General features: G+C 38.1%; 7 protein-coding genes across 16 annotated transcripts; 4 read left to right on the forward strand and 3 right to left on the reverse strand.

Moving 5' to 3' along the window:
* Nucleotides 1-18,809: 18,809 nt before the first annotated feature.
* LOC127415634 (superoxide dismutase [Mn], mitochondrial-like) lies at nucleotides 18,810-23,031 on the reverse strand. 2 transcript variants are annotated; one of them, XM_051654400.1, is made up of 5 exons: nucleotides 22,893-23,031; nucleotides 21,834-22,036; nucleotides 19,923-20,039; nucleotides 19,486-19,668; nucleotides 18,810-19,210 (listed from the first exon to the last, which is right to left on the reverse strand). In XM_051654400.1, the coding sequence occupies exons 1-5, from the start codon at nucleotides 22,919-22,921 to the stop codon at nucleotides 19,065-19,067; spliced, it is 678 nt and encodes a 225-aa protein (XP_051510360.1). In that variant the 5' UTR covers nucleotides 22,922-23,031; the 3' UTR covers nucleotides 18,810-19,064. The 2 variants fall into 2 exon arrangements, with proteins under 2 accessions (XP_051510360.1, XP_051510361.1); XM_051654401.1 differs by lacking the exon at nucleotides 22,893-23,031 and adding an exon at nucleotides 22,153-22,276.
* A 553-nt stretch (nucleotides 23,032-23,584) lies between these two features.
* LOC127415632 (pre-mRNA-splicing regulator WTAP) lies at nucleotides 23,585-33,055 on the forward strand. Of its 3 annotated transcripts, none has more exons than XM_051654396.1 (8): nucleotides 23,589-23,774; nucleotides 24,554-24,591; nucleotides 24,697-24,752; nucleotides 24,847-24,905; nucleotides 25,643-25,770; nucleotides 27,503-27,681; nucleotides 31,470-31,624; nucleotides 31,827-33,055. In XM_051654396.1, the coding sequence occupies exons 2-8, from the start codon at nucleotides 24,562-24,564 to the stop codon at nucleotides 32,480-32,482; spliced, it is 1,263 nt and encodes a 420-aa protein (XP_051510356.1). In that variant the 5' UTR covers nucleotides 23,589-23,774; nucleotides 24,554-24,561; the 3' UTR covers nucleotides 32,483-33,055. The 3 variants fall into 3 exon arrangements, with proteins under 3 accessions (XP_051510358.1, XP_051510356.1, XP_051510357.1); XM_051654397.1 differs by lacking the exon at nucleotides 23,589-23,774 and adding an exon at nucleotides 23,870-23,981; XM_051654398.1 differs by lacking the exons at nucleotides 31,470-31,624; nucleotides 31,827-33,055 and having other exon boundaries at nucleotides 23,585-23,774; nucleotides 27,503-28,401.
* Nucleotides 33,056-33,414: 359 nt separating this feature from the next.
* Nucleotides 33,415-44,661, forward strand: acat2 (acetyl-CoA acetyltransferase 2). Its single transcript, XM_051654399.1, has 9 exons — nucleotides 33,415-33,581; nucleotides 34,685-34,819; nucleotides 35,047-35,228; nucleotides 36,179-36,296; nucleotides 40,550-40,693; nucleotides 41,739-41,861; nucleotides 42,115-42,269; nucleotides 42,698-42,808; nucleotides 43,826-44,661. The coding sequence occupies exons 1-9, from the start codon at nucleotides 33,533-33,535 to the stop codon at nucleotides 43,994-43,996; spliced, it is 1,188 nt and encodes a 395-aa protein (XP_051510359.1). The 5' UTR covers nucleotides 33,415-33,532; the 3' UTR covers nucleotides 43,997-44,661.
* A 1,445-nt stretch (nucleotides 44,662-46,106) lies between these two features.
* LOC127416151 (kinesin-like protein KIF25) lies at nucleotides 46,107-58,685 on the forward strand. The gene is made up of 15 exons (XM_051655319.1): nucleotides 46,107-46,381; nucleotides 47,387-47,452; nucleotides 47,997-48,122; nucleotides 48,234-48,366; nucleotides 49,599-49,702; nucleotides 50,282-50,367; nucleotides 50,502-50,541; nucleotides 50,660-50,721; nucleotides 50,814-50,888; nucleotides 51,988-52,131; nucleotides 52,250-52,426; nucleotides 53,251-53,405; nucleotides 54,306-54,530; nucleotides 56,156-56,311; nucleotides 57,454-58,685. The coding sequence occupies exons 1-15, from the start codon at nucleotides 46,313-46,315 to the stop codon at nucleotides 57,603-57,605; spliced, it is 1,770 nt and encodes a 589-aa protein (XP_051511279.1). The 5' UTR covers nucleotides 46,107-46,312; the 3' UTR covers nucleotides 57,606-58,685.
* A 203-nt stretch (nucleotides 58,686-58,888) lies between these two features.
* Nucleotides 58,889-63,345, forward strand: LOC127416026 (heme-binding protein 2-like). The gene is made up of 5 exons (XM_051655102.1): nucleotides 58,889-59,054; nucleotides 59,357-59,441; nucleotides 60,356-60,488; nucleotides 61,098-61,278; nucleotides 62,957-63,345. Exons 2-5 carry the CDS (start codon nucleotides 59,367-59,369, stop codon nucleotides 63,144-63,146), a joined length of 579 nt encoding a protein of 192 aa, XP_051511062.1. The 5' UTR covers nucleotides 58,889-59,054; nucleotides 59,357-59,366; the 3' UTR covers nucleotides 63,147-63,345.
* Nucleotides 63,346-64,406: 1,061 nt separating this feature from the next.
* LOC127416025 (NHS-like protein 1) lies at nucleotides 64,407-218,462 on the reverse strand. Of its 7 annotated transcripts, none has more exons than XM_051655095.1 (9): nucleotides 217,957-218,462; nucleotides 84,471-84,623; nucleotides 81,360-81,487; nucleotides 78,713-78,905; nucleotides 77,504-77,635; nucleotides 72,433-75,654; nucleotides 70,322-70,439; nucleotides 68,674-68,700; nucleotides 64,407-66,534 (listed from the first exon to the last, which is right to left on the reverse strand). In XM_051655095.1, exons 1-9 carry the CDS (start codon nucleotides 218,276-218,278, stop codon nucleotides 65,886-65,888), a joined length of 4,944 nt encoding a protein of 1,647 aa, XP_051511055.1. In that variant the 5' UTR covers nucleotides 218,279-218,462; the 3' UTR covers nucleotides 64,407-65,885. The 7 variants fall into 7 exon arrangements, with proteins under 7 accessions (XP_051511055.1, XP_051511054.1, XP_051511057.1 ...); XM_051655094.1 differs by having other exon boundaries at nucleotides 72,433-75,657; XM_051655097.1 differs by lacking the exon at nucleotides 217,957-218,462 and adding an exon at nucleotides 137,586-138,821 and having other exon boundaries at nucleotides 72,433-75,657.
* Nucleotides 218,463-219,494: 1,032 nt separating this feature from the next.
* On the reverse strand, nucleotides 219,495-234,531 carry LOC127416370 (Golgi resident protein GCP60-like). The gene is made up of 8 exons (XM_051655692.1): nucleotides 234,217-234,531; nucleotides 233,339-233,480; nucleotides 233,065-233,205; nucleotides 231,764-231,922; nucleotides 231,442-231,616; nucleotides 228,731-228,917; nucleotides 222,756-223,034; nucleotides 219,495-221,550 (listed from the first exon to the last, which is right to left on the reverse strand). The coding sequence occupies exons 1-8, from the start codon at nucleotides 234,482-234,484 to the stop codon at nucleotides 221,336-221,338; spliced, it is 1,566 nt and encodes a 521-aa protein (XP_051511652.1). The 5' UTR covers nucleotides 234,485-234,531; the 3' UTR covers nucleotides 219,495-221,335.
* Between the last annotated feature and the right edge of the window lie 41,925 nt (nucleotides 234,532-276,456).

Below are 276,456 nucleotides of genomic sequence, written 5' to 3' on the forward strand. Positions count from 1 at the left end.
GAGGGGGACCCCACCACCCCAGTTATGATAAAAAACACATTACCAAATATATTCCTATAGAATCTACATAGGAATAGAGATGGTCATCAACAAAGTCATGCAAATTTTTACAAGCCAAAACAAGCCATGTGAATAAATTATTCACTCAGAGAATATAATCAATATCATCGCATAGCCTCTCAAATGTTCCTCTGGTCCAGTGATGGAGCCAAGGGTGGAGCCAATTAGACCCAGGCCCACTCAGAATATTAGAGATTATTCTTTGGTTTAAAATAGAAATGTATAAAATAGTGAAAAAAATTGCATAAATTATGATTTCTGGAAGTGTGAATGAACTGTTGGAATGCGCCGCTTCTCTGTTGTCAAAGGAAATTTGATTAAAAATAAAAAATTTTTACTGAGGCCAACCCAAAAGTAATTACACCCTGGTCATTCTGAAATGCCGGAGCAAAAGCCTGTCTTCAAACTGATTGTCTACAATTACTTCCTGTAACTGCCTGACATACTTTTGTTCCAAGATAAAAGGCATCTGCCGAAGATCACAAGGAAACATGAGGTTCATGAGAGTGTTTTGTCTGTGCGCTTTAAACTGCAAATAATTTATTACACTTCAAACACTAAGAGATTTCATGAAATTTTGTTGAATGTCTGCAGATCGTACACTAAATATATTTTGTTCAGGGTATCCATAATGAAGTAGGCCAATCTGGGTTGATTGACCATGTTATTCTGTGAGAGCTGGGAAAGAATCAAACCGAATACATTGTGTTTCCCTCACTCTTGCATCATCTAATGATGAAACCATTCCGCTCTTCAGATACGCCTGTTAAATGATACCTCTAACACCACTCAAATGGACAGCAGAGAAAAACAGATGCAGTGAAGAAGAAGGGAAAAAAAATACTGAGAAAACATCTGGACAGACAGACAATTGCGTAGCAGAGACATTCATCTTATCCGCATCCTTGTACGGTCGTCAGACGTGAATTATATTTTAATGCTTTCCATTGGGATGCATTCTCATGCCAGAATTATTATCATGTGTGCTTAGACACAAGGAGACCAACACTGTAGCCAACAAAGACAGAGCAGCAATGGGAGAAGAAGAGGAATGATGGAGGGGCAGAGAGACTAACCAACAGATGCTGAAACTCTTGTACTTTCATAAAACATTTTGGGCGAGACTGTGTTTGGTGAGCCAATAGAGGAACACAGACCAGTAAAGGTGCAGAGGTGCAAAAGTAGCAGAATACACTCTCCTCAAAAACATTTAAAAATCCTGAAACCAAATGAATAGATGCATCTAGGTAAATGATGCATGAATGATCATGGATGGCAATTTGTGGCTTGTGGCGAAAATATTGTGTCTTTCAATAATTTATCTGCAGAGTATAATAACCAAATAGGTACACGGTGGAATAGAGAATGTTTTTTCTCCATTCTCTTGGCTGTGGTTTATTGTCGTTAAAGTTTTGAAAAATTCCAAACTGAAATAACATCTTGAAAACTCATTAAGTCAGTCAAGTCATAGGCTACATGGAAAAATATAAAAGTTGTTCTCTTTCACTTAGCCCCTCAGCAGCAGGATTTCCAGAGTAATATATAGTGTAATTACTTATTAATAACCACACATTAAATAATATCCTGAACTGAATCTACAGAACACAGTGTGACTGAATAGGTCTCTCACTGGACATGTCAGCAGACTTGCTCACACAACAAAAAAAGAAAAAGTCAGGAGAGGCTCTGACAGCTTCATTCCACTTTTGTTGCCTCTACCAGTCAAATTATGGGCTTTTCCCACCTGCTCAGTTCATTGTATATCCAATTGACCCAATAGCACTTCATTTCATGCTCTGATTGTGTTAATCTGTGCTCATAATTTCATTTCATCACAGAGTAATCACAATAATTGTAAGTGCCTCAGTCACCACCTAAGACAGCCGTAAAAAATTACGTTTGACAATTTAGGTCCCAGTGTGCCACAAACCAATCATGTTCCAAAATTCTTTATGATTATAGTCTGCTTTTTCCTCTATGATACAAAATTATTGCAGCATGGATTTTCACACATAACTCTATAATTGTCTGCACATTACTGTAACCTCATCAGGGAAGACTAATTGCAACATCCTTCTTTCCTTTGACTAGTCCCAGAGTGGGACTAGACTACGGGTGTGGGTCCATCAACCTCCAAACAGAACAACTGGAAAACTGCAAAGGCCATTTTGGTAACACCAACAGAGAGCAAAAGTATGGATTGACATAATTAAAACCCTCCATTGCAGTTCAAAGGAAATGTAATTTTAATTAATGTGATGTGATTAAATCTGAAACTTTAGCTGTAACCCAATGTTTTATTGATTTCTTGGCTAAGACAAATATTGTGAAAGCCTGTCAAACTCATAAGCATGGTGTTCCTTTTATATATCAGATCCAGTGTTTGGGAGTAGTTAACTAAAAGTACTGTAGTTAGCTACATTTTCAAAAGTGTGACAATAGTTATGCTATTTTCACAATAGTATAGTTTTTCCAGTAACGAGCTACATTTTCCAATGAGCAAACACACTCACCTAAACCGTACTCTTCTCTCTCTCTCTCTCTCTCTCTCTCTCTCTCTCTCTCATGATGCACTGTGAATCGGTTCAATCGGACGGGTCATGTAAATGAACTAGTTTACATAAATTATTCCATGATTCACTTGAGTCCCTTTCAAGGCAAGTCCGTCAACTCTGCGGCCATCTTGGGAACACTTAGCTATTTTCAATGGATACAGGAAAGTATGAAAGTACAGCTCCTATCTGGAATGGGGAAAGTCTAAAAATCTCCAAAATGCTTGTTCAAGATTTCAATCAAATAACATATTTCAAATCAGAAGTAAAATTTGACAACAGTGGTGTAATAAATTGTACTCCTTTAGCTCAGATCATTTTAAAATACGCTATTTGTCAGGCTGGTCCAGGAAATGTGCATGTGCCAGCCAGTATCCAGTCATCTCGCTTCATGTAGTGTATAATTCCTTTTGACAAACGCAAGTTCCACAAGTCTTCATGAAGTTTAACATAATTAGTAATAAAACAATAAATCAAATGAAACATCAGCATGCCATGCAGTTGAAAACTGTTAGCTTTTTAATGACAGGCAGTCTTTGCAGGCTACCACATCCTTTTAAACAGGACCCTACAGGTATCATCTAGGTGCAGTGACCGGTATGCAACACTAGAGGTAGGTATTCAGCTCAAAAGAATTACAAAAAGTAAATGGATTCATCATCAGGTAAGTAATGAGAGAAATATTGTGCTCTAATGCAAAAGAAAAATTAAGATGGCTAACAGTGCATGTCCGTTCTCAAGTTGACAGACAGGCAATGTCTGTAATTAAAAAGGGATTGGCTAACCTGTAAAACAGGACTTCCTTTTCTACATCCGCCATATCGGCCGTTCCAATTTATCCCATTCTTTTTAATAACAAGTGCTACATTAGTCTCTGACCCCTTGCAGTCTTAAAGGGGCATTTCCTTCTTTTTTTTTTTTAAGTGAAATATTTAGTTAATTGTTGCTGTTTGCCACTTTATTTTGAATCAGTTATATAAAATAGGCTGTTTTCTAGTGTTGTTAGTGTATATTAAGTATTAAGTTATGTTAAATTTAATGTTGTCACCCTATTTGAAAATTAACCATGATTTTACTATAGGCCTAGTCTGTGTGTCAAAAGTACCAGTACTTTGGTACCAAGTCGGTACAAAAATAAAAAAGATGTAACAATAGCAGTGTTTCTACAGTACCGGTAGTACCGAGCACCAACTTATTTCGGTATCCACACCCTGTCTCACTGACACACGACTGCTTCCAAATGCTCACGCTTATTTGAGCGTGTGCTCTGTTACTCCTTTTACACTGAAATGGACAATTAATCAAATAAAAATCGTGATATGTCCTTGTGTGATTATTAAACTGCGAAAGACAGCAATCTTAGCTGCATTCGAGCTGAGTGCTTTAAATTAATCTGTGAAGCAGACAGCTCATACACTGGAAACTTCACAGACACTCAGAATCATTCTAGTTGTATGAGATGACAGAGCAGAGCACTAAGCCACTGTAAAGTGAGTATTACATGTAGACTATATTTATATAATTAAATCACAGCATTTGCACTGTAATGATCACACAGGGCCATGTAGCAAGCTGTTTATCCGTCAGAAGAATTGAAGCCTCCATAAAAACCACACATCAAAATAAAAGCTCAAGTCAAAATAAAAGCAAGATTCAAAATAAAAGCTAGGTGCCTTAAATTGAATAATAATAATAATACATTGAAAAAACAGAAATATATTACAACCTTATAGTAAACTGTAATATTCATTGTAGTAATATTAATAATAATAATAAATAATGATTAATGAATAATGCTTATAATAATAATAAATATTAAGCAATATATCACAAGTAAGAGTGTATTTGTACTGAATAAAAGTTTGTTTAAAAATGCAATGGTATGTTGAAAAATAGTTGTTCTATTTTGTTTTACATGTTAAAGGTTTTTAACAGTTTTAAGAATGAATTTGATTAGACACAATTTTGATGATGAAATTAAATTAAACTTTTAAAAAAAAATCTGGAAAACTTATTTTAAAAAAGGAAAGAAAAAGATTTGGGAAAAAATAAAACAGATTTCAGTAGAGCCCTGCTTAAAAACACTTAAGCAATGCATGCTTAATTGGGAAACACTTGAAGGAAACATACATATCTTTTAATTATAATTTAATTTAAATATCTATTATTTACATTGAAAATTTCAATTATACATTACCATATTAGCATATTTTTGCTGTGGTATCGAAATTGGTATCGAGAACCGTGACATTTCACTGGTATCGGTATGACTACCGAAATTTTGGTGTCGTGACAACACTAGGCCTAGTAATATTGTAGTAAGCATGTATGTGTGCACGGAATCAATGGTTTTACCATAGTAATATAGTGGTAACATGACTGTGGTAAACATTTTAACCGTTAATTTTGTGGTTACTGGGTACTGCTACAAACACTATGGTTACTGTAGTAAAACCTTGGTTAAAGTTATGAGTAGCTTGTAGCTTGGGAAACTACAGTTTCAAAGTAGCTTTCCAAACACTGATCCAGATCTTTATTAAAAAAAAGAATGTACATCACAGCTGTGGCAAACAGAAGGGAATGTTACTCTGATTAAACCGGGGCTTTATCTCAGTAATAATAGTCCTCAGAATAGTTTCAATGCTTCTTGGAATGCTGTCAAGTCCTGAATTCTGTGTAGTATGGCCTTTTAAAATACTTCAAGAAGTAAACCTCTCAGTTCTTGAAAGGATGAAGGAAATGGAAAATTACATTGCACTCAATGCTTTAGATACTGTCCCAGGAAGGTTAAGATAAATGATGTTAAGAGCTTGTGACTGGAAAGGCCAATTGGTGGCAATTGACCTCAACCTGATGCTCCTCAAACCACTTTTGATTTTGTATATTGGATTGTTAACATCCTGAAAGATGTGAACATCATGAAGGATCCATGATTGCATAATGTGTTCCTAGTTTTGTCAAATAGCTTCATATTTCTTCAGTTCTTAACTGGCTGAACAATTCACACCATCCTTAACAGGTGATTGTCGGTTAAAGGGATCATTTGGCTTTAATCAATTGTAACCCATGAAAAATATCAATATTTAAGTACTTTTTAACTATAATCCAACGGGGATTAAGATGACGGTAAACTTCACAAAGGGTGGAGTCCAAGCAGTCTCTCATGTGACGTATTCGTGTTACCATGATATCAACGTAATTTCACGTTCTCCACTCTGTTGAGACATCCAGGATAAGCACACAAATGCACCATTGTGAGTAAAGTAACAGATCAATACAGATCTAAACCAAAACCAACCAAGCTACTGTACAGCGTTCCTACTTCTCACTTGTAAACGGCGCTGCTCTTCTGGCTGTGACGCACACGTGTCAGTTCTTGCGTGCTTCAAATGCCAATGTGATTACGTCACACGCGTCTACTGCTCCTGAACGGAAACATAATTTAGAGTTAAGAAAAGTGCTTAAATATTTATCTTTTTCACACCAAAAGCGATTGTGTCGCTTTAGAAGACATTAATTTAACAGCTGGTGTTGTATGCATGACATTTATGCTAAATCTATGTGATTTTTGGAGCTTAAAACAAAAATCTCCATTCACTTGCATTTTAAGGACCTTCAGAGCTAAGATATTTTTCTGTTTTTCTTCAAATGTGTTCTGGGGAAGAAAGAAAGTCATACACACCTGGGATATCATGAAGGTGAGTAAATAATAAGAGAATTTAAATTGTTTTGTGAACTTTAAGTCCCTCCAATGTTTGCATTGTATTTGCAGGTGTAACACAAAATGGGTGGGTATTTGTGTTTAATGTTTAATATGGAAGAAGTTCAGTGAAGAGTCGGCTTATTGTAATAAGATATTGTCAACTAGAGACATGAATAACAAACAACGACTCTGAAAGACACATAAATATTTCCTATTTTCTTTGAAAGGTTATTTAGACTTTCTCATGGAGTCTCCTGGCTTTGGAGATATAGAGCATCTGTTTCTGTCTTAAGATCTGCTGATGGAAAATTCCCTGGCAGGGTAAAAGAAGAATCTTCAGCAAACAAGCAAACGCGAGAGTGCAACATACTCTGTCAAATGCACACACACACACACACACACACACACACACACACACACACACACACACACACACACAAACTTGTTTTCATATCATTGTTGGGACTCTCCATAGAATTCCATGCATTTTATGGATTTTATACAGATCTAAAGATAATTTAGATATCCCCTAACCCTACCCCTACCCCTAAACCTAACCCTCACAGAAAACTTTTTGCATTTTGACATTTAAAAAAAAAAAAATTACGTAATTTAGTATGTTTAATAAGCCCTCGTGGGGACCGCTGGCTGGGCCCCACAAGGTAGATGATCTCAGGTTTACTATCGCTGTGGGGACGTATGTTTGGTGATGTATGTCAGCATTGAGCCATGGGTTCCCTCAGGAATTTTTAATGGGTTTTTAGAATGGTGGTTTTCAATTAGTAGAGTAAAATAAGGTCTGTGATTAACATTATTTGAAGAGACTACATTTTGCTCTATAACATAAATTGGTCCCACTTTATATTAGGTGTCTTTAATTATTATGTATAACATTGAAATACAAACAATACAATGTATTTATTGTGTAACTACATGTTTTTTCTGTTAAATTCTCACAAGATTTGCTGCTACTGAGATACAGGTACCTAACATAAAGTGGGTCCCATAAATTATACACTCATACTTCATACTTCAAACATTACTTTTTTTTATTTTATTTTATTTATTTTTTTATCCCCTTTTCTCCCAATTTGGAATGCCCAATTCCCACTACTTAGTAGGTCCTTGTGGTGGCGCGGTTACTCACCTCAATCCGGGTGGGGGAGGACAAGTCTCAGTTGCCTCCGCTTCTGAGACCGCCAATCTGCGCATCTTATCACATGGCTTGTTATGCATGACACCGTGGAGACTCCGAATGTGGAGGCTCATGCTACTCTCCACGATCCATGAACAACTTACCACACCCCCCATTGAGAGCGAGAACGACTAATCGCGACCACGAGGAGGTTACCCCATGTGACTCTACCCTCCCTAGCAACCGGGCCAATTTGGTTGTTTAGGAGACCTGGTTGGAGTAACTCAGCACACCCTGGAATCAAACTCACGACTCCAGGGGTGGTAGTCAGTGTCAATACTCATTGAGCGACCCGGGCCCCTCCAAACATGAATTTTTAAACCCAATGGAAATTCACAAGGAAATTCATGATAAATTAGCCTTGCAGTTTGGCCTACAATTTAAAGTCATTGAACAGATCAATTGATTTTTATATAAATATTCTGTGACAGAAATACAGTTGTGTGTGCAATACTTCTGGCCCTTATTTTTGAAATCAGAATTTGCCTATAGGGAAACAAGGTGGTGTTAAGAGGTTAAAGAAAGTCCGGGCTGCCCTTTGAGCCCATAAACAAACCTGTTATTTAACCCAAGGCTCTTTCCACTTTAGAGCTTCATACTTTTCTGCTACTCTTCCAGTCTAACTTACAAGGGAAATTTCTTTATTATAACAGCAATGACTTAAATAAATATTCCAAGTTCAATACAAGTTAAGCTCAATTGACACAGTTTGTGGCATAATGTTGATTACAACAAAACTTTATTTTGACTTGTCCCTCATTTTGTTTAAAAAAAATAAAAATTATAATAATCTTGGTTTCAATGAGGCACCAGATTTGAATGGGGCCAATGTAAACATAAAAGTATTCACTGTTTAATAAGCAAAGCCACAAAACATAATATGCATGATAAAATTGCTTAACTTGTTCTGTGTACAGTTATATCCAATTTTCCAGCTTCGTTGCCATGATGATGTAACGTCGTAAATCCTAAAATGACCGTACTGTAAAGATGACAATTTAAACAACTTTAGAGCTCAAATAATACACAAGTTTAAATAGAAGAATCAATGCAAGTTATAAAATTAAAATTATATGAGGTTATGCATTCATTCCCTCATTTCAGGGAACCATGGTTACAGTCGTAGCCTTATCTATTTCTGCCTTTAAACACTCCACAAATTGACCACATTAACTTTCATTGTAAGCAGTGCTGGTCCTACCCCATTTGGCACCCTAGGCGAGACCCTCCAGTGCAAGTGAAGAAATATGCAAGTGCATGTTATGGCTTCTTAAGTAGACATCATAAATGGGTATCACCATATATAGGAATAAACTTAATGTAAAGTGCACAGCAGGGACATTTATAGGCTTTCATCATTACTGGGGAGTCCGGGGCCCATCAAGTACACAATCTATTGTACCATGACATTGTAAGGGGGTCTAAAATTATTATTATTATATTTTTTTTTTTTTTTTTTGGTGCAAAAACAGCAACAATGCATTCATTTCTGGTGATTTTAGGAGCATCATTTGAACATTTTCTTTAGTAGCCTACACTACTGGACTAAAGTTTTGAAACACTTACTCATTCTTTATTATAATTTTTTTTCCTTCACATTTTAGAATAATAGTAAAGTCATCAAAACTATGGAATAACATAAATGGAACTATGGGAATTATGTTGTGACTAAACAAAATCCAAAATAAATCAAAACTGTGTTATATTTTAGCATCTTCAAAGAAGTCACCCTTTGCCTAGAATTTGCAGACATGTACTCTTGACATTTTCTCAACCAACTTCTTGAGGTATCACCCTGGGATGATTTCTAAACAGTATTGAAGAAGATCCCATCTATGTTGGGCACTTATTGGCTGCTTTTCTTTATTATTTGGTCCAGTTCATCAATTTCAAAAACGTGTTTTTTTTTTTTGTAATTCAATTTTAGTTTTGTAATTAAATTAATGTGTTGCCACAATTATATTTTTGTCTACAAAACTAATTTCAAACATTTAAGCATACGCCTTCATATCAAAAGATTTTTAAGATCATGAGAAACATCAAAGTTTATCAAAGTTACCTTTCTTATGAGTCTTCTGTGGCAGTATCATGGTACAGTGATGGTACAATATGGTAAACCTAGGTATTTTTTATAATATATTATGATATTTATATGGTAGGCTACTCCAAGGAACATGTCCAATAAACATTGTATTGGCTTGGTAATTTTTGGTACTTTTAAATGCTTTCATGTAATGTAAGTATTTTGATGATACACATTTATTTAGAAAATGTCTTTACCTGCAGTAGACAATCGCTCACAGGCTGCACATGCACTTGCACATGACCTTCTTCATCACGGGCAAACGATTGAATGCAGCTGTAGGTTTTGTTTCAGTGAATTGTAAGTAAATATTCACTTCATTCAGCGTTGTTTTTGTTCTCTGTTTTCTAAAGAATCCCTTTACTGTTTTACTGTGTGACAAAGAGCTTCAAACGATACAGCCCGAACCTTAGACAAATTAATTGAGAAGAACCGACTCAAAAGAGTGATTATTTCACGCACCGCACTCGTGAGTCTATGGCCATGTTCACAATGGTATAATATCCATACCTCTATCACTGTTTTTGCCAAACACAGATATAACAAAAACAGTAAGAATGGTAGCAAGGCATTTAGTACACAGACTATATGTTCCATGGAGGGCGCCACAACACGTTATCAGAACGCACAAGGCGCATTTTGTTAGACACAAATTGGACACATATTTATTGGCTCAGTAGATCGGCGCCCCCCTAAGAGATGCCACCTTAGGCGGTCGCCTATGTCGTCTAATGGGTTGACTGGCCCTGAATGTAAGTACCCCACTGTATCCTCAAGTTTTGCAAACTGACTGTTACGTGCCACTTTCTATGTTTCACTGCAGTTTCCTGGTGAAATGAACACTAGAGGCGCTACAATAACTGAACGTTTTATACATTGTCACACAAATCACAAGTACAATTGCTGATTATGATTTTATAAAAATGTATTTTTCACTCTATTACTCACTCCCACGCTATTATGATAACAAAACAATTTTACTGTAATGCATTATTTGAAAAACAATACATTTAGAAAAATAACAACTTACAATAGAAGTTGGCATGACTGAAATTAATTTTATGTGGTAATCAACATTATGCCACAAATGCTGTCTATTGAGTTTAACATGCATTGAACCCGAAATGCTTTTTTAGACAATGCATATGACACATTAGGCACTGAGAGAGAGAAACCATTGAGAGTTCTGCTGACTCACTTTGGACAGGAATCCCTTCTTTCATTACACAAAATCTTTAAAGCCATTTGGCTTCACACTTCAGTGAGATGGTTGTACAGTTTTAATCTGAAGATGAGGTGAAGTATTTATGGCCATTAGTAAATTAATTGGGAGAATAGGCGGGTGGAGGGAGGGAGGCTCAGTTTCCAAGATAGATTCATCCATACATCTTGACCAACAGATGTGTGGAGTGATGGATAGATAGACAGATAGACACTGTAGCAATGGGGAGAAAAGACTTGATTATGTCCAGTGTTTGTGTTGACCAGGACACTGAAATCTTTCCATTTGTTTTATCTATCATTTTTCCATTGGTTGTTTCAAGTATCTCTTGCAAACAGGGGGATATTTCGAACAGTCCGATGACAAGAATTAGCATGTGTGCTACGCCTGGGTATAGTAGATCAAACCCTGAGTGGAGCTTTCTGTCAGACATGCTGAGTCTACTTGCAGATGTATTCCAGAGCCTCTGTCTTTCTCTGACAACAGACATTTAAAAAAAATGTGTTGTAAGATCCAATGATTTTTCACTGCATGATGTGGTCATTTTTTCCATATAAAGGATAAGAAATAGGCTAATACATCTGCAGAAAAACAGGCCCAGATTTCCCATGTACAGTACCTTGAAGAAAAAGGGAATCTTGTCAGTCATACAAATAGCTAAATGTAGAGGTAGATGATTGTTTATTAATAATGCATAAACTTGATAATGACTTAATTTATGCAGTTTGGAGCTTAAATGTCTCTGCCTGATGTTTCTTCTGATGGCAATTAAGAGTAATGACGGTTGTTTTTATGCATGTTTCACTCTTTGTTCCTTTATGTGAGGGCCAACTGATCTGTCTGTCAGAAATGTGTTGCCTCATAACTTGGCACTTCAGCTTTGTGTTTATTTCAGCTGGCACTGGCTTCTTCAGACGGGGGTTACACCACAAGTTGTTTTGCATGGTTGATAGCCATATCATTAAGCATTCTTTATGATAAGAAAATGCTACCACCACTTTTTGCTATGAAATTAAGGGCATATTATCACAAAGTGTAGCTGATTTTATGTTACTCAACCCGTATTAATTCATGGGTCAATTTAAAAACCCTATAGTCTTCTTCTATCCAGTCCCTTATTCACTATTTTTGCATTCTCCTCTACAGTTTAGCCTTTGAAAAACACTTCATGTGCAATACTGTCTGACATTAGGAAGATATTGGTGTTTTCTTTAAGGAGCAAAATCATTTAAACCATCAGATCACTCCGAACCAGATGTTACACATAAAAATTACTTTGACCTCTCATAAAAGCCTCTTGAACAATGCTGGACTAAGCCTCAAAGTGAAAACAATTACATTTTCCATCTATCTAATTATAGCTGGAAAGTTTACCCACAGATCTGTCTTCCTCGAAGTATGATTTGACCATGAATGGATTGAAGATTGATCTTTCAGGCAGGTGTTTTTCTTCTCTCTCTCACTATTTTCATTTCCCTTTGGCAGAGTAAAATTGCTAAACATATGTTTTATGATGGAGAATTCTCTGACCTGCTGGCAAGTGATAGATAAAAGTTACGCTGATTTTCTATCGTCTGTGTTGTTCAAAGTGTGTGAACTGTTAATTCAATGTTTCTGAACAGATCTGTTTTGTGGTGTGTACCGCAGTGATTGTATATTTATTTAAAAATCTGAGTCAGACCTGTTTTAAAGTGCCTTTTACTGGCTGCTTAAATTTTTGTTCCTGTTTCATTCTAAATCAGTGGTTGTGAACTGATTTTGGATTTTACAAGTTGCGACCCAGTACAAAAACTGGGTAACACTTTATAATAAGGTTCTATTTGTTAGCATTAGTAAATGCATATCATACTTACATCATTGATTAATCTTTAATTTTTTATAAATTGGAATTTATAAAAAACACAATTGATCGTGTTAAGTTCATGTTAGTTCATAATCTATGACTAAGTTTGTTTTCTTCTGTGATTATTCTTAGACTATTAATCTTTTAGTCTGATCTGCAATATTCTTTTTCATTTACTTTGTAAACATTGTACCATTGTACACTTTGGATCAGTTTGTGATGAACTGTTCGCAGAAAGGGTGTAAATAAACAATTGCTATTCCCAGTTAAGTGCCTGGTTTTTGTGGAGGAAGAGGCATTTATGATAAAGCATAAAAAGAGAAACCTGAGGCCCTTCAACAAAACAGAAACTTCAGACGGCACCCAGTCAAGCCTAGTACTCATTCTCTCAGCTTTATATTTATGAGTGTGTCATTTTCTAAACTGCAATAAGGGGATGTCACCATGTAAAAATAATAAAATAAAATGTAAATTAAAGTCCTGTCAGCTGCCTTGTCACTTTAATAATGAGTCTTTTTATGTAATGTAATACCAAAATTTCATTATGGTATTAACAAAGTGTTTTGGTATTCTTTCAAGTGTTATGCTTTGATTTCTTATTAAGCTACAATAAACTGTAAAACTTTGTGTTTCATAACTTTTCACATAAAACCGTTTGGCACATGCAGCAAATAATGCGGCGATTGGAGAAATTTCAGAAAAATCACAAACGGACAGTGTGGCAGATTATTGTTTTTATTCAGACCTAAATTGCTAATTTATATTCAGCTAAACTCCTGGTATAATGAGAGCTTGATTAGCTGGGGAATGGGAGAAGGGCTCTGTGGACATGCCAATGCAGTTGACTGTTGTTACATGGACAACAGAAAGCAGCTTATAGACCTTATTCATGTTATTGCCATCTTTGATTTTTAACATGAATGATAACAAGGCTGTGAGGGATAGACTTAACATTTCTTCAATGGCACGAACGGTATAAAGCTGTATAAAGCTCCTAGATCACAACTGATTTTCCACAACTCATGTTGTCTGGAGTTCTTTGTATACTGAATGTTCTTGGGCAGATTTTTGATCAATGTTTTGTATGTGGAATGATCCAAATACACTTTAAACTGCAGTACAGCCCATTGAAGAGATGGTAAGTCTATCCCTCACAGCCTCGTTGTCATTCCCATTAAAAATCAAAGATGGTGCTAGTGTTAATAAGGTCTATTGTGAGAAAACAGCATTCCCGTTTACATGCACTGTATACATATGGCTCTGTCAGTAAGCATCTTTCTCCACAGCAACGTAATTCTCCCGCGACGCTTGCGTAAACACACATGGCATCGAGGAAGACTCTACTATTTTACTCTGTTGATTTGCTTTATTTCCAGATATTCCAGAGTTGTTGCTGTGCTTGTTTCCTTAACTTACTATCGCGACCTGCAGCTGAATTGTGATGCAGTAGTGGGGTTTCCCTCTTACATAAAACTCCGGGATTCCCCCAGCGCATATATGCAGACATTAGGGACAGTCGATATTTTACATTTGTGTCTATAAATGGGTATAGTTTATGTGTATGTGACTTTCCCACTGTACTCCCAGAAATGCTGAGTTCTTTCTGCTGTGTTGACATGCATGATGTTTGTTGTCCTGGTCTGTCCCACGCACGCGCACTCTTCAAACACCCATCTGAATGCTGCTTATGCATTTACATGACCACAATAAGCTGCGTTCTCCGGGAGAAACCTAGGTGTGTTAAACCGCTTTCTCTTAATCCCTTAAACGGCGTAAAGAAATCAACGTTCTTGTTTACATGACGTTTCAGTATGCCACTTTCTGCTAAAACCATGGAATAAACAGTTTTTTTTAAGTGCATGTAAACATGTCTCACAGGCCTTTCATATCACTACTGACAGTGACAAAATGCAGTCAAAAAAATTTGATCATTTAGAGTTAAAAGACAAAACATGCATGCAAAACTCCTTGAGGGTCATGGATATTGTCTGTTCAGTTGTTGGTAGATGAAATGAAATACTATTTGGAACCCAGACTCCATGTCTTAAAGGGATAGTTCACAAAAAGAAAAAAAGAAAAAAGAAAATTGTCCTCATTTACTCACTTTTGTGTTGTTCCAAGCCTGTATTTCTTTTTTTCTCTGTGAAACACAAAATGAGACGTTTAGCAGAATTTTAGCATCTGTCATTATTCACTTTAATTGTATGTCTAATAGATGAATGGTTACAGAGGCAAACATTCTGCCTAATATCTCCTTTTGTGTTCCACTGAAAAAGAAAGTCATACTTGTTGAAATTAACTATTACATTAAGAGGCAAAAATTGCTCCTTGAATTTGATATTCATGGGCATTTCTTACCTTTATGAGGGCATATTTATTCTAACCATTTAAAACAAGCTGTGCCTCATCCGTTCATGTCAATTACTTCAATTTAATCAATTCATTAATACAAATTCTCAAGACCGAGAACATAGTACCTCTTACGCTAAATTAAATCAACATTAATTCATACTTTATGCAATTATATGTTTTACTAGGACTACTGTATAATAGAAAATTAAGATGTTGAATTACTACAAAAGCATTTATTTATTTTTTGCCACCACATTTTGAATTTTAGGGGCATTTTTGTCATTTTTTGGTGGCTTATAAGCCCTGAGCCAACATGAAAGTCAGTAAATGATAACAGAATTTAAATTTTTAGGGTGAACTAACCCTAATAGAGGAAGAAGCTCTGCATTAGTTTTGCCATATTTGGTCATACACACAAAGAAAACAGGTCAAAAACATATTGCATCAAAAAACTATGTCAACATGGTGGATGTCTGGGAAATAAATACCTGCATACCTACGTACTTCATCAATGATCAAGACGCAAGTTCTCCATCGAATTTAGTACATAATCTGAAAGTAAAGGAATTTGGATACAGCCTTGGTTTTGAAACGCTTGAGGAAAATGCTATGAAGATGCCACTGTTGCTAGGCAACCACATTCTATCTGAGAAATGTGTGCATGTACTGATTTCCACAGAGAGAGAGACAAAGTTTTCCCTTGAACTATAAACTGTAAAACACACGATTTGTTAATATCAACCACTCTTCTACCACCACATCGGAACTTTCAAAAATAATAATGGAAAACTTTTTTAATGCAAAGAAATCACTCAGCTCTGCCCTTACCCAAAGCATATATTATAGGCACCATAAGGATCCATGTGGTTGGGCAAACATGCATTGTTCATCTTTAAACAATAAAAATAATACAAATGTACAAAAGAAACACAGCACACTGTGAAGCACTGCTTGAAGTGCAGGTGCCTTCTATTGCTGGATCATGTGGTAAAAGGCTTACTTTCTGTGCAGAACAAAAAACTATATTTCAACTTCAAGTCGAAGAGAAAAGATTCATTTGCTGCCTGATCTGTTTCAGTATGTTATGATTACACACTATAAAGTGGGCTCAGAACAGACATTTTCCAATTTATACAGGATGAACTAAATGAAAGAGTATTTTCAACAATAGTATATGAAAGGCCAAGAGAGAAATTTACTCTGCATATTTTGAATTATTCTGTGTAGCCAGAATGCTAAAACTCTATGATCTGTCAGTAGTGTGAAATAAGAGAGCGATAAAGCACACTACAATGTCAATGCCATCCATTTTAATCGCAAAGACTTGATCAAGATATAACATACATACTGTATATATTACAGTATATTCATCAACAATGGACAATCAGTCTCAAAAGGGAAACATTTATAACTATCTGCATTTCATCACTGCTCTCTGTTAGTTTGGGACTGTAGACCAAGTGATAAGAGGCAAAGAGAGAGAAAATGGAGTTAATAAAAAATAGAAGTTAGTAAGGAAAGGAAATTAAGAAAGAAGGCACAGGTGGGCTTGCCGTTACCTGACAAAAGGTTGTTTATTTTTGTCTTTAGACACAATAAGTCTATCTATTATGGAAAACAGTGAAACTTATCACTTATATAAGGTATAAATAAATAAGGAGACCACAAGGATAGAAGGACAAATAGAAAAAGATGATGAGTGTATAAGAGAAAACAGGAAAAGAGGTCACATTTCCTGAATAACAATCCTGGAAAAAGAGAGGGTGGTGTCAGAAACGAGTACCAGACAGATAGGTACAAAAGAGGGAGGGCTGAGCTTGATGAATAGATGTTGGTATTTTCCTTCCAGAAGCTGAAGAAACTAATCTGACGGCAAGCTCTTCTACTTTACAAGCTTTGGTGGAAGCAAACTCTGACACACTGAATTTACAATGGAAAAAGTAGGGCACACCAAACACACCACAGGCCAAATTGGAAAAAGGCTACCATTAGAGGCTTTTTCCAATGAGCCGGCATAATAGAGAACAAAATGTTTGACATTCCTGCTGCACCTGAACTCTTACATGAGTTTGCAAGCACATAAAACTTTTGCATCCTTTAAAGTGATCAAATGTGTAAAGAATCTTGAGAAAAATTGATGAGGCCTTTAACAAAATAGAATCAGTGCTTTGAGAGTTCTTGATTGGTTTTACTCTCAGCTTTATGACTGAAAACATAATTGTTTTAAAGTTCCTAATAGCAAATTTCATCAAAAGGAATATGGGTGAGAGAAACATGACTCAAATCAGGTCGTGTGTAGGTGCATGAAACACAATTTGTATACGCCATCCACAGGGGTCATGTTTTGGGCTGTCCATTTATAAAAGTTTCAAACTGCTTCTGGACTCAAAAGGAAGTCCTTTGGATCAGTCAAAAGGGAAAACTGTTTACTGGCAATGTAAAATCGGCAGAGAAGGAAATGCTAAAACCTGCTGGAAAGCACAAGGCACTTTACCGGAGATGACTCTTAGGTCACTACATTTTTCTCTTTGTATTTACTTTCTTAAGGGGGAATGAGTTATAGAATTGTTCTTCAGTACTTCAAGATGTTTAAACACATTTCAAAGTAAAGCATCAACAATAATCATAACCTGCCAGAGCATCTGATTAAGATACAAAAAAGAAACTTTTTTTCAAAATCACGGCTTGACATGGCCACAACATCTGCCAAGTGCTTGTGCATGTGCTTTGGATACCTTGTGAATTCCTGTCTTGTAAACTTGTTTCTGTTTGCATATAAATAAATGCGTCTGGGTTCACATCAGTGACTGCTCTTCAAACACCTACCAAAGAAACAAAAAAGATTTCACAAAATATTGGCTCAGATTGATCCGAGGTCAATGTAATGTTTGGACCGAGATAAAAATTAGCAGGGAACTGTTTGGTCAGTTGCTATATATAAAATGAATATTTTATAAGAATGATAATGTGATAAAAAATGGTTTGAAAATTTTACAGAGGCAATATTCAAACTTCATGATCTGAATGGCTTCTCTTTGAACAGCAAAGATTAAAAAAGTCCTCCTTAACTAATTCACACAAAGCATAATATTCTCACATTTAAATGACCAATAATGCACAAAAAAAATGTATAAGAAACACTACCTCCACAGTCCCATGTCATTCTCACATGATGGAAGAGTAGTCAAGTAAGGTTGTTTCATTTGGCATTTAAGTGAATTTATCAAGTGAAGGTATTTCTCCAAGAGCACTTCATTAACGGTATATGCTAGTATTTGGCACCCTCTGCTGTTGCTATGAGAAGACACTACATGCTCACTGCTGCTTTTACAAAAGTTTTAATTGAAAGGACTACAATGAAAGCAAGCATAAAACTGATGTCAGTCAATTAAAAAAAGATCCCCAAGTGATTTAATAACTACCAGTTTCACCCCTTTGTATTTAATGAAAGCATGTCAATGTTAAAAGAATTCATTAGAGCTTGACATATGACTTATCCCCTCACTAGGATTTCCTTGATGTCTTTAACTACTCTCAGCTTCCCAAGTCCCACATTCACCCCTTTATTGAGCATAAATCTGATATTACATTTTAAAACACACAAGTTATAACTCGGCTGTATACTTTCACATTTTACCTTTAAAATAGTTTATTTAGCTCAAATTGTTCAACATAAAAAGATTTTTTACCCAGATTCCTGGTTAAATATTCACCTTATTTACCTTAGTGCATTTAGTATATTATTCATGTTGTATTGTTTGTTTTTTAATAAAAATAAAATCAAGGAAACAAAAGACTATTTTTAGTTCATATAACCATTTTATTTAAATGTGCTGAAAACAAGACATTACATATTCAAGTTGAACTCCAATGAAAATTCAAGTTATAAACTACAATGCATAAATCTGTATGATAAATGAGCTTGTCATGAACCATAACACCTCTCTAGAATCTTAGTTAAGTTTGGTAGTTGTAATACATTCTGATTATTTGTGCGCTTTGAAGGTACTGTATAAATGGACACGGTGTTCTTTTTTACCAACTGTGGTGTAATTTATTTCTTGGCAGCTTGGAAACGCTCTGTGACATTCTCCCAGTTCACAACATTCCAGATAGCCTTAACATAGTCCGGTCTAACGTTCTTGTATTGGAGATAGTATGCATGCTCCCAGACATCTATCCCAAGTAGTGGGATGAGACCTCAAATTTAAAAAGGAAACAGAGTATTGAAGTTAAAATACTTATTTTAACCTATAAAAACCAGATTATTACTTAACTTTAGGTAACACAAACAACTGCTACATAAGATAAATGGATGGCTCTAATGAATAAGCAGGAGCAATTTTATGTGTACTGTACACACTAAGGCCTTGTTAAGAGTGCATAAAAAATTGCTATTTACAGTGTAAACTCTAGGGGACTCTTACCTTCAGCACCATCATATTGGATTCTCTCCAACTCTGAGGAACATTTACCTGTAGTGCCTTGCAATGGGTCTTGGTTAGGGCAAGCAGCAATCCTCAGCCTCCCACTGTCCTTATCAAAGCCAAGCCAGCCCCAGCCTGAGCCCTGAACAGCCACGGTGGCAGCAGACATTCTCTCCTTCATCTTCTGAAATGAGCCAAAGTCATGCTTAATGGCCTCCAACAGCTCACCTGCTATATGAAAAAACAAAAAACTAAATTTACAACTATGCATTTTATACTTGATATAAAAGAATAAAAAATGTTGAATCATTTGTGACATCTGTTCTTTTTTTTATATTGTACAATCTTTCATATAAAGCTGCTACATGAGGTAAACAGACTGAGCAACATTAACAATAAAACCCTGGTTGACTAGAACAGTTATGGGCTTGCAAGTGGGATGAAGACATCAGAAAGAGTGCTACATACACACCCTTAGCTCTTACCTTGTGGTTCTCCTCCACCACTTGGTGACAGATTTGTCCAGAATATGGTATGATTAATATGACCACCACCGTTAAATTTCAATGCAGGCTGAAGGGACACTTGGGCTGTCACATCACCTGCAACACAGCAAGATCAAACTTACTTTAATGTTATTCTCCATGAAGACAATCCAAATAATATATTGATTCTTTGGAATCTAGTAAACGTTAATTTATTCAGATTTGTAACATAAACTGAACAAGCATTTATATTGCTAATATTCTCCCACTGAACTTTTTGCAGGTACTGTATATTAGCTAACATTAAAGCGATAATATCATATATTTTTAATCAATTAAAGGGATAGTTCACCCAAAAAATTAAAATTCTCTCATCATTTACTCACTCTCATGCCATCCCAGATGTGTATGACTTTCTTCTGCAGAACACAAATTATGATTTTTAGAAGAATGTTTCAGCTCTGTAGGTCGATACAATGCAAATGAATGGGTGCCAAAATGTTGACACTCCAAAAAGCACATAAACACAGCATAAAAGTAATCCATAAGGCTCCAGTGTTTAAATCCATATTTTCAGAAGTTATATGATAGGTGTGGGTGAGAAACAAATCAATATGTCCTTTTTTGCTAGAAATCCTTCTCCCTGCCCAGTAGGGGGTGATATTCATGAAGAATGTGAATCACCAAAAACACAAGAAGAAGAATATAAAAGTAAAAGTGGAGATTGACTGAGCAGGTAGGAGAATTTATAGTAAAACAAAAAAGGACTTAAATATTGATCTGTTTCTCACCCACACCTATCATATAAATTCTGAAGACATTGATTTAACCACTGGAGTCTTATGGATACTTTTCATGCTGACTTGTGATATTTGGAGCTTCAAAATTTTGCCACCCATTCACTTGCATTGTATGGACCAAAAGAGCTGAGAAATTCTTCAAAAAAATCTTCATTTGAGTTCAGCAGACTAAAGAAAGTCATACACATCTGGGATGGCATGAGGGCGAGTAAATGATGAGGGAATTTTCATTTTTGGGTGAAGTATTTCAAAAGATCAATAAAAAAATTATTCCTTAAAAGTGCTATATGTAAGATTGACAACAAGCGTTTGAAACGGGTACTGCAGTCCAAAATCAAAATATTGGAGAATTGTCTGCCCCATGCGGGTTGCCAGAATGCTGACATGCCAACTCAGCATCCATTTTAAAGGATTTCTGGGCTTTAAGCTGTCTCCATCTTCCAAAGGCATCTCCAATATTTATCCTTGTTTTACTACGCTTCTGGTCATGGTGGTTTTTAGATGGATGGCAAGGCTTTTTAGGTCGGGTGGAATCTGTTATCTCTGATCCAGTTCATTTGCTGGCTTCCATGGCTGCAGCACGCAGTGTTGTTTGCATGCAAACTTGTTCAAATCTGGCAACCTGGCGTGTCGAAATACTATTGGTGAGTGGGCAGTGGGTGGGATCATACAGGCCAAAACATAAACAGAAATTCCAGCAGGAATGGAAACTTCAAAAGTAGAATATACTGGCTGTTGCACTGCTATCGGAGAATCCAGTATTTCAACTTAGCATGTTTCCTAATTCTCTAATGACATGTTATGCTCATTTTATGATTTAGTACAGTAAAAATATTACATATAGCACCTTTAAGATATGATCCCTATAAGAGTGAAAATGTTTATTTCGAACTTCAAAGTAAGTGTTTAAGGGTTGAGGTGTATCAGAGAACTTTACAAATATTATTCTTTATTCTTATTATCAATGGAATAATTGCCTGGATGTAATCACAGCAAAATAATACATTTGACTACATCTTTTCTAGTGAATTAAGTAATAGAGTTGCACATGTTTAAAAAGTCCTTCAGATTTCAATACTTCTATTGAAAAAGCAAATTTGTTTCTATTCACCCTTGGCCAATGCCTCTTGGTATTTCTCCTCACTGACATTGAGGTTGTTGACATATGTTGCATGGTGCTTGCTGTGGTGCAGCTGCATAATCTCAGCACAGATGTGAGGCTCAAGTGCACCATAGTCATACGGGAGGTCAGGAAGTGTGTGCTTCTGTCTGGAGGCCACGGAACCCAAGATGGGTTTCAAGGTGGCAACACACCTAGAATGAACAGAATATAAAATAAAACTGAGTAACTATGAGGAAAGCTAAAAAAAAAATAACACCAAGAGTAAGCTATATCAGGAACTTTTTATGTATATCTTTAATTAATATACCTTGTATTTCCTAATGTTTTTGTGAGGATTTGGGTAACAAAGACCGCTCACAGACCGTTGAATGAAGTGGGACAAAAGTATTGCAAAAATTTAGCAGGGTAGCTCATCTACTGCAAGAAATGTTGGATTACTGTAGTGAGTTCAAACTGCATTGTTGTTACATGGCAGCAGTTGTGTGACCAGTGTACGGTAGACCTTGCCTGACATTAGATATTGGCAGCATAAAACTGAGAGCGTGTGCCAGAGTAAGTGTGGTTTTAAATGCAAACAAATATTTTTGTTTAGTTTAGAATTCCAAAACATTTCATAATGAAGGACAAAGCACGTTTGTACGGTAAGCTAAAATAAATCATTACCACACAAAGTACCCATCCATTTATTTCCATAACCAGGCCTATGCCGAACTAATTAATTAAACTAGTTATCATTGTTGAAGTAGACATTTAATTCATTTAAATCATATTGATTAGAAACTGTTGTTTGGTAGCCTTTCGAGAGCTAATGAGAATACATTTGAACAACTCGAAAGCAAAGTTAATCAGTTAATCTACCCAAATCTGTGATAAACTCGCACTGATAATATCAGTTACGCAAACTACACAGTAAAGCAGTCAGCATGGGCGCTCTACGTCAGACATATGAGTGCGCAGTTTATCCATATCGCCATACATGATTAAATAAACAACCCTTTCTGAACATTCAGTTTACTGCGCACAATGCCAGTGTTGCCACAACTTTACCTGCGGACATGTTCGACTCTGCACAGCATGCTCTAGATCTTCATACAACACACACGCTCTGCACTTAACTCGCTCCATTCCAACCTGCCCTTGAAATTTCAACTTCAACTTGGACCAGAGCGTACCATTGTAGCCCAAATAGGGGAATTACGTTAAAATGTCTATACATTTATTGGTCGTTTACTGCAAATAAAAGATTAATATACACATTATTAAGTGAGAGTGTATCAATATATATATATTACTTTAGATATCTTCAGTGGACAATATTTTTGGAAGTTAAAGAGGGTCCAATCAAACACCGTGCACCCCTATGCGAACTGGTATGATTTAGCCAGTCACTCTAGGCCCTGACAGTGAGAAGACATTGAAATAAATAGTTTCGTTTCAGAACATATAATGGATTATTAATGACGATTGTTCGTGTTGTTATACCCTACATCACAGCACAATTAATTGAACAATGTGGATTAATACGGATGTAATAGCAAGTGCAAACCAGCTGGTTGGTTAAGAATTACACAAGCAAGACTACATATGACGAAATGCGAAAGAAGGTGCTACACAAATCTTTGAAATGTGACTCCTATTCATTTAAGTGCTCAATACCTGAATGTGAAATGTAGACTAAAATGTAAGCACACATGGGGTTCCTGTTTGTAATACACTCGCGCTCCGCCCCCTCAGCGCTCTCGCTAACACCCCGTTGCGCGGCGTAACATCGCACGCGCTGGTCATGGCGGACGGACACCCCTTCGTCTAAATAAAAACGCATACTTTCCCCCCCTCACCCGACAGAATTATAGTTCAACAAAACCGCTGAATAATTATTCTCGTATTAGAAGAAATTCGCGTCATTCTGGTCGAGGTGAAGCTTGTCTGGTAAGTGTTAGGAGGTTATCGCAGATAAAGTGTTGCTTCTCGGAGAGGGAGAGTCTCTCTTCCTTCTCCGCCATTTTGTGGCGAACTGCTCCAACAAGGCGCCGGCACATTCTATGTTTCACCGCGTTCTTCTGCTGTAATTTATTGGTTTTATTTTAAGAGGAATCTACATCATCTACCGCGTAAGCGTCATCATTTCCCGACACCGTGAGTTAATATCAGATTCCGCACGTTTGTTTGCAACGCAGAGCGTTTAGTGTGTCAACTGGTTTTCTGTGAATGACAAGGAATACATTCATTCGTGCATTGATTTTATTGGCTTAATTATGAGGGAAATGTTCAATTTCTTAGAGGCCGACATGATACTTTGCTGTAATTAAAAAAAGAAAAAAAAAAGAAAAGGTTAAATATGTTTCTTAACATGAAGAACTTAATGCAAGGATCGCATGAGCAGTAAGCCAGTGTATTTCCCGGTTAGTGGAGCAGTTTAATTTTTCATTTGAGCAACTGATTTTCTCAGATGTCTTTACACAGTTTTTTGACGTCAATATAGCTTTTAAATGCATAACTACGGAGATCTTTTATGAAAAATGACCGAATCTTTAGCCTGATGGCCTATTTTTGCAATAGCACATATGTAGGCGTGTGAAATCCATGCATCTGTCTGTCGTTACTGCATGTTGTTGCATGAACTGCCTCTGCACATTTTTTTTTATCTATTTTTGTACTATCGTTTGAAATCATTGGATGCTTGATTTCTGAGTTTCTCTCTCTTACAGCGATCAGAATGACCAATGAAGAACCTCTTCCGAAGAAGGTGAGTTCATTGTCGCAGTCTAATCTGATTAAATGAGAGTTGAGACCCCCCCCCCCCCCCCAATTAACTAGTCTTAAGTCTTTATTGTATTTTATGTCTTTGCAGGTTCGCCTGAGTGAATCTGACATGAAGACCCTGACTCGAGAGGAGCTGTGTACCAGGTATGCAAGGATTTTGTTGTGTGTTAATCTCCAAAGGGTGTGTACATAGAATCTTTGATTGACTGGATGCCGGTGTTTTTGTTCTTGGTTATAGGTGGAAGCAGCATGAAGCTTACGTCCAGATGCTTGAGGCGAAATATGCTGATTTAAACTGTAAGTTTGCACATCCCAAATGTTGGCATGAATGGTTTACATTTGTTAGGAATGTTCAGTCTTTAGGCTTACTAGATTTTAAAGGAGTAGTTCACCCCAAAATGAAAATTCTCTCATCATTTACTCACCCTCACGCCATCCCAGATGTGTATGACTTCTGCTGAACTCAATGAAGATTTTTAGAAGAATATTTCAGCTCTGTAGGTCCATACAATGCAAGTGAATGGTGATTAAATCTCAGAAGGTCCAAAAAGCACAAAGGGAGAACAAAAGTAATCCATAAGACTCTGTAGTGGTTAAATATATATCTTTAGAAGCGATATGAGAGGTGTGGGTGACAAACAGATACATTTGAAGTCTGTTTTTACTATAAATTCTCCTACCTCCCAGTAGGTGGCGATATGCACAAAGCGAATCGCCAAAAACGAGAAAAATGTGAAAGTAGAGATTTATAGTAAAATAGGGCTTGAATATTGATCTGTTTCTTATCCACACATCACATTTTGGTACCCATTGCATTGTGTGGACCAACAGAGCTGATATATTCTTAAATATTAGTTTGTGTACTGCAGAAGAAAGTAAGTCATACAAATCTGGGATGACATGAGGGTGGGAAAATGAGAGAATTTTCATTTGTGGATGAACTAATCCTTTAACGTGGATGCAAAGAAAGTTTAATGTTCAGAGAATTGGAAGTTGATAAGTAATGCACCTATTTCATGTTAAAATGTCTGCAGCCAATGATGTGACAGGCCTGAAGGAGTCAGAGGAGAAGTTGAAGCAACAGCAGCAAGAGTCTGCACGCAGGGAGAACATTCTGGTGATGAGGCTTGCTACTAAGGAGCAGGAAATGCAAGAGTGTACAGTAAGTGTGTGTCTACATCTTTTTAGTACTGCAATATGGCCAGTTCTCATTGGAGGATATAGGTCGTGTACAGTGTCTTGAATGATATTATGGAGTATGTCTCAGCTAGACATTTGCCAATATTCAATAAGGTATACCATGATAATTAACATGCACATTATTGTTATCGTGAGCAATTAAAAAAACGTGAACATTTCTAGATAACCTATTAACCAAATTGTATAAATTTTCTGAATACACTGTAGCATTTCTAGCAATAAGTCAACATTCCCAACACTCTAACTCTTACAGTGATAGGAATACATTCCAAATTACTTGGAAACTCTAAAATTCATGTTTCTTTTTCAATTAAACTTTTCCCTCAAAATGTTACAATTGTTGTTACTTGTTCTTTTGCATTGAAAATAAACCGTAGTAAATTAGATAAAGCTTCAGCAATTATCGTGATTTGAAAATTTGATACAGTCACATCCCTGGTCTCAGCTGTGTAGTATAACACGCTAATATTGTGCAGATGGATGTATTATTTAAATGCATTTGCCCACTTAAACTGACTTCACATCTAAAAGCTGATGTTGTCTTCTAGTCAGATTTGTTTTCAAAAATTGGTCATACAAATTGTGCCACAGTATTTCATCAAATGTTGTTCTAATGGAAGCAGAAATGTGAAATTTCTGTTACTGGTAGAAATAAGGAGATGTGAACTGTTGCAAAGCAGAAACAACAAGAATTTCCATGAATCCTTATCTTTCAGCATTTCAACAAGGGGACTACGCACAATTTTTTTATTGACTCTAGGCAGACAAAACAAGCAGTTACTCCTCAGTTTCACAACTTACAATTGTTGCAGGTAAAGATTACATTAAGGACAGCTCCACAACATTTGAGCTGAAAGATTGTGCCACCTGTTATAAACCTGGGCTTGCGAAATAGCTGGTTTTATTATTGCTGTAAGTTTTAAGCATTTAGACACCATGCTCAGTTTGCTTTCATGCTAACCTTTTAAGATTTAGAACACTGTTTACATGAGTAATATAATATACACTATAAAGCTCTAAGGATAGTTCATTTTTGATGCAAATGCTTGGCGTCTGTGTACAGTCGAACACTCAGCCTTTCAAAGTATACTTCCTTTGACTGTGTGCACATAGACAGGTGGATGGCACAAGCGCGCAACGACTGCTGTGATACTGGATTATTTCACTGTAGGAGTTTAGACTCATAAAGGTGTCTTTATATTCCTTCAGACTCCAGTTATATAAATGCAGGTATCTCCTGACCTCTTTGCACATGATTTTTTGACATGCACATCCACAGTTGTTGTTTCCAGCTTCGTCTCCTGCAGTTTAGCAGCGATTCAATCTTCTAGCACTTCTTCGTGACAGCAACAGCTCAACTGTGAGTGTTGCTACCTTGTGGACTGACTAATTAGTGCAAATAATTCCAGGCGCATACGCAAACTGCACATTCAGAGTAAAAAAAATTAGCTAGAAAAATCGGCCCTTTCGAACACACTGCTGATGATGAAATTTGCGTCAAGCGTCCTGTACACAGATTGTTCGTGTCTAACCGAAGTATACTTTAGGCTTAATAAACTACTTGTAGTATAGTAACCTTAAAAGCTGTTAAAGAGTCCCAGCATTTTGCAGACTGGGTGCTTCATGCTTTTTCATGCTGACATTAAAGGCATTTTTTGTATGCTGAGATTCTAATTCTCTCTCTTAACTTGCAGACCCAAATCCAGTACCTGAAGCAAGTCCAGCAACCGAGTGCAGCTCAGCTGAGATCATCCATGGTAGACCCAGCCATCAACTTATTTTTCCTTAAAATGAAGGCTGAACTGGAACAGACTAAAGACAAACTGGAGCAAGCCCAAAATGAACTGAGTGCCTGGAAATTTACACCTGATAGGTAAACTAAAATAACTCCCCCCTCCAAACAGAAAGTCAAGACTTTCCTGATTCACCCCCCACCTTGTCCTCTGCAGGAGTGCAGATAGTGGTGGGGGAAGACTGAAATGTTTTGCTCACAACGAGACTCAGACTTTAAAGCCAAAACTCAGAACAAAAGACATTTTTCTTTTGTATTGTCCTGCTATTACACATACCGTAATGTAAAATCAGAACAAAACACAACAGTTTTGGTCAGGTGACACTTTTGTTTCAGCTCTCTCTTTCCCCCACACCCCTCATGGTACAGAAGCCTGAAGGAATCGGGACTGTTCCTGAAGAGGTGGTCACAGCGGAAACATCCCCCAACAGCCAATGTTAGAAAGTTTCCTGTAACAAAAAAGGCGGCCTTTGAAAGACTTGAGCAAAGCATTGGCTCTGGAGCTGATTGAACTGTAGTTTAAAGATCACTGATTGAACATTTAAAACATGGCATGGCCCTACTTATGTCTTGCAGAGGAGTATGCCCCCATTTAAACTCCATCATAGAAACCTTGAGACTCTGGTTAAGAATCTAGAATGTAACGCAGGGAGGTGGGAATATAGTGTGATGCAATGAAATGGGGAGGAGTTAAACATTCATAAGACTTTTGGGGCGGAAGCCTTTGCTATCATGTAAGACTTTGGGGGAAGAATCAGACTTTCTGATCCGCAAAGACTTTGGTATATGATCATCTCACAGGTGCGACATACGGTACAGTGTCTTACCTTTTTTCTTTTTGTGTTCGTAATATTATACTTTTCATGTTTTTGTTCTGGAAATGCACCTTGCATTTACAGCAGTGTGGTCAAAGTGAATTGACTTGTCTTGTTAGTAGTGTTGTCAAAAGTACCGGTACTTCGGTACCAAGTTGATACTAAAATAAAAAAGATGTAACGATACCAGTGTTTCGGTAATACCGAGCACTGACTCTATCCGGCACCAGCGCGCAGTATGACCGACACACGACAGCTTTAAAATGCTCACAGGCTTATTTTGAATGCGTGCTCTGTTACTCCTTTTACACTGAAATGGACAATTAATCAAATAAAAATGTCCTAGTGTGATTTATTAAACTGCTAAAGGTTGCAATCTTACTGTGGATAAGCTGCACACTTTAAATAAATCTGACCGCTCATCCACTAGAAACTCCACAGACATTGAGAATCGTTCACGTTGTATCAGATGACAGAGCAGAGCACTAATCTACTGTGAACCATGCAGCACATGTAAAATATATATATTTAAATAATTAAAATCACAGCATTTGCTCTTTAATCTCAGCTCAGCTTTATCTATATAGCATTTAAAACAACAGAGTTGACCAAAGTGCTTCACATTAATCAAATTTAAAACATAACATTTCAAAATTACCACATGCACAAACACCAGTAATCTAAAACACAAACACTTCAAAACTGTGTCCTACATTTCATTTGTCAGACTCAAAGGCCAGTGTAAAGAGATGAGATTTAAAATGTGACAAAGTCTTCAATGATCACACTGGGCCGTGTTGCAAACTGTTTATCTGGAAAAGTGAAGCTTGCGACAAAAAACATGCATGATTCAAAATAAAAGCTAGATGCCTGAAATAGACCTTTTTCACAGATTGTGACACGTTTCCACCTTATTTATCAGCATAAATCTTGCAATTTTTTAATATTAAACATTTAAAATATTGAGTGTAAATTTGTAACATTATGCTTATTGTTATATTACCCTGGAATTAGTTTTAAAAAATGAATTACAACAGCTGCGAGGGGTTTTTATTACAGCTGCTGAGAGAGTTACAGTAAATTTGACATCTCCCATCTGACTGGCTTAATTCACCACTCTATTTTTTAACTCTTCTGGAAAGTCATTCAAACGTAATAGTGGATTTTTTCTTTTGGTCTAGGAGCAAATGGGTAAGTGAAAATAATATTTGCTGTGATCTCCCATTCACCACTTTCGAAATGTAACCTGCAAACGCTTACTTCTGCATTCCAAAACTCGGAGTGTGTTGTTGAAGAAATTTTGACAAATATATCACAACTGTATAATAAAATGTACTTTAATAATAATAATAATAACAATTAAGCAGTACATCACAAGCAAGACTGCTGTTGAATAAAAATTATGATAGAATTAATTGATTAGACACCATTTTGATGATGAAATTAAATGAAACTATAAAACATGGAGTTCTGGAAAATAATTATTAAACTATATTAAAATAATTATTAATTTAAAATAACTAAACTGGTGTGTTAATAGCACATGATTATATTTGAATATTTTTGCTGTGGTATCGAAATTGGTATCGAGAACCGTGAAATTTCACTGGTATCTGTACCAACTACTGAAATTTTGGTACCGTGACAACACTACTTGTTAGTAAGCGAACTTACATTGGCTTGTTGCGCTGCTGCAGATGCAAGCATGAATGTTCTTTTCAATGTAAATGCCAATGTGCTATGTGTGTCAGAGGAAACTATTCAAGCTGTTCAAATGTCTTTGTATGATGATTTGTACTTTAACCTGGGTAACCTTCTAATCCACTTTTTATTTTTCGGTCAACCAGTGAGGATTTGAATCATTTTCTGTTCATTAATCTTGAGACAGGTTTAATTCCTTTGCAGGTATTTGATCAGTAGAGATTGTTATAGTGAAATTAATTGTTAACTGTTAAATTTTTTTTATATCTCTCGAATGAATTCCAGGGCGATTTTTAGCATTGTCACACTACTTGGTTTGGGCAATTTTCTTTTTGAAAACTTTGACTTGTCTGTTTAAAACAATCTGCTCAAAAGTGACATTAAGTGATACATCAGAGATTGCATCATAGGTTAGTAGCAGACTGTCAGAATCCAGGAAATGAAAGCTGGTGAGGTATTTTATTTTAGGAAATGGTCCATATTTGACCAAATATTTTATCTTCTAACTATACAGAATTTTGCCCACTGCCCAGACTGCTCTTAAAACAGCGTTAAATGTGGGTCTTGTATGCAGGTAACATGTTTCTGCAATACTTGCTCAGAATTGGTTCCATGTCATTAAGTAAAAGGATAAAAGTGTTGCAAGCTGCATTTTATTTGGCACCAAAGCACTGTTGACCATAGCATTTAAGGTTGGACTGAATTTAAAAATTTCAGACCAGTTCACAGTATCTGCAGTTGAAAGGGTTGCATTAACTCAGCCAAAGATAGATTATAATTTGCCACAGATTTAAATTGTGCTCTGACACACTTGTGTCTCCAATAAAGTATAAATAATTAAAGCCCTTTCCCAGTTTTGATGTTATTTGATCTCATACTAATAATACAGGAAATTGCATTGCCTACTGTGGTAAACTCAAAGCACAAAATTGTCATTTTTTTTATTTTTATATGAGCAGTCACTAAAACATTAAGCCACAATTGATGCAGTTATTACTTGCCTGATTGTTGATTAAGATTAGGCTCATTGTAGTTTTCACTTTGGTTTTGCAGCTTGGTCAATGGCCTGTTTGGAATGCTTCCATGCTAGATGTTTTGCACTTGTTGGTTTAATTTGATGTGTTATGATAACTGTTCACACATCTCTTCCCAGAAATTTTGGAACTGTTACTCAATTTCTTGATTGTCATTGGTCAACAAAATTTACAACCTGAGACCAATCTAGCCATTGGAGAGGTTTTTGAAGTTACTTCTGGTTGGATAATATTACCATCATTTGGTAAATTCAGTGGCCACTTGTGTCGACCCTGTGGCCATGTTCACGATGTGATGTTAGACTTGTTTCCCTTGCAGCCAGACTGGTAAGAAGCTGATGGCGAAGTGTCGCATGCTGATCCAGGAGAATCAGGAGTTGGGCAGGCAGCTGTCTCAGGGGCGCATTGCCCAGCTGGAGGCCGAGCTCGCCTTGCAGAAGAAGTACAGCGAAGAGCTCAAGAGCAGTCAAGATGGTGAGCAAAAACCTTTTTGCATCAGCCACATGTGCTTTGTGATGTCACGCTTTACAGTATACACACCATGTCGTGTTGTCCATGAAAAGAACCTTCAAAAATGTTAGAATGTACAAATCTTGGCAAAACCAAGTTTTATCTTAACACCAATCTCACACGCTCTTTGTCTCCTCTCTTTACCTGTGCGTTCCCTATGGTCCAGAGCTGAACGATTTCATCATTCAATTGGATGAGGAGGTGGAGGGCATGCAGAGCACCATCCTAGTTCTTCAGCAGCAGCTAAGGGAGACCAGGCAGCAGTTGTCTCAGATGTCCCAGGCCCAAGGCACTTCTAGTGGAGCTGGCCCAAGCAGAACTTCACCTTTAGCCAGCTCTGAACCTTCCATTCAAAGTGAAGCGGCAAACACCTCCAGCTCCACTGTGGGTAAAGACTGCGGAAGGGTGTCCAACGGACCCTCTAATGGGAATTCGTCTCAGAGGGGTGCGTCTGGGTCCAGCCTGTATAGGGAAGCAAGCAGTGCAGATGAAGATTACCCACCATCACCCTCTGTCTCCAGCCCCACCCATGGTGGCATGTCAAAACTCTCCAACCACTCAGCAGAGGTAGGAAGCCAGAGGGGCGGAGAAGGGTACATGACTCAGCTAAGTGCGGGTTATGAGAGCGTGGACTCACCAACAGGCAGTGAGACATCGGTGACCCAGCACTCTAACGATACAGACTCCAATGCTGACTCCCATGAGGCCGCTGCTGTCTCCAAAGGCAGCAGGACTGTGGGTATGCGGCACAGCACTCAGAATGGTCTGGACTCAACTGCAGCAAGAGTTGCCACCAACGCCTCCACAGGGTCTGTTTTGTAACATTCTTAAATTCAGTGTTGAATATTTTTTATTTTATTTTTTTGTAACTCATGACAAACAAGAAAGTCACACTTTAGTTCAGTTAGTTCTCGTTTGAGAAAGTTAAATGCATCACTATGGTTTTTCTCTACCCCACCTCCCATCATAACTCATTTCAGTGAACTTGCAACATGCTCTGACAGCTGATTACGTTTATAATATGAGCAACATTGAAATTAGTTTGTATATTTGATTTTTTTGTTTTTATGATTTTTAAAAAAGAATTCCTCTTCAGGAGTCTATTGAAGTAATATGAACACCATTTGTTCTGTGCTGTTCATTTGCTTACTCGCTAGAACCAGAAATCATTTAGCTATGTGATATATCAATGCTCAATTAAGTCTTGAAACTTCAAGTTCAGAGGGTCCTTAGTTTCCTGATGTTGAACTTTTTTTGTTCCTCTACATAACAACAGAGATAACATTTTTGTTTGACTTGTGTGTAGTTTTTGCGATGCATCTTGTTAAATTCTGATTTCAATCCTTTTCATGTACTGACCAAATATCAATAAAGAATTTTAATATCACACAAGCCTTTTTGATTTTTTTTGCGTTTAACTAATGAAATGATGCAATCAAAATGTATTCTAATTTAGGAAAATATAAATTTTAATGCCTGAAAAATGCAGCACTACAAATGCACAAATCAAGTATGCAAATTAGTGTACTGAGAGTGTAAACTAAGATTCAAACTGTTTCAGATGTATTTGATGAGACGAGTTGATAAGTGGGACGTGTTTTCCAAGTTAAACTTTATGAAGCGTGAGTATGCATACTTTATGTATGATTAGTAGTATGCATAAGTATGAGAATTGTTTTTGCAATCCACACCATTAAGCGGCGCTACAGAAAAACTAGGGCCGGACTGACAGATCTGTGTCACGCATAAGTACTCTCTTTATCTTACAATCAAATGAATCGGGCGGTAGGAGGCTCCTCAACCAGCATATATATGTAGCGAGCTACCCGACACAACAAGGAACCTGCGTGCAAATCCAGCGTTACAGCAAAAATGAACACCAATTCTGTTGTTATCGTTTCTGCTGCAAGGACTCCTATAGGTAAAATTAATCTCACGTCTCATGCCAATATGATCTTTTCACATAATGCTAATCACCTCTTTCCAGTTGCATTCTGCAGTATATCCGGTTGACAGATTAGACTAGGAAGTATTATCGCAGTGTTACTACCTCAATGAACAAGTTGGTAAATCGATTTAGATGATTAAGTTAATAAATATTAGTCTGTGTGCATTCAATACTGTAATTTTATATAATCAAAATATGTCTTTTTGGTGTTTAAATTCGCTTACGCTAGACTCGAGCCACACTACAGTCCTGTGGTGTTACCATGGTGCAGTTATGACGTAGAACTGCTCTGATTGGTTCCTCGGCATTCTCCCCAGTGTTCACGTCCTCTGATTGGTTGATTTAATGTGGCGCCATGACCTGGAGAAATGTTATGATGGGTCACTCGGCCAAAACTTTTCTAAGCATCCTTCATTTATAAAGATATTTACTGCAATTTTAAAACCATATTTACAAAAGTACCTTTTTGATATTTGCTATTTTTTTTAATTTATTGTGTAGTTGTCTCATTAATATATCAATATATTTGTATCTATATAGTAATTTCATATAAATATATGAAATATCAATATAGCATTAACATTTGTGTTTTAGAGACCATATGTTTGTCTGTTTCCTCCACCTGCACATGCAGTGTTTGCATTTTTAACCTGATCCTTTCATGTTAACTGGCAACAGTATTGACAATGACTTTTAAGTATTTGCTGTCTTTTAAATTCTCTTAAAAGAAATGTTCACCCAAAAATTTACATTGTCATTATTTACTTACCATCATGTTGTTCCAAACCCTATGACTTTCTTCGGTGGAACACAAAAGGAGATGTTGGGCATAATTTTCGCTGCAGTCATTATTCACTTTCATTGCATCTTTTTTACATACAATGAAAGTGAATGGTGACTGAGGCTAACATTCTGCATAACATCTGTGTTCCACCGAAAAAACAAAGTCATACGGGTTTTTATATCAACACAAGGCTGTTAACAATGACAGATTATTCATCTTTAGGTGAACTACCCCTTTAATTATTAATTCTTCTTAAAAGCATAAATAGCATATTTGCCTCTTTTATTCACAGGGTCACTCAATGGAGCCCTTAGTGGTGTACCTCTCCATGATTTGGGGACAGTAGTCATTAAAGATGTGCTGAAGAGAGCCAATATAAAGCCAGAAGAGGTCTCAGAAGTCATCATGGGACATGTCCTCACTGCAGGTACTGATATAGGATTACTGTCTTGAAGCCTACTGTACATCACTTCCTCCTAATGTTTTACATTAAGCCAGCTGTTCTAGCACTCACCATGTCAATATACAACACATTAATGACAGAACACACAAAACTCAAGATCTGTTCAGGTTGACAGACAAGACAGAGAAATGAGGCAGCAACAAGCCCTAGCATTGCTTAATGTTAACTTCTCTTGCTTGTACTCTCTTTAGGTCATGGGCAGAACCCTGCCCGGCAGGCAAGTGTTGGAGCTGGTATCCCATACTCTGTGCCTGCATGGAGCTGTCAGATGGTGTGTGGATCTGGACTAAAGTCTGTTTGTCTTGGGGCTCAGTCCATCATTACAGGAGAATCCACTATAGTGATTGCAGGAGGCATGGAGAGCATGAGCCGGGTAAGTGCTCTTATAGACTTAAGCAGTACCTGACGCTAATGTTAGATCACTTCTGTTTCCTTAAAGTAATGAGAAGGTCTACATTTGTAAAATATAGGCTAGGTAATAAAGGCCAGTCGTGGTGTCAGTCTTTAGGCCAATCCGGAAGGACTTTCCAGTGGGTTTTTATACAATAGTGGTTTTTGACTGACATATGTAGAAGGAGGTCAAAATAAGGCCTGTGGTAAAAATCATTTGAAGACACTTTCCTGTTTTGTTCTACAACATAAATTACACACCGTCATAGCTCAAACAGGAATTTTGAAGCTGTTATGTGCTTTTAAAATGGAAGTTGCTAACAAGTTGCTACATAAGGACTTCTATGGTTGTCATATGAGTTATATGCTGCCTGATCTCATCATTCCTCAAACACATGAACAGATAATTTGCTTGACAAGTGGCACATAATTGTTGTAGAATGAAATGGAAAAGGCTTAAAATAATGTTAACTGCAGACCTTAATTAATGATCTTTGTAAATGGTCTAAAAACCACTGATCTATACGGTGCTAAAAACACATCCCCAATGGAACCCATGGCTCAAAATTGTAATTATCTTAATTATAATAATAATTATAATTAATAATAATAATAATAATTAATAATTATATTTATTTATCACACATTAGATGTTTGCACATATACAGTGAAATTCTTTTCTTCACATATCCCAGCTAAGCTGGGGTCAGAGTGCAGGGTCAGCCATGATACAGCACCCCTGGAGCAGTTAGGGTCAAGGGCCTTGCTCAAGGGCCCAACAGTGGCATCTTGGCAGTGCTGGTGCTTGAACCCCCGACCTTCTGATCAGTAACCCAGAGCCTTAACCGCTGAGCCACCACTGTCCTCTACCAGGTTATAGCTCTGTATAGGTATCTTGATATAAGGCTAACCATGCAGCACTTTGTCGCACAGGCACCTCACATAGTGCAGATGAGGTCAGGAGTTAAAATGGGAGACGCTACTCTTCAGGACTCTATATTGACAGATGGACTCACAGATGCCTTTCACAATTACCACATGGGTATCACAGGTAATCTCTTAATTCATACTGAATACCTTTATTGTCTCCTAATCTGGGCCGTTTCCGAGCATATGGGGGCCCTAAGCAAAATCCTACTTGGAACGCTCAACACTAACCCCCATGACACCTCAATGCAGTATTCAACAAATTTGAATATATTAACTTAATATATTAACTACACAAAGCACAAAAAATGTAGCAATAAATTAATAAAAAAATATAATGTACCTAAATTTAATGCATAACAACGAACAAACACTATCTTGCCAGGTAGTTGGTTTACATTCATTTCTTACCAGTGGTCTGACTGCATTTCTCCTCTTTATTTTTTTCCGCTCCTGACTTGTAGATGCGTTTCATGATGACAAGGAACCTTCGAGCGTGTGCATGTCTGTCACATCCAGCTACAGCTCTCTCCTTGCAGTTACATTCTCCCTTCCCTCTCAGGCCACAAGGGGGCCCCCTATAACTGTCTAATTGTGCCATAACAGCTGCCTGAGTCTTACGCGCAGCTTATAGTGTATAAAATATATATATATATATATATATATATATATATATACACACACACACACACACACACACACACACTACCGGTCAAAAGTTTTGAAACACTTGACTGAAATGTTTCTCATGATCTTAAAAATCTTTTGATCTGAAGGCGTATGCTTAAATGTTTGAAATTAGTTTTGTAGACAAAAATATAATTGTGCCATCATATTAATTTATTTCATTATAAAACAAAAATGTAATAATAAAACAAAAGTTTTTGAAATTGATGACTTGGACCAAATAATAAATAAAAGCAGCCAATAAGTGCCCAACATAGATGGGAACTCCTTCAATACAGTTTAAAAAGCATCCCAGAGTGATACCCCAAGAAGCTGGTTGAGAAAATGTCAAGAGTACATGCCTGCAAATTCTAGGTAAAGGGTGACTACTTTGAAGATGCTAAAATATAACACAGTTTTGATTTATTTTGGATTTTGTTCAGTCACAACATAATTCCATTTATGTTATTCCATAGTTTTGATGACTTTACTATTATTCTAAAAGTGAAAAAGAAATTATAATAAAGAATGAGTAAGTGCTTCAAAACTTTTGACTGGTAGTGTATATATATATATATATATATATATATATATAATTTACAGTTGTGCTCAAAAGTTTGCATACCCTTGGAGAATTGGTAATATATGTTCCATTTTTAAAGAAAACATGAGTTAGCAGGCAAAACACATTTCTTTTATTTCTTATGGGATTCATATTCAACTGTAGGTTATAACAGAATGGCACAATCATAAAACAAAACATGGCAATAATGAAAAAAATGAAATGACCCCTGTTCTTAATACTGTGTAGTGCCCCCTTTAGCATCAATGACAGTGTGCAGTCTTTTGTAATAGTTGTCTATGAGGCCCCAAATTCTTGCAGGTGGTATAGCTGCCCATTCATCTTGGCAAAATGCCTCCAGGTCATGCAAAGTCTTTGGTCATCTTGCATGAATCGCACGTTTGAGATCTCCCCAGAGTGGCTCGATGATATTAATGTCAGGAGACTGTGATGGCCTCTCCAGAACCTTCACCTTTTTCTGCTGTAACCACTGGAGGGTCAACTTGGCCTTGTGCTTAGGGTCATTATCATGCTGGAAAGTCCAAGAGCATCCCATGCACAGCTTTCATGCAGAAGAATGCAAATTGTCTGCCAGTATTTTTTGATAACATGCTGCATTCATCTTGCCATCAATTTTCACAAGATTCCCCGTGCCTTTAGAGCTCACACACCCCCAAAACATCAGTGAGCCACAACCATGCTTCACAGTGGGGATGGTATTCTTTTCACTATAGGCTTTGTTGACCCCTTTCCAAACATAGTGCTTATGGTTGTGACCATAAAGCTCTATTTTGGTCTCGTCACTCCAAATTACAGTGTGCCAGAAGCTGTGAGGCGTGTCAAGGTGTTGTCGGGCATATTGTAACCAGGCTTTTTTGTGGCATTGGCGCAGTAAAGGCTTCTTTCTGGCAACTCGACCATGCAGCTCATTTTTGTTCAAGTATCGTCGTATTGTGCTCCTTGAAACAACCACACCGTCTTTTTCAAGAGCAGCCTGTATTTCTCGTGAGGTTACCTGTGGGTTTTTCTTTGTATCCCGAACAATTCTTCTGGCAGTTGTGGCTGAAATCTTTCTTGGTCTACCTGACCTTGGCTTGGTATCAAGAGATCCCCGAATTTTCCACTTCTTAATAAGTGATTGAACAGTACTGACTGGCATTTTCAAGGCTTTGGATATCTTTTTATATCCTTTTCCATCTTTATAAAGTTCCATTGCCTTGTTACGCAGATCTTTTGACAGTTATTTTCTGCTCCCCATGGCTCAGTATCTAGCCTGTTCAGTGCATCCATGTGAGAGCTAACAAACTCATCGACTATTTATACACAGACACTAATTGCAATTTAAAAAGCCACAAGGCCAAACATTCAAGGGTATGTAAACTTTTGATCAGGGCCATTTGGGTGATTTCTGTTAGGATAAGTGATCATATTAAGCCATTTATTATCACATAGTTGTTTGGCTCCTTTTTAAATCATAATAATAACAGAAATGGCCCTGACCAAAAGTTTAATTACCCTTGAATGTTTGGCCTTGTTACAGACACACAAGGTGATACACACAGGTTTAAATGGCAATTAAAGGTTAATTTCCCACACCTGTGGCTTTTTAAATTGCAATTAGTGTCTGTGTATAAATAGTCAATGAGTTTGTAAGCTCTCACATGGATGCACTGAGCAGGCTAGATACTGACCCATGGGGAGCAGAAAAGAACTGTCAAAAGACCTGCGTAACAAGGTCATGGAACTTTATAAAGATGGAAAAGGATATAAAAAGATATCCAAATCCTTGAAAATGCCAGTCAGTACTGTTCAATCACTTATTAAGAAGTGGAAAATTCGGGGATCTCTTGATACCAAGCCAAGGTCAGGTAGACCAAGAAAGATTTCAGCCACAACTGCCAGAAGAATTGTTCGGGATACAAAGAAAAACCCACAGGTAACCTCAGGAGAAATACAGGCTGCTCTAGAAAAAGACGGTGTGGTTGTTTCAAGGAGCACAATACGACGATACTTTAACAAAAATGAGCTGCATGGTCGAGTTGCCAGAAAGAAGCCTTCACTGCACCAACGCCACAAAAAAGCCTGCTTACAATATGCCCGACAACACCTTGACACGCCTCACAGCTTCTGGCACACTGTAATTTGGAGTGACGAGACCAAAATAGAGCTTTATGGTCACAACCATAAGCGCTATGTTTGGAGAGGGGTCAACAAGGCCTATAGTGAAAATAATTCCATCCCCACTGTGAAGCATGGTGGTGGCTCACTGATGTTTTGGGGGTGTGTGAGCTCTAAAGGCACTTGTGAAAATTGATGGCAAGATGAATGCAGCATGCTATCAGAAAATACTGGCAGACAATTTGCATTCTTCTGCACAAAAGCTGCACATGGGATGCTCTTGGACTTTCCAGCACGACAATGACCCTAAGCACAAGGCCAAGTTGACCCTACAGTGGTTACAGCAGAAAAAGTTGAGTGGCCATCACAGTCTCCTGACCTTAATATCATCGAGCCAATCTGGGGAGATCTCAAACGTGCGGTTCATGCAAGACGACCAAAGACTTTGCATGACCTGGAGGCATTTTGCCAAGACGAATGGGCAGCTATACCACCTGCAAGAATTTGGGGCCTCATAGACAACTATTACAAAAGACTGCACGCTGTCATTGATGCTAAAGGGGGCAATACACAGTATTAAGAACAAAGGGTATGCAGACTATTGAACAGGGGTAATTTCATTTTTTTCTTTGTTGCTATGCTTTGTTTTATGATTGTGCCATTCTGTTATAACCTACAGTTGAATATGAATCCCATAAGAAATAATAGAAATGTGTTTTGCCTGCTCACTCATGTTTTCTTTAAAAATGGTACATATATTACCAATTCTCCAAGGGTATGCAAACTTTTGAGCATATCTGTGTATATATATATATATATATATATATATATATATATATATATATATATATATATATATATATATATATATATATATATTAAAAAATGATTTAAAAAAAACAACCTTGCTTTGCACTGCCCCCTGGTGGCTCGGGGGGCTTTAAGCGGCCGCTTATACCTCCTTATAGCTAAAACGGCCCTGCTCCTAATCGTAGGAGAATTGATCTAGTTTTGTTTGTGCTCTGTACTAGCTGAGAATGTGGCCAAGCAGTGGGGTGTGTCCCGGGAAGCTCAGGACCAGTTTGCTGTGACATCACAAAACAGAACTGAAGCAGCTCAGAAGGCTGGCTATTTTGACCAGGAGATTGTGTCCGTCACTGTTCCCTCTAGGAAAGGTAAGAGGCTTTTTGTCCAGTCAGTTTTAACTGTAGAGCACTTTTCACATATTGTTTCAAAGCAGCTTTAAAGAAAATAGTGAACAGGTCGACAAGGTGGCACTGATGAGGAAACACCTCAGTAAGATATTTTTCATTAGTTCACTGGTTCATATAGTCCTGGAGCACATGAAGACCCTGTTTACACCTGGTATTAAGATGTGTCTTGGGTGATCCAATCACATGCGGTCAGACGAGACACCTGGTCGCTTAAATGCATCTCCTGTGACCACTTGTGTTTGGATTTCAAGGGGAGAAACTCTTGATTTCATGATGACATACATTGATCACTATGTCATTGTTTTTATGTGATAATAAACCGCAAAAAGTCAAAAGACAAAGAAAGTGCGAATAAAACAGGTCTGTTTAAGGTGGCGCTTCACTGCTGTCTGGAACGCATTCAGGACGGAGTAGTGTTTAAACCTCAAATGTGATGTGGTCACATGCGTTTTGACCTCCTTATGTGGTTTTCGTGATCCGAACACTAAAATGTTTTGTACCCCATTTAAAGCTGTATTTAAGACGGACCACTTGTGATCGGATCACCCGAAACGCATCTTAATGCCAGGTGTAAACTGGGTAAAAGGTAATTGGATTTGGTGTGCTGTCCATAATGGAGGGGCTCAAGCACAGTACAGGGTTTGAGCTCTGAGATCCACCCCTTGGACTACCTGTATAAAGCAAGAAATAGAACGATAAGTTTGAAATACTAATTGATATAGGGGTTATGAAATATAAAGGTGAAGATGGAGAGGTGGAGGGATGCTGGAAGATATGATTGGCAGGCTTAGATGAAAGCTCCTCCTGAACTTACGTGTGGAACTTCATATGTAGATGTTTTTGTGCTTAGAAAGATGGGATTTTTTTCCCAATAGTTGAGTAGCTATTTAAATGCCTTATTCGGATGAGGATGTGATCTTACATTACTTATATTTCCTTAAGCTTATGTGTTTAACTCTAAGCAAACTGAAAATTAATTAATTAAAACCTTTGTTACTCATATCAGGTCCAGTTGAGGTGAAAGTTGATGAGTTTCCTCGGCATGGTAGTAATATTGATGCAATGTCCAAGCTTAAGCCCTATTTTGTGAAGGACGGTTCTGGTACAGTGACACCTGGCAATGCTTCAGGTAGGTACAGACATCTTTAGCACAAAATAAGGGCATTATTTAGCATGACACTTAGGCCTTTCACTTTTAAGAATAATTAAACAGAGCCGTCATTCATAGCAATCAAGTTATTTAACATTTGGTATCAGGTCCTCTGTGCTAACAACACCTTTATAGTAGTACTGTTTTCCTGCAGTCTGTCCAGTTTATTTCTTTCCTTTACATTCTCACAAATATTAAAGTGTTTTCTTATGTGGTGGTTTTTGTTTAACAGGGATAAATGATGGAGCTGCAGCTACTGTTCTCATGAGCCAATCAGAGGCCCAGAGGCGGGGCTTAAAACCAATGGCACGGATCACGTCATGGGCTCAGGCAGGCCTTGACCCTTCAGTCATGGGCACAGGGCCAATTCCAGCTATTAGGAAAGCTGTGAGTGTCGGTATTGAGTCACTGCAGGATTTAATTCAATCACATGAATGAAGAATGCATTCTTGCATTCAGAGGCTGCTTCTGGAACAGGCACTATACAGGCAGTCAGTGGACCAATAGAATCCAGTAAAGAATTAGTTTAAAATGAAACCAAACGGTTTATTAAAGGCACCTCCACAAAGTCCAATTCAGAAAGAAAGACAAAGGATGTGTTTCCATATCAACTAAAGAATCGATAAATTCAAAACACTATAATTACAAATTTACTGACTAACTGAAACAATTTCTGCCACAATCCTTCCCTATTTATCTAGTCAACTTTGTTTTAAACTTGCAAATATAGTATTATTAGTTTTTCTTTTTCTTTTTCTTTTTTGCTTGTGCACCTGTAAAGTCATTTAAAGTGAATTGTGTCTGCTGTCTACCAGGTTGAGAAAGCAGGATGGAAGCTGGATGAGGTGGATCTGTTTGAGATTAATGAAGCTTTTGCAGCTCAGTCTGTTGCAGTGGTGCAAGAACTCGGTCTGAACCGTGAGAAGGTCTATCATCTCCTCTTTAAACGTATAGATACTGTGCCTCATATAGCTTTTGAACAATACCATATTGACACAAACCCAAGAATTGCTTTGCTGAAGTAAAGTGTAATATGATCAGTCACTACCTTACTGACATCATTGTAGTTCAGCTTCACTGGACCTTTGTTCTCTAAAGCTATCAGTGAATGACCTAATACATGATTTCCGAGTTATCTATTTTACTCACCCTCATGCCATCTCAGACGTGTATGATTTACTTTTTCTGCAGAACACAAATGAAGATTTTTAGAAGAATATCTCAGCTCTGTTGGTCCATAAAATGCAAGTGAATGGTGACCAAAACTTTGAAGCTCCAAAAAGCACATAAAGACAGCATAAACGTAATCCATAAGACTCCAGTGGTTTAATGAATGTTTTGTGAAGTGATCCAGTCGATTTGGGGGAGAACAGACCAAAGTGTAACTCCTTTTTCGTTGGACATCTTGTCATTGCAGACATCTTATCAAGCTCGATTACACTTTCATAGTGCTTGACGCATATGCAGAGCGCTAGATGGCACTAGGAAGTGTAATCAAGCATGAAACCATGATTGCCAAGGAGACTGCTGATATCAAGATTTATGGTAAAAAAAAAAGTAGTCATACAGTATTTTTCTCTGTTCTCACCCAAAATCAATTGGATCGCTTCAGAAAACATGGAAAAAACCTCTGAAGTCTTATGGATTACTTTTATACTGCCTTTATGTGCTTTTTGGAGCTTCAAAGTTTTGGTCACCATTCACTTGCATTGTATGGACCTACAGAGAGATATTCTTCTAAATATCTTCATTTGTGTTCGGCATGAGGGTGAGAAAACGAGAGAATTTTCATTTTTGGTTGAACTATTCCTTTAAAACTGTCCAGGAAAGAGCTCTACTAAAATGGTTTTATAGGTGATCAATGAGGTCATTTCTTCCTTGAAGTATCCATGTGTGTACACCATAATTTAACATTTAATTTATGTCTCTCTTCTCCCCTACAGGTGAATGTGTGTGGAGGGGCTATCTCTCTTGGACATCCTCTCGGTATGTCTGGCTGCAGAGTGTTGGTGACCCTGCTCCATGCGCTTCAGAGGACAAAGGGGCAGAAAGGGGTTGCTTCACTGTGTATAGGTGGTGGAATGGGGATTGCCATGTGTGTAGAAAGAGAGTAAGGATATAGTACCGCTGATATAGACATGTTCCAGCACTGTAATTGTGAGCTTTTAATCAATCTGTAAACTGTCATATATTCAGACAGATTTCAACAGGCTATCATGACACTAAAGCAATTACATACTCAAGTCAGTATTTGTATGCGCTGTAAATAAAGGTACATAACCAACCTAAATGCAAAGGACTCAGACAAATGCACTTCAGTCTTTAATGATTAATAGTAGAAGAGGAATTAATGAAAGGCTGCCAGGTTTTAAGACATTCCTTTTCCTCTTGTTTATTGTGTATTGTTGCTGAGCTAAATCTATCGAGCTTTTATTGGGATTAAGTCTGTGCCTGTCCATGTATTACACTTCATGTCCATGAGAATCTGACTGGATTATAAAATGTAGGGTTTGTTTTCTGTTTAAAATGTGATCTGGTTGCTGGAGAATGGAAATCTGACCTAGAATTTAGAATAGAAACTGTCTAGTGTGAAATAGAAAGCCGCCTTAGATAATGTCAAATGTGCCAAAAAGCTAAATTAACCTCTATCCTGTGCTTCCAATAGACAGCTTTTTAATGCAGAGCTCTGTCCTTTAATACTCTCTACCAATGATAATTTATACCTCGGGGGGTATAAATATTGTACTGTATTCCTGATTAATAAAAACGTTAATAAAAATCGCTGTGTCCTATTTTACGAGAGCTGTGACAGAAACCTAACCTAACCTTAGCGCCATGATCAATTGACCTTTTTCACACTCCTGGTTTTGCAATGCGGAAGTAATCGTTTGCTGGGTAAACTTCAACAGCGGTGAATGGGAGACCACAGCAAATATTATTTTTACTTACCCATTTGCACCAAGACCAAAAGAAACCCCTCACTATTACGTTTGAATGACTTTCCAGAAGAGGTAAAAAATAGAGAGCGGTGGATTAAGAAAGTCAGATGCGAGAAGATGCCAAATTTACGGTCACTCTCTCAGCAGCTGTAATAGACACACCCCCGCAGCTAAGGCTGGGAATCGATTCTGAGGCACTGGGGATTGAGAATTGATTCAAAACGTTGGAATCGACTCCAAAGCTGGAGTCGATTCCTTCCGAGAAACCGGTTGGTATTTTCGGACTGTGCTTATTTCCTCGACCACTGATCTACTACACATTTTAGAAGACTAACAGCACTAATACAATTTACAAAATGATTATAAAATGACTGCATCTTAACGATCATCAATCTGACTCTGAGTCAAATCCGCTCCGTTTGTTCATATGTATGAGGTAATCCCATATATAATAATAATAATAATATATATATATATATATATATATATATATATATATATATATATATATATTCCAAGAATTCATGAGTGGTAACAGACAATTTCAATGGTGCTTTTAAGTTATTTTCGGTAGTTCTTGGAAATACAGGCGCATCTACTCAAACTTCCCTCAAATTGATCTGATTGAAGCATCGCGCTTTGGTATGTGCATACAGGCCCTGATTTAATTTTAGAATGGAGCTATTAATAGTAAATGTCATTCATGCTATTATAAACAGTGTAAAGAACGCTTTGCAGTGAGCTGTTTATTATGAATTTTAACTTTGACTCCCGTTTTTTTTCGGAATCGAAAAAGAATCGATTAAATGGGTCTGGAATCGACTCTTGGAATCGATTCTAATGATTCCAAAACCAGGAATCGGTATCGGAGTCGATTCCCAAATTTCTGGAATCGAACAGCCTTACTCGCAGCTGTGATAATTCGTTTTTTAAAACTAATTCCAGGATGATATTAACACAGAGTGTAATGTTATAAATGTATAATAAATATTTAAAAAATGTAGAATATATATATATATATATCATTAGTATTATTATATATATATATATATATATATATATATATATATATATATATATATATATATATATATCTTTTTTTATTTTTTTTTAATTTTTTTTAGATTTACGATGCTAAAGAAGGCGGAAAATAGACCTGTGAAAAAGGTCTATTGGGAAAGTAGACAGTAGGGGGCGCCAAATCTCAGATTACCGATGCCGTAGATCTGTATATTGCACAGCTGTTGATAGATGTCTAAAAAGTTAAACAGTAAAATTACTCATATTAAGGTCACATTTATAGTAATTAAACACACAGTTTTATACAATGGCCTGAAATGAGATATCAAATGGCAAATCCAAAACAAAAAGCACAGAACAGGAGGCTAGTGTGCGCGGCCAGGTAATCCGATTACACCTCTCGGACCGCATATGAACTGACCAGCATTTACGGGTTCAGTTCACATTCTGTTCTCATTACTCTCACTCAAAATGCCGCTCTTTCTTAATCGAGACCAGATTTTTGCGCATCAAGTACACCTTCTAGAGCATAAACTACGGGTGAGTGTACTTACTTTTATAGCCTATTACCTATTTATTTTTTTACAGATGGGCTGGCAAATCTTTATATTTTCATTGCACTCAATTTGTGAGCATTTATATTGTCTTTATGACATAAATATATAATAGACTACATATATACTATGATTTATGTTGCTATTTCTTTGTGATTTTAGCTAAAGTGGGACACTTTTTGGTAAATTGGATGATTGGATATTAAAATCTTAAAGAAATGACACTTTAATCTTATCTGGCCTATTTGACTTGTTGGCCCACTTCAGCTGACATCACCCCAGGCCTATATTACTTTGTCCAGTTTTTGTGCATCAGCAATATTATTATCAGTCCATTCACTGCCATATTATTCGTGTTTTTGTGTGATAACACTAACAAAAAATATTATTAGTACCTTGGTCATACCATGTTTTATTTTGGTCATGCATCTTGATAGTACATTGAAGCACCAGGTAAATACATTGCACCATGGCATATGAATATGGTAATCATAAGGTATGATGATAAATATCAAAGTACCGTAGTATTACCATCTGATACCATCACATGCCACCATTTTTTTTATTTTTTTTTTGCAAGGTGCAGCTAAATTATACATAAATATGTATATGTTTATGAGGCACTTTATGTATAAAATTACACATGATTACATTAATTCAACACATACATATACATACAATTCTATAATATATTATAAAATCAAATATATACATACAGAATTATATATGATGCCCCAAAATACCTACATAGACAGCATTTTTAGGGATCATATCATTGACTCATTTGAACTTTCGGATTGAGTGATGCCTTTGATGCCCAAAAGCGCTGTCTAAGTAGGGAGCGCAGGTATGTCAGTTGAGTTTTATGTATAATTGATGATGATCAGCTGAACTGTCAGTTTGTTGTGTAATTTTTATTGTTGTACGTGAAGTATATGTTACATTAAAGATTTGTTAAACCTCTATCCTCTGATTGTCTCTCTCTTTTTAGAGTAAAGAGGAGCGTATTTTGGAAATGGAAACAGAGAATGCTCTCCTTCATTTGAGACTCGTTGAGGTATGATTTGATGTAGCCAATTTTGCATGAAATGCATTTTACTACCCTAATGGAGGTCGATCCTCCACAGCAGCTAAGTGTTTGACCCGACAGATGGTTTCACTGCAAGATAAGTGGCTTGCAGACAGACGGCAGGTGCTCATCATTTACACCTAATTTACTCATGTGCCTAATATAAGAATGTGCTGTTCGAACCAGAGAGAGACCATTTGCTAACTATGGTTGGGTTCCACTAACAAAAAAGTACTATAAAGAACCATGACATTACCATGTTGTTTGGACATGGTACCATTGTAAAACCATGTTTTTTGGACATGCATCTGAAGTTGGAGTGCAATGGAAATACCATGGTATATGAATATAGTAATCATTTAGTACTATGGTACATATCAAAGTACCTTGGTATTACTATCTGATAACATTACCACAGTACTTTTTGGAAGGGTCAAAAGTAATGAACTATTTGACAGTTATGTTGTTTATGATTGACATTACTGAACTATTTGTAAATGTGCCCTATTTCCCTTTCCTAAACTTCTTCAAGTGTTTGGGTATACTTCACTGTGGAAGAAACGAGGAGATCCATGTCCAAAAACAGAAGCATCAGCAGCAGAGAAAAGTGCAGAAGTCCACACATGCTGCTCTCTCCAGACTTTTGTCTGAAGTTCAGGTGATAGCAAAAACAATAGATTGAAAGGATTTTTGCATTTCCATGCATTTGTAATTTAATTTTGTTTGTGCAAATCCATCATCATCACTTAGTGAACTGTGTTGTTCTCAGGTGCTAAAACAGGACTTGAGGAATGTACTTACTGTCTACATGGGGTTTGCTAAAGAAATGGAGCATCAAAGCAAACAGCTATTTGAATGTATGGGCACTGCCATTCAGGATCACCAAAGTGATGACATGCAGAGTGAGTGTTCTTTATTGAGGTGAATTTGCATGTAAGGCCTGTATGTGATCATTTGCACCTCCAAATAAACTCTATACACTTCAATTTACTGTAGCAGGACTGCCAGATCATATGACTACCTGGATTATGAACCCAAGGCTCAGTTGTTCCCTAACTCTTAACCTCTCTTCCTCATCTTCACCTGTCTTCTCTCCTTTTTAATCTTACATCTCATGCTATATCTCATTTCCTTTATTCTTCACCATCTGTCACTTCCTCTATGACAATACAAGCAGTGTTGTGACAGTGGGTGTGTGGTGTTCAGAAGATAATCCATAGACCCCTCCCCCCACCTCTCCTCCAGGAAAAGCTGCTGTCAGCAGGGACAACAAGGTCATGTGTCTTGTGCGTCACATGCACACCATGGTGACAAGCCTCCCATAGGGCCTGTAGATTTTGTCCCTTGACATTTATATAGTTGTGTTTGTAAAACAGCCAACCAAACCACTGGAAGGGCTCCTCTCACTGCCTCCCAAAGTGCAAATAAAAAAATCAATCAATCAATCAAAAAACAATCAATCAGAAATCAATCAGTCAGTCAGTCTGTCTGTCTGTCTGTCTTTACAAATGTACCTAGCTAGTTACATATAGTTTCCTACTACATTACGGGGCACTTAACGTGTATTGTCAAGTTTTAAAACTGTCCAGCTGCAATATCCCAGGGGCAGATTAGTGGCTTAAGAAATCACTGTCCTATAGATTGTCCTTAAAATGCCCTTTACATTCTACTCATTGTGTGTCCCATGCAATAATATAACAAACCGTTTAATCTTGCCTAAGGTTTCTAAATGTAGCCTTAGTGTTTGATTGGACCAAACATTGTGTTCCATTTTTCTGTTCATGGAAAAGTGTGTAATTTCTGAACCACTAGTGTCACCAAATGGAATTGCAATACATGAAAATTACCATTTTCAAACAGGTTTTGCCAACACGCCCCTCATCTGCCATTAGTCAAACAAAACAGATAGCCTCTCCCTAAACTCACACCATTGGTGGAGCCAATATTGGTGTGTCTGGCTGGTCAGGATGCTTGAAGAAACAAAGCAATGAGATCCACAGTGTATCTTTTGGGGTACATCAACCCCCAAATGGCTTTTGTATAGTTCTCTTTGCCTTTAACTGGCACATTTATATTTTCATGAACACAAATGCATAGATATGAAGATGTTTTTGCCTTTGTTACTTGTCTGTAGAGCTCCAGGCTCAGGTGGCTGCTCTCGAGCACTCTTTACAAGAAGAGAAGGAGAGGTGTAGAGAGGAGAGGCTGAGGAGGAGACTGCTTCACAACACTTTGGTTGTATGTACTTGATTTTCTGGCATTATGGCATTTTATTTTTATCACCTGGTGGCTCAGTAGTTAGCACTGTCGCCTCAGCAAGGGTTAATGAATTACCTCAGACCCGGGTCGAGTCCCAGTTCAACTGGGCCTTTCTGTGTGGAGTTTGCATGTTCTCCCTGTGTTCGTGTGGATTTCCTCCAGGTGCTCTGGTTTCCACCACAAGTCCAAAAACATGCAGGTTAAGTGAATTGGAGACTCTAAAATTGCCCCATAGATGTGAGTGAGAGTTCCCCAGCCACTGGGGGTTGTGTCAGGAAGGACATCCAGCGTAAAACCTGTGCCAAGTCAAATATGTGGATTATGGATGGTCTGCTGTGGTGACCACTAATGCGAGCAGCCGAAAGAAGAAGAAAAAGATTTCAGAAAATATGTTGTAAATATAAAATTATACAGTTGTTATACCCTAAGGAGCTTTTTTTTTTTTTTTTTTAACCTGATCTGACCCTTAAAACTAATGCTGTCAGGTTGATACAGTAAAAACAAATAATTGTTTTAAATAATAATTAAAAAAAAATAACACAAATAAATGTTCTGTAGGAGCTGAGGGGAAACATCCGAGTCCACTGCAGAGTGCGCCCAATTCTACCCTTTGATTATAGCCCAGGATCCCCCGCAACAAATGGGTAAAATAAGCTCAATATATATTCGATTAATGGACCTGAATAGTTAATGGACCTGAAATGTTTTGATTCGAAATTATTATGTGAGAAGAGACCACAGAGTATGAATCATTCTAAATCTTATTTTAAATTTTAAGGTCCTCATCATGTGAAGCAGTGGTGCAAGCCATCAACGATGTGAGTGAATTCATCATTTGTAATGTTTATGGGGTCTATAAAATTTTGATGGCCACCATCATCATGCCCTACATCCTATACCCTGAATTGATCATCTATTCACAAACTTGTTTTGCAGGACTCTGTTCTTGTGAACAGCAACAAAAGCCCTGTTGTGAATAAAATATTTGAGTTTGAGAGGTATTTGTACATTGCACAACATTCCTACATACATCATTTAAACAGGGCTCAATGTGGTGGATGTTGAAGTATGTATCCATTATGATTTGCAGAGTACATGGTCCAGAAGACAGCCAACAGACTGTGTTTGAAGAGATGAAACCCCTTCTAACATCTCTGCTTGATGGGTGAGTTTTCTAAGCAGAATTTACATAATCAGATTAGTAATGGAGGATGCCCCATTTGAGGGACTGAAGCCACTTATACATTGGCCCAAAAAGATGTTTGGACCCTTAAGCCACTATTTTAAAAAGGCATTAATGTCAGTGCATTAGACAAGAAAAAAACAAAACAAATGCCATTAATCTGAAAGAAAAAGAGCACAATATTTCTAGATTATTGGGTCTTAAATGATAAAGACCGTGTTATGACACTTTCAGTTTATCAAATATTAGTGGAGTATGTACAGTTAATGTGATGAATTGCACATGTGGTTACTCCGCTTGGACAGCTGTGGGTAACTCTACTACATTCACCTTGACACCAGTTGGTTAAAAGTAATTACTAATTTGTAAATAAATTCTGAGAATTTAATTACAGATGCTACTTGGTTCTATGGAATGAAATTCATGCATTTTATGTGTATCTTAAGTGTCCAAAAGTGTCCAAATATTTCTTAGGACTACTATATAAATTAATGACTAAGTTCAGGCAGGAAACTCTGAATGGCGCAAGCTAATAGGTTCTTTTAACTTGTTATCTGGTAGCCAATCAGCTCGCTCACATGTGATATGTCAAGCCAATCGGCTCACATGGCACAAGCTGATAGGTCATTTGACGTGTAATTGGGTAGCCAATGAACTTGCATATTCTCTCTTTGCCTTACATTTAAATTTGCTCAGTTTGCAAGTTAGCTGGTTTCACTGCAGTGCACTGAGAGAGTTTTCTCTGAAACCCTCCACCTCCCCAGCTCCACATGCCTAGATCTCCTACATGGGGATTGTATTTACTGTATGTCTAATTGTGCAGCAGCATGTCATACATGCTTGATGCAGCATGTCTTGTGTTTTTCTAATTGTGCAGCTGCAACATGTCCACGTGGTTAACTCAGTATGTCTGTGTATATTCTACAGTAGCAAGAAGCAGCAGCGTAGCAGATCTAATCAACCAGTACCAATAACCTATCAAGATGTCATACCCACATTAACATGCTAAATCTTTCCGGGAGTTGTCATGACTGAAATATTCATATATATATATATATAAATAAAAATCTTTCATTCATAGGTATAATGTGTGTTTAATGGCGTATGGCCAGACAGGCAGTGGCAAGACACATACAATGATTGGCTCCCAATCTGAGGAGCTCACAGCTGTAGTGCAGGACTCTCAACAGGGCATCATTCCAAGAGCAGCCAATGAGCTATTCAAGTAAGCCTCACCTCATTTCTCTTTCAAAGCACTGTTAAAATCATTACCTGTTGCATGTATGTACAACACTTCATACAGAATGCCTTAGACTGTTTGCCTGTATTGATGCGTGTTACAGGATGATCTCAGAGAAACCAGCAGACAGTCATATGGTGGAGATATCAGTGGTGGAGGTCTATAATAACGAGGTGCTGGACCTGCTGGCCAGAGATGAAGATGGGGCAGCAGTTGGGGTGAAGAGAGAGGTCATCACCACTAGCACAGGCACTAGTGAAGTGCCCTGTCTAACATATGAGTGAGTGACAGCAGCTAGCATAAAGTCACATCACACTTCCCAACTTCCCAACTAAAAAAAAAAAGAGTGTATTTTAATATCCTATTTCAGTAGATTAACCATTTGGCGTATTTATGCCTTTCAATGGTATACAATGGCCCCCAAAATATGGACACTTAAGCCACATCTGAATATAGCACAAACACACTTTTCAAGCAAAACATTTCTCACACACACACACACACACACACACAAAATAATGATAAGTTTCAAATGTTAAATATATATTGTAATGCACTCTTGGACACTTTCTGGTTGTCATGTCCATAGTTAATGTGATGAATTACACCTATGATAACTCTGCCATTACACCTGTATGAAATTCATGAGGGGAACTGACTTCAGACATCCATTAAAAACCACCTTGTAAAAACCTGGTTAAAAGTAATTGCAAATATGGCTAAGAAAAGTGAAATCTTATTTTATGAAATGCATACAGTACATTTTAAATGTGGCTTAAGCATCCAAAAGTGTCCAAATAAATTTGGGGCTAATTATTTATGTCATATTACACTTCCAGACATCAATCACAAATTATATTTTAAAATTTTATTATTTTATAAATTTTTATATTTGTTGTTGTCTAGGCCGTTTAAGGATAAATGCAGACATTTCTATGGTGTATCTGTATGTGTGTGTGGTAGATTAGTGTGTACTCATCCATATTCATTTATTTGTTTAAACTGTTCTTCAGTGTACTTTGAGCTTTGAGATTTGACCATGATTGCAGAATAAGTGTTTATATGTGCACATGACTGTCACAGGTTTGCATGTGTTTGTGTCAGGTTGGTACGCAGCTCTGCAGACGTGATGCAGCTGATCAATTCTGTGTTGAAACTAAGAGCTCACAGTCCCACCCTGGTCCACATGGACTCTTCCAGATCTCATTTAATTGTCACTCTCACCGTTACCTCCAAAAGCCCTGATGCCCTGGCACTGGGTATGATGCATCTTCTCTGTCGCTGTCTAACACACACGAATAAATAAACACATGTGACAGCTTGACCAATAAAAATGTTACAACTTGCCCTGACCTGACATTTATGAAAAATGCCCTTATCCTAAGTACACAGTTCAACTTTTCGGTTAAAATCTACCTTTATTATATAGCTGACCCTTACCTACATGTATGCCAGTGTGGTTTTATTGTGTTTGGATGAGTTTGGAGGATAAAATTCACAAAGATTATTCTAATTTAAAAGGGTTTTAAAATCAACAAACCAGTCAAAACCACTACTGGAAAAACACACACACACACACACACACACACACATTTGTGTAAATGGACTTAAGACTCAGAACGTTATAGTCTATGAGATATACCCCTTGTTACAACTTCCCTATGTGACAGCCTTCCCGAGTCTGCCCTACTCAGCTTTTTGTTCTCAAGAATTCCAGTCCAGGGAATTAAACAAAGCAGTGTTTCTCTCTCTCTCTCTCAGACACTGGCAATTCACAGGCTGCAAATCTGAAATGTTTTAATTAACAAGCTCTTTCCCTCAAGTTATACACGCCTATCTACAGCGCGCACGCACACACACACAGTTATGGCTCTTAAGTGAAACTTGGAGGGTATTATCTGAAGAAGCACACACTCAAACGGTCATTTGAACTACTCAATTTTCTCTCACACCCACTGGATTACTTGTCTTCAGATACACACACTTGCACTTTCTCACCACTCTGAAAATAGAGCTTAGTCTTCACACCAAAGGTTTCTCATGGTAGCATTAAAGGACCTAATAAACGCTGCCATAAAGTGGATTTAGGAAAGTGTGTACCATAACAGTTGTGTGTGGAACAAATGGTTGGATTCTGATGTGCTCTATGTGTATTGCAGCTCGTAGGCTGCAGAATGCCAGGCAGGACGTCCGACGGGTGTCTCAAAAGGAGTGGTGGAGCCCACGTTGCCGCCGGGCCGCCTCCTCACACTCATCCAGCCCTGTCTCCTCACCATGCCACTCCCCCTGCCACTCACCATGCCCCTCTCCCCGACCCAGCATCACACAGATGCCTCTCAAAACCAAGCTGCAAGTGGTGGACCTGGCTGGGAGCGAGTGTGCTGGTAAGTCTGGGGACACTATGTAATGTCATCCATGCTCTGGCAGCATACCAACTGTCCATGTCATGTTTTGTTAAATGTTAGGTCACATAACAATGAAATAATACACAAAAGCCATATTTAGTCATCAAGTCATAAGATAAGATTTACAGAGTGTTAAAGGGATAGTTCACCCAAAAATGCAAATTCCCTCATCATTTACTCACTCTCATGCCATCCCGTATGTGTATGACTTTCTTTCTTCTGCATAATACAAATAAAGATTTTCTTTAATATAATAATAATTCTCAAAAACAGAATATCTCAGCTCTGTAGTTCCATACAATGCAATTGAATGGTGGTCAGGAAGCTCCTAAAAGGAGATAAAGTCAGCATAAAGGTAATTCATAAGATTCCAGTGGTTTAATCAATGTGTCTTTTCCAAAACTTAGTGAGCTGCCTCGCTGTCTCCTGCCTACATAGGCAGATGTCTTCTTTGACAGCATCCTTGCTGAAATGATGCCTCATAAGAGAGCGATTTGGAACGCTCTACATAGGCGGCAGCTCCATGTATCATTCAAATTGCGCTCCTCACGTGCAGCGCACAAGACTCGACTCACAACTTATTTCAACACAGGTGGCGCGAGGGAAATGACACGATCCTCTAATGAGCATAAATACGCACAGCACTAACACATTTCGGTAAAATAGTCGGTTTTGTATCATATTAAACTTTTATTTATTGATACTTTTCAGTATTGAATGGATTATAAGTATATTTATAATCTAAATTTATCTTGTTTCGTCCGCCATTTTGGATTTATTTTTCCGCTGAGCTCATCATGGTGCATTCTGGGATCGCTGCCTGGGGAAAGATACATGCGATGCTACCTAAGAATTTGTCCAGAAGATATTGTAAGAGGCAGCATAATTAAGATACCTAGCTTTTGGAATAGCCTTCATGTCAGGAGCAGGTCACTAGGTTTTGGAACAGACCCAATGTCTTGATGAAGCGATCCAGTTGGTTTTGGGTAAGAACAGACCAAAATATAACTACTTTTTCATTGTACATCTTGCCATTTCAGTCTCTAGTCACAATCATGATTTCAAGCTCGATTACACATCCTAGTGCTTGACTCATGTGCAAAGCACTTGATGGCACCATAGGAAGTGTAATCGAGCTTGAAAACATGATCGCCAAAGAGACTGCTGTCAAGATGTACAGTAAACATTTTGTAAATACATTAAATACAGTAAACAGTAAATACGTTTTGGTCTTTTCTCACCCAAAACCAACTGGATCACTTTATAAGACATTGATTTAACCACTCAAGTTTGATAGATTATGGTTATGCTGATTTAAACTGATACTTGATCTGCTTATTGGAGCTTCAAAGGCCTGGCCACCACTCACTTGCACTATGAGGACCAACAGAGCTGAGATATTCTTCAAAAAATCTTCGTTTGTGTTTTGCAGAAGAAAGAAAGTCATACACAGATGGCATGAGGGTGAGTAAATGATAAGAGAATTTTCATTTTTGGGTGATCTAACCCTTCAAATCTAAGGTCAGATTTTGAGGATGCCAACTGTGTCTGGTAAAGGAAGGTGTAAATAGTCTTTCTACACTAATGTTTCGTCTCGTGTCTAGGGATGTCAGGTGTGACTGGTGCAGCTCTTTGGGAGAGTTCCTGTATCAATCGCAGTCTTTCTGCTTTGTCTGATGTTCTGGGCGCTTTAGCTGAGCAACGACCCCATGTACCATACCGCAACAGCAAACTAACACATCTCCTACAGGATGCCATAGGTGAGAACATTCTCATTCTGTACGTATACTTGCACAGTTATTATCGTGCTACAGCTGGTGTTTGCATAGTCAAGCTACAGTCTTCATCTGTCTGTCCAAGTATACATTACACCATGCGTAAACAGATATTTGAAGGAAGGATGACATTTGCCGTCTTAAATACACTTTGTATGCGACCAGTCTTTCGGAGCATGTTTGCGCACAACGCCGAGCCCAATTGTGGTCTCGTGACTATTATTACATAATGTGTGCAATTAGAATGTAAAGAGTAAACCACCAACCAAATGTCTTTCAGTGATAGTTAAAGAAACAGTTCTCTTATCATTTACTCACCCTCATGCAATCCAAGATGTGTATGACTTTCTTTCTTCTGCTGAACACAAATGAAGATTTTTAGAAGAATATCTCTGATCTGTTGGTCCTCACAATCCAGGTGAATGGGTACCAACATTTTGAAGCTCTAAAAGCACAAAGGCAGCATATAAGTACTCCATACGACTCCAGTGGGTAAATCCGTATCTTCAGAAGCGATATTATAGGAGCGGGTCTGAAAGAGATCAATAATTAAGTCCTTTTTTATTATCAGTCTTCACTTTCACTTTCACACTCTTCTTCTTTTGTTTTTGGCAATTCACATTCTTCGTGCATATCACTACCTACTTGGCAGGGAAGAGAATTTATAGTAAAAAATTACTTAAATATTGATCTGTTTCTCACTCACCTATCATATTACTTCTGAAGATATATATTTAACCTCTGGAGTCTTTTAAATAACTTTATGCTGCCATTATGTGCTTTTTGAAGAGTCATGCCATCTGTGTATGACTTTTTCCTTTGGTACTCATTCATTTTCATTGTGAGGACCTACAGAGCTGTAAAATTCTTCTAAAAGAAAGTCACACATATCTGGGATGGCATGAGGGTGAGTAAATGATGAGAGAATTAACATTTTGGGGTGAACTATCCTAAAATAACTAAAATTGCTGAGCCACAGTTAAAACCAGCCCAACCAGTCAAGTTTCAGCATGAAATTTGGTGTCATAACAAGTGTTACAAGCTGACTCCACCTTTACTCCACCCCTCCCCCTTGAACTTTGACTAACCAACATTTCCACCTCTTTTCTACTTTATTGTTTTCACAGGAGGGGATGCCAAGCTGCTAATAATGCTTTGTGTATCTCCCACTCAACACTTCCTCACAGAGTCTCTTCAGTCACTGGGCTTCGGTTCCAGAGCCAGACAAGTCCAGAGAAAGCCACCACGCAGAAAGAACACAGCTCTGAAAATGAAGTAAAACTAGGGAAGAGACCAACAGGGAGATGCATTTGTTAGTCGCCTGCTTGTGCATTGTCATTTTATGCATGTTTATTGTATGCATAAGATTATGGTGCTCAGATCATGATGATGTACCTTATCTTTACCTAATTGCAATGAAAAAAACGTAAAAACAAATTTTTGAGGGGGTTCATAAAATGATACAATGAACAAGGTGTTGCTGAGAAATGTAGTATTATTATTATTATTATTGTTATTATTATTTTTGGATTTTCTCCCCTTTTCTCCCCAATTTGGTATGCCCAATTCCCAATGCGCTCTAGTTCCTCGTGGTGGCGTGGTGACTTACAATCCGGGTGGCAGAGGATGAATCTCAGTTGCCTCCGCGTCTGAGACAGTCAATCCACGCATCTTATCACATAGCTTGTTGAGCGCGTTACCGTGACCGAGCGCGTGTGAAGGCTCACGCTATTCTCCACGGCATCCACGCACAACTCACCACGCGCCCCACTGAGAGCGAGAACCACATTATAGTGACCACGAGGAGGTTACCCAAACGTGACTCTACCCACCCTAGCAACCGGGCCAATTGGTTGCTTAGGAAGCCTGACTGGAGTCACTCATCACGCCCTGGATTCAAACTAAAGACTCCAGGTAGTCAGCGTCTTTACTTGCTGAGCTACCCAGGCCCCCGGAGAAATGGATTATTAAAATAGCGGTTAATTCCATTGTTGCTAATGTGAATGCATTTAAGTATGGTTTTTGAAGTGATACCAGTGTTTTCAGAATAGGTCTGGTTAAACATATCATTAGCTGATCATGCACTTTGGGGATATTCCTATGAAAAAAAAAAAAAACATGTTTACAGTTTAGTTTCCAGTGTGCTTGAAATGATTCCTTTGACTGAAGTGTCTGTAATTATCTTTAGTTTGTGTTAAAGTTTTGAGTGATGATGGAAAATTTAATACAATTTTGTTTTTGACGTATTAGGGCAAGCAACCTCACTGTTGTTGACCTAATGTTCTACTGCAGTATTTGTAATTTGTTGCCTTTTCGATGTATTCCTATTTAAGTTTATTTAGTTTTAATAAAATACTGAAAGAGAAAACGTCCGTTTCATTTTAGAACTTTATTTCTCGCTCGCTTATTCTTTCTTGCCATCTGCTTTCCAATATTTTCTTCCACTGTTTCAGAAGACGCTGATATAATTGTCCTTCCCTGGTGTAGAGTTGCAGAGGCGTGTCTTTCCTAATTTACATTTTCCTCACAACCAATCAAGACGTCTCTCGCGAGCATGAAAACAAGGAAGTGGCCGTGTCAGCGTTACTTAAGCAAGTGGTTGTTACGTAGTGCTTGTAACGGCCTCTTCTTTATATAGACGTTATAAAACGTCTGTCTGTGACGGATAAATAAATACTGCTCTGTCATTTGAGGTTTCGGACATTTTCTGCAACTCGGCAGCAGACAGGTGAGTTTTAAAGTTTATATCGCTGCATTAAATAGTCAACGAATGTACTATACAGCAGGCTGAATTAAGGGAAAATTGGGCCAGTTTTTGAATGGCATCATCTCATTGTCCAAAAGCAGCCCAGTTTAACTGATTTCACTCTATATTTAACATGCATATAAATATTTTTCGATAAAAGTTGTTTATGATGGTAATAAAAATACCTTTTCGCTTGTATTTTAAGTGACGTTGCTTGTATTTGTCGCATTTGTAATATTATTGGTATATTTATCAGTTTTTAATTTTGAATAACGTCGTTACAGTTGAGTCGAGATGCTTAAAGCCATCGGACAAACTCTGTTTTCTTCTGGACTACAGAACCCAAAGTTCACTACCCAAGAGAGTAAGGTTAGTGAACTAGATCAAGCTATATCATTTTGTGTAATTTGGCAAGAACCTACCAGATTTCACCACAAACTTCATTACAGACTTTGGTTTGTAAATATTTACATTGTAGCTCATTTGCAGAGATAAGATGTTTGCATTTTGTTTTTGGTGTCTACAGTGAAACAGTCCTTGTTTATAACTCGTTTAACCCTTAGATGTGTTTCACCAAAGACTATTACATATTCGGGTCTTTAATGACATTCACGCTGAAATTTCATGAGATGTAACTGGCTGTCAAACACATATTGAGCTACGCATAACACATTAGCTACACATATGTATTTTCTCAGGCCAAATCATACTGTTCATGTGTTACACTTGCTATAGTTTACTTCCATGTTCCATTTCCATTGAAACAGCAGTGCCACTTTGAGGAACAAATAGCATGTAAAATACGCATGTCTGTACTCGTATGGAATACTGATAATTCACCATTGTCACATAGAAAATGTATATGATATAGCGGTCATTTGTATGAATATAGTACTAATTTCTCTTGTAATAAACAGAAATATCCTGTGATGGTAAACTTGTATAAATATGAAATAATAGTAAAAATATTATTTATGGAATACAAAAAAAAATCAATAAGAAATAAATTCAAACTATTACATACCTAGGGTCTCTAATGACCCTATACACTTTTGGTACTTAAACCATTATAACAAATTTTTTTTTTTTTGCAATTGTGGCATTTTTTTGTGTTACACTATTCAGAAGAGAAAGGTTGAGGAATACTAAAGAGGTGTGGGTGCAACTCCAAAAAATTGAGGTACATTAGGTGGAATGCAGTCCCGGGTCTCTAAAGACCCAAGGTATGCGTTTAAGTGTTAATGTTGTTGGCTTGTCACGCATGATGATTTGGTCCTTTTCAGGGTGACTATGAGGTCCGTACTTACCATGCAACAAACTGGGTGAGCACAGCTGTTGCTGGCATGGAGCAGGACTCAGCCTTAAGCACAGGCTTTAGAAGACTCTTTAAATACATCCAGGGAACCAATGAAAACAGTAAGTGTTGATATTTCTGTGGATAGCTATGCCTCACATCTCATAAACCCAGATTTCGATTATATGTTCTCAAGCCATTAAACAAAAACTCTAGAAAAATACAATATTTGATGCATTCTGGCATTAATTCCTAAAGATGGCCCTGTGTGTAGTTATTTTGCGATTTGTAACATTTTCATTTAGATAATGTAAAAGCAATGGATTATTGTGTAGGTGAGAAATCTCCAGATGCATAAACATTCAGTGTTTAACCCTGGAATGGAGTTTTTTTTTTTTTTTTTTTTTTTTTTGTGAACTGCAAAATGTCTGTGAACCATAAGTAAAACAAATGAGTTCAATGCTCATGCCCTCAGAGCTTGCATACTGCAGTAAATCACATCTCAGGATGCCTTTATACTAATAAAAACCATGTGCCAGATTGTGTTCCAAGAGTAAATTGTGCTAATGATTCACCAGGTGGTATTGTATCTGCATAAAGGTTTTGTGGATTTTTGTGGCTTCCACATTTAAGTGACTGAGATCATTGCTTATTTATGCACCTTCAAAATAATGAACCACCTTGGATATAAACTATATAATGAAAGCGTGTTCTGTACTGTCATGTATTAGAGAGTAAGGTGGAGATGACTGCACCAGTTAGCTGTATGATTGACCCTGGGGCAGGACCTGCCTGTGAAAGCACCTTCACAGTGTCCTTCTACATTCCTGAAGAACATCAGGCTGACCCACCCAAACCCTCAGATGCAGATGTTTTCATTGAGAACAGAAAAGAGTTCACCGTGTTTGTAAGGTATGTTTGTGTCAAGAGCTTGTACATCATAGATGCAATTTAGCTACTGAGTTGGGTCATTCCTAATATGAGAACTGAAACTTTATAAAAGAATATGCCTGCGTTATAATTTAAGGAAGTATTTTAATAAAAGGGTATACAAGACTTTTGGAAATATGCTTTATTCAAGCTTAGGTACTTACATTTGATTATAATTTGATTAGTTACACAATGGCAAGATAATTAACAGGATGCCTAACAGGTTGGAAATAAAGAGCTAAAGTGAGGGATTGAGAGTTACCCAAGGGTGTCAACTTGAATGTTGAGTTTTTAACCAATGTTTGAAATTTCCATAATATCATAGCCATTTCTGTAATTTGATCTAACAGGATGGGATGTTTTTACAGTGGGAGATTAACTAATACGTGTACTATCAAACATCACAGAATTAATGAGAACCATTGCTAATACGTACTGAGATTTGCACTGTTTTACCACCAAAAATGAAACAAAAAAACTCCTGGAATATGATGTCATTAAGGAACTAATGTGGCTTTTGTTCTTTAAAGGAATATTCTGTGTTCAATACAAGGTAAGCTCAATCGACAGCATTTGTAGCATAATGTTGATTACCACAAAAATACATTTTGACTTGTCCATCCTTTTACTTAAAAGAGAAAAAAACAGTTGGAAGTGAATGGGGCCAATAAGTAAACGTTAAAATACTCAGTTTCAAAAGTATAGCCACAAGATATGAACAATATGCATGATAACAAAATTTTACTAACCTATTCTGTGTAAAGTTATATCCAGTTTTACAACTTAATTGCTGTGACAATGTAACACTGTAAACCCTAAAATGACCTTAAACAACTTTACAGCTGAAATAAAAACAAAAGAATTAATGTAAGTGCTTATGTAAAATTATAAGCTTCACATTTCTGCCTTTTAACCCTCTAAAATTTGGTGTTCACTTCCATGTGAATGCCTCACTTTAACCTCATTTATTTGTTAAAGATAAGGAGGGACGAGTCCAAATAATTTTTTTGTGGTTATCAGCATTATGCCACATGCTGTCGATTGAGCTTAACTTGTATTGAACCTGAAATATTTCTTTTAAAGAGATATTACAACAGCTCAGTGGTAAAATACACTGGCTACCACTGCTAGCTCGCTAGTTCAAATCCCAGGGCGTGCTGAGTGACTGCAGCCAGGTCTCCTAAGCAACCAAATTGGCCCGGTTGCTACCACGAGGACTTAAAAGCACATTGGGAATTGGGCATTCCAAATTGGGAGAAAAAGGGGAAAAATCAATAAAATTTGGGGCATAAGAAAAACTAATAAAAAAAAATGGTTAAATGTTTTGTTTTAAACATTTTAATTAGAGAAAGGAAAAATGAATAAAAGGCTGTGGTTTTTCTTAAACTCATTATTTAATATGGCAAACATGGCAACATTCGCTCAAACCGTGTTAACTTGTTTTGTCGTTAAAAGAAAACTAATGTGATTTACTTCTTTAAAAATTGTTTAATATTGTATCCAATATAGGAAGAAGTGATGTGGGGATGAAAATATAATGCATAACAGGAATAACCCAGATAAGAAAAACTACAGTACTTGGGGTCTATCCTTTTAAAATGATTTTGTTTGTCATGTATTTATTACACACATTAACATTTTTGGGGGGTTGTTTTTGTAGGACCTATGGGGGCTATGCTAATAGTGAAAACAGTCAAGAGGAGCTTCTGAAACTGATGGAGAGCCTCAAGAGGGATGGGATGAAATTCAAGGAGTCCCCATACTACAGGGCTGGGTATGACAGCCCCTTCAAACTGACCAACCGCAGGAATGAGGTCTGGCTAATCAAAGATGAGGAAGAAAAAGCATAAGAGGAAAAAAAAAAGGTCATTCCACACAGTGTCTGAAGTAAGGAAAAGGAGGTCAATTTTTTTGCTTAACATCATGGTGTAGATACTTTTTTGTTTACTGTGTACCACAAGTGCCTGAAAGGTTTTATATGTAAATTTAACACTGGTATATCCTATCAATATATTTTACAGCAACATTAACACTTTGTTACCTGCAATTTACCATGAAATGATAATTTGAAGAGCATGTTGAAAGAATTTCTAATATAATAATAATGCATTATGAGAATTAAAATTAAGTCTTATCACCTGTTAGTCTGTAAAATATTGCCTACATCCCAGCAGGAAGGATCTTGAGGATTTGATTCTCATATTTGACAATAATAATCCCAAGGAGGCACAAGCGCTGTGTAGCATTACTGAATCACTAACTTTTTATTTATGTGAAACATCAGTGTATAATGTCATCTGTTTTTGTGTTTTTACTACACTAAATAAAATTAAAATTAAGGGAACAAATAACAGTGTGTTAAACTGACACTGGCCTTTATGTACTTTGGGGCATGGCCATGATTTGATCTTAAAAGAACGTATACACCTTTTTAATAAAGGTCTCATTTAGTAGCCTGTAGATGTACTCTGAGATTTTTTTTTTTTTCAAAACTGATGAATAAAGAATTTTATTTACAAGCGTGTTTGTGTAAGGGGTGCATTTACAGGCAAAGGAAACACACTTTTTGTATTTCAGCTGATCAAGGACATGACCCCAGGTGCTAGCAAAAGGAATCCATATACAAGGCATAACACTCTCTCTCTCTGCATCGTCATCAGGTTTATTTTAGAGGTAACTATTGTCTGAATATCATGTTCACATGCTCAGCACAAAAGAAGACTTGCATGTGAAGAATCAAGGCACTTTTTCTCTATATTTGCCACCGCAGAAGCCAAATTCTAAACAAGGATCCTGTTGTGCAGTTTGGCTCAACCGCATGTTAGATGTGCTCTAGGTTGAAACTAGCAAATGACCAGTGCTAAACAAGACCTCTAAAGGTAATCTTGCGTATGATATTGGTAGAATATTAGTCCAGTAGGATGACAGCCAGTGTATCAAGCTTAGAAGAATCAATGATGGTCAGTAAGGTGGAGGGAGAGGTTTAGTGATGACCTCCTAAAGCCTTTGGATTTGATGGACCGCTGTGGGTGCCATGGCGACAGCGTTAATGAGTGTGGTTTGGGGTGGCAGCTGACAGTGAATCAAAGACAGACACAAGATAGCTGGGCAATTTTTAAATACCACCATGTTTTATTACACAGACATACTCCAGAGGGTTAGCAGCTTGCATCCTCTTTAGCATCGTTCAGTTCATTGTCTCTTTCTCCAGGTTTCTAATCCACTTTGGGGTGGTGCAGGAACAGGACAGAAATTCCATCCGTGGTGAAAATGAAACTTAAAGACTGTACGAGGCTCTGTCTAATCACACTTTATTCACCTCCCCACTAAAACACCATCTCCAGCTACAGTATATCAAGCCACATTCTTCAGGCTATTCTAAAATAAATACTCTACAAAAGTAAGCCACTCCTAACAAAGATTTCTAAAATGTACAAATTCTTTTGAAAATAAGTTGTTACTTAACATTTCTTTAGGTATATACATAAAAACATTATAAAACTGCACAAGAAAAGGTTTTGACAGGTAAACAGGAGAGGAGTTAGTTATTAAGCCTCGGTTACATCAAAGCTTGTCTTCATCAATAGATGCTACAAGAACAGAACATTCCCTCTCTGTTTAATAAATGCCCACATATTTCAGTCTTACTGGGCATACAGCAAGTTAGAGTGTCCTGTTAGGCTCTTTGGTAACCAGAACAATTTATAAATAAAGCCAGTCATTTTTTTCAAGTAAGTTCTTTCTATGTCAGAATGAACTATTTGCATTTAAAATAACAAACACTGAACAATGACAATTAAAAGGAGACAATGAACAGTGCAAACCTACACACCAAAAAAACAACCTTTTTTTTTTCTCAAACACCAGTCCCTCTGCCCTCTTTCGACAATTCCTGTTGCGTTCCTTACACTTCCGATGAAACAATCTGACCAGAGATTTATAAGAAAGTCTTATTGTAGATTTCACCAGTGTGCTCTTCTTCTGTTGAACTCTGACAAGGTCTTTGAAGATTGGTGTACGAAAGCAATCGACAGAGGCGCTGACAGAGCTGCCTAAGTGAAGTTTGAGGTGTGACACACTCAGACTTCCTCTTTCTGCATCTGTGTTAATCCATCAACTTGAACTACTAGCGAAAACAATTAGTCACATAGTAATTTCTTCATTACCGCATTTCACATGCTTGTTAACTGCTTCACCAACCCCCCCCCCATATAAATCTGTGCGCTGCAGTTACTGCTGGTGAACTAAAAAAGCAGAACAGAATAACAGAACAAAAAAAAAGTTATTATTAGGCATTGGAAAGATGAGTCTTGTATTGCCACAGAAAGTTGATTACTTTTTTCTGATGAGCTACAAATACAGCAGTTTTCTGCCAACTGCTTGATCTGACCACTTGAACTGATGGCGCTACCTCAGATCCCAGCATGTCTTAGCCCACACTACAACATCAGGAAACCCATGGCACTGCTTGTAATAGCGGGCTGCACGACCCACAACAGAGTTCAACCTTTCTTGGTCATCTGCTGTCGGTCAGTCTCTGATGCTGTGTAGACGTTCTTCCTTTGCTACAGAGACAGCCATTTCTTCTCCTAACTGCTGCTCTGCTCACATAAAGTGCTGTTAGAGTCCTGAGAGATGGGAAGGGGTATGGTTGGCTCTTCGCAGTGCTCTCCACTCTCAGTAAGCTCTCCTTCCCTTTCACAGATAACAGTCATGGGACTGCTGAGGATTCGACTACGGGCATTGTATTTGCTGCTGGCCGCCGAGGGTGGGGTCCGGGATCGGCCATACCTTGGTCCAGTTATTGATGGAGATGTTGAGAAAGGTGACCCTGGTGAGCATCGCATCAATCCCTCATTGCGTGCCCAGTCCTCAGGCGCCCTCTTGCTGTGGTTCGGAGAAGCAAAGGGGCTGTGAGCATTTTGTGTAGTTGGAGATGCAGGGTCAAATGAGGAGTCAAGAGAGCGAGTCCTCTGGAACCGTGGGTCGGTAGTGCGCAACATCTCGGCAGCAGACATCCTGAAGCTGGTCTCAGAGCGACTGCCTTTCTTCAGCAGAAGGGCCTTGAAGGTGTCACTGCTGGTTGCAGATTTGCGTAGGCTACGTTGGATGGAACCAGACTGGCGAGGCAGGGAGGAAGTCAGGCCTGGGACTATTCCTGTAGGGGTCACCGGTGATAGAGGACCTTGTGAACGGTCCTCTTCGGATTCACGGCGTCCTAGGACTTTCCGCTTGGACCTGTTGAGAAAGATGCACAAATATGAGTTAAGACAAAAGGTCAGATTTTGTTGAACAGTCAGATTTGGTCAGTTATTTTGTAATGAGTGTTAGTTCATACCAAACGACATTCCAGTCTATCGTGATAACTCTTTTTTTTAATTTATTTAAAAAAAAAAAATTGTGAGATTGTGCTCACAAAGAGCAATTTCTAGCCTATGAAATATTCTAGAGCAGGGCGTAACTAAAAAAAAATGATATTCACTATAGAGATTTCAATTATTTTTTAAGATTTCATTAAAGTTATGTTCTGGGTTCAATACAAGTTGAGCTCAATTGACAACATTTGCAGCATAATGATTCCGATGATTGCTCTTCATTTTTAAGAGAAAAAAGTAAGGCTCTTACAATGGATGTGAATAGGGCCAATTCATAAACATTACAATAAACACTGTTTCAAATTAATAACCACAAGACATAAACATTATACATGATTTCAGTGTGATAAAATCACTTTTACCATTGTTGTGTCGTCATGGCAACGAAGTTGTAATACTGGATATAATTTTACACTGATAAGGCTGGTAAACTATTTTATCTCACTAAATATATGTTAACATGTATAATGTTAAACAGAGACTATTTAGCAGAGATGGGTCACTTCTATTAAAATGAATGGGAGAAATTGGAACGCCCAATGGTCAAAGGATGTAGAAAAGTAAGTCCTGTCTTCCAGGTAAAAGAGCCAATCAGCTTTTAGATACAGACATCGCCTGTCAAACAACTTGAGAAAGAGCTTGCAGATTAGCTATATAAACCGGGAAAATTGCTTTTTTTTTTTTTTGCGTAATCTGAGGTAAAGAAGTACAATTTATGATACCAGTGTTGTCAGACTTTACTGCTGATTTGAAATATGTTTTTTGATCGTAATTATGACCAACCGTTTTGGAGATTTGCACTTGTATGCCATTTGTTTAGAAAATAGCTGTCTGGAAGCATTCCAAAGATGGCCGCAGAGTGAACTGACTTGCTGAAAAGACTTTGTGTTAACTTCTTGTGTATTTACAGTAACTGTGTATTTTAATGTTTAAGACTGGTCCCATTCACTTCCATTGTATGTGTACTGTAACTGCGATTTTTGCTTTCGAAATAATTTTTTGTGGTAATCAACATTTTGCCACAAATGTGAAGACTTTTCCAGGCCTAGAAATCACTATTTTAACACTGATATTTCCAGGTTTTTCTGACTGTGGAAACCCTGCATACGGGAAATTGAGAGGCGATGGAAACTGAAACCTTTAGGTATAAGCAAAAGGTCAATAAATTATGTTTTAATATTAGTTCAAGCATTTATATAAGTTTGGCAGTAGGCAGTAAAAAAATGAAAATAAAAGCAGTTCATTCAGGACAAACAACATTTTGTGACTGATGATTTGTTCTACTGAAATTTAAGAAAATAAACTGAAGACTGTTGACAGAGCTGCCGCTTAACTGTCAACCCACACTAACTAAACATGCTTCACTTCAATTAAGAACTCATCCAACTTCTCCCGAAGCTGAATGACTGGAATAAGACTCGAGTCAATTTTTGTGATTAATTTTTTCAGTCTTGATGAGTCTGTTCCCTCCATTGATTTCTGTTCCACTTTCACATTAAATCAGCTAGGCCCCAGCAAACCAAAACTTCACAGCAAAATTGGAAAAGTAGGAAGAACTTAACAATGCAGGATATAAATAGCACAAGTGTTTGTAAATTGGGGGTTGTTTAATTAAAATTCTGTCCCTTAAAAGCCAAACCAAAGAGGAATAATGCTCACTTTGCAACTTTGTGGAAGTGCAGGCATAATGGAACCCTAATCAAAAAAGCAAACTGGGCAAAGTGCCCAACATAATTTTAAGCCAGAGGGTTGTTTATTCACCCCACCAGTAGGGGGACCCTGGGTCAATGAAAGAGTGCTAGCATGTATTGTATGCCCAGGATCAAATCAAATTCATTAGCATGGCATAACTGCTGCAGATTAGTGAGTATGGGATTAACTGATGGATGGAGCAGAAACCCATCCTAAATCTGGGATGCACTGGAAGATTATACAGCTAATCCCACCCCTAGCATCATCGCAAGAGGAACACGCCAATGGCTAATTACTTGCCAGACCGCACCTCATATGTTGGTCCAGCTGGTCCAGGCTAAATGATAAAGAAGAGGACATTGGAGAGATCAGGGAAGAAAAGGGTGGAAGAGAGTAACAGATATGATTGAGTGTGAAAAAATGACAAAGGCAATGAAGTTTTCAAGATTTCAGAGAAGGATATTGCTACATAATAAGTTGAAAGTGTCAAAGGCATATCAACATAGGAGGTCTATTGGAACTTGTTTTTTATGGATGTTCATTACACTGATTAAAGGCAAGTGCTGTTTTAACAGCTACAAGTATCAAATGAAAGAGAAAACAATGTGGTCTGTGGCACTGCTTTTTTAATTCTTCACATTAAAAGGATAGTTCACCCACAAAATTAAACAATTCTGTCATCATTTACTCACCCTCATGTGCTCCAAACCTCAATTACTTTCTTTCCTCAGTGGAACACAAACGATATTAGGCAGAATGTTTGTTTCAGTCACCATTTACTTTCGTTGATTTAAAAAAAGATGCAGTGAAAGTGAAGGGTGATGGAAGAAAGATAACAAAATATTTTTGGGTGATCATTCCCTTTAACACAGTTAAAGTCCTTGAAATGCAGCAGGTCAAACCTTGGGAGAAATACTGTATACACTGCTTGTAATCTAGCTTCCATTCTGACTTTTTTTATTTTATTCAATCTAAAGCTCAGCGCTTTAGGAGTGGCACTCGGCAAACCCCAGGATTTACTGAGCACATATAGCATCTGGTGCTCTGTCACACTACATCTAAACTGGTCTTCCATTTCAAGCATATCTTTTGCTCTAATATCTGTGCGAGACTGCAGCGGACCAGAGCAGAAGGAAGCGCAAAGCCTCACACACACGCTGAAGCAGAGGAAACCAAATCCTCCCGAATGAAATTGTGTGACGTGCTGAGCACTTCAAAAACCTGCCCACTACACGTGACTATTGCAGAGCCTACATACGTGATATGGCTGTGACACAATGTAGGTGTGTATTTATGTAGGTTATGCATGCAGTATTGAGAATCAGCCTGCACACAAAAACATATTGAATCTTATTAGGTATGCAACAGAGGTGCATTTACATGAAGGACTGCAATAAGGCCACACATTATCATTTAAATCATTTACTCACCTTATGTTATTCAAAATCAGTATGACTTTCTTCCATGGAAAAAAAAAAAGTCACCATCCACTTTTATTGTGTTTTTTCTATACAATGAAAGTGAATGTTAAATGGAGGCTGTCTTTCTGCCTAAAAGCTCCTTTTGTGGAAGAAAGAGAGTCTACTGGTTTGGAACAACATGAGGCTGAGTAAATGATAAGAATTTTAATTTATGGGTGAACTATGCCTTTAAGAGCTAGTGCATGTTTCTTTAACACAGCCAAACTAAACTGTACATGAGCATCTAGTGGAGTAATACATCAGCCTGGTGTATCTCTTCATCTGACAGACAGAGACCACAGAAGCCCTACTCTTTTACATGGTGCTTTCCCTCCACACTCCAGCTTTTGATGGATGTATCTGAGATTGGATTGGACAGCCTGCTTTAGAGTTATGAAATGCAGAGAACAGCAATTTACAGGACGGGGGAGTAAAGGAATGAAAAGAAAGTAGATGGGACTGGATAATGGATCCCAGCAAAGTACTGTGGCAATTTACCTGTGAATGGTAGCGAAGAGGTCCTCTGTGGTTCTGGGCCGTGTGGGAGTCACCATTTCCTTACAGGAGTCGCCGTTGATGCCGGGACCTTGAGAGGTGCTGGACTCAAAAACCTCACCTAGCAGAGGAAAAAATTCATATATTATACTCTTATATTAACAGTCTTGTTATAGTAATACTGTACTGTTTGAATTAGATATCACCGTATCAGTTAAAAATTAATCTGATAACAACAAACCTTAAAGGAAGAACATGTAACTAAATATATACATGTAAAAATATAATTGAATAAAAACAAAAACAAAACAAATATTTGATGGATACTTCGGATTACATAGTGCCAGTGATATGAATCACAATGTATAGGATCCATGTGGCAAACAGACAATTTCTTGCTAATAAATACATGCCTTGCACACTAGACCTAGATACTGTTACGTTAAAATGCACAGGCATATTTGGACAAACTTGTCCAACAAGAACATTCAAAACATAAAGAGGACGTTACGCAGATTAAAAAGTAACAAACTCGTATAGTGTAAACAATATTATGCAAAATGTCAGGAAACATAAGTGTCTGAAACAGTCAATCAAAATCCAGCATTTCTCGCAAGTACCAAGACACATCACATAACTGTCAATAAAAATTCAAGACACATACACGAGTTAAGCTCTTCAAATATAACATGTATCAAGGCAGGTTAAAATCTGTATACTTAACCTTCTCTTACATTCTCATAGTTGTAACCACCTTCCCATCAGAGTTGAGTTCAGTGTCTTCTCTCATCTCACTTCTGCACTTGCTAGAGCCACTGAGGGTGATCTCACGTTACACACTCTCTTCCCTCCCCCTCCCTCACTTCTCTCCTCCTCTACCCACTGCCGGCCCAACCCCCTTTCTATCCCATTTAAACGGCTTTCCCTTGGGAATGCTGCCCCATCCTATCCCAACCCTGACGAGAGGAAAAAGTGAGTGAGAGATTTTGGAGGAAGGGAAAGTCAAAGGATGTGAATGACGGAGGGATTAGGAGATAAGAGGATGCTAGTTTAAGACATGCAGAACAACTGGTGAGTGATGGTATAAATAAGAGAATGGAAATAGAGGGGTAACAGGGTGGTAAGACAAGCAAGAGTATGACAGTAGAGGTGGATGAAAGCATCAGAAGTCAGGGGGACAGATGGTGTCAGGGGAGGGGTGACTGAATGGACATAGTGACAGAGTTGGGGATAGAGAGACAGAGAAGTAAAGGACTAAATAGAAAGGATTGCCGCAGTGATGTCCCACTCTAAGCCCTGATGTGAGTAAAAGCTGCCACTTCTTATATGTATACACTCATATACACTACCGGTCAAAAGTTTTGAAACAATTGACTGAAATGTTTCTCATAATCCTAAAAATCTTTTGATCTGAAGGCGTATGCTTAAATGTTTGAAATTAGTTTTGTAGACAAAAATATAATTGTGCCACCATATTAATTTATTTCATTATAAAACTAAAATGTAATAAAAAACTAAAAACTAAAAACATGTTTTTGAAATTGATGACTTGGACCAAATAATAAAGAAAAGCAGCCAAAAAGTGCCCAACATAGATGGGAGCTCCTTCAATACTGTTTAAAAAGCATCCCAGGGTGATACCTCAAGAAGTTGGTTGAGAAAATGTCAAGAGTACATGTCTGCAAATTCTAGGCAAAGGGTGACTACTTTGAAGATGCTAAAATATAACACAGTTTTGATTTATTTTGGATTTTGTTCAGTCACAACATAATTCCCATAATTCCATTTATGTTATTCCATAGTTTTGATGACTTTACTATTATTCTAAAATGTGAAGAAAAAAAATTATAATAAAGAATGAGTAAGTGTTTCAAAACTTTTGACCGGTAGTGTACATATACTAGTTTACTCTTGATAAACTTTATGCTGAAAGTCACTTTGGCCCTCCTCCTGTTTTAATCATCCCTCTTTATATAATATAAATCTTGAGCACACATTATATGTCTCGAGTCTTTAAAAAAGGCAGAAGTCTTTAAAAATGCATGATTATGTGTCATCCAGTTTTACAAATGATCTCCAACCCCACAGAGTAAAATTAGGCAGATCTGACTTACCACTTTCATCATCTTTGGAGCCAACTGATCCGGTGCTGCTGGTCACATTTTCATCATCTCCTCCATATTCTTCCCCATCTCCTTCAGAGGTTCCCATGCCCATATCAAGTACAGTCTGGGAAAACTCCTGAGCTTCACCACTTGTTGGAAAAATGTCTGCTATCTCCTCAGGAGGTACAGAAATTTCACTTTTATTATTCTCTATCTCCTCTTCTGGCACAGGTGTGGTGTCCTGATTTTCTTTTGTAGTTGTATTAATTACCACCATATTCTGAGCACTCAGCAAATCACCGACATCCTTGTCTGTGGATGCTGTAGAATTCTCTTCTGCTTTACATTCAGGTGTGGAAAAGGAGGAAAAGGCGAGAGAAACCTTTGGCTTTTTGGAAATCATAGGAGGCTTTTTCTTGGGTGTAGTGTTTTGAAGTGTTTCCACTGGTGGTGACATGTCAGTCTCTTGACCATCAACTTCAGCAGTGGCCTTACTGTCATCAAAATCTATGGATCCATTTGTAAGGCAGGATTTCGGTTCAGAATGTAATTTTTCCACTGATGTTACATCACAGTCATGTTGGGCTTCAACATTACTCTCTCCATTTATATTTAAAGGTATGCAAGAAACCAGAGGAACTGAGGAATGCTCTTGTTTTTTAGGCTTCTCTGGTGTCTGGGGCTTACTGGTCATCTGGTCAGCCACTATTTCTTGAGATTTGGAGCAAATAAATTCACTGTTTTCTGGCTGCTTCACAGAGCGAAGCTGCACACTCTGCAGGGCAAAGGGGGTAATCAGTGGCATGCCAGACTTATTAGGCTCCTCGGATTGAGTGGACACTGGCCATCTCTCGGAGTTCACTGGTTTAAGGCTCCCCTTTATTTTCTTCAAGCTAGCAGAGGAGGGTGCAGGTGGTGTCATGCTGGATAGGACTGGAAATTGGGGTGGGGGATAAAGAGGGATGGTAGAACAAGCAGGGAGGGGTGGCAGAGGAGGAGGTGGAGGGCTAAAAGAACTATTAAGGCTTGATAAGGCAGGGTCAATTAACACCTCTGGAGGTGGAGGAGGTGGAAATTCTGGGGAGGATTTTATGTAAGGAGTGTACATAGATGCTTGCTGATGAGGGCTCATAGGTAAAACCGGTGGAGGAGGAAATATCTCGTTTGCATTGCACACAGGGCTGGAGGGAGGAAGGGGAGGAGGATAGGATGGAGGGTTGAAAGGTAAATGAGCCACAGGGTCAGCCTGAAGAGGAGGTGGCAGAGGGACATTGTTCCTGATGGAATCAGAGGTGTTGGAGGAAAGAGAGGTGGAAGAAGAGGAGATGGATACAGATGAGATCAAGGACGACTTTCTTTCAGGTACTCTGGGCTTGGGCTTGCTGCCTGATGGGGACATGCACCTCATGAAGGAGGGGACAGGAGTGCCAGCTGTGGGAGTGTTGGACTGACTTGAGTACCCACTTGATGGAGAAGTCAACCGATGCACCCTGTCTGGCGAAGAGGTGCCTGTTCTGGCCTTTACCGACACATCACTTCCTTCCTGAGGAGGAAGAAGGGTGGTCTGGGTACCACTGTGGAAACCCCTTCCATTTGTGATCTCAACTGCTTGTCCTGCAGATAGTGCATTATTGCATGGGGACTGCGTCTGATCACCAGATGGACGAGGGTAATCCATGTAGTAGCCCCAGGAATCTGCATAATCAGAACGCAGGCTACTAGTGTCACTGTGAGATGGCGTGACGTGACAGATGGCATAAACGTTAGCCATCCCTGTTGCTGATATGCCACTGCTGCCTGCACTGATGCTGCTCTGGCTCCTGGGACGAAGCATCCAGGGATCCTCATAGTCACTACAAGGACTGTGAGATGGTGAGGTGGACAACCCTTTCACTTTCAGCCCATTCTGAAGTGACTGTTGGAGTGTGGCAATCAATGACTCATTCAGAACAGACCCTCCAGTATCAACATTGGGAGAGTTGGTTTTCTTAGGCTTTCTACGTAGAGAGTCTGTGCGTGCTGGAGGAAGAGGTGGCTTCTTAGGCTTGCGTAGGGAGATGGAGCGTGACAGTGAGCTGTACAAGCTGCTTTGATCTTCTTGCTGACCCAGGCACTCATACATACTATGTCTTGATGCCCTGCCTCCTATGCCATGACCATGGCCACTACCCTGGCTCCTTGACCGAAGGCCTGAATCCAGATGCATAGAAGTGTAATAGCCATCATTGTCCATAGAGTAGAGTGAACTAGAATCTGTGCCTTTTGAGGAGCGTTCAAGGCTATTATAGAGATGATTTATGGGTGTTGAGCAGCTCGAAGTCAGTGTCCTTTTGGGCAACACATTTTCAGGGGTGTCATAAATCCATTGCTCGTCCGAAGACATTGTTCCTGCGGCAATTGTGCTGTGGCTGTGCAAACTGCTATCTGACCGGCCAGTCTCACTGCAGGTATCCTTAATGCCTGCTTCTGGTGTGTGGGAACCTGTGGCCACACTACTGGTGCTCTCACTGTTGACAGTTGAAATCATGCTATGAGGCCTAGCTTTAGGGTACGGTGACCCACCAATTAGGCTCTGGCCAGAGCTTGATGTGGTATGAAGTGCAATAACCTCAGTGGAACATGACAGAGTAGCATTAGGTATAAGTGAAGTTGAGTAGGCTGCATGTGGAGAAACTACACAAGCGGGACCGGAGACAGATCCCCATTCCCGTTGAGTACCTCTCACCTCCTGAGACTTTGGGCGGGTTAGGGTGCATGCCCTGGGGGCACACCTCATGTGCACCACAGTGTCATCGACCTGTAATTTTCCAATTGGCTGAAGGGCTTTTGCTGTGGAATCTTCTTTCCTGAACGGGGTACTACTATAAAGGGGCTCTGCATTTAGAGAGACCCGTGCACCTCTGGGCAAGCTGTGGAATCGCTGGCTATCATTACTAAAATTGGGTGCCATTCCAATTATTGAACTTCCAAGGGAGCTCCCATCAGACACAGCAGAGATGCTGGTGGCAGAGGTGGAGATGCCAGCCATCTGAGCAGCAATTCCTTGGCCCTTCTGAGCCCGTATTCTCCTCACAGAAGGTGGGACGATTTTCACCTCCTCAGTCTGGCAGCCAGAATCTTTTGTCTCAGATCGACGTAGAGTTGAATTCCCACTCACAACTCGCCCAAGTGTTGAATACTGTCCAGGGATAAACATGGACTGTGGCCGAAGCTCGCCTCCACGCCCTTTTGCTGCTGAAGAGAAAAACATAAATTAGATAATTATGACAAATGCTACAGCTGCATGTTTCTCTGCTTCTGCCCACTGACTATTTGTGACATCAGCTACCAATCAAATTAACCCTCTCTATTGAGAGCTAATTAATTTGATTACCTGTAGCCACATGTTACATGCTAATGACTTCTGGAAATCTAAATTGAGGTTGATATCTTAAAAGGCTTGCACCAAATATGTTGTCCGTTCCTGAGTCTGTCAATGATAGTGTCTGCACCAAGTGGAGGATCTTAGCTAACAGAAGGAACAAGCGGCTGGTACAGCTGATCTATGACACACTTCCACACATACCATAATTCTAAGCTTATTCACAAATGCATGCATGCACTTGCCTTTGAGAATTTAGTAGAGAACTGCAGGCTGTTAATGCATTAAGCCTCCTATAATCATCCTCCACAACACAGACACATGCAAAAACACAGGAAGCAGAATGCACCAACCTTGCATCTTCATAATGTCAAGCTTACTGTTGGAGAATAAATTACCATACAAGAGTAATCATAACATTTAAACTGCCAGACAGAGACTCGTCTTAACAGTGTCTCTTTCAGATCAGGTTTAGTTTTAGCTCCAGAGAAATGACACTGGTTTATGAAGTTTACTCCTCATTCTCTGTATGTACAAACAATAGAGTAGGACTTAAAGCAGATTTATTATGCATCGGTATCAGCAAAACACTGTTAAAGAGCTTGACACACTACATCTCCCCCACACACATCTGTTCTGGTAAGAAAGGGTTTTTAAAACCATATCTGCATTAGCTATACAATACAAGATGTAGAATGCCCTTTCAACAGTCCCAGTAATTTGGTACGGAAACAGAGATGGCGGTTTTAACAGTATAATAGTGTTATCGAAAATGGATGTAATACAAAACCTGCATATATTCTTGTAAACCAGATAAAAAATTTGCTCTTCTACATACATTTTCATTTGTCTCTCCCCTCCCCCTCCATTACTATACTGATAAATAATAAAGTGTTCTGCCAGAGGAATCTGGATAAAGGATTATGTAGTTGGCTGGAGTTGGATGCAAAGCAAAGTGTGGCCATTTCCACCAGAGCATCCAACTATCAGCACTCACACAGGCAAACAGGAATGACCCAGGGGAGAGGTAGGAAATGAAATACTGCTGGATGCAGCTGTTGGATGCTAGGGTTACATAACACAGGTGGTCAAGAGTTAAGGGAAAACTCAGCATGCAAAGGCTTGGCAAAAAGTCAAAACAGTCAAATCCTCATTAAGAATATTATACAATTATTAGCTAATGTGTGGAATGCTAGATGATTAGGGTATCTCCTCTCAAGACAACTTTTAAAGGGATAGTACACCAAAACGTGAAAATTCTCCATTTCTGTACTCTCCTCCATCCTTCAATCACTTTGCATGTACTCTCCTCCATCCTCCATTCATTGCATCTTTTTTCCATACAATGACAGTGAATGGAGAGTGAAGCTAACAATCTGCCTAACATCTCCTTTTGTGTTCCACGGAGGAATGAAACGGGTTTGGAACAACATGAGAGTAGGTAAATTATGGCAAAATGTTCATTTTTTTGGTGAACTACCCTTTAAGTTGGAATTAAAATTCTTTTTGATAGCAATGAGATCAGGTTATGATGATTCTAAGACTTCCAAATCAACCTAAAGAACATTGTGGAGTGGTGCTGAGGTGGGAATGAGAAGCAGAATCATGACAACTACAATAGATGGTCATGACAACTACAGTAGATGAAACGTAACCATCTAAAAAGAAACAGGTGAGGCAGGAGCAGCAGCAGAGAGAGCTGGCAAAGCCATACCCTACCTAGTTCCCGTTGGACGCTGTCAGGTACGCCTGATATAGTCTTTCTCCGCTTAACCTTCTTGGGCCGGTGGGTCAGAGTGTCAGTGTTTATTAGGGAGCGGCGGATGCTGGCCTGCCTGTCAAATGTCTCCCCTGGAGACCAGTTGACGAGGGCAGACAGGCAAAAGGGCCAGTTAGTAACATACATGCATCACACATGCACAGCACACACACATACTGTATCAGTGCAACTTTCATGCAGAGTCAGTCATACACAATCTGTACAACAAAACAATGTGAAAACAAGCAAAAGAAGAATATACATCTTCACTATCAAATTTAAGCTTATAGGATCTGCAGTATCCTTTAGGGGAAATATTGATTAAAAACTGTAAAAGTTCATAAGCTCATTCTATCAAACTAAATAAGATTAAAAACAGTCTTTTTCTACAAAAGCAATTTTAAAGTGCTGTAAGATGTGCTGTAGCACTGCCAAAGGAAAACAACTCCACAGACTGTGCCCTGTTGACTAAGCTACAGCACGTTGAGATGTCTGACTAAGTCACAGAGCTGACAGACTGAATTAGTGTGTGGGTGTGTATGTGTGTGTGCTTTTAAGTCTAATATAGCTTCTCCTGCCTGATTCATGGTGAAGTTCAGAGTTTTTTGAAGGGATAGGATGCACAGAGCTTAGTCTCTTCTATGATATACTTTATTACTACAGACTGTGTTCTTTTTAGTAAAGTGTCTGTGGTTCTATGCATGTTCGTTATAGTGCTGGATTTGTGCATGACCTTTGGCAGAAAGACTCAGTGCTCAAATAGATAACTCTCAAGTAGAAAGGTCAAAGTCAGAGTAGGAAATAAAAGAACTGTTAATATGAGAACTGTTAATGTGTTGAACAGAATGCAGGCACATCTATCCACATGCTCATATATCCATATCAGCCAGTACATACAGTGAACATGCATGCAATATGTTATGAGGATCTAAATTTAAAAGGAATTAAAGTTACAGTTTTAAAGTTTTTGCAAATTTTGAAATCAGGAATAAATTACCACATACTGTATATAAATACACAATAAACACAAACATATTAGGAGCTCTTTGGAGTCACAAGTATGACAAATGTTTAAAATGGAAGTGACATGTTTTTGAAGTCTTTGCAGAGGTTCCTTTAGCTACAGTGCTGGCTGGTTTAACAGACAGTTAACAGAATATGTTTCCTACCTGTGACATTGATGGGGATAATATCTGTGAGAATGGCCTGAGCCTCCTGCCTCATCTTCTCTTCTGGAGTGGGCAGGGGTGGGGCTTTGGTTCGCGGCCCTTGTCCATCAACCTCAGCACCCTCCCCCTGTGCTGGACTCTGTTCCCTCATTTGGTAGGAGTCCTTCTCTTCCTCTCCTGAAGATGCAATGGACTGGAAAACAGGTAAAAATAGAGTTTCATGACATTTCAAAGTGTTGCAATATTTTACATAAAAATACTACACAGATTTTAAAACGCCATGAATTGACAAGTGTGACCACCACTCAAAACAAGCATGTTGGTACTGTAGCATTTGGTCAATGAACACTTAATTATATCTATTTGACCAAAATGCAATCTCAGAATGAGCTAAGAATATAAGTCTATAACTATCATTTGTAAGGATGTCCATCTATACAGCTAGACTGTAAGGGTTCTGTGTAATGTTAAACACACTGGTACCAAGATACGCTCTTCCCTCACACTTGTTGCATGAAGCACCGAAGTTCAATGGAGATGAATAGGAAACAAGTGAATAAAAGATCACAATATATCACAGTTTTGAATCGCAGTAAACAAAACATTAAGAATGCAATACACTAAATATAAAGAAACTCACTGTTGTATTGTGACCCAGATACTGATATAACATTGTATCGCCAGGTCCCTGCTGATTCCCACCATTAATAGGTAAACTTAAAGAGTTATTATTCAGATTTCTGAATCTGTCCCAAAGCTCCTACACCCCTCATTTCTCTTTAGCTTTAGCCAAAGTGTATTTATGGTGTCACGGGTTATTGGAGCAACAGGAGTATTAAAAGCAGTTTCACAGGCAACTAACCATCAAACCACACACACACATATACCCACCCTATAAAAAAGCACACACACATAAATGCACTGAGAGACTCTGAGAAAGAATAGACAATGGAGAGGAGAGAGGGAAAAAGCCAGTGAGGCATTAAAACATGCATTCATGCATTGTGATTTCTAAATTGGAACGCCGTTCACAGAGTTATAAGTGGACCATCTGAAGTTTCAATCGTACACCTGGGCCTCCCCCAGCCTTCAGAATTAGCCAACTAGTTAAATCCCTACAATAAAATAATTATCCATCCAGATCACTAACAACAGTCAAAAACTCATTCACATGTCTTGTTTTACGTTTACCTCTGCCTGAGGTCTTGTTTTATGTTTTTAAATGACATTTTATGACTTTTCTTGCCACAGTCTGCATGGAAGGACTACTAGTCTACTATATGTCTGTCTGTAGAAAGTATGCAGAAAACAATAGATCCTCAGTACTTAACACTCTTAAGTAAGGAAGGAAGGAAAGAAAGAGAGAAGGAAGGAAGGAAGAAGGGAACAAAGGAGGGTAGGAAGGAAACAGAAAGAGGGAAGCAAGCAAAGGAAGGAAGGAAGGAAGACCCTTTGTTTCAGGTAACTGACAATTTCTTCTGAAACATACTTGGAAAATGGAAAAGGCAACTTCCACAAAAGTTATTCTTTCCCAATGAGTGCATTATTGAAATGACAGTGAACTCTAAAGATAATTGAACAAGACAGAGAGCAACTACCCAGCATGCCCATGATGAGAAGAATGCATAAACTAAGCTACAGAAGTAGAAGGCCTGTACCACTCAAGCACCATTAACCTGAGTTAACCTCATACAGTGTGAGACAGTGGGGGTAGGAAAGCTGGTTTAGAGTTGTGAAAAGGGTTAAAAGGGCATGGGATACTTAAGGGTGGGCTAGGGGCAGAAGGACAACAATGGGACCCCTGAATCTTTGCTTTAAAGAACTTGACCTTTCCAGGGCCCCTGGATGCAGTGTGACGCAGGGAGATAAAGGCAGAGAAAATTGGAAGAGTGAGGGCAAGGGCAAGACGGGCGTGCTATAAACAATACTGGTGATTTCTTACTAAAAACTTTTATAACGGTACTACTGAATCCCTTCAATAAAAGCCCTGCTCCTTCAAAAAAACATCTTTAATGGTTATACGGCGAATAGCAGCTTTGTGGAATGTAATATTCCAGTAAATAACACAAGCACAGTTGTTGCTTTCTAAAATGTTCTGAGTTAGTTTCATTAAAGTTTTACTCTCCTGGGGCCCAACTCTCATAATGGGGCCACACATGGCTGACAATACTAATGAAGCCAAGAGAGATGCTGAAGAATTGAGGCGAGAACCCCACAGAGGCACATGTGGGAGGTAGGCACGTAGGCATTTAGTCACTCTCACCAGTAGAGGGCAGTAAAATTCTATGGTCTGCTAGACAGTCAGTTATCTTCAGAGCTATACTGTACATTTGGTTTGAAAACAGTATCTCATACTAGTTTTCGGCACATTGATAAAGAAGTGTTGGCCGATACCAATAGCAGATTATTATTTTCATGTTATGGTCAATAATCAATATGATGCCCAACATTATTAATCTATAATTTAATCTCTATAGTTTTTTAAACAACAATTATAGATTTACACTAAGCGAATGCACATTTATTGAAATCAGGCATTAAAACATTTTATGGTACAGTATCAAAGATGGAGAACTATTTATAACGTTTGAAAAAAAAAGAAAAAAAAGTTAATTAAGCAATAAATGTTTAACTTAAATTAGAATACCTTTTTATCAGCATCATCAACTTCAGAGTCCTCCTCCTCATGTTGGGTTTGTGTGGGACCTGTGAAGCTGGGACCCTGTGAGTAGTACTGTGAGCTGCGGAACCCATCTTTCCTCAGTTTATCACATTCTGCAGGAACAGAAAATACATGTCAGGACATGTCCATCATAACCATTGACAGATATGTTTATATCCTATGCCTTTAGGTGAAGCCACTTATATAGGTGACAAAAATATACAGGGCGTCAGGAAGTTTTAAGAACTTTCAAACATGAATTAAACTGTTTGAGCAGATAATGTTAGTTTAGCTCCCTCTAGTGGTCTGAGAGAAAAAGCATTATTTTGGCATCCCCATAAAAATCATGAATTATGTAAAGGATTTTTGTCATTCCAAAAAAACAAAAAAAAAAAAAACAACAACAGCAAAAAAAAAAACGCTTTTGAAAAATAAATTGGGGGACATTTGATATTTCCATGACTGTTCTAGTTGTTTGTGGGTAAATATTTTTAAAATAATTTTATAGAGTTTGCACTCGCAGAGAGCAGTTTCCAGCCAATGAAATATTTCTAGCCAATGAAGTATATTAGACCCAAGTATAAAAAAAAAATATAATAAAAAAAATACAACAGGAATTTATGACATTTCAAAATTTTGGGCATTTCCATGACTTTTTCAAGCCTGGAAACCACTGTGAACTTCCTGTAAAAAGTCTAGTAGATGTGAGAAAGCGAATTGGAATAGAGATTTGTAAAGTATAGACTGAGATCTCTTTCCTCGCTTTTGGTTCTGCTCTCTGTGTGTGTGTGTGTGTGTGTGTGTGTGTGCTAACTGTTGCAGATGGCAGCTCCATCCCCTTGGCATTCATCCCACGTCACTTCAGTCATCCATTAAGCTGAATCTAGCAATCTCTCCTGCTCACAAACACATGCTCATCTGCTTCATGTCTCCCCCTATTTCCTCACTTTGATATTATGACACTGCAAAGCAGCTGTTCAATTAACTCCAAAAAATGGATCATATTAAACATACCTGAGATGGACATACACAAGTATTACTCGATGTGACAGCTCTATTTCTCTTTTGCAATCTGGTCTCAAAGAATCAATGCGGCAACCAATGGACTGCAATAACCTGATTTAATCAATGGTGCTGTAGTGACACCGCACTCAACAACTCTTCATTCTTTGACTGTACAGCCAAACCAAACTATTGAGCAATAGCAATGTGTTGCCTTCCCATGTGCTATGCTGCCCATGTGCTATGCTGCCCATGTCCTTACCATGTGCACACAAGGCCCTGTCCTTCAACTAAACACACACACACACACACACATTTGCTTTTCTATCATGGTGAGGACTTTCCATTTAAAGTATTAGTTCACCCAAAAAGGAAACATTTTCTTAATAATTTAACCTTCATGTCATGCCAGGTGTGTATGACTTTCTTTCTTCAGCAGAACACAAACAAATGTTTTAGAAGAACATTTCAGCTCTGTAGGCCCATACAATGCAAGTGAATGGTGATCAGACCTTTGTAGCTCCATATCTTCAGAAGCGATATAATAGGTGTGGGTGAGAAACAGGTCAAAATTTTTTACTCTAAATCTCCACTTTCACTTTTATATTTGAAAGTTACATGTGGTGCCTGTTTAGTTTCACTTTCACATCTGAAAGTGAAAGTTAAAGTGGAGATTTAGAGTAAAAAAGGACTTAAATATTCTTCTGTTTCTAATCCACACCTATTATATTGCTTCTGAAGATTTAAATACTGGAGTCATATGGATTACTTTTATGTTTCCTTTATGTGATTTTTTGCTAAAAATCTTTGTTTGTGTTCTGCTGAAGAAAGAAAGTCATACACATCTGGGATGGCATGAGGGTGAGTAAATGATCAGAGAATTTTCATTTTTGGGTGAACTTTCCCTTTAACAATAGAGGCTAATGATATTTTTTTATCCCCTAACCCTATCTGAATTACACCCTTGCAAACAAAAGGGGTCATCAATATTTTCTGTCCATTTTCCTAGAAGAAAAATACATTTAAATATGTGAAATGTCTTAAAAGACATTTAAAAGATATTTAGACATTTAAGACATTAAGACATATATATCTGTTATATGTTTACTCAGTGGCCTCTAAAGCTAACATGCATGGATGGCCTCAAAGCTACAAAACTTCAATTTTATTTCAATGGACAGTAAATGCAAACTTTTTTTGTATGAAAGATGTTAATGGTCCAACCAAAAAAATTTTCTGAAACACCAATACAGAGAGTGTAAAAGCAGTGGGAAGCTTCAATAAATTTCAACTTTATGCACATTCAACCTGTCTTCCTCTAATCCCACAAAAACATTCTTTTATTTGCTAAGCCTTTATAGTTTCCTTCAACACTTATTTGTCAGCTGTCGCATTGAAAAGACTGCACAACTTTACAAATTTCTTTAACTTGTCATAAAAAGAGAGCTGTGAACTTCCTCTGTCCCACATGTGTTCTCAGTGCTGTTTGCCTTTGCAGAATAAAAGGGTGATTAAGCACTAAAACTTAAGGACTAAAGTCATTTTCTTAATCAGAAAGAAACTGCTAGAGAAGAATTAACAAGAGAGTGAGAAGTAAACTGTCTTTAGATAAAGACTAAAATGAGTAATTGACCACACAGTACCATCCTTCTTCTCTCCATACACCCTGTTCTTTGTCCTCATTTCTCCTCGTCCTTCTCTCTGCCCTCTGAAGGCCTGAAGTCTGTATTATAGTTATATGACCTACACATTTGTGCATGTATAATTAATCAGGCATCACACCAGCCATCTGCACAACTATATTGGTAACTAATGCCCAGGTTACATTTAACTTTCATCAACTGATTTCAGGATAAAAGCTATCTATTAAAACCAAATTATCATTTCTCTGGGCTCCGTTCTGAACTACCCCCTGGAACAGTGCACTAGCAACCTGTCACTGATGTCACGTTCACAGGTGTCTAGTGAGAACATTAGAACAGCGAGTGACATAATGGTATGCGTTCACCTGCTGCTGTGTGTGTTTGTTCCCATGGCAATGCTGATGTCATGGTTGATTGTGGTGGCAGTGTGTATGAGGTGTGCTGCTCTTACCTCTGAGGGCTGTTTTCAGATTAACTTTGGCCTGACGGTGCAGGTCTTCCACACAGGCAGGTCGGGAGCCCGGCAAGAAGACGTTCTCTTGCTGGTGCCATGGAGCCGTGTAGTGTACAGTCCACTTTTTCTCTTCATCCAAATTAGACACAGCTAAAATGAAACACAAAGACACTTAAAAATGCTGCTCATACTGTAATAATTATACATTACCAAATAGAAATAAAGTCTAGATTTTAGATAGGTTTGAAATTTCAGAATTCAAATAAAATCTGAAATCATACTTAAACCAAATCATTTACACAACTGTTTTCTTCAGCTATGACCATGAGAACAAATGGTCTTTTTTTTTTTTAATTGTATGTTACTTCACAGTTGTGTACTGTAGTTAAACCCATGAAACTTGACGCAAAAAAACAAACACGAACACAAATTCACATTTAAGTTTATTTATTTATTTTGATAAAATATGAAATCCTGCATTTACCTTGTTGTTTAAGCACTTGTTTGCTGTGGCTAAACCTGTGAAACTTATCGCAAATATCACACAAATTTACCATTTCAGTATTTTTTTTATTTATTTTTTTCAATGAAATTGTACATAAACCCTGTTGTTTACACATTTGTTTGCTGTCGCTAAACCCATGGCACTTAATGCAAAGAACATACACTAAACAAATTTACTTTTTCTGTATTTTTTAATACAAAATCGAACGTAAACCCTGTTGTTCACTGTCGCTAAACCCATGAAACTTAACGGAAAAACAAAAAGCAAAAATGAATGCAAATCACACAAAAGTACATTATTGGTATAATTTAAAATATGAATTCATACATAAACCCTGCTGCTTACACAGTTGTTCACTGTACCTAAACCCATGACATGTAATGCAAAGAACATTCACAAATGCATATCACACAAATGCAAGTAAATGCCCCCAATGTGTCCATTTGAGGACTCACCATGAGTCAAAACAGGGCCAACAGGACTGCTGTGTGCTCTCATTTTGATTGAAAAACTGCTCTTCTTTCGTGCTCTGCACAACCCTGATCTACACAACCTGTCTGTGATCTACTGTGTAGATCAGGGTTGTGCAGAGCATGAAAGAAGAGCAGTTTTTCAATCAAAATGAGAGCACACAGGAGTCTTTGGGGTTCTTTGGACCCCAAAGAACTGGTACCAGAGGGTGGCCCAAAGCAAACAGGAAGACTGATCTATCCAACACATTAGCAGTGGTATAAATGGCCATGATTGACTTGGGTGAAAGGGAACCTTAAGGAAAGACCCCTGGAGTTCAAACCTCCAGCTGTCCCAACAGCAAACAAACAAAAACAACAAGCTGGTCGTTAGAACGAGAGAGGAAGGGAAAGTAGGATGGAGGTGGGGGATTTCTCACAGGTGTGAGGAGCTATCCACAGGTGGTACTGGACCATTAGGACATGATGGCCCATCATGCGAGAGCTGCCAGACTGACAAGCGGAGTCCATGGGAGGCCATTGTGTTCATTCATGACTTTAAATAAAGAAGTGATTTCTCACTCACTCTCCAGAGAGACTAACACGTCTTACTGCAAATGAATGTGAGCACAGCTTCTGGCCTCGCTCTGCTCCAGAGATCCCTCCATAAGGTGCGAGATAATTTTTTTTAAGACATTTAGACATATTTTTTCATCCCTTCTCCAGGATTTTCATTATCTTTGAACCACAACTCCAAGCCTTTGAACTTATTGTTGTTTAAATCAGCACTGGGCTTCAAAGGGACATTTTCTCTTCAAGGCATCAACTGTGAATATGCAGACATCAGACGAGACAAAACAGAAAAACACATTCAGAGGGCATTTAGTAGTGTGGCACAATACATGTTAAAACTACAGTCATTTGTGAATGATCATTCAGTAATACACTGATCATCTAACAAGTGCTTTAGGCTAAAAAGGAGTTCTCCATTAAGGATAACCTGCTAAAAAATATCCAATTTAAGCTGGTAACTGGTAACTGGTTTCCCACATGTCTAAGCTGGTCATTAACTGATACAAGATGGTCATTAGTTGGTTTACCACCTACCATGTTCCAAAAATCTTCACCACAATAAGTTGGTGACCAGCTTGTAGCTGGTTTCTTGTTGGTTCAAGGTGGTCTACCAAGAGAAACCAACATCCATATTAAAAACACAGCTACCAGTTTAAGCTGGATTTTCGAACAGGGTATTAATTAACTGCTTAAACCATGTAGGTACCACCAGTCATCAAGGTTCCTAGTATTTTAGGTAATGGGATGAAGCACTTTGATATAGCAGTGTATTCATCAAGTATTTAGAACAGCAACCAAATCATAGACTTGCCCAGAGAAAGTGGCCACAGTCGGAAATATTGATGCATGGAGTATTCATTGAATTTGTGTTTGCCTCAGGTTAGCATCTAAATGTTATGTGATCTGTGTGGTAACAACTAAACATGTCAATAAGCTATTGATAGTGACCAGCTGACTCGCACAGTCATCGCCTGTAGTTTTCAGCAGAAATGTATTTAGCACCTTTCACAAAGTTTTGCACCTCCTCCGCCCTTGCAAGTTCCATTTAATGAATATTTTGGCAAATATTATTATGATTCCCACTAGGGTTGCCACGGTGTACGGTGTTACGCAGTACAAGGGACAACATCGGTGTGAAATTTCATACCGGTGGAAACATTATGAATGGAACTTCCAATATCAATTCAATAGCCTAATGAATAGAATAGCCTTAAATATAGAATAGTTATCTAATGAAGAGTTTGCGACCCCCGATAAATGAACCTAAACAACGCACTGAAAGCCAGATTATTTTTTACCAACGTATCAAATTACACAGGCATCACGCAAGGCCATCCATGCATGTTGCATGTGAAGTGCACACACTGACAGAAGACGTTTAATTGCAGGTAGCGAATATAATGTGTATGGTGGGTAACTGTAAGACATCTCAGATTCGGAATGACACAATAAATGCTGTTAGACACACAGACACACGCTTGAAGAAACACACTTTATTATATTTTTAAGAACAGATGACAGAAAAGCCATCTATGTGCACGTCTGACGTGCTGTATGTTCGGAGGCGTGCCTTGTGAAACACACGTGTATGTAAAGGGTTTCAGTCTTCTGACGATTTAATTGGATATTGTGATATATATAGTTATTATTTTTGTAAATATTTTTTTATAAAAAATATTTTTTTTGAAAAATATTGTATTATTGTAGTTTACCTTGCTGAATAATTACAGATTAACATTGACATTAACCTGACTTTTAGTATAAAGAGATCATTGAAATGATTTGAAAGTTATGAAGCAAGGTAGCTTGCAATTCGTCAGTGTTAGCAGGCAAGATCAAGTTAGCTAAAATTACACTGATCAATCCTTATGGCACTATATTTCACATGTTTTGCAGTTATAAGCTTACCTGTCCAATAAGAAGAACGGCAATTCTGTGTCAGTTTTGATCCCCAAAACCGAACGAAGGTCCCTCCAGGAATCAAATGCCCTGCCGATGTTCACTCTAGTTTTCGCTCGACCACGATCACGTTCCCGCTTAGCCAGATGGGATTCAGTAAATAAATGTTTTTTTGTTTTGTTTTGTTTTTGGCTTACTTGGAGTTTGTTTAGGAGTCGGTGTTGTGCTGGGAGTCAGACATTTGCTGGATTCCATCTCTAAGATAACGTTACCTAGTGTTGCAGACTGTCTGTTGACGCTGTTGAATAGTGGAAGAGAAGCTATTACTGTCTGAGGCAAGGCTCTCGGAAGCGTGCATAAAGGTCACATCCTTTGGATTTTCCCGGCAAAAGTGACCCGCTCCCTTCGCATGAAAATCAGTCCAGGAAGGGCTCATTTTTTAAGTTGCGTTACAAGCTGTTCACACATTGGCAAAAAAAAAGGCGAATATTACATGAAAAATGTTACATATTGCACCTTTAACGAAAATTACCCCATAGTACCACCTAGCGTCCAACCAGCAGTAAAACCGGTGTTAGTCGGTTTGAACTTGAACGGTGTTAGTCGGTTTGAACTTGAACACCGCACCGGTGTGAAAATTATGATACCGTGGCATGTCTAATTCCCACACATAATGTAACATTTAGTATGTTTATACACTACCGGTCAAACGTTTTGAAACACTTGACTGAAATGTTTCTCATGATCTTAAAAATCTTTTGATCTGAAGGCATATGCTTAAATGTTTGAAATTAGTTTTGTAGACAGAAATATAATTGTGCCACCATATTAATTTATTTCATTATAAAACAAACATTTTATTAAAAAAAAAAAGGTTTTGAAATTGATGACTTTGACCAAATAATAAAGAAAAACAGCCAATAAGTGCCCAACATAGATGGGAACACTTTCAATACTGTTTAGAAAGCATCCCAGGGTGATACCTCAAGAAGTTGGTTGAGAAAATGTCAAGAGTACATGTCTGCAAATTCTAGGTAAAGGGTGACTACTTTGAAGATGCTAAAATATAACACAGTTTTGATTTATTTTGGATTTTGTTTAGTCACAACATAATTCCCATAATTCCATTTATGTTATTCCATAGTTTTGATGACTTTACTATTATTCTAAAATGTGAAAAAAAAAAGAAAAATTATAATAAAGAATAAGCTTTTCAGAACTTTTGACCGGTAGTGTATGTGCAGTTATAATAAAGATTCTGTAATCAAGATTCTGTTCAAGTACACACGACATGATGCATAATCGGACAGGTACGATTTCAGTCTGACTAAAAGTTTACATGACATTTAAAAAAAAAGGTGAATTATTGTTTTAGTCTGACTGCAATAAAACTATAGTGCATGTAAACCTACTGATTGCACTCTGAGAGCCAAAACACACACTCACTTACTCACAAACACATATGCTACTTCAATCGATGGGACCATTTACACAAAAGATCCACAAAAAATGGTTTAAACAACCTTCATATTCAGAGAGTGAGATAAAAGAGAGAGATCCCTCTGAAGTGCCTACAATAAATATAGATGATTGTAGAATAGGTAATACACACACTCAGACTGCCCATTAAACGTCAGTGTAGGCTTATGTGTTTGAAAGAGGGACCTGCTCTTGTGTAGTGAGGGGAACAGGCTGTAGGAACCAGGACAAAAACCTGCATTGTGCCCAATATCAATCTCCACATCAGCCTGAGCTCAGCACTCAGAATCAGCCTATTCAAAACTCCCATAATCCCCCTGGACACTGCTCATACCCACACACACAACACACACACTACTGCACACACTTCCCATCCACCATGTGCAGTAATGGAGGATGGACGTACCCACCCAATCTCAGCTCAGAAGATAAATTATCATTGATGACAATTAAAACACAATTTGTGCTTTGTTATTTTTAAGGCTTGCCATTTAACTTAATATTTATGAATAATGAACAAAAGCTTTTTTTATTATGATTATTATTTCCAGGTTCAAATGCAAATCATATACAGTACAATAATTAATTTGAAAGTGTCTTTCAGATACTGTGGGTCTGTGTTGATATTTGAAACCAGAGTCAATATAAAAAGCTGCACACACACCCACAGATGTCATTCTCTGGCCATCGTTAGCAAGGTGTTAACAGTCTTGTTTATTAAAATGTATAGGAAACGACTTGTCTGTCCCAGTTAAGATTTAGAGGTTTACAGCTTTATATGTATAATGTAAACTTACGAACCTGACAATCAAATCACTGACCTGTCAGAGACAATCTTAGATCTCAAAGACAAATACAGCCATTGAAATTCCACAAAGGATCAACCTCCTTAAAATCAATCACTAGCTGGTAGATCGATAAAGTGCAGGACCATCCTGCTGGATAAGGCAGGTTTATGCTTGTTAGTGTTTGTCTAGCTGGTGGATCAGCATATCCATGTTGTTCACCAGCATGGTCTTTCTGCTGAATCTGGTTGAGCTAATGAGATTTGCTGGTTAAGTTAGTTAAGAAGGCTGGTGGGGACTCAATCACACCAGTATCCAAAACACAATGCTGGTGACCAGCTATGCTGTTCTTTTCAACAGGGTACTCCAACAAGTTAACAAAACAAAAATTTACTCTGATCAAACATGGTAAAAGTATTGCATATATAGTTCTCACCCTTCCGTTTGAAGTATTTAATGACAGACTTGAGAGAAGTCCCGATGAACACCATTATTCCAGTGTGTGTTGCAGGTGGACACTGTGTAGAATTGTCACGGCCTCCCAGTCTACGGGAGCGCTGGACAAGTTTTGTGCGTTGAAAAGCCGTGTCCTCTCGCCAATAAGTCGGTGTGTGCCTCTACCCATCTAATCAACGCCTATTGGCTTCACAATGAGCCCCTCCTACCGACACACACACCCTCAGTCCAACCCTGGGAAACACCCCCTCCTCCCTCACACACACACACACACGCTAACAGACACTCCCTGGGGCTCAGAGGGAGGGGTGTAGTAGATGCCCCTCAATTCATCTGTACTTCGGTTACCAAGGAGCTCTCCTTTCACTTGTTTTCCCTCTCACTCTCTCTTTGGATGTATGCTGATAATCTGAAGTATACGCCCTTCCCTCTACTCTACTACACCTGAAACACCACAGGAAACAAAAATCACAAGTGAAATCTCTTTAATATGTCAATTGTTTCTCCCAGACAGCATTGAGATCAAATGGGGAGCAAATTGATGCTTTTGCTGAAGTCTCCACCTCCTCAGAATTTTCACCTGAGAAAAAGACCCCAGTATTCTCAATTGTGTCTCTTCTAGAGAATATGTCAGAAGATGTCTGAACAATCCCAAATCTGAAAGTCAGCAATCAAAAGAAATTTCAATATCAACTCAAAGATTTTTCATTAAGTTCCACAAATAAAATGTCTGAGCTGTTATCCTCATACATTTTATAGTGCTATTCTCTTACTGTATGGCAACAATCAAATATGTAGGCAAATATCTAAGATTGAAGTCGCTTCAATTTCAGAAAAAAACTTTTAAATCTGAATATTTGTGTCATTTGTGCCTACTTGCATTTCACCAAAGGAGAAACATCTGAGACAAAGGTGATACTTCAAACATAGCTGAGAACTCTATAATGTCTCCTAAGCGATGAAAGAACAACACAATTTGCCTTTCTTTCCTCATCTTTGGACTATAATGCTGTGCATGTATGCTTTCAGAATTCACATGTGTGTATCCATCTCATTCTTTGCTAGATGACAGAAGGAGTTGGTCTCCCACTGATAAGCCGGCTTGCCGTGTTAGCACACAGCCACTGAATCTAGAGCATTGGAATATAGATCACACACACACACACACAGACACACACACACACACAATCTGCCTATTGTCTACATGCCCGTACACACACACACACACACACACACACACACACACACACCATGACCTGTTTCTTTTCATTTTGAGGGGGGTGTAAAAGGGTCTGAATGGAAGGGGGTGTGATGGGTGGGTGAATTTGGACCTGAATGGGGTTGCAAATGATTACTGAACTAGAGGAGGTAATGCATTGAACACCACATCCCTCCAGATATCCCTATCATCCCCTTTGCAACCCAAACACACAAATCTAAGCTATTCATGACGTTTACTTCTTGGTTGTCAAAATAATTTGTTTATTTGTTTCGAAGTAATGAGCATGCATATCCAAGAACAGTGTTATTGTATGTCTTATTTTTTTATTTCTATTTTTTCTTTTCCATTTATTTTCGTTAGTTTTCACTCCATAACTGAGTTTTAGGCCACGTCCACACAAATACATTTTCGTTTGAAAACCCATAAATTTTGCTATGTTTACGCCTCTCATCCACACTGGAACGGTGTTTAGTTAAGTTTGAGTTTTTCAGTGTTTTCTAGATTCAGTATAGTTTCACAAAATATATATAAATATATATATATTTTTTTGTTGGTATTTAGGGCTGACAAAATTAATGAATTAACTAATTAAAATATATTTAATGTTGTAAAATTTCTCAGGGCCATCTAGTTTTATCGCTATCTAGTAGCATTTTCATGTTTAATGAAGGCAGGCTTTAAAGGTTTCCAATTGAATAATATACTGTATATCAAAAACTTGAATTAATTTATGGTAATTCTTATTTCATTTTATTTGTTACAGTTTTGGAGTCATGAAAATGTATTTCAGTTAAGTTTCAGTTTTTCCAGTTATGTTAGACTTTTTTTTTTAGATTTTTAGATTTTTATTTTAGTTAATGAAAATGTTTTCATTTAGTTTCGTTAACGCTAATAACACAGAGGAGAGATGTGTGTGAATAAGTGTGTGTGCGCGTGTGCCACTCACATTTACTCACTGCCAAATTCTAACAGTGAGTCTTTTCTCTTAGTAAGCCCCATATCCACCCACTTCCTCTATATTTTGAGCCTTTTCTCTTTGCACTTGTGTGTGTGTGTGTGTGTTACAGAATCAATGTTTTCCTGTGTGCATGTATTCCATGCTGTCTGGCACGAGTACAGTATTAGGATTATGCATGCTTGTGTGGGCAGCAGTAATTAACACGCTATTGTTCAGTTCTCACTTCACAGACAGGACAACATATCTGTCTGTCACTGCAGGATTACAGCCATTACAGACATGGTCACTGTCTGTGTCTGTCTATGTGTGTATTCATGCATGTGTACAGTGTGTCAGCCCATATCTCCATTATTTAACAAAAATGACAAATGTTTATGTTTATAACAATAATGAATATGTGTAATTAACTTGAGTGCCATTAGCAAAAATAACTCAGATGTGAGGCGTATTCTCTCATTAGTGTCAGAAATCTATTCATGAAATTCTATGGGGATTTTGGACACCACTGTTTACTCATGCTATTCAGTTTTATCTCTGGACTTTCTCTTTTCCAACTTTACCTTTCCTCTCCTGAACCTCTGTCCTCCCACATTCTCATTCACTCTGTTGCCACTGCTTTTGATGACTATTAAAATAATCCTCATTGATTTTCCTCTCTCTTTCTCTCCTGTTGGTCTGCACTTAAAAGCACTAGTCTCTTATCCTCAAAAAAGAAAGAGAGAGAGAGAGAGAGAGAGAGAAAGAGAGAGAGAGAGAGAGTATGTGACAGGTCTGAGAGACCTCCAGCCAGCACGGAACCTGTTCTGGGTGTGTTTATTCAGTGTACTGAGGTCAGCTCTCACAAAATACTGCATAAGCACAGCTGTCTCTGCTATTCTATAACCACTTATACAAATATTCTGCATTTTCAATCTGCACTAAGGTGAGTGCACTAACTCACTTGAAATCTTATTTTTCATCTTTAGTTCATCTTTCCTAATTACTTGATTCATTTAACCTTTAAAATTAATTAATTGATGCTTTAACTTTGTTAAATTCGTTAATTGATACTTTCTTTGCAACTGTTTCATTTTACTGTATTTTATTCTGCATTTTTTTTATTTCCTCTACTTGCACAATTGTTATTTTACTTAACATCCTTTTTTTTTGTGCAGCTTCATTCACTACGAGAAACGAGCACTCGCACATATGCATGTGAGCGTTTAAAAAGCTTCCGGCTGTAGACAAACAGCGTGGGTATGGAATTGAGTCAGTACTCAGTACTGCTGGTACTTTAAACTGATGGCTATTAGAATATTAAACTGAGCAGTAATTTTGTGGCACCCCTACCCAGTCCTGGCGGCATCCAGTTTGGGAACCACTGTTATAATAAACCACATAAATTGAATTGAAAAATGAACTGAAGAAGAAAGACAGGACATGACTATGAAGACTATAAAATCAGGGGTCAGTCACAGTGGAGGCCTAGTGTGGAGCTGATGTGATCAACATGATTCAGGGCGAATCTTTTGTAAGTGCAGACAAACCACTGACACACACAGTATTCTTTGCTCTCCCTCCATTAAATTCTGCCAATCCTTTAGACCCCAAACACTTTGTGTTTACCCATAACAAATCACTCCATCCCTCACTATAAGATACAGTAGCTGCAAAAAATGTATCAACATTCAACAACCACACATGACAAGAAAAATCTGCATTAAAAAAAAAACATTGCCTTCTTGGTTTTGAAAGGCAATAAACAGCTGCAGGGTTCAAAAGTGTTTGAAATCAGGCCTGAGCTTATTAGCATTTAGCTTGATTTGCAGATAAGGCTTGTTAAAGAGGAATAGGCTGCTAGGAGGGACAGAAAACATCCAGACAGACTACTTGAGTTTTTGGCACAGCACCAATCCTGCGTGAAGTTTCCTGAAGTAATTTGGTTTAGAGAGGTCGGTGTCCATGCAGGAGTTGTGTTGCATTGTGTTGTCCTGAAAAGGAGTCTCAAGCAATGTCTGGCCATACCGTGTCTGCATAAGTGTGTATGTGAATACAAAAGATCAGGCATTGTGTTGAATAATAGGCTTGGGCCTCCCAGTGAAGGCATTCGCCGCTTTTGTATTGCCAATGAGAACCTCCAATGACTCTAGCTAGATTGAATACAGCAGACATAGCATACAACCTTTATCGAGGGAGGAGAACTTTTACCATCAGTGCGCTCTCTCCAGATGAATCAAGTTTTGATGGAAGGGAAACCAGAGATGAAGAAAAGAGAAATAAGTTACTTTGAAGTGGAGTCGTTTAGAAAGCCACACCTTGGTGAGAACACAGACAAGTCAAACATGAAAGAGAGATGCAATGAAACACAATTCAAAAGGGAAATATCAGAGAGCGAGTTTTCGGCAATAATGCCATGTCTACACTAATACGTTTAAGTTTGAAAATTTATCTTTTTCCTCTACGTTTTGGCCTTCCGTCCACACTGAGACAGTGTTTTTGTTAGCGAAAACTGAGCTTTTTGAAAATACTCTCCCAGTGGACTGATGTATCTGAAAACATCGCATGACATCTTTGTTATCATGTGATGCAGTAATGTGATTCATTCAACCAAAACAATCAAGATGGCAGCCCGTGTTATAGTGGTGCTCTTGTGCCTGATATTCATTTTGATAGCGTTATTACTTTGTACAACATTCACACAGCATTCCTTCAAAGGCGACAGGAAGTTTACTTGGAATTGTTGTCCGGTGACAGAACACAAGGACAATTGCGTTTCAGACCGTACATGCAACTGCGATTTTTCGCATGTGCAATATGTGGATTTAAGCGTTTTCATACGTTTCGGTGTGGATGAGAAACTTTTGAAAAATGCTTGAAAATGGCAGTGTGGACAGAGCATTTTTAGAATGCAGTTTTCAAATGTATCGAGGTTAATGCAGACATAGCCTTAATTTCCCAAATGCTCCCTCCGTCCACCTTGTTCAACCAAACAGATTTCCATTTTTGAATAAACTATTTCTTTAAAACTTTTTGGTAAATCAGCAAACAAATGGCATACTTGCAGTTCTCTCTGCACATTAAGCTGCAATAGGAGAAACTTGGTAACAAAATAACCAATGTAAGCCTATTATTGTGTAGGTGATTAAGATATCGCTTTAGTATGTCCCAACCGTTTCTACACTCCAGGAACTGACATATTTCGCTTCTGTATCTGCTTTCTTGTTTAAATGAGAACAACCACCCTGGCTGACTACAAATATGGCCAAAGACAGTCTGTTTTGTGATCACAAACAGGCATGCAATGCCCTGCAAGTTGTCTTTTCTACAGGACACCAGGAGGGTAGCTGTTAATGTGTCCCTCTCACACACAAAGACTTTTCAGCGGATTTCTCTGAGGAATTGAGCCATTATTGCCGTTTGTTTGGCCACTAAGGTGGTTTTGTCCGGACATGATGAAGGTAGTAAATCTGTCTGTTTTGTCAATTAATTGTGAGGAGATTTAAGGGCTGCCTTAAAGTAATTTGTGCTTGTCTGTTTCTGTTCCATTACATTGGAGATGTACCCATATCTTTTAGCTTTGAAGCCATTTGTATGCTATTAATTCTCTTCTGGGAAAACAGACCAAAAATATTGATGACACTTCTTACACTCACTAATTTTGTCCAATAAAATGCTCTCTAGAATGAGAATGCCCTGCCCCCTTTTACCAAACCTTCCGACCAGCAATAGCAAGTAGTGAATCATCATTCAAGCTATTTCATTAAAAAAGGGACGCCTTCACTCCTTAAGCCATGAGGTCTTTAAAAGGTAAATAATTTAATCATATTCTCGCACACATTTAACACTTGACATGTTTTTGTATTTGTGTCTCTGCCTGTGGACTCCATGTACAGCAGCTGTCTGAAGGGAGCCATTAGGAAGAGTGAGATTCTGAGGAAAACCTTCAGTTTGAGCACTGGTCTCATGACACCACATCAGCTGATACAAAGCTTTCCATTTCCCCAAAGCACAAAGCACACAGTCAATCAGGTTAGGTAGAATGTGTGAAGAATGGAAACAAGTGAAACTCACACACATCCTTACATTGGGGTGTCTTAGGACACATGCACACTCCTCCATCTAGCTGTATATCTACTCAAATCTCACTGTTGGTGTAATTGGGCAGCAGTCTTTGTCTGAAGCTCTTTGTGCATTAAAGGCAATAGGTGCCCATGCTGGCTGTAAAAGGTCATATGAATATTATGTCAATATAATATTTCCATGGTTGTGTGCTTGTCTCATGAAAGTGTCATACTCTAATGCAGCTCATTGAATTGGTGGGAGCAAGACATGTGCCCTGTCTACTCCTGTTTTTATTTATGGATAAGATAAAAATAAATAAAAAAACACAATCTAAATGTACAAAGTGACATTTGCTTGTATTTCCCCATGAAAGTATTATACATATATTAATACCATGAAATACCAAGGCTACTCTTTAAGACAGAAGTATATTCAAAGATTGCTTGGCTGGTTGTGACCTCAATTTTATAGTAGGATCATCATTTTATTATTCCCACTGAGTATTAAAACTGTACTAATTACATAATTAACTAGCTATCATGCCTCATCTCCCTGAAACATTCACACCAATTAGCACTATGAAAAACACTCATTATAAAACATTGAAATGTAATGTATGTCACTTCCACAATCTGCAAAATTATGGTTTTGACAGTACCTGGAGTCAATTATGCTTTTGCATTGGCCTCTGGGTTTAACAGCTACTCTGAAATCCACTTTAATTAGGTGCATTAGTTTAATGGAGTATCAGGTTTTAAGGGTTCGGTGAAGGTACAGTCTACATGAAAGCAAGTGAGAGAAAGGTTAATTAGTCAGTAGGTGAGTCCACTAGCCTGTACCTGAGATGACATGGCATGTGTTTGTGCGTTAAACAGTACTACTGCTAATGTAATCCAGCAAGTGTTGCTCAGCCAATCAACAGTGACCCCAAAAGGGTGACACCAAATCGAAGAGTGTCAAACTCAATCTATGAGCTACAGGAATTCTAAGGCTGATTAGGAGATATTCTCAAAGTCTGTCAGCATCCGGCAGGATTTTCTATAGAGCTGACAATCATTATGGGGGGAGATCTCTTGGGACAGGGGGCAAATAGGTCTGATTCCAGTGTGCAACCGGAGCAAACTGACCCATATTTATGACTATAGACAGGAACCGGTGCTCCATGGAGAGAATTGGTGCATGATTAAGTCACAGTGTCAACCCCCAGTCTCCTCTCCGCATCCAGAGTCCAAACATCAACAGTTTCTGGTCAAATCAGGACAGTCCAAAGATTTCATAAAGACAAACCAATGAGCAGACATAGGATAGGGATGTGGGTTGTCTGAATGACTTGTCCATTTAATTAGGTTGGTTTTGGGTTCATCTGACCCCAATTAGACAGTCTTCTTAAGGCTTAGTCACATTTACCTTTGCACAGAGAAATTCTGCAGGTGAAATACGTTCATCTCAATCAGAATCCAAGCAATCAGAAATTTCCCCTGATGGACTTCCGGTGGCTAAGTTTTTCTCAACACAAAATTTTGTGTAGGGTTCAAGTCTGGTGAACATCGACATGCGTATTCACAGTGTTGACCAATTGTAATTTGCTTGGATTGGCAGTGACCTGTGTGCTGGCAGTGCTTCATACATAGCTAAACAATGTGATCTAATGAGAATTTGTATGTATTCTTACGTAAAGTTTGGTTCTAGCAAACATACATTCTCTTATGTTTGCATAGACACAGAAACATACAATATTGACGTATTGACAGCATCTAAACGTCTTCATTTTATGTATTAACGCCTATAGAAACATACAAATGTTTATGTGTACTGTTTGAATGAATTATTATTGAATAATTCATAGAATTAATCAGTTAATTACATTTAATTTATAATCAATAAGATTAGTTAAATGCCATCACATTTATTTAATGAAGTTGACAAAATATGACATTTTATTGGTTTCATTTAGTTCTGTTTGATTTCTGTTGCCCTATACAACGTTTTAAAGGATTTTATCACTTTAACCAAGACTAAACTTTAAAATATTAAAATGAATAAAAACACTGCAATCGTTTAATCATTTATTAAGCATTTAATTTTATTTGTGTTTGCCATGGGACACAAAAGGAGTTTTCAGAATATGCCAAAAAAACAAAATAAACTACAAAAAGCACCATAAAACAATAATCAAATGAATCCATACATTTGTTAGCTATACTCCAAATCTTCAGACTGCTTTCTGTGAAGAACAGACTCAAATTCAAGCCTTTTATTCAACAATCTCCATCTCCATCCGCCGCAGCACCGTCGTGCCCGCTGTAACTGTCAACCCGCATTGGTTTCGTTTTCAAAATTAAAAAATTGCCACCTCAAGCATTACAACCAGCAGTTTTATGGCAGTGATCTCAAATGCTCATTGGCTCTCAAGTGTTTCGTGACCGTTTGCGACATGCCGTATTCTGCGATGTATATGACTGAATGAGAAATGGCAGCACCATTGAGTACATCAGGAGAAGATTTACAGCAATTAATAATTAAAATTCTACTCTCCACCTCACACAATGCTATAGTATGCCGTCAGGGAGCACAGCGGATGCAGCGCATTGCCCTTTGGACTACTTTTATACTGAATTTTAATAAATTCATAAATTACTGTGATTAAATTTGTCCGCCTGTTACGTGTTTTATATGATTAATAAATGGTCATGGTTAGGTTTAGGAGTAGGTGTGGGATTAGCGGCTGTAAAATATATATATATATATATATATATATATATATAAATATATTGTAACAAAAATTATTGCTACTGTACATTAATCTTGTTACATGTTTTTATATTGCTGAACTGTGGTTATGTTTAGAGGTTAGGGTAGAGTTAAAGGATCTAAAATATCTATAAAACAGTAGAAAATGTACAAATATATTTAGAATCGATTAGTGTATTCAGATATAGTTGTAATGGATTCGTCAATATTTTACATTTCTAAAGCTGTAAATACGTAAAAATGTTTATGTTTTAGATGCTTTCAAACGTCCATATTGTTCGTTTTAGTGTCTAACCAAACGTACAAACATGTACATTTAAATGTTACAAATATTAACGTAAAAATAGCTACGTATATTAATGAGATCAGGCTGAGCTATACTAAATATTCACAATGAACGAGGATATCATTTTAGTGAGGAGTTTCTTTATAACTGTACTCTCCAATAGTACAGAGAGCAGCATAAAACAATATGCTGCTTGGCAATGAGTATTTGCAGGTTCACACATGCTTCATTTCCAGAGGAATTTCGCCATGCATAAGTAAATGAGACTGTTTGGGGGCATTTAAATAAAATGCATCCTTGCATTCAAAAACAGATAGAGGGAGTGGAAAGGAATGGAAAAAATAGAGTGACGGAATACATTTTTAAAAGTTGGACTACTTTTAACTTGACAAAGCACCTTAAAAACCCAGTGCTTGTGGTGGGATGCTAAAAACCCCCAGCACGAGACACGACGCAACAACCAAAGATGTCCAACACCAAAGACTCAACTAAACAACAACCTAAAGCACAGCACGCTGTGACCTGACCACTCTAATTGAAGTGTCACTACTAAAAAGTTAAAAACTATTAAAAAAAAAATCTAGATAAAGTCAACCTAACTAACTAATAGTCTATGGGATGTTTAGTCAACCATCGTGACCCATTGCTAATAAGTTGAGCCTTGATCAACAGACCTCTGGCAATGAAAACAGATGAAACTTGTGAAATAAGTGAACAAAAGGTGGAAGGAAATGTGAAATATTACAATGGCAGACAAATGCAATCATGTGAGAGATTAGCAACATCGCTTTAGTCAGCACTCCATGGGAACATCATCCCCTGGGAGGAGATATGAGACAGAATGTGATGATGCCTGGATCTACCAAAGGGACTTCAATCTATCCCTTCTGTCATTAACACGAAAGCTCAGGGATGCAGAGCATATATACTGTACACTATTACACACTAGATATACATCCATGTGTAGAGATATATCTATGTAGTGGAAAATGAGGACCGATTGCGATCCTGTTCAGTCCATTGAGACACTTAATGGAACTATGGAGCGTGGGGAAGTGCAAAATGAGGCGCAATTTAGCAGGCTTTTAATAGGTAAGATATACATGACAGCTGCCATGCCAAATGCTGCAGATATTCATCCCACATTAATACACACAGTGCTCATTAATTACCCGTCATTATCCAGAGTGCTAATTCACCAACCCTGATGAAACACAAGACTATCATTTATCCCTGCAACTGATGCTCTTTAAGCAGAGAAAATATTCAAATAGGCATCTTTGAGGACACCACGATTTGGAGAGACTCATTTCCTTAAGTGGCAAAGATTCCCACAAATGCATGCTCAAAGGTGAGAGGTTGTGTAGAGGGGGCGCTGGAGTAGGTATGAGTGTAGGTTGTGAGGTGTTCATACAGTTAAAGTCAGAAGTTTACATACACTTAGATTGAAGTCATTAAAACTCATTTTTAACCACTCCACAGATTTAATATTAGCAAACTATAGTTTTGGCAAGTCGTTTAGGACATCTACTTTGTGCATGACACGAGTAATTTTTCCAACAATTGTTTACAGACAGATTGTTTCATTTTTAATTGACTATATCACAATTCCAGTGGGTCAGAAGTTCGCAAACACTAAGTTAACTGTGCCTAAAAGCAGCTTGGAAAATTCCAGAAAATTATGCAAAGCCTTTAGACAATTAGCCAATTAGCTTCTGATAGGAGGTGTACTGAATTGAAGGTGTACCTGTGGATGTATTTTAAGGCCTACTTTCAAACTCAGTGTCTCTTTACTTGACATCATGGGAAAATCAAAAGAAATCAGCAAAGACCTCAGAAAAAAATGGTGGACCTCCACAAGTCTGGTTCATCCTTGGTAGCAATTTCCAAATGCCTGAAGATACCACGTTCATCTGTACAAACAATAGTACGCAAGTATATACACCATGGGACCACGCAGCCATCATTCTGCTCAGGAACGAGACGCATTCTGTCTCCTAGAGATGAACGTAGTTTGGTGCGAAAAGAGCAAATCAATCCCAGAACAACAGCAAAGGACCTTGTGAAGATGCTGGAGGAAACAGGTAGACACGTATCTATATCCAGAGTAAAACAAGTCCTATATCGACATAACCTGAAAGGCTGCTCAGCAAGGAAAAAGCCAATGCTTCAAAACCGGCATAAAAAAAGCAAGACTACAGTTTGCAAGTGCACATGAGGACAAAGATCATACTTTTGAGGAATTTCCTCTGGTCTGATGAAACAAAAATTGAACTTTTTGGCCATAATGACCATCGTTATGTTTGGAGGAAAAAGGGTGAGGCTTGCAAGCCAAAGAACACCATCCCAACCGTGAAGCATGGGGGTGGCAGCATCATGTTGTGGGGGTGCTTTGCTGCAGGAGGGACTGGTGCACTTCACAAAATAGATGGCATCATGAGGAAGGAAAATTATGTGGATATATTGAAACATCTCAAGACATCAGCCAGGACGTTAAAGCTCAGTCGCAAATGGGTCTTCCAAATGGACAATGACCCCAAGCATAACTCCAAAGCTGTGGCAAAATGGCTTAAGGACAACAAAGTCAGTGTATTGCAGTGGCCATCACAAGGCCCTTACCGATAGAACATTTATGGGCAGAACTGAAAAAGCATGAGCGAGCAAGGAGGCCTACAAACCTGACTCAGTTACACCAGTTCTGTCTGGAGGAATGGGCCAAAATTCCAGCAACTTATTGTGAGAAGCTTGTGGAAGGCTACCCAAAACGTTTGACCCAAGTTAAACAATTTAAAGGCAATGCTACCAAATGCTAACAAAGTGTATGTAAACTTCTGACCCACTGGGAATGTGATGAAATAAATAAATGCTGAACTAAATCATGCCCTCTACTGTTATTCTGACAAATAACATTCTTAAAATAGTGATCCTAACTACTAACTAGCTAGCTTAGCGTAAAGCTGACAATTTACACAAGGTTTATTTCTATTTCTTCTGCTCCAAACTTACTTCTCTGTCTGCTCGTATGAATGTAACACTTCATAAGAAAGTGTTTCACAGCTGTTCAAATGCACTTTGGATTGCATCATTTATATGTATAAATTTTTCCATCTGAAAGGACTAAATATTAAATGAAACAAATGACAATAAAATGCAAAGTAATCTCTTTAGTAATCAAAATACTTTTTGAATGTAACTGTACTCTAAATACCAATGATTTAAATTGTAACTGTAGTGGAATACAGTTACTTATATTTTGTAGTTGAAATATGTATTCCAGTTACTTGTATTTCGTTACTCCCCAACCCTGCCTAAGACAGGGAATGTTTTCTACAATTAAATGTCAGGAACTGTGAAAAACTGAGTTTAAATGGATTTGGCTAAGGTGTATGTAAACTTCTGGCTTCAACTGTATATCCTCAATCCTATTCCACAAACCTGTTCTTATGCAAGCAAAAGAAGAAAGAAGCAGGGCTCCATTAAAAAGCACTCAAACCTACCCCATCTCCTCTTTTTCTGTGCCCTTGTGCCCTATCAATATGATGAAGTACCAGAGAGAGAGAGTTTATTTCATTTAGATCCTAAGACCGCCTTGATAACGTGCCTCTCCTTCTGAGGACTCCCAAAGGAGTCCTAGTAATTCACTGATCAAATATTAAATTTTAAAGGCCCCAGTGGATTAACTTTAACAGGATCAACATATTTAATTTTACCAACAAAATAAAATGAAAACTGTGAGAAAGCTGCTGAGAAAAAGCCCAGATGGATTTACATTGAGAAAGGACACTTAAGCCTCATTCAAACAATGAAGCTTTATTTTCAAGAAAGATAGCACAAGTCAAGCACACAAAAAAATACGAAAATAGGTTTATGTTTCTAATGACAATGCAATAGATTTATTGTTCAAAATAGACACTTTCTGTTTGTAAAAAATAGTGGAGATTGTCTACAGTTAATGTAATTAACTACACCTATAAATTTGAGGGGAACTGACTTCAAAAATGTCTCAGAAAAGTTCTGAGAAAAAGTCCAGCATCATTTGTTTGTGATATAGACCTATTTTTCTAATGCACTGAAATTCATAAATTTTTAAGTGTGACTTAAGGGTCCAAAAATATAATATATTTGTTATATATAATTATTATCCAATTTAGCAAATTAGGAAATACATAAAAAATAAATGGTTTATATCAGTATAGAACTGTCCTGACAACTCATTATTAGCTTTTACTGCTGTTAGAAGCTTTAATAATCATAAATAAAAGCTGAAACAGGTGGTGGTCAAGGTGTCAGGAGGAACCCTTCTCATTTACTCCAGTGAAACTGTTTGATCAGCGCCATCTAGTGGTTACAGCAGGTTTAAACATTCCCAAATGTCAAACTAAACGTTCAGTGTCCCCTAACAGCTTATTCTGTAGGTCATCCAGTTTACACTGTAGCTCAATCTCATTCCTTAACAGAACAATCCTTGTAAATTTGCGCTGCAAAAGCAGCACTACAGTACAGCTTGCAATGGCAACAATGTATGGGACATGAAGAAGGAAAATGTCCACAACTTTCACAGTCTGACAGTGTTCTATCTTCTAAATCCCTCTATTCACCTTCTCTCCATTCATCTTTTATTTTATAACAAGTCTCTTGAGGATCTTTTTATCCTGGTGATGAGTAAAGGAAGGATGGAAGAGTTTAGTTCTCTCCTTTCTAGCCTTCATCATTACAGGAACACAACTCTCTTAGGAACCAAAGAGCTGAGAGATGCTAGAGAGGAAAATGGGGACCAGTTAATGGACATAAGATATCCTGTAGGTTAGGCCTACACTTTACCTTATACATTTATATAAATTTTAGCCTAAAATAAATATGTTGATAAAAAACAACTCAAGGGACACAAAGTGTTTCTACCACCCAAACGTCCAGACTCCAGTACGCTCTTTAAAATGTACTGTGTGTAAGGTCTTTTGAGTGGACAGACAAACAGAATGTTGGTCAGCTGGCAGACCTATTTATCAGAGTTAATGAGACTTAATTAATGATCTTTAAATAACTAAAGATCAACTGCTGTTGATTCACCTGTCCACGTCAAGAACACCTGCTGTGTCCAAATCCTGTTTCTGAGGTGTGTGTTTGTATGTGTTACCCCTACAAATCATGACATACAAATTGAAGACTGCTTACCGCAATATAAACAGACCTTCAGCTGGATAGAAAAAAAAAGTGAAGTACTTTGTCAAGCCAATGCAAAAGAAACCTTGAGATCTGACAAGGATTCTTCTAAGGCTTCTAATAAAAAGATATACTGTATGTCTCTTTCACTATATAGATCCAAATTGAAAAGAATAATTCATTTTCTAAAATTCTCTCTAATATTCATTAAGAGTTGCCTGTCCCAGCTTTTTAACCCCTCCTGACCTTTCCTCTAATGTCATTAAGCACAACAGAAGGCTTTCAGAAACTGATCAACAAATACATTTGACGCCTGTCACAGTTCACACGCTGAATCTGATCCCTATGCTCAGAGATGATCTACAACTAGGCCTGCATGGAATCTGCAACTGCAGAATTCCACAAATGTTCTGCAGCTTTCCACACAGTTATACATGTTGCATGCCCATTCATTAGATAATTTGGTATATTTCATCATGCTTTAGCTACCAGTAAGATTACTCTCAGCTTCATTTAACACATTTCACAATTTTTAAAACCATTCCAATGGATCTAATGATTTTTCACCACTTTTAACAGAGAAAATTAGAAATCTTCAGTTTCCAAATTAGTTTTCGGGCTCTATTTTTGTAAGCACACAAAACCGTGTGCTACATCTTATCCAATTTTCGTGAGAGTGCGAAATAGTGCCCAACCGATATATCGGTTGGCCGATATTAGCCTTTCACCGATATATCAGTATCGGCATATATTTTACTGATATGCACCGATATGAAAACTTTTTTTCAGAACATATAATGCAGAAAACAATGCTTTAGAATTGATGTCATTATGTAGTTTGTCCAGCAGAGCGCGCTCCGACTCCATTGTTTACAGAGCTGAGCTGATGGTGGCTCTGCAGACAGAGCGGAGTTGAGCGGTGTTTTGGTAAGTTAACTAGTTTGTGAAATACATACTGGAAACTTAAACAATGACCCCATCATTTTCCCTTTTCAATATAACTATATAACATTAACCATGTCACTCATGTCTGTTTGCTGTTAGCCAGCCATAGTTTGTCAGTGCAGTAAGTAAAGTAGCAGACTGAAAGATAAACATCAGAGCATCTTTTTGCAGCTCAGCAGACAACAGTGCGGAGGTGGATTGTGTCTGATGAGTGTTGATTTCATGCTATGTTGTTACCAAGTTGGTGAGACACAATGCTGGAAATTAAATAAACAACGTCCATCTTTTACTCTCTGTGACAACGAGCTTATAGCTAACTAGCTAATCATGTAGCCACATTCATTGTTGTCAGCTGAGTGGAAGCTAATGAGTAAACGTATTCACCAAACTGTTTTGTTCAGGATTCACAGTTTGGTACCCCCTTCAACCGAACAATTCCAGTCATGTCATTTAATAAAATGTAATATTTAGAAGTCTGGTTTTTCACCGATGAAACTTGTATAGCAGAATACAGTGTAACACTGCTGCTGCTGTTTATCTCTTGTCTTGGCAGGTGTAAATGCTTCTTGTTTTATAACCTGCCCCTAACTGACTGGCAGTATTAATATAGTCAGCATTTGACTGATACTAAGCAGTACTGATGTTTATTTAGCTATTTATTTTATTTTTTATTTATTCTTTATTTTAATGGTCAGCATTTGACTGATACTATACAGTACTGATGTTTATTTAGCTATTTGTTTTATTTTGATTTATTCTTTATTTAAATGGTCAGCAATTGACATACTAAACATACAGTACTGATGTTTACTCAACTATTTATTGTATTTTTATTTATTCTTTATTTTCTCAGTGTTCATTTCTAGAATTTGTTGACAGTGTATAATAATAATAATGTCATATATTCTTTGATTAAAATCCACATAGAAAAGGTGTGTTTTCATTCCAGCTCAAAAATTAAATATATCGGCCACCATATCGGTAATCGAAAATCCCATATCGGTCGGGCTCTAGTGCTTAATATAAGTGCAGTTTTCATGACAGCGCAAAGCGCAATTGGGCCTGGGTGAGAGTGTTTGCACTACCTGTGGGTGATGTGTGCAAACTGTGTGTGTAATGTATGTTAATGAAGTGGTGCCAAGCGCAATTTGCTATTTTCCTGAGAAATAGGTAATAGGTAAGACGTTTCAAAAGCAGGTGTGTTTTCAGCACAAACTCTAAATTCAGTTCCTACATTTGCAGTTCGGAGATTCCACCAGCAAGTGGTAATAAAGTTCATGTCCAAATTCTGAAAATATAGTGGAACATCAAATTCCGTCTCTGACAATCACAGTTTTGCATTGTCAGTTTTATGAGATTTGTGTTAAACTTCCCAGAGGTCATGGTTTATTTTTAAAATTAATATCATTGTGTTTATATGTTTTACAGTATATTTGGGCCCTTCATCTCTCTTCACATTACAGCACAAATGTTTCACTGCTGCCTGTAACAACATGCTTTTATCAGAAATTGCATCATGATTATCATCAAAATAGTCCCAAATTGGATTTTGCTATTTTTTTCCAATGACCTGTGCCATTGCTGCTTCCATTAGCAGTAAATGATAACTACCATCACTCTAAAACTTTGTCATTTTAAAGTCTGTTTTTAAGAACCATAAACCTTGCAGAATCCCTTAGGGGATGTTCACAACGAACGCGTCCCACAAAGGCTAGATGCAGTGCCATGAAAACTGAAGGACACAGGTGTCATGAGACATGTTTTTAAAAATTATAATAATAATACCGCATCTAAAAAACACAATACAGTGTCTAAAAAATGCAGCGCTCCTGCACGAGATGCTAAACAAAAACAAAAAAACAAAAAAACAGCAAGAAGCGGCACAATGGTCAAATACATCTGTCTAGTCAGTGTATGTTTATGATGGACAACAGCACGGATGGATACAAAAACTGCTTTGGTGTGAACAGTCCCTTAGAACAATTTGTCGAGATGAAAACTTCTACTTAAAGAGCACATTAGTCTAGCATTTAAAAGGATTTACAAGAATAGTTCACCCAAAAATGAAAATTCTGTCACCACTTACTCTCATGTTGTTCCAAACCTGTATGACTTTCAAAATGCTAGCCTCAGTCACAATTTACATTCATTGGATGAAAAAAATTATTTTTAGGCAATTTAGGTAAATGGAGACTGAGGATGACTGTGGCAGCAGAGGCGTAGTCGAGCGTCTGTCCAGAGAGAGAGAAAGTGGTAAGGGCGCTTGCACCTGAGCTAGATTATGTGTAACACCTGTCTCTAATTCCAGTGAGCATGAGGAGAGTGGCATATAAGCAGCCACACCACAAGCAGAGAGGGTGAGAGAGTCTGGCACAAGGAAGGCCACGGTGCTTTTGAAGCTCTTCCGTTTAACCTGTTATGTTTATGAAGCTGATGTGTTAAATGCCTACGTGCCTGTAAAGCTGATGAGTTTGTGAAGTTGTAAAGCACTGAAGTGGCCTATTAAAAGTCCTACCTGAGCCAGGAAAAACCTGCTTCCCTGTGTTCTCCTTCCTGCCTGTTGTGAAGCTGTTCTACCATTACATTCTGCCAAATATTTCCTTTTGAGTTCCACAGAACAAAGTGCTAGAAAGTAAATGTCAGAATTTTCATATTTGGGCAAATTATCTCTTTAAAGCAGACTCAACCATTCACCTGCTGTCTATACCACGCTCTTTCTCTGCAAACAGCTGATGTCCAGCTCTAAATAAAAATAGTCTTAACCTTCAATCCCCTAAAGAGGTTAATTTGGCAGCCAAAACTCAATTACACCAGCCATGATGGAACAGCACGCCCAATTAGAGCCTAAACCAAACAAGCCAGAAAGACTCAATTATATCCAGTCTCAACATGATGGAGTAGCACTGGTGTGACTGAATAAGAGCAGGAGTGAGGTGTTTAAAAATCACACAAACGTGCACAAACAGCCATCGCGTTCACATGCAGCGACCTCCTGTCACACTCAACCAACACACAATACAAAGAGCCACATGAAGATGCTCTCTTAAGTTCATTAGGGCTCATTACAGATGCTGTGCATGTGTCTGGGAAAGTCTGGACTCTGATGAATGGACCAATAAAAACCTTAAGCTTTAGGATGAATCTAAAGTCACAATTATTGATACAATGAAGTATCCACAGCTTTACTGCACACTATGGACTAGATTTCTACTATTTCTGAAGGAAATGTGAGTGATGCTTGTTGTGGGTGGTTGCCTAGGTGTTATGAGTGGTTTTTAGCATGTGAGTTTCTTAGGGTGTTGTAGGTGGTTGCTATCAGTGTCAGAAATCAACTTTTACATTAAGGGGCAAATACTGCCCCCTGAATTTAATTTTCAGGGCATTTTTTAAAACTTTTTTAAGGGCACCCCCAAACCATTTAAAAACGGTCTCATCTGTTTATGTCAAATACATCAATTGTACTGATTTATTAATACAAATTCTCAAGATTGAGAATTTATCACCACTTACCCTAAGAATTACATCAACATCATATCATATTTTATGCCATAATGTTTAACTAGGACTATAATAGAATCTTAAAAACTATCTCAGATGTTACAATTAAAAAAAATGTTTGCCCCCAAACTTTGAATTTCTGAGGCATTTTTGACCCAAGCCTAAACTTCTAAACCTGGTTGCTATGGCATTGCTAGGTTGTTGCTTTATACTAGTCTAGTCTGATGCTTGCCTTAGCATGCACCACAAATAATTAAGATGCTCTATCATCGAAGGAAAAAAGGGGGCGACTTTCCATAATAACTGAAAGATCTCAGTCCTCCTCCAAAGATATAGGACACTGACCTCACACTGAGTGACAGACATTTACAGTTGAGAAGCTCCACCCCCAATTCTTAAAGAGGGAGGAATACATAGGATGAAGAGGGTGGGGGTGGGAGGAAAAAAGAAAGAGGGAAACTTGAAAGAAAGGGAATGGGAGATAGAAAGAGGAAGGAGTATTCAGAATACACCTGTCTTTAAAGAATGGTAACATAAGCAGTAAGATTTCTTTTGTCCCAGTTCTGCCATCAGCAGGGCATATGTTTGCATGCCTGAGAGAATTATACGATTAACAAAGTGCCTTTGTCAGGCCGCTGGGCTGAACTGTAAGAGTTAGTTAGGCAGGGTAATGACGAAGCCTTTTGTATTCACAATTCACAGCAAGGGGCTAAGGCTACCCACAATCCCTCACTGAGCTTAAGGATCCAACAAACAATAGTAACGGCCAGAAATAACTTTGGCCTCCTTAAGCAGGGGGTCTGATGGAGTTATCGGAGTGGTCAATCATGTTGTATCTGCCCTGAGATGGTCACTGGGGTCAGGATGAACTCACTAATGATGCTAATGCAGGCTCCTGGAACTGGAATCTAAGCCAATGCTTAACTTATTCTGAAAAGTACTGGACAAATACACGGACTCATTCAACATCATAACCATCTTCAAGAGCCCAAACTTTTTTGTTTTGCACTGTATGCACTTATTTTCCAACTGAAGTATGTGAATACATTTATAGCTTCAGGGTTCCCACCCTTTTTGATCAATGCATTTCCATGTCTTTTCCTGGTGTTTGTGAATATTGGATACAGATTTAAAAAAAAAAAAATTAGATGCAGACCAATTTGCAAATTAATAATTTTAACCAACATGTGAACCGTTTCAACTAATTCATTGAAAATAACGTCCAAAAAAAGAAAAAAGAAAAAGAAAAAAAAAGAAAGAAAAATAGGGAACTCCCTATGGCTTGCAAGCAAGCTTTACTCTACACAAGCAATATCTAGGATAACTCATTAAATATTTCAGAGCAAAGAAAATCTAGAAAAAAAATTATATTCTCTTTAGAAATTTCCACATCTTAACATTATATTAATTTCCATGACTTTTCTTGTAGCAAGTATTTTATTTATATATGATTTATTTTTTACAAAGAAAACTTGTTGTACAAGAAATCAAAATATGGTTGAAACAGCCTCTGAACTGCACCAGCAAAAAAAAAAAAAAAAAAAAAGAAGAAGAGAAAAAATGAGTCCTGAAGAGATTACATTTTGTATGATTTTCTCTGTGCCTCTGCCAACAATGTTTCTTGGCTTCAATTCCCAACCCCCTTGAGAAATGAATTTCGTTAAACACATCTCATTATTCAGTGTCTGTTCCTGACGGTTTCTGTCAGTCCCTGGAGAGTCACTGAGGGATATTCTGAAGATCTGACCAACCACTGGACAGAATGCTTAAGCTCGGCTTAACGGAGATCTCTGAAACACCTGCTCAGTGTCTAATACTGTAACACTAATTCATCCATGACAAGTGTCACAGAACAATACCAGACTATAAGAAGGAAAAACAAAAAATCAACGGGAAAAGAAAAGCAAGAGAAAAGAGAGTGAACAGAGAGTGAGTTTACACTAGTACCCTGTCCTAAAGATTGCAAATTCAGCAAGGCATGAGAGTAGTTTATTGAACACAAAGCAGAGCTGATTTAAGGAGCATCTTGCGCTGTCAAAACACATTAGTTCAGACCAGATCGAGAAGCGTGAGAGACAGTCAGCTCTACGCTGACAATACAACAGGACAGTTGAACTTTAAACTAAACCCCACCTCACAGATCACCTTGTCAATAAGCAGTACAGGATCATAAAATAATTAAAAAGGTTAACATACTCCAGCAAAGAAACTATGACTATGTTTAATAAACAAATAGGCCAAGAGAGACTATACTTTACAGTGACTTTACATTGGGTAAGTTAAATAAACAATTTATAATAAAACTGTGGTAATGGTAATATGATAGAAAAACAAAAAACAAAAACAAAAAAACACACAAATGAAAATTCTCTCATCATTTCATCATTTGCTCACCCTCATGATATCCCAGGTGTGTATGACTTTCTTCACCAGAACACATTTGAAGAAAAATATCTCAGCTCTGTAGGTCCTTAAAATGCAAGTGGATGGTGACTTTTGAAACTCCAAAAATCACAGATAGTCAACATAAATGTCATCCATACGACTCCAGTGGTTAAATAAATGTCTTCTAAAGTGACATGATCACTTTTAGTGCGAAAAAGATCAACATTTAAGTACTTTTTAACTACTAACTATGCACGTGTTGCACGTGCTTCAGTTCTCGCGTGTCTCACATGCATACCGCTGCTGACTGGAAGCGATGGATTATATTTCAAAAGTACTTCAATTTTTATTTTTTGGGGGGCCTGGGTAGCTCAGTGGTAAAAGACGCTGGCTACCACGCCTGGAGTTTGCTAGTTCGAATCCCAGGGCGTGCTGAGTGACTCCAGCCAGGTCTCCTATGCAACCAAATTGGCCCGGTTGCTAGGGAGGGTAGAGTCACATGGGGTAACCTCCTCGTGGTCGCTATAATGTGGTTCGTTCTCGGTGGGGCGCGTGGTGAGTTGAGCGAGGATTCGGCGGTGAATGGCGCTATGTCTCTGTGGCAACGCGCTCAACAAGCCACATGATAAGATGCACGGGTTGATGGTCTCAGATGCAGAGGCAACTGGGATTCATCCTCCGCCACCCGGATTGAGGCAAATCACTACGCGACCACGAGGACTTAAAAAGCACACTGGGAATTGGGCATTCCAAATTGGGTGAAAAAGGAAAAAACAAAAGCAGTCATATCGCTTTAGAATACATTAATTTAACCACTGGAGTCGTATGGATGACATTTTTGCTGATTGTCTGTTCTTTTTGTAGCTTCAAAAGTTGGATCACCATCCACTTGCATTTTAAGGACCTGCTGAGCTAAGATATTTTTCTATTTTTCTTCAAATGATGTGAGAATTTTCATTTTTGGGTGAACTAACCCTTTAATAATACTCATCATAATAATACATTTTTAAGCTGTTTACAGTTGGAAAGTAACTAGGTGCATTAATATAGAATTCAAGTGATGTGCAGTCACAGGTATGCATATATTGACTACTTTATTGGCTTTGAACATGGCTCCTCCAATCAGATTTCAAAGTCAGAACTATCCATTTCATACTTCTACAGTATATTAGAATTAACTGAATTCGGTGTGGAAATGTGCTAAATCCTTCTCTCTTTCTAACACTTTGTCTCTGTCTATTTCCACTACCATTTCCATTCATATATATCAATCATGTCTAAAATGTACACTACATACCTTTTTTTAGTCAGTTCTTCCACTTCTGCCTCCCATTTATCTCTTTTATATCACACCATCTCTTCTCCCTTCAATCCCATCCCCATTTACACTCATTCTTTGTTCCCCTTTTCAACCCTCTGGTCCGCGTTTCCTTCTCCAGTGCTTTTATCAGATAATAATTGACTGTGTGAGGTGAAGGGGACGCTGTATCTGGGTCAATTCTGTCCACTCCATCAGAATCAGGAAAGATCAGTCAGCTGTTTCCTATTGTTCTGGGTTCCCATTGGTAGCCGAGTCACTTCTCTTCTGTTTCTTATCATTCTACTGTATTTGGGCATCTGATATGACTGAAATAGACAATCAATGCATGATAGCGTATGCTTAAAGGGCCTATCTGGTCAGTTAACACTGATTAAAGCACTGACTGTTTCTGAAATTAGGTTATGCAGTGATGATCTGTTCTCATACTAGGGATATTGGCACTGTGTCTTAAAAAACATGCATGGATGCTCAAAAAACCACCAGAGATTCGACACAATGAGCAAAGTTGTCTGTTTGTATGTGTATATATGACTGTAGTGGCAGTGCTTTAAAGAAGAGGAATGTAGTGTTTGTAGTGAGGAATTGTCTAGTTGATCATTGTGACCCATCCCTAATACATACAGCTACATCATAAAACATTCATACCTTACAATCTGACAGGTACATCCCAATCCATCACTCTCACCTTTTGCACTTGACTATTCCTGTGCACTTCATATCGAAACCTTTAGGGTCCGTCATTGATCGAACATATCAGTAAGTCATGAATGGCCAACTGTTCATATGTGTGATGCTATGAAAGATCAATAAATGGCCATTGCAAGATATTGAGTGAATGTAGCTAACCTTATTAAGTGCAGGAAGGCAAGGGGCCCTGAGGGGTCAAGCCAAAAAGGTTCTGCCATGACTCTAAAGGTCAAAGGTCACAAAGTCTCAACAGCACAATCTGGGAGTGGATTGGTTCAAACGCCTCAGACAAAAGCAATCATGCCAAAGACAATGACAGCCGACACGGTTTGTTCGAACACGCGCAAGCGCAGATGCTAAAATCAACGTAAAGGCTACTAAGTTAAAAAGCTCAAGCCCAAATTGACACAAATATAGCTCTTTAAATTCTCAGAAAACAGTGCTGCCTAGTCAATTGGAGCTTAAAATATAATTTTAAAATATAATAATTTCAGTCATAGAAACACAAAGTTCATACACAGCACCACTGTGCACATGTTTTCATTTGACTTTTCAGTAACACTTTATATTAAGGTTCTATAGACGTTACTTAATGTATTGGGTGTCAAGAACAAACAATGTACAGAATTTATTAATCTTGTTTAATGTTAATTATAAACATACTATTGTTTATGTTTGTTCATAATGTACAAACTAATGTTAACCTATCCATTTTTAATGTTAAAAATATATTAGCTTATGTAGAAATTAACAATAGTCAAGATTAATAAATGCTGTAGAAGTACAGTTTGTTGTTAGTTCATGTAAACAATTTTGTTAACTAATATTACTGTATACAACTTTGCTGTAAATTGTTACTAACTTTTCTATCTGCATCACACACTCCTGCTACAGAAATTCACTAGTATGACACCAGATTAACTACTACTACATTAAAACCCATTAAAACCCACAAACATAGCTGTACACTTACAGGGAAAGCAGGATATAGAGTTTCTCTTGCAACAGGACTGCGAGCGTGTGAGTGTGTCCCCTTGTGCTTCTTTGCCCTCCACTCTTAGCATGGGTTTGGGGGTCCATAGTGACTCTGGTCTCTGATGAACCTTAGAAGCCAGCAGTCTAAGCCTAAGGGTGCATTCGCTCCTGGTGCCCAGGGTCTGGACTGTATCCAGGACCGGAGACGGGATCTGTGAGGGTGGAGTGTTGCCCATCTTGCAGGTGCAAAGGTTGGCATCCCGCTCCTCGTAGCAGGCCTTGTACCAACAACCTACTACAGGCACCGATGAGAGGTGCTGAGCATATGTCAGCATGCTGGAAGATCCTCAGGTCTGCAGTTGTTCTGGGGGCGGTCTCAGGTTTGACCCCCTCCCTCTCACCGACCCCTTCATCCACCACCCTCAGGTCTGTCCCCTGTTGTCCCCACCTCAATCCTGGGGGGAGGGAAGCAGTGGGCGGGGCTTGTCCTTTGCAGCACACAAGGGACCCTCCGTCAAAGCCCCTGGATCTCCAGAAGACAAATCCCTGTCCTCCTCTCCACACTCTTTTCTTCTGGTCCTTCTTGCACAGAGACGGCTTGAACTGAATTGATTTTCGCAAACAAAGGCCTCAACTGGTTGAGTGTCAGGTTAAACGTGGACTAGCACCTCCAAAACAAGGTAAATATCTGCCAAAACGCACTCCGCTACTTTGTGATTTCATAAACATCAGGAACTCACTTCGAAGGTTTCAGTTGTTGGAGAACTTATGTTTTGAACATTGTAACAAAAAATTAAAAGTACAAATAATAATAATTTCCAAGATATAAACAGAGAAATCTTCACATGATCAGACATTTCTGGGCTTCTTATACCATCAGAAACTAAAAAAGAGATACCAGAGGTCTTGCATGAAGTTAATGCTGATCTCTCCACCTCTCTTTCTCTCTCAGTTCAGGACACAAATGAAGGGTGAGTATTATCCTCATTGCCATTTGGTCAGTGTGTTGGCCTCCTCCTGTTTCTCTTGAGTTAATCTCTTAACCCAGATTATCAGACAGACACACAGTTACACACATGCCCCATATTACAGGTAATTAAGCTTTCATGCACCTCTGTCAAAACAGAAACAGGCCAACTCTGACACATAGAGCCTTCAAGGCAAATGTCAAACAAACACAGCTACAATCCCTTTCCACATATCTGAGCCAGATTTAACAATCCTAAATTCCATTCTGAATCATCATTTTGTCATTTGAAATGCATGCCATGCTGATTGAGCCCTCACTGCTTGTTAGGCCTCATGTCAACATTCACTGAGTGACTAACACTTATAAAACATTTTCAGTCAACAAACTCATATCCTTAAAAAAAATATTCCCTAGTCATTCAAGGAGGGGAATTACATTTCCAGTTTTAGATTCCACAGAAAACCTTGTAAAGGAAAAATTCAGATTTTTTTGTTGCTCTTGGCCCACTTGTAGTGATGGGGAGTAGCTTCACTACAAATAGTGAAGCTATTAGCTTAACTACATTTCTGAGTAGCGAGATGGTAGAGTTGAGAAAAGCTACACCGCTACATCATGCCTTGTACCCGGTGTTTACTAATGCTAGATTTGAATCAGAACTAAAGATGTACGATCACAAATGAATCGCTGGTTGCAGTGGATCTATAATCAATGGAAACGAAACATGCAAACGTGTCCTATCGTTTGCCAGTGATGAAGAAGGTCTTTATAAAATTCAACAAGTTTGCAGCTTGTAAATGACTTCTGCAGGTAAATACATTTTCCAACCAAAAGAGTATCAGCCTACATGAAAACATATAAAAAGTACCATGGCATTACCATGTTTTTTGGACATATACCATTACCTATGTTAATACAATGGTAGGCTATATGAATATGGTAATCATATAGCGAAGTACCATGGTATTTTTTTAATTACTTTGAAGCATCATGTAAACACAATAGTAAATGAATATGGTAATCATATATCAATTTACCATGGTAGTAATATGGTATTCTTTGAAGTACTTTGAAGCACCATGCAAATACAGAATGGTACAAAAATATGGTAATTGTATATCAAAGTACCATGGTATTACCATCTGATACCATCAGAAATCACATTGTTATTGCCCAGATGTGCTCTCTCTCTCTCTCTCTCTCTCTCTCTCTCTCTCTCCACACACACACACACACACACACACACACACACACACACACACACACAGGTGTGGCTCTCCATAGACATAATTATTTTTATACTGTACGAACTATAGATAAAAACTTTAGTTTAGTATGTTTTTTAATCAATTTGAATTATGGGGACACTAGAAATGTCCTCATAAACCACATTTATAGCATAATACCCTTGAATTTCCAGTTTGTAACCTAAAAACATTCCCTTGTAAACCACCCAAACCTGTACACACACACACACACACACACACACAAGAAATTTGGACTCTGATGATATATCCTGTAATTACTGACTTCTCCATGGGTGGCGCCTTTACGGCGAGCTACATCCTCTCGGATGCTCCGCACTTCCGCTTGGCTCTTGTTATTTTACGCTAGAGCTAGACAACGTTACTGGTGATGCCGATCATCGGAGGCTCTTCAGGAATATGTGCTGTTAGAGGATGTTATAACAACTACAGATGGCTTAAAAAATTTCTGGAAAATGAATGTTACAACAATAAACCCACCCAACAGCTGTCAATGCCTGAAACTTTGAGTCACACTAGATGCAATAAGCAGAGGTTGTATTAACATAATTCTCCATCATTTGCCTATTTTTTTAAAACACTGACGGATAATTCCAAATGATAAGTCCCTCAAATCTGATGATTTTTAAATGAAACCTAGGGAGAACATACGTCCTCTTTTCACATACATGTCCTCTTTTTTTGGACCTTAAAAAGAATCAGGTCAGATTCAGATTCCCAGATTTGTCTGTTTTCATATAGAAGTGCTTTCTATCATCATCATTATCATCATCATCATCATCATGCACTGTGTGTGCAACAAGAAACCCGGTGAAATCGAGCACATCATAAATGTGAATTCTCTCTCTGCACGCTGAATGTCTGAGTGTGTCTCTCTCTCTTTTACACAAACAAACACACACACACGCACACGCACACACAGAGGGTGTGCGCAGAAAGCGTGCGTAAATGTGTGTGATTGTGTACGTATTTATTCAGCGATTGCCATCGAAAGCGTCCAAACGCAGATTTTAGTGAGAAAGGGATTTACGTTAAGTAAACGGAGTGTTCCATCGTTTTTGACTGTCTTTAGTGATTATTTCATTGCTTGGTAATGTGACTAAATTGCGAACCGGAAGTCTGTAGCATCCACAATGGGAGTATGAGCTAAGCATAATGGGTAATTTCGCCGCCCGTGAAAATAGTGGATAGATGAATATATGGAATAGATGAATAATATACTGTATGTACGCAGAGTTTTTATACAGGAATGTGCAAATTAAATGGTTTAAATGGGTATGGGTTTGTAGAGGTAGTAGTCTAAATCTGACAAATAAAATGTAAAAACTAGTGATTTTTCATATTGAACATGTGTTTGTATAAGTAGCATGTCTAAATATGAATTTACATGTTTGTTTTTGTTATTACATGCACATACCGGTACGTATTGCACCATACTGTATACTTGTATACTGTATTGCACTATACTGTACTATGCTGTACCATGGCTTTGATAAACATCATGTGAATAAGTCTTTTAGATGCTTTGTCTATGACGGTATGCTCCGTGCATCTGCGGTTGAAAATAATATGAAGCAGCTTAAATGTAGCAAGCTACTTTTGCCGTGTAGCTTGTAGTATAACTTGCTACTTTCTCTGAAGTGTAGCTTTTAGCTTAGCTTAACAAATTTTTCTGTTGAGTAGTTTGTAGCTTAGCTTGCTAAAAAAAAATTTAAGTAGCTTGCCCAACACTGCCCACTTGCCTGATAATCAACTTCCTGAATTATCAGTGTTGATCAGTGTGACTAAGTTCACTGCTAGTCTATATGCTACACTGAGTACTGTTTAATATGAGTGTCTTATCAAGTGTGATAATCTAAATACAATCTGATTAAAGTGAATTGTGTTGGGTGCTAATAACCTGCTGAGGAGGCAATTGTGAAGATCTTGCAATCACCACGTCATAGCAACCAGTTTACAAAGAGAGAAATATCGCCCTCTACCTGTGGATAGGGGTAATGCACAAAGAAACTTTGCAAAATGTTCCAGGTTCAATACAAGTTAAGTTCAATCGATAGCATTTCTGCCATAACGTTGACTACCACAAAAAATGATTTCCTTGTTTATAAAAAAAAAAATCATAGTTACTGTAAGGCTCTTAAAATGGAAGTGAATTTCTATTTTATTTTATTAAAATAAAAACAAATCATACTCAAGACACAAACATTATATGTTAACATGATTTTAGTGTGATAAAAATCAGGGATTTTCCAGTGTTACAGCATTTACCAGATTTGCTATGGCTTACTGCCGTTGCATCGTCATGACAAAAAAAAGTTGTAATATTGGATATATGTAACTTTTCACTGACAAGATTAGTAAGTGATTTTATCACACTAAAATCCTTTTCACACATATAATGTTTATGTTGTGAGACTATACTTATGAAAGAGTGTGTACTTTAACATTTATGGACTGGACCCATTTACTTCCATTGTAAGTGCCTTCCTGTATCTGCGATTTAAAAAAAAAAATTATTAACAAGGTTAAAAATATTATGGTAGATCTTTTAGCTTTGCTGCACCAAAATTTTGGAACAAACTGCCCCAAAACCTATGTGAAATTACATCTCTCCTGATTTTTAAGACCCAATTAAAAACTAATTTACTTGCAATCTGTTTTTCAAATGAATGATTCCTGCAATGCTGCTGTCTCTGTATTATACTTTTTTTAATGATTGGATTATGCATCCTAATGATTTTGTTTATCCTTGCTTATCATCTTTGCTTGAATTTGATTGTGAATCCTTGCATACACGTTTAATTTACTTATTTCTACTTTTGTCCATGTTTTGTAAAGCGTCCTTGGGTCCTTAAAAGGAACAATATAAAATAAAATTATTATTATTATTAAGGGACGAGTAGAAATAGTTTTTTGTGGTAATGATGCATTATGCCACAAATGCTGCCAATTGAGCTTAACTTGTATTGTACCTAGAACATTCCATTAAGGCAAGATATGGTTGGGCATGAATAACCAGGCCCACCATCAATAAGCAGACAATTTTATCTAGTATTCATAAGATAAGCCGCTCTCTACAAACATGATTCTTTGCCTAATCGAACACAAACTGAAACAAACCCATGCACATATATTCTCTTTCCTTTTCACTGAAGTCTCACTACAAAAACTTGTGACCTACAGAATTCTAAGAACCTGCAATCTATACTGACATACAAAGCCAAAACGCAGTAACTTTGTCAACAGTGAAACTGAGAAAAATGACTTTAGTCGGAGTTTAGTTGAGCCAAACCAATTAGTCACAAGACAAAATGTGTAATTACAAAATTTTTCCTTTGCAGGGCAGAACATTTATCTGTTTTACAGAAACCATGTGATATATAAGAACTACTGAACTGACTGTCATGTGCCGTCTGAAGTAATAAAATTTATTTGTGTTTGAGTGCTGAGCATGTTGTAAGCTGACCAGTGAGGAATGTGGCAGATAGTTAGATTGAGAACCCTCACTGGGGTCAAAGTGTAGGAGATGTCAATCTGAGAGTCACGGCCTCTCGTTTACTGGCTGCACAGGTGTCAATAATATAATAGGATCACTGAGGTCATGGAGGGATTAAAACTAAAACAGTATCAAGGTTAAAAAGAAGGTTAAAAAGGTTATAAAAAGATATATATAAAAAATAAAAAAAACACTGAGGAGCACAAAAGCAAAGATTTGATTAACATCAATATGCAAACATACAGTCAAGCCACAGAAATGCTTTTTTGGAGCTTGACACTATATATTAGAGGTAGACCAATATATCGTTTTCTTTTTTTCAGATTCAGTCTTTTTATTGATTCACAACAAAACAGATTAAAACATAATATAAATGCACAGAATCAACTTTAATGTCTTTAAACCCCAACTGATTCCCCATCCCCCACCCCCAACAAACAACACCGTGGTCAAAGCCTGGGATATATACATCCAATATAAACACACACACACACACACACACACACTCATACCAAAAAAAAGATAATAATAATATTGATAGAATAAAAATACAACAATCAACAAATAAAGAGAGAAAAGAAGAAAAATTCCACAAAGGACACAATTTAGGATTTAGACCATAATCGCGTTTCTCTCCACAGGTTCTTCACTGAGAGCCTTCCAGAAAGGACAGGTATTTGCCCCATTTCTTAACATACACATCTAATCCGCCAAGCTGCTTATATGACATCTTTTCAAATGCCGCCACCCTAACCAATTTGGTGAATCCTTCTTGTAATGAGGGAGCGACATTTGACTTCCGTCCTCTAAGAATTATCTGTCTGCCAATCATTACACTAGTTTGGACCCAGCATTTTGTATATTTGTCACCTACATTACTTTAATAACCGCCCAACATCACCCAATACACAATAGTCTAGGGCAGAAAGAAATCTGAGTGTCTAAAGCCTCACATATAAAATTCTGGACTCTTACCCAGAATTCTTGAATCTTAGCGCAGAACCACAGAGCATGGGCTACGTCTCCATCCTCCAACTGACATCACCAGCAGGTAGGTGTATCTTTTAAACCAAGTCTAAACAATCTAGAGGGAGTTCAGTAGAAACAATGCAAAATCTTAAACTGAGCTAGAGCCACAGTCGGGGAAAGACGCACAGAGCTGTGTGTGTGTGTGTATCTATGTTGAAGGGACTACTGAAAAGTGAACCTTTGAGTGTATTTATGTGTTGATGAAAAGCACACCGTTATGTGTGACACTGAAAAGTGTTTTTAATAAAAAGTCTTACGTGGATTGTTCACACGGCTCCCACTTCCTCCTTCACAAGAGAGTTAAGGAACTTTGTCACCGGGTCCTTATCTTTTTTAAGAATGAGACTGATCAGGGCTTGCATCATGGTTGGTAGTTCACCATTCTTTAATGACTTTGTGTAAACTTCTAACATAAGTGGAGCCAGTTCTGTAACATAAGATCTAAAGAATTCTGTGGCAAAACCATCTGGCCCTGGTGCCTTACCTGTTGGCAAGGCTTTAATTCCTCAATAAGCTCCTCCAAAGTAATATTTGAGTCAAGAAAGTCTTTTTGATCACTCGTCAATTTAGGAAGTTCTAATGGCTCCATGAAGTTGCTAATAACCTTATCAGTAGACGAAGACGTGGAGCTATAGAAATGTAAATAGAATTCTTTAAAGGCCTTATTAATATCTGTGGCAGAAGTAAATATATTGCCTCCAGAAGACTTCACTTAAGGAATGGTGGAAAAAACTCTGTTTTATGTATCTGGCAAGCAGTTTCCGTGCTTTGTCCCCAACTTAAAATATGTCTGTCTTGCCCTGAATAACCAAAAATCTACCTTCTGTGTCAAAATACCATTGTACCCATACTTTAGCTGACCATTGAATGACATTCAGTGCTTCAGCTCTGTTTCAGCACTTTTAATACTCTTTTCCAATTCTATAAATTCCCGTGCTTTGATCTTTTTAATGAATGAGGCATATTGTATGATCCGCCCCTAAGAACTGCCTTAAGCACCTCCCATGCCACGCCCACAGAGGACACTAAGGACCAATTGGTTTCTACATAAACAATGACTTCTTAAAAAAACTATTCTAGAGTAAATCTTATGAACTGAAGAAAAAAGGCGTAGTCCCTCCCAGATGGATTCAGAAGTCTCCGAATGTCTGTGAGACCAAGATTTTTACACATCCTCTGTAGTGTCAATGTTGCTCTAAAGCAAGGGTGGGCAACTATTTTGGTAAAAGGGTCACATCGGGCTTTAAGTAGTGCATAGGGGGCCACATTGTATTCTTCTTGGGATACAATGTTCTGCATTTATTTGGTTTTTGTATCTTTTAAGCCCAGAAATAGCTGTGTACTCAATTTTCTGAAGTGTATATGTGACTAATGGGACTATTCTGCAATTGCCTAAAGTATTGTATTGCTCTACAAAGGTAGATACTTTTCTATCAGACATTAAATAACTGAATAAAGGCTGAGCTTATTATAAATTATTTATTTTACCATCTCTACTTCCCTGTAAATGTATTTTTCAATTTAACACTCTCTACATCTGGGGCCTGTTTTAATAAAAAATACAAAATAAATACAATAAAATTATAGAACTTTTAATGTTTGTTGCAAAGCGGGCGAGTTTACTTATTTTATTCTCAAAACATACCCGTTTACACGCTAAAAGGGTCATGATGTGGATCTCGTCAATGATTTGACTTTCCATTCAGTATACAACTGAATAAAACAGGATGCATGACTATGATAAATGATTACTGCAAGTGTTAGATTAACATACAGGTGTGAGGGGACTTCAACATTTCTAAATTGCACAAATAAAAAATACATATATATTCTTCTCTTACTTGCTTTTGCTCGCATGTCAATGATTACCCCTCCACGTGTCAATGATGCCGAGATCTAATTTTATATTTAATTTCATCACTGAGAAGGTTTACCTGCAAACTTAGTAGCACCAAACATCACAAGCAGCCTCAAGAATGGACACAGAGTGGCCATATAACACTTTACCTTGAGCAGAATATTGCACTAGAGATCGCTAAGTTTGTTCAAAGGGGAAAGCGAGAGCTAGAAAGAGCGCACTCACGTGAATGGTTGCCAGATTGCACAATATAAGTATAACATTAGGTGGAATATTTCCAATTTGCGCAAGTTTAAATCTCAAATTGGGGGTGTTGCGTCTCTTATCTGGCAACCCCGAGCATGTTAAACGCTTGTGAAGGCGTTTTAGGTCCCAATGCAAGATCCAATGAAAAAAACACAGGCCACATTAAACCATGTGGAGGGCCGGATCCGGCCTGCAGGTCATAAGTTGCCCAGGTCTGCACTAAAGGGTCTATACACCTTTGCATCACTATGATCAAGGACCAGATCCATTAACAGATTGAAGTCTTTGCCTAAAACCATATAATGAGGGAGCCCAGCTGCTTGTAACTTTACCTCAAGATCTATACAAAAGTTCTGATCATCAGTGTTGGGCACAAAAATATTAGCCAAAATAAGAGTTTGCCCCTGTATTTCAGCCAAAACAATAATGACTCTTCCTAAATTATCTTTCATCTGCTTGAGACAATTGAATTGTAAATGCTTACTTATCAATGTGATGACTCCCCTGCTCTTACTCGAACCAGCACTGCAAAACACATGCCCACCCCATGCCCTACCAAGCTTTTCAGCTTCCTGCAGAGAAAGATGCATTTCTTGAAGGAACACCATTTCATATTTTTTACGCTTAAGGAAAGATACAACCTTCCTTCTTTTAATAAGGTGCCCCAGTCCATTTACATTCCACATGGAGAGAAACATTTTACCTATATTAAAGTGTGACATATTGACAAATTGTGATAAATTGTGTACCCAAATTATATAGACCACTTTCCAACAGTGATGTAACCATCAAATTCTGAACAACCCACAGAACAGGAAAAACGAATGCGCTTCAACAGTCCCAACTGGCATATATCCTCCGGAAATCTGATGGTCCATGCACGGTCATGAGATTTTCTGCAACACTATTGCTCCCAATTGCTCAAGTCCGGTGCTTTTTATTTTTATTTATTTTTTCCCTTGTTTTTTTTTTTTGTTTTTTGTTTTTTTTTTACATAAACTGTGCTGTTAAATTGCACAAAAATATATTTCATAAAATAAGCCCCAGTAATAATCACACTGAACCCACAAAATGAACAAATGTACTCAACAATAAGTCAATAAAGGGAGAAAGAGAAAAAAAGAAAAAAGAAAAAAAGAGTAGAGCAAGAGTCAGTGGGCAGCCAACAGAATAACAAACCCTCTCAGGCTGCATTTGTAAAATGTACGATGTGTAGTCTGTATTGTTGACCGAGTGCAGGCAAATTGACCCACTCACACCATTGCTTTAATGAAGGCCATAGCTTGGCATACATAGTCGTGGGCATGTAGAAGTCTTGCGACCGTCCTTGGCATCAATGTTCAGATTAGCAGGAAAAAGCAGTGTGAAGCCCACCTTCTGTTAGTGCAGCAATTTTTTACACTCTTTGAATCTGTCCCTCTTTGCTTGTGTCACCTTGGCAAAGTCTGGAAAAACCATGATGTTGTGGTCCTCCCAGCACAACTTGCCTTTATTCCTCGCTGAACAAAGTCTCTGTCAGCCGACCGCAAGAATCTTGCCAGAATAAATTGGGGACTGTCACTCGGAAGCTGACCGAAAACTCTGTGGGCGTGCTCAGTTTCGAGCTGGCAGTCCGCTGTGTCGATCAAGTTCAGAAAAACTTCACCATATCTCAACCTTCCTTTCCCTCGGTAATTCCAATGAAATGAACATTATTACACCTGCTCCGATTTTCCATCTCCTCTAGTTTTTCCCACACGTGTTCCACATCAGCCTTGGTGGCAGGTGGGTTAGCCTGTAGCTCTCTTTCGGCCGACTCCAGAAAGTCTACCCGTTTTTCAACACTGTCCATTCTTGTGATCAGGGTGGAAAGTTTCACCTCCATAGATGTGATTGCTCGACGTATTTCTGAGAATTCTTGCCCTACAAGTCGGTCGAGATTTTCGTCAGCGCTGCATAAATGTTTGAGATCTCCCAACCTACTTCAAGAAGCTCGCTGCCACTATCGACTGGACCTCTGCCATCCTGATCCTGCGAGGCGTCTGACGCGTGAGAACGTAAGTGCTTTTGAATGTCCACATAGGCCGACGATTTCAAATTTTTAGACATCCTGCCCTCCCAGCACAGTTTAGCAAACAAAACTATTACAGTTCTCACCAGTTAATATTGCTTAAAAGAATAATTGTAGCAAAGTTTAAGCGGAACTCGCCTTTAAGCAACCAACCCTCGCATAGCATAATGTGACTCACTGAAATATCGGTTTTACCGTTTAATCAGTGCCAATAGTTGCTGTGGCAGCGGGGGCGTGGTCAAGCATCTCTCCGGAGAGAGAGAAAGCAGTAAGGGTGCTTACACCTGAGCTAAATTATGTCTAACACCTGAAGCAAAGAAGTTTTCGGCACCAGTGTAAAGAGGCGGCAAGAAGCAGCTTTCCTGGTTCAGGTAAGGGTTTATTTTCTCTCTGTAGTACAATTGCAGTCTCAGAGTCTTTACTTTATTTACTTTAAGTTAATCTATAGTCTCACACCGCTTCACAAAAATAAACTCTCATCGTTTATACTAAGAAAACTTCTTTGCTTCTTAATCAGGTCTGTGGTGCCCAGGCTCTCTCTCTTCTACTTGCGGTGTGGCTCTATTTATACCGCTCTCCCCGTGCTCACTGAAATTAGAGACAGGTGTTAGACATAATTTAGCTCAGGTGTAAGTGCCCTTACCGCTTTCTCTCTCTCCGGAGAGATGCTTGACCACGCCCCCGCTGCCACAGTTGCTTTTTGGAACTATCGGTTACCAGCAAAAATCTATACTGATAGTTGCCGATAGTTTTTTCCCCTCTCTGTTTTCCTCTGTGACTGATGCTGGACGATTGTAGAGTTAAAACAGCTTAATTCTACAGTATAACAGCGGCCTCTAGAGGTTAAATAAAAACAATCACATGGGGATTTGCTGTATTTAAATCTTTCATCATTGACAATATTCATCCATATTTTTATCATCATGTCAATGCATATTTTGTAATTGTTATTGTAACGGAGCTAAGTCTCTGTAATTTCAAAATAAAAATCCCTTGTGTGTTTTGGACTGTTTATAGTTAAAAGTCCTGCATTATACACCGAATCTGTTTTTTTTTTTCTGGTTATTATTGGGATTTTGGTTGAACAATAAATTGCATATGGGATTTTATTCATTTTGGACTCTTGTTGCATCTATGTCTGTGCCCATCATAGTAAGGAAAGACTAAGAATATTTCTTTTAACATTCTATAAATCGATTAATCGGGTATCTGTCTTTTCCACCACTTTAGTTATTGTATCGGCAAAATCCAAAATCCGTTGAATGCTACTATATACTTTTGTTTAAAAGAGAGAGCTATGTAGCCTAAATATTCTTCAAATGTTTCTAATTTTGTGTTCCACAAAAAAATAAGTGGTTACAGGTTTGGAACAACATAAGGTAAATAATGACAGAATTTTCCTAAACCATTCCTGTAATGATCTAGAATTTTTTAATTATAATTAGTTCTGAACAATTATAGCACATCTGCATGTGGAATCTATAAGTGCACATGACCTTGTGTTCAGCATGTCTATAAAGTTATTTTGCTTCAGCTGTAACAGTCTAACATGCCATTAGCACTAGTTTATATATAGGCTAACTCTGAACTTAAGGGTTATGTATTAGGTCTGCTGTACATAGCTATAAGGTTTCAGTTCCTCATACAAACAGTATGCAATTTACTCACATTACAAAACAAAAGAAACAACAAACTCTACACACACATAGAAGTGCAGTGGTCCACATCTTTGTAGACAAATTTTGTCAAATGTCAATTGTTAGCATAAATGTCACCGCATTTACAAGTCCAGATATTTGGCTTTAGTAAATGCTTGCTTAATCTAGGGCTGGGCGATATGGCAAAAAAATAAAATCTCGATTTTTATCAATCTTATGGACGATTCATGATTAGATTTTTTTCAACTTTTTAATGTTCTCCAACATGATTCAAAATGCATGTTCTTTATTAGAATGCAAGGCAACCTGGTTAGAGAAATCCAAGTTATTTTCATAATAGGAAACAAAGGTGAGCAAGAAAAATATAAAACCGCACCAAATGCATTACAGGGGGAGGTTGTCAACATAGCGTCAATGTAAAATAAATTAAAATCTATTACATCCATATGTTCAGAAATAATAGAATAAAATGATAAAACGGCAAAATACTTCTTAGCCAGTGTAGGTATTCATTTTATCTAACCCAAGTCTATTTAGAAAGTTATCTAGAAATCAATATCTATAAATTATCAACTTTATCCAGACAGTACTCATTGTATACTAAACTATTTGTGTGTATGTTCATAAACCCAGTGCAGATAGAGGCGCACCGTCTAGCGGTTCACGCTGAGTAGCGGAGCAATATGAAATAATTTCTCCTAATTCAACTCACAAAGTTTGTCAAAATGATCACTTGCCAGATGTTTGCAGTACACTTGAAGCACGTCATAGACAAAGCAATAATTAGTGATCTATCGGAATCATCATGGTAAAAGGAGCTGTGGATGTTTGATTTTCCTGTAAATAGCCTATCCATATGATTTGAAATGAAGCACCCGTAACTGTCACGTAACTAATGCTTTTGTATGGGTAAAAAGAAAAGCAAGGAGACCGTTCATCAACATGCACACACCGAAGCCAGTTATGGTCTTAAGCCAGTGTATACATGCATGATCGTACTGGGAATATTACCACTGTCTTTTCTATCATTCTCTGTGTTATTAACCTGTCACGTTCTTTGGAGCATGCCACACACGTGCAGCTGATCAGATCGGGAGCGGCATTAAGCCAAGTGCAGTGAATTATTTTTCTCCTCCTTATTCAGCCTTTGGTGGATTTACAACATATCTAACTATAGCGTTGGCAATGTTTTTTGCAAAATCTAAATTTCTCTATAAAAAAAAAAAAAAAAACAAACAAATAAATCGTGTAAAAATGCAAATTCGAATTAATAGGAAAAATCTGAAAAACCGCCCAGCCCTAGCTTAATCTGTAATCTACATCCCCTAATCACATTTCTGTTCCCTTATTTCGCAGTAAGATACAAAGCCAAATATCTTCTCAAGTAGTCTTGTCCACGGACCAATTCCCCAAACTGCCCCTTAAATCCAGTGCACTGGCATGGATGCCGCATCTTTCGTCAAATCAACCGTTATGTTACAAACAAACCTGCATCTTTCTCCAATAAGGCAGAATTACTGCTTGAGCTGCTCTTTAAATCCTGCCCTCTGAAAGCTCACTCATCTTTAAAAGTCAGCAGAAGTAGGACAGTACCTAAGTGGACAAGTTCAGAAATCATGTTTGAGATTTCAGACTCCTTGAGTGTTGTGTCCATGAGCCGTGACTTTTTGGAATAAGCAGAAAATCCCCCGTGAAGTGGAGAAATGTGTTTAAATGACTGTGTAACCAAACTCTTGACTCTTTTTGGTTGAACAGACTTGTGGTATCCACTGCACACGGGCCAGCACAATATCACAACACATGTCTGTAGCAACTGTCCTTTAGCAGCTGACTGGCACACATACACTCACAAAACACAAAATCAATGCACTTAAATCTCGGGAACAAATCTGAAACAAATTCACTTCTTTTATACATATATGAACATACAACATCCACTCATATAATAGGTCTATTATAGGTCTATATCAAGATACTAAAACGGTCACAAAATATATGACTTAATTCTCTGCCTTGAATTCTAAAGAAAATATAACTTAACCAAAAAAAAAAAAAAAAACACCTTGGCTTTTCCTCATCACAGGAAAAGATGGTAAGCAAAAACCTTTGGCAGAAAATAGGGAAGGAAAACGGGCTGAAAGAGAGGAAATCCCAAAAGCAAGAAGAGATTTTTCTAATCACAAAAATCCTCCTTACCCTTCAATATAAAGCAGATATCCATGCTGTCAATCTTTCTCTCACATGCACGTGTACACGTACAACAAAGGACAGCATTCATAAAGACACACAGATATCCCCACCTTCCAAACAGGTCTTGCCTCTGGCTCTGTGTCCATTGGAGACATTTCCTGGAGATGTCATTCCCAGGAGCGAGCCCATATCCAGAGCTGAACCACACAGGCCTGGTCAACAAGAACATATGCAAACTCACTGACACTCCCCTCTTTCTCACTATCTGTGTCACTCTCTCTCTCTCTCTCTCTCTCTCTCTCTCTCTCTCTCTCTCCCACTTGGTTGTTCACCCACCACAGACAATCCCCCATTCCCATCAGGTCAGTGCACTCTCTTCCTTTTTCTCTCTTTCTTCTGTTATCTCTCTTCATCTTTCTATGCATTTCAATGATATGTATGGAAATGCATACACACATGCAAACACTCACGTACACACATACACCCTAAAACCTAACTCTAAACGTAACCCTAAACCCCAACATAAAATCAAGCCCTGAGCCTTGAGAGTTACTTCCATGTTGCTTAACATAAAGAATGTACCTTATATTATCAATTTTAATAATGTGCATTGCAACAAACAGTATGTGAAGGAAACTAAAAAAAACATTGAACCTAACCCAAACCCAAACTCTAAGGGGCCATTCAGATCGAATGTGTAGTTGCGCTACAAAAGCTAGATGCAGCGCAACACAGAATAGAACACAGGTGTCAGAAGACGCGTTTTAACAACACTCCTGTGCAAGATGTGGCACAATGGTCAAAGATGTCTGTTTTGCGCACCTTTGCATTGTAAAACAACTGAAACAACAGCACAGATGTAAAGCAAAACATGTTTGTGTGAACGGCCCCTAACTTTTCCTCTAATCATAAACCCTAATTCTTCCTATAAAGTCAACGTGAAACTCTGTCCGCAACCCCTTTTACTTCTATTATGTGACGCGTTTCTGAGTGAAACAGAAATTTTATCAGTTTTATCCAATGGGAATTGATTAGATTGAGAACACTGGGCATTCCATACCAGAATAGAGCCAGACCTGAGTGTGAATTTGCAAAACGATGTCTTTTTGGACATTAGTTATTCTTACATTATTATTATTTTTTTTTTTTTTGTAATTACATGTATCGATGAATTGTTCACAATGAGATCAGGATTAGCATTAAAAAAGTCAGTGTCAATTTTGATTTCATGTTAACTTTAAATTTCCCCTGATTTGTCCTGAAAAAAAAAAAAAAAAAAAAAAGCATGCACAAACCTCCTAGAGTGCAAACTAAAAAGGATCCAATTACACACACTAACACAAGCATGCTTTTACGGTGTGTGCAATTGTTAGGATGTTTTTGGATCGTCAGCAATTCCAGGACAGAAGCTCAGGCTTACCCCTTTTTTGAACTGTGCTCTGATAAACCAAAATCACTTAATCCCCAAAACACTATGGTGCTGTGTTATCAAACCCAGCAAAAGCTTAGCAGCTGTCCCGGCTACACCATCAGCTAGCCATTTCACAGACAGTCCCATTTGTATAACAGCTCAGAGTAGGATTGTATGCCAAAATGTATATGGTTTTATGGAGATCTATGCAAGCTGTATGTGCCACAATCATCTTAAATGAACATTTATGGTTGGATCATGTATGTAGTTTAGACTCATTGTAGGAGTATGCAAACTAGTCCATTATAATATTATAATATTTAGAGTTTTATCACCATCATTTAGAAGAGCAGAAGGGCCAAAGAGAAATGACATCAGGTGGACTCAAGTGTAATGAGAAGCAATTAGTCAGCATGGAAATGGTGAGCTCACCAAGTCCAAAACCTATGAGGGTCATTGATTTCCAATGGAAAAGTCATATGACCAAGACACAGTTCTGCAAAAAATGCTGACATGATTTGAGACAAAGCAACGGACAAGCCAAGAAGAAAAGCTGTTGTGCACAGACAAAGAAAAAAAATCTAATGTGATCAAGATTAAAAGAACAGTGCATCCAAAAATGACAACATGAGTAAATATTTGCATGAATTTCGTTCCTCCATGAAACACAAAAAGAGTGGCCAGGATATTCTTCAAAGATTCACCTTTTGGGCTCATACGGATATGTATTTGGAATGACGGAGAGTAAGTAAACAATAACAGAATTTTCACTTTTAGGTGAACTATCCCTTTAAAGTTATGAGGACTGTGGCATTACACAGTTTTCTGTTTGGCCGATTAATCTAAATGTTTGTTATAGTCTAACATTGAAAAGAAAAAGAATCTGAGGGCAGATTATCTCTGCTAAAGTACAATGTTGGGAAAACAGCACATTTGCCTCATTTGTCCTATAGTCTGAGTACTGATGGATTACAGAGCTAAAATGCTCTTAGAATAAGCAGATGCCCTGCCTGCAATACAGTACTATCAATAAATATGATAATGTTTATTATATAACACCCAGAATCAAGTTCAACATTGTTGATTTTGTACACACATTGTATACACATTTTTTTCTAATGTGTCTTCAAAACTAGTGCATTATACTGCCATGCACTGTGCCAGGTCTCTACCATAATTTGACAAAAAATTTAGGTTCACTTACCTGTATGTGATCCAAACAGCAGCCCATCACGAACAGCACATGACGAAGAACAGTGACAGAGAGAAAGAAGGTGGAAAGAAAACAGACAGAGAAACGAGGTTAGACTAACATGCTATCATCAAAGTCTTCTTGTTCTAATAACAGGTCAAATTACGTAACACCAAGTCGTATTTTTTAAAAGAAAAACATTAGTGGACTTTTTTAGTGTATTTTTTTTTTGTTTTGTTTTTTTGCTTAAAACAAGAAAAACACTATTTGCCAATGGGATAAGAAAACAAACAATTAAAGATATATTCTCATAAAAAGATAAACTAAAGCTAAATCAGGTAAGAATCGAAGAGTCATGTGCAATAAGGCAAAAAGTCCTTGATAAGGAAAATCTGATTTTTCTGGTCCCAAAATGTATGACGATTGAAAACATACATTTCATTTTATTGGGTATTGATGTATCAACATAATTTGGGTACAAAGAAAAGGAAAAATATGTATTATTATTATTATTATTATTAAAATTATGTATCAAATCAATTAAAGGGGCCTTTTACCCCAAGTGGCACATTTTACAAGTCAATCTCCACTGCGATTGGAGATGTCAATGTGGGCGCACTTTGCACATCCTTCTCAACAACATGCAGGACTGTGCAGGGCATGTTTCCCAGGTCTGATTACCCATGCAGCATCACCATATACATCTCTTAATAACAACTCAATCACGATCTCACAGTATCCTGCCTCTATCATGTTGTCCAAATACTATAGAGGCTAGGATAGCAGCTTTTTAATCTGGAATTAGGATGTGCTGTGCAACAGCTATGTTACACTAACATTAGTGTGTGTAATCTAATATCAATCAGGTACAAAAATGCAAGTAATATGTACTAGTATGTGAATCTACTGAAATTAATCAAACCCACATGATCTCCTTAGCCATTTCATACATCAACTCATCTATTAGCCAAATTCATAGGCAAAAGCATGGACTGTGTCTCCAAGATTGTCTCAGGCACTGAGGAACATCTGTCTCCAGCAAGCATGCAAGCCTGTCCCAGGAAGAATCGGGCCTGCCACACAATCAGTCAATTCATTGCTATAGCGACCGGTAAAAACATCCTGTCGACGGGCAACCCGCACCCCAAAATTATAGGTCTGCTACAATAGAATGACAGCCCAAAATTATAGGATTCATTTAAATAAAGAGCACAGGAACAGCAGTTAGGGTACTTTAATTAGGCTTGCATGTACAGGCGTAGGTGCCAAAACAATAAATACATGTTTTAAATTTAGGAGCATGTACAGTCATCAACAACATCAGTTTTATTTTTTTAAGTAGACTTTAAATTAAGGGGATTTTGGAGAAGATTCCTGCGTTGTTTTCAGCTTTGGGAAAGGAGTGTTTTTCCTACTGTGCTCCAGGCAAACCACTGGGTGTGTATGTGTATGCGTGTGTTTGCAAGCATATGCACATGAGTTTAAATTCAAGATACACGCATAAGGCTGGATGCTGATGGAAAGATTGTGCTATCAGACAACACAGCAAGGTCAGACAATCAGTATATTTAGATTCACAGTTATAATCGAGCCACAACAAGTTTTTGCGCTGTTAAGCAACAGTATTCCTCTGACTAAGTATACTGTACAACATAATGTGTAAACAAATATTTTAATTAAGTATGAGAAAAACGCCGGGTTAAATAGACGTTGCGAGTCACCTGTTTTTTTGGAGAACGCATTCACAAAATGCAGAGGCCAATATGGTCTGATTAACATGCATACATGTTGAAGGAAGCCATGCTACATTCGCATTATCAATCCGCGCATCTTATCACTTGTTGAGCACTTTGCCACGGAGACATAGCGCATGTGGAGGCTTCACGCCATCCACCGCGGCATCCGCGCTCAACTCACCACGCGCACCACCGAGAACGAACCACATTATAGCGACCACGAGGAGTTTACCCCATGTGACTCTACCCTCCCTAGCAACCAGGCCAATTTGGTTGCTTAGGAGACCTGGCTGGAGTCACTCAGCACACCCTGGAATTCGAACTAGCTAGCGAACTCCAGGGGTGGTAGCCAGCGTATTTTACCACTGAGCTACCCAGGAACCGGTATACATTTTAGATTATCATTGTATTGCGGTTACGCAAAAAGAAATGTGCAACTATTCATGTAACACATATGCTGTACACATTCTGTCAGAGAAATGGAGGAGGAAGGCTGAGTGGCTTTTACGTGAGACTGAGACAATTGAAGAGAAAGGGTTTCTCAGGTACTGACAATTTTTCAGCAGCCGTCCAAACTAAATTTCAGGCTGCCAAAGCAAATTCAATGACATTAATCTCACATTCTGAATATGCTTCTCATCAGACACATACGATTTCAGTCCAACTAAAACATTTACACAACATTTAAAAATGATGAATTATTGTTTAAGTCTGACTGAAATCGAGTGCATGTAAACGTTCTAACTGGTACTGATGTAAAATCTCTTGTTAGAACAATTCAGTAGTGTGCGAATAGCATGCACATGAAATGTTTTATTCTTTTTTTCTTTTCTTTTTTTAAATTCAAGATATCAAGCTGTCAAAGACATGGTCTGATGTGCACCCTCATTTTGCACAGTAGCACATTTACAGTATTCCAAGTTTGAATATAGTTTGAATAGGTCTTGGGTCATTTCCTGATCTCATTATATCTTCTCCCTGTTTCCTGTCTGTCTCAATCAATACAATTGCAAAAAGCCCAACAATTGAGGTAAATTAAAAATACTTAAGATTTATATGATTGCGTAAGGAAAAGTACATTTTGGGTTCTGTGACAGCTAACAAGTTTTCACAATGAGTCACCTTTTTGATTTTAATGCGGATCACTTAAAGGAATAGTTCTCAAAAAAAAAAAAAAAAGCCCCACTACGTAATATATGTATTCTCTCAATTAAAATTAGGTCGTAAACACTACACAGCATAATAATTATAAACATTTTTGTTTTCCCAAAAAACATTTCAGAAAACCGTTCCATCAAAATGTATTATAAAAGTAACATCTGTCAGGTATGTGCAGGGGTCAGAAGTTATGCGTAACTTAGATGAGAATATTACATTCAAATTAGAAGGTGTCTTAAAAGAGCACCACTATGCCCACTCTGGAACGGAACTGAATAGGCAAATCTGTTCTACAAAACATCTGATTGTCAAAAGTCATGCCAAACTAAACAGAGCGTGGCAGTACAATGCATCAGCAGTGACAGCTGAGGAAAGACTAAGTGCACATCGATGGGGCATCACTCCTACCGTAACTTTACCTAAAAAGAATGTCTCATCAGTGCCTGCAAAGAGTTACAGCTCCGCCCCAAAACCAAACACACATACATACTTAAACAGGTCAACCAATAAGCTAAAAGTCTAAAAAGATCTTGGGGTGGAGTTTCTGCTTTCACGCAAAAGTGGCAAATGCCATTCAATTTACAAAGCAAACTATGTGCCACTGGACATTTAGGCCAACACAAAGAGTCTACAGATACAGAGATATGCATAAGACTGATGAGGTTATTTCCATCTGCTTTAGGAAATCGGTTTCAGCCTCACCCTAGCAAGCTTCCAACCTGAAACCATTCACTGACCCACATTTGTTGTCACACAACCATTCATATTTGAACACATGCAAAGTACATAAGAAAACACATGTAAGCAAGCAGATTTTACATGTTATATTTGTGCATTTGGCAGATGCTTTAATTCAATGTGACTTTTCAATGCATTCAAGTTACCTACTGTATGAATTTTATCAGTTTATGCACAATTCTCTACCATTTGAGCTACAAGAATGCTCTAGAAACATTAAAATAACACAGTCCTCAACTAAAATGGCTATCCAAATAATTGAATCCAAAAAGTATTTTGCTTTACTTACCTCAACTCAACTTTAATGCTGATGTTATTTAAATGGCAATTATTAACATTAAGGATTAGGGCTGCACAGCTGTGTGGTGTCACACTGACTACAGCAGGCACAATAAGGGCATCTTTTCTCTTGTGCAAACACACACACACACACACACACACACACACACACACAAATACAACCACATATACAAAGTAGCCTAGTTGGCATGGGCTCTCACATCCACATCGCCACCAGTCGGTGACATCCCCCATTCAAGCAGGCTCATCTTTAGTCACTTTAGCCTTTTTATAACACTCTCTGCATTTCCCAACTCAAAACCCTCTGGTCACCCCTCTCCACACCAGCCCAACAGACCACACTCAACCTGTCGATAAGGAAGTCTCCTTAATGACTGAAACAAAGGCAAACCTGCAAAAAAACAGACAGCGACCTAATTTGTTACTCCTTGTAAACAACTTACTCTCTCTCTTCCTGATAGAGCAACAATAAATCCAAACACAATGGAGAAACCAGGATGCAAAGCTGCTAAACCAAAACATCTTATGGAGCAATCTGACCACAAGTTTGGTACTACATACAGAAGTATGATATTATTTAAATGTCACTTTGAAGTATATTTCTAAAAAGGACAGTGAATATACTTGGGTACAATACACTTCAATTTACACACTTTAAAATTCAATGAAAATGTAATAGTTTAATTTATTACATGCTCCCACAATACTAGATTCTGATTGGACAAATTGTGGCACATTTAAATAATTTTAAATTCTGACCACTAAACTACAATGTTGACCGCTGTGCGAGATTCATGATTCGTATAACACTCTGTGGACACTTTCTTCTCACATAATAAGACACTCACTTTCATATATTTATTTAAGTAGCCGTGTAATAATAGGCAGTCAGTTGATCATTGACCTTGTTTACGTGCACGATACACGTAAGGTCATGCAAATACCTTAAACCGTTTTCCTTTATCGGTGAATGGTCATGAACGGTTTAAGCCAAAAAAGTTCGGCTCACATTGATTTTACCCTGATTTCCCTCTGAATGTAAAGACCTTTACCTGCATTCTTACCAGCTTATCAAATGTGCTTCAGTATTGTGCACATGTCTGTTTACCTTTTGATGTCACAAGCAGACAATAACCGATGATTTCAAATATCATGTAAACGCTGGTTCCTTACGTTGTCAGATTTTTTTGTACAAGCTGATTTTTGGTAGTTATTGGTGTCTTGCTGTGCATGTAAACACACTTATTTTCGCAAAATAAACTGACCATGCATTATCCCTTACATATATAAACTTCAAAGAAGTAAATAAAAGAAGTAATATTTCAAGTAATTAAATGAACATTTCTTTCCCAACGTTATCTATCCAACATTTAAAACCTCTGGAACTTCTATCAGATCTCTGATGAAGCTTACACAAATGCACTACACACCATGCATCCTCACCTATGTCATGCTGGGGTGCATACACCCAGTCATCTTCATCTTCGTCCACTCTATGTGGGGTGTGGGAGTGTCTGTGGAGCACGCTCTGACTGTGGAACAGTTTACGGGTCTGCTGAGACAGTGAGGACACACTCAGCCAGCTGAGAGCGCGGGAGAGAGGGGCTGGCTTCTCAGACCTGTCCTTCTCCCTCCTGAAAGACCCAGAACGCTTTTCCCTCATCATCCCCCCTCAAAAGGCATGGAATGAGATTGAGATAAACTTCAATGTTCTAGATATGGGCCACTTCTCACTGGTCCTCACAAGTCTGGGATCAAAGTAGAACTAAATGACATGGTTTCTGCCTGAAAATCACAAGGTAGTGGGGCTTTAAATTCATGAGGCTCAACAATGGAAATGTATTTTCCAAAAATGCTCAACAAAATAAACTCAAAAATTAAGTAGTTTACACACTATCAAACTTGACACTAAATGCATTTTACTGGTCCACATTTACATGTGAAACAAATTATATCTTTCCAACCAATAAGACAAAAATTTGGTGACTCTTTTGTCTGCTAGATTGAAAAAAACTCCACTGTGACTCCTGAAAATCCCAACATGCTGAAATCCAGAAGCAGTAATTAACTGAAGCAGCAGGCTGGAAAATAGCCAGTCTTTCCCTGGATGAGGCTTGGTGTCCTTATTTCACTGAGCAAACTTCAGCACACTGCAGTTTATAAGCCACACCACTGTGACAACATGACCAGCTTTTGGAGAGCACCTTAGAAAACTCAAGGTCCAATTGAAAAAATTCAGTGTCAAGAAAGATTAAAATCCACTTGTAGACTAGAAGCCATACCTCTGTGAAATTAAGACCAGTTTTGAAGATAAAGCTCAAGGTCCAGTTGAAGAAATTCAGCATCCAGAATGTTTTAACATTAACTTTTAAACCCTGGAACAACTGCGGAACCCTCCTATGATCACATATCAAGCCCAGAGGTCATCTTACAACACCCATGTGACACTGCGTCCGAGCACACCTTGATTAAAGACATCACCAGCACAAGTTTGTCCTTTTCCTCTTCGCTTCTCTCATCTTCCTTTTCCTTAGCCAGTAACAGGATCAGGTGGTTCCGTCGCCATTGCTGTCAATGAGGACTGTGCACTTTGTAGCCTCCACCGGATCCTCTTCCTGCCTCTCTCACGTCACCACATTGAGTACGCGTGGGTGTTTGTCTGTCTGTGTGTTTGAGTCACTCACCTGGGACTTTAACACACATGGGCATACAGCCACATTCGCTACGATAAGTCTTGCAGAGTTTCAGACCAAGGCAGTCCCGTGATCTCTGTCTGACAGTTGTCTAGAGAGAGCACCAAACATACTGACTGTAGGACTGAAAGTTTTACATTTCAAACAACTATTGTGTTGGTGAAATATGACCTTAAACCAGCCCCCAACCACTCCCTTACTCCTCTCTGATCTCTCCCTGTGATCTTTGCCCCTCCCATCCAGTGGCATAGCAACCACGCAAGGCTGACTTTACTCACAACACCTCCTCCTCTGGGTTTCCCTCCCTCTCACTCTTGTTATCCACTAAAGAGTGTTTCCCAACCTCTTTTGTCTTATGTAGCTCAACAGCCCCATCAGCAGAGCTCAAGTATACCTTCATTGACACAAACCAGAAATGAACATATTCAATTCCATCCTGATCTCATGAAAAGTTTTAAGGTTTTATTTTTCTAATAGTGAAGTGTAGAGAGACAGGAAAGAAGGAGAGAGAGATGTGGAAAGGAGATCGGGACATGGCCCAGGCCAGAATCAAACCCAGGTCCCCGTGAGCCAACAGCTTGCATATGTGTCCTGGGCGAGAGCACTACCACATCTCATTAAAATTATGTTACCATGGCAACATTTTTGCAAAACAAAATTACATCATTACATGTTGGCTGCAGAGCGCCAAAAGCGAGTGAAATGGTGTGGTAATCAGACGAGGTAAAACATACATCCCTAACCAAAAACTTTAACCAAAACCTAACCAACAGTGTACTGAAATGTAAACAAACCAGACACCTTTACCCTTAACCAACACTTAAACCTAACCGATAGTGTTCTAAAAGGAAATGTGACATGAAAATCAAATTTTCTGAAGCAACTACATCCTTTCGACTCACTTCTATGACACTTTTGTCTCACATGTCAGCTTGTGTGCTTGGCTGGGCTCTAACCGCGGTCTTCCAAGTCCTAAGTTCAACACTCTATGAGGTCAGCTACGAAATGATTAATCAGTGAATGATTAATCAATCAGTTAATCAAGTTATTTTAATCTACATTATTTTCTGTTTCATAGGGTTAACACAGCAAAAGTAAAATCTGATTCAATACCCCCTGGGATACACATACTGTACTCCTGCTGGGGAATCACTGCTCGTGTTTTCCTACAAAATGCAATGCTACAAAAGAAGCCTGATCCTGGGACAGAGTTGACTTGCCTTAAAGGCTCATGACTTCCTGGCAAACAAATCCACTCGATCTGACCTGTACACAATATTAAGAACCAGTGGTTTAGCCTGCTCGACCTGTCCAGACCAGAATATCCAGCTAACCACATACAAACTATTCCAGTGACACGTGAAGGAGGAAAACATTGGAATGAAAGCAAAAGAGGTGTTTTGTGCAGCAAAACAAACATTCACACACAGACCAAAGCAGAGGAAATTAGGGGTTTAGAGGTCTAATTTAATTTTAACACTTAGAAAATCAACCTGTGGCCATAGCGTGGTACAGTGATAATATCAGACAGAAGTACAATGGTACTTTGATATATACCCCAGTACAGATTGATTACCACTTTAAAGTATTTACATGCTACTCAAAAATGAACGTGTTACTATCAAAAGTATCACAGTATTACCATGGTGCCTTGTCCAAAAAACATGTCTTTTTTGCAATGAACCTGTATTTCTTTCATGTACAAGCTCTGAATGCATGAAAGTGTGTGTGAGTGCATGAGCATGTAAACCCGATCTATGGTTTGTGTTAGTGCCCGACCGATATTAGCCTTTCACAGTATTGGCGTATATTTTACCGATATGCGCCGATATGAAAACTTTTTTTCAGAACATATAACGCAGAAAACAATGCTTTAGAATTGGTAACATTACGTAGTTTGTCCAGCAGAGCGCGCTCCGACTTCATTGTTTACAGAGCTCACGGTGGCTCTGCAGACAGGGCGGAGTCGAGCTGTGTGTGGGTAAGTTGCTAACTAGTTTGTAAATACATAATGGAAAGTTAATAAAAAATGACCCCATCATTTTTCCTTTTCAATATTACTAATATAACGTTAACCCTGTCCTTGACAACCATGTCACTCATGTTTATCACATCTGTTTGCTGTTAGCCAGCTATAGTTTGTCAGTGCAGTCAGTAAAGTAGCAGATTGAAAGGTAAACATCAGAGCATCTTTTTGCAGCTCAGCAGACAAAGGTGCGGTGGTGGATTGTGTCTGATGAGTGTTGATTTCATGCTACACTGTTACCTAGTTGGTGAGACACAATGCTGGAAATTAAATAAACAACTTCTGTCTTTTACTCTCCATGACAACGAGCTTATAGCTAACTAGCTAATCACGTAGCTTCATTCATTGTTGTCAGCTGAGTGGAAGCTAATGTGTAAACATGTATTCACCAAATTGTTTTGTTCAGGATTCACAGTTTGGTACGCCCTTCAACCGAACAATTCCAGTCATTGCATTTACAAAATGTAATATTTAAAAGTCTGGTTTTCCACGTTGAAAGTTTCCCCTGAACTTGTTTAGCAGAATACAGTGTAACACCGCTGTTTATCTCTTGCCTCGACAGTATTAATATAGTCAGCATTTGACTGATACTAAACAGTACTACTGATGTTTATTTAGCTATTTATTTTATTTTTATTTATTCTTTATTTTAATGGTCAGCCATTGACTGATACTAAACATACAGTACTGATTTTTATTTAGCTATTTATTGTATTTTTATTTATTCTTTATTTTAATGGTCAGCATTTGACTGATACTAAACAGTATTGATGTTTATTTAGCTATTTATTTTATTTGTATTTATTCTTTATTTTAATGGTCAGCCATTGACTGATACTAAACATACAGTACTGATGTTTATTTAGCTATTTATTGTATTTTTATTTATTCTTTATTTTAATGGTCAGCATTTGACTTATACTAAACAGTACTGATGTTTATTTAGCTATTTATTTTATTTTATTTATTCTTTATTTTAATGCTCAACATTTGACTGATACTAAACAGTACTGATGTTTATTTAGCTATTTATTTTATTTTTATTTATTCTTTATTTTAATGGTCAGCCATTGACTGATACTAAACATACAGTACTGATGTTTATTTAGCTATTTATTGTATTTTTATTTATTCTTTATTTTAATGGTCAGCATTTGACTTATACTAAACAGTACTGATGTTTATTTAGCTATTTATTTTATTTTATTTATTCTTTATTTTAATGCTCAACATTTGACTGATACTAAACAGTACTGATGTTTATTTAGCTATTTATTTTATTTTTATTTATTCTTTATTTTAATGGTCAGCCATTGACTGATACTAAACATACAGTACTGATGTTTATTTAGCTATTTATTGTATTTTTATTTATTCTTTATTTTAATGGTCAGCAATTGACTTATATTAAACATACAGTACTGATGTTTATTAAGCTACTTATTGTATTTTTATTTATTCTTTATTTTCTCAGTGTTCATTTCTAGAATTTGTTGACAATGTATAATAATAATGTCAAATATTCTTTGATAAAAAATGTTGTTTAAGAAAGCAGCCTTCCAAGTACCTTTACATAGTATTGGTGCAAAATCTGTGAAAAGTCCACATAGAAAAGGTCTGTTTTCATTCTAGCTCAAAAAATAACTATATCGGCCACCATATCGGTAATCGGTGAATTTTCCCTCTCTAAAATCGGTATCGGTCTCAAAAATCCCATCGCAGTCTTGCTAGTTTGTGTAAATTCAATTGGTCTGACCACAGCACAAATCCCAACAAGGATCGTCTTCTATTTATGACAGACCATCCATCTAACCCAGCTCTCCAATAAACTTATGTTAATGACAACTGGCACAGATCCAAAACAACCTACGGCAGCAAAACCTCAAAACATGGCCACACTGTAAGGGCACTCAGGTTGTTTGACTTTCACGTTGTGAATAGCAAACAAATTGTATTGTAAATATACAGTACAGTGTGTCTCATTAATCTCATTAATTATTAAACTTGAACCCCAACAGCAGCCCCGACACAGAAGTCCAATTATCCTACAAAGCCTCTATACATCCACACAGTTAGATGCAATAACAAACAGTTCCTCTCTCATAAAACACACAGTTAGACGACCCAACCTTTATCCTCAGCAATCAACGGCCATCCACGCCCTTGCAGTGGGTTAATAATTCACAAGGGCCAAGCTCCTACTGCAGAGATGAAAGATACAGCAAATTAGGAAAAAAGAAACTTAGTCTGACCAAGAGCATCTCCATTTAACAATCAGTGAAAACATTTACCAAGTTCTGTTTGTTACAGCAAAAATTAATTGGTCATTTGATCAACTGGTGTCAAAGAGGCCAACTTTGATTTATTTAGTTCGGGTTTAGGCCCAAAACATACTCAGGCCATACGTAAGTTAGCTTCCAACAATGAAAGTGACAGAATGCAATTCATAACGCAATGCAAGACCCTAATGCATTCTCAACTTTATTGCAGGGGGCACTAACTCTACCGAACAATAACATAAACTTCATCTTCTACGTTTATTTTTTTTCTTTCTGGTCAACTACCATTATGGAAGAGCAACAGTTTGCAGAGAATGTTTCAGAGCGATGTAGTTAAAGTTAGGTAAACTTGCAACATGTTTACAGCTAGTTATCAAAATAACACATTTGGATAAATGGCACTTACTTTAAAGCTGCACCACGGAACTCTGTGCTCTCTAGTGATATCTGTGGTTAAAACCTGAAACTGCAAGCAACTTGCGGCGGAAAATTTTACATAAGTTGTGATTGGGCATTGCTCTTCTGTTCAGATGAATCTCATGGTTTGAGGACTCTAAGATTTTACCTGCAGAGCAGCAGTCATGACATGCTATTTTCATGTTGATTTTACGATATTCGTTTAAACATTTATAACCAAGGCATTACTTACTTTGAGGAAAATAAATAACACTCTTAATTACATATCTTAATATGATTATTCAAGTGTTTTATCCACTACACATTAATGTTTGTATTGTACTGCACATATCAATTTAAGAGGTAAAACTCGTGAAATGGCTGATATGAGTACAATTCAAGACACTTCTTTTTATATTACAATCTACAGTCTTAGTGGGCAATGCAAGTGAACTGTAATATTACAATAGTAGGTAGAGGTCGACCGCTATATTGGTTTTGCCGATTAATCGGTACCGATAACAGATTTCTGGAACAGATTATCCGTTATCGGCAAAAATCCACACCAATAGTTTTTCCCCATTGCGTCCGGTGATGGAGCAGCTGGGAAGGGTCCGCTGTCGTTATACAGTATGACAGCGGCCTCTAGAGGCAAAATAAAAAAAATCACTTCACTGATGCCTTGTGGTGTTTGTTTTGACACATGAGACTACACACTGCATGGAGCGGAACACTTCAGATGCAGATTTAAAACATCAACAATGAAAAGGTATGTATACAGTACACTACAGTAAACATCGTCATATCATTATAAAGTAATTAATTTGTTGACTAAATGCTGCATTAGTAGAGAACAGCAGTATGTTTTCCGACAAGGCTGAGAAGACGCTAACATTAAAGCTAACCTCATGCGGTTAGAACAATGTGACAAAAATACACGCAAGTCCTACCCAAATGTTTAAATGTCACGATTGTTGCCATGTATTACCATCTATTTGCACTAGTTTATATCCAGCTAGGGTTGGGAATCCAGCTCTTAGAACCGGTTGCATTCTTTAAAAATTCCAGAATCATATGATCTTCGTGACTTTCGGTTCCGTTAACGGTTCTCCAGCGAGCAATTTTCTGCTGATGTGGCTGGAACACTGTCCTCAAATACTATGACAGTGTTTCCAGCAGCGCATCTCTGCAGCACCGCTGCTCTCTACTAACTCTACAGCGTAAAAACACACAGTTCTACCAGTGTATTTAATTCCCAATCGAACCTGTCTCGAGCCAGCTCTTTTTACAGCGTGAAACATATGCGCTTCCTAGAGGTGGGTAGAGTAGCCAAAAACTGTACTCAAGTAAAAGTACAATTACTTAAAAAAAAAAAAAAAAAAAAAATTACTACTCAAGTAAAAGTGCTAACATAAATAATTACTTGAGTAAGAATGTAAGAAAATTGTTACTTTCACAAATGACATAATGGACATTAACTCCCTACATTCCATTCCATAATACACATTTAACATGTATTACAGAAATATTATTATTATTAATGGAAATTCTGTCATCATTCACCGTCATGTTTTTCCAAACCTGTATGACCTTCTTCCATGCAACACAATAAGGAGATTTTAGACAGAATGTTAGCCTTGGTCACCATTTAATTTCAGTGAATGTTTTTTTTTTTTTTCCTTTCTATATATTTTGAAAGTGAATGGTGACTGAGACTGTCAGTCCCTAACATTCTGTCTAACATCTTTTGGGTTCCACAGAATACAGAAGGTCACACGGGTTTGGAAAAACATGAGGGTAGGGAAATGATGGAATATTAAATTATGGCTGAGCTATCACTTTAAAGGGATAGTTCACCCAAAAATGAAAATTCTCTCATCATTTACTCACTCTCATGCCATTCCAGATATGTATAACTTCCTTTCGTCTGCAGAACACAAATACATAAATAAAAATAAATAAACAATAAATAAAAATAAGACTGTAGTATAAATATGCAAAATGAGGATTCAGTAATGATGGGGATGAAATATACTTTATTGACCATGAAAATAATATGCAGAAATATGCAATATATCAATAACAATAATACATGTTTAATCGTTTCTTTGGCAGTAAAGTTACAATATACACTAAACAAATTAATATACATTCCTGTGCTATGAAATCGGTACATCATAAACACCTTGAGATAAGCATAAATTCATGGGGATCTACCTTGTACCTATAGTGGCTTTTAAATGCAATTTTAAATTGTCTACTCTGTTTATACAGACTACAGAAAGGACAATGGAAAGTGACAAATTGTGCATTTCTGGGACTGGGGTAAAAGAAATAAGAAAACAATGGCAAACACACACTAAGGGACACACATACTTAAAGAACCTCAAAATTGCAGCAATGTTGTAAAATACTAAGAAGTTATGAATATTAGTAAACATGTTAAAGCAACTTCACCTGAAAAAAAACTAAACTTGTAAACGCACTGCAATCGGTAAACACATGAGTAATGTTCGATTCATTAAATTATGACAACCAATATAAGCTTCAACAACCCTACCAGAAAATATGTCTAAGCACAATAGCAGGAAAACAACTTCACCAAACAGTTAAAAATACATTAGGACAGTGATTTCACGCCGCAAGTTAACAGCTGTTGCACTCACTTCCCACTTCTGACACTCACACGAGTCACACCACAACCGGACCTTCTTTTTGAGCTTACAGATATGACGTATACACACAAGAGTCAAGACGAGTGACGTATGCCTGCGATTCCGCGCCAATTCCAACCCGACAACTCCAAATAAAAAAATCACGAATGTAGGTTTACCATAATGAATTGGGGTAAGGCAAGGACATGGTTTTGAACATGGATTTTTTATGTACTCACTCAATTTACTTTTAACAAAAGAACATACATTACTCACTCAGTAAAGAAAGAAAGCATGGTAAGTACCAACGAAGTATGCTCACTTGCTCACTCAAGCATATAAACCGTAAAAAATTATCAGACAAATATTGGCAGTAATTCATCTATCACTGCGATAACAACATTTTTGTCATTTACTAAATTATCGGCTGCCGATATATTGTGCACCCTTATTTGGAATTCATTGGTCATGCATTATTATATGCTTACTTTCTTAGTAGGTTTCTGGCCTCATTATATTTTACCAAGGTGCTTCCCCGCTGTAAGGATGAGGTAGGCTGAGTGGGAACGATTTGCGGATATTTATTAGAGGGGTTGCTCAAACAATTCAAACAGTATTCTTTAAACGTAGTAAGGTCACAGGCCTGGGTCAAAACACAGATAAATCGGTCCTCAGGCAACAAATCCAAAAACAGTAATCCAGAGACGTAAATCCAGCAAAATGTAAGCAATGGTCATAACAATAGACAAAACAATGGCAGAGAAACAATGCTTGGTAAGGCAGATAACTGGCAATACTTCGCAAGGTGATACTGTGGGCATATGGCTTATATACATGGAGAATGTCCAAACAGTAACTGATGTGGCAGGAACAGGAAGTGACAAGAGTTTAATATTCAGGTGAGGGCTCCCTCTGGTGGATGGGAGCCTGTTCAGACATTACAGATCCCCCCCCCCTTTAAAAACACCTCTAAGTGACCTCTTGATCTGGGGGTCAGGCGATCCGGATGGGCTTGATGAAAGTCTCTGCTGAGTGATGGGTCCAAGATGTCTTTGGCTGGTATCCACGATCTCTCCTCTGGGCTGTATCCCTCCCAGTCCACGAGGTATTGAAGTTGACCACCCCTCCTGCGAGAATCAAGAATCTCCCGAACTAGGTAGGCAGGAGCTCCATCGATTTCAAGTGGCGGAGGAGGTCCCTCGTCAGTAGCCTCAGGACTCGGTGATTCGTGGACCGGTTTCAGGGGGGACACATGGAAAGGTGAGATGTGGCAAGTGGCAGGAAATGTGACAGGATTAACTGACTTAAGATCTTGAAGGGACCTACATACCTGGGACTTAGGCGTAGGTCCCGAGTAGAAAGCCACACCATTTGACCTTGTTGACACTCAGGATAAGGGCGTCAGTGTCAGTCAGCCTGGATCTTTTGAGACCAAATGGCTCGTTGAAGATGGACATGAGCACTGTTCCAGACTAGCTCACTTTTTCTAATCCAATCGTCCACGGTAGGCACTTCGAAAGGCTCCCCAGACCAAGGGAATAGGGGAGGTTGATATCCCAGGACACATGGGAAGGGGGTCAAACCCGTAGAAGAGTGTGCGAGGGAGTTTTGGTCATACTCTGCCCATGGAAGGAAGATGCTCCACTTCTCCTGTTCCTTACTACAGTACGACCTTAGATATCTACCAATTTCCTGATTGAGACGCTCCACTTGTCCATTAGCCTGTGGATGGTATCCAGAGGTGAGACTGACGTTGATGTTGAGTAGTTGGCAGAAGGCTCTCCATACTCTTGAAGTGAACTGTGGTCCTCGATCTGTGACTATGTCATCAGGTAATCCATAGATTCGAAACACTTGATTGAACAGTAGTTTCCATGGCAGTGGGTAGACCCTTCAAAGGTATAAGATGGCATGATTTTGAGAAGTGATCAATGGTGACCATGATGGTGGTGGATCCTTGAGAGTTAGGCAGATCAGTGACAAAATCAATGGACAAGTGAGACCAGGGTCGTTGTGGAATGGGTAGTGGTTCTAGTAGTCCTGCAGGTAGTTGACGAGGTGTGCGGGATTGTGCACAGGTCTGACAGGTACTTACATAGTTCTTGATGTCAGTGGATAGTGTTGGCCACCAGAAAGAGTTCCTGACTAAAGTAATAGTACGGTTAATTCCAGGATGTCCAGAGGAGAGTGATGCATGAACTCATAGAATAATTCTGTTGCGCAGTCTGGAAGGAACGTACACTTTGCCAGTGGGACATACGGGAGGAGAAGGTTTCTCTTGTTGAACGCGTTGAATCTCCTCCATGATATACCAAAGGATGGGTGCGATGATGGAGGAAGGTAGAATCCTCTCCGGAATAATATGTGTCTCAACAGATTCATAGATAAGTGACAGAGCATCAGCTTTACTATTCTTACTTCCTGGACGATATGTGACCGTGAAATTGAACCGAGTGAAGAAGAGTGCCCATCTGGCCTGGCGAGGATTTAATCTATTGGCTTCCTTGATGTATTCCAGATTTTTGTGATCGGTGATGACTTGAAATGGATGAAGTGCGCCTTCTAACCAGTGTCTCCACTCCTCTAGAGTGGCCTTGATAGATAGTAACTCTTTGTTACCAATGTCATAATTGCGCTCTGCTGATATTAACTTCCGGGAGAAGAATGCACAGGGGTGTAGTTTGCCTGGGTTTTCATGACGTTGGGAAAGGACAGCACCAATTCCAGTATCAGAGGCGTCGACTTCTACGATGAAGGGAAGTTGAGGGTCAAGATCCTTGAGAATGGGGGCAGAGGTAAAACTGGACTTGAGGCTATTGAGGGTGGTTGATGCTGCCTCTGTCCATGCCAACTTCTTGGGTTTACCTTTAAGAAGAGAGGTGATGGGTGCAGCAATGGTACTGTAGTTATGGATGAATCTGCTGTAGAAATTAGCGAAGCCTAGAAATCATTGTAATTCCTTTACCGTGGTGGGTGTGGGCCAGTCAATGACAGCTTTTACCTTGGTGAGATCCATCTCCACTCCAGAGTGGCTAATATTATACCCCAAGAATGTGGTGGAAAGGACATGAAATTCACACTTCTCGGCTTTGACGAAAAGATTGTTCAAGAGAAAATCCATAAGATAGAGCCTCGTCAATGTACTCCTCCATGGCCTTGGTCTCTGGGATGGACAATGGGTAAACACGGCTTTTGGGTGGAGAAGTGTTAGGAAGAAGGTCAATAGCACAGTCACAGGATCAATGAGGAGGTAACTGGGTGGCCCTCTCTTTACTAAAAACCTCGGCCAAGTCAGCATACTCATTGAGGACATTGTTCGGCAATGAACGGAGGTTCTCAGTGAGATGAGTTGTGTGGACTGTAAACTTGGGTGGCAGATCCAGACAGTGGAGATGACAGTGAAGAGACCAATGGATTAAATCCTTGTTCTTCCATGAAAACTGGGGTATGCGAGCGGATAACCAGGGATATCCGAGAATCACTGGGTTTCGTGGTGAAGAAATGACGTACAGAGTAATTTTTCAATGTGAAGCAGAGCGACAAGTTTTATAGGAAGAGTTTGATGAGTGATATGACCTTTACTGATGGCATCATTGACAGCAGTTACTGTAATAGGTGGTTCACACTTGGTCGTGGGGATGTTCAATTGCTTTTCTAAGTCCTGATGTATAACATTGGCAGCAGCTCCAGAGTCTATTAAAGCTGAAAAATGATATTCTTGGTTAGCTATGGACAAAATGATGGGTAGTGACAAGCCTTGACTGATTGTTAGAGGATTAAAGATGTGACTCACTCGATAACGTTGTGTAGAGGTGGTAGTAGGTTTGACGGGGAAGTTGGAACAGCGATGACCTGGTTCACCACAGTAGAAACAGTGGTTATGGAGTAATTGTCTTCTACGTTCGTCTTGAAACACACGAGTTTGTCCTATTTGCATAGACTCTATAGGTTGGTGCTGACTTGGTACCTGAACTGAGGTTGTAGGTACATGACATGGCAAGGAGGTATTGAAACATGGTTGTGATCGTAAGAGATTGTCTAGTCTGATAGCGAGGTTAATGTATTGAGAGAAGTCAAGGGAGTTATCTCTGCACACCAATTCTGCCTGAAGTTTGGCTGACAGACTAGATCAAAAGATGTGTTTCAACACAATGTCATTAAATCCGCTCTGTGCTGCAAGAGTGCAAAACTGTATGGCATGGTCAGAAGCAGATTTATTGCCTTGGCGTAACTGAGTAGCTGCATCCATGCCCACCCCCCCCCCCCGCAGGGTATTGAAAAACATCACAAATCAATGTAGAAAAATGACTAAGATTGTTGAATAAGTGTGTCATGATTCCAAACAGCCGTAGCCCACTCTAATGCCTTCCCAGTTAGTAAAGTCACGATAAACGAGCATTTCAACTTAACCTGGTTAAATACATCAGGTTGGTTTGAGAAGAAAATTGAGCATTGTTGTAGGAAACCAGTACAGTTATCAGGAGAGCCATCAAACTTATCGGGAATAGCAAATCTTACCGGATCATGGCGTGGTGTAGGAAGAGACCGAATATATTGTGTTAGCTGGTCACTGGCGGTTTGAAGCATTAGCAGTTGGTGTTGAAAACCCTTGAGTACCTCATTCTGATACCCGATGGTTGAAAGGAGTTGAGAGACATCCGATGGATCCGAGCCGGGCGAAATATTCTGTAAGGATGAGGTAGGCTGAGTGGGATCCATTTGCGGATATTTATTAGAGGGGGTTGCTCAAACAATTCAAACAGTATTCTTTAAACGTAGTCAGGTCACAGGCTTGGGTCAAAACACAGATAAATCTGTCCTCAGGCAACAAATCCAAAAACAGTAATCCAGAGACGTAAATCCAACAAATGTAAGCAATGGTCATAACAATAGACAAAACAATGGCAGAGAAACAATGCTTGGTAAGGCAGATAACTGGCAATACTTCACAAGGTGATACTGTGGGCATATGGCTTATATACATGGAGAATGTCCAAACAGGAACTGATGTGGCAGGAACAGGAAGTGACAAGAGTTCAATATTCAGGTGAGGGCTCCCTCTGGTGGATGGGAGCCTGTTCATACGTTACACCCGCACTTCATAGGCTTCTTCTCTGGGGCAAAAAAATGAGTCGTTTTGCCTGCTGCAGGAAAATACTGAAACTTTGACACGCTTGTGGCATACTGCTGATGACACAGTAGAGTTGAGCGGTTTAACGCTACTAATGAACTATCGTGATAGCGAAACATTTAAAATGGTACGATATCATCTTTCTGCTAATTTCGGTACCATATTACAGTATGATGTCATTAGCAAAATTATATGAGATGTGACAGTTTTGAGATGAAATCAGTGACAATTTGAAAATAAAAATAAAAACCCCTGGATATGGCCAAGTGTGATCATTAACAGCAGAACGATGTAATTTAATCAAATAATATAGTCACATGCGCTGCACGCTACATAATGAACAAGAGGTACCACTCTGCTCTGTCATCTGCTTCATACACGCACAGTCGCTCGCATGCACACACACGCACACAAATGCAACACTCACTAATGGCACTTAATTTTCATGCAGTGTGTTTAAAGTATAAATGGCTGTTAACACTTAAAATAACTCCTCCGGTGCAGCTCTGAGACTTTAGCTCGAGAGTCGCAACGGGATTATTCCAGCATTAATGGGAATCTTGATATAACTAACCCGTCAAAAACAGGAAGAACTCAAAGGTCTGTCAAAATAAGTCACACTAAAATGAAAGCTCTATTCAACTGGATGTGTGAAATTGAAAACAGAAAAATTTTCAAAAAGTAGAAATAATACTCATAATAAAAATTATATAATATTAAATGGTTGTATTATTATTATTATTATCATTATCATCTGTAAGCAATATCACAAACGCAAGTGTATTATCAGCATGTTGTGATTTTCATTAATACTGTGAAGCTCTGTTCTGCAGCATATTTATTTACCAAACATATATTTTACCCAACATTTTTTTTAATTAAATTAAAGTATATTATAGTATAGTAAAGTAATTATTATATTTATGTATTAATTTGATTAAACACCATTTGATCGTAACATTTAATTAAAACATTTAACATGGAATCCAGAAAAATTAAAATGGAAAACGCGTAATTTTGTATCTGTGATACTTTATGCAGTTCTTTTAATCAAGTCATTTTCTGTGTAATTTCATAAAAAATCTGAGGCTTTTTATTTGTTGATTATAGTATCAATTTAGTATCGATTCTGGGGTACCAGGGCTGGTATCGTACTGAAGCCAAAATTTTGGTATAGGAGCAACCCTATGACACTAAAGTCAATGAGGAAACATGAGTGGCGTTCTGAAGAAATAGGTGTCATGAATCTGTGCACATTATCATTAACCCAAAAAAGGAGGGGACATACTTTTGTTCCGACTCATCATGCAAGTACAAACACATGCACACCACGGAAGAGAAGCTATTACTGAGGCAAGGCTCTCAGAAGCGCGCATAAACGTCACATCCTTGAATTTTCCCGGCAAAAGTGACCCGCTCCCTTCGCATGAAAATCAGTCTACATGTTTTAATAGGCAACCAAGGAAGTCCGGGAAGGGCTCATTTTTTAAGTTGTGTTACAAGCCGTTCATACATTGGCAAAAAAAAGGCAAACATTACATGAAAATTGTTACATATTGCACCTTTAAGGTGAGGGTTTTACTAGTTTTGCATTTCTAACACTCAAGGTAATTTATCAGAATGCACTTGAAATGGCATTTTTTTAAAATGGCACTACCATTTTACATAATTAGGTAATTTAAGACAATTAGATAAATAAAATTGACTAAAACATTCAGTCAAATTTGAAAAGTGCATCTCACATTCATATTCATTTAACCGACATTTGCATTTTGGCTCCAAGCGTCACTTGGAGATCTTTGTTTACTAAACTCAAAATCAAATTGGCGTGCAGTCTTAAAAAGGCTTCCAAACTGGTCAAGCACTAGAGAACTGTTGTAATTACACTTTTTAAACGTAAGTGCTTACCAACATGCCAAGGGAAGGATTTTATTGAGTTCTGTCCCCACAATTTTATGAGTTGGGTTTACTCTTTGTGAGTATCTTTGCAAGTGTGTGTCTGAATGACAATATAAAATGTGTGTGTGTGTGTGTGTGTGTGTGTGTGTGGGTGGATGGGTGGGTGTACTAGCTATTTCATTTGACAAGCTTTTTGTTTGAGAATATTTCCAAATTATGTTTAATTTAATGTGACCTGGCCACCGAATTGCAGAATTTCCTTGTATGTTGGAAAGAAAGATTCTTAGCAATGGAGAACAAAGTACTGAAGCAGACAGAGAAGAAGAGGAAAAGAGTCTTTAGCACCCAGAGTTTACATTGCAAATCAATAAAGATGACCGATAATCAATTTTACCAATGTTTATTCAGATTTTCAAGTATTTTTCATTTTGTAATTCAGGATCCAACGATACATGGCCATCTGGTGGGTGTTTTAAGAATTGCATATAACACCACAATTACAGATTAGCGTGTGGAAACAATGGTGTTCACAGGTAAAGTAACTTGCTTTTGCAATGTTTTGCTTGAATTACTCAACTTTATTCAAAATTATGTTTTGTGTTACATAAATGCTTGAAGTTTACTTTAATCTTAACGCTGTGAAACGTAGATGACGTTAACGTAGTGGAAGACAAATCCTGTAAAGTCCCAAAGACAGAACTTTATTAATTAAATTGAAGAGCCTTGTGTGAGTGCATGTTGGAAATAAAACATTTTAATTTAATTTCTCTGTTGCCAATACTCATTAGTCTCATAAAGCTGCCTTTCACCAGGCTGATGGTCATGTTTCAACAGAATGGCCATCATGTATAGAATTTGCACTGAAATACAGTAGAGTTTAATGGACACACAAATTTTGACCACCAGTTGAGAACCAATGGATTAGAGAACAGGAAGAAGACCCTGTCAAAGATGTGTTAAAGATAACTGGAACATTATCAGTGCTCTCGTCACTTCCTTTTCTGTTTCTATTCACAGAGAGATCATGAGCTGACCCATAACTGAAAGAACACTATGAATCACCTCTGACCTTTGGCTCCCATGAACCTGAGAAGCCAACCATCACCTCCAGAGAAAGGTCCCGCAAATACTTGTTGATCCATGGTGACCTCCTTAACACATTCCTCTCTCTCACTCTCTTTCTAGTATGCAGAACAGAATGAAGAGAGGAATTCTACTCTACTCTCTCATCAAAAAGACACACATGCATGCATCATATATCCAGCTGTGTGGACAGTCCAGTGAATTCAAAAACACACTCCACCAAGACTTGTGGAAAATTGTGGATGTGAATGTTGGTAATGTCATGCCTTTTGAAGAAGTCTTTAAGAACGTGAAAAACATAAATTCAGTCAAACTTTTCACTGGCCGTGCAGTTAAACACTTTTTTCTTAAATAAACTGATATTTTTCAGTCTGAAATATTTCTGGACTATTCATAGATTTTAAACAGCTCTAAACTTGTGGTCAGGCAATCAAGCATTGGTAATTAGTCATTCCCAGGGTGCAAATATAGTTAAGTTTTATGAGGCTTTGCGGAGTCTCACTTGTATTGACCTACAGAGCTGAACTATTCTTCTAAAAATCCCCATTTGTGTTCTGCAGAAGAAAGAAAGTCATACAAATCTGTGATGGCATGAGGGTGAGGAAATGATGAGAGAATTTTCATTTTTGGGTGAACTATCCCTTTAAGTCAATAATGCATCTGATGCTCTGACAGCTCTAATGAAACAAAGGTCACCATAAAACAATGCTAACAACCCATCAAGCACATTTCTGCACTTTTCATTCAGAATTTCTCTTTTAAATGTAATAGTTCACTTGTTTTTGAGCATGGCTTTTCCATTCCATACAAAATCCATGCAATCATTTCTATGTGCTATGCAAGTGTGGTCTGTAAATTCTGTCTTTGTCTAACAGTTTCCAATAAACATTCTCAACATTATAATTCATAGTTTAGAGCCACCATTAACTACCATTCTCAGACTACAGCATGCCATTTTGCCCATGAATAAAATGGGCTTATAAATTGTCCACAATAAGAGTGGTCTGAAATCTCGATAAGCTAGTTCATAACTGGGAAAAACAATTATCACAGGGGGTTCCACAGGAGTTAAGCACAAGCTCCGTGACTCCAATGCTTTCTGCTTTGACTGTGGTCTAGTTCTTTGATTGTCAAGCCAAATGTGGATTATAATATAGCTGAACTGTTTTATCTGAATCTGAGCATAGGTGAGCTAAACCTCTCTGTCACAACACACATCATAGTCTCTGAGACCAGATTTTGGTTATGACTCAATTTTGACAAAATGTGTATTGATATCAGTATAGTTTCTCTCAGTATAATAAGCTGGTATAGGAGACCGTTTCTGAACAGAAAGACAGCACACACTTCACCTTTAAAACACAACACTTAAAAATAAATTAACTAAGGTAAAGACATTGGGGGAAAAACAGTCTGTGTTGGGAACCAATTTCACAAAGAATTATTAATGTCCATATACAGTATAGTCAGGGCCAGTGGCAGCAATAACATTTTCCATTAAGGGGCAATATTTGCCCGTTGGATTTTATTTTAATGGGCTTTCTTTCTTTTTATTTTTTTTTATTTTTTATTTTATTTTTATGAGGTCATTTATTTTCTAATCATATAAAAGCCATACTTACATTTTGTCAATTTATTAACATAATATCATATTGAGTAATTATCTTATATTTTATTCTATAATGTGTACTTGAGCTTAGAATATAATATTATGTCAGATGTCAAAAATAAACACAAAGCACATATTTTAAATTTTAGAGGCATTTCTTGCCCCAAGCCCCTGTTAATGTCTGACCCTGGTCAGGGAATATATCGCAGTGCTGAGCTTGTATTTATGGACACTGACCACTAGGGGGCGGTATAATGTTGTAAGAGCTGTGATAAGGTTTCAGCAAAACTCTGGGCCAAAGAACACAGCTCTCACTTCTACATTACAGACACTAAATTAAGCATAAAAGAAACCCTGGCCAGTTGCCACAGAAATATGCATTACTGCATATCATGATGAGTACTGTTGATTTTTCATGTGCAATAGCAAAGCCATGTAACATCAACACTAATAGTTATAATAATAATTGTCAAATAATTACAATAATTATTTGCCTTGGCCAATTCTTTTAAAGAAGCTGAGCTATGCCAGTGAGCTCTTTTCAAAAGAATCCCAATTAAACCAATTAATACTAGCAGCCAAAACACGTTAAAGCTAAAAGTGAGGCAGGTGTTGACCCCTTACCCCTGAACGGTGATTGAGGGCAGCTCACTCCAACCTGCACTCAGCACTCCCAGTTTGGGGTGGAGGATGTTGACATTTCAATAAATAGAAACAAAAGCCATCTAAAACCAGTCAGATGGCCTGATAGAGTCAGCTCAAAAACACAAGAGCCTTTATCAGGGAGCTTAAACTCCCCAATGACTAATGCACACACACAAACACAAAGACTTGTGTACACACACTCACACTGGCTCACTGATGAAACAATAAAACAAACTAAGTGACGTGCAAACTCAGGCAAAGGAAGTGAGAGACACAGGCACACAGAAATAAAATAAAGATGCTGACAGGTAATATAAATGAAGCATAAAATGAATGTGTCAACCAGGGTTGTCCACCAATCAGAAATGAATTGTAAAATTCCAATGCATTCCTGAATTTAAATTGAGGTAGTAAACAGTATTCAGAACTGTAATTCGAATTTCAATTTCAATTACTCTCCAGCACTGTCACCTAACTATAACTATTACTAATGAGAGGGCCTTGTTTGTTTACTTTAATTTCAATAGCCTTTAATGCATTCATACTGTATTATGAGACCAGAGTTGAATTTCCCACAATCTAACAGTAGTAATATCAATATCAATGTTATATTATAACTATTATGTTACTATCAGAGCCATGATGCCTCACCACGTTACTTGAAGTTTTCAAAAGTCAGATGCTGACTCTCTGGGCACTGACTGCTGTTGCCAAGCACGCAATTGGCCGCCATTGAGACGCTCTGAATCGATCAGGCGACCTGCCGCGGCTGGACTGTGATAGTCAAGCACGCGATTGGCCGCTGCTGTAATCAATCACGCGCTTTGTCGCTATAGTCAAGCATGCGACTGGCCGCTGCTGTAATCAATCACATGCTTTGCCGCTGTAGTCAAGCACGTGATTGGCAGCTGCTGTAATCAATCACGTGCTTTGCCGCTGTAGTCAAGCATGCGACAGCCCGCCTCTGTAATCAATCAATATACCTTGATCTCAATTCTAAAAAGACCCAATTTTTTTAAACTCAATTTTATAGCCAGGCTATATATTAAAGCAGGCTATATACTGATAGTATTAGAGACTCAAAAATAAATATTTTAATAAAATATTAATAATACATGTTAATACATAAATTGTACATATTTGTGAGCTTTGTAAAGTTTTTATTTGAATTATTAATGTACTTTTTATTTTGTCTTAATACATTCATTTTATAATTTTAGTTTTATATACATTTGACCTTTTTATATAATGTTTATTATTTCTAATTATACAAGATAAATAATGTTTATGTTTATTGAATAAAAAATAAAAAAATCTCTTTAAAAACCCCATTCTTCAGAAGATGGAGTTGCAGGACCCGTCGGAAGTACGCAATCTGCTTTGCTCATGGGCTCAAGTGTCGCATCAATAAACACTCGTCAATGGAAACAGATTGGGGAACATATAAGTCCATTTCACACTTTGAAGAGCCTTTCAAAGACTTACTCGTAAAACATCGACTATAATATAATGAAGTAATTGCGATTTAAATTTTGCTTGGAAAACAATTTGATCAGAATACATTATTTGAATGGCCGTCAAAGGGGAAACGTGTGTGTGTGTGTGTGTCTCTGATGGAGTATAAGTGGGGGTGATGTCTAGGTTCCATCTGTTTTTCAGGTCATCCTGTTGGCAGCCCTTCCTGTAAGTGTGTGTCATGTCACAACAGACAGTTGTTTTGCTTGCATTTATCACTGGTGGGATGCATTGCTTAAAGAGGGGTTGAAAGAAAGCAAGGAAAAGAAAAAGAGAAGTGTCATCTGTCCAAAAGGGCTGGTCAAGTCCTGTTCCTCCTCCTACCTTGCCATCCAAGATTATGTAAAATTGGGCCATAGGCTACTCTGTCTAATCTGATATAAAGATTGGCCGCATCATATGTGATTTGATAGATATACCCAGGGTTCCCCCACTTTTTGACCAATTAATTTCTGTGGCTTTTCCATGACCTTTCCAGTTGTTCATGATTTTTCTGAGTAATTTGATAGATACTGATGGTCCAGATATCCTTTTGTATGTCAGGAACCAATCTTTGTAACAGATTTAAACAACATTACAGTGTACAAATGTATCCAATAAAACAGACTGATACTTTCAAACTAGCTTTCAGGCAAGTTTTGCTTGACAATAAATAAATAAATAAATAAATAAAATCTAGCCATTGAAATATTTTAGAGATGAGCAAAACTAATATTAACTGTAGAATTTTCTATGACTTTTAAATATTTTACTTATTTTAATGACTTTTCCAGGTCTGGAAATCACAATATTAAAATTCTTTGATATTTCCAAATTGTCCATGACCGTGAGAATCTTGTAGATCCCTGTAATCTTTCAGGAGAGAGAACAGAAAGTGTCCTCAACATATTCTCAGCAAGTCATGCCAATAAATGTCAAAGAAACCCTAAAAAACATTCAAGAGATCAGCTTCAAAGGTCCTGAAAATCTAGAATCTTGAGCGTGTGTCTGTATGCTACTTTTTGTTCATTTCCCAAATGTCAATAATGGATTACAACATCACTTATACACAGTAAAGCTACAGATATTACTCATTAGCAGAAGCTGACTCCACCCTGGGACTTATTATTAGTCACACTGACAGCTGGCCAGTGTGTGTGAATGTAGACATGTTTTAAATGGAAGTCTGTTGAAACAGTCCATTGTTGCCATGTTTACAAGCTTTCTGTAAGTTATTAAATGTATGCTGTTGAACAGGTTTTAAAAGGCAAGCCACCAGGTTTGTAACAGTGCATGTTTTGCAGCTCATATTGAATGAGCACACGTACAACTCATTCAAGTCACTGAGAGGTAAATAATGAATACATATTGGATTAAAATGAGATGCTGTTTCTTTTGATTTTTAAATTCATTGTACAGTATAGATAGTTCAGGGCATAGTTAGTTACAACTATCAAGTAATCAAGTAAATGTGAAGATAACATAAATTATTTTCATTCATTTGATTTTATCAGATTATTGTCTAAAAGCACCAGTTATGAAGGTAAACTATCAATGACAGTCATTACACATTAATAATCTGTCAATAATCACTCATTTACACACATAATGTAAATGGCATTCAGGTCTTGCCAACAAGTTTTTTCATTAGAATGTAGACAAACATGCAAATGAATGTACTCATATCCACTGTGCGTGTGTGTGTGTGTGTGTGTGTGACAGGAACCACCCCAGACATATTCTACACTGAAAGAGTCCATCACAGTGAGCTCACAGGACTGGAATGAAAACAGGACAGCAGATAGCTCACAGCAAGACATGCTCCACAAATTCCAACCAAAATTAAATCAACCAGACCAAACCTGAGTCTTTGATTAACTGGTAATTTGCAAATAAATGAATGTAAATATTATTATAACAATATAATTATATATTATATAATGCAGTGGCTGGAAACAAATTTAACACTTAAACCACAATTAAAAATGTCTAAATGCCATTGTGTTAGATATCAAAATATCAAAGCAACTGGATCTGCAACAAAATTATGCTACACCTTTTCTCAGAACAAACTTAACTTTTCTGGCCATTTTTTCAGTTACTTTTAACCAACGTACTTTTTAACCACAGGTGCAGTTCATCACTAGTGGTCGACCGTTCTGGGTTTTTTAATGGCCGATGCTGATATCCAGAAAGCAGGGTGTCCGATAGGCCGATACAATGACGATATATCACATCATGTAATATAGTAAATAACACAAACATACAATTGCAAAAAAAATAAAGATTTTTATTTTTATATAATAATACGTTAGCAATCGCATTTTCTTATAAAATACAGAATCAAACCAATCGTACGTACAGTGCATAGTGAATAAGACATTTACTTGTCGCATGCGTTAAGCGCTTTTACTTTGAAGTTGCACTCACGTGCTTGTGCGGATCCAACGCGAGCAGCAATCTCCTGACAGTTTAAATGGCCTGGATCGCCTGCATGGATTGTCACAGACTGACCATCATGATTTGTGAATAAGAGTATATTTTGATCCTGATTCTGAAGATTTGATTCTGGCTGATAGAATATGCGCTTCAGAGGATGATATTAGATGAGCGCACGAAGAATTTCGAGAGGTTCGTGAATTACATATGTTTAAAAAAGATATCTGCATATTTGCAGATGGTATATAATAAAAGTTTTATTGATATTTGCCTTTTATCATTAGAAAAGAAAGTTAAAAGTTACAGGGAACTTCTGAGGAGATTCTGATAGGATACAGGCTTTAGAGGTAGATAAATGAGCGCTCCACAGGACGCTGGATTTGCTCAAGTTTTGTTTATTACATCTGTTTAAACTAGATATGTGCATATTTGCAGATGGTATATGACATTAGTTTTATTGACATTTGCCTTTTTATCATTAGAAAAGACAGTTAAAAGTTACAAGTTCAACTTTTGAGGAGAGAGAGGGAGAATGAAACAGGCAAGCACTTTAACATTATGAGCTCAAACGTGTCTGCTGCGGCTCTGATATGCGAACCGTTTAAATGAGACAGTCTATTATTGTACTAACAAGATGGCATGGAATATTGGCCGATTAATCGGCCTCTGTGATATATCGTCAACCACTATTCATCACATTAAATATGGATGTTCCAATAACTTTGATAGCCAAAAAGTGTCCAAAATGTTTGTATTTTTATTGTAGAGCTGTCAAAATGAATGCGTTAACACGTGCAATTAATTTACAACGCTTAAAGTTGCAATATGTAAAATTTTTCATGTAATATTCACCTTTTTTTTGCCAATGTGTGAACGGCTTGTAACGCAACTTAAAAAATGAGCCCTTCCTGGCCTTCCTAGGTGGCACATTAAAGCCTGTAGACTGATTTTCATTGGAAGGGAGCAGGTTGCTTTTGCCAGGAAAATCCAAAGGATGTGGCGTTTACGCACGCTCCCAAGAGCCTTGCCTCAGACAGTAGCGTCTCTTCCGCTATTCAACAGCGACAACAAACTGCAACACTAGGTAACGTTATCGTAGAGATGGAATCCAGCAAACGTCCGGCTCCCAGCACAACACAGACTCCTACACAAACTCCGAGTAAGCCAAAAAAAAAAAAAAAACAACATTTATCTACTGAATCCCGTCTGGCTAAGCGGAAATTTGATCTTGGTCGAGCGAAAACTAGAGTGAACATCGGCAGGGTATTTGATTCCTGGAGGGACCTTCATTCGGTTTTGGGGATCAAAACTGACACAGAATTGCTGTTCTTCTTATTGGACAGGTAAGCTTATAACTGCAAAGCATGTGAAATATAGTGCCATAAGGATTGATCTGTGTCATTTTAGCTAACTAGATCTTGCCTGCTAACGCTGACGAATTGCAAGCTACCTTGCTTTGTAACTTTCAAATAATTTCAACGATCTTCTCTTTATACTAAAAGTCAGGTTAATGTCAATGTTATTCTGTAATTATTCAGCAAGGTAAACTACAATAACACATGAAATTAATGCTAGACAATGTTCAAGATAATGCAAAAAGACCCATTCATTAGTGTAACGTAACTTGGTTATACAGAAAATATATACATTCTATTATTATAAAACAATAGTGCATCGATATATCAAAATAATAGTTGTGATGGACTCACATCAATACTGAATTGTGTCAACATATTCATAATGTACAGTCTATTTTATAAACAGCTACTGTCATCATCCACCAAATTTAGCTAAAAGCTATTGATAAAGCTGGCTAGCTAGCTAACGCCGACATAGGCTATCGTATAAATGCTTCAAACTACAGTCTCGCATAGTCAGACCTATATCCACACTTTATTTTAGCCCTGTTCCAGCACTAGAGAGTCAAATATAATATACAGTCTCAAAGTTTGTAGTAAAACAGTCATAACTGTGTAATTTTAATTATGCTACCTCATCTGTCAGCATGATGTCGGTGAATCACGTTGTCTCTTTGTATGTTACATCATTGTTTTGGTCCATACTCGCGTCCCTATGGAGTGTGTACGTGAGCACGAGCAACACGTAGCTGGCTGCAGTTCACTTAACGGCCACAGGTGTCATTAATAACAAGGGTTTCTGAATCTTACATACTGCACCTTTAACAGGTCATTTTTCTTTAACGCAATTAACACGTTTATCAAATTTCACATTAGATTCTGACATTTCATTCACCTCCGTGTGAGTTCTGAACACTTGACACTGGAATAGGGCGGAACCTTTGCAATGTGTCCCAGGTCATTGATGCACACACCACAAACATAAACAACAGCGTTCCGAATCAATGATCAGGTGATCAAGTGACCTCCTAACCATATTTTTTGTACAAAACAAACCCAGATGGGACCTGTGAAAAGCTGCATTCACATGACTTGCTGGAGTTGAGCATCAGTATTTCCCCGGCGCCGTGTTGTGCTTCCGTCTAACCTGACAATTCAGATGAAGTATCATTAACATGCGCAGTGCAAGTGCTCAGAGCAAAAACAGCGCTTTTCATGTGGAGTTCAAAACGGCAAAAATCTTGTGAATGTGATTTTACGATTGCTGTAACAAAGTGAATAGCCACAAACAATATAGTGGAGGATGAGGAATTAAGAGATTTAATGTCAATTGCAATAAATATTCAATCTATGGGGACTAATTATTTTAATTAGTCAACCTCCCAATGCTACTTCAATTGGTGCTATGTTACTGCATTTCCATCTTTAACTGTCTTTATACTTTGTTTTGAAAATGCAAATAGAACATTATTGTTACATATTGTTTTGTTTCGTTTGCTAAAAAATAACTAAATGCACAAGCTACTCAAGTATTAAAAACAGTACCCGAATATCGCAAATAAATTTTCCTTTGTGCATTTGCCTGCTTTGAGCAGCACTGAATTACACTGTATTTTCCCTCTGAATCTTCGAAAACGTGCCACCGAGGTGTTGGATGACAGAAGAATATATGATGGCGTCTGTGCTTCTAAAGCAAAGCCAAGTTATTACTTGTAATTTGTAAAGGCAATACTTGTAATATTCTGATTCTTATTGAATACTACTCTATTTGTATTTGGTTCTTGTTGGAGTCATGCAAACAACGGCTTTTATGGGGAAACGATACAAGGAACTCTGAGCTTTTTAGACCAGTACAGTATGTATACATGAGCGTGAAATCTCTTAACACCGGCAGAGTGCTTTTTATAAAAAAGCCAACATTCACCACTTGCTTTTCTCTGTAATAACATCTGAAATTATAAAAATGTGACAGCCTTTATGTACTGTTGACTCAGACTAAGTTTATATGTGCACTACCCTAATGTCGTCAGTATTGGTTTCTATAAGGTTTTTCATTTTTATTAATGCATATTATTCTTTTTTTTTTCATGGTTTGTTGAAGTTATCTTATTTTAAACCATTATTGGTAAGGTGTGTGAATAAAACAAAATGTGTAATTTTTAACATGCATTTTAATTTACGATTAATCGGGTATTTATTTTTTGTGGGTCAGAGTACTCGACTACAAAACTACTCGAAAATGCCCATCCCCAGTATTGCCATCTAACGCAATTACTCTTACATTTTTAAGTGTTGCTTAAGGCCACTGTATATTATAATTACACACGTGTATTATTATAAATAATTATTATTATTATACCTTGAACTTGAAATGGACAAGAACATTTTGTTTTTGTTTTGAATAATTGCATAATTTGTTTCCTCTTCTGAATAATTAAGCCTTTCAGTTCCTGGATAAAGAATACTGTGTTTTGTAAGCAGACAAAATCTTTTTTCATGAGTGACGACTTCCTCTATTTCTTTAAGGCAGCCACAAAATCTCTAATTTGTCTTAATGTTTGTGCAACGGCTAAACAGAGAGTGAAAGCGGGCTTATCCAGTGCTTTTGGATTAGCATACTAAGAGACCTGGCGTCCCCAGGGAGCCTCTTAGAAAACGGCCACAATCAGGACGAGAATTCAGCTGATGGAGACTCCACACGTTCCATTGATCTGTTGAAATCCAACCTGGCAACCTGCCAAAATCGCAACGGTTTTCCTAAAAAGAGAAATCACCAGTGTGGAGACTAAGAAGATGATGATGACTTGTGGGAAGTGGCTGATTCACTTGATTAACTAATGCTAAATAGTCCACAAGAGCGGTGTAATGTTTGAGGAGAGATAAGGCAAGAGAACAGGATCTAAACAAATTGAAAAACAAATCAAGAACCAAGACACTAGAAACATAAGAACTGAACAAACCATTACAATATATCAATGTATAGCTAGACAACCTATATGGTGCCCTTCGCCAGTAAAGTTCTAGAATATGTCTGTATACTCATTCATTTCAATAGCAGTTTTCAGTTTCCTAACATTATCACATTCTAAAGTACGCGATTATGGTGAGCACTTCAGCAACATCCACACTAATAAACATTTAGATTAAAAACGCATTCATTGTGCTACATTTATGCCTCTCATTTACACTAGAATGGGGTTTTTCACCACCAAAAACTAAGCTTTTCAAAAACGCTCTCCATTATTGCATACTTTGGAAATCAATGCATTTTCAAATGAGTGGATGTGGCCTTTTCATTTGAAAACGCATTAATTTAGCTTTGTTTACACCTCTCGCCCACACTGGAAACACGTTTTTCTCCAACAAAAATTACAAAAAAACAGTTACGTTAGGAAACTGAAAACGGATGTTTCAAATGAATACAGATTAGTATGGACATGGCCTAAAATTAAAATAATTTAATCAGAAAAAAAAGGGCTCATTTGGCCGAAAAGGCTAATTTCTTCTCCACTGACACTCAGGTTATTATTGAAGCAAATAGGAAAAGAAAAGCAGAGTGAGCAAGTAAAAGCTGCTGAAGTGTGGGGTACTGTGGCCTCCAGCTAATCTCCAGCCCTCTGCCTTCAGTTTAAATAAACCTGAGTGAGGAGTACAGGAGGCCCTTAAAACTCTTTCCCCATTTTCCTCTGTCAGTGAACCATATGCTTGGTCTCCTTGCAGGGCCATTACTGTTTGATTTAAGAAGAGATGAGAGAAAGAGAGGTCAAGAGAGAGACAGAGAGAAAGTTGGGCTGTGATATGCTGATCAGGCAGACGCATGGCGGAGAGCCGTCTGTTGCTGTGACAATAGGGCGGCCTAGGCGGGGCTGTCGCTCTGCCCTCTGCGGCAGGGAGCTGTCTGTTACACAGCACACAAAACTTACACCCACGCAGACACATGCAGTCAGATGCAATCACACGCTGTCAGACACAACCGACACACGCTGATGAAAACAACAATGGAACATGTTTGAAGGAGGGTTGCTGGAATATTAATGAGTGTTGAGAGATTGACCCTGATGTGAGAAACCTATCAGATGGTGAACTGTCATAAAGAGATCCATAAAAGACCTTCATCATATTAATTTATTCTTGATTATTGGTAGAGATAGAATGGGGGGGGGGGGGGGGGGGTTTGGGGGGTAGACCACTTGTAGAAATATGAATGGGAGAAATTTTCAATATGGCAACTGTAGGAATGGAATGGAGATTCCCGCCTTTCATTTAAAAAAGCCATTTTTTTACTCTAGAACATACATGAGCATTAACTAGACCAGTGAGATGCTTTTTTTGTTTGTTTTGTTTTTTGTGAGATGTGAGCAAAAGAAACTAAATTTAAGTTACAATTGTAGTCTGATTTTACTGCTGATTTGAAATATGCTATTGAAGCATAATCTTGACAGTTTTTGAGATTTCAGTCTTTCTACATTCGATTTGAAAGCCATGAGCAGTTCAAGTAGACTTTAAGTCTAAAGACTTAAAAAAATTGAGACAACTGAGTTTTCAGTAAGTCTGGTTTTGTGAAGGTGGCCATGCATGTCTGCATGCATCAAAACTGCTAATTTCCCCAACAGCATCTCTCTGAGCTGTCACACCAAACACAATCAGTTCTACATGGCCAAACTCTCTCTGTACTTGTCACTTTTTCAGTAGGCTACAATATATGGGGATTAATTCCTGTGCTTTTTTTCCATTTGTTTCTGCCACCACTTTCTCTCTCTCTCTCTCTTTCGCTAATGGTCTCTTTGTGTCTCAAAGTGAGAAAAATATAATACTGTGGGGTCCAAAAGTCTGAGAACACTAGTAAAAATGTGACTATTTGACACTCTTTTCTAATTTAATTAAAATATACTTTTCATTAAAATTATATTAGCAGCACAACAATTTGATTGACAGGTTTAATCATTTTTTTACATGAATTTCCGAGTATAATAATAATTAGCATGTCCCATTTTTTCTTTAATATCAGTTTAAATTAACTTTATACAAAATCATCATGATCCACCAACGTGATTTGAAAATGCTCCAAAATGCTTGTGTGCTTCAATGGAAGATTTTCAATGTGGTCAAAATAAGCTGAAATCGGACACATCTATAATAATCTCATCTATTACACTATGCTCTCGTAAAACATTTTTACCACAATACTATACAATAACTGTGTATGTGATCAAAAGAGGATGATGTTGTTGACCCTCAGTGGGGTCTCCTTATTGTATGACTTTGCTGTTGATTTTTAATGAGTGGGACATGTGTATTGCACACATGGCATGACCACAGGCTCATTTTGATGATCTGATTGCATTTATGGCCACTGGGACAGCAGCATATTCCCAAGGTGTTGACCCCTGCAACTGCACAATGGACTTAAAGGGGCCATATTGTACACGGTATTAGAATTTTCAGTACTGGTATAATGTTAGTCAATGTTAGTTAGTTAGTTAGTTAGGCAAGTTTCTTCCAACAAAAACAGTCAAAATTTTGTTGCGCATGTTGCAGGTAGCCTATTTCATGCGCATGGCGGGTAATTTTGCTCATCTACCCGCTAAAGTGGTGGCTAACTGTAAGACGTCTTGGAATGACACATGACAAGAAATGCTGTAAGACACAAAGACAAGCACTTCAAGAAGCACACGTTATTATATTTTGAAGAACAAATGAAAGAAAAGCTGTCGATGCGTGTGTCTGATTTGCTGTTTGTTCAGAGATGTGCAGCACGAGCGTGTCTCGTGGAGCACATGCATGTAAAGAGTTCTCACTCTTTTTTTCCTGTTTCAGTCATCTGAAAACTGTTTGCAAGATTACTGTTTGTCTGTTTGCAAGAAAACTGTTTGTCTCATCTACAAGAATGCTGCAAATGACCTTAGACCTTCTCATGAGGCGAACACTGAAATTAGATCGCTTCATTTCAAATGAGCAGTTTGTGCTTAACATGCATTGTGAACACAACTCTGCAGGTTCACTTTATATAGCCTATATATGTGTGAATAAATCATAAAATAATACAAAAACATGTTCACCTGGAACATAAAATGTATATATGTTTATTAATTATTATTATTATCATAATTATTATGATTATGTTTACAATTTTAATTGTCTTTAGATCTTAATTTATATTAGTTATTTTCCACCTGTTGTCAAAGACGTATAGTTAAATGACAACAAATGGAAGGGTGGTTTTTAGACCACTTCATTATTTAATTTGCTTTTTCTTTTCGTTTAAAGTGCAGTTTGAATTTAGAAATATCTTTGGTTTAAGTTTTTCGTGTTTTAATAAACTAATTTAATCTTTAAAGCAAAAAAAAAAATAAAGCAAGAATATTCACTGATCCTTCGGCCGGAAGGTTGACAAAGTAATCGGATATCGCATTATTTGTTTTATAAAATATCATGCACATATTTATTGTATATCACCCAACCCTACATAGAAGACATGTTTTCCAAGATGTGGCCTCCTTAGAGGGATGATTTACTCACTTTCTTTTTTTCCAAACCTACATATGACTTTATTTTAAGAGAGTTGTGTTTGGTCCATAAACTTTCTCACAGGAGTTCACACACAAGTTAGTCTTGGTATGAAAAGTGACATTCACTGAAACAGTGAGAAACATGGGGGAAAAGTAGGTCACAACATTTGCAGTTTCCTTTCCCCATCCCTCAACTCCACTTGAACAGCAAACCAAATAAATAGACAGCAGTAAAAAAAAAAAAAAAAAAGAGCCAAAGACAAGGCATGATTTAGGTGGAGGCAAGGAGAGAAAGTGAAGTTACAAGGACAAAGATGGATAGTTTTCTCTCTCCTCGGGCAAGAACAAGGAGTAATAATATCAGCAGAAATGTCTGAGAGTTAATAACAAGCAAGACACGAAAAAAAGGAAGGGTGAGTGAAAAAGCCTGAAGGGTTTCTCTCTCACACACACACACACACACACACACACACACACACACACACACACACACAAACACAGGAGCTAAAGCTTCTCTTTCACATAATAACCTTATACCTGGATCATTTCACACTCAACCTCAGACTAATGCAGGCTTCACTAATAATTCTGTTTGCTGATTAGATGCTAATAATCATGGCAAAACAACTAAAAGATACTTTAAAGATTCTCACATTCTCCCCAATACAACCACCTTTCTTCTTCAACACAAATACACACACATTAACACATACTGGGTCAGAAGTACTTTGGAACCATCTCGATACTAAAATAAAAAAATCCAAGGTCCGCTACTGACTAAGGCTTTATGTAATGAACTTGAAAGGTTTTTGAGCAAATACATGCTAAATGGAGATGAAAAGTGGAATGGACCAGAGCATACAAGAAACTGAATTGGTTTACAAACAAGCTTGTTTTTTGTTTTTTATTTGAAGGTGCCGAAACATCATTTTGGATGGTTCTGACCCAATTTAACCCTTGGTTATGGCTAATGTGAATGTAAACAGGTGGGACAAAAATATGATATGATTTTTGTCAAAATATTGGATCTGTATGCCTTGCAGTGTAAATGCAGGCTAACTCTCACCTTAACAGCAATGTTAACTTAAAAAAATAAATAAACACAAAACTACTTCTTCCCAGCGACTTGCCCAACCCTGAGGTCATACACAGCTCCCATTTCACTGCCAGTTTCTAGCACATTCCCCCTCTGTCTTCATCTGCCCCGCTCCCGGCTGTAACACCAGGGTGTAAATCATCTGCACTGGCTTCACGGATAGCTGCACACTGAGAGAAGGCCTCATTCTACAGATATTGACCTGTGAGCTCCAGGAATAAGGGCTTATTTCCTGCATTACACCCACATAATGAGCTGTGGATCATGGATCATGCCATGCGATATGCCATATGGTAGTAGACCCAGATTTACATTATGTCACCTGCATCAGTTTCCATCTCTCTCTGTGTGTGGCTGCTTTTAGCCATTCAAAAACTTCACAATCAGTTAACATGGTTAGATAATTCAACCTATGTCTTTTTGACAAATAAATGCATCTGGAAACATTTCTTTAGCCTTAAGTCAAGTCATTTTTATTTGTATACCGCTTTTCACAACACACATCGTTTCAAAGCAGCTTTATAGAAAAGCATGCATTAACAAAAAATTAAACTGTAATATCAATAAAGTCTTAGAGTGATCATTGTGTAGTTTGATTAAATATGATTGTAAACTGTGTATACAAATTAAATAATTAAATAAGAGAGAGAGAGGAGAGAGAGAGAAGAACTTGCTCGCCAGCTCCCGGACGTGCTGTTGCCCTGTCCTCAACTGCTCCTCTGCCTTCTGGCGGCCGGCAACTCGCTCCTCCCCCAGCGGACGGCAACGAGTCCTCCAGTCCCTGGTGGATGAACCACTCCTCCCCTTCTTTGGTGGACGGCAGCAGTTCCTCCGGCTCTCGTCGGCCGGCAGCGACTCCTCCATCCCCAGGCAGACGGCTGTGGCTTTTTCCCTGGCGGATGGCAGCAGCGAGGACTCCGCAACAGTGCATCCCTCCTACTCCCCGTGCTTCGGCACCACTTTAACAGGTAAAGGATGGGCAATGAGGAGGCAGGAACTGGCTGAACAGTCAATGTAAAGTTTAATGGTATAAATAAACTTAAAACAACATAGAACATAAGACGAACACACATGCAGCACGGCCGCTTGCGTCTCTCTCTCTCGAACTGGCATCTCCGGCTCCCCTTTATCTCGCTCTCCCACTGATCAGCTGATTCAGCGCCAGCCATGCATCATTACGGCCCGGCCACGCCCTCCTCTTCGTCACAGTTATGTATGTGCAGTGCAGGTCATGGTTTAAGATTAGTAAACTAAGTGTTAAGGTCCAGTGTTTAAAAAAAAAGTTTTTTTTTTATGAATTGAAAGATTAATGACTAATGTCTTTGAAGTCCATCCTGGATTAACTGCAGACGTTCACATAGACACATTGTCCTTTGTTAGTTGGCTGATGAAGGCTTTTGTTGGCAATTAAATTATAGTCTTTGTATATGTATGGATATTCCATTTCAAGAGTGTAGTCCAGCAATAGACAAAGGTGATGCAGGCAGAGATCAATGAGGTGCATCCACCTCCTTTTGTGGACTTTGATATTCTAGGAACTATTAACAAGCCAGAATTTTGTGATCGTAATGAACGTGATGGAATATAGCATGTCAGAAGGTCACATAAGTACTGTGCAGCTAGGCCATTCAAAGCTTTGTATGTAGTTAACAGAATTTAAAAATTAATACAAAACTGAACAGGTAGCCAATGTAACAATGATAATATTTGGCTAATATGATCATATTTCTTGGTTCTAGTCAGCACTCTAGCAGCTGCATTTTTAACCAACTGAAGTTTATTTATTGAACTTGGACATCCTCCAAGTAAAGCATTACAATAATCTAGTCTTGAGGTCATGAACGCATGAATTCGTTTTTCGGCATCAGCAATAGAGAGCATGTGTTGTAACTTAGCAATATTTCTGAGGTGGAAGAATGCTGTTCTACAAACATTGGAAATGTGATTTTCAAAGGACAGATTGGTATCAAATATAACACCTAAGTTCTTCTCTGTAGAAGACGACGTAAAAGTACATCCATCCAGAGTCAAATTCTATTTTAGCTGCTTATTTTTAGAGCTTTTTGGTCCAATAATTAGTACCTCTGTTTTGTCGAAATTGAGTAGAAGGAAATTTCTGGCCATACAATCTTTGATTTCATTGATACACTGCTAATTTGGGAGAATTGTGAATTTTCATTAGGTTTAGAAGAAATATAAAGTTGGGTCTCGCCAGCATAACAGTGGAAACTTATTCCATGATTCCTGATAATATCTCCCAGGAGAAGCATGTATAAGGAGAAAAGCAGAGGCCCTAAAACTGATCCCTGTGATACTCCATACTTAACTTTTGTTTGATTTGACAATTCCTCATTTACACACACAAAGTGGTAGCGGTCTGATAAACAGGATCTAAACCATGCTAATACAGGTCCACTAATGCCAACATAATTCTCCAGCCTATTCAAGAGAATATCGTGATCTATCGTGTCGAAGGCAGCGCTAAGATCTGAAAGCACTAGAAGAGAAATGCAGCCATGATCAGATGATAAGAGCAAGTCATTTGTAACTCTGATAAGTTCAGTCTTTGTACTGTGATGGGGCCTAAATCCTGACTGAAATTGTTCATGTATAAAATTAATCTGTAGAAATGAACATAGTTGGGAGGACACTCCCTTTTCTAGTTTTTTTGACATAAATGGTAGATTTGAAATCAGTCTGTAATTATTACTAAGCGGTTTGATAACTGCCATTTTAAAGTTTCTTGGGACATGTCCTAAGAATAGCAAGGAGTTAATAATATTAAGAAGAGGTTATGAGATTACAGGGAATACCTCTTTTAAGAGCTTAGTTGGTATTGGATCTAAAATACATGTTGTGGGTTTAGATTTTTTGATACATTTTGTTAGCTCTTCATGACCTTTGACAGTGAAGGATTGAAGTTGCTCGTGAGGAAAATTATGAGACACTGTTTTCTGAGGTGCTGTGACAGTTGATTGCATAGTTCCAGTAAATAAATTAATGAAGTCATAATTACTATTGTGCTGCGACGGAATATCTGGTTCAGTCGATGCTATATTCCTAACCAATTTAGCCACAGTACTGAATAAACACCTAGGATTGTTGTGGTTACTTTCTATGAGTTTGCTAAAATATGCTGACCTGGCAGCTTTTAGTACCTGTCTGTAGCTACAGACACTATCCTTCTAATTTTGTATTCTTCCACTTGCACTCCATTTTCCGAGCTGCTCTCTTGAGAGCATGAGTGTGATCATTGTACCATGGTGCAGGGCTTTTTTCTTTCATTTTCTTTAATCTAAGGGGGCCGACACTATCAATAGTGTAAGAGAAGAATGTATTAATATTTCTGTTATTACATCAAGTTCTTCTAGACTTTTTGGCTTACTGAGTATGTGAGACAATTCTGGAAGATTATTAGTGAAGCTTTCTTTACTGCTTGAAAGAATAGTTCTACCTGAACGATGGCATGTTGTAGACTGAGTGACATTAGCTGATCGCAGCAAACATGAGATGAGGAAATGATCTGAGATGTCCTCACTCTGCGGTAGAATTTCTATAGTATCAACATCAACTCCATTTGACAGAATTAAATCTAGCGTATGATTATGGTGATGAGTCTGTCCTGTCACATTTTGTCTGACTCCAAGAAAGTTGAGAATATCGATAAATGCTAATCCCAATGTGTCACTTTCATTATCTATGTGAATGTTGAAGTCATCACAATTAAAGCTCTATTTACATTAATTACTAGATCTGATAGAAAATTTGGAAATTCAACAAGGAAATCTGAGTACGGCCTGGGTGATCTATATACTGTAGCAAGGGCAAAAGCCGACAGAGATTTTTTATTTATATCTGACGGTGTCACATTAAGCATTATTAGTTCAAAAGACTTGAATTTATATCCTATCCTCTGAGTAACACCAAAAACTTCACTGTAAATTGTAGCAACACCCCCTCCTCGACCCTTCAGATGAGGCTAATGTTTATAACAATAACCTAAGGGAGTAGATTCATTTAAATTAATATATTCATCCGGTTTAAGCCAGGTTTCAGTCAAACAGAGTGCATCCCAACTATGATCTGTAATAATTTCATTTACAATTAGTCTTTGGTAGAAAGAGATCTAATGTCCCTACCTTTATATGTTTATCTTCAATTTTTCTTTTTTCAAGTTTGACCTTAATCACATTTTTTCTAAATGATTTAGTGAGGGGTTTGTGTTTGGTAGTTTGGGGAACAGACAGTCTTTATATGATATCTAGGTGATACAGTCTCTATGGGTCACGAATGGTTGCTGAGATGAGACAGGAGATGTAGGATCTATTTGCAGGCTTTAATAAATTGATGACAGTGAAACAACAAAAGGGAACTCAAAACAACAACAAACAAGAACTGACAAAGGAATGTAAAAACTAAAGGGTATTTATACAAACAAGAGCTAATGAGGGCAGGGACTGGATCAGGAAGCCTGGAAGGCGGCCACAGAGCGGGGACAGGGTAAGGAGGCCTGGGAGGCGGCCACAGAGCAGGGACAGGGTCAGGAGGCCTGGGAGGCAGCCACAGAGCGGGGACAGGGTCAGGATGCCTGGGAGGTGGCCACACGGCCGGGAATAGGTCAGGAGGCTTGGGGGGCGGCCACAGGGCCGGGACTGAGTCAGTAGGCCTGGGGGGCAGCCACAGTGCTGGAACTGGGTCAGGAGGCCTGGGAGGTGGCCAGCAAGCGGGGACTGGGTCAGGAGGCCTGGGAGGTGGCCACAGAGCTAGGACTGGGTCAGGAGGCCTAGGAGGTGGCCACAGGGCATTGACTGGGTCAGGCCGCGGAGCTGCTGGAGGAGGGGCGGGCAGAGCCGCTGTAAGAGGAGTCTCTGGGAGGGCAGACGGAACTGCTGGAGAAGTCTCTGGAGGAGGGGGTGGAACTGCTGGAGAAGTCTCTGGAGGAGTGGGCGGATCCGCTGGAGGAGGAGTCTCTGGAGGAGCGGGCGGAACCGATGGAGGAGTCTCTGGGGAAGCGGGTGGCGCCGTGGATGACTCGACGAAGGCAGGTGGAGCCAGGAGAGTCTCGAGGGGTGGAGCCATGTAAGGTGGAGCCGTGGGAGGCTCAAGGGGAGAGGCCATGGAAGGCGGAGCCGTGGGAGGCTCGAGGGGCGAAGCCATGGAAGGCGGAGCCGTGGGAGGCTCGAAGAGCAAAGCCATGGAAGTTGGAGCCGTGGGAGGCTTGAGGGGCGAAGCCATGGAAGGGGGTGCCGTGGGAGGCTCGAGGGGTGAAGCCATGAAAGGCGGTGCCATGGGAGGCTCGACGAGAGCTGGCAGTGACTGGGGAATGACCTCCGTGGTCGAGAGCATGGGCAGCGACTGGGGAACGACCTCCGTGGTCGTGAGCATGGGCAAAGACTGGGGAACATCCTCCGTGGTCATGAGCATGAGCAGAGACTGGGGAACTACCTCCGTGGTCGTGAGCATGGGCAGAGACTGGGGAGAAGGTGTCCTTTTTCGTCTCCTCCTTTTCTGGACAGCTAGGAGCATAGTTACGGGAGTGGGCAAGGCCACAGGTATTGGCTCTGGGAAGGTTGAGGCTACAGGCATGGGTGCTGGCTCGTTGGCCGTGGCAGGCGTGGGCCCTGGCTCATTGGCCATGGCAGGCGTGGGCACTGGCTCATTGGCCATTGAAGGCTTGGAGCAAGGAGCCGTGGAAGGCTTGGAGCAAGGAGCCGTGGAAGGCTTGGAGCAAGGAGCCGTGGAAGGCTTGGAGCAAGGAGTCGTGGAAGGCTTTGAGCAAGGAGCCGAATATACAGGTTTTGGCCCAGGGTTCCCGCCATAATTCATGTGAAAGGGAACCGCAAAATTCCAGAGCCTTCTCAACATATTCACAGAGTGTCCAGTGAGGATCAGCCGGAGGCATCAGTTCCTTCAGTGCACTATTCAGACCAGTCCAGAAGAAAACCACCAGAGAGCGGTCTGGATAATGCACTAAATTCGCTAGTTCTAAGAACTCAAGAACGTGATCCTCAACTGGACGGTCCCCTTGTTTGAGAAGCAGAATTCGGACAGCTCTACTGTCACGAATGGTTGCTTGTTTGAGAAGCAGAATTCGGACAGTTCTACTGTCACGAATGGTTGCTGAGATGAGACAGGAGACGTAGGATCTATATGCAGGCTTTAAATAAATTATAACAGTGAAACAACAACCGGGAACTCAAAACAACAACAAACAAGAACTGACAAAGGAATGCAAAAACTAAAGGGTATTTATACAAACAAAAGCTAATGAGGGAATGGAAAACAGGTGAGAACAATTTGGAACAGATGGCAGTGATGAGGGCAGTGTATACTGGGTAACATAGTCCGGGGGAAACACTTCAAAATAAGAGTCCTGGGAAACACGAGGGAGACAGACTGTGACATTATGTGACCTGTGTGACATTCTAGCAGATGTTCGGATTAACCAGTTTGTCTGCTTCCTGACCTGGGCCCTAATTAGTCAAATATGATAACTATTAAGACTATGAGCCAAATTACTAGAGAGGAGAGAGGCACCTTCCCTGGAGGGATGGAACCCGTCTCTCTTTAGCAGGTCAGGTCTACCCCAAAAACTCTTCCAATTGTCTATAAATACTATGCTATTCTCCGGACACCACTCAGACATCCAGCAATTCAGTGACACTAATCTACTATAAACCTCTCCAACATGACGAGCAGAGAGGGGGCCAGAGCATATTACAGTGTCTGACAACATTTTTACAAGTTCACACACCTCTTTAACATTATCTTTAGTGATCTCCGACTGGCGAAGCTGGACATCGTTAGTGCCGACATGAACAATAATTTTAGAAAATCTACGTTTAGCATTAGCCAGCATTTGTAAATTTGATCTGATGTCAGACACTCGAGCTACGGAAATGCATTTAACAATGGTGGATGAAGTCTCTATTTCTACGTTCCTTACAATAGAATCACTAATTATTAAGACTCTTTCAACATGATTCTCAGTGGATGCAGCACTGAGTGGGGAGAATCACTTGGAAACCCTAACAAGAACGGGAGAGTGGTGTCACTTTCCTGAGCGAGTATGCCGCTGAGACATCACCCAAACGCCCTGCTGCGGGGGCTCTAGAGCCGGAACCAAAGTGTGTGTGTTGCTCGCTGTACTAACCACATCCGAAACAGTATCTACTGGCTTCTCTTTCTCACTGACCTTTACTAGTGTTCGGATGCGTATCTCTAACTCATTAACCTTCTCCATCAGCCTGATTAATTCCTTACATTATTCACAATCCCACACTGCTGACAGAAGAAGCTGTAGTAAACATGTGGCATGCAATGCAGGAAGAAATGACATGAGCTGATGCCATGACTTACCGCAATCGTTTGTTGTTCTTGTTGTTATGGTTGTTCTTGAGCAGCGAGGGTTTGAGATCGATGTGGATCGATGTGGTTCCTGATCAGCAGTTGTTTGAGATTGATGCAATAACCCGTGTAAAGCACAGTGTAGAAAACAAATGCATGCAGTCGAGATACGAGATGTAGACAAGCGGGAAAATAAAAAAAGATCAAATGGGTGCGCGTGGTAAAATACATGCAGTTGAAACAGTAGAAAAGCAGAAAAACCCAAAGCAAGCGGTAAAATGGCAAAGGATAAAACAATGAACATATAAGAATAAGAGTAAGCAATGCTAAGCAGGCTAGCAAGCTACACTCATGCAGCGTGCCGGCAGCAAACGGAACAGCAGTCTCACCAACCTTAAAGGTGATGTGTTTAATTTGTTATGTTAAACACATTCTCCTATCCCACTTTAATGTGCAAAGACAACTACTTGCCATTTGTAGATTAAATATGAAGTGTGTAATTTCTGTACCATGGGTGTGAACAAACGGAAATGCAAAAAATTGACTGTTATAATGACTGTTCCTGAACTGTTTTCCCCATCTTCCATTAGTTGAGCAAATAGATAGTCTTGTTACAAACTCACCCCAATTATTAAGCCACAGTTGCTGTGTCGAGCTGGTCAGGATGCGCAAACAAACAGAGCAATGATTTTAGTGCTACGTTATACTTTTTCTGTTTGTCTGAGTGACCCAACAAAGTAACACTCAGTCCATTAGCGTGCACTTTAAAAGTTTGATTTCAGTCGGGCTAGAATAATAATTTGAATTTTTTAAATGTCATGTAGATGCTTTGGTTGAACTGAAATTGTGCCACATTGATTTCAGCGAAATCGTACTAACAGACCTAGATAATGCAATTGTAGCTTTGCTTCTTCCAGCATGTATGCTCGATAATTGGACCACAGTTAGCCTTTGCGGTGTGCACATGCACAAACATGCTTCGAAAGACAGGTGACACGGGACATGTATAGTGCTGTGAAAAAGTCTTTGACCCCCTTCCTGATGTCTTCTATTTTTGTGTATTTTTCATACTAAATTGTTTTAGATCTTCAATCGAGATAACACATAAAACAAAGGCAACCTTAGTAAACACAAAATACAGTTTTCAAATATATATACACTGGTGGCCAAACATTTGGAATAATGTACAGATTTTGCTTTTATGGAAAGAAATTGATACTTTTATTCACCAAAGTTGCATTCAACTGATCACAGTGTATAGTCAGGACATTAATAATGTGAAAAATTACAACTTCTAAAACTACTTCAAAGAGTTCTCATCAAAAAATCCTCCACTTGCAACAATGACAGCTTTGCAGATCCTTGGCATTCTAGCTGTCAGTTTGTCCAGATACTCAGGTGACATAGATGTGGCTGTCTTGTCGGGCACTTCTCACGCACCTTACAGTCTAGCTGATCCCACAAAAGCTCAGTGGGGTTAAGATCCATAACACTCTTTTCCAATTATCTATTGTCCAATGTTTCTTTGCCCAATCTAACCTTTTCTTTTTGTTTTTCTGTTTCAAAAGTGGATTTTCTTTGCAATTCTTCCCATAAGGCCTGCACCCCTGAGTCTTCTCTCTACTGTTGTACATGAAACTGGTGTTGAGCGAATAGAATTCAATGAAGCTGTCAGCTGAGGAAATGTGAGGTGTCTACTTCTCAAACTAGAGACTCTGATGCAATTATCCTCTTGTTTAGTTGTATCTGGGACTTCCACATCTCTTTCTGTCCTTGTTAGAGACAGTTGTCCTTTGTCTTTGAAGACTGTAGTGTACACATTTGTATGAAATCTTCAGTTTTTTGGCATTTTCAAGCATTGTATATCCTTCATTCCTCAAAACAATGATTGACTGACGAGTTTCTAGAGAAAGCTGTTTCTTTTTTGCCATTTTTGACCTAATATTGCCCTTGAGACAAGCCAGTCTTTTCCATACTGTGGCAACTCAAAAACAAACACAAAGACAATGTTAAGCTTCATTTAACGCACCACATAGCTTTCAACTGTGTCTGATATAACGGCAAGTGATTTTCTAGTACCAAATTAGCAATTTAGCATGATTGCTCAAGGATAAAGTGTTGGAGTGATGGCTGCTGGAAATGGGCCGGTCTAGATTTGATCAAAAATTACATTTTTCAAATAGTGATGGTGCTGTTTTTTTACATCAGTAATGTCCTGACTATACTTTGTGATCAGTTGAATGCAACTTTGGTGAAATAAAGTACCAATTTCCTTCTGAAACAGCAAAAAATCTACTTTGTTCTAAACTTTTAGCCACTAGTGTATATTTTTTTATTGAAGCAAAAAGGTTATCCAACACCTATATCACCCACGTGAAAAACTAAACTGATTACTGTTTAATCAAATCAACACCTAAATAGAACTTTTTCAGCAGCATGAAGTTGGCTAAAAGGTCTCAACCAGAAGCACCCTATTCCAAGGTCGAAAGAAATTCCAGAAATTATGAGGAAAAAGGTGATTGAAATACATCAGTCTGGGAAGGGTTACAAGGCTATTTCAAAGGCTCTGAGACTCCAAAGAACCACAGTGAGAGGTATTGTCCTCAAATGGAGAAAACTTGGTACAGTAGTGAACCTTTCCAAGTGTCCAACCTTCCAAAATTCCTCCAAGAGCACAGTGACGACTCATCCAGAAAGGGCCAGGGCCAGGGCGACTTGCAATAACTGAGGGGAGCATGAATTCTGCTCTCTGCCAGAAAATCCTAAAGAAGAACGTCCGGTCATCAGTCCGTGAGTTGAAGCTTAAACGCAACTGGATTATGCAGCAGACAATGATTAAAAGCATATAAGTAAGCCCACTTCTGAATGGCTCAAAAGAAGCAAAATGAAAGTTTTGGAGTGGCCTAGTCAAAGTCCTGACTTGAATCCGATTGAGATGCTGTGGCAGGACCTTAAATGGGCAGTTCATGCTCGAAAACCCTCCAATGTGGCTGAACTAAAGCAGTTCTGCAAAGAAGAGTGGGCCAAAATTTCACCACAGCGTTGTGAAAGACTGAGCTCCAGTTATCGGAAGCGTTTGGTTGCAGTTGTTGCTGCTAAAGGTGGCACAACCAGCTATTAAGTTTAAGGGGGCAGTTTGTTTTTCACATGGGTGATACTGTTGTTGGACAACTTTTTGCTTCAATAAAAAAATATATATATATATATTTGAAACTGTATTTTGTGCTTACTAATGTTGCATTTGTTTTATGTTATATCTCGTTTGAAGATCTAAAACAATTTAGTATGAAAAATACACAAAAATAGAATCAATTTTTCACAGCACTGTACCTGGAGCAGAGGAAATGCACAGAGTCGGGAACAGTAGCACTGAGGGAGAGAAGAGAGAAAAAAGGGACTCATTTATTAGCAAAGTGAAGGAGACAAAGGAAGGAACAAAGTTTGCTTTATCAGTTAACCCCACACTTAATAATCTGCCATTTCTTTTTCAGTAGATTTACAGGCTTTGCTATGTCAGCCTATGTATTGTTCTTTCTCAACCTAATTAGTAATCACTTGATTATTGTAGTAATGAAACCATGATTATTGTTAGCTCATGAAATTCCATTTACCTGCATTGTAATTAAGTTGTCATTTAGCAAACACTTTTATCTAAATTGACTTACAGTACATAGTAGAGACAATCTCCCTATGGCAACCTGGGTTAAATGTCGTACTCATAGGCACAATGGATTACCCTCGTTTACTAAATCAACCCTTGTGTGATTCGAACCTTCAACCTTTTAGTTACCAGTCCAAATTTTTAACCACTACACACCACTGCCATACAACCACGTTTACAACGAAAGCTGTCTATTAACACTGAACAGCCTTAATCAGCCAATAAATAATTTTGATTAAGTCTGCAAGTCATTTAGTTTCATGCAAATGCCCTTTAAGATCTTGCTATCTTTCTTCGCAGAAAGAAAAGAATAATAATAATAATAATTTAAAAAAAACGTTTAGCTTAGTTATACTAGCTATTATACCGTTCAGATAATTATGCTAGCTTTATAATTCAACTTGTGGTAATTCTGCATTATGCCTTTCTGCACCAATTAAAAAAGAATAAATTCAAAACAATCTAACACTTTTTAGAGACCCTGCTGGACAGGCAAACCTGATAATGAACACTGCCGACATGCTCATGTGTGAGTGAGGGAAACAAGGGGAGTAGTTGGAGGAGGGGTAATCTATCGTGTAACTGTATGAGTGGGTTTTAAGGATGAGAGATTAGACCTTTAGATTTGGAATGTGGCACAATTGTGAATTGCCACACAAAAGATGTTTAATACCCCTCCACAGCTGCCCTGCATTTCTGAATAACCATTGTAAAAGGCTAATATGGGTCAGGATTACAAACTTTACTAATTAGATTGATTAAATCTCTCTCAGCCTCTTATTTTAAGAACATTAAAATATCTCAGATCTTTAACTCTTTTCCTGAAATTTATTTTTGAAAATCTAACTCCTATTTATGAGACATCATTCACTCAAGCTAAAGAAACTACTCAAAATTGGACAATAAACTCCCCTAACGAGAACATAGAGACCTAATCGTTACTTGAGAGCAATGGGGCCTGAACTGTCAATCAGGACTTAAGAGGAGGAGTCATGGACAAAGAAGAAGAGTCAGCCTAACTCAGTAAGGTGAATAGCCCACTTCTGCAGGACAGCATGAAACATTCTATAAATATATATAAATATCACATTGTAATAAATAAATAAATCTACAAAGAGCTAATTTTTAAGACATGTTAAGCATTTAAAAAAGGTATTTTAAGCAAATATAGTAAAAAAAAATATATATATAGAGAGAGAGAGAGAGAGAGAGAGAGAGAGAGAGAGAGAGAGAGAGAGAGAGATAAAACCCTAATGACAGCTCCATTGAGTTTATGCAAAGAAAAATCAAAAGCAATGCAAATATAATGCATAACAATAAAGCAATATAATGCTGTCATAGACAGATACCTTCACTTTAAAAAAAGAAATACATTTATAATTTAACACACAGCACTTGGCAAGGTTTAGATAAAAAAACATATATAAACACTATCAAACAATTAGTCACTCCCTCACTGTCTGTACCTGAGTAAGGGTTTCTCCTCTTCCTGTAGCCCCAGAGACTGATCCCTCTGACAGGCATGACCGTGTCCCTTTGCCCTGTCTGAGCTCCACAAACAGTCACTCTTTACTCACACCCTTCTCCACTACTCCAAACACAAACTCATACACCTCCTCCACACTCCAACACTACTGCACACATGCTTAAAATGCACACACAACCAAATTAATGGGTCCGCCTCACACGAGGTGAGGAGCTGGGGGGTTCCAACAAGCCTGACCATGGTGACCCCCGCCAGGCATGTTGTCAGGGAGATGCTGCACCTTCTGAAGAGGTTTGCGGTTGCTAGGCGAGCAATACTTAAAAAATCTAGAATGGCTGAGAAGGGTTGATTGAGCTCATAATATAATTTGCATCAGACATACCAACAAAAGAAGATCTAGTTGTTTGGAGAGGCTCCATCAGAAAATCTATGTGGGGACACTCGGGTCTCAATGAAGCAACAGGAAAGTGGCATTGAATATGTATTGTACTTGCTATTTACCAAATGCTTTTCAACTGTTTGCAGGGATACAGTAATTAGTGGAAAATAGTAAGATGGTATAATGAGAGGATGTGTACCTGCAGTTAGTGGAGTTTCTAGTTCCAAGCTTAGATCCTCGACCACCGGGCTCTGATCCTTGGCAATCACTTTTAGAAGTATCTTCATATGAACAGGTGCAATGGTCATTAATATATATGAGACAATTTGAAATTCTCCCAATGTTCAAAATGGCATAGAATCTTAAATTTGTCCATCTGATTTTGGTCGTTCTCACTCCTCAAGGAATACTACAGACACATTCTGTACAGGCAGATTAGGCCTGTCGCAGTTCAAATCGCAATCGCAATAATTTTATTTATTTTTTTTAATAATCGCAGTTTGATTATTTGTTCAGCCCTAGGGCAGCTGCTTTTTTAAGGCTACTGTTACTTTTTTATTTAGTATTTATCTTCAATTTTAATGTATACAGACATTTGCTACTATTTTGACAATTTAAATGCATTGCTATTTGTTACGCCCATGAGAGAGTTATGAAAGAGAGATTAATACTGAGTGCAACAAGAGTTTTGAATCAGAGACATGTTTTGGGAGTCTAAAAGTGTTGCCACATGCTAGATGGCACCAGCTCTCATTCAGTCTTTGAGTGCCTGTGGTCTCATTATGGCCAAAGGCAGCATGGGACTCCACATCTTTTCCCATCACTGCCTGCAAACAAGCAAGGGACTCCACTGTGAGATAAACTGTTTATGAGTTTACTCTACCTTGAAGCTTCTTCAGCAAGAGGCGTCCAAACACATGGTTAATATGTGAAGTTACACAAACTGATCCAGCTGATCCAATTCAAATTAATGTCAAGATCATTTGGTTAAAATAAATTACATAAGACATATACTGAATGATTGGTGGCATAAAGTCTGGTCCACTTAAGCCCTGTTCACACCACCAGCGAAACGCAACGACAAACATGATCTCATTCATTTTCAATGAGAGTAGGACAACTTCCGACAACATGAGCAACAGCTATCATTGGCAACAAGATATGGGGATGGCGAGCAACGTGACAAAGCAGAGCAAAATGTAACTTTATGCAAATGATAAGCAACAATTGGCAGTGACTACAAACAGGAGTAAAGACTGTGGAGATACGTCATCAGTCTCCTATGAGATACTGGAATCGAGTGAGGGCAAGACGGATAAGTTGAGCAATTTCAATGTTGTATTTGATTTGGCTGTAACCACATAAAAGGATTTAATACAAAAATTGTGTGGAAAAGAAACTGTAATATGTAATTGTAATATGTGCTGTTTGGGGTGGGTTTATCTCAGATAGATTACACCACAATAATAGACTGACAATAAATAGTAGTTGAACACAAAACACAATTATGGAAAATGTGTAGACTTTGTGATGTGATTATTTTGTGCCAGTGATTATTTCTTCATCAAAAGTGCTCACTGTATGAACTAAGTACCTCAGTACCACAACTTGGTTTCCAGTTGGACTGTTTGCCCTTACTCCCAGCACTTGCACACAACCAGCCATTTAGATTTGAACTTGCCAGATGAAAAACGTACTTTGCAGTTTTGTGTGCAATATGTATCGGAAGGTCCCTGAACAGAGTGTGGGCGATCCATGTGCCTTCCGTGACAGTTTTAATAGAAAACAACCACAGAGCAAAAACTTTTCAGAGCGTTTGATTGGAGAGGTGACTCTAACATGTACTAAACATTCAAAATGGTGAAACTGGGGGCCTGGGTAACTCAGCAAGTATTGACACTGACTACCACCCCTGGAGTCGTGAGTTCGAATCCAGGGTGTGCTGAGTGACTTCAGCCAGGTCTACTAAGCAAACAAATTGGCCCGGTTGCTAGGGAGGGTAGAGTTACATGGGGTAACCTCCTCGATTAGGGGTTCTCACTCTCAGTGGGGTGCGTGATAAGCTGTGCGTGGATTGTGGAGAATAGCATGAGCCTCCAGTGCTGCGAGTCTCCACGGTGTCATGCACAGCGAGCCACGTGATAAGATGCACGGATTGACTGTCTCAGGAGTGGAGGCAACTGAGACTTGTCCTCCCTAACCCGGGTTGAGGTGAGTAACCGCACCACCATGAGGACCTACTAAATAGTGGGAAATTGGGCATTCCAAATTGGGAGAAAAGGGGATAAAAATAAATAAATAAATAAAAAATGGTGAAATTGTGGCATTTAGTGACACGTATGCAAGATTATTATTTGATTAGAAAAATGCCTCAGTTATACCTGACAGATTCACGATTGCTCTACTTAGATAAACATGCCACTGAAGTACAAAAGGCACGTGTTGTCATTTCAGAAATTTTAAACCAATGCCCCAAAGAGATAAAGAGAAAGAGAGTTAGGGAAAAATGATAGAATGAACAACAGTTTATAGGTCAAGTGTCATTTACATGTCATAGATGGAATGAGGGCCAAAACACTGCTCCTCGGGAACATAAACTACACCAGAGAATATTTAGCCTTGGCCTCAGTGGTGACATGAAACCCTTGGCATTCCTGTGAGTGTTTGTGTATGTGTGAGTCTGAGATCTTAAGAGGATCAGTGACATGTCTGACCCTACGGCTGCCGCTCCTTGTTCTTGTACAAAGGAATTCAGTGTGTGCAAGATAAAAGGGGAAAGACAGTAAAAGGGGAAGAAGGCCGAAAGAGAAATGAGAGGCACAGGAAAGAGCAGACCATGGATAAACCTCACCCGAATTCAACCCAACCAAAAAAATTACAACCACCAAAATCAGAGCTCCTTCTCACCAAACACGAGTGTAATTTCAAGTGTTTCAAGAGTTGAGAGCATTAAGAGACAGGGTGTGGGCTTGAGGGATGTCAAATATAGCCCCACTTCAGCTCCAGAGCTGGGCTGTCCTGGCCTGCCTAACCCACATCAGTCCTGGGTAAACCCTGAGCGGAGAATATGTACCATGGAAGTGTCTCAAATTAACTCTATGCTCTCTGTATAGCTCATATCCTTAATGCCACTGAATGAATAGCTAATTATAGAAAGAATAAAGAAAGGAGGTGTATGAAATGAGTCCAAGCCCAGTTCTGGGACAGAGGTGAGAGTAGACTTGATATCATGATATCATAATTTTCACACCAGTGCAGTGTTCACATTCAAACCGACTAACAACGGTATTACCGCTGGTTGGATGCTAAGTGGTACTATGGGGTAATTTTTGTTCAGCAATAGCCAACACAATAACACAAGGCAACTTGATTTCAAACTTTTAACTTTCATTTTTTATTTATTTTAACAAAAAATTCAATCAAAACTGAAAAAAATTAAGTGCAATTAAAATGTGTGTTGTTCGAACCTACTTCATCTGTGCATTCTCTCTGGGCTACTGGTCGGGTATTTTGTTGTGCGGGCAAATACAACACTTATTGTAGGTTGTTGTGGGTTTAATGATGGTGTTTTGTTACCTTTCATCCCAGCACCCAGTTTAGCTACTTCGGAAGGGATCTGAATTTGAATGTGTGTGAATTAATTTGTTTTGTTCCTTCCTAAGCCTGGGTAATATGCAAGAAATATGTTCATGATATTTTTATTAAAAGATATATATATATATATATATATATATATATATATATATATATATATATATATATATATATATATATATCACAATATCCAATTACATCGTCAACCCCCCCGGCTGAGGGATTGGTGAATATTCTTCCTTTAGTGATTCTGCATTGAAAATTAAATTCATTTATTTAAAAAACAAAAAACTTAAACCAAAGACATTTCTAAATTCAAATTGCACTTCAAACGAAACGAAAAAGCAATTAAAATAACAAAGTGGTAAAAAAAACAAAACCTTCCATTTACCGTCATGCAAGTATCCGTCTATGACAACAGGCGGAAAATTACTAATACAAATTAAGATCTAAAAACAATTATAAATGTAAACATAATAATAATAATGATGATAATAATCACTGAAATATAAATCATGGTTCAAGGTGAATGTGTTTTTATATTATTTTATGATTTAATCACTATATATAAAGTAACCCTGCAGAGTTGCACTCACAATGAACTGCTCTGTGGAAATAAAGCGAACTGAACTCAGAGCATCTCCTGAGCTGAGATGGTTTGAGGTCATCTGCAGCATTCTCATAGATGATACTATTCTTGCAAAAAAAATTTCAGAAGACAATTTTCATACGAATGTTCCACGAGACTGCACACCTCCGAACAAACAGTGCATCAGACATGCGCATAGACGGCTTTTCTGTCATCTGTTCTTAAAAATATAATAAAGTGTGTTTCTTCAAGCATGTGTCTGTGTCTAACAGCATTTTTTATTTTTTTTGTCATTCTGAATCTTAGACTTCGTACAGTTACCCACCATTCACATTATATTTGCTACCTGCAATTAAAAGTCTTCTGTCAGTGTGTGTACTTTGCTGCCTGTGTATTTTGATACATTGGTAAAGAACATCTGGCTTTCAATGTGTTATTTAGGTTAATTTATCATGGGTCAAACTCTTCATTAGGCAACTATTCTTTATTTAAGGCTATTCTATTTGTTAGGCTATTGTATTGATATTGGAAGTTCCATTCATAATGTTTCGCCCTTTTACCCGGTATAAAATTTCACACCAGTGTCCCTTGTGCCGAGTAAAACCAGAAACACTGTATACCGTGGCAACCCTAGGTGAGAGATTAATTGCATCCAGCTACCATTAGATATGATGTGAGACCAGAGAACTTACTAAACATGTGCAGAACTACAGTGCTTATAAAGTACAGTACAACTAGTTGGTTGTAAAGGGATAGTTCACGCAAAATGTGTTTTTTTTGTTGTTGTTGCACAGCGGGGAATTTGGTCGGGTATGTAAGTGATTTACTTGCATATGCATTTCTCGCATAGTGTTTTTGGGTTGCCGCATAGAGTAAAAGATCGATCTTGGGATTTAAGGATCAGTATTGAGATAATACAAATGAAGATCACGATGCATCTGAAAATTGACATTTTTATGTAGTCCTAGTCTCTACAAATCCTTAGAAGAACAGAGCAGGCTCTGTATTGTACGTGCATTCAGCCATGCATGTTCTGTGCAATTCAGTGTGACGTATAAAGTTCCAGAATCTAGCACAATGTCAGGATACCTTTACAATAACTGGCATCTCTGATGGGTTCCAAGTGGGGCTGAGAGAGCATATCCTCCTCTGCATTACAGAGCTCTCCACAGCACATGTGGAATCACTCCAGTCAGATTCATTCTGGACCTGTCCTAACCACCTAGATCACCACCTGTATTACTGCCTATGTACAGACATGTCTTCAATGGGATGGGTGGGAAGGGATTATGGGGTCGGGAGTCGGACCCACTGCAGCACCACAAGAAATACAGAATGGGTGTGCTACCATATGGTTACAGAAGGATGGGGGATGAATGGATGTATGGAGGTTGGGAAAGGAAAAAGGGAGGAGAGGAAGGTGCTAATGTACTGCTTACAGGGGGTGTTTTCCAAACTGCATTTTTGCACCCTTGAAGGGCACTGCATGAAGGGGACACCACTCAAAGGGTCGTTCCACTCAAAAGTAATAAAAAAAATTTTTTTCATGAAGGGCCCTTCCACAAGACCAAAATATTTACATTCATACAGTAATGCCATACTCCCTTCAAGTGCCCACATCAAGAGCTCTTTCCTTCTGAGTGAGTAGGGCATAGGGATGATCACTTTTGCCTAGAGCTATGGAAAGTTGCTCTTCTGGGTTTAATAAGAACCAGCTACTGTTTCTAAGGTTCACACATTAGTCATTATTCATTATTCAAGGGATAGTTCAGCTAAAACTAAAACTGTTAAAATTATGTCATACAGGCTAACAACAACATGATTTATTTTTTGGATGAACTATCCCTCAACACTGAGGTCAGATCAGCTTAAAAGGATAACTTTTAAAATGCTGCCTGGTGGGCCCCATGTCTGCATGACATAAAAAAGCAGCTGTTTCAGATAGCATCACACACACATACATACATACACACAAATAACACACACACACCTCCTCGCTCACTCCCAGGCCAATTAAGACACATTGTTATGTTGTTAGTGAGTGCTTACATAAACTCCTCCCTCTATGCGCCACAATCACCCACTCAACCACGCACTCCTACACACGTATACTCACTCCTTTACATACTCACACACACACGTATAGGCTCTGTTGAGCTGCCTTGCTGTTTACTGCCTACATAGGCAGCTGCCTTTATGTCCTTTATTCACATCATACGTATATACAAAATATCTTTGCTTGTGTTCCACAGATCAAAGAAAGTCATACGAGTTTGAGACAGCATAAGGGTGAGTAAATGATAAGAGAATGGTCATTTTTGGGTGAACTATTCCTTTAAATGTTTTTTATAATTAACATTTCTCTTGTTTCGTAGATCGTCTTGAATTGATTGATTTTTTTCACTGAGCTAAAAAGGTGAAAGCTGTAATTTAGTTGTTCTGTACAAAAATACAACTAAAAGACAAGTTAGATGTCACAGAAGAAAAACAGACTTGGAGTACAAAAAGGTGAAATATAGTGAATAAACTGTGAGTTAGAAAGAAGAAAAGGATTTAAAAGTCATGCAGACTTTTAATGTGCAAGCAAATGAAAGTATGATATGGAGGGGGAAAATACCAGAAGAAAGATATTTCTTCCAGACTGACATTTATATCAGACACTATAAAGGCTATCAAATTACCTCCCTGTCAGAGCAGGACAAAGACTTCAGAAGCTCCAGATTAGGGGTCCCAGCAGAGTAATGTTCCCCCAGGAACCACAGACCTTCATGGGCTGATTAACCCCACTCATCTCCCCCCAGTCCCCAGCTGCAGACACTACTGTGATCCCCAGAGGAGCGAGAGGCTGAAGCAGCCAACTGGGGCAAGGCTAAAAGCTAGCCTCAGAACGGCTACGCTGGCGTTTATCCACTCAATAGATTATGTGAATACACGATGAAGGGAGGGAGAAGAGATACACATAAAGAGGAAGAGGAGAGATGAAGAAGGAAGTGTTGGTAGGGAAGGTTTCAAAGGAAACCAGAATCAAAATTTAGAGGCATTTTATCTCTGCAATGTTAATTCACAATAATTTACATCAATGTTGAGGAGTAACTAACAAGTTGCAGCGTTACTAACGTAAAATAATATTCCAAGTTTAACACAAGCAAAGCTTAATCAACATAATTTGTGGCATAATGTTGATTACCACAACAAATCATTTCTACACGTCCATCCTTTTCTTTAAAATAGCAAAAATCAAGGTTACATTGAGGCACTTACAACAGAAGTGAATGGGGCCAATTTTTGGAAGGTATATAATTATATAAATAATAATAGCCTATAATTTTATAAAAGCACTTACATGGATTCTTCTGTTAAAACTTGTATAATATTTGAGCTGTAAAGTTATTTAAATCTTTAAGGAGGGGCCAATCAAAATTCATTTTTGTGGTAATCAACACTATACCTCAAATGATGTTGACTGAGCTTAACTTGAATTGAACCTAGTTGATGTTTAAGATTCTTGTTTATGTAAGTCAGAATTCCAACAAGATGCATGTGTTCCACCAGAGGAATCTTAATGCAATTAAGCAAGTGAAAAATAAGACAAGTGTTAATTCAACCCAAAACAATAGCCACACCCAGACAACCTGAACTCTTGCTTGGGGCAGCAACAGTCAGTAGAGAACAAATAAAAAGAGATCAAATCCCTCTCCCAGCATTTAAAAGACTCCATAATGGTAACTGCTGCTCTATTATGTCTGGTAGAGTGTTTCATTACAGTATATAGGAGGATAAAATAGACAGACCTAATGTTTCCTGTGAAGTGCCTAGATGGAATCAAAATCATAATAATTTCCTCTGAAGTCTCCTAATTTTTAAAAATAATACAGTGACATTACAATACAGTATATGTGTGTTGCTTTGTAATTAGCCTAATGACCGTCTGACTGCTCATTTTACAGCTAATTAAAAGACTAGTTGCCAAATAATTAAATGACAATGAAACACTAATTTGAGTTGAAATAATTTTATTAGCTTACTTGTAAAGATCGCAAATACCCGGATGAGTGGTCTGATAAGTAGAGGTGCGGTTGTTAGAGAGAAATATCAAACCGCTACATGGTGCCATTGACCAATCAGAATCGAGTATTCCAAAGAGCTGAGAAATAAATAGCAATATTTACCTCTCTTTATTACAAAAATGAGTGACATAAATGAATTTTTGAATCAAAGTTTTGAATTGAATTTTTAAAATGGACAGTTTTGAACTGAACTGAATTTTTCATTTATATGCGACAATATAATCAATGTCTGCGTTGCTGAATGCTCTGCGCACAGTATGCGTGATGCGAATTTCATCATCAGTCTGCGGCCCAGATTTCTTGACACACAGACAGTCCTCGTCTGTGAGGATCGACGGTGCTTGCGCCTGCCATTTCCTGTACTAAAAGAGTATCACAAAGCAGTCGTAGTGTGGACGCGTCAAACACGTTCATATTCGCTCACGGTTAAATGAGTATACTTTGAAAGGCAACATGGTCGACAGGGTGCAATCTGATCTGGAAAGCAGAAATATGAAGTATACCTGGGCCTTAAGACTCCAGTGGTTTAATCCTTGTCTTCTGATGTGATCCAATCGGTTTTGGGTGAGAACAAACCCAAATGTAACTAATTTTTACTGTATATCTTGCCATTGCAGTCTCTAACCACAAGCATGATTTCAAGCTCGATTGCACATGCTAGCACTCAAGCACTAGAAGTGTAATCGAACTTGAAATCTTGATCATGGCTAGAGTCATTTGGATTACCTTTATGCTGCCTTTATGTCCTTTATGACGGCTGAAAATTTGGTCACCATTCACTTGCATTGTATAGACAAACAGAAATCATATCTCCATTAAAATATCTTTGTGTTCTGCAAAAGAAAGTAAGTAATGCGAGTTTGAGACGACATAAAGGTGAGTAAACGATGAGAGAATTATCATTTTTGGGTGAAATATTCCTTTAACTGTAACACAAAGTTTAAATCAGTAATGCTGTTAAAATATATCTTGTCTAATGACACAGTCTTATTTAGAAAACATAGTGTAGACTACACTATGTAGACTACAGAATATGGAGTGTTTTTAATCAATTTAGGTCCTATCAGTTCTATCACTGATAGGTCATTTACATATGGAACATATACACAAGGACCAACACACTGTGGGGCCCCTCATCTGAAGAATGCTTAAAGTCTCTTTAAACAAAAATGTTTGGCAAATTTTATGACTGGGTGAATGCAATCCTGATTCCTTTTCACTCATAAATCCATCACACAGATCTGAGATGTGTGGATCACTTAAACTATCCCACACACCCCAAGGAGAGAAAATCTTTATTCCTGCTTCTAATTCAAATCTACCATCTGCTCTTCACACATGAATCAGCTGGTGTGACCCATGCAAAAAAAAAAAGAAATAAAAAAAAGAAAAAAAAAGAAAATATAGAGACCTTGAGCTCTGTGGGCTATGATCATAAGACCGCAGAGCATATGTGAAAGTTCTCCCTTACCCAACAAAAGTCATATTTGTTTCAATGGGAACAAAAAAAAATTTGGACAATCTCTCTCCACTCATAAAACATGCTTGCAATTTTCTTAAAGGTATAGTTCACCCAAAAATGAAAATTCTGTCATATTGTTCCAAACCCATATGACTTTCTTTGAAACACAAAATGTTAGTCTCAGTCACCATTCACTTTCATTGCATCTTTATGCGCCTCATCTGCTTTACATTGGTCGTAGGAAAGATGGCAATAAAACCCTTTCATGAGACCTGTATCGCGACCAACAATGACCAACACATAACGTTTCTCTAACCCGAGGCCAGAGAAACCCTAGACAAGTGCCTGTTATCATGCTTCATGAAGTATCAAGGCTCATCTGCAAAGGAAGTGAGTTTGCATGGGATTTTCCATGAGCTTGTGTCAGAGGTCTGTCCCTCAATGAGACATTGCAAAATTAGATGTTTTGCAACAGACAAAGCAGTGTTTTATGAAGATGGCCTGTTCACTCCACTGAAGTAGTGTATCAGTGCATTCCTCTGCTGTTTGGTAATCTATCTCAATCAGTAGCAAACATGATCTGTTCAGTCTGTGTTTGATATGAACAAACCCCTCTATGTGCAGAGAGGCAGATGAAGATGGAGTCTGAGATTTGCCCTGCAGCTGAACATATGTCTGAATGTTTTCACATTTCACATACAGAACTAAATAATTTATCAAATCAGATCATAAGAGTCTAGTCTAGTCTAGGGCTGTATCTAAAAGAAAAATATAACTACTGTATAAAAATGTAATATTCAAAAAGAAGCAATAACAATCATAATAACAATGATATGATATTAAATGGTTGTTTCATTATTACTATTATTATTCTATTACAATTATTATTATTATTTGTAAGCAATATCACAAATGCAAGTGTTTTATCAGCATGTTGTGATTCAGCCATAGCAGCCCTGAGCCAAATGTAATCTGACTTATTTTTTCATTAATGTTTTTATTAATACTGTGCAGCTCTGTTGTGCAACATTTTATTTTACCCCCCAAAAAAGGCAATTTTTTAAAATAATAATTATTATTATATTTGTATTTATTAAAGCTGTATGTATCAATTTGATTAAACACCATTTGACCATAACATTTAATTAAAACATTTAACATGGAATCCAGAAAGCGTAATTTGTATCTGTGAGACTTCATGCAGTTCTTTTAATCAAGTCGTTTTCTGTGTAATTTCATCAAAAATCTGAGGCTTTTTATTTGTTGATTATAGCAACCCTAGTCTAGTCCTGTATGGTAGAGAACTACCACTAATAAGGTGCAAAGAACTGGGCAATATACTGGTTGAAATGATAAACCAGTAGAAATTTATCAAGCGATAGACGTTTTTGATAGGGCTGGGCAGCCTATTGATCAGACTGATCTCACAGTGAAATCAGAAATAGTAGGTTGATTTTTCTTTAGCTAAAATCGGTCTGTGCTTACCGAAATGCGAAACAGAGGCCAAAGGGCTAACTGTTGTTGGGCATATGGGCATGTGTGAGCTTCATTTTCTGTATGTAATGCCCACAGAGCTGTAGAGGCTATACAGTGAAGAGGAATGCATATTTTATAAACTTTACCCCCAACCTAAATCTAAATCTAACCAAGAGTGGAGTAAACATTTAATGTTAGAGAGAAAAATGCTACCTCAGAATCGCTCGTCACTGATTATGCAAATGTGATTACTTTATGGTTTCACCACGGTATCCAAACTCGAGTTTCCCACACTGCCGATGCAACACGCTTCCAGTCGTGCCACAGCAGAAGGTAAACACGCTGGAGCCGATGCAAAAATCAAAAAGTCTGACAGGAGAAGCCCCTTGTCAGTGAGTCGGCATAATAAGACCGATCCTACAATGCGGAACTCACGGAAACAACATGTTGGCTTTCTGTGTGATCGATATAAATTTCCATATTTGATTCAATTTCAATTCACAAGCACTCAATTTGATTCCGATTTCAATACAATTTGATTTAATTTTAATTCACTGGGGTATATTTCAGTAATACTGTTCATTTTGCTTATGTATGAAAGAAATTCTCTCTCAGCTTATACAGGGAACTTGATACATTACGGAAATATTTGTTTTAGAAATTAACAACAGGGCCCAAACTATGCAGTTAAATTGCTTCTTTCTTTTTTCTTTTTTTTTACAGATTTAACCAAAACTGAATTATACTTTAAAGTAAGAGTAAAAGATGAATCTTGTGATATTAAGAATTCCTAAGAATTGCAATTAATCTGAAAATCGATTTTTCCAGCCCTCATTTTTGAATATTGTTTCTTTTGTTATGCAAATTTCCACCACGTAGCTGGGAATGGTTAGAATCAATTAACTTTTTTGTTTGTTTGGATTAAAAAACAATCAGATAAAATCATTTTTAATGAATTGCTTGTTATAAATGTGTTTCATTCCAATTTACATATACTGACGTTTTTAGACGGATCGGGTATTGGTCCGACGAGCCCGTTCCAAATACGATACCATGTATTATTCATGTTCATTACTGTCAAGCTCCAAAAATGACATAAAAGGACCATAAAGGTACCATTAAAGTAGTCCATATGACACATGCATTTTATTCAAAGCCAATTAAAGACATGCGATAGCTCTATGAATCAAAAAAGGCTGTATTTAACAAGTAAATATATGCTGTTGATGTACTCGTGGCCCTCAGAGCGGTGCGCAATACGTGAGCACCACACAAGTTTTCAGATGTAGAAGATCAATAGTTCGGTTTGCTTATAACATGCATTGAGAACAGCAAAGCATTTCACCAGATTTTGATTAAGAAATGAAATAAACTGTTGTGAACTAGCCCACGTACAGACACTTGCAGGACTTATTAGAGTCTAAATAATACCAGAGGGTTTTAAAGTTAAAGGTGCACGACTGAAATATATCATTAATCTACTATAAAAATGTAAAAGTAAATAATAATAATAATAATATAATTACTTTATCAATAATTATCATTATTATTTGTTCAAAAATTACAACAATATTTAAATTGATTTGGTTCATAAAAATATTAAAAAAAGTATAAACTAAACTGTTTTTTTTATTATTTATAAACAAAAACAAAAAATGAATGAAATGTGGACTGATATTTAACAACAAAAGTGAACAAAAAAAGAAATCTGAATCCTTTAAAGTCCAGATACAAGTTGAAAGTTGTGCAAAGAAAACTGGCTTCATTTCTACTGAAGACTTTCAATGGAATTGACTCTTTGCTAATGCCCGGCTTAAAAGCGCTTCTGACCAGTCCTGTCTTTGCAACTGTTGCCCTGCCGTCACTCCTCTGACACGCGTTTGCTAATTTCCAAAGACAGCCTGTGAAAGTAATGTGTGTTTGAGTAATTTTAAGCTGGATTTTATCAAAATAATAAAAAAAAATATAAGCACATTGTTGCCGGGTCATTTGTACTAGTGACACGAGTTAACTAGAGAGGATACACGCAGTGTTTTTCTTTCTTTTTTAAAAAAATAATCTTTAAATAAATCTGGAGAAGAGCATGTTATGGATTAAACTGTGTCACTCCTCATTCCCAAATAGGGCTGCAACTAACGATTATTTTGATAATTGACTAATCTAATGATTATTAAAATGATTATTCGACTATTCGGGCGATTATTGCAACGATTAATCATTAGCACTTAACCGACTATTCAGCTTGTGCCTTGACTTAAAAGGTTGTATTAAACATGCTTACTAACAATAAAAAAGGACAAAATCATCTTTTAAAAATACCTCTAAATGACATTCACTGCATTAAAGGAAATAAATACTTTTTTATTAAGTTTAATAAATTCACTGCAAAAAAAATCCTATTGTTATCAAGTGTTTTTGGTCTTGTTTTCCATTTGAAAATATAAAAAAATCCTTAAAAACAAGATAAATTTGCATGAGAATCAAAATATAAGATATTTAGACTTGCTTTCAGAGAATATATCTTTAATATAAGTATATTTGGTATATAAGTGTATTTTTTCACTTGTTCATACTTCTGCCAGTGCAGTAAAGACAAAATATACTTATATTCAAGATATACAGTATTATCTGAAAGCAAGTCTAAATGTTGCTTCTCAGGAAAATGTATCTTGTTATAAGGATTTTTAGATATTTAAAAATATTTAATATTATATTCAACATTCTAATATAACACATTTTTCTTCTGCAGTAGAACTCCTTAAGTAAATGTATGTTGTTTTAAATGAGTTTTAGATATTTATATTAGAAAACAAGCCAAAACAACAAATCAAAAACTCATCCATCTTTAAATCACAAAAAACAAACGTTCTCTTCTTAACAGAGTTGCGTATCACCAATTTCTCCAAGATAAGATGCACACCTTGACAAATATCTTATGATTCAATACGTTGCAGGCCATCACTTTATAATCTAGCTGCAGCAAGCGTGCTCAAGAGACGAGCATCCACATGCCAGAGTGTATATCAGCCAGGTGCAGTCTTAATTTCTCCCTCTTAGATCAGGTCACTTCACGCAACTCATAGAAGAGGCAGTGACCACTCAGAGAAATGCCAGTTTTGGAGTTTGTCCTTATTTACATGACCTGCTTCCTTATTATCCGCATTATTGGGACATTACATACGCAGTGGTGGCTCTGTGGTTATGGCTCTGGGTTACTGATCAGAAGGTTGGGGGTTCAAGCCCCAGCACTGCCAAGATGCCACTGTTGGGCCCTTGAGCAAGGCCCTTGACCCTATCTGCTCCAGAAGCACTGTATCATGGCTGACCCTGCACTCTGACCCCAGCTTAGCTGGGATATGTGAAAAAAAGAATTTTACTGTGTATGTGCAAATGTGTGATAAATAAATAAAAATTAAAGATATAATGCTGGGGGTTTCCTTTAAAGATGCTCTGGCATGCAAGTTTTGCTTGAGCTCCAGCTGAGCTTTATTTCACAACGAGAGTATTTACTTATTTTGTATTTTTGCATAATTTCCTCATACTTTGCGATCTACATCACCTGAAGCTGATTGGAAAGTTTGGAGTGCGTCTGGACTGTGAGCTTGGTTTTCTTCATCTCCTCAATCATGTACTCGAGCTGCAGTGCTGCAGTGCTTATGAGGCATCATTAGAGTTTAGTGTGATCTCATGTTACGTTAAATGAGATCAAACGAATATTCGACAACAAAAATGTTTGTCGACAATTTTTTATTGTCGATGTTGTCGATAATGTCATTTAATCGTTTCAGCCCTATTCCCAAATGAACATATAACATCTGTAATGACACCATTTAAATTAAAGCTAATAACTGAGCGTTAACTCATTTATGTATTGATTCAAGACATAGTAAAAGCGATAGTAAATAAACAGTTCACAGCATTAAAATGAGTGTGTTACGAGATGTTAAAAACAGCTCTGCTCACTTAAGCTTAAGCTAATGTTATTAGATGTGTAATCGCTATTAAATGAAGTTTTTCTCTTTTCAAGTGACAATCGTGTAATAATCGTTTGCCTTGATTCTGATTCACAGTCTCCAATTTATAATCAAATTACTGTGTAATTTAACAATTTCTTTGACAAAAAAACTTTAGATAAATATGCATTAAAATGTCACACTTCATACCAGTAAAAATATTATCCATTCCGTTTATGATAATATTTTGCCAAAAACCGTGTCATTCACGGCAATCTCCCATTTGTTCCAATGAGGAGTTCTGCAGAGTTTGTCAGAGCGAGCAACCGTGACCAAGGGGGGCGGAGCATAGTGAAGGGTGAATTACTGTTAATTTTGCTGCTACATTATCCTGTAGACTAGTTAACAATAAAGTTTATCTTAATAGGCTATACATTTCTATTGAAATAATTTGAAGTTAAAGGTTTATTCTTCTTTACATGTAAAAAGAGTATCCCCAATTATGTAGGTGTAATTAGGGGTGCAAATCGGACGTTTCATCACGATACGATCTTGAATCGATTCTCTTGGCCTGCGATCCGATATTTGCCGATACTTCAAAGTCTGCCGCAATACAATTCGATTCAGGGGCCTGCAATCAATATTCCGATATCATGTGCCTGTTTTACACAATCAATAAAAAAAGAATTACCTCAAATGCAACCAAAATATAATATGATTATTTTATTAGCTCTCTTTATACACATAGGGACATCCACAACAAAATAAGGTATTTAAGATGTTGAAAAAAATTATACAGATAAATCATATAAAAAATAAAGTCACACACAAGTGATCATCACTCGTTTGATAACAGCTAATCTTTCAGTTTAGTCCAATTCAAAATACTTACATACCCATGACTTGTTTCCAACTATCCATGCTATCCCATGGTTTTCTTGGCTACAACTTCCACATTTGTAATGAAAAATTCTGTTAGAGTTAACTGGGATAAATGTTAGTAAGGGTGTTGATGTGTAAAATCTTATAACTGATGCTGGAGCTGAGCAGGTGTTTCTCTTTCCCTCGTTAGTGCTGTTCAGAATGTTAGTGTTGTCAAGATGTTTCACGTGGTTGAACTTCTCCATGGTACTTTAAAACAGCAAATTCTCATGTAAAATTCAAATGAGTCGCATGCGCAACAATACTACTGAGATTTCAGGTATTGGAATCAGAAGAGAAAAAGTTGTTTTGTGCATCCCTAATTGTCTTATCCTCAAATTCCACTCAACCCAATCCATCTTATCAATCCACACACAGCTGGTGCTCTGTCACTGACCTACAGGCAAAACAGACCCGACACACACACACACACACACACACACACACACACACACACACACACACACACACACACACACACATCACATGCTCTCAGACAAAGACGAAGAGGAGAGCAAGAATAACAAAGAAAACATACTTCTTTATTTTTAGCCCTTTCTCATCCCACAGAACTAAACCATGTCTGGAGAAAAAGAGCAAACTCTCCAGCACTGGTCAGTGCAAATATGCTGAACGAGCATAAAACTAAAACACATTTGACCACACACGCACACTTCTCTACACAAAGCATGTTTGTTCAGCAGGGCGAGGTGTGTTGCAGGGGTCCAGTGACTGAGAGTGTTTGAAAAGGTGTTTTAATATCATTTTATTGCCTGTGTGGTAAAGCATTTCCATACCGCCAGTCCTTCCTGAATAACATCCTCCTTTTAGAGGGCGACTGCGTCAGTGAACTGTCATGCATGTCAGCAGGCTGTGGGGGGTAGCAACTAGTGTGTGTGTATATGTATGAAAATGAAAGCATGTTATAGACAGAAAATTAAAGGCAGGCCATAAGATACAGTATATACAACTCAACTCATTTAACTTTTCCTGTTTGACCGATTTTTTTCTTGAAGGCATCAAAAATCGACTGCTTGCATGTGAAGCAACTAAGACATGTAAACGACCAGTCACAGTTCGTTTTGTTGTTACATGCCATTGTGTTACTACAATAATAGACCGATGTGCAACACAGTCTCATTTAAACAGTCCGCATATCAGATCTGCGGCAGACACGTTTGAGCCTGTTTCATTCTTCCTCTCTCTCCTCAACAGTACCCTGCAGCTTTTAACTGTCTTGTCTAATGATAAGAAAGCAAATATCAATAAAACTAATATCATATACCGTCTGCTAATATGCACATATCTGTTTAAATAGATGTAATACACAAACCTCACACAACTTGAGCAGATCCAGCATCATGTGGAACGCTCATTTATTTTCCTCTAAAGCATGTATTCTATCAGCCTCTCCTCAGCAGTTCCCTGTCACCTTTAACTTTATTTTCTAATTATAAAAGGCAAATATCAATAAAACTTCTATTATATACCTTTTGCAAATATGCAGATATCTCAATATTCACGAACATAAACGCAAATCCAGCGTTTTCTTCCCGTTGAGTACTTATCTAATATCTTCCTCTGAAGTGTGTATTCCATCAGCCAGAATCAAAACTTCACGATCAGGATCCTCTGATTCAAAAATCATGACGGTCATGACAATCTAATCAGGCAATCCAGGCCATTTAAACTGTCAGGAGATTGCTGCTCACACTGGATCCGCACGAGCACGTGAGTGCAACCAAAGTTTTCTAGCAAGTCAGTTCACTGTTGGCCCTGTTTGGAACGCTCTTGGAGGCAATTTCCAGTCATGACAGTGCAGCTCCATTCTACTTGAATGGGGAAAGACAGAAATCTCCAAAACAATTGGTCAAGATTACAATCAATGAACATATTTCAAATCAGCAGTAAAATCTGACAACACTGGTATCATAAATGGTGCTTCTTTACCTCAGATTACGCTGAAAAAAATAAATTTTCCCAGCTTTAATAGCTAATGCGCATGCGCATTCTCGAGTTGATTGACAGGCGATGTCTGTATCTAAAAGGTGATTGGCTCTTTTACCTGTAAGGCGGGACTTCCTATCTACATCCACTGACTGTTGGCAGCAGTTGGGCATTCTGATTTCTCCCATTAATTTTAATAGAAGTGGCCCGTAAAAGCGCTTCACGTGTGCTATAAGTAAAAGTCTTATTCACTGTGCACTGTATGTACAATTTGTTTGATTTGGTATTTTTTGAGAAAATGCGATTGCAAATGTGGACATACAATCCATGATTGCTGGACTACTGTGTGTACTGTTATTTCCTTCTTCCTAATACAGGGCCTCTGCTTTTCTCCTTATACATGCTTCCCCTGGGAGATATTATCAGGAATCATGAAATAAGTTTCCACTGTTATGCCAACGATACCCAACATTATATTTCTTCTAAACACAATGAAAATTCACAATTCTCCAAATTAGCATAGTTTATCAATGAAATCAAAGATTGTATGGCCAGAAATTTCCTTCTACTCAGTTTCAACAAAACAAAGGTACTAATTATTGGACCAAAAACCTCTAAAAGTAAGCCGCTAAAATATAATTTGACTCTCGATGGATGTACTTTTACGTCATCTTCTACAGCAAAGAACTTGGGTGTTATATTTGATACCAATCTGTCTTTTGAACATCAGATTTCCAATGTTTGTACAACAGCATTCTTCCACCTCAGAAATATTGCTAAATAACGACACATGCTCTGTTGTTGATGCCGAAAAACTAATTCATGCATTCGTGACCTCAAGACTAGATAATTGTAATGCATTACTGCGAGAATGTCCAGCAAGTTCAATAAATCAACATCAATTGGTTCAAAATGCAGCTGACAGAGTGCTGACTACAACCAAGAAATATGATCATATTAGCCCCATTATATCATCGTTACATTGGCTACCTGCTAAATTTCGTATTAATTTTAAAATTCTGTTAACTACATACAAAGCTTTGAATGGTCTAGCTCCACAGTACTTAAGTGACATTTTGGCACGCTATATTCCATCACGTTCATTACGATCACAAAATTCTGGCTTGTTAATAGTTCCTAGAATATCAAAATCCACAAAAGGAGGTAGATCCTTTTCCTATTTGGCTCCTAAACAATGGAATAGTCTCCATAACACCGTTTGGGACACAGACACACTCACTCGGTTTAATTCTAGAATAAAGACTCATCTATTTAGCCAGGCATACACCTAATTTATCCATCAACTTACAATTAGGCTGCTTTAGTTAGGTCTGCCGGAACCAGAAACATCTATCATGATCTATAACTCTGCATAAAATTTAATGACATCCATGCTAATATTATTCTATTTGTTTCCATGTCTCAACCTCAAGATTCATATCCCGAGGTTACCAGAGCCGGCCAGATCCAGCTCCGTTCCTGCTTGGTGTCGGACTCCACTGCTATGTGTCTCTGAGTGATGACGACTAAATGCAGCCGGTGCTAGCCACACATCACTTCAGTCTTTTACGATGGACTTCAGAGGATGAACTGATGCCAACTCCAACTGCAAGACATCGGATACTTCATATGCCACTGCCTGAACCTTGGATTTAGGATGGACCCCACCGAACCTCACCGAAATGACCTGCCGGTTGAACACCGATGCACCTCATTGATCTCTGCCTGCATCACCTTTGACTATTGACTCTTGAAATGGAATACATAGACTATCATTTAATTGCCAACAAAAGCCTTCGTCAGCCAACTAACAAAGGACAATGCATCTATGTGAACTTCTGCAGTTAATCCAAGATGGACTTCAAAGACATTAGTCATTAATCTTACAGTTCATAAATTTTTTTTTTTAATTTAAACACTTGGACCTTAACACTTACTTAGTTTACTAATCTTAAACCATGACCTGCACTGCACATAAATAACTAATATTGGCATTATATTCATGCTGGTTAGCCAGAGGGGAACTGGCCCCTTCAGTGAGCCTGGTTTCTCCCAAGGTTATTTTTCCTCCATTAACCATCATCTTATGAAGTTTTGTGTTCCTTGCCACAGTCACCTTCAGCTTGCTCACAGGGGTTCTAAATACAATTATTTAATTATAAAAATGTTATACACAATTTACAATCATATTTTTTTTTCTCCCCTTTTCTCCCCAATTTGGAATGCCAAATTCCCAATGCGCTCTAAGTCCTCATGGTGGCATAGTGACTCGCTTCAATCCGGGTGGCGGAGGACGAATCTCAGTTGCCTCCGCATCTGAGACTGTAAATCTGCGTATCTTATCACGTGGCTTGTTGAGCGCATTACCGCAGAGACGTAGCACGTGTGGAGGCCCACGCTATTCTCCGCGGCATCCACGCCCAACTCACCGCGTGCCCCACCGAGAGCGAAAACCACACATTATAGTGACCACGAGGAGGTTACCCCATGTGACTCTACCCTCCCAAGCAACCAGGTCTTAAAAGCTGTCGTATGTCAGTCAGACAGCTCGCTGGGAGCAAATTAAGTCAGTGCTCAGTGCTACCGGTACTGCAGAATCTCTGGTATCATTACATCTTTTTTATTTTAGCACCAACTTGGTACCGAAGTACCAGTACTTTTGACAACACTAGATGTGTTGTTGTAGAGGCAGTCAGATGCAAATTTCTACCACAGAGTTACATCACAATGTGGAGGAAGTAGAGAATGAGTTGTTTTGGCAGCTTGGTTTCAACAAATGCTCTTCTTGCAGTGAGGAGGAAGTTTTGAGTTCTGAAACTTACAGTATATTTTTATTGTACAATGACCTCTCATATGTCAAAAGATCAAGGAAAACTCTTCATGTCATGACCCCTTTATACCTAGACCAAGTCAAATAGGAAAGATGATTTAAATTATGAATCTGAACTGGTGAACTGCTCCCTTGTGAATTGGTCCCTCTGCGTAGTAGCAAAGCATTACTGCTATAAGAGCATTTCACGGTGAATAAAACGGGCTGGGGTTTGCATGGCATTTCCTTTGTGGAGCCCAGTCACAGTGGGACGTGAGGCCCTGGCTCGGCTACATGCCATACACACAGACATATGAACACACACTTACCCTCCAACTATGTAATCCAAGTCATGTGAACATTGTAGGAGAAAATATAGTCAATTTAGAGAGTTCAGAGAGGACAGAGAAGGAGTGAGAGGGGGGAGAAGGAGTTTGGAAACGACAAGTAATTGGAGAAGGAATGAGTGAAGAAGGGATGGGGAGGGGGAAGATGTGGCGGAATAGCAGGAAAGATTGAGCGACAGATGGGGATGGGAAATCCATGTTTATTTTTACTGGTGGCAACAACAGTGCGCAAGCTATAACTCCAGCATGCAGACATTCAGACACAATGAGCTTTCTGTTCCTGTAAGAGGAGGCCAGCTCACCTGCTGAAGTGTAGGTTGGAGTCACGCTGGTCGATTAGACGCCAAGATGTCCAACAACCAACTAGTCAATTAGTGAACTTGACAACTTTATCTTAAAAAATAAATATAGAAAAAAAATATATATATATATATATATATATATATATATATATATATATATATATATATTAATATTTTTTCTATATTGTTTTAAGCAGTGCTTGAGTGTGCTGACAGCTTGCTGAGCTTTAGTTGTTAGACAGTTTGCACGGTAAAACCCACTTGGGAAAGTACTGTCTCAATTAATACCCTATAAAATACAGTTGCTAGCGTCACATACATGCATATGGATGTCTCTGGTCACTGTGATGTGACATGTCAAGTTAAACATACTCTAACATTTAAATACTCATCTCAAATAGGCATGTGACAGTATTTGGTAATATGGTATATCACAGTAATTAATATGCACTATATTGTTATTGTGGGCACTTCAAAATACTGTAAATAATACTAGATAACCTTTTAGCCAAATTGTTTAAATTTTTCTGATTGCACAATAGCTTTTTACATCAATGAATCAAGATTCACAACACTGCTTGTATGCAGCATGAATGACACATGTGCACTCTGATGCAAACAAATCCAACATATTCGCTTATCTGCGGGACAAAAAATCCTGTGCAATTCAGCGAGATAAAGGTAAGTTGTGACAGCTCTGCTCGTTTTTCCAAACTGTTTTTTTAAAACCTGAGAGACAACACTTTTAGAGAACGTTTATTTCTTTAAGCAACAATTAAGACGACAAAGAAAGTGAACTGTTGTTGCCATTTGCAGATAATGTGTAGCTTGCTTTCAAGTGGCTGAAGAGTAGTTAACTAAAATTCTACTAGTTTCACAGTAACATTTGCGTCTTGTGTAACAACTAAAATACAGCTGTAATCAGATGACACTAAGTCATTAAAATAGCATTGTGGCACGATGATGATTTCAATATTAAGTTCAAGTTGAAAAGCAGCACATTGCCATACAGTGTGAGTGAACTTGTGGTTATTAAATTTGTAGCTAGCACCTTGCTGTATATTAGCAACTGGCTTGCTATTCCGAAAAACATGCATACTATTGTTGTAGCCTAGTAGCTGGCTTGATAAAAAATTAGTCTTGCCTTACTTTAACATTAGCCTCAAAAAGACAAGTTGTAGGTCTGTACTGATCTGTAACGATTAGTGACCCCATGGCATAATGACCATTCAAATATTAAGACATCAACTTGGCTATGTATCTATGGTGTTTTTGTTCAACTATTTTTTTTAAATGTTCAGGGTTCTTTTCGAAGTTCTTTGTAATCTGTTAATTTAAAAGGCCAGTTTGGTATTGAAAAAAGTAATTAAACTTGTTATTAAGAGAACAACAATAAAGTTTGTTTATCTTTCAATCTGTTTTTGTAATGTAATTCAGTACTGTGATAATACCGTATACCTTAATATATATATTGTGATTGATACCATCACATGCCTAATCTCAAAGCCCCTACATTCTATTCCATTTTATTCCACTCCATCTCAGAAATTTTCATCCATTATGGCAGATGAAGTCAAAAGAAATCTTGGTTAGAATGTATTTATTCAGTGCTGAAAAGTATAAATAAAAATGAGTTGACATGAGAAGGGCAGAAATCAACATGTGTAATAATCTGTGTGGGTGTACTCTATGTCTAAGTAATGATCGTGTGTGTGTGTGTGTGTGTGTGTGTGTGTGTGTGTGTTTACAGTTTGTGTGTTCAGTGCCATGCCCAAAATCCTTTCTCTTGTGGCTGCTTTGAGGATTCTGTGCAAAAAAACATTTTGCAGAGGTGGAAACACTAGAGAAATTAATTTAAAAAAACATGGCCAATACCCAAACTCATCTACAATACTTTTCTACAACTGAGCTAAGAGTCTATAGGAGAGGCTCTCCAGTCTGGGAGGAATGCTAATGATCACTCCATTCAAAAGGGCTGCACCTTTGAGAGGAGCACCTTTGACCTCGAACAAAAGGGAGGGTGTTTTTTTTTTTATCCTAATCCAAAAACAACCCAACAAGGCCTCATTTTGACATGATTAAGACTGATGTGGAAAGCTTCTGTCACTGAATGGGTGGAATCAGAACTAATGAATGATTCTCTCTGTCTCTAAAAGGGAAAGAGAATCAAGAGTCTATTTCTAGAATCTTGTCCACACAACGACATGGACAAGATAAATGCCAATAGAACTACAGTGTCTTCAATGTTGGTTGATAAACAAGCGACACTCTGAGACACTAGCAATAAAGCAACCATATCATAAAATGAGGAACAAATGTATGTTTGTCATAAACTGCTGCACATAAACAACATTGTTTTTTCTCTGCATTGCATTTACTAATCTTTATTACTGGCTTTATTACTTTCTGTATTGATGATTTATTGTTAACTAGCTGCCACTGTCATTCAAACCTATTTCTAACCTTTTTCTAATACTTGGCCTGTAATGCAAAGAATGTCTTAAACTGACTTGTAAGTAAGATCTTTACATCCATATACCCTACCTTGGCCCCCATGTTCATGAATGTGTGTGTGGGCACATGCCAACATCTATGTGTGCCCTAGTACATGGGTTGTTTGATCTGATGCATTATGCAGGGGGGAAGCTCTTGGAAAACAATGACTATTGGATTAGGCCTCAGCACAAGGACAACACAGCTTTCATCGTTATCATCATCACCATCATGAGTGTGTTACGGGACAAGGCAGCCCTCTGTCCTGCCCCAGGGTTCCTCAAATGGAAAAACAAACCTAAGCCTACAGAGAGAGCTTGGACACATGGACTGGTGAATGCACAAAACAAACACACGTCTTACCCGATCCCATCTGCAGCGCCCACTGAGACAAACTGAGACCAGGCAAGAGAACCAAAGCTGCTTGAACTACACTAGTGATTGGTCAAAATGGTTGACTAGTTGTCCAACAACTGACAAGTCGATTAGTGAGATTGATTACTTTATCTATTTTTTGTATTATTATATTTAGTTTTTATATTTTTTAAACTGCATATACATTCAGACAGATGTCTTTAGCCACTATTACTGAGCATCCCGCCATGAGTGTTGATTTTAAAATAAATGTTCCGGGTTCAATACAAGTTAAGCTTATCGACAGCATTTGTGGCATAATGCTGATACCACAAAAAAATCATTTCACCTCAAACCTTGTTGTTATAAAAAAAAAAAGCACATATCGTGGTTACAGTAAGGCACTTACAAATTAAGTGAAAGGGGCCAGTCGATGTGACGCTGCTAAACCCTGTGATCTTGTAAATCTCTTTAATGTCGGTCAACACTGATTTTATCACACTGAAATCAAGTTAACGCATAGCCATAATGTTTAGGCTCTTGTGGCTCTTTATGGCTCTTGTGGCTATACTTTTGAAACAGTGTGTGTTTTAAGGATTTTTTTTTTTATTATTAAACGAATGACAAGTCAAAATAACTTTTTTTTGGTAATAAACATTTTGCCACAAAGCTTAAATTGTTTTGAACCAGGAACATTCCTTAAGCCAAAATTTGTTGTGCTCCATCTAGTTGTTCTTGAACATGAAAGTTGTTTTATAAATGCCCCCTAAGAAACACATGCAATAGGGGTCAGGTGATCCTGACACCAGCCTAGGGCACCCCTAAGCAACCCACTAACTAGTCGATTTTCAAAATTTGTAGTTTGGTGTATCCCTAATATGAAGTAGCAGTCTCATTCACAAACTCTTTGCCAAATGCTGTAGTCACATTGCAGTTTAAGTTCCAAAGGCCATGGCTTCTTCATGCATTTTCAAATTAATAGCAGCCTGTAAATCCCCGAAACTGAGAACTTCAAAATGGCATATTTGTGAAGGTCTATTTAGTTCAGTAATACCATCAGTTATCCATTTGGCTTTAGGATGAGAAATGCACTCAACTCCATAAACAGAGAGTGTGGACTGTATATGATACAGTTGTGCACTTCCAGACAGTATGCATACTAAAGGCTTAATAAAAGGACATGAGAACAGTCAGGGGTTAGATTAATTGAATCAGGTCACATATGGGGCAGCAGAGGCTGGTGAGATCTTAGAGAATCCATCAAGAGAAAGATCAAGGTCTCAAAAACAAAACACTGAATGGACACAGCCACACCTGGACCAGCCAAATATGAAAGGCAAGGATATCATGAAAGCTTCCAACCAGAGAATGACAGTTTGAATAAAAGGTGAGAGATGGCATAGATAACAGACTGTCTGATGGATTTTGTTTGCCAACTTTACACAAAGGATTGCAGAGCAAAATTTTGAGATCTTAAATGACATAATTTAGAACTTATTTTTCCGGAATACTTACATTATATAATTTGTTTTTAAGGGCATTTTACACTGTAAACAATACTGTAGGTGGTAAGCGTTGCTTGTGATCTTCCCGCCTGTGTTTTCCATTCACACGAGAAGCAGTGTGGAACGCACCAATGCAACAATGCTTCAGCTCAATCTTAGTGAGAGAAAACACGCTGTACTTTTGAACGGAGCAATAAACTGCCCTTTATTTCTCCAAAAAATGTTACTTGAGAGGTGATTAGAAATGATCTTTTTTCACAAACTGCAATGACATGCAAACAATTTTGAAAAGACGTGTGCCACTAACTACGTTTCCATCCAAGGGTTTTTTTGCGACAAAGTGTAGCGCATCAAAAAGTTTACCGATATAGCTGATGGAAACACAAATTATCGCTAAAATTACCAAATGAATGAAGCATTAAATAAAAATAAAAAATTACCAAATGAAAAAATAATATTGTTAGCCTATAAAATTGCCATTTCTTTACACAAACTTAAATTAGCCTTATCCTGTTCTGTAGATGATAAAAAGTCAGCTGAATGACATTCTCAGAATGTTCTACAATTTTTTCAAGACTATAAACTATCAAAACAAACATCTGAACATTTTAAAACTTTTAAATGTTTTAAATCTAACCCTCTTGACCTCGGCTCGCATTTGCTGAGCTTCTTCAGAAAGTGTAAATTGCAAGTTCAGTTGGTCGCTAAAAGTTGCTGGACAAATATGCGGGACATAATGCAGTTGTGATGGCAATGCTTTAGATTAGATGATCAACATCAGGACCAATATTAAAATCCTACCAGAAGGGCAACTGCTCCCTTTTGATTGCAATTCCTCGTCTTCTGATTGCATTTATTTGTGAAATTAAAATGACAGTAAGCTGGCAAATTTCAATGAATTGTCTCACTCTCCTTTAGGGAGAATTAGGTACATCTGGGAGGCGAAAAGTACACAATTAGCGATATACACACATTTCTGTATGGAAACGGCTTAAAGGCAGATTTGTTCTGCGATAAACCAAAACTTATGCGACAAAGTGTTTTTTAAAGCATGACATCATCACGCACACCATTTTATTGTTAAAAGGCCATTTGCATGGAAACAGACAAGACGGCAAATTTCAGAATTTTTTTTTTAAACATTTTCACTTTGTCGATAACAAAACAGCGCGAAAATTGTATGGAAACTAACAGTCGTGTACGACAAAGCGGCAGGATTTTTGTACATAAGCTTGGCAAGCCGTGCGGGTATCTGTTCTGCCGCCTGCAGTTACTGCATCATATTTAAAAAAGATTTGTGCTTTTTTCCTACAAACAGATCACTGAGGGCCTGGGCAGGACATAAACTTAACCCTCAGCCAGCCTATCAGCCATGGGTTAACATCCCACCCGCAGTTGTAAGATGGTATCTGCCCAGGCCAGCCTATTTTCGCCTGGCAGAACATGGTGGATTAAAGACTGGCAGTCCATCAAAACCTGTTACGCAACCACATCTTTCATCCATCTTGTTCAACTCATTCCGTTCTTTATGTTTCTCTGCTTCACCATCTGTATGAATTCAAATCTTCCCTGTTTTTAATTCATCTTATGTAACCTCAGACATCCAGAAGGGTCAATGTGACTGAATCAAACCAAGGGAAAGAGTATTTCCACAAAAGCCTAAACCTTAGTTCCCACACTTTTTGACCAGTGAATCTCCATGACCTTTTCCAGGTGTTTGTGACTGATAACTATAAAAAGATTTTTAAAAATCATTCAAATTTAGATTATTTTTTAAGAATCATTTTGTTTATGAATCATTTTGGAATCACGAATTTGTGAGCCAGCTTGTCTTGTGTGAATTGTACTGTACACAACAGCAATATTTAGTCAAAGAAATATTTTAGAGTAGAGCATAACTTGATAAATGTATACATGTATGACTGTAAAATTTCCATGATTTTTCCAGGCCTGGAAAACACAATTTTAAAATTGCCAGATATTTACAGGTTTTCCATGACTGTGGGAACCCTAAAAAACACCACAAAGTTAATACAACTTTGTTACTTGAAACAGGATCCAACTTTCACATAACAAAACAATAACAGGTACAATCATGCAAATGTGGTTCAATGATTACCCTCAGGTTGATTTCAAAATCTCATCTGCATATGGTTAAAAGGTTGTTAACATAACATAACACACTAAACTAGATGTGCTAGAACTCTACAGGGATCAATTTTGGGGAGTGTTGGGTGGGGATGAACCAGCACAACAGCAGGAATCAAGCAAGGATCTACTCTATGGCTGTTTTACGCACCAAACCGAAGCACACAGTGTTATGTGCACAAAGCTGCTGCATCACTTAGACATCAAACAGAAACACATGGAAACATTTCATCTGTGTTGTAAATACTGTCATGACACTAATGCCCTTTCCTAACACCACTCATACATATGAGGATTGGCCTCACATTGGGAAAAATTTCACTTTCCCAGCATAAAGACTCAAACATACTTTCACATGTCCAGGCCTGATGTTATCTGCCTTAAATCCCCATGGCTTTTGCAGGCTTAAAATCCCAGCTATGATTTTTAATGGGAATGACAATAAGGCTGTGAGGGATAGCCTTACAGTCTCTTCAATAGGCTGTACTGAAGTTTAAAGTGTTTTTGGATCGTTCGATGGATAAAACATTGATAAAATATCTGTCCAAGAACATCCAGTATACAAAGAACTCCAGACAATATGAGTTGTGGAAAATCAGATGTGATCTAGGCGCTTTATCCAGCTTTAGACCATTCGTGCCATTGAAGAGATGGTAAGACTATCCCTCACAGCCTTGTTGTCATTCCCATTAAAATTCAAAGATGAAGCTAGGGTGAATAAGGTCTATTAGGCTTTGCAGGTTAATGTTCAATGTACTGTTTGCATTCTGGACTAGTGTTCGACCAATATGGGTTTTTTAATGGCCACTGCCGATATCCAGAGAGCAGGGTGGCAGATAGATCGATACAATGCTGATATATCACACAATTTAATATAGTAAATAACAAAAATAAAACTGCTAAAAATGTAGCACTATATTTACTCAATTTCACACAAAACTTATATTAATAAGTTATATAAATAAACTTTTATTATATTTAATTATCTATAAAAATAATACTGTTTTTTAAATGGTAGACAGTAGTTTCTTCTGATTTCTGTTTAGTCATAACATTTTTAGAAATGTATTTCTGCATAAAGAAAGTGTTTATACATTAGAAAGAAGGAAATGACAGTACACACAGTAGTCCAGCAACAATGGATGGCATTTGCGCATTACCAATCGCATTTACTCATAAAAGACCCAATCAAACCAATTGTACATACAATACACAGTGAATAAGACATTTACTCATAGTGCACGTGAAGCGCTTTTATTTTGAAGTTGCACTTACGCTCGTACGGATCCAGCGATCTACTGAGCAGCAATCTACTGAGAGCTTAAATGTCGTGGATTGCCTGCTTGGATTATTACGGACTGACCATTATGATTTGTGAATTATTGGTGGAAAATGTTATCCTCATCCTGAAGATTTTGATTCTGGCTGATGGAGTACATGCATCAGAGGAAGACATTAGATGAGCGCTGGACAGGAAGAAAACGCTGGATTTTTGTAAGGTTCGTGAATTACATCTGTTTAAATATGATATCCGCATATTTGCAGACAGTATATGTTAGAAGTTTAATTGCTAGTTGCCTTTTTATCATTAGACAAGACAGTTAAGAGATACAGGGAACTGTTGAGGAGAGAGAGACGGAGAAGGAAACAGGCGAGCACTTTAATGCGCCGTTGCTTAGATATGCAGATTGTTTAAATGAGACTGTGTTGTACACCGGTTTATTATTGTAGCACGATGACACATATCAACAAAACGAACTGTGACTGGTCGTTTACATGTCTCAGACGCTCCTTCACATGCAAGCAGGCAATTCTCTGCGCCTTCGTGGCCTTAAAAAACCAATCAGCCAAACTCAGTATTTTAACTTCTGATACTGTAGCCCTATTCTAATGCCAAAAATAGATATTTAGCATTTAATATATATTTATGCAGTTACAAAGTGTACTGATATATGGAAACAAATAATCATAAAAAGGAAACAAGGTACACTAGTCTGTACATTGTTTTGTTTTAATTGACAATTACTTGCCCATGTTCTACTACGCTACTTCAATGGCTTAATGATGAAGTAAAGCAGGACGTTCAGCACTTGAGCAAAGCACCAAAGTCTAATAAAGATGAATGACAAAAAAATTAGTAAAAGATTGCAATATATCACATTTTAGAATCACAATACACTAAACATCAAGAATCGCAATTTATCTCGTAACACGACCCAGATATCAGTGCACTATTGTATCCCCAGATGATACCCACCCTTACAGGTTGCTGAACACTAGAGTCAGTAAAACATTAAAAGAACACAAGAACTGATAACATAACAGACACAGTACCGGTTCTCCTCAGCACTAAGTGCCTCTTTCTGACTGCCTGTACACAACTGCATGTCACTAACAATCACAGCAGAAAGAACACAGCCACTTCAACGTCATTACCAGAGCTAAGCAGGGAGAGTTAATAAGGCCAGGCAAACTAGAGACTATTTCTTTTCTTTCTTTTTTTTCATGAAAACATAATGTATAGCCATTACATAGTTAGGGTAATTAGGGTAGGGTGCCCACACTTTTTGAAGTTTGAACTTTGACCAGAGACCTTTTGTTTATGAATACTGGATAAGGATTTTTCAAAATTCTTCAAATTCAGATTCGCTAATGAATCATTCAGACCAATTTGTGAACTGGTTTTACTGATTCGTTCAAAAGAACCAACTCAAAAGAAGGATTTGCTCACAAATCAGACATCACTATGGTTTGTGAGCAAGTTTTATTCTACACAAGAACAATACAGTATTTTTTTCACTATTTAAATATTTTAGAGCAAAACATAACTAGAAAAAGGAAATTTATTACACAAATTTTGATGACTTTTCTGACATTTAAGATTCTATTTATTTCCATGACTTTTCCAGGCCTTGAAAACACAATTTAAAAATTCCCATTTCCAGGTTTTTCATGACCGTGGTAACCCTGTAAATCAGTGCATTTACTGTAGGTGACTAACCTGGCTAGGCATTTGAGAGACGTTAGGCTCAATGGCTGGTGTGCATTTGAGGCTGTATGTGAAACAGTTGTGTAGTCGGGGCCATACGCACATATACGCCGTATGCTTACTTTTTTCCAAGGATTGTTTGGATATAATGACTTCTAAGGATCAATATTTGCGTATACCCTCGGTATACCCACTTGCTTTGCTGCTTCAGAAGTCCATAATCTACTGTTGTTAGTTTCCCTTTAACTGTACTGGATGCTGTTTTGTGAAACTGCCGATTCTTTGCTGTAATTGTTGCATTATCACTTGAATTCTACCATTCCCCGCTCCTGACAACCGCTGTCACTGCAGTCAGTGAGTGGAGAGAGCGAGAGAGAGACACCCTCATGCTGAAGCAGTACCAGGTACAATTAATTAGCAAAATATATGTTGCCAAACGTCCCGTAAAATAAGAAATCGTCCTATAATTGAGTGAAAAAAATTGCATTTAGTATAAAATCCACAAGCGATGCCATTTGTCCCGTATTTTTGTGTCACACACCCAAACTGCTGAGAATGTTTCACAAATCAAAAGAAATTAAAACACACACCTTCCATGTGAGTTGTGTGAGGCTGTTGCTTTACAATGACACTACACTTGACAGAAGCGGCTGGGGAAATAAACAACAATAAATACATTTCAATCAGTGCACGTCTTCTGTCGTGTTTTCTGTCAAAAGCAGGATAATGTTTTCAAAAATATAGCATTCGAGTGCATGTTAATTGTTTCCCATCATTGGGATTGTAAAACACCAGTAAATGCACCTTTCATGACATAGCATTAGGGTTGCTCCCATACCAAAATTTTGGCTTCGGTACGATACCAGCTCTGGTACCTCGGTATTGATACTAACTCAATACTTATAAAAAAAAAATATATAAAAAAAACTCTTTAAAATTTTTTTATGAAACTACACAGACAATTATTGACAAAAAGAACTGCATAAAGTCTTATAGATACAAATTGTCTTTTCTGTTAATTTTTCTGGATTTCATGTTAAATGTTTTATTTAAATGTTATGATCAAATAGTTTTTAATCAAATACATACAAACTTTAATCAAATGAAAATATAATATTTTTCAACAATATATATATATATATATATATATATATATATATATATATATATATATATATATATATCAGGACTTCAGAGAGTGCTCATAAAATGACAGAAAATGTGTGTAACATTGGAACTCTTTCTCTCTTTCTGAATGCCCACACATACACACTGACATTAGAAGCAGACAACAACAAGCACACCAGCTAAGGGAGTCATAATTAGTCCTCTGAGGTTTGTAGTATAAACACACACAATCAGTGAATGCAATAATCATTTGATCTGTAAACAGATTGGTGTGATCATTTACTCACTGATAGTTAGTGAACTGGGGCAACATTGTTGTTGGTCTGATCATCCCCACCCTTTGTCATATGCAAACCACAGTCAAGCAGTGGACCTAGGAAAAGCCTGAGTGGCAAAAGAGCACAGCCACACACACACACACACACTATAAATATCCAGGGAAGACAGACAGAGACATTCCACAGCTCAGTGAGTTCCAGGATGTGTGTTTGTATATGTTTGCACACCACCAGTCTTTCAGTGATATAAGACAATGTGTAAGTACTGTAACAGTACAGCACCTCTCAGTGAATGTATGTTGATGTATTATTGAATTAGGGTGATGTGACCAAATAGTTAACAGTTTGGGCTGGTAACCAAAAGGTTGTAGGTTCCAACTCTGCAAGAGGTGATTCATGTGCTATCACATCGTTGTGGCTTGAGGGCAAATGTCCCTTTAACAAGTGTGCTTCAGTAGAACCATCTGCTAAATGATTACTTATGCCGAGTTTACACTACACGATTTTAGGCCCGATTTTCACTCGCCGACAGTTTTGTGGAGATCGCCGACAAAAGCCCGAAAGCATAGGCAAATCAGAGCTCAATCCCATGAGCGACGAACGCAATATATGCATTATCAAAGACGCGATCTGAGAGAAGCGCCGACGCGTCGCCGATGTCAGCGAGATATCTAGCATGTTAAATATCTGGACCTGTCTGCGATTCCAAATCTCGCAATGTGAAATGTGTTTTGACTGAATACAACTGCAGCGTTGACCTACAGCCAATGAGAGAGCAAGAAACGGGGCACGGGAAGTTTCAGTGGGAGGAGTCCTGATGTACCTGCAACAGAACACCAACTAGCATGGCTGCGGTATCAAGAAAGTCTCATTGGACCGAAGAAATGGAGGAAAAATGAGTGGAACATTGGCAGGAGCACCAGTGCCTATTTGATGTTTCCTCTGAACTGTACCACAACCGGGTGGAGAAAGAGAAGTGTTGGAGAGAAACTGCCAATTCTCTTGGACAGTAAGCAAATAGGTAGATTTTTCAGTAGGACGTACTTTTTCATATTGTAACCAATAAAATATATGATAACTTTAGGCGATTAAAAACATACACATCATATTCCGAAATGCATAACATATGATCATGCATTTGTTTTCATATCTCGTATCACTTCTTGCGTGTACTCTGTAGTGAAATGTAATTCAGAGTCCAGGCAGTGTCGTCGGGGATTCGTCAATAGTGAAATGTTTTGTAATGTGTTCACCCCTGTCACCGATTCCTCATGTAATTTGAAAACCCTTCGACTTCCATGACAAGACAGACAGCTGTGTAATATGAACGGTTCCACAATCCGACGTCTTTGAAAGTTGTGTAGTGTGTAGGAGGCATTACTGAATTAACACTCATTAATCATCACTGAATTAACAATCATTAATCAATCTATTACATGACCTAAATTAAAAACCTGACAATTTGCATAAGCACTAAATATGAGATCATTTAAAACTCTGAGCATACTTATTTGAAACTGTTTAAAAAACAAAAAAATCCATTAAAAATGTAACCAGTGTTGGATTGAAATGCAGTCTGGACAAAGCGGGGAACTTTTCATGTTACAGTTGACTCATCATCAGGTGTTTCCCCTGTTAGGCCAACAGTAGCTGACTTAGATCAAACACCTTCAAGCTATACACAAACACACACTGTGAACTTTGACCTTTAAAAAAAAAAAAAAAAAACACGTAAGCACATTTGTGCCATGTTTTACTTAAGGAATACATAGCTGGTCCAAGCCTGTGACTATGTGGATTTATTTAGATATACTTTGGAGACAAATTTTTGTCCCCAGAACTGAGCTAAATCTGACAAAAACTCCCTCTGGGACATCCGGAGATGTCCACAATTGGAAAATGAGTAATATATATATATATATATATACAGTAGGTCCATACAATGTAAGTAAATGGTGACCAGAACTTTGAAGGTCTAAAAAGCACATAAAGGTAGCATAAAAAATAATCTGTATGACTCCAGTGGTTAAATCTGTACCTTCAGAAGTGATAATGATAGACGTGGGTGAGAAACAGACACATTTTTAACTCCTTTTTTCCTACAAATTTTCATTCCTGCTAGGAGATGGTGATATGCACAAAGAATGCAAATCGCCAAGAGAAGAGCAAAGAGGAGAGAAGAGGGCTTTGGAGGGCTGTTTTAAAGTGGAGATTTATAGACTTAGATATTTATCTGTTTCTCACCCACACCTTTCAAGTCACTTCTGAAGACATGTATTTAACCACTGGAGTCTTATGGGTTACATTTATGCTGCCTTTATGTTTTTTTTTTTGGACCTTCAAAGTTCTGGTCACCATTCACTTGCATTGTGAGGGCAAACAGAGCTGAGATATTTTACATTTGTTTGTGTTTAAATCCAGACACTATGTTACTATTATCAAGTCCAGTACTGATCACCACAGTGAGTCATGCATCCTCTGTCTGTCTCATCTGACATGATATTGTTCTTCATTACGATTCCTTTCGAGGGAAGGACGTCCAAGAGCTGATCCCTGTGGGAACTTTTCTTTACCTACACTGATGACTCGCGTCATTAGTAGTGTCAGTTAACACGTCCCTCTGTTAGAAGTTAAAGGACGGTAGCATACCGGTCAGCACATTGTCAGCTTTGTCAACTCTGTGTCTGTCTGTCTATCTATCGGACGTTTAATACGAGGTGGTGTTGATGGGCGCAGATGGCATGTCATGGCAGCTCTATCACGTTTTACAGGACTTCTGGCCTTTAGGGAAACATTATCTTCACCTCAAATCATTACACCAACAAAACGCCATGTGCTTGTCCCATAACAATCAGATTCGCCTTTTGTTTTGCAGACCTAATTAAAAAGCGTTTAAAACTTAGTTGTAAATTCCAACTACCATTCAGTGGATATCTGTTGACATTAAATGTTCTGATGTGAGGTTTTCAAAAACATAAAAAGTAACAGTTTATAATAACTTTAAGTAATAATTAATTACCAAACATGTTTTTACCTACCAGTAGTTAATGACACCTCTAATAAGAATATGTATGAATCAAAGAGTCATACCGAATTTCAGTGTAGATTAACTACTGATCTGTTAGGCTAAGCGTTATGACTTATTAATAAACGTGTTACAAAAAAAAAAAAAATATATATATATATATATATATAATAAAAATAAATAAATAAAAGTAGGGAACAAATATATGACCGAGACATGAATGAATGTATATTATAAACTTACGTATTTTAATCTGTTTGGGATCAAACTTGCACGCGATGACTTGTAATCTCTCCAAACGCACTTGAATCCTTGATGTTCTTTTCGAAATCAACCCCGCCTGAGTCTCGATTTCCAGGAATATGTTGCTGGCATGCCGCGATATATCGGACAGTTGATGCAGAATGCCGGTGAGAGTGTGACAACAAACTTCTTCCAAAGAAGCCAATAAAATTGGTTTGCGAATTCTGCGACCGTCCGGCGTAATGAAAGTCTTTTCGGAGCCACCGCTCACTCTCAACCTGCTCACCAGCTGAGGCTCAACGGTTCTCTCGGGGAAAGGCATTTTTAAAGCTAATTTAAATTTAGAAGAACATCAGTTTGAGGCGTTCTAAAATCCAAACGATGTGTTTCAAAAGCTGTCGCGAGGAGACGTTCTATTTACGAAAGGTCCCGCCATTATTTTTTAAAAGATGCAGAAGCAGTCCGGGTCGTTGCTGTTGATGTTCGCAAGTATCAGAGAATTCGCCATTGAAAGCAGTGAGTCGAGACGGAAAAGTAAAGGGATAATTATATGAAAAACATGGAAAACCACCTGTGGCGACTGGAACGGGATTGGCAACAGCGACAGTCCACACAGCGCTGTGAGGAGAGAATACCTGCCTGTAGCGTTTGCTGTGTGGAAAACCCGGGATGGATTTCGGATTGTCACGAACTTGGAGGCTCTTTTATGATTTGGAAATTTGCTTTAACTTTTTAATATATTCTCAAAAATGTTTATTTGCGTACTTTCTAATGTCCGAAGTCCACTTTGAATTAATCAACAGGTCATTTGATTAATTATTTAATTATTATTAAAAATAAACAAACAAACAATGAATAACCGATTTTGCATGTAATCGCTGACCTTGTTCACAGTGGAGCCATATTTACTTTTTGACCGAATGAAAACGAGGCTCTGAAGGATAGTCTCTTCAACGGCGTGCACTGTATAAAGCGCCAAGCTCACACCTAGTACTCACAACTCATGTTTTCTGGAGTTTTGTGTGTACTGACATTTTTGGAAAGATGTTTTGTCAAAGTTTCGTCAGCTGAACGATGAGCTCCAATTGAAACAACACGATTCATAACTACATTACAGCTCCCTCTTGTGCTTTAAAATTGTAGTACGCACATGAGAAAACTAAAGCGCTAGAAATGATCTGATTTCTGTTTCCCTTTCACCACAGTGTAAAGGCAATTGACTATTGTTTGGTGTGTCAGTGGAACCAGCTGTGGCAGCATTTCTGAATGGGACTGATGCTAGTCGTTTTCCTGTTAACATTCTGCCAGCTGCAACTTCCTTCTGCATACAAGGAAATCATGAGCTCTGCTTCAGAGAACAACTGTGATGTGTAACCTGCTCAACTAAATTCAAAATAATTCACATGACAGTAAAAAAAGATCTGTGTTTGTAAAAGCAGGTTCAGATTGAAATTGATATTTTATTGGATTATTAACCATCTGAGCATTTAAAATATGCAAGTGACTATGAAGTTACCAGAAAAGAATCAGGAGGTACATAAAGAGGAACGCAAGTTTAATAAATCAAATATACGCTTCAGGACCCTCATCCTCATTACGTACAGATAACACAAGCGAAACCAATACAAAAACACTTCTTCAAGCTTTAATGGTAAGTAAATGACTGAAGTTTCCCATTTAAATATGAAGACGTCCCAATTTTAATACCAATTACCCTACTGTTTGGCATCTTTTCACAAAAGCCATACCTTCAATATCATGCCCAATGTTACATTTCACTATACAAAGGCCTGAAACCATAATTTCAAAAAGTAAAAAAAGAACAAATACATGGAAAGAATAAACCGATCAACTTCTGTAACCAATGAACTGTACATGTGACATTAATGTAGTCTTTGGACAGCTTTTCCATGAACACTGAATCATCACAGCTCTTTGACTTATCACTCAAATACACTGCACACACACTTTATCATGTGAGTACAGTGTAACAGCATCTGTATCTGTTAAAATGGATTCTATCACAACTGGATAGTAGTTACCTGTATTACACTGGCATAACTGAAATTCAATCATGAACGGGACATATTTCACTCAACAATACAGCCAGTGACGAATCCAGAGACTGATCAGATGTTTTGAAGATGAAGCCATACACTTTTTAGCAGAATATGGGAAAAACAAAAAAAAACAGATACAGTCTTTAATTCTCAGCAACTTTACTGTAATAGTCTTCAAAGCACTGAATAAATAACAGAAAAAAGTAATCAGCGATTCAGTTGCTTCTTTTGATAGTTAGTCTCAATCAGCTATACACACACTTCATTATTAATATAAAGGAGAATGAGAGATGCTTGTTATTTTTTGTCAAAGAGATCCAAGTATATTTATGACAAATATAAATTTAAATCAATATACATTTTAACTTTAAAGATCTGACATGGATGTCTGTAACTACATGCGTAAAGACGCAACAAAGTAATGACCAAACTGAAAAGGCAAGAATATTTTGAACTGCCAGAAAATACTACAACATTAAAAGTCAATACTGCTGAATCCTGCATTGACAACAATTGCAAAACCAAAAGGAAACACAGAAATAACATGGGCAACTAGATTTGGTGCTCTGTGGAAGTGATTGAGATGAGATAAATGCTATAGGACATACAGACACATAAATGACCCTACTCTACCACAGAGATTAATAAATATTTGTTAATTGTTCTAGACACAATCCATCCGTTTCAGAAAATCTCCTTTCGTAAAGGCCTCCACCATGAAGTCCAGATAAATTTCCTCCACCTTTCCTTCGTTAGAAAAGTCTTGTTCATCTGTTTTATATGCGCCACCCAGACGGATACACTTGTGCTGATAAGGGGGAGAAACTTTAGTATAGATGCATGCCATTGGCTGATTTACAGTGGTCACCTAAATGAGGAAGTACTCCAGGAGAAAAGCATGTTATTGTTTGACAACAGAATCCCAAAACTTCTTTGTTCATTATCGAAGACCTTTCCTGCCCATTTTTATTTTATTTTATTAGAACATACAAATCTATCCTATTGTTGTACTGACGCACCTCTTGGATGAAATTAGAAAATGGAGGCTGAGTTAATTCACGATGGGTGTAGAGGACAGTTTTACAACAAGCACAAAACCCAAGAGTACATCTTTTAGAGTGCAAAATAGAGGTGCCAAGTACATGGCCCATTCCTCCTGAAGTTGGACACATCAAAACACGCACACACTCAAGTCCATCCCACCAGTAGTGGACATCCCATACAATTCCTCATTTTAACCATTCTTCCCCTCTTACTCCAATGTACACACACACACAAACAGACACACACATTCCTGTCCCAAAGTCTTGACTCCAGGCTTATCTGGTGTAGTATACTCTGTAGTAGACGGTTTTAGACCTCCAGAGCGAGTAGGAGTTGTCAAACTTGAGCAAGTATATACCACGGCCGGGATACTGGTGACTCCCAGCGTACACCTCCTCATGACAGTCCCGCCTGTACACTGGCACTATCTCATCCACCTGTGGTTTCCCAGCCTCTTTCTTGGCCTTCTCATCCTCAGACTGGGCCTCACCTGAGAGGTGGAAGAGAGCAGATCATAAATCTACTATTTCTTTTTCCAGGGAAAATAATTAACTACAGAAATATAAAACAAACATTCTAGGCCTTTATATTAAAGACTTTGCTTACACCTGGAAATAAAATCAGTTTCATGTGATCCAATCACATGTAGACAGCTCTAAATACGGATGTAAAATATTTTGTGATAGGATCACTCAAACCATATTTTGAGTTAGTCAGAAACACATTGCATTTGTAGTGTTTGTGGTGTAAATGCTAATCCTGCCTTATTCATTCTAGCAGCAAAAGATTGCCTACTCACCCGTCACTCAATCATTGCCCTAAAACATGAGTTTGCTGGTTACGTGCGTACATACAATGTGTCTCAGCTGATCACTTGTGATCAGATCACCTCAGATGGATCTTAAAACCAGGGGTTTGTTTGTTTGTGATTAAACACCTTGCCAGCTTTCATGGCTATTTTCATGGGTGAAAACCAGGTTATATGAGCCTAAATAAGGTTTTAAATACCTATTTTTGATAACTCTAAAACTGAATCTGGTCTGACTTTGAAAATCTTTTCAAAAGTGTCCGCTGAATAAAACTATATCCTCAGGAATTAAAAACAACACTATCCAATAAAATATACTTCAGAGAAGGTGGACTCTGGAATGAGGCACATAATGGGGGATCTTTTTATTTTTTTTATTTTATCCCCTTTATCTCCCAATTTGGAATGCCCAATTCCCACTACTTAGAAGGTCCTTGTGGTAGCGCGGTTACTCACCTCAATCTGGGTGGCAGAGGACAAGTCTCAGTTGCCTCCACTTCTGAGACAGTCAATCCGCGCTTTTTATCACGTGGCCTGCTGTGCATGACACCGCGGAGACTCACAGCATTGGAGGCTCATGCTACTCTCCGCGATCCACGCACAGCATATCACGCACCCCACTGAGTGTGAGAACCCCTAATCGCGACCATGAGGAGGTTACCCCATGTGACTCTACCCTCCCTAGCAACCGGGCCAATTTGGTTGCTTAGGAGACCTGGCTGGAGTCACTCAGCACACCCTGGATTCGAACTCGCGACTCCAGGGGTGGTAGTCAGCGTCAATACTTGCTGAGCTACCCAGGCCCCCCATAATCTTAAAACCAGATGTAAACAGGGCCATCAGTAACCTTTTGAGTCCCATGCATGCAATATTAAAAAGTTCTTCACCTTCCTCGTCCTCATCACTAGACTCGCTGACATGCACGCTGACCGATGCGTTAGTAGAGTCAGTCCATTCGAAGAACACTCCAAAGCCAATGTCGTAATAGTCAGTGGCAAACTCCCAGAAGAGATAGGAACCCTCCTCGTGGGTAGGGACCCGGACGGTCACCACTTCCCCCCGGCCCACTGTGATCACAGAGTCTACATCCTGACGGATCTTCTCTTTAAAGTCTTTTATCTGTGGCCGGGTCCACATAGAGGGGGCTGCTATTACAGGGGTAGAATCTGCAAACCAAAATTTGTGTGCGGAATGCATTACTACAACATGAACACTACAACGGCATTTGCAGGGGTGCAAAAAGTACTCAGAAAATATACTTAAGAGAAAATAAGAATATTTTAAATTGACAGAACAACTGCGATGAGTAACCTTGGCAAGTATCTAGCCAAAAACATGCTTGAGTGAAAGTAAAAAAGTATTCACATTAAATTTTACTTCAGTATTAAAAAAGTAAAAAGTAACTTTTTTCCTAGCTAGAATGAAATCAAGAGAGGAGATTGTGTGAGAGAGGATGTTGTTAAATTCAACTGGTTTGTTAAATCGCTTTTTACTGCCTCCGACACCTGTAATATTTCTCCCCCAGTGGCATTTATAACCTGGTTATAAAATCATGTTACAATAACAACATTTTTGCAAAAAAAAAAAAATCTGTGGCCTGTTGTACATAACACAGCAATTTCCTGGTGGAATGAACACCAGAGGTGCTAAAACAACGACTTTTATCCCCTTTCATTCAAATCACGAGTAAAATGCCAGATTATCAGTTCATAAAAACATACTTTTCACCCTGTTCCTCACACAGTGCTATCTTATGACATCTAAACACTTTTACTATAGCACATGACTCATTTTAAATGAACCAACTACATTTACAAGCTTGTTTAAGTGTAATAAAATTGCATGGAAGCTGAACTGATAGAATGTTGCATATGCGATACAAAGGACCGGTACGAGTCCTGAAGAGCACGCAAGTCAACACGTGAGTCTAAAGTGTAACAGAAGCACCATAAAATTACGTGGTTGCTTCAGAAATTGTTTTCATGTCACATTTGCTTTTTCTGACACAATTGGTTAGGTTTAGGTTTAAAGTTTAAGGTAGGGAGGTCGGTTTTGCGATGATCACGTATTGCATTGTCAGAGCACCCAGCCCCTTGAGACAGAGAAAGATTAAAAAAAAATAAAATAAAATAAAAATAATATCAAAATAAGCTTCGAAGAAAGTTAATAATGTTTTAGTGAATTGTTTTCTGAGGTTTGCTACCAAACCTGGCTGTTGAGCAGATGGACGAATTCAATAAAATTCATAATCATCATTATTACCATTATCATCATCATTATCATTGCTGGTTTTATAGTTATTTTATTTAATTGTTGCATAACAAAAACAACAACAATAATTCAACAAATATGGAGTAGAAATTCATAGATATGATTTAAATATGAAGGCAAGTGTAGAAATAAATGACATGTACACATTTAATTACAAAACCCTTTTGTTTTTATATATACACCACCGTTCAAAAGTTTGGGGTCACTTGCCTGAAATGTTTCTCATGATCTTAAAAACCTTTTGATCTGAAGGCATGTTTATATGTTTGAAATTAGTTTTGTAGCCAAAAATATAATTGTGCCAACATATTAATTTATTTAATTACAAGACTAAAATTTTATTTTAAAAAAAGATTTTGAAATTGATGACTTAGACTGAATAATAAAAAAAGCAACCACTAAGTGCCCAACATAGATGGGAACTCCTTCAATACTGTTTAAAAAGCACCCCAGGGTGATACCTCAAGAAGCTGGTTGAGAAAATGCCAAGAGTACATTTCTGCAAAATCTAGGCAAAGTGTGGCCACTCTGAAGATGCTAAAATATAACATCAGTTATTTTTGTAGTCACAACATAATTCCCATATTTCCATTTCTATTACTCCATAGTTGTGATGACTTTACTATTATTCTAAAATGTGAAAATAAAATAAAAAAATACATAACGAATGAGTAAGTGACCCTAAACTTTTGAACGGTAGTGTATATTTGCAACGTGAATGATAATTTCATAACTGTAGAAGTAGCAGATGTTTAGAATAAAGTTTAGGACAAAAACTGTTAGTGTTTCTCACTTCGTGCTCATAGTTTTGAATGAATACATCACATTCAGTCGGGTGGTCACATTCGGACTAATCGCACAAATATTTTAACGTATCAGAAGCTCAAATCAGATCCGAAATCCTGCCTTTGCAGATGGTTAGAACTCCACACAGCCGCAGTGTGACAATCTGTTGTTTGTCAATCTGTCATTTGTCGGATGCAGTCAAAAGCCGGCTTCAGTCCAGTAAGATGAAAGAAAATGATCCACAAAAATGTTATGAGTACTTTAAGTTTAAATAAAATTGTAAGGAGTAAATGTCTTTGGAAATGTAATTAAGTAAAAGTACAAGTATTCTGTTTAAATTGCGCTTAAGTACAAATCCCCAAAAATTAAGTATAATACTTAAGTATTTTTACTAGTGCCCAATCGATTTATCAGTCAGCCGATATTATCGGCCAATATTAGCCTTTCACAGATATATCGGTATCAGCGTATGTTTACAGATATGCAAACTTTTTTTCAGAACATATAATGCAGAAAACAATGCTTGGGGGTGATTCAGAATTAGTGTCATAAAGTAGTTTGTCCAGCAGAGCGCACTCCGACTCAATTGTTTACAGAGCTGAGCTGACAGTGGTTCTGTAGACGGTGTGGAGTTAAGCGGTGTCTTCAAGGTAAGTTGCTAACTAGTTTGTAAAATACATACTGGAAATTTAATAAAAAATTACTACTTCATTTTCCCTTTTCAATATAACTAATATAACGTTAACCCTATCCCTAACAACCATGTTACTCATGTTTATCACATCTGTTTGCTATTAGCCACCTATAGTTTGTCAGTACAGTCAGTAAAGTAGCAGATTGAAAGGTAAACATCAGAGCATCATTTTGCAGCTCAGCAGACAACAGTGCAGTGGTGGATTGTGTCTGTTGAGTGCTGATTTCACACTACGTTGTTACCCAGTTGGTGAGACGCAATGCTGGAAAGTAAATAAAGTCCATCTTTTACTCTCCGTGACAACGAGCTTATAGTTAACTAGCTAACTACATAGCTACTTTCATACCTTGTCGGCTGAGTGGAAGCTAATGTGTAAACATGTATTCACCAAAAAGTTTTGTTCAGGATTTGCAGTTTGGAACCCCTTCGACCGAACAATTCCAGTCATTGCATTTACAAAATATAATATTTAAAAGTCTAGTTTTCCACCATTGAAAATTTCCCCTGAACACATATTGCAGAATACGGTGCAACACCGCTGTCGCTGTTTATCTCTTGTCTCAGCAGGTGTGAATGCTTCTTGTTTTATAACCTGCCCCTAACTGACTGGCAGTATTAAAATAGTCAGCATTTGACTAAACAGTACTGTTGATGTTTATTTAGCTATTTTTTTATTTTTATTTATTCTTTATTTAAATGGTCAGCCATTGACTGATACTAAACATACAGTACTGATTTTTATTTAGCTATTTATTTTATTTGAATGTATTCTTTATTTAAATGGTCAGCCATTGACTGATACTAAACATACAGTACTGATTTTTATTTAGCTATTTATTTTATTTTAATTTATTTATTTATTTAAATGGTCAGCAATTGACTGATACTAAACAGTACTGATGTTTATTTAGCTATTTATTGTATTTTTATTTATTCTTTATATACTTAGTGTTCATTTCTAGAATTTGTTGACAATGTATAATAATAATGTCAAATATTCTTTGATTAAAAATATTTGTTTAAAAAAGCAGCCTTCTGAGTACCTTTGCATAGTAGGGCTGAAACGATTAGCCAACGTTATCGACAACGTCGACAATAAAAAATTGTCGACAAAAATTTTCACTGTCGAATAGTCGTTTGATCTTAACGTAACACAAGATCATATGAAACTCTAATGATTGCACACAAGAGCAGCACAGCAGCTCGCGCCTGACTGAGGAGAGGAAGAAAACACCTCTCACAATCCAGACGCACTCTAAACTTTCCTAACAGCTTCAGGTGATGTAGATCACAAAGTATGAAGGAATAATAATGCAAAAATACAAAATAAGTAAATAAAGAAGCACTCTTGTTGTGGAATAAGCAGAGCTGGAGCTGACGCTCAGCTTAAGCAAAACTTGTGTGTCGAGCGTCTTTAAGGGAAACACCCCAGCGTTACATCTTTAATGCAGTTCTATTTAATGCATTATAGCTTTATTAAAGTTAAAATAATAAGGAAACTGGCATTTCTTTGTGCAGTCAGCGCCTCTTCTATGAGTTGCACGAAGTGTCCCGATCTAAGGGGGAGAGATTGAAACTGCACCCGGCTGAGGTACACTCTGTTGCGGGGACGCTCATCCCTCGAGTGAGTTACATTATAACGCAATGGCAACTTATTGAATCATAATATAGGTCATTGTGGATTTCTTATCGTGAAGAAAATTGGCAAAACGCAACTTTAAAGATGGACTGAAGTGAACAAAAAGGTGAGAGAGGGTAGTCTTCGCCCCATTATACACTGCAAAAAAATTAATTTTATTTGTTTTTGTTTTGGCTTGTTTTCCAATATAAATATCTAAAACTCCTTTAAAACAATGTACATATACTTTAGCAGCTATACTGCAGAAGAATTTATTTTTATCTGAGAATGTTGAATATAACATTAAAAATACAAATATTTTAAAATATCTAAAAATCCTTTAAAAAAAGATGCATTCACCTGAGAAGCAGCATATAAGACGTTTAGACTTGCTTTTAGAGAATAGATCTTGAATATAAGTGTATTTTTTGTCTTTACTGCGCTCGCAGAAGTATAAGCAAGTGAGAAAAAAATACACTTATATACAAAATATACTTATATTTAAGATTTCTTAAATTCTCTTAAAGCAAGTCTAAATATCTTATGTTACTTCTCAAGTAGATGTATCTTGTTTAAAGGATTTTTAGACAATTTTAAATGGAAAAAGACAAATACACTTGATAACAGGATTTTTTTGTAGGATTGTTTTGTAGTGAAATTTTTATTGAATTAAACATAATAAAAAGTAATTTTTCCTTTTAATTCAGTGAATGTCATTTAGAGGTATTTTTAAAAGATGATTTTGTCCTCTTTATTGTTAGCAAGCATGTTTAATACAACCTTTTAAGTCGGGGCACAAGCTGAATAATCGGTTAAGAGCTAATGATTAATCGTTGCAAATAATCGCCCGAATAGTCAAATAATCGTTCTAATAATCGTTAGATTAGTCAATTATCTAAATAATCGTTAGTTGTAGCCCTATTGCATAGTCATATCAGGGCAAAATCGGTGCACAATCCACATAGAAAAGGTCTGTTCATTCCAGCTAAAAAATTAACTATATCGGCCACCATATCGGTAATCTGTGAATTTCCCCCCTCTGTATCGGTCTCAAAAATCCTATATCGGTCGGGCTCAAATTTTTACTCAACGCATTTATAGTGCAAAAATCTGTTGAATTTCCAAATGAAACAGGACACTGAACGAGAAAATAATTAACTGAACTTCGGGAATTGTTTAGTGAAAAAAATGGGCATTACATAGCAGAATGGAGCCAGATGATTGGAGGTGAGGGATTGATAATGTCAGCCAAAATGAACTCTTTTCAGAAGAGAACAAGTTATTACATTTAGAAAAATTACAATGACAAACATTTTTCCTCAAATAAAGTGTACTCGTTAATCATGCACAGTAAGACCAGGAACATGTATTAAGAAAGTTAATAGCCTCCAGAAAGTAAACTTCTGATTTCATGTTAAAAGCACAAATACTCAAACTGGCAAAAAAAAAAATAAAAAATTCATAAACAATCAATTCAGATAGTCTGTACTCACCAGTGGGTCCATTCTCAGTGACCTCATCAGCAGGTTCTAGGTCAGGTTCTCGCTCAAAGCTGTCAGTAGTGGACTCTGCCTGGCCGTTCAGAATGGGAGCCTCCTCTCCAGCAAGGGAAGCTGACACCTCACTGGCCTCTAATGTAGACAGCACTATAGCATCCTCCTGCTGTTTCTGCAAGGCAGCCTGAAGAAAATGAAGCAGTGTATTAAAACACTGGTCTGAAATACTGTACAGAATTGAGCGGTGTTCCTTTTAACACAGAAATTCAGAATTTCCGACTTCCTTCTTAAAAAAGTACAATAAGAACACCACTTGTTATAAGACTTCCAGCTTTGTAACTCAGATGGAAATCTACAAACTAGACTTCACTGAGACAAGAGGCAGAAAGATATATCAGTTTGACAGATTAATCGGTGCAGATAGTTGCTTTTTGGAACAATTGTTATTGGCATAGATTTATGCCAATCTATGGCGATAATTTTTTTTCTCATATTTTTATTCCTAATCAATAAACCTCATCTGGTGAATATTTAGGCTATAAAAAGCTTAATTTGGAAAATACTTATAAATTGTAATGGAGCCAAGACTGTCATTTCAAAATAAAAGTCTCTGGTGTATTTTGGGCTTATAGTTAAAATTCCCACATTGTGCACAATTTCTGCTTATTGTGATTTTGGAAGCATGATAAACTGCTTTTGGGGTTTTACTAATTTTGGACTCAATGTCTGTGCCCATCACAGTAAAGAAAGACTAAGAAGTTTATCAATTTTAAAAAACTACAGCCAATTAATTGGTTATCCACCTTAGTTATAGGTATCAGCAGAATCCACTATCGATCAACCTCTAACTGAGACACCTTGAATGCATGTCGCTTTGGATAAAAGTGTCTGCCAAAAGTGTAAATGAAGGAATGAATGAATGGAGTGTTACACTTGTATAGTGCTTATCTGATATTACACTCAAAGTGCTTTACATTAGTAGCAGGGGAATCTCCTCAACCACCACCAGTGTGCAGCATCCATACTTATAACATTCTTTCAAAGCCCTGGAACTCAAACCATTTTCTGATGCCCCCCAAAATATATACAAGTAATTAAATTAATATCATAAACGTGCGACTAGTCGACTAATGGCTTAAATTAACGACTACTAGTCGACTAGGAAAATCTTTGGTCGAGGGCAGCCCTAATTACTACTTATAATAATAATAATAAATCAGCAGTAATTGTATTATACTTTAGTATCTAACATCTAAGATGCTCTGTTAAGCAGTACTTTATTTGTCAAAAAATAACTCCAATGTTGTATTTTGGATTGTGCTGTGAGGAATATAAGGACTTTATCTGATAAATAATACAATATTATGTTGAACATTGTTATATTTTCATTTGATTAAGTTTTAATGAATTCATTTATTTAAACTCAATTTTGATGATAAAATTGAAAAACTCTGGATATGGAGTTAAAAAAACAACAAAAAAAAAAACAGGTATTGGATTTGGCATCAGCGAGTACCAAAAATGAACTATCAGTACTGCTACTCGTTCTCATAAAAATGGTAGCAGGACATCCCTAATTGGAGCAGCAATGCAGATCCCTCACTCTGACTCTCGCTCACTCTTTGTATGGTGGAATTTAATAACCATCATAGCTCAACAAGATCACCCACAAGTGCAACAAAGGCATGAAATGCAAACAACAGTAAAGTGGTAGGTCTACTGCATCTAAACATTTTAAAGTTTTTAGAAACTTGCCAGTCAGACACAAGTCAGTCAGTCACTTGTGGATGCATGAGACAAACAGCGTATCCCAAAAATTATAGAAATTATGCTTTTATCTCGAGTGTAAATCAGTATATTGTGTGAAAATATGCAAAGAACAGAGATGTAGTCACAAAACAAAGAAAAACAAGTGGTTTTAATGTTATCATAAAGGGGGAGAACAAGATGACAGGATTTTTTTCCTGTGTTACCATTATTATGATATTTCAAAACAGCATAAAAAAAAACAAAACATATGCACATTTTTTTCCATTTCATTTGCCATTGTTTTTCCTTCATTCACAAGATGCACCTAATGGGAAATACCTAAAGGGACAGCATCAATGAACTGTAAAGGTTTCAAATGTATTTATTTATTCATCCAGAAAAATGCTCCGACATCACATCCTGGGCCATCATCCAGTCAGATGACTCATTGCTGTATTTTTCTAATAATTTTAGCAAGGCACCTTAATACCGCAATACGGGTGTATTTTTTGTGAAGGTTATAGTACCATGAACATTTAATACCTTTACACCCCTACTCACCACACACCAGCTGTTGGTGGAGAGGAGAGAGTAGAGTGACAGAGCCAATTAATGGAGAGGGATTATTAGGAGGCCATGATTGAGAAGGGCAAATGGAGAGAATATGGCCAGGATACTGGGGTTACACCCCTAATCTTTACAAGAAGTTTTTGGGATTTTTAATGAACACAGCGAGTCAGAACCTTGGTTTAGCATCTCATCCAAAGGACAAATGTAATGGCGGTACTATATTGCCTCAAAATAAACTGCATCAATGAGTCAAAGTTCCTGCATTACATGGTAATAAAACCAACATTTGTGGAGACCAGTGTGTAAAACACAGTAAAGAAAAAAAAAAAAAATCATACTCAAAATCAATGATATGTGTGGGGCTGGGGGAATGACGCATGGTCTCTCACCTGTTGCTGTGCGAGCTGGACCTGATACAGCTGCTGCATGTACTGCTGATAGTGCTGCTCCTGCAGCTGCCGGATGAGAATGAGCTGCTGCTCGGGACTGTCGGGGTACTGCTGCGCTGCATACTGCTGGAACTGCATTGCTGTCTGCGCATTCAGCGCAGCCATAATCTGCTGCCTAAAACACCAGAGAGAGTAAGAAAGAGAATTAGAAATAGATGATGTTGATGCAGCTATATGGTTTCTTGCTCTACTGTCAGACTCACAACAGAAGCTTTCAAATAATGCCATTTTACTGTAGTAAACCAGTGACTCCATCACTCACTTCTGCTGCTCTACACGTAGTCGCTCCTCCTCAAGCTGTCTTCTTTCCTCCGCTTCTCTCCTCAGCCTCTCCTCCTCCTCACGCCTGCGTCTCTCCTCCTCCTGCCGCTGTCGTTCACACTCTTCTTCTTCTCGACGCCGCTGCTCCTCTTCCTCCCGCCTTCTCAGCAAAAAAAAAAAAAAGACAACATACACAACGTGAGACATCCCAGAAATGTGCTTAGGTTTTAAATATGTCGTAAAGTTAGAACATTTTAAAAGTGCCTAAGCAATTGTTTATGTTGCGCTGGCACTTGTCTTGGACTACTTGCAGCATGTAAGGCAACATAATGCCAACATGTTGAGTTCCCAACGCCACTATCAGTCTAATTAATTTAACTTCAGTCATGCTTAATTTATTCTGCAACCGAAAGTGTCTAATAATGGGAATTATAATGATAAAAATAAAATGTTTGGCTGGTCATGTGCCATAAACATGTCGGCCCCTATGAGGAGACATGTTCCATGTTAAATAAAACAACTTTTATTAAACAGCTTTAGATTCTAACATGAATTCCTCCTATAGCTTTCAAGCTACATCCACTAGACTTGGTACAGGCTTTCAGACTGTTCTGGAATAGAGGACTGTGTTTTTCCTAACTAATCAGACTTAAGATTTTCGCTCAGTAGATGATAAAAAAACAAAAACAAACAAACATAGACTTATATTGACGTAATGTTCTAACAGGCAAACAGAATGCTTGTTAATTCAAACTCCAACTATCAAAAAATTCAAATGTAAACAAACCCACAAAAGGACTTTAATATGCTTTAAGTTGCTCTCTCTCTCTCTCTCTCTTATCTATATATCTGACTACCTAGCTAGCTTACTGTAATGTCTGCAAACCATCAAACTTAAAACTTTTAAAATGAGTTTAAACTTTTTGTGAAGCCAACATCAAAGTTTGTCTTGATAAACTTTACCTGCTAGTAACTATTGATATGACTCGAGTCTTCATCTCATGCAAGAGTACATGTATTTAAACATATTATTTTAAAGCACTATTCATTTCTTTATGGGTAAAACTTTGAGGGAAAAAATGTTGTGTGCACTTTTAAAGATTCTCTATTAGAAGCAAACTATTACTTGTTGACATGTAGGATTTCTTTTTTTCTCTTTAAAAGAAGTAAAATCTCAATAGCCCCACCAGGTTAAGGGGGAAACCAGTAAATAAATAAATCTATTTGTATGTGTCAAAAACAAAATGGGAAAACAAAATTAATAAAGAAGGAAAATCAATCCTCTTTATCGGCTGGCCTCACCTCTTTCTCTCTTGCTCCTCCTTTTCAATCTTATGTGATGCGATGAAAGGTGCGAATAAATTGCAACATTTATTCAACAGCTTTACGAACTCCAGCATGGCCTCTTCCTTCTCCATGTTCCCCAAAGATGCCCATTCTTTCCTGAAAAAGTGACGACTTTGTTACTGCAGAGCCCTATCCATTTACCCACACTTTTTAAGACATCAAACTCAAATAAAAAATATATATATATCTGCATTTTAATGTGTATATATATATATATATATAAGCTTACCTGCGGTCATTTCCCAGCACATCAAAGAAGCCCACCTCAGGGGAAGCATCTGGGTTATAAGGCCCCAGCAACACTTGCTTGTGGAGGGCTACCAGACGAAGTTTTTCCTCATAGGTTGGGTGGAAGGCTTTCCCATCTTTCTCTAAAGGGGAACATGCAAACATTGTGGGTTTAAAAGTGCGACCGGCTTTCATTGCATTTGACTGTTGGATAAAGCATTTTGTAAGTTGCTGCACATCTCAGCACTATGAAAAGATGACAGCTTCCAAAAGATCAAGCTTTTTCTATAAACTTTTTTTTGTACCTTTATGGTGTAAAAGTCAAGAATTAGACACCTAAGAGGCAATGGGTAAATCTTGGTGTGCCCTGAACACAAAATACTAGAATACTTCATAATCATCTATAAGCAGATGAGAGATGGTCTTCAATGCATATGCATTATGATGCCCTACATTTCAGTATTCACATGTGCAACAGCTCCCTAGGGACAAGAGTAAATTGATTCACAAGGATTGCAGACCATTATAATTAATATGCTGCAGCACTTAGCAAACTATACAGCTGATGGACAGGAAGATCTGTTCATAAACCCACTGACAAGAAATGGGTGTAGACATGCAGGCTGCAGCACTAAATATTTTAAGTGGTGCTGCTTCAAGAAGTCTATTTTGCGGTCAAAGAAAACAATATTATACAGCACTTGTGGTTTTGAACATTGATGTTTTCAGGTACAATCACTGTGATTCAAAACCATCAGACAGGCACATGACAACAGACACATAGTGGTGCTGTTCTCATTCCTAAAAAAGATGGCCATATAAAAAGCATATTCGAGCTAAATCACTGGCAATATTCGTGTGTAAAGTGACATAATATACCTTTAAAGAATCTGAGGGCCAGTCCGTAGAGCTCTACTAAAGGAAAGCCCCATTTTATCTCGATCGTTCCGCTGCTGGCATGTTCGCCCTCCTCCCCATCGACACTCGGGTTCAGGGCGATGTGTTCCTCCAACTGAGCCGCCGAGGTCTCGGCCTGCTCCTGTTCGCCCTCGGAATCAGGACTCAAAGTCAATCCATCGATAGAAACTTCGAGCCGGCTTGAATTTGAGCTGTTGAGGTCGCCGCTCTGAACCTCTGTAGCCATCATACCGTATGTCAGCTGAGCTGAAGCAGCCACGTACCTACTTCCGTTCAGCTCCGCCTGAACTTCCGGCTGCATGACGTAAAACGTCAAAAACGTCAGAAGAGATTCTTCGAACATTTTTGCATTTTCTTACATTAAATGTTTCTTAATAATAACTAACGATTTATCTAACGACTCTTCACATTTAATAGGACACAAGTGTCTTTAGAAAGACATAAAAAAGAAAGAAAACAATAAAAAATGAATTGTTTTTTTAATTATTAAAAAAAAAATGTACATTTTTTTTGTGGAATACTTTAAAATTGTAATTTAAAAGTTGACTTTTTTTTGCGACTGTAAATATATATATATATATATATATATATATATATATATATATATATATATATATATATATATATATATATAATTCCTGGTCCCCATCCACTGTCATTGTATGGAAAAGAACAGCTTGAATCATATTTTCATTTGTGTTCCACAGAAGAAAAAAGTCTTAAGATGTGTCACAATCCACACACTTCTGCACTATTCCACATCATTTTGTAGTGGAAGTAGTGTAGCAACAAAACAAAGTGTACTATGAGTACCCGGATGATGCACTTTTTCAACCATCAAAATGGAGTTTGGAATATTGGCCACTTTGAGCGCTCACAATGTGTTCAAGTCCTCTTAGAAAGTTCGTACATACGAGGTCAGAGATCATAAATATGTTGTGATGAGCGTTCAAGTGACTTTAGTCAGAAAGCCAAATTTCTGCAATTTCATATGTCTTTTTCTCTTTTTCTCATAAGGCAAAGACAGGAAGCTTTTTAGCACTAATGCAACAAAAGAGAATGCTGCACATTAGGGTTGTAATTAATGCTTTATCTATTTTTTTATCATTCTCCGGCAGCAACATATAATGATGGGAAATGTAGTTGCACAAGCCTGTCACTTCATAAACCAGCTAAAATGTGTCTTATTTTCTGGCAAGCCAAATAATAAATAAAAAATAGTATATTACCAATAACAAGAGAATGAAAGAAAAAAATAATTAAATGACACAAAAACAAAATTAAGTTATTTTAATCATATAGATAAGGCAGGCATGAAGTTTTATCATCTAAAACTACAGTATACTATATGTTATAGACTTAAACAAACAAAATAAAGCTGTCTAGTATATACTATTATATAGAGAGAAGGTCTAAAGCGTTAAGCAATACAATGCCCATAATGACCTTATTCACATTAGTGTCATCTTTTATGTTTGACAGGAATGACAACGAGGTTGTGAGGGAAAGGTGTAGTCTCTTCAATGGGCTGTAATGCACTGTAAAGTGTTTTGGATCGTTATGCTGACAAACCATTGAAAAAATATAATTTAAAGAACATTCAGTAGATAAAAACCTCCAGACAACATGAGTTGTGGAAAATCAGATGTGATCTGGGAGCTTTATACAGCTTTATACCTTGCGTGCCACTGAAGAGATGGTAAGTCTTTTCCTCACAGCTTCATTTTCGTTCCCATTAAAAATCAAAGGTGGCGCTCAATAAGGTGTATACAGAGTGAGTGATTACAGGTAAACAAATGCTTACAACTCCACGTGTGGTCAGTAAACGTCTCGGTTATGTAGATAACCTCGGTTCCCTGAGATGAAGGGAACGAGACATTGCAACACTAAGTTGACACTATGGGAGTGTCCTTCTACACAACCTAGTTGAAACCTTTCTACAATAACACCAGGACTGGCTATGGTGTTTAAGCCCCGCCCTTTTAGGCACAAAGCTGCGGTATAAAAGCGGGCACGCAAACACAATTCCTCAGAATTTTCTGACTAAGGGACAAAGAGCGCATCGCTCGCACTTCAAAAAAACCTGAGACCGTAGTGAGGCCAGCTTACGCAATGTCTCGTTCCCTTCATCTCAGGGAATCAAGGTCACATACTTAACAGAGACGTTCCCTTACAATTCAGTACACTTGACATTGCGTCACTAAGCTGACGCTATGGGGAACAGATTCCCATCACGCCACACTACACGACATAACCTTCCCAGAGAGGAAACATGATGCCGCAGTCCAGTGGGATGGTGACAGACATGAGTATGCCGCAAGTGTATGACCCTCATGGTGAGCCAGTAGGGGAACACTCAGAATATATACATGAACTATGGTCATATAGTATGAATGAACCCCTTCACGAACCCAGTCGGGAAGGACATTTATTTGTAATGAAAGTGCCTGTGACTTTTGGGAAATACAATGGTCTGAATGCAGGCGGTTGTGTAAAATGACATGGAGCCCATCCTTAAAAAGAGGGGCATAAGTGTATGTTTGGCCAATGAAATAGCAAGCGCTCTAGACATAGAGGACTTGCGATGAGAGAGACATTACGTCTAGGTTGTAAAACCTTAAGAATATGTTTTGGGGAGTCACATGGCGCCGTGTGAGGAGCAGACGTGTGAGTGGCGAGCACTGTGCACTTTGCTAGTTTTAATGCTATTTGTGTCATAAACCGGTGAGATTCGATACACACACTTATGTGCTCAAGATGATGCAGGCTGGAAGCCCCGGACTCAATTCGGACGGTGAACTGAAAGAAATCTGGCGTGAATTGATGAATGTGTTGGCAATGCTGCCGAAGGCTGTTGCAGACTTGGAGGATTTGGCTGTAATACGTCAATCGATTACTTGGTTCTTGGAAGAACCACAACATTTTCTTGTTCCCAGACTTTGCGAATTCAACAAGAGAGAAACATGAATGATTCAGGGAATGCAAGAATCTTTTACATCAACGGAAGGTCGCTTTTGCTCTGATGTTTCCGGCCAAACTGAGAATAGACACTAAAGATGGACATAGATAATTTACATGCCCACAGCAAGCACTGTCTTTCATAAAAACATTGGAGTGATTAAGCCTTTTGGTGATTTTCTTGTTGCCGCCTAGTGGACCGACTCATTAAACATACACTCGACTGTTCAAGGAAGCTGAGTGTCTTTATCATTTCTCTTTGTGCTGGTTCCGCCTAGCGGCTGGAGTTTGTTTGTGTAATATCTTTTCTTCGGGACAGCTTGTGGATGAATCTGCTCGTTTTGGGTGCTTATGCCTCCTGTTGGCGGGAGTTGGTTTTGTTGAATATTTCTTGCAGGACACTGAGTGAGTTTGACTGCCTTTCAGCCTTTGACTGAGAAGAACTGCACGGCCCGTTTTTAAAATATATATATATATATATATATATATATATATATATATATATATATATTCATTTTTAAATTAATGCTCACATTTTTCTTTTTCTGTTTGTTTTGTTCTGGGGAAAGTTCTGGGGTTGATTGTTGTACTAATGTTGGAATGTGGTCTTTGTAATTTTATTTTTGACACAATCTATTTTTTCGATAATATATAAATGTCAAATGTTAATATGAGTGGATTATCTCTCTCCACGTGGAATGTAAATGGGTTGAGGCACCCCATAAAAAGGAAGGTTATTTCTTAGGTATAGTTTCTTCAAGAAACATCTTTTCCTGCAGGAAGCTGAAAATTTGGGAAGATATGGGGTGGACATGGGGTTTACTTTAGTGCTGGCTCAAGTAAGAGCAGGGGAGTCATTACATTGATAAGTAAATATCTATTATTATTATTTTTATTTATTTATTTTATTCATATATATATATATATATATATATATATATATATATATATATATATATATATATTTTTTTTTTTTTTTTTTTTTCCCCAGCATGTGTACTCGGACTTTGGCCACAGGGATGTTTGTTGGGGGTTAGGGTGGGGTTGGGGATCGGAAGGGGGGGAAGGGAAACAATGGGGTTTAATGGTTGACTGTGAATATGAATGTTTTCTTTGTTGACCACTTGAGGCCAAGCTCTTCGACCGTCCTTGAAAGGATGCAAAACACCTCCTTGTCAGTGGCACATGCACGCTCCTCGCCCTCGCTGGGGGAAGGGGCGGCAACATCCTCCATTGACCACTCACCAGATGCAGCGAGAGTCATAACATCATCATCCCCATTGTCAGAACCGCCAAACGTGATGAGGCTGTGCGCTCTTGCAAAGGGCTGAAGGTCATCATGCACATACTGTATCGGCATAGACGCAGTAAATGGAGATTGAGGGGTTTGCGGGGCATGTGCCGGCACAAGATCCACCTCAAAATCATCCTGCTCGAACTTCCGGCCCCGCCGTGCCTCCTTGTGTGATCCCTCGGGAGTCACAGAAGAGGCGGGTGAGAGGGCGCAGGAGGCTGAATCGTCCCTAAGAATGAGGGCGATTCGCGAGCAAAGCGTCTGGAGACTCATGCCCTCACAGTGAGGGCAGTCTGTCTCCATAAGAGTTGTCTCTGCATGGGCGCAGCCCAGACATGGATGACTCAAGACTGATTGTGGAGAAACAAAGTCAAGTGCTCAATTGATCTCTACTCACTTTTTATAAGGATTAAATGACAAAGGAAAAAGCGTGGAATGCATTTACCTCAGCTGTTGTAAATGGTGAGTTAAAATATATTGTTGGAAGAAGTGTGTCCTTTTTGTGGGGAATGTAAAACTTAAACGTTTTGGCTGGTGTTTAAACAAAGAGATATCTCTATTCAATGATTGTGCATAATTGCTTATTTCTGACTATATTATTAAGCAATATTATTAAGAGTGATTGAGCTAAATGGAGTGATCAAACCATCCTCTTGTAGTGGGAGACATCTAGCAAGTGAATGAGAGAGGCTACCTGAGGTTAAAAGAGCCGACAGTAGGCTGGAACTGGAGAAAAGCTACTAATGCATAATCTAATTCTAATAATCTGTATATATGTGGGTGGCTGTGTTTGGAACACATGTTCTTGGGTATTGTCGCAGTTATTCTGCGGGACTTCTGAAACAGGTATGAATGCTTTTGTATATTGATATGAATGTTATAATGAATGTTTGATGTTTTAACAATGAATTAATAAAGGTATTTTTTATATTTGTATTTCAGCTCTTCTAAGACTATTGCTCTTGATATTAGGGTTTATTTGCTGCTTTTGTTGTGATCTTTTGATGTTGGTATTTTGTATAGAACGCCCTGGGAACTGAGCTGGTATTTGGGCAAAAAGATTTGGGGATGGTTTGTAGGGGCAGACTAGTTTAAAATTAATTTGTTTGTTTTTTGTTTGTTTGTCCCCTCACACATAATGCTCCCCATGTAAAGAGGGCGCTATATTACGATGCTATTATCGGGACAAAGTTAAAGCAATTGCATGTCACGAGTGTTAATTATTATTGCTAGATGTGCAGCGTGTTTCATTAATATCACAGAGTGTGGCATATTTAATAATTTCACTTGTGTGATGTTTGATGGTATATGAATTAATGTGAACGTATTTAACTCTGCCTGATTTGTTGGTTTTATGATAAGAGTGTCTTTTTGTATGGGGAGTTGTTTGTAATGGTATCAGTAAACCTTGGCACTTTTGTATAATGATCCTGAGTGGCAATTTCTGGGTGTTTCTTTAACCATAACTGGGTCCTGTAACATTCCGGCATAGTTGGTAGTTCTTTTTGTGCCAAGATTATTGGGAGCAGAGCAGTACGTTGATCATAAGTGGGGGAACAATTGTATTTTTTATTTTTTTGATTTTGTTTTGTAAGTTATTTTTGAGTTTAATAGCAGGAGCAGCAGTGGGCTATAGTGATTACATTGCAGAGGAGATCCAGTGTCCTTTCTTCTGTCCAAGTTGATGATATAAGTCATGTCACTGGAGGAAGCGGCATGAGGTACCATGGATCCTGAGAAACATATGCAACCTGGACCTTCCAGTAGTAGTGTGGAAAGTGTGCCTTCAACTGTGGAAGAAACAGAGAGAGGGAGGCATTTACTTTACATTTTACATTTATGCATTTGCGATTTATGCATTTTATCCAAAGCGACTTACAGTGCACTTATTACAGGGACAATCCCCCTGGAGCAACCTGGAGTTAAGTGCCTTGCTCAAGGACACAATGGTGGTGGCTGTGGGGATTGAACCAGCAACTGATTACCAGTTATGTGCTTTAGCCCACTACGCCACCACCACCGCTGCCGCCACAGTGGTGAGGCAAGTGGTGTTTATTCAACAGACTGAGAATGTACCAAAGTTTTCAGGAAGTTTGGACAGGGTTGATTCTCTTACTAGGGTGCTGCTCGTATAGAGGTAAAATATCTCCCAAAAAGAGAAAAGGAGTATGTGAATAGTATATTTGGAGTATTAAGGGAGGTGTATGGATGTTTACACTCTCATATTTCTCTTCAGTGATGTAAACAAAAAAAAGGGTGAGACCTTTTTAGATTACTCTCGTGCATTAATTACCTTAATGGATCAAATTATGAAAAAGATCTTTGTGACCAGTTTTGCAATAGGGTTAGAGATCATAATTTAATTGTTAGGCTGAGAGATCAAGGACGTGTAAATCCTAACTGGACAATCTGTGATGTGCGTAGGGAGGCTGTCCAATGGATGGCACATTTCTAATGAAGCTCAAGCTGAGGTGTCCAGTGAGTCTAAGGGGAATAATCAGTCTGAATATTCAGAGCTGAGAGCCCTTATTGCAGCCCAGCAGAGTTAATTAGACTGAGGGTAACCAAGATTTTTCAGTGTGATTAGTTGGGGCATACTGCAAGTTATTGTTCTGCCCCGCCCTGTCCTAGACCCACGCAGTCAGAAAAAGAAGCATCCCATTCGGAAAACTAGAACCTGACAGCGTGCAGAGCCATTCACTTGTAGGGGTATTGTCAGTCTCTGATTCGAATACTACACATACACTTGTGAGTAACTGTCCAGTGATAAATGTTAGATGTTATTATTCAGTCATTGCTGGATACTGGGTCTATGGTCACTACTATAACTGAGAGTTGTTATAATAAACAGTTTGCCCATTTTAAAAATGTGGTGCTTCAGGATTGTTCATGGTTAGATCTTCGAGCAGGAAATGGGTTAGAATTGCCATATTTAGGCTATTTGGAATTGGATATCACAGTGTTTGGTAAATGTATGCCAAAAATGGGTGTTCTGGTAGTAAGAGATCCAAAAGACCCTCAAATGTAGTGAAAAAAAATGAAAACTCCTGGTGTTTTATGAATGAATGTTATCAAGGGGTTTTACCAGGAACTGCTTCAACAGTATAGGACAAGCCTCTTTGATGTTCCTACAGTGCAGGAATTGGCCCCAGGATGGAGACGAGTCCTAAGACATTGTCAAGTAGAAGAGGCTATACTATGTTGGTAATGCTGGCACACAGAGGGGTAACCACTGGCACGCCAGCAATGGCGAGAGAAGAGTAGACTATTTTATTTATATAAATTCTGCACCTGTATTCCAATCTACATCTTGATGTAATCCTTCCTCATGATCACGCAGTGTGTTTTCATGAGCTGAATGGGAGGTTAAAATGTGACGAGACTACAGTATACCGTGCAGCACGTGCAAACCATTCACGCATCACAAGCCGGTAGCACTTCACTTTCAGTTAATCACGCGAGTAAACGCGCCCGCTTTGCTTCGGTCAGGCTGCGCGGATGACAGCCTACATTCCATGTTTCATTTGCTTCTTTTTGCTTTCAGAACAGCACGTGATGTAATAACGAAAACACCACTATTAATCCTTGAGGTTTCAAACCCAGCACGCAGGTACACCCTCCTTAAACCATGGTCACACTCAAAATTACATTAAACGATTAAAAGAGAAAACATAAACCCACATCGTGGGGTTCAAAAATTGGATTCTATTTAAAATATAAATTAAACCTGGAAATAAAATTACGATTTTGCAGGTGCGATTCACCAAAAAGGGCTAAATAGTTGATTGGCTTGTGCTGCGAGAATGGCTTGTATGCGCAGCATGAGACTCATCACACTTTAATAGTGTTTAGTCTCCCATTTATCATGAGGAAGGATTACATCAAGATGTAGATTGGAATGCAGGTCTGAAAAACTTCATATAAATAAAGCCTGCTCCTCTCTCACTGTTGTTGCGAGCTAGTGATTACCCCTCTGCGTGATTTAGTAAAATGTAGCATGACATAATACAAGAAATATTTAAGATTCCACACAATTTCGTGATCAGTAATCAAATAAGCAAATCTTCGACATTAACTATGTTATTAACTGTGTTATAACTTTTGTACAAAAGGACAGGGTTTCTTTCATTAAAGCACTTTCACAAGATGCTCTGTGAAAATTCACATGCAGGATCATGATTATATCTTAATCATCAGGTTTTGCACAAATTTTTCCCTCAAACTGTTATGCTGATATTATAATTTTTATGAAAAATAAACGGTTAAATTAGAAAAATGCAAAACAGAAACATTTTCACAAGAGGACTCAAACATGCGAAAATAAAAAATGGCACTCCATGTCAAAAAGGTTGCAGACCCCTGCTATAGTTAATTCACCTGAGGTCCATAAGGTAAAAGTGTGGGGTAAGGCTCCAGTTTGTGTAGCTGCAAGTGCATTAATCAAGTAACATGCCCTAAGGTCCCTTCAAAAGAACAAATTCAGTTTCTGGTTGAACCATTAGACTTTGCTAAGGGAGTGCTATCTGAGGGGTTGTTGGTGTCTCCTGCTTTTATTACATCTGAAAGGGGATTGGCTTATGTATCTGTTACCAATGTCAGTTATTCTGACATTTGGTTGACCCCGCGCAGGGTCATAGCAAATGTTCAGGTGGCTAATGTAATAGCTGAACAGGACCCTCAAACTGAGCATTCAGTAAGTGCTACTGGTAATGAATGTATGGCTTATGACATCCCTCAGGGAGCTGAGAATAGTTAGAAAGATATGAATGTTCTAATTTTTGATGGACTGGACGAGACTGCGCAACATAAGGCTGAAGACTTATTAATGAAATACCATTTGTTGTTTGCTAGGAACTATATGGATGTTGGTTGTACTAATTTAATAACTCATGAGATTCCCGTTTTAAATGAAACTCCGATACGGCAGCCCTATAGCTGCATTCATCCCTCACAGTATGAGGTGGTTAGAGCCCATATAAAGCAATTGCTTGATAGCCAGGTAATTAGGGAGAGCAGCAGTCCTTATTTCTCCCAAATTGTACTGGTACAAAAGAAAGATGTAGGAATTAGGATGTGTGTGGACTATCGGCAGCAAAATGCTAAAATTAAAAAAGACGCTTTCTCACTGCCGCATCTTGAAGAGTCCTTAGATGGCCTCACAGGGGAAAAATGGTTTTCAACTCTTGACTTAGCTAGTGGCTATAGTCAAGTTGAGGTAGCTAAAAAGGCCTAAGACAGATTTTTGCACCCCATTTTGGTTGTTTGAATTTAATAGGATGCCATTTGTAATGTTCAATGCCCCTAGTACCTTTCAGCGCCTCTTAGAACGTATGATTGGAAATTGCTGATACCAATCTGTGCCTTTGCATCTGGATGACTTAATCGTGTTCCTCAGTTCAACAACATTTAGAGAGGCTGGAGGAGGTTTTCTTACGATTACAAAGTCAGGGGTTAAAGGTTAAACTTTCGAAGTGTCATTTTTTTCAGACATGGGTAAAATACCTTGGCATATTGTTTCAGTGGAAGATCCAGGCAAAGTGGCAGCTGAACGGGATTGGAAGACCCCTAATAACTTGGCAGAACTGTGATCATTTCTGGGATTTGTTAGTTATTATCGTAGGTTCATTGCAGGATTTGCACAAATAGCAGCACCTTTGCATCAAGTGGTGGCTCATTTAAGTACAGCGGGAAAGAGGGTTAAGACTCCAAAAAAGCCTCTTGCTTTGTTGTGGAATGTCGAATGTGAGGATAGGTTTTGCCAACAAAATAAAGCATTAGATTTAGCACCAGTTTTGGCCTATGTCGATTTCCAAAACTTTTTGTTTTGGGAATGGTTGACAGCCATTTTGGTCTGGGGGCAGTGCTCTCACAAGTGTATGGGGGAAGGCTAAGACCGGTTGCTTTTGCTAGTAGGGGTCTTAGACCATCTGAAAAGAACATGCAAATTATAGCTCTATGAAACTGGAGTTTTTTGCACTTAAATGGGCAGTTTCAGAAAAGTTCAGGGAGTGTCTGTTGGGTGCCGCTTGCACAGTGTTCACCGATAATAATCCATTGAATTACCTGGACACAGCAAAGCTTGGAGCAGTAGAGCAGAGGTGGGCTGCCCAGTTAGCTGCATTTAATCTTTCCTTGAAATATCGACCAGGGTCTCAAAATAGTAATGCAGATGCTTTGTCTCATCAATATATGGAGCCTTGGTCATCTGAGGCCATTGGAGGTGCAGAAGTAGGTATGTAGCTCCCTGCATTCATTCGGAGATTACCACACATCCTGGTTGTGCAGGGACAGACATTGTTCTGTTGCAAGAGCAAGAACATGTTATTGGGCCTTTTTTGGCCTATTGGAAAGCAGGTAGGTTTCCATGTCCAAAGAAGCGAGAAACATTCAGGGTAGGTACCAAGTAGCTTGTTTGGCAATGGGAGCATCTGAAGGAGAAAGGCACAATATTTTATCATTACATTTAAACTCCAGAGGGAGGTAAGGAGATTTATCAGTTTGTTTTGCCGCAGTGTCTGCAAAATAATGTGTGGACTAGTCTCCATGATGATCATGGACACCAGGGCATGGAACGTACTTTACAGTTGGTACAGTCATGCTATTATTGGCTGAATATGTCAAAGGAAGTAGAGAAGTGGTGTCAGGTGTGTGGAAGATGCATTCTTGCTAAAGCAGTACAACCCAAAGTTAAACCTTTTATGGGTTGTATTCAGGCTTCTCATCCACATGAAGTTGTGGCAATAGACAATACAGTTCTTGAGCCAGCATCAGATGGAAGGGAAAATTTGCTGGTATTGACAGCAGGTTCTTTCAAAATATACCCAAATATATCTTATTCCCACAAAAGATCAGTAAGCTACAACAGTAGCAGATGTTTTGGTGAAGCACTGGATGCATATGTTTGGTCTCCTAATAGGACATATTCAGATCAGGGCAAATCAGAATGTAATTTGATACAGCAGCTGTGTAAGGTTCATTAATATCACAGAGTGTGGCATTCAGAAGTCGTACAACACCATACCATCCACAGGGAAATGGACAGTGTGAATGGTTTAACTGCACACTGCATGATTTGCTGCATACCTTACCCCCCTCTTCTGAAGAGGCCTTGGCCTCGGCTTCTGCCTCAGTTAGTCTATGCATACAATACCACTGTGCATCAGTCAACTGGTAGGACTCCATACTATTTAATGTTTGGCCAAGAGCCTCGTCTACCAATTGGTTTTGTTTTGGCCGTTGAGGCAGAGGAGGTAGACTGTTCTGTGGAGGAATGGATACAAGACCATCAGCAGTCATTGGAAGATCTCTATGATCAGGTAAGGCGATGGTTGGAAACTAGGAGGCAGCTTCGAGACAAGAAGTATGATGGTAAAGCTATAGATTTGACACTAAAAGAGGGTGCTTTGATTTATATCAGGAGTCGTGCTGTGAGAGGTCGCAATAAGATTCAGGACTTTTGGGACCCCACTCTTTATCGAGTGGTGCGGCAACCTAAAGAACGTGGGCCTGTCTATTCTATCACCCAATTAGACCAAGATGGGCAAGTACGACAAGTACATAGGACTGAGCTAAGAAGTGTGTCAGTGGGTGCAATAGATGGAGTTCACGGGGCTGTTGTTGATGAACAAGTGAATGATGGTGTGGAAGATGGGAATGCAGAATTTTACACCACTGGGATACTGCTTTCTAAGCCTCAAAGGGAAGTTACTTTTTGTTCTGAAGACCCTCCAATGCAGGTAGTGGCAGATTCTGAGATGGATGTGACTGTGGGCGAGTGGTAAGATGAAGTAACTGAAATGGAGGTGGAAAGTCAGTTGGTAGAGGAAGACCTTCAGATGTATAGGAAAGAGGAGGTGATTCTATCTAGATTGCAATTTGGACAAATAGGGCTTAATACATCATTACATTTAATGGGTGAACATAATACAGGCAGATGTGATTCTTGTGGGGAAATGGAAACAGTAGAACATGTAATTGAAATATAAAATATTAATTGAAATGTAGAAAATATTATATAGAAAAAAATATGATTAAGAACTTAAAAGGTAATACAAAAGATATAACTATGATAAACTGGATCTTGGGGAAAGGTATACAAGATCAAATGAATCCCTTACCTCCGCGTATATGCGCTCGTACATTGGGGGAATACCGGTGTTTTATGTAAGAGAGAAAACCCAACTATTGCTGCGCAGTTCCGCTGCAGGTCGCAACAGAAAGTTAAGGAAACAAACACAGCAACAACTGTGGAATATATGTAAATAAAGCGGAGCAACAGAGAGTAAAATAGCAAAGTCTTTCTCAGATGCCGTCTTTGTTATTTACACAAGCATAGCGGGGATATTACGTTGCTATGGAGAACACTGCTTTCTCACCAAGCCGCATGTATACACCAGTTAAGAGTATGCCGCTTATATAGTACATGTAAACAGGAACCCAGCTTTCTCTCAATAAGCTGTGTTCTTGCAATACGCTTCTTTCTGGTGTCCATGTAAACGCACTCAGTGTGAAAAAATTTGAGCTCATGTCATACAATGGCAGTTTATGGTGACCACTGCTTCAAGCTTCAAAAGGATGCATAAGTATAATTCAGAAGTCTTATAAATTATTCCATGAGACTCATGATTGTTCTGAAAGCACACAATAGGTTTTGGTGAGAAGCAAACCAAAATCAAACGAAGTGAAACTGTTGACCGAACTCTGCTGTCCTGTGCGTGTTCATGACAGGGCACGAGGGCAACAGTTATGCAGCCCCTGTTGGCGAGATGGGGCATTCAAGCGAAAAATCATTTTGTTTATTTAGAAAAGAGCTGCCATGGTGAAACTATCAACAGAACACATCACAGCTGCACAATCCAGAGAACAGTACTTACTACACATGTCTAATGAGTTTAGTTGAAGAATAGATGCATTTTTATGCCCAGCCCTATTTGTCTGAAACTGAGTTCTCACCCTGCTGGAAAATCCAGCTCAAGCTGGTAGCTGTGTTTTGGAACATGGTAGCTGGTCTAAGCTGGTCCTTAGCTGGTAGACCAGCTAACATGTTCCAAAAACCAGCTTGACCACCTTGAGCTGGTATGACAAGCTGGTAGCTGGTCTAAGCTGGTCTCCCAGCTTGGACCAGCTCATGACCAGCTTGGACGAGCTAGAAACCATCTACCATTTTCCAAAACACAGCTACCAGCTTAAGTTGGATTTTCCAATAACTGAGAGAGATATCTGTCAACAGTACAAAAAATGCATACAAACTAAACTGCACAGTCAAATCCACAATCGACACGCCCCAACTTGGCTTAAAGAAAATCAGAGTTTTTCACTCGTAATTAAGACTTGGTGGCATTCATGTGCTTTCAACCCGTAAATACAATAATTCCGACATGACTTGAATGCACCATCAGTGCTCGCAGCTTACCTTCCATAGCAGAAGTGGTGGAGTTACCGGCCTGCATTGCTGGTCAAACAAAACAGTTGTAAATAATGGAGAATGTAGCAACTAGCGAAACTTCAGTGAAGACAGCACCTTACAAATGTAAGTTTAATACCTTACCATCACCCCACGCTGTGTGAATATGTTTTATATATATATATATATATATATATATATATATATATATATATATATACTGTGTATGAATATATTTTTTGAGAAACAAGTGTTGTTGAACTAAGGTTGGCTAATGTGCAAAAGCTACACATCACATGAGTTTGAAATGTTACTTCTGTCAGCTGTTGTTAAACGGCAAATGCTTCTGTGTAGTTAAAAAAAAAACTTAAAGTGCTCCATTTAGGACGATACTACACTTTTAAAATTAGTAAACTACATTGCATAGTGTATATTAAGTACATAGTGTATAGTGTGTCATTTGGGACACAGCTATCCAGTTTAGGAATTGTATGAGGGTGAGTAAATGATAACTGAATATACATTTTTGAGTGAACTTTCCCTTTAATACTGTATGATATCTTCAAGCAAAGAAGTTTTCAGAATATTCTGTCACTTAGTTTAATTCCTTTTGACATAGTAACTTACTTTACAGCTGATATTTCCCTTAGTCCCAACTGTCATTCGCACGATAAACAAACTTTCAAATGTATATAAGGATTACTGAACCTAACTGGAGACCATCCAGATTCATATCTACATAAATGTCATTTAAAAAGATACTATTTTTAAATGATGGTGAGTGATGGTCATATTTTATGACATGAACAGGTTTTTATTTTATTTATTTATTTTTAACAAGCAGTTAGTTATACAATTGGCTATGCCTATGGCAGCCCACCAAGAAAGTGGTTCTCAACCAGGGGGCCTCAGCACACTTCCAAGAGGGCCACAAGATGAATTTGCTACACTACGTATAAAATGTAAAAAAAAAAAAAGGGGGCTAAAAATCAAGATACAACATGTAAACTGTAAACTCTTTATTTTAATTAAACAACTCCCTTCAACAACTGGTCTTGTTTAAAAAAATATTTTTTAAAATGGGGGCTTCGAATGTTACCTTGGCCAGTTGGGGGGCCTTGGAGTCAAGAAGGTTAAGAACCACTGCACCAGAGGATTATTGCGACTGTGAGCTACACATGAATGCAGTTAAATAGAGGACTATACACAGTTACAAGACCTGTGTGTGATGAGAAGGGAACACCCACTAGTTAAAGAATATGAGACTTAATACATACAGGAGAAATAAAAAACCTCTAATAATCTATTTTAGCTGGTGAATTCCATTTTTATAAATGTGAGGACTGCAAATATAACAATTGCATCTGCAAGTGTAACAGAAACAAATTGTGGGGTAAAAATAACTATTGCAGATACAGTATGCTATTTAGCTGGCCTAAGTTTGCAGGAATTGTATTTCTGTCTGCAACTAGTTCCAGCTGTAACATGGCTGAGTATTTAACTTTAATATTCAGTGAAAGAGACCACCTCTATTTCAACAAGATCTTTGGAAGGGTTGCACATGAAAAGCACTCACTACAGTGACAGTCCTTACTGAGAGCTACACTGCAGTGCCTAAACTTTGCAAATGTATTGTTTATACAGTATATACTGTTGCCCTGACGTCTGTGGTCATTAAATCATTTGAGAGACTGGTGTTGGCCCACCTGAAGGACATCACTGGACCCTTTCTAGATCCCCTTTAATTTGCTTATCGAGCAAACAGGACTGTGGAGGATGCAGTCAACGTGGGATTGCATCATATCCTGCAACATCTGGACAGACCAGGGACATATGCAAGGATCCTTTTTGTGGACTTCAGTTCGGCTTTCAACATCATCATCCCAGCTATACTCCAGACTAAACTACACCAGCTCTCTGTTCCCATGTCTATCTGTCTGTGGATTACCAGCTTTCTGACGGACAGGCAGCAGCTTGTGAGACAGGGGAAATTCACTTCCAGCACCTGTACAATCAGCACTGGAGCCCCCCAGGGATGTTTGCTCTCCCCACTACTCTTCGCCCTCTACACAAATGACTGCATCGCCAAGGACCTCTCCATCAAGCTCCTGAAGTTTGCAGATGACACCACTGTCATCGGCCTCATCCGAGATGACGATGAGTCTGCATACAGTAGGGAGGATAAACAGCTGGCTGTCTGGTGCAGTCAAAAGAACCTGGAGCTTACCACACTCAAAACGGTGGAGATGATTGTGGACTTTAGGAGGAACACCCCAACACTGAACCTCCTCACCATTCAAAAACAGCACTGTGGCAGCAGTGGAGTCATTCAGGTTCCTGGGCACTACCATCTCACAGGACCTGAAGTGGGAGACCCACAGTGACTCCATTGTGAAAAAGGCCCAGCAGAAGTTGTACTTCCTTCGCCAGTTGAGGAAGTTCAACCTGCCACAGGCACTGCTGATACAGTTCTACTCAGCAGTCACCGAGTCTGTCCTCTGCACTTCAGTAACTGTCTGGTTTGGCTCAGATACGAAATCGGATATCAGAAGACTACAAAGGACAGTTCGGACTGCTGAGAGGAATATTGGTTGCCCCCTGCCCTCCCTTCAAGAGCTATACACTTCCAGAGTGAGGAAAAGGGCTGGAAAAATCACTTTGGACCCCACTCACTCTGCCCACTACCTTTTTGAACTGTTGCCTTCTGGCCGACACTTCAGAGCTCCGAGCACCAGAACTGTCAGGCACAGGAACAGATTTTTCCCTCAGGCTATCCATCTCATGAACAGTTAAAACTGCCCCATTGAGCAATAACTATGTGCAATTCACAGTCTAGTCTTTTTATATTTATCCAACACATCCAACCTCTTCTGCCATTACATTCTCTTGCACTGTATATAACAGATTTGTATTTAGATTTGCACTACGTATGTGTATGTATGTATGTAATATATATATATATATATATATATATATATATATATATATATATATATATATATATATATATATATATATATATATGTACAGGTTTGGGGAGTAACGGAATACATGTAATGGGATTATGTATTTAAAATACAAAATATAAGTAACTGTATTCCACTACTGTTACAGTTTATATAATTGGTAATTAGAATACAGCTACATTCAAAATGTATTATGATTACTGAAGAGATTACTTTGCATTTTATTGTCATTTGTTTCATTTAATATTTAGTCCTTTCAGATGGAAAAATGTATACATATAAATGATGTGATCCAAAGTGCATTTGAACAGCGGTGAAACACTTTCTTATGATGTGTTACATTCATACGAGCAGACAGAGAAATACGTTTGAAGTAAGTTTGGAGCAGAAGAAATAGAAATATACCTTGTGTAAATTGTCAGCTTTTCGCTAAGCTAAAATGCTATTTCTAGCCATTTTACATGCACATGTTACCAGGCACGATCATAATTTTTTTATCAAGAAAATTCACATTGGATCATAATTTCTTTTTTCTAGTAAGGCCTTTGATGTTAAGGCAAAAATCGTATTCTTGATAATAATTTTTGTATTGTTTTCTTGTAAAAAATATTTAAAAGAAATCCTTAAAACAACATCAATTTGATTGATCTTGTTTTAGAAACAACACTGCATAAGATATTTAGGTTTTTCAGAGAATGTATTTTTAACATGTGTATTTTGTCTTACTGTACTTACAGAGTTATTAGATTAGATTTGATTCAACTTTATTGTCATTGTGCGGAGTACAGGTACAGAGCCAATGAAATGCAGTTAGCATCTAACCAGAAGTGCAAACAGCAATATGTATATACACTACCTGTCAACACTTGAAACACTTGAAACACTTATTCATTCTTTATTATAATTTTTGTTTCACATTTTAGAATAATAGTAAAGTCAAAACTAAACAAAATCCAAAATAAATCAAAACTGTGTTATATTTTAACATCTTCAAAGTAGTCATACTTTGCCTAGAATTTGCAGACATGTACTCTTGACATTTTCTCAACCAACTTCTTGAGGTATCACCCTGGGATGCTTTTTAAACAGTATTGAAGGAGTTCCAATCTATGTTGGGCACTTATTGGCTGCTTTTCTTTATTATTTGGTCCAAGTCATGAATTTCAAAAACTTTTTTTTTTGTAAATAAAATTTTAGTTTTATAATTAAATAAATTAATATGGTGGCACAATTATATTTTTGTCTACAAAACTAATTTCAAACATTTAAGCATACACCTTCAGATCAAAAGATTTTTAAGATCAAGAGTTTCAAAATTTTTGACGGGTAGTGTGTGTGTGTGTGTGTGTGTGTGTGTGTATATATATATATATATATATATATATATATATATGAGTATTGAGTAAATACAATAAAGATTTTTATGGAGTGCAAAGTTATGAGGCAAAGAAGCAGAGAACAGCTCAATGCAAATGTCTATGAATACAGTAAAAGGTGCAAATGAAGAAGTATAAACACTGAAGGTGCATTGTACAGAATGAAGTATAAATATATATATATATATATATATATATATATATATATATATATGGCCGGTGACCATAACAGTGCAAGTGGCATCAAGAAATTATGTGCAAAGAAATGTGCAAGGGAATGTGCAAACAAATAAAAAATAAATAAATAAATGTAGTCTGAGTGGGATGTAGTGTTCGGTGCCTGAGTTTAGAGTTCAGTAGGCTGACAGCTGAGGGAAAGAAACTGTTCCTGAGTCTGCTGGTGCGACAGCGAAGACTCCTATAGCATCTCCCAGATGGGAGAGGAGTAAACAGACCATGGTTGGGGTGAGAGGTGTCTTTGATAATACTTCTCACCCTCCTTAGGCAGCGTTTGTGGTGAATGTGGTGAATGATGGAGGGTAGCTGAACACCAGTGATGTATCGGGCGGTTTTCACCACCCGCTGGAGGGCCTTCTGGTCTGAGACAGTGCAGTTGCCATACCACACTGTGTTGTAGTTTGTTAGTATACTTTCAATAGTGCAACAGTAAAAGTTCAGCAGGATGTGGGGGGACAGATGAGCTTTCCTTAGCTTTTTGATCAGAGCGCTTTTTGATCAGAGTGGAGGTGTTGTAGGTCCAGGAAAGATCTTCAGAGATGTGGACACCCAGGAACTTGAAGCTAGTCACACGCTCCACTTTGTCCCCATCAATGTAGATGGGAGTGTATGTGTGGCCCTTCCTAGTCTACCGGTAGTCCACAATCAGCTCCTTGGTCTTCTGGGTGTTGAGTGTGAGATGGCTGCTGGCACACCACACTGCCAAGTGCTGTACCTCTTCCCTGTAGGCTGTCTCATCATTGCTGCTGATCAGGCCTACCACCGTGGTGTCATCTGCAAACTTGATTATGGAGTTGGAGCCATGCTCAGGTATGCAGTCGTGGGTGAAGAGGGAGTAGAGGATTGGACTCAGCACACAGCCCTGTGGTGCACCAGTGTTCAAAGTGAGGGTAGAGGAGTTGTGGTTGCTGATCCTAACAGACTGTGGTCTGTTAGTGAGAAAGTCCAAGGTCCAGTTGCAGAGGGAGGGGCTGATGCCAAGATCAGTGAGCTTGGAGATCAGCTTGGATGGGATCACAGTATTGAAGGCAGAACTGAAATCAATGAATAACATCCTGACATATGTGTTGTTTTTGTCCAAGTGAGTCAGGGCGGAGTGAAGAGCTGAGGCAATAGCATCCTCAGTTGACCTGTTGGGTTTGTAGGTGAACTGATATGGGTCCAGTGTTGGGGGCAGGCATGTTTTCAGGTGGGAGAGGACCAGCCTCTCAAAACACTTAGCGATGATGGGAGTAAGAGCAATGGGGCGGAAGTCGTTGAGGGCCACTGCAGCAGCATGTTTTGGTACTGGTACAATGGTGGCTGTTTTGAAGCAGGTGGGGACAATGGCCTGGGCCAAGGAGAGGTTGAAAATGTTGGTGAAGACATCTGCCAGCTGTTCTGCGCAAGCCCTGAGCACTCGGCCAGGGATGTCATCAGGGCCAGCAGCTTTATGTGCATTCACTTTGTTCAGGGTGGAGCACACGTCACTGGTGGAAAATGTGAGTGGCAGATCATCAGGAGGGAGCTCAGCTTTTGTGGGTGGTTCTGTGTTTCCACGATCAAAGCGAGCATAAAAGGTGTTCAGTTCATCTGGGAGGGTGGCATTACTGGTTGGGGAGGTACTGTTTGCTGGTTTGTAATCTGTGAGGGCATGGATGCCTGTCCACATACGTCAGAGGTCATTGTTCTTAAATTTGCCCTCAATCTGAGGTTTGTAATTGTGTTTGGCTGCTTTAAGTCCCCTCTTTAGATTGGCCCTGGATAAATTGTAGGCTTCCCGGTCGCCAGATCTGAAAGCAGCATCACGTGCCTTCAGCAGGAGTCGGACTTCCTTGTTCATCCAGGGTTTCTGATTGGGGTATGTTTTAATCGTTTTATGGGTGGTTACCTTGTCGACACACCTGTTGATGTGTTGCAGAACAGAATTTGTGTAGGTATTAATGTCCGTGTGTGAGACCAGGTTGGCCTGAGAAGCAAACGCATTCCAGTCTGTGTTCTGAAACTCATGCTGTAGTGAAGAGTCTGCTCCTTCCAGCCACACTTTTACAGTCCTCACTGTGGGTTTCACACGTTTGATGATGGGGGTGTATTTGGGGAGTAGGAACAGGGATAAGTGATCAGATTGTCCAACATGGGGGAGGGGGGGATGGCTTTGTAGGCATCAGAGATGTTTGTATAAACATGATCAAGTGTGTTGTCTCCTCTTGTAGGGCAAGAAATGTTTTGATAAAATTTGGGGAGTGCTGTCCTCAAATTGGTGTGATTGAAATCCCCAGCAATGATAAAAGCTCTGTCCGGATGCGTATTACAGTCAAAACAAGTGAAAAAATTTAAAAGTAATCCATAGTATTTAGAATACGTTACTGACCTTGAGTAATCTAACGGAATACATTACAAATTACATTTTACAGCATGTATTCTGTAATCTGTAGTGAACACATTTCAAAAGTAACCCTCCCAACCCTGTATATATATATATATATATATATATATATATATACAGTCTTATTGTGTATTCTATTTATAATTTTTCTATTCAATTTGTTTTTATTTTTTTTATTTTTAATATTATTTGTAATTATTTTTTATTATTATCTTTGTCTTGTTGCTGTTTTGTAATGTTGTGCACTGGAAGCTCCTGTCACCAAGAAAAATTCCTTGTATGTGTTAGTATACTTGGCAATAAAGCTGATTCTGATTCTGATATTGCAATTGTAAATGGATGACAACAAAAGATGGATGTACAAAGAGAAAAAAGGTTTATAAAATGTGGCAGTGGATCATTAATGCTAAGAACTTATAACCCAGTGTTTAAGATAATGAATAATGAAATACAGGGTGCATTAGTCTGAAACTTGGTTTCTTCAGCTGAAAATGTTTTTTTTTTTTTTTTTGTGGTGTAGTAAATCTAGCGGAAAAGATTATGTACTTTCTACATTGAATAAGTATGTGAACTTGAAAATATTATGTAAATTCTACATTCAAACATGTAGAAATGAATGCTCTAGCTTATAAGTAAATTTTTTATGATTGTTTGTTATCTTTACAATGTGTCACAATGTATCAGTCCTAAAGCAGAAAACCTAGTCAGATTTATTGCTAATTTGAGTGCATTTCAGTGGTTAATAAAATAAGTAAATTTTACTTAACTTTTCGAAGCTGGTGTTCCCAGCATGCACTGGGTTTAAAGAAATTATGAGCTTGCATGCTTTCACTGTTTGCAAGTTTATTTACAGGTTTTTTTTTTCATTTAGTAACTTTTTATTTTGTGCAGTCTTAAATTCATTTTCTACTCAAAATTACCCATTCATGATCATAGTTATCTGTTGATTGTCACCATCACGGTGTTTTGTGAAAGTGTTGAGTTCTACTTGTGCAGTGCACATCTCCATATCAACAGTATTGCAAGAAGATGTTATCTCAAAGATTACTTAGTTTGCAGTATGTTTCTCTGTGGGAGGCATACTTATTACGATTGTCATGTAGTACATGATTAAATAAACATGTTTGTGAGTAAAGTGCAAAATGAGGCATGTCTTAATATTTTTTGTAGCATTTCAGTAGCGTGTATATCATATTTGTTAGTAGTTGACTACCAGTTAATGTATTTACTAAAATTAAAAAGTTACATTTACTCACACACTTTAATCTATATTATGCCATGAAGTTAAGTAGAATAAACGTAATTTTATACCATTAAGATTGATTTAGAAAAACTGTGCAATTTTTTTTTAATTAAGTAAAAAAAATAAGCAAATCTTACTAGTTATAATTTTTTCAGAGTACGCTGTGAAGACCTGGCAGCAAATGAAACTTTCAATATGACCAAAACCTCAAATATACAGTATCAATATGAGAAAGACTTCAAGAACACAAAAGCAACGTTTGGAAATAGTTATGTCAGCTTTCGAAAACCTATGGACTGAATTGAGGAGAGTACGTGTAGGCTAATTTAAGGCTGTCAAGGATTCTGTAAAGCTCTGAGGAAAGAATGGTCAAATATCTGAACAAAGTGTGCTACATTTTGTTTACACTTTAACTTGGGATGTTATGAACTGACCTGTGGGACATTGCATTATATAAAATTGCCAAATATTAGTAAGGTTGAAAATATTTTTTGTTGTTTATCTGCAGAAAAAAAAAAAAAAAGCTAAATTGTTTTGCCTGAAAATAATTGTTAAAATACAAATATCATAATATTGCTTTATGTGCCATTTTATCTTTTCTCAGTTCATCAGGACTCATTCATCCTTTCTCCCAGATATAAGGAGAAGGAGAGGTTGTTTCAGTTTCTGCTTGTGCAAACCAGATGTCTGTTCCTCATGCTAGGGCAAAGTGGTAAGCAGCGCAATAAGCTTCTTGTGTCCAATAACGCAATTTCCGCACCCTCGGAGGAAGGGATATCTGCGCCTGTCTCTTATTGTCCCTTTGTGGAAATCGAGCTACATTATGCGATAACTAACAGCGGTGGTCATACACATCACATGCAACTGAGGGTGGCTCAGTGGGTAGCACTGTCACCTCACAACAAGACGGTCATGGGTTTGAGTCCTGGCTCAACTAGACCTTTCTGTGTGGAGTTTGCATGTTCTCCCTTTGTTTGTATGGGTTTCCTCTGGTTTCCCCCACAGTCAAAAAGATATGCAGGTTAAGTTAATTGGAGACTGAGAGTGTGAATGTGTCTGTGCGTGTTGCTCTCTGATGGACTGGCCACCTCTCCCTGCCTGAGACAGCTATAGGCTCCAGCACTACCTGTGAATCTGCATAGGACAAGCAGCTATAGAAGATGAATGGATTGAGGCTGAGGGGGTGTTCAAGATGCAACATAACTATTAGAAAATAATGCATGTGTCTTGAGATGTGTTTTCATAACATGTTTTCGTAAGAATACAATTGAAAAACAGCACGAAGATGCACGCAAAAATGTGTTCAGTGTGCCCGGCCCCAGAGGGAGCGCATTTTCCATAAAAAATTAATAAAAATAAACAATTTCTGAAATACACATGGAAAGAACATTTTGAAGCATAACAGCAGCTGGACAAAGTGGACTTCTTCATAAATTGGTAACGTTGCCACAAAACATGTGTGTCTCGACAATGAGATAGAAGTTTTCTGATACAGTATTTGTTATAACAATTTCCAAACAGATAATAACCATGGAAAACTGTTGTGCATACATTTGCACCACCAAAACTCAAAGACTCTGTGAGCTGGAAGAGAAGGTATACAAATATCTGAGTGATAATTTCTTGCACATTTTGCGTGAGCCCAGTGTATATGGGCATTTGACAGGAGCGGAAAGGGATTCTGTCCTTGTGGATAAAGAGGAAGGAGTCTTTACAGTTTTTCTCAATCGCTTTGGCTCAATTCTCTAATGAGAATTATTTTTTAAAAACAATAAGTTCAAATCTCTGAACAATTACAGTTTTTCTCAATCGATTTGGCACATTTACTGAAACAAACGTACAATTGTCAAAACTCTAAGTACAATCCTCACATCACGTGGTACATTCAGCACACCACTCTATGTGACCTGCAAAAGATGATTACTCAATCAAAATAAATCCATCAATGAATAAATCATTGTCATCAAAACAAAAGGTTCCTTTATCATTGCTTAGACCAAGACAGTCAAAATGCAAAGACAGCTTGTCAAATAACAGTGTAATCTGAAAGTGTGATAGTTACCCACTATGTAATATTGTCCAATTGCTAACATTGTATATGTAGGCAACTGAATAGTATTGATGTCAAAAAGTCATGGCACACACTATACTTTCAACAAAACATTTATTCAAACATTTCTCATCATTGTATATACACACTTTACAGCCAACCAAAATACATAAAGAACGCTTGTACAGAAAAAAATATATACAACAGCAAAATTCAGGAACTACAATATGTGCAAGAAAAAAGAAATATGCTGCAAGTTCATCATCCTCATGGGTCTTCCAATCTCTCCTCTCTGTCTGGCCACAACATTTCATCTACATCAGTCCTGATATCCTCCCTTGCAATGCAACGAGGGAAAAGTCTTTTGGCATGACGCAGCCACCCCCTACAACAATCTGCTGTAATATCCTCACAACCAGCATACATTGCACCCAGTAAGGACAACTGGTCCTGAGGACAGTGATCATAGACCTTCCATCTCCATGCAGAAAAGAAATCCTCAATGGGATTTAGGAATGGTGAGTATGGTGGGAGAAACTCCATCAAAAAACGTGGGTGGGCAACAAACCATTCCCTGACAGTATTTGAACGATAGAAATTGACGTTGTCCCAAACTATAAGTCATTTCTTACCAACCCCCTCTCATTCTCAGGAATGAGATCCCTGTGAAGAGTTTCCACTATACTGAGGAGACGTTGTGTGTTATAGGGCCCAATGATGGGAATGTGGCTGTGTACACCATTCCCACATATAGCAGTGCACATTGTAATGTTCCCTACACGCTGGCTTGGTACATCAACAGTGGCTCGGCGACCAATAATATTATGGCCACATCTCCTGACTTTGGACAAGTTGAATCCTGCCTCATCAAGGTGCACAAAAATGTGTGGGGATTCATCAGCCTCCAGCTCCATCACTCTCTATAAAAGATAGTAAAGCAATTTAGGAAATATTTTACAGTATTGTAAACCATACAGTTACACATATCCCACATTGTGTAACATATTCTGCATATACAGGTTGTACTTGTCAATACTGAAATACAAGGAGATTACAACACTGTGTTTGGTTGCCCCATCAAGCCTAAGTCTATCCATCTGACAACTATTACAACAATACCACATAACTATTATGTATCTAATATATGTGTGACAGGTTATTGTGATTGTTGGTTGTTCTATTTAGCATGTAGGGATTTACACAATGAACATGTGTATAATTGCATTTGAGAGTAATATCATTCAATAGCAAATTAATGAAACTATTTTGATCTGCAAGGCTTACTCAATGCATTTTGTGCCAAGGTAATTATAAATGACTATAGTCATGTGAACAAATGACCTAATGTTCATATAGTTAGTCATATAGTTTGAAGAAGTTTTATAGTCATTTGACGATTGTGCCAAAGAGATTGAGAAAAATTGTAACATTGAAAGAAACATTCTTTCATCGAGTGAGCCATCACATGCAAAATGATCCATTCAATTATCAAAATCTGTCAGACATACAGTACATGTATATTCCATAAATATCTATGACATGGAATGTTTGTGATGTCTGATAAATCGACAGGAGGGACAGGATGTCCACCAAGAATATGGGAACTTGTAGTGTTACGTACTGTGAGGAGGTACAATTTATTGTTTTTTTTTTACCGATCTACCGCAGGTTTTTTAATTGTTGCAGGTTTTTTTTTTTTTTTTTTTTTTGCATGGATGCCATTTTGTGGCAATTTTCTGTTCACTATATATGACTTTACATGTAAGAAATGTGTAAAAATGGACATGCAAATGTGAATTTTCTGTTTACATGTAACACATTGCTACAAAAATACATTGTGCATATCCTTTTTCTGTGTACTACAGTATTGTACAGTATTTATTTTTCCCAGTAAACTTTTACCTACTGTTGAAATCGGTATCTAAAAAGCTCAATGTGATACACAATAGCATTCAGCTAGACAAAACTGACATTCTTGTATAGTACAGTAAGCATTGTGTCAACAAAAAAGTAGAAACAAAATGAAATTTGTATTTCATTTCCAGGGTTGACTGCCATGGTGAACAAACATCTAAACATTTTGACAAGTACATCTAAATCATTTTGGTGGCATTGGCCAATTTACCAACACAACTAGGTTTTGAAGCATGAATTAAATGTTTTGGGTGAGTTACTACATTTTGCAGACATGCAATAGAGTTGTGATGTCTGTAGGGCTTTACTGGTTGTTTAGATCAGTGTTACTATCAGAAATAATTAATAATTATTTCTTTAGTTATTAATTAATATTTAAATTAATTAATTGAATCTAACTCATTAAAACCTCATATGGGGCTCCAGTAAATGTAGTGCGCTACGTTTAGGAGCGGGTTTGGTTATTAGCAATAATTAATAATTATCAAAGATAATTACTAATTATTAAAATCAATAGAACATTGATGAGAATCAATGTTAGCTTTTTTTTAATCCTTTAAATCAACAATTATCAAAGATAATCATTAATTGTTAACATCAATGAAACATTAATTAAAATTAACACTAGCTTATTGATCATTTAAATTCAACAATCATCAAAGATAATTATCAATTATCAAAAATCAACAGAATATTAATAAGGATTAACATTGACGGGGCACCACCCTGGAATCAGGGACTAATAACCAGATAGTATAACAGTCTCAATATTAGATTGTTTTCTTAGGAAAAATCGACATCCGAAGAATATCAATGAATGAAGGCACTGACATCCCGTCAGCATGACACAGGTGTATGCAAAAACCAAAACACTTCTCTTTGTAATATAAACAAAGTTTATTTATGCAGTAATATCAATTAATAATTAATACAATGCAGTCAATAAACTTCCGACTTACAACTACAAACTAAACAGTGATATGATTAGATATGGAAATCAAAATAATCCTATAACACATGAGCGTGTGTGTGTGTGTGAGAGAGCGTGTGTGTGTGTGTGTGTGGTTAGTACTAGAGAGAGAGAGAGCAGAGAGGGAGAGAATTAAGTGACGGCCCTAAAGCCGATTTCGCGATCGTGGGAGAGAAAGCAGCTGTTAGTTTATCGCTCAGAGACGCGGTGGACGGCTCGTACAAGTCCCACGTTCTTTGACTCTTTAGTGGATAAACTCAGTTTGCCGGTCTCACCCGTGATGGCGAAAATGCACAACAGTCCAATTTGGTTGGACCACACAGCAAAACAGATTCGTGATAATTAATACCCTGAGTATTAATAATGAGTGGATATGGCGGTCCGTAAACTGTACAAGCAAAAACCTTGAAACACAAGAATAACACACTATAATATTTTATCTCTGCCCAGACGTAAACCTCTTACTTGAATCGCATGAGGATGCAGAATGTGTGTTAATCCGTCCTTTAATTCCGACCCGGTTCCTTGAGGTTCCTTGATGGGAGGCCGTTTCCTCGCTCTGTCGGCGGGCGTACGGCTGACTGTTTCTCGGCGGGCTGGCGGAGAAATCAGAAATGTTGACTTGATTGAAGATGGAAGAGAAATCTTTAATCTCTTCACTTCTGCAGGCAAACGGATGAAGATGCGGATTGCTCAGCGGTCTCCTCCTCGTCCAGCGAGATGGAGATTGTATGGCCACAGTTTCAAGTTGGACGTTACTTCCTTGTGCCACGAGGTTGCACCTGAGAGCAGCGATGAGCTACGTCTATACTCGGCGAACAAATTTGCTGGAAGCAAATCCCGGAAGCATTTCAGAGGTATTTCTACTCCTGATGATGTCATGGTTTGAGGGACGTTCTGTTGTGTGCCTCATCCAATAGGAGTTGAGAGTATGATCCTTTAGTGAGCAAGGCTTCATGGGATTTGTAGTCTGTTTTGGACTCCCTTTGTTTAATTTTGGCACGATTTTTTCAGTAAGATTTACGACTTGGTGTGTGGGGGCTGAGTTAGGTTTTACGACTGTGTAAGGCCTGCCTTTGTCTTCTATCTGAATACATGAGGCCCAACATGTCCCATAAAGCAGTTGTGACAATTGCACTTACAGTTTAGAGAATGTTAAGACTGTTTCAAAAAATGAGCCAAAGCGATTGAGGAAAAACATCTCGGTTACCTACGTAACCTCGGTTCCCTCAGACAAAGGGAACGAGACGTTGCGTGCTAACGCATATGGGGAGTTGTCCTTCCACACAAACTAGTTGAAACCTCTCTATAATAATGCCAATATTCTAATATTGGCTATGGTGTTTGAGCCCCCGCCCTTTTAGGCGTGAAGCTGTCCGCTATAAAAGCAGGTGCACAAACACCATTCCTCAGAATTTTCTGACTGAGGGACAAGGAGTGCATCGCCCGCAACTCAGGAGGAGTCTGAGTCTTGTAGTGTGGCCAGCGTTCGCAATGTCTCATTCCCTTCATCTCAGGGAATCGATGTTATGTACGTAACTGAGATGTTCCCTTATGACTCAGTACACTTGACATTGCGTGCTAACCTATATGGGGAACAGAATCCCATCATGGCGCACTACATGATGCCGCCATCCCGCAGGACGGTGACCGACATGAATATGCCGCAAGTGAGTGACCCTCATGTTGGGCCAGGAGGGCAGCACTCAGAATGAATATATGAACTATAGTCATATAGTATGAATTAACCACTTCTCAAACCCAGTCGGGAAGGGAGTTTATTTATAATGAAAGTGCTTGTGACTTTATGGTAAATTACAACGGCTTGATGCAGGCAGTTGTGGAAAATGATGGGGAGCCCGTACTTAAGGGGAGGAGCATAAGTATATGTTTGACAAAGAAATAGCAAGTGTTCTAAACAGAGAGGACTTGTGAAGAGAGAAACGTTATATCTAGGTTGTAAAACCTTGCGAATGTGTTTTGAAAAGACCATCCTGCTGCAAAACAAATGTCTTGTAAAGACACACCATTCGTCCATGCCATGAGGAGGCCATGCCTCTAGTTGAGTTTGCTTTAATACCAATTGGGCAGATCTTACGCTGTGACTCATAAGCCAGGGCAATTGCATCAACGATCCAGTAAGAAAGTCTTTGCTTGGAGAAGGACATTCCTCTCATGCATCCTCCATAGCACACAAGAGTGGATCAGACATTCTGAACTGGCGGGTGTGCTCAACATATGTGTGTAGCGCCCACACAGGGCAAAACAAATGCAAGGATTGTTCCTCATCCGAAATAAATGGAGGAGGGAAGAAAGCTTGAAGGTTAACCACCTGTGCTCTGAAGGGTGTGGTTAGAACCTTAGGCACATAGCCTTTTCTGGGTTTGACAGTGGCTTTTGAAAGACCGGGGCCAAACTCCAGACATGAATTGTCAATTGATAGTGCATGTAAGTCACGACCCATTTTACTGAGGCCAGAGCCAGCAGTAGTGCGGTCTTAATGGAGAGCATGCGCAAATCAACAGAGTCCAAAGGCTCGAAGAGGGGCCCTGCGAGCGCTTTTAGGACCAAAGTTAGGTCCCAAGTCAGGACTGTAGCCGGCCGAGGTGGATTTAATCATCTTGCTCCTCTAAGGAACTTTATGATTAAATCATGCTTGCCTACAGAGGCACTGGATTCAGGTGTGTGATACGCAGATATAGTCGCCACTTAAACTTTGAGCGTTGATGGAGTGGGTCCTGCGTCTAATCGCTCTTGAAGAAATATGAGAATTTCATGCATAGGGCAATTTACTGGGTCATTGCCATGTGAAAGACGCCAATCAGTGAACACATTCCATTTTAGTATGTAGAGGGGTCTTGGAACGGTGCTCTGGCCTGTAAAATGGTGTTCATGACTGAATGCGTCAGTTTTGACACGTTTAGCATGCTCCGTTCAGGGGCCACACATGCAGGTTCCACAGCTTGGGCTGTGGATGCCAGATTGTGCCTTGTGCCTGAGAGAGGAGATCCCGCCTCAGCGGTATTTCCCCCCTGGAGGTTACCCCATGTGACTCTACCCTCCCTAGCAACTGGGCCAATATGGTTGCTTAGGAGACCTGGCTGGAGTCACTCAGCATGCCCTGGATTCGAACTCATGACTCATGACAATACTTGCTGAGCTACTAAGGCCCCCCTTCTCTAGCATTCTTGATAGTGTTGGCCCCCTTCGATTAAAGACAATTAAAGAAAAAAGCCCCGCGCCATGGTACAATGATCACACTCATGCTCTCAAGAGAGCAGCTCGGAAAATGGAGCACAAGTGGAAGAATACTAAATACTAGACAGGCATTAAAAGCTGCCATGTCAGCATATTTTAGCAAACTCATAGAAAATAACCACAACAATCCTAGGTGTTTATTCAGTACTGTGGCTAAATTGGTTAGGAATAAAGCCTCAACTGAACCAGATATTCTGTCGCAGCACAATAGTAATGACTTCATGAATTTCTTTACTGATAAAATTTAAATAATCAGAAATAAAATTGGAATTATGCAATAGTCTGTCACAGTACTTCAGAAAACAGTGTATCATAATTTTCCTCACGAGCAGCTTCAATCCTTTGCTGTCATAGGCCATGAAGAGCTAACAAAACTTATTGAAACATCAAAAGCCACAACATGTATGTTAGATCCAATACAAACTAAGCTCTTAAAAGAGGTATTCCCTGTAATCTAAGAACCTCTTCTTAATATTATTAACTCCTCGCTATCCTTAGGACATGTCCCAAGAAATTTTAAAGTGGCAGTTATCAAACCACTTATTAAGAAGCCACAGCTTGATCCTGGTGAACTGGCTAATTTTAGACCGATTTCAAATCTCCCTTTTATGTCAAAAATACTAAAAAGGTAGTGTCCTCCCAACTATGTTCATTTCGACAGAGAAATAGTATATATGAAGAATTTCAGTAAAGGTTTAGGCCCCACCACAGTACAGGGACTGCACTTATCAGAGTTACAAATGACTTGCTCCTATCATCTTATCGCGGCTACATTTCTCTTCTAGTGCTTTTAGATCTTAGTTCTGTCTTCGACACCACAGATCACGACATTCTCTTGAATAGGCTTGAGAATTATGTCAGCATTTACGGACTTGCATTAGAATGGTTTAAGTCCTATTTAGCAAACCGCTACCATTTTGTCTATGTAAACAAGGAATTGTCAAATCAAACAAAAGTTAAGTATGGAGTGCCACAGGGATCAGTTTTAGGGCCCCTGCTTTTCTGCTTATATATGCTTCCCCTGGGAGATATTATCAGGAACCGTGGAATAAGTTTCCACTGTTATGCTGACGATACCCAACTTTATATTTCTTCGAAACTCGATGAAATTTCACAATTCGCCAAATTAGCCGAGTATATCAATGAAATCAAAGATTGGATGGCCAGAAATTTTCTCAATTCTGAAAAAACAGAGGTACTAATTATTGGACCAAAAACCTCTAAAAATAAGCCGCTAAAATATAATTTGACTCTTGATGGATGTACTGTTTGGATGGATGTCTTCCACCTCAGAAATATTGCTAAGTTATGACACATGCTCTCTGTTGCTGATGCCAAAAACTAATTCATGCATTCATGGCCTCAAGACTAGATTATTGTAATGCATTACTAGGAGGATGTCCAGCAAGTTCAATAAATAAACTTCAATTGGTTCAAAATGCAGCAGCCAGAGTGCTGACTAGAACCAAGAAATATGATCATATTAGCCCCATTTTATTGTCGTTACATTGGCTACCTGTTCAATTTCGTTCTAATTTTAAAATTTTGTTAACTAAGTACAAAGCATTGAATAGTCTAGCCCCGCAATACTTAAGTGACCTTCTACCATGCTATATTCCATCACGTTCCTTACAATCTCAAAATTCTGGAATGTTAATAGTTCCTAGTATATCAAAATCCACAAAAGGAGGTAGATCCTTTTCCTATTTGGCTCCTAAACTATGGAATAGTCTCACTGAGTTTAAGTCTAGACTAAAGACTCATCTATTTAGCCAGGCATACACCTAATTTATCCATCAACTCACAATTAGGCTGCTTTAGTTAGGTCTGCCGGAACCAGAAACATTTATCATGATCTAAAACTCTGCAAAAAATGTTATGGCATCTACGCTAATATTATTCTATTTGTATCCCTGTCTCAACCTTGGGATTCCTATCCCGAGGTCACCAGAACCGGCTAGATCCAGTTCAATTCCTGCTTGGTGTCGGACTCCACTGCTAAATGTCTGTGAGTGATGACAAAATGCAGCCGGTGCCAGCCAGACACTTCTGTCTATTATGATGGACTTCAGAGGATGAACTGATGCCAACTCCAACCATAAGACATGGGATACTTCATATGCCACTGCCTGAACCTTGGACTGAGGTTAGACCTCACCGAAATGACTGGCCGGTTAAACAGATATGCACCTCATTGATCTCTGCCTGCATCACCTTGGTCTAATGATGGACTACACTCCTGAAATGGAATACATAGACTCTCAATTAATTGCCAACAAAAGACTTCATCAGCCAACTAACAAAGGACAATGCATCTATGTTAACTTCTGCAGTTAATCCAGAATGGACTTCAAAGACATTAGTAATTAATCTTACAGTTCATACAAAATCTTTGTTTAAACACTGGCCCTTTACACTTACTTAGTTTACTAATTTTAAACCATGACTTGCTTTGCACATAAATAATTAATACTGGCATTGTATTCATGCTGTTAGCCAGACAGGAACCGGCCCCCACAGTAAACCTGATGGTGTGAACAATCGGACCAGATGACATTCCAGGAACCAGTTTATGGCAGAGCCCCTCCCTAACTGTCAAAGAAGAGTGGCTCCATTTTGATTAGATCATGGCAGGACCAACACAAACAAATGCCAAGCTCAGCCATCAGATAAGCTGCTCAGACAACTACCAGATACTTCAGAAAGTAAGGCCCCGGACCTTCCAACACGTTGGAAAAGACTTCTTATTGGTCCATGAGTGGTTTCTTAGCAACCACTCAAACCCCCCCCAACCTAAGGTTTGCCCCAAGACCAGAGTTGAGATAAAGACCATATATATTCCTCAAGACCTCTCGAAGCAGCATTAACTTACCCTGTGGCAAAAGTTTAAACAAATAAGTCACAAAGACAAATCATTACACAAACTTTTACTCCTAACATGGACACCAACTGCAACACATCCACTCCATGTTTGTTCACAGAACTGTTTATGTAAATTACAGTTGTTCAATTAGCACAATAGTTCACACAAACTGAACTATGATGGTATAAATTAATGCATGCATAATATTTAATCTTTCAATATCATGTTTGGTTTCTATATCATCAGAAAAATGCCAAGAGTATTTTTGAAGAGGTTTGGAAAAGGCACAATGCATAGAACAATGTCTTTAAAATCTCATCTATCTATGTACTTTAAAATATGCAAATGTTACACACAGAGAAGGGAGGGTGAGCCACACTGTGTGGACCCCCACCGATGTCAGCAGCCAATCATAACCCTGAAACAAGAAGTGCCAAACTGAAATCTCCTCCTCATCAGGAAGGTATTATACTATCCTACGGATGACCACACCTTTGTCCTGAGTTCCTGTCCAAAGGGTTGTTAACAGGATACACTTCTATCAACGGAGATAACTACATCGACAAGGTTTAGCTCTGGCGAACAAACCTTCTCTTCAAGTTTCGTGCATCTAGGTGTTCGAGATGATTAATCTTGCACCGACATAAGGGCTGTATATCTGCGTGTTCCAGATTGCAAGAACCCTCTCTGTACCTCCAGGAGATCGGCATTCCTCAGCTCTTTCGTGTCCAGGGCTGTTGAAATGGAATCCAGCTCCTTCCCCACTATAATATGGCCCTAACCACAGTGGAAGACGTTGTCTTCAGCAAACTCATCGATCAATCAAGGAGAATGTAAATATCACTACTAAACCTCTTTCTAGAGACCTTGGCATTAGTGTATACTATCAGTTTATGATTTTCTAATGTTCTTTAGATTACATAGCCTGTGTATCAAATGTCTAGCAAATAAACTGAGTTATTTATTTAAATAGAAATACGGTTTTCACCTTATTAATTAACAGAGAAACAGCTATTTATCTTTCCATAAGATAATAGTCATACTTTGCCATTGCTACATCCAGTTCAACCACTTGCATCTTTCCATTCTATGCACTTTTATTTACCTATTCATTTATATTATTTTTTAACATATTAGTACCATTCTGTAGTTTTTGTTAGTTATTCTTGTTTATCTTTTTGTAAATAAACTCATTTTATTACAACTGTGTGTTCCTTGTGTTGATGATACAAAAGAGCTCTAAAGGGTTAGGCTGCTCTCGAATCCTTCAGATTATTCAGATGTCCAACTGCTTCCAATTTACATAATTTTAATTTATTGAATGGTCCATTTGGATCATTCTTTTACTGTTAAGGTGAAACTCCGTAGCTGGTGCCCCGAGGATGGAGGGAGGGGCAGTCTGACATTAATAATCACACACACATACACCTTAAGTGAAGTGTGATCAAAAATCACCACATAATTTGGTGTCTTGTGTGAGGCCCAGTTCATTTCAATTGGTGCCAGGGTGATTCTCACTACACTGGTTTCTCCCAAGGTTATTTTTCTCCATTAACCAACATCTTATGAAGTTTTGTGTTCCTTGCCGCAGTCGCCTTCGGCTTGCTCACTGGGGTTCTAAATATAATTATTATTTAATTATTTATTTTTATACACAATTCACAATACACAATGATGACGCTACGACTTTATTAATATTACAGTTTCATTTTCTGTTAATGTATGATTTTCTGTAAAGCTGCTTTGAAACGATGTGTGTTGTGAAAAGTGCAATACAAATAAAAATGACTTGACTTTGTAGTGAACTCTGGCATGTATGAACTCTTTTTCTCTTTAAGTAACATGGCAGCATTTTTTAAAATGGCAGCTGACCTCAAAGCAATTGTTCCTGGCTTTTCAGATTTAGTTTCATTAGTTACAGGCCTACAATATGTAAAATTGAAAGAAAAAAAATCATTTGAAAGAAAAACATGGCAATGCTTTTTGGGCTCTAATGTGTTGGAAAATACTGATGAATATATATAAAAAAGATATCTGAGCTTTGTTTACATCCTTTGCCTTTTAAAGGTTTATCATCACTGAAGTGACTAATAATTTTGTTTATTTCTGTTTTTCTTTTTAAGTTGTAATGAAACACTGACATACAACTCTCATAAACCTTTCATCCTTTGGGAGTATGCCATCTACAGGCCTATTGTTACACTACAAACATTTAATAGCCTCGTTTTACACACAGTGTATGAGAATATACATTTCTATTCACTTATGTGATTCAGTATTAGTATTTTTAATGACACTCATATGCAGGTGCAATGGGAAGAGTGAATAATACAGTACGTTCCTAAGAAACACATTGTGAATTAATAAGAAATGTCAACAGCACAAACGTCTCGAGTCTGAAGCTCGGGCAGCAGAACATTAATTTCAATGTGAAATTAACAGTTTTGCTTTGACAACTGGTAATAAAGAGAACTGAGTAAACTTTAAACTTTATTCCTAACGCTGTCAAAGTCTCTGCAGTTTCTAAGCTGAATCGATCTGCCATGTTTTTGCATCCTTTATCCGAACGCTTCCATGTACATTCTTGGTGCTAGCTGTGTGAAAAATATAAATAAACAGCTTTGGTAAACAGAAGAGCGCTCAATCTCGCTACTCCGCGTATCAACTGTGTGACTCGCGTGCGCGCGAAGGGGAGTATGATTTGTCCGGGGAGTCAGATTGCGGTACAACACCGTTAAGTGCATTCGCGATCGCATCTTATCTATCATAATCACTCATTATAAACATCTAAAAACCACATTATATGTTTGATAATATATAATCTGTCCTCCAGTGCATATGCTGTTAAGTGAAGGTAAGATTTATTTTAATTACAGTGCACATTAAATAACTCACGCTGGGAGATCCGTCAGAACAGGAGAAACTCACATGCGAAAAGGTTAAACTGCAATGCATCTATTACGAAATGTAATAATGAATTATAATGACTATAATGATACCCAATGTGTTACAGAGTCTGCCTAAGATTACAAGCGCACTCTCGCAACAGATGCTGGGTGCGTGACTGAGGAAACAAACACACACTTAAACTTTCTTAACTGAATGCTACTGAGTTCGGATTTATGCCTCATTATTCATAATAGCATGTATCCATAAGAGCAAAATACTGTAAGTTAATTGTTGTTCTTTTCTTCGCCAATTATGATATATTATGCATATTGTGGAATATTTGGAGGATACGCTTGAAAAAGTATAGGCTATACTGTACTGCGTTTTTACTACATTTTAGTGGTTCAGTAAATGTACTTCTTATGATATGTAAATCTATTACGCATTATCAGAGGTCTACTTACCGTCTGTTTGCATCATGTCAGACATGGTATTATCCTTTATTTATATTGGCTTAATAATGAACATAACATCAGTATTATTTTTATTTTTTTATTTTGAACCATACCTCCCTGTACTCCATAAATACAAAGAATGTTCAAAAAAGGTTTTGAATCTTCCTACAGATGTGCATTCTTCTGTTTAACACAATGCATAACTGAGTTATTTCTTATCCACAATTAAGTTTTTAAACCAATTAATGTAACTGAAACCTGGTGTATATTTATACATTTTCTCTGTATCGTGCAAAATGTACCCCTATTTATATTTGTATTTTTAGCATATTTTGGAAAATAATGATGAATCATTCCATTTTTTTATTTTTATTTATTTATTTTTGATGAATAATTAAGCCTCATGCAGTATTTTTATATTAACAGGGCTACTTACTACATTTTAAAAAAACAAAAAAACATTTTCAGTCATTAAAACTAAACAGAGTTTAAATATATATAACCAAAAATAAATGGATGCAATGATTGTTATTGGTAATTTTATTATATTTCACTTAATTGTACTTTAGTTCGTGCACACCTAGTTTTCTCTTGGCACACCCAAAGTCTTGTTTCTGGCATCCATATGCATAGACAATGCAACACAATGTCAAGCAACATACAAAAGAGATTCATACCAGGGCATTTGCATACTCGGAGATTCATAACATGGCTTCTGCTTAATGTGTAACAAAAAGTATGTGGAGTAAAGCATACACATGACAGTCAATAGTAAGCGGGTTCATTTTGTATTAGAAGAGTGTTTAAGGGTGCATTGTAAATAAATCTACGATTTGTGATATACCTGATGACATTTTTTCAATGGAATTATTTTGTTTTGTTTTTCCGTAACCAGCTCCCTTTAAAGCAGTTATAAAAGTGGAAAGAAATTATATAAAGAAAAAAAAAAAAAAACGAAAATAAATAATAATAATAATAATCATTCATTATTGTGATGAAAAAATAATCATAATAATAGTAATAATAATAATAATAATAATAATAATTCTATTTAAATAATTATCCTGATTATATTCATAACAATAGTAGTAGTAATAATAATAATAATAATCTTTATTATTGGTTGCCTCTCTTAATAATGGCATCAAATAGACAGATGTCAACGCGGACCCCACAGGGCAAAGCGGCAGAATCCACCCTCAGCCAGTCTGGCCCCGAGGCACCCAGACCTCAGGCCCCCAACACGGTATGCCGCCCCCAGATGATTAGGTCATCCATATTAGTCGTGCTCAAGTCCTCGGCCTGAGCCGAGGGACCCTGCCCTCAGCTCCAAGGAGCATGGCAGTATGTCTTGTTTTCCAGTATTTTCTGCACTTCCTGGTGCCTTCCGTAAGAGGCTACTTGGTGTTGAGATTCAGCTTTAACACTGAGTGCACATGAGGGACTATTTGATTATCCCCTACTGCCAAGACCCGGCTCCAGTACTCAGGGCAACTGTATAAGTACATACATGTATAGATATTGGAAATATATTTATATGTAAGGTCTGATATATGTATCTACAGTTGTGCTCAAAAGTATGCATACCCTGGCAGAAATTGTGAAATTTTGGCATTGATTTTGAAAATATGACTGATCATGCAAAAAAACTTTTTTTATTTAAGGATAGTGATCATATGAAGCCATTTATTATCACATAGTTGTTTGGCTCCTTTTTAAATCACAATGATAACAGAAATCACCCAAATGGCCCTGATCAAAAGTTTACATACTCTTGAATGTTTGGCCTTATTACAGACACACAAGGTGACACACACAGGTTTAAATGGTCAATTAAAGGTTAATTTCCCACACCTGTGGCTTTTTAAATTGCAATTAGTGTCTGTGTATAAATAGTCAATGAGTTTGTTAGCTCTCACGTGGAAACACTGAGCAGACTAGATACTGAGCCATGGGGAGCAGAAAAGAACTGTCAAAAGACCTGCATAACAAAGTAATGGAACTTTATAAAGATGGAAAAGGATATAAAAAGATATCCAAAGCCTTGAAAATGCCAGTAAGTACAGTTCAATCACTTATTAAGAAGTGGAAAATTCGGGGATCTCTTGATACCAAGCCAAGGTCAAGTAGACCAAGAAAGATTTCAGCCACAACTGCCAGAAGAATTGTTCAGGATACAAAGAAAAACCCACAGGTAACCTCAGGAGAAATACAGACTGCTCTGGAAAAAGATGGTGTGGTTGTTTCAAGGAGCACAATATGACGATACTTGAACAAAAATGAGCTGCATGGTCGAGTTGCCAGAAAGAAGCCTTTACTGCGCCATTGCCACAAAAAAGCCCGGTTACAATATGCCCGACAACACCTTGACACACCTCACAGCTTCTGGCACACTGTAATTTGGAGTGACGAGACAAAAATAGAGCTTTATGGTCGCAACCATAAGCGCTATGTTTGGAGAGGGGTCAACAAAGCCTATAGTGAAAAGAATACCATCCCCACTGTGAAGCATGGTGGTGGCTCACTGATGTTTTGGGGGTGTGTGAGCTCCAAAGGCACGGGGAATCTTGTGAAAATTGATGGCAAGATGAATGCAGCATGTTATCAGAAAATACTGGCAGACAATTTGCATTCTTCTGCATGAAAGCTGTGCATGGGACGCTCTTGGACTTTCCAGCATGGCAGTGACCCTAAGCACAAGGCCAAGTTGACCCTCCAGTGGTTACAGCAGAAAAAGGTGAAGGTTCTGGAGTGGCCATCACAGTCTCCTGACTTTAATATCATCGAGCCACTCTGGGGAGATCTCAAACGTGCGGTTCATGCAAGACGACCAAAGACTTTGCATTACCTGGAGGTATTCTGCCAAGACGAATGGGCAGCTATACCACCTGCAAGAATTTGGGGCCTCATAGACAACTATTACAAAAGACTGCACGCTGTCATTGATGCTAAAGGGGGCACTACACAGTATTAAGAACTAAGGGTATGCAGACTTTTGAACAGGGGTCATTTCATTTTTTTCTTTGTTGCCATGTTTTGTTTTATGATTGTGCCATTCTGTTATAACCTACAGCTGAATGTGAATCCCATAAGAAATAAAAGAAATGTGTTTTGCCTGCTCACTCATGTTTTCTTTAAAAATGGTACATATATTACCAATTCTCCAAGGGTATGCAAACTTTTGAGCACAACTGTGTGTAAGTATGTGTAAATATATATATATACACATACACACATGCACTGTATATATTTAAAAATATGTACAAATCTATATTATACCAAAACAAAAAAAAGAATTCAAAAACAAACATTATTTGAATCAAGCAATAAATTATTTAAAAAAATGCATACAAACAAAATGAATAATACATATATAAATTACACGTTCTTGCATTGGCAAAGTGACCATAAGATCTCTGAAATAAGAGGGGTTGGTTGTTCAGTCTATCCTGAGGCTTTACTTCTCTGAGGTAGTTTTAGCAACTCATATCTTGCTAACTGACATTTACATAGGGTCCAAAGTAAAATTTAAATATTATTAAACTAATTATAATATTAATTAATTTCAAATTAGTTATAAAAAAATTCTTACAAGCCATGCAACTGAATTTTGCATTCTTTTTTATTTGAAGGTACTGAATGTGGAATTATTTAGCACATTTTTTTCCATGAAAATCAGTGATAAACAACAAAGGTCATTAAATCTGTCAGGAAAGTGAAACCGAACCTATTAGAAAAAATATTCTAACTTCTGTTGTGGTTTTTGCTTTGGGACCTGCTATTGGCTGTTGTGTTCGCATAATTAATTTGGTTGGTCTGCGTAGGATGTTCGGGGATGTTATTAATTAACCTTAAAAATTATTTGGGGGTTATAGTTATGTTTCAAGTTCTATTTAATGTTAATCATGTTGTTTTATGTTATGACAGAGATTTATTTTTAGTTCTCATGAGCTAGTTGTGATCCTGAGTCATTTACATTGTCATGAACTGAAGTAGGTTAGTTTGTTACTGTAATACATAATGTCTGCGGGAATGCATTAACACACGGGCCTATGTGGCTTGAAACCTCTGTACTCCTGACAATGAAAGGGGGTGGGGTGGCATTTGTAACACATTTCTCCCCATCAAAATTCTCAGGAACAAGTTATCCAGAGTAAGATATGTAAACATGTAGACGATGTGCAACAGAGATATAGTAGTCCATGCAGCGCATGGTCACCGAGAATAAACATTTCACTTTTGCCTTTCCAAAGGCCCCCCTCCAGCGAGGGCCCTTGTTACTCAGATCCAACATTACCCGCGGTCCAGCGCCCCTTGTGCTGGGTACTTAACTGAGTAATTACATACACGTCTTTGCATAGCGTCAAATAGAAAGTATTTTTGTGGTTACAGAATCCTTTTAAACATAAAAAAATGGGGCAATTACTCAGAGTATTCTTTGAAATTTTGTTTTCATCCAGGTCATTGCTCCACATACAACATGACAATTTGCTTCATTCAAAATAGACATTCATATTTCTATTTTGCCACATAATAAATGTTAAAGGTAGGTGCCCTGAAATTTTAGGTGAATTTAACTTGAGCAATAAATGCTAATAAACGGAAAACTGTGTATCTGCGTCATATCAATCTTTTTGTTTTACACCTAAAAGCAGGGTTTGTACAAGGTGCTTGAAGTGCTTGAAGTACTTAAATTTGGCTTTTAAGACCTTGAAAATAGCAATTTTTTACCAAAAGGTACCTAAAAAGAACTTGAATTGTAAAAAAAAAAAAAAAAACTTTAAATACAGTTTAGCCTACATCAGGAAATACTGACAGAGTACACTGTTATATTGACAACATGGCTAAGCATTTTGACTATCTTGTTTGTGAACAATGACACAAGGACTTGTCATTCTGATGGCACTGATATGTTCATTGACACTTTTGAGAGATGAACTAAGGATTTCGAGCAAGTTACACGCTTTTGCAAGTAATCTATTGAGTGGTGCTGTTTGTACGAATTGTTTTCGAGAAATGCACTTACTGGTTTGCAAATGTAAAGGATGATTCGAGAAATGTACCAAAGCGAAAGAGAAAAACTGTAAACATGCCGAAAGTGTGCTCAACTGCACCGCACATCCTGATACATGACAGGTTATAACGCTCTTCATCATTATTTGATGAAATACTACTGGAATAATCGATAATAAATGTACATTTCTTTTTAAACAAAATTTTGTTTACCGCCTCATTTCATTTGGCGGTAATAGCGAGATGTAAATCGTGACAGACAATTTTTGTGAATGAAGTGCAATTTACATTGAGCCTAGACGTGTTTGCACGGAAAGGAACGTCTATGGCCTCATTTAAATATTGTAGATGCAGCGCAATTTCACCACCGATTGCGGCTGCTATAATAGATTGTGGGCACTGGTATATAATAACCACCATTTTCCTGAACGCGGAAGTGTTCCACGATTAGACTGATTTCAATTTCCGGTCTCCAGTGTTTTCACTCGCATCGGCGTATATTCTTAGCGAGTAATGTAATGTTATGTTTAAGGTAAAATTGTCAAAAAACATGCCGATACTTAACAGAGTCGAGATTTATTATAGACAGTACCTCACCTGAGTGTGTAGATGACATGAAGCGATGATCCGAGATTGGTTACGTTTATATCATTAATTATTATGAGTTGTTATGTCAGCCAGCAATGGCACAGGTTGAGCATGAAATTCATTTTTACACTAAGTAACACTTAAATGGTTGTTGTTCTTCTCTGGATCACTCGTTTTGGCAGTTTTTACTTGGTGTCTGGAGACCAGAAATACGAAAAAAGGCAATTAGAATCAGCATGGCGCCGCCCAGTGGTTGGTCAGGAAAACTGGATTGCTCATGACGTCATAACAGTGAAGCCACTGCGCAGCTATATTGCTATGCCAAAACATTTCAATGACTTAAAAAAAATAAAAAGAAA

The sequence above is a fragment of the Myxocyprinus asiaticus genome, chromosome 25, assembly GCF_019703515.2.
Source record: "Myxocyprinus asiaticus isolate MX2 ecotype Aquarium Trade chromosome 25, UBuf_Myxa_2, whole genome shotgun sequence".
NCBI classification, from domain to species: Eukaryota; Metazoa; Chordata; class Actinopteri; order Cypriniformes; family Catostomidae; genus Myxocyprinus; species Myxocyprinus asiaticus.

What these genes read in the sequence shown, in the direction of transcription:
- LOC127415634 (XM_051654400.1), bottom strand. Translation starts at nt 22,921, where the DNA reads ATGCTGTGCAGAGTCGAACATGTCCGCAG. An exon ending in CCAAGAGGCATTGGCCAAGG is followed by an intron (nt 20,040 to 21,833) that starts GTGAATAGAAAC and finishes GCTGTGTTGCAG; the next exon opens with GTGATGTGACAGCCCAAGTG. An exon ending in TGGTGGAGGAGAACCACAAG is followed by an intron (nt 19,669 to 19,922) that starts GTAAGAGCTAAG and finishes TTTTTCATATAG; the next exon opens with CAGGTGAGCTGTTGGAGGCC.
- LOC127415632 (XM_051654396.1), top strand. Translation starts at nt 24,562, where the DNA reads ATGACCAATGAAGAACCTCTTCCGAAGAAG. An exon ending in AAGAACCTCTTCCGAAGAAG is followed by an intron (nt 24,592 to 24,696) that starts GTGAGTTCATTG and finishes ATGTCTTTGCAG; the next exon opens with GTTCGCCTGAGTGAATCTGA. An exon ending in AGGAAATGCAAGAGTGTACA is followed by an intron (nt 25,771 to 27,502) that starts GTAAGTGTGTGT and finishes CTTAACTTGCAG; the next exon opens with ACCCAAATCCAGTACCTGAA.
- acat2 (XM_051654399.1), top strand. Translation starts at nt 33,533, where the DNA reads ATGAACACCAATTCTGTTGTTATCGTTTCTGCTGCAAGGACTCCTATA. An exon ending in TGCTGCAAGGACTCCTATAG is followed by an intron (nt 33,582 to 34,684) that starts GTAAAATTAATC and finishes TTTTATTCACAG; the next exon opens with GGTCACTCAATGGAGCCCTT. An exon ending in TTCCAGCTATTAGGAAAGCT is followed by an intron (nt 42,270 to 42,697) that starts GTGAGTGTCGGT and finishes GCTGTCTACCAG; the next exon opens with GTTGAGAAAGCAGGATGGAA.
- LOC127416151 (XM_051655319.1), top strand. Translation starts at nt 46,313, where the DNA reads ATGCCGCTCTTTCTTAATCGAGACCAGATTTTTGCGCATCAAGTACAC. An exon ending in CTAACATCTCTGCTTGATGG is followed by an intron (nt 50,889 to 51,987) that starts GTGAGTTTTCTA and finishes TTTCATTCATAG; the next exon opens with GTATAATGTGTGTTTAATGG. An exon ending in GGCTGGGAGCGAGTGTGCTG is followed by an intron (nt 54,531 to 56,155) that starts GTAAGTCTGGGG and finishes TCTCGTGTCTAG; the next exon opens with GGATGTCAGGTGTGACTGGT.
- LOC127416026 (XM_051655102.1), top strand. Translation starts at nt 59,367, where the DNA reads ATGCTTAAAGCCATCGGACAAACTCTGTTTTCTTCTGGACTACAGAAC. An exon ending in TCACTACCCAAGAGAGTAAG is followed by an intron (nt 59,442 to 60,355) that starts GTTAGTGAACTA and finishes GGTCCTTTTCAG; the next exon opens with GGTGACTATGAGGTCCGTAC. An exon ending in GAGTTCACCGTGTTTGTAAG is followed by an intron (nt 61,279 to 62,956) that starts GTATGTTTGTGT and finishes TTGTTTTTGTAG; the next exon opens with GACCTATGGGGGCTATGCTA.
- LOC127416025 (XM_051655094.1), bottom strand. Translation starts at nt 218,278, where the DNA reads ATGCCTTTCCCCGAGAGAACCGTTGAGCCTCAGCTGGTGAGCAGGTTG. An exon ending in CTCCAAAGATGATGAAAGTG is followed by an intron (nt 70,440 to 72,432) that starts GTAAGTCAGATC and finishes TTCCTCTGCTAG; the next exon opens with GTGAGGTTTTTGAGTCCAGC. An exon ending in CTCTTCGCTACCATTCACAG is followed by an intron (nt 68,701 to 70,321) that starts GTAAATTGCCAC and finishes TTTATCATTTAG; the next exon opens with CCTGGACCAGCTGGACCAAC.
- LOC127416370 (XM_051655692.1), bottom strand. Translation starts at nt 234,484, where the DNA reads ATGATGGCTACAGAGGTTCAGAGCGGCGACCTCAACAGCTCAAATTCA. An exon ending in CACTGAGAATGGACCCACTG is followed by an intron (nt 223,035 to 228,730) that starts GTGAGTACAGAC and finishes TTTGGTTTGCAG; the next exon opens with ATTCTACCCCTGTAATAGCA. An exon ending in TAGTGATGAGGACGAGGAAG is followed by an intron (nt 221,551 to 222,755) that starts GTGAAGAACTTT and finishes TCCACCTCTCAG; the next exon opens with GTGAGGCCCAGTCTGAGGAT.